General features: G+C 40.3%; 4 protein-coding genes and 1 long non-coding RNA gene across 8 annotated transcripts in view; 3 read left to right on the forward strand and 2 right to left on the reverse strand.

The window, feature by feature from the left end:
* Positions 1-3,548, forward strand: part of LOC101733659 (TIR domain-containing adapter molecule 1) — an 11,272-nt gene extending 7,724 nt beyond the window's left edge. For 2 of the 3 annotated variants that reach the window (XM_012954982.3, XM_012954987.2), the window contains exon 2: positions 1,436-3,548. In XM_012954982.3, the coding sequence (XP_012810436.2) occupies positions 1,436-3,043 (1,608 nt within the window). In that variant the 3' untranslated portion in view covers positions 3,044-3,548. The remainder of the gene's footprint in view (positions 1-1,435) is intronic. The other variant, XM_012954984.3, reaches the window with a different exon arrangement.
* A 48,608-nt stretch (positions 3,549-52,156) lies between these two features.
* b4galt1.1 (UDP-Gal:betaGlcNAc beta 1,4- galactosyltransferase, polypeptide 1, gene 1) lies at positions 52,157-115,109 on the forward strand. 2 transcript variants are annotated; one of them, NM_001126960.1, is given in 8 exon segments: positions 52,218-52,338; positions 52,617-52,894; positions 89,239-89,474; positions 99,353-99,540; positions 104,195-104,317; positions 105,115-105,219; positions 112,101-112,782; positions 112,811-115,109. In NM_001126960.1, coding segments are annotated over 6 exon segments (1,059 nt in total). In that variant the 5' UTR covers positions 52,218-52,338; positions 52,617-52,620; the 3' UTR covers positions 112,234-112,782; positions 112,811-115,109.
* Positions 115,110-125,876: 10,767 nt separating this feature from the next.
* On the reverse strand, positions 125,877-195,255 carry b4galt1.2 (UDP-Gal:betaGlcNAc beta 1,4- galactosyltransferase, polypeptide 1, gene 2). The gene is given in 6 exon segments (NM_001016664.2): positions 125,877-126,581; positions 128,085-128,189; positions 129,134-129,256; positions 129,654-129,841; positions 145,479-145,714; positions 194,645-195,255. Coding segments are annotated over 6 exon segments (1,089 nt in total). The 5' UTR covers positions 194,949-195,255; the 3' UTR covers positions 125,877-126,448.
* A 46,835-nt stretch (positions 195,256-242,090) lies between these two features.
* On the reverse strand, positions 242,091-244,242 carry LOC116411549. Its single transcript, XR_004223190.1, has 3 exons — positions 244,037-244,242; positions 243,642-243,717; positions 242,091-242,228 (listed from the first exon to the last, which is right to left on the reverse strand). It is a non-coding gene; the product is annotated as an uncharacterized LOC116411549 (long non-coding RNA).
* Positions 244,243-244,279: 37 nt separating this feature from the next.
* smu1 (SMU1, DNA replication regulator and spliceosomal factor) lies at positions 244,280-265,071 on the forward strand. The gene is made up of 12 exons (NM_203857.1): positions 244,280-244,373; positions 247,181-247,391; positions 250,569-250,721; positions 252,324-252,434; positions 254,058-254,186; positions 258,143-258,262; positions 258,967-259,083; positions 259,370-259,497; positions 260,462-260,588; positions 262,775-262,942; positions 263,185-263,337; positions 264,057-265,071. Exons 1-12 carry the CDS (start codon positions 244,348-244,350, stop codon positions 264,153-264,155), a joined length of 1,542 nt encoding a protein of 513 aa, NP_989188.1. The 5' UTR covers positions 244,280-244,347; the 3' UTR covers positions 264,156-265,071.
* Positions 265,072-267,917: the final 2,846 nt, after the last annotated feature.

A 267,917-nucleotide genomic window follows, 5' to 3' on the forward strand; every position in this document is an offset into this window, starting at 1 on the left:
TGAAAAGCCGTTCCTACGCTCCCAAAACCGGAAGTGCAGCAGGACGTAGAATCTACGTTCTGTGGCACTTTGGTCCTTTGATACACAGGACGTAGATTCTACGTCCTGTGGCACTAAAAAGGTTAAATGTTTCCATGTTTTTATTGAACACACCATGTAAACATTCACAGTGCAGGTGGAAAAAGTATGTGAACCCTTGGATTTAATAACTGGTTGAACCTCCTTTGGCAGCAATAACTTCAACCAAACGTTTCCTGTGGTATCCTCCCATGAAATCCATTCTTGTTTAGTGTTTTACGTATCGTAGATTTGCTAACAGGGATGTTAGCAGATGCCAGACTCTTTTGTAAGTCTTTAGCTGACACTCTAGGATTCTTCTTCACCTCATTGAGCATTCTGTGCTGTGCTCTTGCAGTCATCTTTACAGAACGGCCACTCCTAGGGAGAGTAGCAGCAGTGCTGAACTTTTTCCACTTATAGACAATTTGTCTTACCGTGGAATGATGAACAGCAAGGCTTTTGGAGATACTTTTATAACCCTTTCCAGCTTTATGCAAGTCAACAATTCTTAATCGTAGGTCTTCTGAGAGCTCTTTTGTGCAAGGCATCATTCACATCAGGCAATGCTTCTTGGGAAAGGAAAACACAAAACTAGTGTGTGTTTTTTATAGGGCAGGGCAGCTGTAACCAACACCTCCAATCTCATCTCATTGATTGGACTCCAGTTGGCTGACACCTCATTCCAATTAGCTGTTGGAGATGTCATTAGTCTAGGGGTTTACATCATTTTTCCACCTGCACTGTGAATGTTTACATGGTGTGTTCAATAAAAACATGAAAACATTTAATTATTTGTGTGGTATTAGGTTAAGCAGACTGTGATTGTCTACTGTTGTGACTTAGATGAAGATCAGATCTCATTTTGTGACCAATTTGTGCAGAAATCCATGTAATTCCAAAGGGTTCACATACTTTTTCTCGCAACTGTATATAGGGCAAAACAAAAAAAGCCAATCGGGCACCCTTTAGGCTGCAGATCTCAAAGTACTTTCTCATGCTGTCCTGGTCAGTGTGTAACCACAGTACATGTTAACAATTTTCATGCCAGTTTCAAGGGATGATAACCCAGAAATGTAAAAATGTACATTATGGGCAGGGTAAGATTAGATTTAGGTTTTACTAACTATAGTGAGCTGAATCCTAAGGGCAAGGGCACATAGGGTTTATTGTAAGCCTGTGGATAAGCACATATGTACCCTTAAATGCAAGACTTGCTGTTTGTTAGTAGATATCGGCTGCGCGTGACTGCACCCGGGTGAGTACAAAGCAGGCACTGACAATAAGCCCCACGTGCCCTTGTTCTAAACGTAGACCATTTATATATGACATGCTACTCCTGTACTTAATACTTAAATTAATAAAATTTTTTCCCTAGGAGCAGATTTCGAGAAGGGCTATGTCATCATGTTCACAGCAGCATTTTTGTGATTTGGAAAAGATTTGTTTAATCTTGTCTGGGATTCCATTAAATGAACTTATATTATGCAGACACCGTCTAGAGCACCGTCGACCTAGTACAGATATTCATAAAATACTCTGTGCTCTCATATTGCTTGCACAGGACAAGAGACCAGAAGCATTAAAGATACTAAGTTTGCTACCACATTGCCACATGGCACAACATATTATTCAAGCTTTAATAGCGGGAGAAACACTGCTAAAAAATGGAGTACTCTCATTGCCACCATCCCAGGATGCAGAAATTTTGCATAAGGCAGGGGAGATTCATGCACTGATTGAACAAGAGAATCTTTGTGGATCAGAAGTAATAAAGTCAAATAAAACAGACACAGACTACAGTGATGATGATGCTCCCCATACTTTGGTTTCTGTGAATGGAATTCAGATTCCACATATCAAAAACAGTCCAGCTTCTATGAGCCTTGTGTCCAACAGCCTGCAGATAAGTCATTCACCTTCTGTTCCTTCTACTAGAAATGAATCTACTGAACGTGTACATAGTATTCCACTCTCAGCCAATCAAGAACCACATGTAACCTTTTCAAATCTAGCTCCTGGGCCATTGCCTGTATATTCTGTGACCGGTTCCTCAAGTATATCCACAAATAAACAAATAAAACCAGAACCTGTTGTGTTTAAAACCTCAATAAAATCTGAAATAGAGTGTTCAGAAAGACAAAAACCATTATATGAAGCCCACCCTAGAAACTTGAATTGTGACTCTAATTCAGTACCATCTTTGAAAAATAATTTTTTCTATCCAATTCCACCGCAGTGCTGCACATATACTGTTCCCGATGATTCACTGTTTTTTAATTTTGTGGTCTTGCATGTCCGTGAAGACAGTGAAGTTGCACGCAGGGTGTGTGATGTTCTACAGTCTCTTGGTGCTGGAAATGGTACTACTTTCTGTGAAGGCTTTGAGATTCCTGGTTCAAACCCCCTTACTTGCATACAGGAAGCTGTTGAAAACTCTGCATATATCATCCTTCTTATGACAGAGCATTTTGAGACTCGCTGGGCAGAATTCCAGTCCAATGCTGTCCTCATGAATTCTATTAATGATGAAAACAGAACTGGCTGTGTTATTCCCTTCCTGCCAGAGACTAATCGTCTTCCAATAAAAAAGATGCCTTTGGCTCTAAAATCTTTAATTCCACTGGATGAATTATCCCCTGTATTTCGTCGTGCTGTGTGCAACACATTTAAACAAGAAAAAATTCTGTCCCAAAAACAACACTGGGAAAGGCAGCAACAAAAAAAGAAAGAGAGACAGAGAATGTTAGAGCTACAGAGATCTGAACAAGCTAATGATTCTGGACAGTATTTAATGCATATGTGTGCTAATGAAGGTAATGTGAACCTTAGTGCACAATACATGTATCAGCACCCCATTCCTTATGCTCCAGTTATTCATATCAACAATGCAGAGAATATCCAAATTGGTAACCACAACTGTATTACAGTTAAAGAGGTTGCTGAGACCTGTGCAGATGATGGGAATAAGAGGCAGGCAGAGTAAATTCCATAAGTAAGAATATGAAATGGCAAACAAAGTAAATGGTGAGTATGGGTTTGACATAATGAGTGAATTTTAGAAAGGAAGATCACAAACATAGGCAAACTTTAATCTGACCCATAAAAACCAAACTGAGATTCTTTGTTTTACCACTTGTATTTAAATCAGTGGAAGCAAAGATTTACTTGTTTGTCATAGTTTACTGCTCAGGTACAAGTTTAAGAACAGTTAAGACAGTTTCACTTTAGCGCTTTCTGTAACTTCCTGGTCTCAAAGAGCAGATGAAGAGCTTATAAAACTAATGACCAGTCAAATGAAAAGCCCCTGATAATGAGCTGCTCAAAGGCTTAGTTCAGGCTTAAGTTCTATCTAAGGTTAGTTCATGTATTCATTCATGGCTGTCAAAAGATTTTAGCTCACAGCAGTCCAAGTGAATAGAGAGAAGGTGGAATTCAACTGTAAAAGATCTGTTTTTTTTAATAAAATATATATTTTTTTTATAAAAGTATATTGAAGATATGTTTAATTTTAAACATGACCACACATTAAAAGCTATATAAAAACGTTCTTTGCAAATGAAACATGAAACCCAAATTCATTTTTTTTTTAATTAAAACATCCATATTTCTGATAAATGTATTTACAAATTTCAGCTGTCAATCATATTTTATATACTGTACATGGCATGGGTATCAGGTGCCAGATTGTGGAGCATAAACAAGATTTTGGGATGATGCAAAGCTTGCCTTTTTAAAGATGGCGGTGCCGTTCACTGAAACAACCATGGAGAGAGTGCAGAGACGTGCAACTAAACTGGTAAAGGGGATGGAAGATTTAAGCTATGAGGTTAGACTGTCGAGGTTGGGGTTGTTTTCTCTGGAAAAGAGGCGCTTGCGAGGGGACATGATTACTCTGTACAAGTACATTAGATGGGATTATAGGCAGTTGGGGGATGTTCTTTTTTCCCATAAAAACAATCAGCGCACCAGAGGTCACCCCTTTAGATTAGAGGAATGGAGCTTCCATTTGAAGCAGCGTAGGGGGTTTTTCACGGTGAGGGCAGTGAGGCTGTGGAATGCCCTTCCTAGTGATGTGGTAATGGCAGACTCTGTTAATGCCTTTAAGAGGGGCCTGGATGAGTTTTTGAACAAGCAGAATATCCAAGGCTATTGTGATACTAATATCTACAGTTAGTATTACTGGTTGTATATATATACAGTGGTGTGAAAAACTATTTGCCCCCTTCCTGATTTCTTATTCTTTTGCATGTTTGTCACACTTAAATGTTTCTGCTCATCAAAAACCGTTAACTATTAGTCAAAGATAACATAATTGAACACAAAATGCAGTTTTTAAATGAAGGTTTACGTTATTAAGGGAGAAAAAAAACTCCAAATCTACATGGCCCTGTGTGAAAAAGTGATTGCCCCCCTTGTTAAAAAATAACTTAACTGTGGTTTATCAATTTCAATTTTCAATTTCAATATCAATTTCTGTAGTCACCCCCAGGCCTGATTACTGCCACACCTGTTTCAATCAAGAAATCACTTAAATAGGAGCTACCTGACACAGAGAAGTAGACCAAAAGCACCTCAAAAGCTAGACATCATGCCAAGATCCAAAGAAATTGAGGAACAAATGAGAACAAAAGTAATTGAGATCTATCAGTCTGGTAAAGGTTATAAAGCCATTTCTAAAGCTTTGGGACTCCAGCGAACCACAGTGAGAGCCATTATCCACAAATGGCAAAAACATGGAACAGTGGTGAACCTTCCCAGGAGTGGCCGGCCGACCAAAATTACCCCAAGAGCGCAGAGACAACTCATCCGAGAGGCCACAAAAGACCCCAGGACAACATCTAAAGAACTGCAGGCCTCACTTGCCTCAATTAAGGGCAGTGTTCATGACTCCACCATAAGAAAGAGACTGGGCAAAAACGGTGCAAACCACTTTTAAGCAAAAAGAACATTAAGGCTCGTCTCAATTTTGCTAAAAAACATCTCAATGATTGCCAAGACTTTTGGGAAAATACCTTGTGGACCGACGAGACAAAAGTTGAACTTTTTGGAAGGTGCGTGTCCCGTTACATCTGGCGTAAAAGTAACACAGCATTTCAGAAAAAGAACATCATACCAACAGTAAAATATGGTGGTGGTAGTGTGATGGTCTGGGGTTGTTTTGCTGCTTCAGGACCTGGAAGGCTTGCTGTGATAGATGGAACCATGAATTCTACTGTCTACCAAAAAATCCTGAAGGAGAATGTCCGGCCATCTGTTCGTCAACTCAAGCTGAAGCGATCTTGGGTGCTGCAGCAGGACAATGACCCAAAACACACTAGCAAATCCACCTCTGAATGGCTGAAGAAAAACAAAATGAAGACTTTGGAGTGGCCTAGTCAAAGTCCTGACCTGAATCCTATTGAGATGTTGTGGCATGACCTTAAAAAGGCGGTTCATGCTAGAAAACCCTCAAATAAAGCTGAATTACAACAATTCTGCAAAGATGAGTGGGCCAAAATTCCTCCAGAGCGCTGTAAAAGACTCATTGCAAGTTATCGCAAACGCTTGATTGCAGTTATTGCTGCTAAGGGTGGCCCAACCAGTTATTAGGTTCAGGGGGCAATTACTTTTTCACACAGGGCCATGTAGGTTTGGATTTTTTTTCTCCCTAAATAATAAAAACCCTCATTTAAAAACTGCATTTTGTGTTTACTTGTGTTATCTTTGACTAATAGTTAAATGTGTTTGATGATCAGAAACATTTTGTGTGACAAACATGCAAAAGAATAATAAATCAGGAAGGGGGCAAATAGTTTTTCACACCACTGTAGTTTATGTATGTGAGTGTATAGATTGGTTAGTATAGGTTGTGTGCTGGGTTTACTCGGATGGGTTGAACTTGATGGACAATGGTCTTTTTTCAACCCTATGTAACTATGTAACCATGTAGTTTGTAGTAAGAGTATCTCTGTAAATCTTTCATTAGGCAAGCCAGAAATATAGCGTATTTACACAGTACTATTTAATAGTGTGCTTAATAGATTTTAACTTTCCTTGTCCTTTAAAGGGAACACGTCACACTAAGAAATAATGGCAAATCCTACTTTGTAATGTTAGTTGAGCAAAATAAACTTTATTTACACTATATAAATTATTTAAATCTTTTTTTTCTTTATTCTTCTTAAATCCAGAATTAGAACATTGTGGAAACAGTTATCAAGGCATGCTTTACATCAGGGGTCCTCAAACTTCTTATGCAAGGGGCCAGGTCATGGCCCCTCAGACTCAATGACATCAGGGAAGTGCAGTAATGAAAGTGAAGGTAATTGCTGAGTGGGATAGATGTGGGGAAGGCAATATATGATTGGTAGCTGAGATTTTTAAGCAAGTTTATACCAGGTAAGACTGTGAATGTGAAAAATAATTTGGGTTTCGTGTTTAAAGGAGAAGGAAAGTTACAATCACTGTGGTTCCAAATGTTAGGTACCCTTCAGTAATTGTAATCACTTACCTGATACCCTGGGGCAGTGCTTCTCTTAGCAGAAAACTGCACCAGCCTAGGCTTATTCGACCATGCAGTCCTCTTCCTTCACTCATATATCTTTGAAATGCCAGGCCAGTGTCGGACTGGTATGCCAGGGGCCCACCAGAAATCCTCTAATCATGGGACCACTCTCCAAACTATTCTTCTTCCTCTTCTCATTTAACCACAGTGTAAAATCCATGGTTTTGGTTCTTAAATAACAGTATATGTAAAAAGCCTCATTGGCATTTCTTAACTTTAAGCTTTCCACCTGCAGTTTAAACTTGTTTATAATTAAGCAAACATCCTTTCCATGAATAATAAATTACTTTAGTGAGGTCATGTTTAGGATCCTTCTTCAAATTAAATTTTCCTGTACATATGAAACAGTCTAGACTCAGATGGTTGAATATGTCCTACTATATAACTATTTTATTGTTTGAAATGAATGCTGCAACATTGCTGGAAAATATGTGCAAAATTATTAACAACTGTATCTTTGTTTTTTTTCTCTTAAGACTTTTACTCTTTTCTTTTGCCAACAATCCAGCTGATTTTGTAAAATTTTCTAAAATGTCCAGCAACAGATAGTGTACCTAATGTATTGGAAATGTTGAATTATGCAATTTTGTTTAGCAGTTTGTTCATAAAAATTGTATATTGTTGCCTTGTTATCAAGTTCATATTTAGCTCTGAAAAAAGTAAACACCATTAAATAAAAGTATAAATAAAAAGACAATATGTGCAAAGAATGTTGTACATTTTAAATCTGGTTTACAAATATAAAATATATTTTCAAAGATAGATCCACTAAAATAGAATAATAAATAGGGGAAGATATGAACAACTTCTTCAAAGACAGTGACAAATGTCACTGATAACATTTCCAAAAATCCCTTCAAAGCTTCCAGTTTGCAGCATCTTATATCCCACATATCATTAGGTACCAAGATAAAACACCTTGAATTTGAACACCAGGGGTCCACTGAACAGTTTGATACCTAATATGTATAGGTTTACCTAAGTATGTGGCATGTAGGGGCCCCAATGTGAACATACCCCCATATGATCTATAATTTCTGTCATTTCAGCTCCAGCAAAATCAACACATTTACATCATTTATGTGGGATAAAGCTAGTAGAAAGTACGCACACCCCACAAAGTATTTTATTTATTATTAATAATAATAATTATATAATATATATATTTTTTGGAAAGTACACATTCCCCCGAATCTAAAATGGGTACCCATGTCTTTCTACTCCAAAGTACCAAGCCGCAAAGCTTTGGTAAAGTTGGCAATTTTGATAACATTTCCAAAAATCCCCTCAAAGCTTCCAGTTTGCAGCATCTTATCTCCCCAGGGGTCCACTGAACAGTTTGATGCCCAATATTTAGTAAATTTATACTTACCGAAATTTACTTTTCCCTTAGTCCCTTTGGCAGCAACCCTGAGAAATTATTTTTGTTCCCATAATTGGTAGGACAAGAAGATAAAGAGTTAAAAAACACACAACAGACCCCTTCTATAAGTAGGAGTTACCTTAAATCTCATTAGTGTAATAAACACAGTAGCCAGGCAATATGTTTTATAATCTTTAATAGGAAGGGTAGCAAACTTGCTGCCGAAGGGACTAAGGGAAAAGTAAATTTCGGTAAGTATAAATTTACTAATTCCCTTACGTCCCATACGGCAGCAACCCTGAGAGTTAGCAAGAATAGGGTGGGTTTTATGTCGCCTTCTGGATAATAGAACTTCCAAAGGAAGCTTCCAGGGAGGCTAAGATGTCCACTCTGTAATGCTTTACAAAAGTGTTAGGATTACTCATGTTGCTGTTCTACAAATACTCTCCATAGGAACTCCTGCAACTTCGGCCCAGGAAGTGGATACTTTGCATGTAGAATGCGCCCTTATCTGGAAGGGTGGTATGACATCATCCTTTATATATGCCATCTGTATGGCTTCTCTAATCCAACGGGCAATAGAAGGTTTAAAAGCTTTCAAACCTCTATTCTTCCCAGCAAAACTGATAAAGAGATTTTCATTTGAGGTTCATATGAGGTTCATAGGTTCATATGGAGATTCACAAAGCTTCCTCAGAACTAGGGGAAGATCCCACATTGGAAGAGGCTGACGGACCCTAGGACAAATCCTATAAATGGCTCTCATAAACAGCTTGAGTATAGGGGCAGCCATAAGTGATCTATCCAGAAGTGCAAAAAGAGCTTTGAACTTTTATCGTGTTCACATCCAGCCCCTTATCGAAACCTTCCTGCAGAAATTTTAGTATAAGGTTCAGTGAGGGGTGGTCATGCCCAACCTGCTGGTTGGTACACCAGCATCTAAATATTCTCCAGACACTTAAATAAACTCTGTTGGTAGACTGTTTCCTGGACTGTATTAGAATGTCAGTCACTTCAGGTGACAGTCCCTGGGATTGAGCAATGCCTGAAGCTGTTAGTGCAGCTTTGCAAGAAGCCGTGGCATAGGCACGTTTAAGTGTACTTTCTGCCTTCCTATCCATAGTGTCCTTTAATCCTGACCCATCCTCTACTGGAATAAGTGTCTTCTTGGAATGTCTGGCTATGGCTATATCAACCTTAGGAGTAGTCCCCCAAGACCGTGTCTCTTTCTCCTGTATAGGAAATAGAAGCTTGTGTCTCTTAGTGACAGATGGAGCTTTTTCAGGGTCTTTCCATTTCCTCTTCATGAGATCCTTCATGACAGGGTGAACCGAAAACTCCTTAGATCTCTTAGGATGCAAGCTTCCCAGCCTGCATCCATCCAACAAATCAATTGTAGTTCTTACTCTTCTGATTAGCCTGGCAGTGTTATCTGTCGAGAATAGAGCCAAGGTTTCTTCCTCCTCAAATGAGGAATATTCCCTGGACTCTTCTGGTGAGCCAAGAGTAGTCTCCCTGGGTGAACTAGACACTTCTGTGAGGTTAGCAGAATTACTCTGGACTTTATCAAATATCCCCTGCATAGTGACTGATAAAATCCTTTATCCATAAAGGAGATGAAGGCACATTCTCAGCACTTTTCTTCTGTGCTACAAAGGTCAAACAGTCCTTGCATAATCTCCTATCGTAGCCCTCTGGTAAAGGCTCATCACAAGCCTTGCATTGTAAATGTTCAGCTTTTTGTCTGTGCTTCTTAGGAGCAGAAGACTCTTGCAGGAGAGGCGTGGACATCTGAAAGAAAAAAGCATGCGTTTAATGAAACGCTTAAACAGCACAACCAACTCCCCCAAAGCTCTACTCTACCTTACAGCCTAACCCAGGGGGCTGAAGCCTAGGCAGAAGAGAGCAGCAGCAACAAAGGCTCTGTTTCAAAAACAACAGCTTCTGCAGTAGGCACGGGTCAGCCGGCATCATGTGTTTAAATCTCCTGCACTTCCTGGTCGCGTCTTCGTGACGTCATCAGCAACCGTGACCCACCAATAGTGCTTGCTCTTAGCAGTGCGTCATAATCCGACCCAGCCATTTTGGAAAAGGGCAATCCTGGGCTGCAGCACTATGCGGCGATCAAGCTAAGGACATCCTTCTGTCCCCTGAATATTCTACCCCTTGGGTAGTTAATATCATCAAGTCCCCTGGGGACCTGGAATTAAGTGAAGATATCTTCTGTGGAAAAAGAAAAGAGAATATTATTCCTCTTGCCTACCACCTAGGACAAAAAAACACTAATGAGATTTAAGGTAAATCCTACTTATAGGTGGGGTTTGTTGTGTGTTTTTTAACTCTTTATCTTCTTGTCCTACCAATTAGGGGAACAAAAATAATTTCTCAGGGTTGCTGCCATATAGGACGCAAGGGAAGTATAGGTTTACCTAAGTACGTGGCATGTAGGGGCCTCAATGTAAACATACCCCCATATGATCTATCATTTCTGTCATTTCAGCTTCTGCAAAATCAACACATTTACATCATTTTATGTCGAGTAAAGCTAGTAAAAAGTACACTTACCCCAGAAAGTTATATTTTTTTGGAAAGTACACATTCTCTAAAATGGCTACCCATGTCTTTCTACTCCAAAGTAACAAGCCGCAAAGGTTTCCTAAGTTTGCCGTTTTTTGTGACATTTCCAAAAATCACCTCAAAACTTCGAATATGCATCTTATTTTCTACAGGTCATTAGGTAGCTATATAAAACACCATAAAAATTAACCCCAGAGGGCTACTGAACAGTTTGATGCCCACTGTACATAGGTTTATCAAAGCACATGGCACTTAGAGACTCCAAAATATACCTTGTGCACACTAATTTCATGGCTTACCTTTACCTTTATGTGGGATATAAACTGCAGAAATGTAGGGTGACCCCTGAAAACCAGATATTTTTGGAAAGTGCACATTCTGACAAATCCAACATGGGTAAAGAGTCCTTTTTACACCAAAGTACCAATCTGCAAAGCTTTCCTAAATTTTGTGGTTGCTTTGACATTTCAGAAAATCGCCTACAAATGTTCAATTTGCTGCAATTATCTCACACAATTTGTTGCATACAAAGGCAAATCACACCAAATAGGAACACCAGAGGTCTACTGAACAGTTTGATGCCCAATATGCGAAGATATACCAACGTCTGTGGTGTGTACTTACCCCAAAATCAAAATAGCGAATATGGGTTCCTTGCCTGCTAATTCAGCTTTTGCATACAGAGCCCCCTGACAGTGTATTATGTGCTGTAAGACCCCCTAACTATTCAGAGACCCCCAGAAAACCACATATTTTTGGAAAGTACAAATTTGCCGCATTTATCTCACACAATTTCTTGCATACAAAGCAAATCACCCAAAATAGGAACACCAGAGGTCTACTGAACAGTTTGATGCCCTATATGCATAGATTTACCAAACTATGTGGTGTACAGGGGCACCCAAATAAAAATAGTGCATATGAATTTTCACATATGACGCTCTGGCTTGTGCAGTTTTTGCACCCGGTATGTGTATTATGTGCCATAAGACCCCCTAACAATATGGAGACCTTAGAAAACCATACATTTAACGAAAACAAAAATGGGTAAATACATCTTTCTACTGCAAACTACAAAGCTATGCTAAACAGAATGGTTTTTATGACATTTCTGAAAATCATCACAAAGCTTACATTTTACCTCATTATGTACCCCATTATGTAACGTATCAAAATTTGATGCCCTATATGCATATATTTACCTCCGGCTCGTGCAAACTACAAAGCTATGCTAAACAGAACGGTTTCTATAACTTTTCTGAAAATCGTCACAAAGCTTGAACTTTGCCCCATTTCATAACATACCAATGTAAAACACTCTATAAATGCCAGGGGTCAACTGAACAGCTTGGTGCCCAATATGCATAGATTTACCAAACTATGTTGTGTACAGAGGAAGCCAATTTGAAATAAAGCAGACAAAATATCTATGTGCAAAGACAAGTAACAAAGAACAATGTGAAATGCAATAAAATTGCAAAAATCCAAAAAAAAAAATCACTAAAAATCAATGTTTTTTTTTCCTAGTGATATCTGCAGTCAGAATCACAGTTTGAGTATTTTTGCTTGGGCAAATTAGTTTTACAGAGAAAGTCAAGTGAACAACACCTGTGCATAACTGAAAATGCAATAAAATGGCTAAAAATGCAATAAAATTACTAAATGCACCAAAATCACAGAAAATGTAATAAAAACACCAAAATAATACATAAAAGGTATTGCGCAGTGCAGTTAGCAAATAAGCTATCCGCAATGGCAATAAAACATTTTTTCAGGCAAGAAATGTGAGTGCTGTAAGTGCTGTTAATGTGTGAACCCCCCCAAAAATGTATGTGTGTGTTTCAGTGTAAGTATAAGTGTGTAATAAGTGTGTGATTGTGTGTTTGTGTGGCACTAACGTGGGGACAAGAAGCTGGAGATCGCAGGAGGGACGCAGGGACAGCAGCTGCAGTCTTCTTAGTTGGATCCGGTGAGTGGGTGGAGCAGGAAGGGAGGGGGGAGAGCAGGAAAAGCCAGGCATGTAGAATTTATGCATCTGGGTTTTTCTATGGGGCCCTTAGGTGATCGCACCCCAGGGGCCACTCATTCCCCACCGGTGCTCATTCTCTAGGGCAGTGCTGTCCAACTTCTGCGGTGCCGAGGGCTGGAATTTCTCGCGCATACATGGTGGAGGGCCGCTAATGGAAGCCACTCCCCCCTCTTAAACCACACCCACTTCAAACCACATCCATTTTATCACAATGGTGGCAGTGCAGCAAAAACCCAAATGCTTGGTCCTCACTGCAGGGATATCAACCATCATTCATATGTGAAAGTATTATTATTATGTCATTAAGACACACCCTAAAATCCATATGACTCATCCCCTGTGGATAGCACAGCAACCCCCAGTACATAATTACACACCTTAGGGACCATTTACTGGCTATTTCCAACTGCTTACAAACTCCCAGGACAAACCCCTGCCAGGTTCACCTCACACAGGCAGCATAGGGTAGCACTCTGCCTGCCGTACGCTACCTGTGTGTGCTATACTCTGCCTGCCCAATGATGCCTGTGTCTGCCATATGCTGCCTGTGTGTGCCATACTCTGCCTGCCCTATGATGCCTGTGTCTGCCATATGCTGCCTGTGTGTGCCATACTCTGCCTGCCCTATGATGCCTGTGTCTGCCATATGCTGCCTGTGTGTGCCATACTCTGCCCTAACCTGCCTGTGTGTGCCATACTCTGCCTGCCCTACCCTGCCTGTGTGTGCCATACTCTTCCTGCCATATGCTGCCTCTGTGTGCCATACTCTACCTGCCATATGCTGCCTGTGTTTGCCATACTCTGCTCTACCCTGCCTGTGTGTGCCATACTCTGGCCTACCCTGCCTGTGTGTTCAATACCCTCCCTGTCCCATGCTGCCTGTTTGTGCCATACCCTCCCTGCCCCATGCTGCCTATGTGCCATACTCTGCCTACCCTATGCTGCCTACACACAGGTCTGAGGTGTGAACAGTTGAACAATGTGGGTGATTACATGCTGAGCCTGAGGTGTGAACACTGCAGGGGGTAAATAATGCAGAGATCAAAAGGTGTGAAGAACACAGGGCATTACATGTTTAAACAATACAGAGGGATTACAGCCTGAATCTGAGGTGAGAGCCATGCAGGGGGGGCAGTTAATCTCAGTACTGATACCATTTAAAACTTATACGATGGTAAAACATCAAAGCAGCCAGACAGGTGGGGGCCACACAGAGGGGGGTCGCGGGCCGCCAGTTGGACAGCACGGATCTAGGGGGTTCTTTATCTTGCGCTTGTTCTCTGCATTCGGATTAAGTGGCAAATGCAGAGAACGAGTGCAAGATAAAGAAAACATAGCTCCTACGTGATAAATCAAGCTAGCTAGGTGTGTGTAAGAATGTTATGTAACATTCTTAAATAATAGCTGTAACACTACAATTTAAAGGGGACCTGTCACCCTAAGAAATTATTTTCGATCATGTTTGTCAAGCAAAATTAACTTTACTTACATTATATAAATAATTTAAATCTTTTTTCTTTCAGCCTTGGAAATTTATATATATATATATATATATATATATTTTTTTTTTTTTTTTTTTTTTTATGAAAATGGTTTATTTAGATGAAGCAGGGTTTTACATATGAGCTTGTTTATGCAATATATTTTTACAGAGACCTACATTGTTTGGGGGTATAGTTTTCCTTTAATGGGAGTCATGATGCAACACAATTCTAAACAGTGACTACAGATGGGGAATGTGAGGAGGGCAGTGATATCTAGGAAGTGCAAAAGAAAGAGTTGAAGTAATTGCTATGCCTGAGGCATAGAAGCGGAGAAAACAATATATGATTGACAGCTGAAATTTTTAAATACTTGTTTTAATAAAGAAAAAAAAAGATTCTCATGTTTCATTTGCGAAGGATTTTTATTATACAGCTTTTTATGAACTAGGCGTAGGCAGAAGAGGCACCTGCCTGCGCCCCCTTATGTGCACGGTGGCCGGCTGGGCTTCCTAGGCCCGCCTATATGTCTAGGTGACAGGTCCCTTAAAATCAGGAATTCCCAACCTTTTATACCCATGAGCCACATTTAAATGGAAAAAGTGTTTAGGAGCAACATAAGCATGGCTAAGGTTCCTAGGAGTGCCAATAACAGCTATAATTGGCTACTTAATAGCCCTTGTGTGGACTGGCAGCCTACAGAAGGCACCGTTTGGCATTATACTTGGTTTAAATGCAACCAAAAATTTCTAAACATAATGCACCTTACTCATCATATGTTTTGTACTGTCATTCATTTATGATTAATGTTAGAATACCAAATATCTGCTAAAACAAAAGTACATTTTAACCATAAACATAGATCTGGAGTTTTCTCCACACAAGAAAAATGCCAATAAAATCAAGCATAGTATACAAAACATTGCCATAGAAAATATACTGACAGGGACAAAGATGATTATTCTGTACAAAAATAGTATCTAGCTATTTTATTAATAACAGTATGTACTTTTATTAATAAAAAAAAATATATATATATATATATGTATATATATACACACACACATAAATTAGACACCTTACAAATACACAAAATCACATATGTTCATACTGTACGAAGCACTAAAGGAAAAGAAAGTTACTGAAGGCAAGTACTTAATTTTCTGTTTATTTCCTCAGGCAGCACAAGTGACATTTTCTTAGCTAAGTAGCATAGCCAGGGAGAGTAAAAGTCAGTCTACTGGAAGACAGCTTCAAGGACTTAATTGACAAATGTTGCTTCCCGTGAGGCAGAATCATCCAGCTGATAATAATGATTGAAATTCTGAAGGTTGCTCCATGTGGCAGCTCTGTATCTCTCATCTGGTAACACTGCTGCTTTTTCAGCCCAGGAAGTATAAGTAGGATAGAGCTTTCATTCCCAAGGGAATATTGATGTGCGGGCTGGCCCACAACCTGCCAGACATCACTACTCCTTTTGCACTTGTGAAAGGCGTTCCAGTACTTCAAATAAGAATGTGATGTAGGACTTTTTCTGGAGTACTGTAAGGTCTTTATAACTTCTAGAGGAAAAGCATGGCTCTCCAAAATCATGCTATTAATCTCCAAGCTGTTAGTTTCAAATTGGCCAACTCCTTACAATGACATTGACCTTGGCTGCAAAGAGATTCCCTCTGTGCAAGGATCCTAAGACAGTTTAAGAAGATCTGGAAACCAGACTCTCCTTAGCCAGAAGGGCAGAGTGGCCGTGACTGAAGAATGGACTTGCTTTATCTTTTGATTGGATTTCATTGGCATTGGAGGATAAATGTATGCTAGGTCCAATGAAAGTAGATTTGTCTCTGTGAAGGGGGAGGACCCCAGCAATCTTCAATCTGAAGAAACACCTGGTTCAGGAACCACTCCCACTAATTGAATCCTTGTTTGCTCAGTTGATCTGCCAAGGTGTTTCCTTGCCCCTGAAGTGTATTGCTGTGAGACTCACTAAATTCATCTCCACCCAAGCAAAAATTTTTGGAACAAAGAAGCATCAGGCGAAGGGATCTGTTTTCCCCTTGATGATTCAGATAGGATACTGTAGTCTGATTGAATGCATACAGCTCTGTCTTGAATCTGCCTTTCGCTCTGTTGCTCTGCAGGTGAGCACCCCAACCTGTTAAAGAAGCATCTGTGGTGATTATAAGTTGATGAACGTTCTGGAAGGTGACTTCCTGCAACAGATTTTGAAGATTTAACGACCAACAAGCAATTGATCTGGTTTCCTTGGGTACACAAAAAAATCTAATCCAGTAAATCAACCTCTCAGTTCCATTTGGCCAATATTTCTAATTGAAGAGTCCTAATATGAGCTCTTTTCCATGGAACTGCTTCTATTAAAGATGCCATTAACCCTAGAAGCTTCATGGCTTGCTGAACAGAAACCAGTGGGTAATGTCTAACTTGTTTTATCTCTTTTGTCAACTTAGAAGGTTTCTTTCTCAAGAGAAAATTTCCATCTGTGAAGATTCAATGAGCAGACCCAAAAATTTTACTCTGGTGGATGGAACCAGGTTGGACTTCTCTAGATTAACAGTTATCCTAGTAAGTAAGGTTATTGTGTTCTAATATCTGCTCACGCCGACTCTTAAAAACCACCTGCTTGAGGGATGAATTAGAAAGTAAAAATATGCACAGATACAGAGTGATCATAAGTGTTGGTCAACAAAACTTGTTGCAGAACTTATTGATTCCATATGAAAGTGAAATTAGGGAATGAACTGGTATCTGAACAGGTACCTGAGGTCTATGATTGTCCTGAACTTCTCTCCAGGTTTGGAGGAAAAAGAAGAAATAAACATGTCTTCTTGCCATGAAAACTTGTTACAGAGCTTATTCTTGAATATAGTCCTGAATATTGCAAACATTTTTCTTTATGGATGTAAGGCAAAACCTGTGAGTGTGTTGCTTTCAAAATTCTTTGTGATAACCCCCTCTTATTATCTGTAACACAGATAACACTGTCCATTCATGAAGTCTGGCGTTTGAAATCCTGCTTTTTGACTGTCCTAGACTTTTGTATAGGTTAGAATGAATAGGTTCTAGTCCCAAAGGATATAGACTGTCAAGCACACCTGTCAGGCTCTCTGTTTCTGTCTCTAAATCTGAGTCTTGATCTGTAACTGTTGTTAGTAGAAGATCATTTTGAATATGGGCAAAAGGAAGGTTTCTTTGTGAGTTTTTATTTTTATACTGTGGAAACTTCCCAGGAGCCATATACTCAATGATCTTCTCTAATCCTAAACCAAAGAGCTTCCCGGGCTCACATGGAAGACTACAAAGGGAATTCTCCGAATCAAGGTCTGCAGACTGCACCTGTGCCCAAATAATAAGAACACAAATAAACCAGGCCCCCTCAAAAGGTTATAAATATGAGTCACTTCCTTGTTTATTTCTCCATCTTAAAAAGATTCATCAGCTCAATTTGAACAGAATGCCTTTCTAATTAGCACATCACACACTGGGGGTCATTTAAAAAGACTGGGAAAATTTGCACCAGGGCAGAAACCTATAGCAACCAATCAGTTTTTATCCAGCAGCAGGTTGAGCAATGAAAGCAAATACCTGATTGATTGCCATGGGTTACTGCCCAGGTGAAAATTTGCGCAGTACAATACACTCACTTGTGCTGCTTGATGACAAAAAGGGAAAAACTAAAAATGAAATCTCAATGAAAAGCTTTTTGCTTATATGTTGTTTAAAATAGGAAAAAAGGAAACAACTACATATTTCCCTACTACATATTTTTACTTACTATACCATTTTTACAGTTGGTAAAACTGGGTTTCAGACTTAACCACATTTTCCCTTACTTTTCATTAGCCAGTTTTTGGTAAATGAAAAGCAGAGGAGGATGTGGTTTAAGATTGAAACCAGGCTTTAGCTATTGTAAAATTGTGCAGTGTGTAAAACAACCACATTTACAAAAAAACATAAAACAACAAAACATTTTTTTTCAAGCAACAGTGAAAGAAACAAGTATGAAAGAAATTGTATGTATGTATATATTTATATAGTGCTACTTATGTATGCAGTGCTGTACAGCAGAACAATACATTATTACAAAGAACACGGGCTAAAAAATACAATAAAATAATACATAAGTACAATAAAATACTAAGTAAATTTTAAGTAAGTACTAAAATACTAAGTAAGGCTACATCACTGGGGGGGGTGTCAAAATGTTAGGCACCCCCCCCAGTGATTTTAATTGTTTACTTTTTACCCCGGACTGGTGCTCCTGTTAGAAGAAAACAGCACCAGGCCAGGGTAGCTGCAAGCGTCTCCTCCGCTTGCACATGTGCAGTAGAGTGAAAAGCCGAACTTTAACAAAAAGTTGCCTCTTTCACTCTACTGCGCATGCGCGGGACCTGGGATTCAACACCAGCCCAAGGTAAAAGGTAAGCGATAAAAGTCACTGGGCGGGTGCCTAACATTTGGCATCCTCCAGTGATTTTTACCTTTCCTTCTCCTTTACGAGTCAAAGAGACAAGATAATGGAGGTCCCTGCCCTGTAGAACTTAAAATCTAAATGGGAGTGTAAATTACAGACACAAATAGAACTGCGGGTTACAGTGGTTGACACTGCATTATAAGTTCCAGTTCCCAGTTCAGGTGATATGTGAGTGGCCCAAGAAGTCTTTGAGTTTAGTTCTGAAGAGCCTGAGGTAAGATTCTCTCTGGAGGAGTTCAGGGATGGGATTCCAAATAAAAGGTAGTAGTGGGGCATGCACCCAAGCAGTTGTTCTGAGAGGAATGGGGGGGGGGGGGGGTCAGCAAGTCATGTATAGACACACTAGAGAAGAGATGTTGTGAGGTGCAAAGGAATGAAGGGCTTTGAAGGTTAAGGAGAATAAGCTCACCGATCCTTCTGGATCAAATAACCAGATGCAGTTCTTCATGTTACTCTCTTCACCCAAAGCTTTGCTGTAACCAGCTGTGGTGGTGTGTGCAAAAACCCCACGGCAACAGGGGTTATTTTGCCATTGCAAATCTATTTGTACTATGTGCACATTACACTTGTGAACCTGGAAGTGACTTCGATTTCCTCCGGAGAGAATCCTCCCTCAGTCTTTTTAAAACTAAACTTAAAGACTACCTTTTGGAGCACTCACCCAGCACCTGATCTGGGAACTAGCACTTATATTGTAGTGTCACCCACTGTGACCTACAGCACTTATATTTACCTGTTTGTGTCTGCAAGTTACCCTCCCATATAGATTGTAAGCTCTACAGGGCAGGGACCTCCATCCTCTTGTGTACAGCGCTGCGTATATAGGTATACATACATACTTCACCACTGACAAACCAGGTTACTTTTAAATACCTTGTGGGTTTGCTATTCTCTTCCCTAGTAAACCACCCTCTGTATTGGTAAGCCATGCAAAAGTATTGGTAAGCCATGCAAACATGAAAAAGTTCTTTGGGGATGCCAAATAAGGATTGTGATTGGCTATTAGGTAGCCCCATGTGGACTGTTAGCCTACAAGCCTAAAGCTCTGCTTTAAGTAAAACTGTCTCTACACGTCCCAAACTTGCCTCCAAGCCAGAAATTAAAAAAATCGGCACCTACTTTGGAGCAACATCAAAGGGGGTGGTGAGCAACATGTTTAGAGATCACTAATGTAGACTATAAGCTAAAAGTATCAGCTATAATGTTGCGGCCACGTATGCTCCTTGGGTTCAGTATTGGTATGCTAACACACTGTCAGGCAGGTTGCCATATAAAGGCAAGATGCTGTTTGGCAAAACTCTATTAAAGGTTATATTATATTTCTACTGTTAGAATCAGACAAGAAGAAGAGAAGATAGCAGGTCCTATATGCCTGGGAAAAAAGTACAAATCATCTTGGTATTCTAATCAGGATTTTTTCAAGCCCAAAAAGCATAGACCTCTAGATCTCCAAAGTTCCTCCAAAGACATAAATGCTATCGTCTCAAGGGGTTTTCATTAGGAGTTTCTAATGAAGCCTCAGGGAGAACATTTTGTTTCTTCAGATCATTCTGTTTGCCCTGAAAACTATTAGGGTTTTCAGGAATACATTTCCCAATTAGCTATCATTCCAGCTCCACAGCAGAAGTGCAAAAGAGGATATTATTCCCCATTGTTTCTGGTGAGGAAAGCCACAGGATACTTGTGGTCAGTATTAGATAAACAAGTATTTAAAGATACAAAAATTTAAACTGTAATCCCTTCTAACCATAAAAACAGCCATCAATAAGGTTGGTGTCTCTTGAAATGGCTTTCCCCGGCAACAATAGGAGTTGGTGGTGGAAAGCCCTTGACGTTGATTTATTTTCCGAAGTAGCACAAAGTTGCCTACAGGACGAAACTTTGTGCAACGGAGTACCGAAGCGATGTGAAGGGCTTTTCACCAGTGGCTCCTATTAACACATTTACATCATTTTATGTGGGATAAAGTTACAAAAAGTATGCTCATCCCAGAAAGCCATATATTTTTGGAAAGTGCACATTCCCCCAAATGCAAAATGGGTACACGTGTCTTTTTACTCCAAAGTACCAAGCCGTATAGCTTTCCTAAAATCACCTCAAAGCTCCCACTTTGCAGGATTTTATCTACCATATACCATTAGGTACCAAAATAAAACATGCTTAATATGAAGAATAGGTTTACCTGTAATTTCTATATTACCTATATTTAAGTTTGTGGCATTTAGAGGCCCCAAGGTAAACATACCCCATATTATCTATCATTTCACCTACTGCAAAGTCAGCTCCTTAACAGCATTTTATGTGGTGTAAACCTACAAAAAAGTAGAAATCCATATATTTTTGGAACATACACATTACCCTGAATTTAAATTAGGTACATATGTATTTCTACCTGCCGCAAAGCTTTCCCAAATGTTGTGATTTTGATGAAATTTCCTAAAATCACCCCAAAACTTCCACTTTGCAGCATCTTACATCCTACTGGTCATTAGGTAACCATATAAAACACCCTAAATATGAACTTCATAGGTCTACTGAACAGTTTGATGCCCATTGTACATAGGTTTATCAAAGCTCATGGCACTTAGAGACCCCAAAATATACCTAGTACATGATAATTTCATGGTTTACATTTACCCAATTCATAAACCCATGGGCAGTTTTATGTGGGGTAAAAGCTGCAAAAAAGTAGGGTGACCCTTTATATTATTTATTTTTAGTAAATATTCAGCCATATCCAAAATTGCTAAATAATTCTACCACAAACTACTAAATAGCAAAGATTTTCTAAAGTTAGCAGTTTTGACAACATTTCTGAAAATCGCCTAAAAACACACATCAAACAAAATATGAACACCAGAGGTCCACAGTATGATGCCCAATCATATATTTTTAGAAATTGCACAAATCCAACATGGCTAAAGATGCCTTTCTACACCAAAGTACTAATCTGCAGAAGTTTCCAAAATTAGTGGTTTTTATAACTTTTCTGAAAATTGTCTAAAATCTTACAGAATTTCTTACATACAATGACACTGTACCCTAGATGTGTATACCAGAGGTCTACTAAACAGTTTGATGCCCAATTTACATAGATATACCAAAGTGTGCAGTATGTATGGACCCCATATGGAAATAGAGCATATGAATTTTCTAGCCTGCCAACTCGTTTCTGCAAAAATACCCCATGACCTCATAGTTTAAATTTTTCATCCCCTTTACCAGTTTAGTTGCACGTCTCTGCACTCTCTTCAGCTCATTAATATTCTTCTTAAGGACTGGAGGCCAAAACTGCACTGCATACTCAATGTGAGGCCTTACCAGGGACCTATAAAGGGCAAAATTATGTTTTCATCCCTTGAGTCAAAGACAGCACTTTATTTGCTTTAGTAGCCACAGACTGACACTGCCTGGAATTAGACAACTTGTTATCTACAAAAACCCCCAGAACCTTCTCCATTAAGGATACTCCCAACACACTACCATTTAGAAGATAACTCACGTTTATATTATTTCTACCAAGGTGCATACCTTTGCACTTGTCCACATTTTCCATTTTGCTTCCCATTTTTCCAATTTTGTCAAATCACTGCAAAGTGGCAGCATCCTGCATGGAACTTATAGTTTTGCACAATTTAGTATCGTCAGCAAAAATAGAAACAGTGCTTTCAATGCCCACCTCCAGGTCATTAATAAACAAGTTAAAATGCAAAGGACCAAGGACTGACCGCTCTAGATTTACTTAAACTAGATATACCATTTCCTAGTGGTTTTATGAATTTTCTAAAAAATGTTGCAATTTGCAGCATTTATCTCTCAGAATTTCTTACATACAATGATGACACCTCAACCTAAATAAGAATGCCAGTGGTTTACTGAACTGTTTGATGCCCAATATTTATAGATTTACCAAAGTATGTCATACGTATGGACATATCTGCAAGGGCCACATTGATGGACAGACATTATTCTATTCCAGAAAGAGAATTCATGATCTTCCTGGGTCTTCTAGCTTCAACAATCTATCTAGTTAAATGGGCAAGATGGAGGCCTATTCAGACATGCTTTCTATCTCAGTGGAATCGGCATCAAAGGGATTAATCAGAACCAATACACATAGCACAGAACCTTTGTTTGCACCTATGCTGGTGGCAAACTTTCCAGGAACATTAACAAGGGCAATCCTCTAGAAGAGCCAGACTGAATTAGTGCTGGGCGGTATACCGGTATAAACCGAACACCGTTTTTTTTTAAAAAAATGATATAAATTTTTGACATACCGGCATACCGGTGTGCGCGCCTCCTGGCAATTTTTCTTAGTATTTCCGGGTTGCACGTGACGTCAGCGCGCACGTAACATCAGCGCGCACGTGACGTCAGCGCGCACACTCTACAAAAGCGCAGTCGCTAGGATGCATCACTCAGAGTCGGATACCAATGTGAGCTGTCGGGGGTGCCTGCGGCTGCCTGGCCAGTAATTTATATTTATGTGAAGGGGATGGGGGGGTGTTTGGGGTGGTCACCTAATCGTGCATGGGGAAAAAAAAAATACCGTCAAATACCGTGATACCGATATAATTTTGAAAAATACCGTGATATAAATATCTCCACAGATGCTTCAGGTCGGTGCTGGGGAGCTCATGTTTGAGAGACAACAGCTCAAGGTGTTTGGAAGAATCTGTAGTATCCTACATCAGGAAACAAAAGGGAAGATGCAGTGCTACATTACAAAAGTAGACAAAAACAATTATGACATGGACACAAAAACACTTCCTACATTTAACAGCAGTCCATATCCTGGGAATGTTGAAGCAACAAGCAGATGCTGCTCTGACCTGCTAGACAAGGGAGAATAGAAGCTAAAGAATGAGATCCATTTGCAAATAACAAACAAATAGAGTCTTCCCCAAATAGACCTAATGCCTTTTGAAACTAATTAAAATATTCAGAATTTCTTTTCCAGGAGACCTTCAGTGTTACAAACTGCAGCAGATGATTTTTTCCAAGATTGGAACAGCCTTTTGACTTACGTCTTTCTGCCATTCCCTCCGATTTTCAGAGTGTTGTGAAAAAGCCAAGTGATTCCCAATTGGCCTTGCATACCTTGGTTCCCCCTCTTCAAGCATCTCTCAGTCTTCAAACCTTTCATTCTGTTAATAGTGAGAGATCTGCTGAGGCATGGTCCTTATTTTCATTCAAATTCTTAAACTAGCATCTTAGCGGCTGGAGGTTTAGAAGTCAAGATCTGGAATAAGCGTTACGCAACATGGCAACGCATATGGAGGCTCTGCAGGCTCGCATTGGACCCCAGAGTCCTGGAGGCCCTTCTTTCTCGAATGCCTGCTTCTGTCACCTCCATGCTACAACAGGAATCTACAGCCATCTCATTATGCTTCTAAATGATCCAATGTCATCTCCATGCTGTAGGACAATGTGCTGGAATGGGCATCCCCTCTCTGGGAAAATACTTCTCCCTTTATGAACAATGTCAAAGCCTTCCTGCAGACCTTCCAAACTGTCTTTGATGCTCCCGGCTGTGTAGGAGTTGCTTCTTCATGTCTCATGCAGATCCGCCGAGGGAATCACAGTGCTAGCCAGAACGCCATTGAATTCTGAAATCTGGCTGCAGAAACCATCTGAAACAATGAAGCATATGTGGTGGCCTATTGGTAGGTTAAAAGGTGACCTTTCCTAGAGAGATTACCTGAGCGTCTAGAAGATGTGATTGCTCTCAGCATCAAAGTAGAAACCCACCTCAGGAAGCACCAAGCTGAAAAAGAATGTGGCAAGTGATTCCAGCCTATCCTGGTACCGCTATTTCAAAGACCTCTTCTCCAGAGTAACCTATGCAGATCTAAATGTCACACCTATCTGAAAGAGAGAAACTGCTGAGGCTATCTGCTGACCTGTGCTTGTACTGTGGTAGCAAGGCTCATTTTACCAACCACTGCCCTCTGAATCAGGGAAATGACAACGACTCGGCGAGATTGGGAAGTCTTATATGGGCAGCACTGAACCTTCTCCCCAAAAGAATTCCCAGGAAATTCCAGGGAAATTACTTTTGACAGTGAAGTCAGAAGTTGTCTTTCCTTATCAATTGTCCCTCTGCTCCAGTGGTTTTTGGGTTACCTTGGCTCTGCCTGCATAATACTATCATTGATTGGTCTGCCAGCTAAATCTCCCATTGGAGATTTAACAATTGCCTCCCCCCTACCTGTATTTGTTGGTTACCCATTGTACCTATTGATCTTCAAGCTCTGCCCCCTGCATAAAAGGACTTTTCAGACATATTCTGTAAGAAGTTAATTACAATATTAAAAGAGCTAACTAAAACTCTTCCTCCTTCTTCTTCCTGGAACCATGCAATGAAGGAGTATATCCAAGTTAATCTTTAGTGTATGTTCATCCGGCTCTCTACCTCTCCTAATGGGCCTCTCCTGATTTTTCTTTCTAGAAAAGAATGATGGAGGTCTTGTTCTTTGTATCGGTTATAGGGGCTTCAACAAGATAACTCTTAGGAACTGTTGTCTCTTACCCCTCATTGCTAGGGTTTTTGACTAAATTAGATCTCTGTGGGGCCTACAACTTGATCTGGATACGAGAGGGGGTTGAATGGAAGACAGCCTTCAACACCAGAGATGGGCATTATGAGTATCGGTAATGCTCTTTGGGCTCTGCAACATCCGTACTGTCAGTGACATCTTCAGAGACCGTCTTGAACAATCTGACGTCTTCTTCTTAAATAATTTTAAGATATTCTTGTTTTTTTCCATGAACATAGTCAGCCATAGATCATGTGTGCTTACTTTTATAAAAAAAAAAAAAAAAAAAATCCTCTTGGGAAGTGAGAGTTACTCGCTCTCAAGTTAGCTTTGGAAGAATTGCAACTTTTTCTAGAGGGCACATTGCATCCCATCACCATCTTTACCAACCATAAGAATCTAGTGTATATGCGGGCTCTTAAGAGATTGAATACTTGGCAGGCTTGGTGGGCTCTCTTTTTAACCCAGGCTTCAAGAACAAAAAGGCAGATGGTCTCTCCAGAAGCTTTGTTGCAGGGGATTATCACAGTGATGACAGGGATCCAATTATTTCCCCTACAAGGATCATTACTTGTCAGCTTCCGCAATTTGCTTCTCAGACCGCTGAGTCTTCTCCAGCTCCTGACACTCTCATTGGCATGGCTTATATTACTCCTGATCTTCACCACTCTGTTCTTTAAACAGACTGAGGGGCACATTTACTAATCCACGAACGCTCCGAAGGCGTTCAAATGTGTTTTTTTTGTAATGATCGGTATTTTGCGTTTTTTTTCGGAAATTGTTGCGACTTTTTTGTAGCGCTCCGCCTTTTGCGAAAAGTCACGACTTTTTCGCAGCTTTCGCGCCGAGTACGAAAGTTTCGGATTCATTCAAGCTTCAGTATGGTGACTTTTCTTGGGCCAGGTTGGAGCTGCAGAGTGCCATTGAGTCCTATGGGAGGCTTCCAAAATCAAGTCTGAAAGTTTCGCCCGCCGCTTACGAGCGCTCAATACAAAAAAGTTGCAACAAGATACGAGCAAATCGTAATGGCTACGAAAAAGTCACGACTTTTCGCGCAAGTCGTAATGGTTACGAAAAAGTCGCGACAATTTACGAAAAGTCGTAACGGCGACATAAAAATCGCAAAAAATACGAAAAGGTAGCAAAATGTTCATTTTCCAATCGGAATTTTTCCAATTCGGATTCGTATTCGTGGCTTAGTAAATCAGCCCCTAAGTGTTCCAAACAAGCTGGGCATCCAGGTTGCTTCTAAACCCAGTAAAGAGCAACACAGTCCAATGGGTGGTAACTGATCATTTCATTAAGATGGCACATTTCATTCCTCTTAAACTCTTTAGTCATCACATTATTTGCCTCCATGGATTTTTAGCAGAGATTGTGTCTATCTGATAGAGGCTCCCATTTCATTTCCTTGTGCAAATCTCTTGGCATCTCTTTCCAATTTTCCTCTGCTTATCATCCCCAGTCAAATGGAGCTGCTGACCAGGTAAATCAAGATCTCAAACTATTTTTATAATGGCATGTGTCTCTTTGCCAGGATGACTGGTCTGATCTTCTCACGTGGGCAGAGTTTATTTATAACAATGGCTCTCATGCCTGAAAGATCACCTTTCCTGTGTGTCTATTGTCAACATCACCAAGATTTTCCCTAAGAAATATTCCCTAAGCAAATATTAAAGAGGAAGTGATGGGGGTAACAGAGGGAGCTGAATCCTTATGGGTTGAGCTTCTCACAGATAGTAAAGAATCTACCAAATTAATTGTAGGGGTATGCTATAGCCCCCCTAATGTAAGTGAAGAGGAGGAGGCTCAGCTCCTGTTGCAAATAGAAAAGGCTGGTAGTTTGGGGTAAGTGATAATAATGGGGGATTTTAATTATGCTGATATTGACTGTAGCCATAGTACTGCCAGGGCAGTAAATGGGAACAAGTTTATAAACTTGCTGCATGACAACTTTATGTCACAGGTTGTTGAGGAGCCAACCAGGAACCAGGCTATATTGGATCTAGTGATTTCTAATGACCCAGAATGTATAGCAAATGTGCAAGTGATTGAACCCCTGGGTAATAGTGACCATAATGTTATTTCATTTTATGTTTGGTGCTGGAAAAAAAATTACACTGGGGCAACAAAGACACTGAATTTTAGAAAAGCAAATTTTAGCTCCTTAACTCTTTTACTGCCAAGCACGTATGGCATACGTGCTGGCAGTAAAAGGGCTTAAACGCCAACGACGTGTCTCATACGTAGTTGGCGTTTAAGCGCTGCCCTCTGCAGCGGCGGCATGTGCCGCCGCTGCAGAGGGCTTTTAACAATGACAGCCCCCCTAGGCAATGTGCCAGGGGGGCTGTCATCAGGGTCCTGCGAGCCGATCGCTCGCAGGACCCTCCAGGAAGCAGCAGATGCGATCGCATCGCATCTGCTGCTTCCTGCTTCCTCCCTCTCCCCCAGCGCCGGCCCAAATGAGGAAGGAGGCGATCGGTCTTCAGGAACAGGTAAGGACTTTTTTTTTTATTGCATTTACACACTTTTACACATTTATACACACTTACATACATTTACACACACTTACAGCACACATTTTAGCATTTTTTTTTTTTTTTCATTTTTCACACTTTTATACACTTATTTACACTCATACACACTTACACACTATCACACAACTTTTACACATGTACACACATGTATACACAAACACTTTGGTTTTTTTTTGTTTTGCTTTTTTTTTTTTTTTTTTTTTCATTTTACCACTTTGTTTTTATTTTCTTTTACCTAAAAACTGTTTATTTTGACAGCGTAACTATTGGATCAGATATTCTGGCCACTAATTACACTGTCATGTAACTTATTTTGTTGTTTCACTGATTTGCACAATTTTTGTGGTTTTATCACATTTTATCCCTATATAAGTGTTCCTGATCTGTTTTTAGCGTAGCTTTGCCAGGTGTAACTTTGGTGTACAAAAATAACTTTACCTATTTTGAATTCATCAGAATGTGTACTTTCCAAAAATATATGGTTTTCTGGGGGTCACTGTATAGTTAGGGGGGGGTTACTGCACATAATACACTGACAGGGGGCTGTGTGCAAAAGCTGAGCTGGCAGGCGAGAAATCCTTATGCGCTATTTTCATTTTGGGTTCAGTACATACCGCAGACTTTGGTATATCTATGCATATTGGGCATCAATCTGTTCAGTAGGCCTCTGGTGTTCCTATTTGGGGTGACTTGCCTTTGTACGCAAGAAATTGTGTGAGATAAATGCGGCAAATTGCAACATTTTTAGGCGATTTTCTGAAATCTCATAAAAACCGATAACTTTAGGAAAGCTTTGCGGCTTGGTACTTTGGTGTAGAAAGGACTCTTTACCCTTGTTGGATTTGTCAGAATGTGTACTTTCCAAAAATATATGGTTTTGTGGGGGTCTCTGTATAGTTAGGGGAAGTTTTGGCACATAATACACTGACAGGGGGCTCTGTGTACAAAAGCTGAGCTGGCAGGCGAGAAATCCTTATGCGCTATTTTCATTTAGGGTTCAGTACATACCGCAGACTTTGGTATATCTATGCATATTGGGCATCAAACTGTTCAGTAGACCTCTGGTGTTCCTTTTTGGGGTGATTTGTCTTTATCTGATCTTTATCAAGAAATTGTGAGAGATAAATGCGGCAAATTGCAACATTTTTATGCGATTTTCGAAAATGTCATATAAATCTGCAAACTTAGGAAAGCTTTACAGCTTGGTACTTTGTAGCAATAAGAAATATTTACCCATTATAGATTCGGGGGGATGTGTATTTTCCAAAAATATATGGCTTTCTGGGGTGAATGTACTTTTTTTGTAGCATTATCCCACATAAAGGATGTAAATGTGTTGATTTTGCAGGAGCTGAAATGATAGATCATATGGGGGTATGTTCCCATTGGGGCCCCTACATGCCACATACTTAGGTAAACCTATACATATTGGGCATCAAACTGTTCAGTGGACCCCTGGCGTTCAAATTTAGGGTGTTTTATCTTGGTACCTAACACTATGTGGGAGATAAGATGCTGCAAAGTGGAAGCTTTGAGGGGATTTTTGGAAATGTCATCAAAATTGCTAACTTTAGAAAAGCTGTGCGGCTTGGTACTCTGGAGTAGAAAGACATGGGTACCCATTTTAGATTCGGGGGAATGTGTACTTTCCAAAAATATATGACTTTCTGGGGTGAGCGTACTTTTTACTAGCTTCATCCCACATATAATGATGTAAATGTGTTGATTTTGCAGAAGCTGAAATGACAGTTCATATGGGGTATGTTCACATTGGGGCCCCTACATGCCACATACTTAGGTAAACCTATACATATTGGGCATCAAACTGTTCAGTGGACCCCAGGCATTCATATTTAGGGTGTTTTATTTGGTTACTTTATGACCTGTAGGAGATAAGATACTATAGACTAGAAGCTTTGAAGCGATTTTTAAAAAAAATCACAAATTTTGATAAAAACCAATAACTTTAGGAAAGCATTGCGACTTGATAGTTTGGAGTAGACAGACAGTTGTGCCTATTCTGTATTCCCCAGAATCTGTTCTTTCCAAAAATGTACAATTTTCTGGGATAAACCTTCTGTTAGTGGAATTTTGGCCTTGAAATCCAAAGTATGCAGTTTTTTTGGAGCAGTGCTTTGGGAATTTGGTAGTGTACTGCTGGGAGTTTTTGACCTATACAAGTGAGAAATCTCCATAAAACTATATATATTTGGTATTGGCACGTTCAGGAGACATGGGACTTTCCAAATCAGTTGTATATTCGTGCATAAAATAATTTTTGTTTCTAGTATGTGTGATTATATTATGGAAAATTTGATTTTTTTTGCATTTTTAGACATTTAGAAGCCTATATCTTGTTACAGAATTGGAATTACACAAAAATTCTACCATATTTTGAAAGCTTAGGTTGTTCTGAAAAAAACGATATATTGTTTTCCTTGGTAAACTAAAAGTCCCCCCGAGGAAAGGCCCCTAAAGTGAAACAGTGCAAAATGTTCAAAAACTGTCTGGCAATACAAGTTCCGCTTTGACCAAAATGGCTGGCAGTAAGAGGGTTAAGGGCAGTGCTTCAGGGCATAGATTGGGGCATTATGTTTTCTGATAAAAACAGAGCAGAAATGGTTGTCATTTAAAATGATATTAAATCATTACTGTTCTCAATTTATTCCATTAATAAGAAAAAGTAGAAGTGTTAAGAATCACCCTATGTGGCTTAACTCTGAGGTAAAGAAGTTAATAGGGAGAAAAAGGAAAGCTTTTAAGAAATATAAGTCAGAGGGGACAGAAGCTGCGTTTAATGAATATAAACACTATAACAAGTGTTGTAAAACAGCAATCCGGAAGGCAAAGAAAGAAAATGAGGACACATTGCGGCAGTGGCCAAGACTAACCCCAAAAAGTTTTTTAAGTATTTTCATAGTAAAAAGATGCAGGTTGAGGGTGTGGCCCCATTGAGTTATAGTAACAATATGGTTACAGGGGATACAGAAAAGGCAGATGTGCTTAACCAGTTCTTTTCTTCTGGGTATACAGTAAAGGAACCATTGGGCCAAGTCCCACTCAATAGCTGCAATGTTGCCTCAGCTCCAATTACACAGTGGTTGACACAGGATATGGTGCTTAAAGGGTTACACAAGATAAATGTAAACAAGGCACCTGGGCCAGATGGAATACACCCTCGGTTACTGAGAGAGCTAGGGTCAGAATTACAGTGGCCCTTGTTTCTGATAATTCTCAGGTACCTAGGGATTGGAAGAAGGCGAATGTCATTTCTATATTTAAAAAGGGAGTAAGATCTCAGCCTGGCAATTATAGGCCTGTAAGTTTGACATCTGTGGTGGGCAAGTTATTTGAAGGCTTGTTAAGGGATCACATACAAAATTATGTACTGGAGAATGGCATTATGAGCAGTAATCAGCATGGCTTTATGAAGGACAGGTCATATCAGACCAATTTAATTGCTTTTTATGATGAGGTAAGTAAGAAGCTGGACAGTGGGGATGCAGTAGAAATAATCTATTTGGATTTTGCCAAAGCATTTGATACCGTTCCCAACAAACGACTGCGTTCTAAACTAAGGTCTATTGGGCTTAGTGAAGTCGTTTGCACATGGATAGAAAACTGGCTACAGGATCGGGTACAGAGGGTGGTTGTTAATGGTACATTCTCTACTTAGAATAAGGTTCTCAGTGGGGTCCCTCAGGGTTCTGTACTGGGTCCACTTTTGTTTAACTTATAAATGACTTAGGGGTGGGTATTACAAGCAATGTTTCAGTGTTTGCAGATGACACAAAACTCTGCAGGCCAATTCTATCCAGGATGTGGCATCCTTGCAGCAGGATCTTGACCAACTGGCAATCTGGGCAGCTAAGTGGCAGATGAGATTTAATGTGGATAAATGTAAGGTCATGCACCTGGGATGTAAAAATATGCAAGCCACTTATACCCTTAATGGGGCTGCACTAGGCAAATCCATAATGGAGAAGGACCTTGGAGTCCTTGTAGATAATAAACTTGGCTGTAGCAAGCAATGCCAGGCAGCAGCTGCAAGGGCAAACAAGGTTTTGAGCTGTATTAAAAGGGGTATAGATTCACGGGAGGAGGGGGTTATTCTTCCCCTTTACAGAGCGCTGGTAAGGCCCCATCTAGAATATGCTGTTTAGTTTTGGTATCCAGTGCTCAAACGGGACATTATTGAGTTAGAGAGGGTCCAGAGAAGGGCAACTAAGCTGGTAAAGGGTATGGAAAGTCTCAGTTATGAAGAAAGACTGGCCAAGTTGGGTCTGTTTACACTGGAGAAGAGGCGCTTAAGAGGTGACATGATAACTATGTATAAATATATAAGGGGATCATATAATAACCTTTCTAATGTTTTATTTACCTTTAGGTCCTTCCAACGGACACGAGGGCACCCACTCCGTTTAGAAGAAGAGTTCCATTTAAATATTCTGAAAGGATTTTTTACTGTGAGAGCTGTGAAATTCCCTCCCCGAATTAGTCGTACTGGCTGATACATTATATAACTTTAAGAAGGGGCTGGATGGATTCTTAGCAAGTGAGGGAATACAGGGTTATGGGAGATAGCTCTTAGTACAAGTTGATCCAGGGACTGGTCCGATTGCCATCTTGGAGTCAGGAAGGAATTTTTTCCCCTCTGTGGCAAATTAGAAAGGCTTCAGATGGGGTTTTTTTCCTTCCTCTGGATCAACTAGAAGTTAGGCAGGTTATATATAGGCATTATGGTTGAACGTGATGGATGTATGTCTTTTTTTTAACCCAACTTACTATGTTACTTCCTCCTTTCTGATGTTCCAGCACTACATCTATTATGTCTGCAATCCATTTCTCCTCCAGACAAAAACTCGAATTCAAATTAGGTTTAAAAAAACTCTAATGTCTGCTATTTGTTAAGTGCAAAAAAATCAAATGTAAAAATTCACCATCTTAAAGCTTGCGAGTTTCTATAGATGTCAATGGTAGCTTTCCTAGGCAAAGTCACGCCATATATTCAAACTCAAATTTTTCAAGTTTTCAGAGGTTTTCGAGTTTGTTAATTCGAGTATTCGAGTTCCTACTGTCCAGTATAGAACTCAGGCTTATTTTAAGCACAGGTTTCAGCCTTGTCAAATGAAATAGGAAGAAAGTAGGCAAAGCATTCTCTCATCAACCAATTTTTCCAAGCAGTTATGAGAAATTATCCATGGTGTCTGCTTACCCTAAAGTCTTATTTCCTGGTGGCTGTAAAATCTGCTCTAATGGTAGGAGAGCAGCAAACCCAGTCAGTTGAGGAGCCATACACATTTTTCACAAGGATAAAGTGTTTTTAAGACTGACTCCATAGGATGGTCCTATTCCACCAGATGTTAAAAGATGTTTAACATTTTACAAGAATTTTAAAAGAACTAAAGCTTTCATAAAATCTTTAAAGCTTCTTGTCATCCCAGCAGGTCCAAGTCAAAGAAAAGGCTTACTAGCTTCTAAAGCTAGATTGAGTAGCTGGATTGTGAAGACCATACATAGTTACATAGGGTTGAAAAAAGACCTGTGTCCATCAAGTTCAACCCATCCAAGTAAACCCAGCACACCTAACCCACACCTACCAATCTATACACTCACATACATAAACTATAAATACAACCACTAGTACTAACTGTAGATATTAGTATCACAATAGCCTTGGATATTCTGATTGATCAAGAACTCATCCAGGCCCCTCTTAAAGGCATTAACAGAATCTGCCATTACCACATCACTAGGAAGGGCATTCCATAACCTCACTGCCCTCACCGTGAAAAACCACCTACGCTGCTTCAAATGGAAGCTCCTTTCCTCTAATCTAAAGGGGTGACCTCTGGTGCGTTGATTGTTTTTATGGGAAAAAAGAACATCCCCCAACTGCCTATAATCCCCTCTAATGTACTTGTCCCCTCGCAAGCGCCTCTTTTCCAGAGAAAACAACCCCAACCTCGACAGTCTCACCTCATAGTTTAAATCTTCCATCCCCTTTACCAGTTTAGTTGCACGTCTCTGCACTCTCTCCAGCTCATTAATATCCTTCTTAAGGACTGGAGCCCAAAACTGCACCGCATACTCAAGGTGAGGCCTTACCAGGGACCTATAAAGGGGCAAAATTATGTTCTCATCCCTTGAGTCAATGCCCTTTTTTATACAAGACAGCACTTTATTTGCTTTAGTAGCCACAGAATGACACTGCCTGGCATTAGACAACTTGTTATCAACAAAAACCCCTAGATCCTTCTCCATTAAGGATACCCCCAACACACTACCATTCAGTAGATAGTTTGCGTTTATATTATTTCAACCAAAGTGCATAACTTTGCACTTATCAACATTGAACCTCATTTTCCAGTTTGCTGCCCAGTTATCTAATTTTGTCAAATCGCTCTGCAAAGCGGCAGCATCCTGCATGGAACTTATAGTTTTGCACAATTTAGTGTCATCAGCAAAAATAGAAACAGTACTGTCTATGCCCACCTCCAGGTCATTAATAAACAAGTTAAACAGCAAAGGCCCAAGGACTGACCCCTGCGGTACTCCACTAACCACACTGGTCCAATTAGAAAATGTTCCATTTACAACCACTCTTTGTACTCTATCCTTCAGCCAGTTCTCTATCCAATTACAAATATTATGTTCTAGGCCAATATTCCTTAATTTGATCATTAACCTTCTGTGAGGTACTGTATCAAACGCTTTAGCAAAGTCCAAGTAGATGACATCAACTGCCATTCCAGCATCAAGGTTCCTACTCACCTCCTCATAAAAGGCAACTAAATTAGTCTGGCAAGATCTGTTACGCATAAAACCATGCTGGCACAAACTAATAGTATTGTGAACTGCAATGTATTCAAGTACCCTATCCCTTATTACCCCTTCCAAAAGTTTTCCTACTACTGATGTCAGACTAACAGGCCTATAGTTTTCAGGCTGAGAACGGGATCCCTTTTTAAATAACGGCACCACATTAGCAATCCGCCAGTCTCTTGGCACCATGCCAGACCTCAATGAATCCTGAAAAATTAAGTGAAGAGGTTTGGCAATCACAGCGCTCAGCTCATTTAATACCCTGGGATGAATCCCATCCGGCCCTGGACCTTTGTTTACCTTTATATGTTCAAGTCTCTTTTGAATCTCCTCCCGAGTGACCCATGCGTCAGTAGCTAAATTACTAGAACTGGGCATATTACAAGGGAAGCCTTCATTATCTGGCTCCTCAGATGTATAGACAGATGAAAAATAAGAGTTCAAAATTTCAGCTTTTGCCCCGTTTTCATCAACCAACGTACCCCCCCGTGATAATAAAGTTCCCACCCCTTCTTGCTTCATTTTTTTACTATTCACATAATTAAAAAATAATTTTGGATTCTTTTTACTCCTAGCTGCAATATCCCTTTCCATCACTAAAGATGAGACAGTGCAGGATAGACCTTCACCAGAAGTGTTTCAGTTTGACAGTAGAATAATCAATCTACAGGGCAACTTTGTGGGCTTCCTACAATATGTTTATTAAGAATTATAAATTAGAGGTCTGTTTTGCATTAAAAGGTCAGTTTAGACAGTCAGTTCTTTGTGAATTAAAGATTAGCATCTGACTTGTCTCCCTCCCTTTATTTTTATTATGCTGGTAGTTACCCGCATGTGTTTATTATGCTGCCCAGATGAACAGAAAAAGAGAAATTGTTTCATACTTACCGTAAATTTTCTTTTCTTGGTCATGCCCATGGTAGTGTGACTCTCTGTAACAGTTTTGTATTTTAGAGCTATGAACTGAGACGAGATCACGTGATAAGGGGAAAGTATGCAGGGAGAAGTCTCCCTGTGTTTATTATGCCGACATGTACATTTTCTTTTATCTTGTAATACAAAAAATTGTAGGGTGTATGACACAAAAATAGCCATGCCTGCTTTTTAAAATTTTTTAGTAGAGTTGGAAAAATTATGGAAAATTGGTCTTTGAACAAGTTGGTGCAAATACAACATTTTTACTTACCATTACATTATTTTTTAATTCCCCCCAATCTGTCATATCATTTTGGAATTAGTCACAAAGAGAGACACTAGACTGGGTGGGGATACAAATGAGCATCCCCACCCTAGGAGTAAACTAGACTGACTATGAGCTAGGGACAGTAGTACCAGAGTGTCTAAATGGCAGTTGTTGATTTGGGATCTTTTTATAGCTTTTTTGCCATGTGTATAGTTTCATTTATAAACTGTATAATGTAGTTGTTGGTTTACCATATTTTTCTACAATTTTAAACATACAAACAAAAAGGGTTTCACTGGGATTTGGTTTGTGTGATGAGATACTTTACAATAAATTAATTAGTTTAATGGTAAACTTTGCTTCACATACCACTAGATGGTGCTAGTACATCAGGAATGCATGTGAGGAAGTGCAGTTGCTACATAAAACATCTTAGGCTAAAAGAAGTTGACCACAAGTTACGTTTTTATTTTGCATTAAATGAATAAAGTCTTAACTGCCTCAATGTGGTTTCCTGGTATAGTTTTTTTACCCAAAGGGTTACATGGGATGTTCAACAAAAAACTATTTTTGTGCAGAATGAAAGAAAATGTAATACCAAACAACTTTGCAAAATGAATTACTGCAATTTCAGTATTTTAAAGTTTTTCTTTTATAAATTTAATTGCAACTGAAAGCAGTATTTGTTTATATCTTTCTTTTCTCTGCACTAGCTTGTAGTTCTAACTCTTGAAACAATGTAGTAGATCAGTTCTGCTTCAGTTTTGTTAATGCAGTGACACACGGGGAGATTAGTTGCACCAGCTTGAGAGGAATCTTTGGTGACTTCTGCAAATTGCGGTGCTGCGTATGCCATCCCACTGGCAATGATGGCATTGCAGGAAGATTAGTCGCCAGCGACAACAGATTTGTTGCAGCGCGACTAATCTCCCCATGTGTCATGGCTCTAAATCAACTGACATTCAATTATGAAGTGCCATACTTACACTTTTGCCCGACAGAACCAAGAAACCCTGGCTTCTGACTACCACAAGATATTATCAAAGAGGCAAATGACAGGGCCTTGGAAGAGTATTTGGGAGACTAACCCCGAAACAGCCCCCCTTAAACACTGTGTGGGAAGCCAGTAAAGCCACAATAAGGGGTGCTCTTATTTCAGCAATAAAAGGTTATGAGGAGGGCGACAGGAAGAGAATTGGAGCAGAGGTACACTCCATTCCTTCAAGGCAGCACAAGCTGCAGTGAAGGAATCGAGAACAAACTAATCAAGAAACGCTATGCAGAGAACTTTTGACAAAGGGGAGAAAAAGGGAAGCTCTTGGCAAATCTTTCCAAAACTCAGGCCCTCACCAGCACTATACCCATACTCACCTCTCCCTTTGGAGACTCAATCACAGATACTCCCCAAATAGCCGACGTGTTTGCACAATTTTATCAGCAACTCTGTTCCACTAAAGTTAATTACACTCCAGAGCAACTTGCCACTTACCTAGGCAAATCCCTATACCCAGATTGTCAACACCCCTTAGGAATCAAATAAACTGCCCCATTCCACTGGAGCAAGTCACAGAAGTGATAGCTTCCCTTCGGCCCAATAGGACACCAGGGCCTGAGCAGATTATCAACAGACTGGTATAAAGTCTCCAGTGAACTTCTTGCCCCCTGGCTCCCAAAAACTTTGCTTCAGGTCACCGAAAATGGCCAACTCCCCCCTTCCTATCATACAGCTATCATAGTTGTTATCCCCAAAGAGGGCAAAGCCCCGCTTCATAGAGGCCCATCTCCCTGCCAAAATCTTTGCAAAGATTTTATCCAGACTTAAACTGGTGATTGACAAATTAATTGGCCCTGACCAAACTGGCTTTATGCCAGACATGTCCTCAAATATAAACATTAGAAGGCTTTTTACCAATATACACGCAGATCCTACTAACAAAGGCTCCTGTATAGTGGACTCACTGGATGCAGACAAAGCCCTCGATTCAGTGGAATGGCACTGCTAGAGGTATTTGGCCTGTGTGAGCAGCTCACAAAATGGGTATGAATATTGTACAAATTGCCAACTGCAAGCGTTAATGTCAATGGGTACCTATCTTCAGAACTGAAACTCACCAGGGGCACACTCAATGCTGCCCACTGTCTATGGGGCAACACCTTCTTCCCAATTTCTGGAGTATAGCACCATACAGGGTATGGCCTCACAGGGGCATACTTACACTGAGTGATATATCTTGAAATGGACTATACTACCTAAGGAATAACTTAGACACATGCAAACACAAGAGACACTCCCCCTGGTTCTCCTACCTGCAACTGGGTCAGGCCTTCAGGCACCAATTTCAGGTAGGGACCCTCGTTGTGGACAATGTAGAACATGCTCTGCAAGCTAAAAAGCTAGTCACCATAATATATGCACTTCTACTGTCAACCAACCCCCCCCCCCCCCCCCCTTCAATACTGCTCAAACAAAGACCTGCCAGAGCTGGACGATGACTAGAATTATGCTACCAACAGGGCCTACAAAATCTACAATTAGTATTAATGTCAGTATATATATTATGTGAGTGTATAAATAGGTTGATATGGGTTTGTGTGTGCGCTGGGGTTCACTTGGAAGGGTTGAACTTGATGGACTTTGGTCTTTTTTCAACCCAACTTAAGTAACTATGCATTAATATTAATATTAATATATGTGTGCCAGCAGTTTCTAAGCATTATTAACACCCACATTATAGTGATATGTTTTTAGTGCTCAATGCTCTAGAAAGAGCACTCCAGTCCATTAAAAGGTACTTATCCATTATAGCATAATAGCATAATGTGACAGACGTTCAAACCACTGTTACGAAATGACCTCATCATCATGTAGCTAGTTGTCCAGCTGCCCTTGTGTCATGCAATTACTGTGTCACTTATTTTCTAAAATTGTGTGCTAATGCACATTTCACTTCGCCATGCAAAGCCTTCTATTGCACCTTGTGGCATTCAGCTTGATTGTAAGTAGGTGAGCAATCACACAAATTAACAATTTGTAGACATGTTAATTTTCATGAACCCTACTTTAGAAAAAGGAGCATACAGTCATGGCACAGAATTTATGGTCTTATTTATCAGTTTTCAAGTTTGGTTTTTTAAATTGAATAAACTTGCGTATTGAATGCTGCTTATTTATTAATAAGGAAAACTCATCCAAACACAAAAAACTGGAATACCTTGAAAAAATTTTGAAAAACTGGAATATCTCAAACTGAAAATATGGCTTGACTTTGTCTAGCACAACTCCCATTGACATCTATAGAAAATGACAAGCCTTTAGATGGCAAATTTCATCATTCGAGTTTTCAGGGTTGTTTTGCAATTAAAAGGGTAGTTCATTCCTTTATAGAATTAGTAATAGAATTATATGCCTTCTTCTTAAATGGTGGTCACTGACCCTAGAAGCCAAAACTCTGTTGCTCTGTGAGGCTACAATTTATTTGTGATCATTATCGTTTTATTGGATATCTTTCTATTCAGTGCTAAAATTGTAAACCAAAGAGCTTAATTAAAAAACACATACATAAAAAATGAAGATCAAAGTGTATCAGAATATTGCTCTCTACCTCATACTAAAAAGTTAAAGGTAAACAACCCCCTTTAATAAATTGAGATTTAATAATTTGACATTTGAGTTTTGAACAGTAATTCCAATTTGAGTTCTTTTAGTGCAAATCTCCCCCTTAATTTTGAATATTGGAGATCAGGACAGGCCAACCCCTTCAGAGCCTCTAAAGTTAAGACTCCTGGATCTCTTAAACAGCAATAATGGTCAATCTACCCTTCCTTCTGTGTGGCCAAAACATCTTTATTTTAACATAAGAAGAGATTAAAAAGAGATTTAAAACATTGGGTAACTACTACCATTCACTTTAAATACTTTGGGGCACATTTACTAAGGTATTTTGAAATAAAGTCAGATTTTTTTTACTTCTAGATGAATTCAAGATTTACGAATGGGTTTTCGGCAGTACTTGATGTTTCTGATATTGTCAGATGAAATGTTCGAGTTTTTTGGAAAGTTTCATAGACTAATTTAAGTTTTTCGAAAATAACTTGAACTCTTCACAATTTATTAATGCTTTGGTTACTATTTTCTCAAGAATACAAATTCGGCAGATTTGATCTGTCGAACACCATCGTGTCCTATGGAAGGCTTCAAATACTAGAAATGTTCGAGTTTAATGGCAAAAAAGTGAATATTCATTGTCAGCCTGTCCTTTTGCTACACTCTTTCAACAGGATGTTAAACACATTATTTTTGTTGGTTTGCTACACACTTTCAAGGGGAAGTTAAACCCAGGAGTTTTTCGCTAAACACTTTCAAGGGGGTGTTAAACACATGATTTTTGTTGCTTGGCTACAAACTTTTAAGGGGAAGTTAAACCCATGTGTTTTTTCAGTTTGCTAAACACTTTAAAGGGGATGTTAAACCCAAGAGTGGTTTGCTACACACTTTCAAGGGAAAGTTAAACCCAGCATTGTTTTCTATTTCACACACATTTCAAGGGGAAGTTATGCACATTTTTTGATACCTACAATTTCAAGGGGAAGTTAACCAAATTTTTCAAACACATTCATTTTCAAAGGGAAGTTAAACACATTTCCACAAAAAAAAAAAAAAGCTATGACTCTTGTACAGCATGTGTGAAATGCCATGGTCCATGTTCCCTCCAATCAATGGCACCTTACTGACTGGCCCAGTCAGTGGCCTAACTAGAGTTTGTGGGGCCCCCTGCAAAGGAACTTTCAGGGGCCCACTACATGTATTAAATATACATTCTTTCTTTTTAAAGAATAACAAATATGGAGTGACTAAACTTCTGCTAAAACAATGGTACTAATCTATGTAGGACCAGGCAACAGGACAAGGAGGCACTGTGGTCCACCACAATATAAAACTAGCCCTACCTATGTTAAGTCTTATGCCTCTGGATCGTTGGCCTAAACCTAGCAATCCTAATGTGTAAATCCTAAAGTGTAACCGCACAGTATCCCCGCCCCAAAATTTCTGGGCATGGTCTCAGACCATTAAAAAAAAAAATTCAAGTTACACAGGTCAGACAGTCAGGTTATAATGTGTGTTCAAATTCAAAAAAAATGCCTGCCCCTGCTGCAGACTGTAGTTGCAGGAACAGGATAGAGAGCTGTTTCTCAGTGCTGCTGCCACTAACTGCGCCAGAACAAAGGAGCGCATATCACTTTCTCCACTGGACCCTCCCTATCCGGACCTCCCCTTTCCTCCCAGTCTCTCCACCCACTTGTTCGCTCCCTGCCAGTCCCGCCCACTCGTACGCTCCGTCCCTTCCAGTCCCTCCGCCCACTCATTCGGTTCCTCCATCCCAGTCCGCCTGCTCATTCGCTTCTTCCTTCCCAGTCACTCTGCCCGCTCGTTCACTCCCTCTGCTCCCGCCTGCTCTAGTGACGTGATGCAACACTTATGGCTGCTGCAGCAGGTGATTTTAGACGGCCCCCTTTGATCTTTAGGACTCTGGGCCCAGTAACTTATACCTCTTCAAATTCTTGCCTTTCACAAATAAAGCTCTAAAATAATCATCTTAAACCAAAGTAAAGAAAACATTAAACATTTCGAAGTTAAATTTTTTTGTAATGAAAAATAATAAATATCAATACTTTCAACATCCAAGATGTATTGATGAGAAATACCTTAAACATCCAACAAGATGTATTGATGACAAAAGGTTCCCTGTTTAATAACAATCACAGATACATGATGCAAGTGCTGGGCTGCTGCCTTAGGCCCTGGAAGGCAAGCCATCAGTAAAGTGCATAGTAGTACAACATTCAGTTGCCTTTAAAGGCTTTTGACTTGCATTTTGGAAAGTAAAGGAGAAGGAGGTGCATTGGAGGCTGCCCAGTGGTACAATATACCAGAAAGTGTTGTTGGGATATAAAGTATACTTTAGATCAACTGCATAGTAATGACATACAGATGTCCTTAAAAGCATATAGTTGTTTCCTCTGCACATCAGATTGTAAAGCAGAGAATAAGGAGTTTAAGGAGGTGCCCCTTTTTAGTCAGTCATATAACAATGAGAGAGAAGGCGGCATGTTTCTTTCATATGTCAGTACACAAATGTGATTTTTCACACACAACTTGCCCTTAAAGTGCCCTTAATAGAAGAGCCATAACTTTGTTAAAGGGGATATATATACCATAAATTTTTACAATGCACTAAACCATGTAAAATAATGTCAAATAGAAGTGCCCTTTGGGTTCAAATATGTCCATAACGGCTTGAAAACTGTGCTCTACCCAGACCCTTTGCAAGCTTCCGGTTTAGACTCTTCAGTATGTGGCTCTGAGCCACTCTGGCTTCTGATTAGAGAGGTTGTGTATGCAGCTCTCATATAATGGCAGTTTTAGAAGGTAAAATACTTTCAAAACATCTTTCTTTCTGCATTATTTCACATTTTGAGGGAGAATGAATATTATAACTGAAAGTGAACTTTATATAAAATGTCTCCTTCAAGCAAATGGTTGATTAGAAAGTGTGTTTGAGCACAGCACAATATATCATGATTACCAGAGCAGATATATAAAATGCCCAGGATATACAGAAAGATGTTTCAGATTTCCCCAAATAAAGATAATTTTGTCTGTTTATATTAAGTAGTTATGTTAGAATTGCTTCTCTAGTGTGTGTTTAAGTAGGCCAACACACATGCATGGCCAAAATTGTAACTGGGGAAATGCATAATAAATATGTTAGAGCATTCTCCAGCCTACCTTCGTGCAGTTCCTCCCTCAACACAGCCACTTCATGCGTCAGGTCAACTAGATGGCCATCGATGCGGGACATCCAGCGCCTTGGCAGAGATTGTGGCTACACAAAAGTAGGGTGGAGAATGGCAGGCAAGCTTGTGGGAGCCCATCCAGTCCCTGCTGGAACCTCCCCAGATGTCTCTCCCAGTCTTTGGTCCTGGCCACTTCCCCCCGGCAACAGCAACAGTCGCAGCTGCATCTAGGATAAGAGCAAAGAAAAAAAATAGTTTTAATGTAAAAATATCAGTTTATTTAGATGCATTTAAATCTTTGGCTTAAAGGGCACCTGTCACTGTTAAATATTTACCCCCACCAGAGGTGTAGGCTAATAGAGCCTGCACTCTAGTTGGAGGAAACAAAGTATTTTTGAAAAATATTTGCCCCCCTCACCTAAAGGGAGCTCCTGTGCCATGTTGTGTAGCATGCATGTTGTAATAAGAGTATGATGTAGGTGACCTCATAATCTGCCTTTACACATATATAATGGTGCATAATGTGCATACCCCAACATGGCCATCTGCACTGGGAGCTCCCTCTTGATGCGGGAAGCCTAGTGCTGCCAGAAAAATTATTTACCCAACTGATTTGCAGGCCTTATTAGGATGCACCTCTGGTGGGGGAAAATATTTTAAAGGTGACAAGAGCCCTTTAAAAAGGATTTCAGGTGTAGAATTTCAGCGTTTACTTAAATTGCTTTTGCAGCAAAAAAAAAAAAAAAACATAAAAAAAAGGGGAAATTACCAATTTATTGAAAAAAATTAAAGGGGAACTAAAAAAACACCCAAGTTATGTGATTGACAATAGAAAATAAATACAGGGGTTAATATATAGGAAGCACAAAATGGTGGCAACACATGCGTAGGCCCTAGGCTGGTCAGAACCATAACACACCCCATTACCACCTCTGCTAATGCAACGCTCTTCTCAGTGCATCAACTATGTCTATCAAAGGGCACCTCACAGCTGCCTCTGCTCACCCTGGTGCACTCTTGCATTTTTAAAGGATCAGGTGGTGCAAGTGATCAAAGTTAATTGTTCATTCCCACATTGCACCCACAGTTAAAGACAAGGATTAATAGCATTTTAAATGTTGTTACTTACGCCTGGGGGGCAGCACAGGGGGCAAGGACAAGGACTGGTGTGGGAGCCCAGCTTGGTCTTTTGAAAAAAATAAATAGTACATAGTGTCAGGGTTAGGTAGCGGGGACCAGCTTTCTGGGGGTAAAGCAGCCCTTGGCACAATTACAACACATGAGAGTGTATTCTCTTTTAGGCAGTTTATTTTCACTTGTATAAAAAATTACAAAATTGTTCAAAATAAAATCCTTGCCACATAATGGGCTCTACCTAACACAGGTCAATTGTCCTAACTAACCAGGAGCAGACCTACCACCTGTCTCCCACACAGAGAAAAGGAAAACAAAGTTCAAACCTTGTAGTGCTTTCAAAATCTCTCAGGCAGCTCACACAGGCAACTTCCCTGTGTCTTTCCCCCAGACTGCAGCATTCTACTTTGCTCAGGCTGCCTTTTAATTAGCCAGCTGAGATGCCTCAGGTAAACCCACAACACCCGGGCCGGACTAGCAGTCCCGGAACCATTCTTTTAGGAACCTAGGACATATATAAGCTCCGTCCTGGACTTTCCCAGGTATCCTGACAGTGACCTTATCACAATAGATATAAGAATACATCGCAAACAACTAGCCAAATAATAATTACCTGGAGACTGAATGGGGTCTGGCACATCTGCCTCACTACATCCAGGGGCTACTCCTCTGCAGGACTTTGCTCTGCTACCTCTGCCAGTGTCTGCTGCCGGGTCTCTTGTCTGTCCCTGGCTGTGGGTCTTTGGCGCTGCACTTCAGCTACAAGTTCACAAAAGGAAAAAGAAAAGAAATGCTTAACAAGGTTTGAAAACAAAGGACAAACCAAACAAAACACATAAACAACATTCTGTATTCACCAGTGATTCCGAAACAAAAAGTCATTAAAATTACTTTTGTCATTGTTGTCATTAAAAAAGCTAGAGGTAAATCAGTTCCCATAATTAATGTTGTGTAATCCAGCCACAAAATGGAGGACTAACAGCTGCAGTTCATGTAATCTATTTGAGGGGCATGTGGGGGAACAGGGGTACTAGTAAGTCTATTATGTGGAACCCAAGCTGTAAATTAACAAATATTTTTATTTTAAATAAAGGGTTTATAAAAAAATATATTTATGTGGAGAGCAAAATCCTAACTAGGTGTGTTAATTTAACAGGCTGAGAATTGTATCCCATCTCTGTAGTGCTGTTGTAACATGCAGAGATATTTCCAAATGATAAAAAAAGTGATTTACAGCCCTCCACAAACCTCTTCATCAATGACTTCCAGAAAGCGTTGCTCAAAGGGCTTGAGCGGGAGGGGCAGTCTTGGCCCTCCCCCTGCATTCTTGGTCTTTGCTGTCCGGGCCACAAACTTGTTCTACATGCATCTTTTCAGGTCTATGAAGTGCCTGCATGCCATCTGTCCATCACTTCCTGTTAATTTCTTCTGGTAGGGTTGGTTTAATAGGAACTGCCAGCAAACAAAAACTTGCAGAACCTTCTCAACCAGTGCAGTATTCTCCTTGCTGGTAAAGCGTGGGCCCAGTTTCTGGCTGGGCCCTGCTGCCTTCTCCTCTGCTTCTTTCACCTCCTGACCCCACTACCAGAAGGCTGCTGCTTGTACTGAAGTGAACTGGTGCTGCTGCTGGTGCTGAACAACCACCCCCATATCATTCTTTTACAAGAAACTCACCTAGATGGACAAAATGATCTGACATATTGCTCACCAACCCCCTGGATGTTGCTCTTAGTGCCCCCAAATCAGGTAGTTATCTTTGAATTCCTGGCTTGGTGGCAAGATTTGGTTGAATAAAAACAAGATTTACTACCAAATAAAGCCTACTGTAAGCTGAGAGTGCATAGAGGCTACCTAATAGCAAATCGTAGCCATTTTTTGGCACCTCCATGAACTTTTATGATGCTTGTGTTGCTCTCCAAGTCTTTGTACATTTGACTGTGGCTCATGAGTAATAAAGGTTGGGGACCCCTGTCCTAGAGGCTATACAATCCTTTCCTGCAGGGAAGAAACCAGGTCCAGATGGAATCCCCATTGAATGGTATAAAAAATATCACATTTTGCTTATTCCACACCTTGTAAATGATATCTTAGAGGGGGTACTCCTGCCTGATTCTACACTAGGGACACAAATAACAGTTCTTTTGAAGCCTAATAAAGATCCTAGTGAATGTACCTCTTACAGATCAATTTCACTAATAAATTGTGACGCAAAAATATTGACCGAAATTCTAGCCCGGTGACTGAACCCAGATATACATACTATTATAGCGCCGGACCAATCGGGCTCTATACCGGGCAGAACCACCGATATTAATTTACAACGCCTACATACAAATATAATGGAAACCCATGATAATGCGGGTACAAGAGTGGTAGGCGCTCTAGATAATGACATGGCGTTTGCCTCAAATTGCCATATTTATGGGCAGCGCTAGGATCCTTTGGCTTTAAAACAAATTTTGTGAAATGGAAATAAGCACTATATAAATCACCTGAAGCTAATAAGAACCAATCTTAATATATCACCCCCCTTTCAACTGCACAGGGGCACTAGGCAGGGTTGTCCCCTCTCACCAATCCTTTTTGCTATTGCAATGGAACCTCTAGGGATGAGTATAAGACAAGCCAATCTTGCCAATCCCCATTCAGACCTGGAAGCAGCCCTAACAATTATAAATACACACACAGTTCTCTGGCCTGAAAATAAATTGGCAAAAATCTACTCTGCAATAGATAAAATATCCATGCCACTACCCTCGCTAATAGGAGGGCTACAGTGGGCTAACCAATTTAAATACCTAGGAGTGTATATACAATCTGACCCCACGATCCAGGGACAATTGTTTTAGCTCTGAGGTTACTACTTGTGGCTATAACGTTACAAATGTGACAAGATTTTTGTGGGCATTCTGAGCTGGTAGCATTATTATTATCACCACCAGCCTCATTAAGAAATTCAGAAAATTGTGTATACTTTGTTACATTTTCAGGACACTGATTTGAAGTAGTTTGAATAATAACCCTTCTCTCTTGCATTTCAAATGATTATTGGCTCACTGAAGACCTGACTTGCTGATCTTACAATGAAATCACTTACATTTTCTCATTGTATCCAACATGAAAAACAAAGTTTTTTGAAAACCAACTTATTAAACATAACATATATCAAAAGATATATGTTTTTACAAAGTCTTTTTAAGTTACAAAAATGGCTGTTGGTGTCACTGGCCCCACTACAAAAGGGAAGAAAAAGAAGGCGACAAAAAATGTAAAAGATATAACAAAGAAGACCAATGGAAAAGTTGCCTAGAATTAGCCATTCTATATTAGGTTAAAAAAGAAGAAAATAAGGAGTAAAGTAAGCAAGAAGAAAAAAAAGGCTAAAGAATGAAAGTTAGTAAACAACAGGTAAAAGAAAAAGCAGATAAGGAATAAGCAGATTGCAGATTGATAAAAACATATTAACATGAAACATTTGCACTTCATTTGTATCTATATTTAGATTCTTTAGAGAGTCTTTTTTACCATGTTTATAATATCTTGGTCTATTTTCTTGCAATGCTGAATTGTTCTGGTTCTGGGACATACCTCAATAATGTGTACATGGTCAGCTATTTCCTTCCATTATTTACTTTTCAGTGCAGTAGCAGTTGCTGAATGTTATCCAATTAATCTGTCACAGAATGCCACTAATTTTCGATAATGGCATCATTTTCAAATTCATTACATTTCAGATCTCTTAGTCTATTCTAATCTTTTTTCTTGCTTTGTTTGCTGCTTATGCTCTTATTTATTGCCCCGATCTCTGATAGAAAAAAAATTGTCCCTGCTGCTTGCAATCTGACTTTACTGTGTTCTGGTCGCTGTTCTTTTCTACTCTCTCTTTTTTTTTTTCCTTATTATACGATGATACCTTTATTGGTCTGAGGAGATTGTTGAACACTGTGTTCATGTCTCCTTACTTCTGTAAACTCTAACATGCCCATGGTTACTTAGGCTTTAAGGCCTACTTATCATCATCCTGTGCCTACCTTGGTTGTATTGCATTATATTTTCATAATATATAGACAATATTAATATGAAAAATTAATATTAGCCTATAAAAATATAACCATAGGTTCTGACAACAATAATCACAGATTATAAGCAGTAAATACCCCAAAACAAACAGCAACCTAGACTAAATAAGTACTAACAACATTCAATCTTCAAACAACAAACAATATCTGTCAAAGACTACAATCAAAATATTACAAGCAGAAAACCCAATACATAATATACAACACTGACTACTAACAGAGACAAAACGGCAGGGGAACATTTACCAATCCTGGGACAGTAAGTCAGTCTCTTGGCCTGCAGAGTTCCTGTTTAGAGATAGAGTCCTGTACACAGAGGTATGTTCCCAAAAAACATAACTTCAGACTGTATTTTGGTCTCATTTTTTATACTGTTTAGCATAGGTGGATTTTCAATAAGGCTAGGGGAGGCTAAGTCTCCCCAAACCTGCTTGGCACCTTTTAATAATAATAATAATAATAATAATAATAATGATAATAATTTAAAAAAAAAAAAAAAAACTCACTCTGCACTGCTCTGGAACATTGGGGAAATCTTCTTGCATTCCTCCTTCCTTCAAGCTCCGGTTCAGTTGTAATCAGCTGTGCTCTGATTGGATCTTTCTTCTTGTGGCTTTTTCAATCTTGACAGACAGTAAAATTGACTAATCAAGGCACAGATGTAACCCCCTCCATATAAAACCCCCCTAAATACCGGGTTAACGACTATAACCTGTCAGGCTTTCCTTTAACTACGAACCACTATACCTAAAGCCCGCTTAAATACAGTTAGCGACTGTAACCTGTCAGGCTCTCCTAAAATATGAACCACTTAATATTTTTGCACCTGTGATAAAATATACATGACTCTAATACCTTATGAACACAAAGGTTTATTATTAGTCTAATTAATAAATAAAATCACAAGTTATCACACTACAACTTCAAGTGCAAAGGTCCACTGAGCCTGGGAGCAGAACTAGGCCCCAGTTAAGGCTGATGTCAGACGAGGCGTAGGGTGGATATTTTCGGCAAGCAGAAAAATGCTTCCAGAAAATACCGCCCTACGCCTCCTACATGTGCCTGCACCCGAATTAATGGAATACGCTCGGGTGCAGGCACATGTAGCCAAAATGTGCATAAAAACTAGAGACTTTCAAACTTGCCTGCACCCAAGCGTATTCCATTCATTTGGGGGCAGGCCCAAGTAGGAGGCGTAGGGTGGAATTTTTGGCAAGCGGTTTTGCGCTTGCTGAAAATATCTGCTCTACGCCTTGTCTGACATCAGCCTAAGCCATTTTCCCCAGAGTGTTACCATCCACTCTGGAGAAGTCGGGGACAGGGCCCAGTGAACGAGGTCAAGTAAGCATAGCAGATTTATCATAGCACTCTCTAGGAGAAGTGATATAGTTAGCTCTAATAAGAATGGGCAGTTTAATAGCCCCACCAAAGGAGAATTAGTTCTGGAAGTACCCTTCCATCCAGCAATGTTGCCTCAGTGTAGGGCCACGGAGTAGAGATAGGAGACAGGCTAGAATAAACCCTGATCCCTACTCACCCGGACGATTCATACGCTAGGGGTTATCAACCTGAGGAACAAGGTATCTACCCAGGCTATCTCCAAAGGGGAACTGAGCTTAAAGGTGCATTTACCCTACCCAGACTTTACCAAGAGGAGGGATAAAACGGTGTGCACCCTCTCTTGTCTCTCAGAGTGTACTATCAAGAAACATCTACATCTGCTTGTGTTGTGAGTATGTAATCTAACTCTGCATCATTTACAGTTGCAAGAAAAAGTATGTGAACCCTTTGGAATTATATGGATTTCTGCACAAATTGGTCATAAAATGTGATCTGATCTTCATGTAAGTCACAACAATAGACAATCACAGTCTGCTTAAACAAATACCACACAAATAATGAAATGTTTCCATGTTTTTATTGAACACACCATGTAAACATTCACAGTGCAGGTGGAAAAAGTATGTAAACCCTTGGATTTAATAACTGGTTGAACCTCCTTTGGCAGCAATAACTTCAACCAAACGTTTCCTGTAGTTGCAGATCAGACGTGCACAACTGTCAGGAGTAATTCTTGACCATTCCCCTTTACAGAACTGTTTCAGTTCAGCAATATTCTTGGGATGTGTTGTGTAAATCGCTTTCTTGAGGTCATGCCACAGCATCTCAATCGGGTTGAGGTCAGGACTCTGACTGGGCCACTCCAGAAGGCGTATTTTCTTCTGTTTAAGCCATTTCTTGTTGTAGATTTACTTCTATGCTTGTCCTGTTGCATCTTCTGCTGAGCTTCAGCTGGTGGACAGATGGCCTTAAGTTCCCTGCAAAATGTCTTGATAAACTTGGGAATTCATTTTTCCTTCGATGATAGCAATCCGTTCAGGCCCTAATGCAGCAAAGCAGCCCCAAACCATGATGCCCCCACCACCATACTTCACAGTTGGGATGAGGTTTTGATGTTGGTGTGCTGTGCTCTTCACACCTAGGGGCTGATTTACTAATCCACGAATCCGAATGAGAAAAATTCGGATTGGAAAACGAACATTTTGCGACTTTTTCGTATTTTTTTTCGATTTTTTCGGCGCCGTTACGACTTTTCCGTAAATTGTCGCGACTTTTTCATTGGAAATACAATTTTTGTGAATTGTCGCGACTTTTTCATTGCAATTATGACTTTCGTGAATTGTCGCAACTTTTTCATTTCCATTATGACTTTCGCGAATTGTCGCAACTTTCGTATTGAGAGCTCGAAAAAGTTGCGACAATTCGCGAAAAAGTCGCAAAGTACCGATCATTACGAAAAAAACGCATTTGGACGCTTTTCGGACTTTCATGGATTAGTGAATGTGCCCCATAGTGTTGTGTGTTTCTTCCAAACAACTCAACTTTGGTTTCATCTGTCCACAGAATACTTTGCCAGTACTGCTGTGGAGCATCCAGGTGCAAACTTTAAACGTGCAGCAATGTTTTTTTGGACAGCAGTCGCTTCCTCTGTGGTATCCTCCCATGAAATGCATTCTTGTTTAGTGTTTTACATAGCGTAGATTCGCTAACAGGGATGTTAGCAGATGCCAGACACTTTTGTAAGTCTTTAGCTGACACTCTAGGATTCTTCTTCACCTCATTAAGCATTCTGCACTGTGCTCTTGCAGTCATCTTTACAGGACGGGCACTCCTAGGGAGGGTAGCAGCAGTGCTGAACTTTCTCCATTTATAGACAATTTGTCTTACAGTGGACTGATGAACAGCAAGGCTTTTGGAGATACTTTTATAACCCTTTCCAGCTTTATGCAAGTCAACAAATCTTAATCGTAGGTCTTCTGAGAGCTCTTTTGTACGAGGCATCATTCACATCAGGCAATGCTTCTTGGGAAAAGCAAACACAAAACTGGTGTGTGTTTTTTATAGGGCAGGGCAGCTGTAACCAACACCTCCAATCTCATCTCATTGATTGGACTCCAGTTGGCTGACACCTCACTCCAATTAGCTCTTGGAGATGTCATTAGTCTAGGGGGCACATTTACTAATCCACGAACAGACCAAAAGCGTCCGAACGCGTTTTTTCGTAATGATCGGTATTTTTTCGACTTTTTAGTCGCCGCCGTGACTTTTTCGTATGTCCCGCAATGTTTTCGTCGCCGTTACGACTTTATCGTATATTTTCCGCTACTTTTTCGTCGCCGTTGCGAAAAAATTGGATTGGTTTTTCCGCCGTTTACAATTGCTCAATACGAAAAAATCGTATCTTGCAACTTGCAAAATCTTGCAACTGTAAATTGTCTTGGACAATAAACTGTACCATACTTCAACTGCAAGAGAATTTCTGGTGTCCATCTTTAATAATCTGAACTACACAGCTACAGTGAGTTGTAGTTATATTACACCTTTGCTCCGTCAGGTCTCTTCCACCTAAACGAAGGCCCATCCTGTTTGAGAGAGTCGCAATGTAACCCATACTCTAACCATAACACTAGCCTGGGTTTTGTCTAAATATAGCCAAACAAGCCTTACACACTTTTTACATCCTATGTACAGTATGTACATAATTAAGGTTGCCTGTCTGTTCTATACATATATATATATTTTTTAAAAGGGGGCATAAACTGATATAGGGTATAGGAAATTTTGCAATACACTGTGCACAAAGCCCCTGGGAGGACAAGATACATTTTGTAACTTAAGAATCCATAATTTACTTGAGGACCGCCTGCACTAACCGTGAGAAGGCATTTGAAAACTGCCCAAGCTGTGACCCTGCAATTTGTGTTTTTCAAATGTTGCCTTCTTTTATGAGTACACATCCAGGCTATTCAAGGATATGGTAGCTCTAGAGACAAGTGTGATGTAATTCCAACGTAGTTTTAAGTCTTATCTGGGCACTGGCACATTTAGCAACTTTTTCCCCATAACTGTTCCTCGCTAGCAGCTTGGGGTCTAGTGCAGACCTGCCTTTTGTTACAACCTCCTCCCCTTAATTGCGACACTCCGTGGTGACGTCATACAGATTGCTTCCCCTGGACGTTTATAGAATGCGCGTACCCTGTAACATTGGCAGGAAGCGAGCGTCCTGTTGGGCACTGATGGTGCGGAAAGCACGGGACGGGGTATAGCTCCGCAGAGCTAGGGTTTTTTGGAACTCAACATGTTTCTATGCTTTTGAACTTACCAAAGAGCAAGGAAACAATCCGCAAGTTTGTGTTTGGGTAAGTTTGCATTTCTTGTGCGCGCTTTAATGGTTAATTAGCGATGAAACGCTCCTTGAGGTTATTGCAAGCAAAGTCAATCGCCTCTTGCTAAACATGTTATTTTCAACGTACCGACTGATGGTTCAGGTAGTCGCGAGTTTAACTTTCCTGTAGAAAGAGTTCTGTTTGCCTAGGTGTCTGGTAAAGTCGGATATAGGCTTGTTACTTGGTTCCGCTGTGCGCTTTGCGCATATTAAAGGTTGGGCGATTTTGACTTTTGTGGTGTTCCTTTTCAGCACAATGAAAGAACCGCTATTGCCAAGCTCCACAATTACAGCCGCCCTGCCCGGTGCGTCTCTACAGAAAGCCTGTAAGTTCCTGGTGGTCTTCTGCTCCCTTCACCTTTGCGTTACCCTATTCTACTACTTGTCCGGCGGCGATTTCCGCATCTTTCAATACTTTTCGGTGAACCAGCAGCAGAGACCACCCGAAATACACCCTACTTACAGTATCCCGCTAACAACTACTGTCGCCAGAGAGCTTCCCAGATGCGCTGAGATCTCCCCTCTACTACGTAAGTGCCAAGTCTTGGCTGGGCTCATTTCTTTCTCTTCCAAGATATTCACTGTGACCATTTGTTAGTGTTGGCTTCTATGTACAAAGTGATTTGCTGTAAACACTGCTGCTTTGGAGGAGGTCACTGACTGCCACCAGTTGCTCAGTTCTTCTAATGAAATTCCTGATCTCCTACCTCTCTCATTCATTTCCACAAACTGAATGATAATTTGTGTTATTATGGTTAACTCTACTCAAGTATTCCACTATGCTGTAAATGATTTGTGCAAAACTCCATCCTAAACACCTTATTTGCCTCAGAGGGAATTAAAAATCATTTTTGTCTCCAAGATTGCAACCTGACCAGTTGTTGGTCAGCTTTGTGCTCATATTTAATATGAATAACTTTGTAGATACTCACTTTTTAGACATTCAATCTTTTCTTGAATTATCTGATGCATGTAAAAAAAACACAGACATGCAAAAGTTCCTGGGGGTTCCAATTATGGTCTGTGATTGACTATTGGTAGCCCCTATGTGGACTGGCAGCCTAAAGGAGGTCCTGTTTTCAGTACCCCTGGATTTTATGCAACTAAAACTTGCCTTCAAACCAGGAATTTAAAAGTAAGCACCTGCTTTGAGGCCACTGGGAGCAACATCCAAGGGGTTGGTGAGCATCATGTTGTTTGTGAGCCTCAGGTTGGGGATTACTGCTCTAGTGTATCTGCCTGTTAGAATTATCCACTAAGTTATCTGAAAGGAGCCAATGTGCTGCAACTAACAAACATATGTTTTAATAAAAGAAAATATTTAATAAAGAAAAACTTAAAAACATAGACCTCAGCAGAAATGTGTAAAGAACTAGCAGAAAGTCCACGCTTAGGCACAGGGTCAGGGCAGGCTTCAAGGCAAACACAATCTTTGAGACAAGATGAAGTCAGGGCAGGCAGCATACAAGAATATCCAGGGTCAAAACCGGGGACTCACCTTTTAGTCCGTGCATTGTTCACCCCCTGCATTGTTTACACCTCAGGCTCAGACTGTAAGCCCCCACATTGTTCACCTTTTCACACCTCAAACTGTAGGAGCAGTGCCAACATTGGGTCACTGTATGTACTGCCTGCACTATGCTGCTTGCGTGTATGGCACACACAGGCAACATAGGGCAGGCAGAGTATGACACACACAGGCAACATAGGGCAGGCAGAGTATGACACACACAGGCAGCATAAGGCAGACAGAGTATGGCACACACTGGCAGCATAGGACAGGCAGAGTATGGCACACACTGGCAGCATAGGACAGGCAGAGTAAGACACACACAGGCAGCATAAGGCAGGCAGAGTATGACACACACAGGCAGCATAAGGCAGACAGAGTATGGCACACACTGGCAGCATAGGGCAGGCACAGTATGGCACACACAGGCAGCATATTATGACATAATATAATTCTTTCGCATATGAATGAAGGATGATATCCTTTAAGTAAGCATCAACCAATTGGGTTTTTGCTGTGCTACCACAATTATTGTGAGTATGCTCTTGCCATGGGTGTGATTTGAAGCGGGTGTGGTTTTAAAGGGGGAGTGGTCAAAATTGTCTTCCATTATCGGCCCTCGACCATGTCGGCCAGAAAAATTCCAGCCCTCGGTACCACAGAAGTGGATGGCACTGCCCCAAGCCAAAGCACAGTGCCTCCTGTGACTTAACTTGGAGGAACAGCTGCCAGCATACATAGGTCCACTGCTTAAAAGCTTTTAGCTGCATTATAGAAGATTTGCTCCAGTTTCGCAACAATATTGTATACTTTGTAAATTTTACACATTGTGTACACAGAAAACACTATGCAGAGCTTTTAGCTACCTTAATGTGCATTGTCTAAGACTATGCAATAGTAAAGGAAGTGGAAATATAGTTCTGAGTGTATTGGTATTTTCAGGTATGTTTATTAACTGGTATAAGCTTTATTAAGCACTCTGTGGGAGAATATTGCTGATATCACTCCAACTTGCAGTGCAGCAGTAAGGGGTGACTGAAGTCACATGTCTGTGGCCACTTGGGAAAGTAAGGCAATGGCTATCCCCTTGTCAAAAATTAAATATAAAAGAATTCTGTTTCCTCTTTAAGAAAACAGCCTTCAATGCAGGATTTGTGCTGGAGAAGCACTATTAACTGTGTTTTGAAGAAAAACATTTTCTCATAACAGTATTACTTTAAGAAAACTGCCTGCTTAATGACTCCGACTGGGTCTGGCTGGCACATACAGTTTAGTGGCTGAAGACCTGGTATGCTTCCTACAGTTCTGCACCAAATCAGTTTTTTTTTCCTGTTGTAAGCTGTGACATTTGTAACAGTCTAACTATATTAACTATATTGAAACTGTGACCTGAGATGGAAACAAAGTGTTAGTAAGTGTCAAAGATTGCTTACATTAAAAAGATTAGATTAACCCCATATAGAATAAAATATTTGTTTGTCCAGGTGCAGTAACCTGTAGAAACCAATGAGATGTTTCATTTTAAACTGGTTAGCAGTAAATGGTTATTATACATGATTAGACATGGAGCACACTTTGTACCCTTTATTACATAACCCAATAAGACTGTTAAGCTTAAGGCTAATGCCACGGCGTATATCGTCTACATGTGCCAAGCGTATTCCATTCATTCGGGTGCAGGCACAAGGTAGGCTGAATTGACAGTAGCGGCTTGCTGAGAATACGCCCGTGTGGCATTAGCCTTGGGGGCACATTTACTAACCCACGAACGGGCCGAATGCGTCCGATTGCGTTTTTTTCGTAATGATCGGAAATTTTGCGATTTTTTTCGGCGTCTTTACGATTTTTGCGTAAAAACGCCGAAAAAATCGCAAAATTACCGAAAAAGTCGCAAAATGTTCGTTTCCAATCGGAATTTTTCCAATTCAGATTCGAAATCGTGTCTTAGTAAATCAGCCCCTTAGGGTGATTGTACACAGAACCATTTGTTGCCTATGAAAAAACGAATTGGTTTGTTATGGGTGACAAATCCCCTGAATGAACTTTGCAGAAACAAATAAATTGTTGGTAACACACATCATTCAAGAAACTGCGCAAAGTATCTGCATTATTTTAATTAGGTCTTGCCTAACCATTTTAATTTTTTTACTTTGCAGAGCATATTATAGGGTAATGTAAAGTTACAAACCCTTCTAAATTATGTAATGAAATGGCGACTGGAAACTAAAGATGTGGTGCATGATAGTCCTTAGAACTAATTTCCTTACTTAAACAGAGGTTTTGGAAAGAAGCCAAGAGTGCAGGCAAAAACTGTTACACAAATGCTTTCAAAGTGTAATCTTAAAATAAACAATTTGTTTCTGCTGGGAATCCTGCTGATAAGGAGAATTTATATTCATGATATCTTTATGTAAAATGTTATGCAAAGGCTTTAGCACACATGCCATTGATATCTCTGCTTCCTATTGCAAATATATTTTTTTGCAACACAATGCTTCTTCTGTGGCATTGTGATCTATGATATTATTTGTTGTTTGAAAACTGTAAATGTCGTTAGTGCTTATAGTCTAGATTTGTGTTGCTGGTTGTTTTGGGTTATTTACTGTTTATAATCTGTGATTATTATTTTTGTATAGAATTGTTTTTATGCTTTTTCCCTTTTGTAAGGGTGTGTAATATTTTTCATTCTTTTCATTAATTGTTTTAGTGTGTTTTGATTTGTGCAAAAACTATATTTTAATGAGTACAGTGATTTGATTGTCTTTCTTTGCCAAACCTCCCTTTTTAGAACCTATGGTTATATTATTATAGGCTAATATTTCATATTAATATTAATATTGTCACTTATAATTATAATCCTACAACTCGGCTCTCTCTACTTTGGCTGGTGGCTACCGAGCATGCTCAGTTCTTTTCAACTTTGGTTACCAAACATGCCCTCATAACAAGAGATAAAAGCAACTGATTACATCATTCATAAAGCCTGGCTTTTCAATTGGATTTTTCCACATTATTGTAGTGCTTTGCTACCCACTGTCCTACATATTTTTAGAGCATGCATGTTTTGTTCTACAATGAGTTGAGTTTGAATGTGCAATTAAAGCACAGCAGTCATAGAATCTATACATGAAACTCTAAGTGCACATGCTGGTACAAGTGTCAAAAACATCTTGCTCTATTTTTCTGCATCTGATGCATCTACCAGTTTGCCGGATATGGTATACTGCAGTTAGAATTTAGTGTATAGGTCCAGCTGCTGTTGTAGACTTATTGCATGTTTCAATGTACCACCACAGAAATGAAAAGGAATAAACTCTTCAAGGACAGTTCATATGATACAAGGAGCTATTTATTATGTAGTTTCCCTACCCTATAACCCCTTGTTGTAGGGTCATTTTATAGTCTCAGATTTGTTTGGATGAGGCCCAAAACTTTTGTGTCTTTAAAAGACTCAACCCAATATAAATTATGCATTAATTATGTACTGTCTTTAATTATATATTTTAGAAAATGTCACTGGATTTAAGAATACAATATTAAACCACCCTAAATATATTAGTTTGTGACCCATAGGTTATAACCCAAGTGTGTGGTGGGCATTTATTCAGCCAAATGTTAATTACATGTACACAAAGAGTAAGATTGCCAGCGCTCAGTTTGCCCTTAAAAATAATTTTTTTTACAAAAAATTAGGTGTTAGTACCACACTTTGGCCAAAATATGTAAGCTCACGTGCCACGTCAAGGCCCCTCATTATAAGTCCTACACTGCCTATTAATATTATAAATATGTGACACAATTAAGAGTCCCCCAGCAAACAATGTGACTGAGTAGTAAGATCATGTTGCACCTACCCTTAGTTTAGAAGCTCTAGGACGAAAGCAGGGAGCGGTTAAGCCCCAGGTCATTAACATGAACCTGAAAGTAGTTTCTTATTTTAAAGGCTACATAGCAGCTAGAAGCAATATTTGGCTACAATTTGTACAAAAAATGTTAATTATAAATGGAAATTTGCTTCAGCTTTCACAATTCAGAATATAGTACAGACTTCTTGGTTCCATAGATTTACCATAACTTGCTTTATTTTTTTTTTTATTCCCATTTAAATTTAGTAGGAGTCGGAGTCGGTTCATTTTTTGCCGACTCCGACTCCGACTCCAGGTACCCAAAATTGCCTCCGACTCCTCGACTTTGACTCCACAGCCCTGGTTGTGTAGACAGATGAATAATACAGAATTTCTGCTTTTTCTCTGTTCTCATCAACCAACTGACCCCCTTGTGATAATAAGGTTCCCACCCCTTCTTGCTATTTTTTTACTATTTACATATTTAAAAAATAATTTTGGATTCATTTAACTCCTTGCTGCAATACCCATTTCCATCTCTATTTTAGCTTGCCTGATAGCTTTTTTGCATGCTTTATTTACTTTCTTGTACCTGATGAAAGTTGCTGCTGTTCCAGCTAACTTGAATGCCTTAAAAGCATGTTTTTTTATTACCAACCTCGTTACATAAGGGTACATTCATTAAAGTACGAATCACGAAATCCGATAATTTCTGATGATTGCAAAAGTCACGAAAGTGCCGTTCGTTTGAATACGAAGATTTCGATAGTCACACAATTTTCGTATCCGAACGATCGTAAACGGCGGGAAAACCCTTCTGACTGAACCATCAGTGCATGATTTTGGAAGCCTCCCATAGGACTAAATGGCACTCTGCAGCTCCAATCTGGCCCAAGGAAAGTCACATGAAAATATCACAGAAAATATGCAAAAGTTGTAAACTTTATAAAAAATACAAATTTTTTGTAACCGAACTTGTCGTACTTTAATGAATGTGCCCCTGACATTTTTATCCAAGCATAAAGGTTTTGCTTTACAATGTCTTTTCTTGCTTAGAATATACTGACCTGTATACTTGTTAAGTAACATTTAAAAGATATTTTCCTTCTGACTTTAACCCTGTGAAAAGCCTTTCCCAGTTGATACATTGCAGAGATGCCCCTATACTGGCAAAGTCTGCGTATATAAAATTATATAAATTAATTATATAAAATTATATAAAATTTTAGTTAATCCCTTATAGAGCTGTCTCTGTAACAGCTCTATTATTTTATCCTTTTGTTTTAAGGTTCTGAAATACTCTGCTCATCTAAATGGAGCTTATAGTTAACATAATTACATATTTAAACAAAAGACCAGCCCTCAACCCTTCCAAGTGAATCCAGCACAGACATAAACATTATATTAAAGGAGACCCTGTTATGATCACTATTCCCTAAATGCTCATCCACACAAATGTGTGTGGGTGAGCTTTATTCTTATTAGTCCCAGGTTCTGTGGATATTAAGAGCTTAGGTCTCTGAGATTTCATTAGTATCACTGAGACCTGGGGGGATGAAACGTGACTGGGCTGTGAAATGAAATGGTTACACCCTTTTTAGGAGGGACAGTGGGATTAAAAAAGGTGGAGAGGTTTGTCTTTATATAAAGTCAGATTTAAAGCCATTTGCTAAAGAAATTACCAGGGACAGTGTGGAATCCCTTTGGGTAGAGATTTCAGCAGAGCTAAAGGTTACAAAGAAAATTATAATTGGTGTATGCTATATAAACCACCCTGTATAAGTGAGGAAGCCAACTACTATTGCAAATGGAGGAGGCTTCACAACTAGGCCAAGTTGTTATTAGGGGGGACTTTAATTATCCAGACATTGACTGGAGTAATGCGGTGGTCAGAAAAAGCTAGTAGGTTTGTAAATATGCTAAATTACATCTTTTTATTTCAGGCAGTTCAAGAGCTGGTGATATCTAGTAATTCTGAACTCATCTCTAACATTTGTGTGGGTGAGCATTTGGGAAACAGTGATCATAACATGGTCTCCTTTGAGATAATGCTGCAGAAACAGCTCTATAAGGGATTAACTAAAACACTCTTTTTAGACGTGCATCAACTGAGAAATGCTTTTCACAGGGTTAACCACGAAAGGAAAATGGAATATCTTTAGAACATTGCTTAGCAAGTATACAGGTCAGTATATTACCCTTGTAAGCAAGGAAAGGTATCGCAAACCAAAACCTTTATGGTTGAGTAAAAGAGTTAGGGTCGAGGTTGGTAAGAAAAAACGTGCTTTTAAAGCATTCAAGTTAGCTGGGACAGCAGAAACTTTCATCAGGTACAAGGAAGCAAATTAAGCATGCAAAAAGCTATCAGACAAGCTAAATTAGAGATGGAAAGTGGTATTGTAGATAGGAGTAAAATGTAAAAATTATTTTTAAACTATGTAAATAGTAAAAAAATGAAGCAAAAAGGGGTGGGAACCTTAATTATGACAGGGGGATCAGTTGGTTGATGAGAACAGGGAAAAAGCAGACATTTTGAACTTTATTTTTCATCTGTCTATACAACTGAGGAGCCAGCTAATCAAGGCTTCCCTTTTTATAGACCCAATTCTAGTAATATAACTACTGATGCATGGGTCACTCGAGAGGAAATTTAAGAGAACTGAACATGCAAATGTAAACAAGGTCTCAAGACTGTAAGTTTATCCCAGCATTGTTTTATGCACAACAGATTTTTCCAGAGTTTAATTTAGTTGCCTTTAATGAGGAGGTGAGCAGGAACCTCGATACTGGAATGGCAGTGGATGTCATCTACTTAGACTTTGCTAAAGCAAAAGTGCCTCACAGAAAGTCAATGATAAAATTGAGGAATATTGGCCTAGAACATAATATTTGTAATTATATAGAGAACTGGCTGAAGGATAGATTGAGTGGTGGGACATGGAACATTTTCTAATTGGGCCAGTGTTGTTAGTGGAGTACCGCAGGGGTCAGTCCTTGGTCCTTTGCTTTTAAACTTTATTAATGACCTGGAGGTGGGCATAGACAGTACTGTTTCTATTTTTGTTGACAACACTAAATTGTGAGAAGCTATAAGTTCGATGCAGGATGCTGCCACTTTGCAGAGAGATTTGACAAAATTGGAAAACTGGGCAGTAAACTGGAAAATGAGGTTCAATGTGGGCAAGTGCAAAGTTATGCACTTTGGTAGAAATAATATAAACACTAGTTATCTATTAAATGGTAGTGTGTTGGGGGTATCCTTAAATGAGAAGGATCTGGGTTTTTTGTACATAACAAGTTCAGTGGCTACTAAAGCAAATAAAGTGCTGTCTTGTATAAAAAAAAGGGCATTGACTCAAGGGATGAAAAAATAAGTTTGTCTCTTTATAGGTCTCTGGTAAGACCTCACCTTGAGTATGCAGTGCAGTTTTGGGCTCCAGTCCTTTCAAAGGATATTAATGAGCTGGAGAGAGTGCAGAGACGTGCAACTAAACTGGTAAAGAGGATGGAAGATTTAAACCATGAGGTTAGACTTTCGAGGTTGGGGTTGTTTTCTCTGGGAAAAAAGGTGCTTGCGAGGGGGACATGATTGCTCTGTACAAGTACATTAGAGGGGATTATAGGCAGCTGGGGGATGTTCTTTTTTCCCATAAAAAGGATCAGCGCACCTGAGGCTTCCCCTTTAAATTAGAGTAACGGAACTTCCATTTGCAGCAGGGTAGGTGATTTTTCATTGTGAGGGCAGTAAGGGTGTGGAATGACCTTCCTAGTGATGTTGTAATGGCAGATTCTGTTAATGCCTTTAAGAGCAGCCTGGGTGAGTTCTTGAACAAGCATAGTATCCAAGGCTATTGTGATACTAAAATCTACAGTTAGTACTGATGCTGGTATATATAATTTATGTATGTGAGTGTATAGATAGGTTAGTATAGGTTTGTGTGTGCTGGGTTTACTTGGATGGGTTGAACTTGATAACCTCTGGTCTTTTTTCAACCCTATGTAACTTTATAAAATGAACTTTCCTGTATGTTATTTTTAAAATGTGAGAGGAAACCACAGTAACTGGGAACCCCCCTCTCATGGGCAGAACACACAAGCTGCTCTGGATGATTCTGAACCTGGGACCTGAGCAATGCATGGCTAGGTAATAAACAAATATACTTGCTATGTTTCAAAGCAGGACAGGTGCACAGTACAAATAAATGGTTATTGTTGCTATAACTTTAATATAATAGCATAAGGCTAAGCCGAGCAGGCTAATATCCGCAGGCTGAGAATCAGCTTTCCCATGTGCCTGCACCCATTGCCCCTGTGTTGGGCAGGGGCAGACACACGGAACAGATTTTGGCGCCAAAATGTGCAAGTATGTTTTTTGGCACTGAAATCTATTCTGTGTGCCTGTGCCTGGGCTAAAGCAGTAGTTCTGGCTGCAGGCATATGGAAAGGCTGTTAAGAGCATAGGGCCTGATTCTTGGCCTGCATTTATCCGCAGGCTCAGAATCAGCCCCATGTAACTGTAACCTAAAAGTGCTGAAGTGTTGGTTAAGCATAGGCAAAATAGTTACCAAAAATTGGAACTTTTGTTATATAAATCGCTACTACATTTCCTGACTGATTAGACTGAGCTTGAAAGCTGACCTTTAGGAAGTAGATTAACATGATGCACAGAGAAAAAAAATCTTTTTTTAATGTTTTTATAACATGTACTTAATTCAGCATTGCACATTCATTTTCTAACACAAATAGAAACATTTCATCCTGATGGTTAAATCTCTTTGCTTAAAATAACTAACTAACTAACAGGAACTGACAGGTGCTAAGTGGATGAAACCAAAACAAAAAAGAGAAAGCATAGAAGCACTGCTTGAATCGTTAGACCTCAAAAACCATCTGGATTTTAACTGTTGCAGAGGCCTCCTTTCCACCTAGACCAATCACATTGTCTAAAAGTCAATTATTTCTCCATACCCGATCTAAAAACACCCAGCTTAGCTGCAGGTCCGGCTGTTGACATTTTCTACTGAGCAACTTTCAATACCATGCGCCATGGTGGTGATAGGCATCCAGAAGTAGATATGCTGGAAGCAGACCCTTGTTCTCTGGCCCAGTGTGCATGCTCTTGTTTGACAATCATAACCATAGAGCTGGGCACCAATACTGATGCAAACCAAATATTGTGGGTACGAACCTTGCTGTGCAGCAGATTCTGGCAAAAATATGTCTTTTAGGCAGTGGGTTTGATTCTGTTAGGTAGGTAGGGGTTTAGTTCCTCCATGATGATTAAATAAGCTATAGTATTTCACTGCTCTTTTAGTTTTTTTTTTGCCTCATGGTATACTAGTAAAATACAGTGCCCAATTTTGTTAAAAAATGTACACTGTTCACAAATAAAACTTGTCATCCAGTTATCTTATTATCAAAAAGAAGCTAATAAAGTGTTAATATGCATTCCTTCTCTGAGGCAAGGTAGGAATCTTGCATAAGGTGGTAGCCCCACAAATTACCTGGGGCTGTAAAAGCCACTTCTGGTAACTACGGTAGCTAAAATTCTGTTTTTCAAACCTTAACTACACTCTCTTCACTAGCGATGCAGCCCCCTATTGAGTCGTGACAAAGCTGGGGCGAGTGCAGGGGCAGCATTGTCAGTGGCCCAAAATGCCCCCCGTTTTTACTTACTTGCAAAAGTGACTTTTTGTTAAATGAGTGTGATAGTTATAAATGTGCACAGGTGTGAAAAACTTAAACTGAAAATACTGGAATTTGGTGTTGCATATGTACTGTGGTACATGAAAGCAGGCATCATAAAATATTGCTAAATGCCATTCTAATATTGGTATTAACATATTTTTATTTCTCTCTCTATGATGTAAATTTTTTTTTACTCTCCTTTAGGGAAAGTTTTCATTGCTGTTGTCCAAGATTGTGATTTACCATGGTTAATGTATTAATTTTTTTTTTTTTTAATATTTTTATTTTTTAGAAGTTTTCATAGCATACATGAACCGTTTCCATTACAGAAAAGTTACATCTTTATTTATATAATATAAAATCATTCCAATCATACATTTGTTTACCGGTCTGGTCTTGCATTATGCTTCTTACAGGGGCACGCCCCATTAGCTTTACTTTCTCCAGTTCCCTCAGCAATGTTGCTTTTATTATGCTTTGGAAGCTGCAGTCAAGTTTCTTAAAATATGTTATATACCTGTAAAGTTAGTCTGAGTTATGCATAGCCTTATCTTTATAACCATAGATTAGTGATTGTGAAAGAAAAAGGAAAAAGGGAAGCGGAATAAAAACAAAATAGCATGAAAAAACATAATAACATAGTAATTTAGTAACTGGGTAGTGGAGATATAGTATCCCATGTGAATTGGTCACTGGTTTAATTATTGTTGCTGTATCTACTTATATCGTGAGGAGGTGGGGGGGTAACTGATCCTGAAACCTATAGGTTATCCAGGGTTTCCAAACTAGTTGAATTGAGTTAAATTTATCGTTAGCGACGCTCGATAGCTTTTCATTGATAAAGATCCAATCTACTTTGTTTTTAAACAGTGTAAAATTAATAGATGGGGCCTTCCAGGACTTCGCTATTGTTTGTCTGGCTGCAAGGAACATACAGTTCAAGAGTTTTTGTTTGACTTTTGGGACAGTGGCTGAGGGCATTCCCATTAACCCTTTAAGTGCCAGCCGAATTCGTCATTTCAGTTCCCCCCAGTGCCAGACGTTTTGTGAACATTCTGTGCTCTCTCAATGTAGGGTCTTTTACTGGGGGCAGGGTTAAGTTTAGGTAGGCAAACTATATATTGTTTTTTTCAGGAGAACCTGAGCTTTCCAAATCTACCTGAGTTTTTGTGTATTTCCACTTCTGGAACAAGATTTAGAGCTTGAAATACAAAAAAAAAAAGAAAAAATGCTATTTTTCATGATATAAGGATTTCTACCAGAAACACATTTTATTTTATGGACAAAAATTCAACTGATTTGGAAAGCCTCATGTCTCCCGAACGTGCCAATACCTGATATGTATAGTTTTATTGAGATTTCTGACTTCTATAGATCAAAAACTCCCAGCAGTAAATTACTAAATTTTCAAAGCATTACAGCAGAATACGGCATACTTTACATTCCAAAGCCAAAAATCCTGGAACATTAGGTTTACCCCAGGAAACCATACATTTTTGAAAACTACACATTCTGACGAATCCGAAATGGGTAACTATGTCTTCCAACTCCTAAGTACCAAACGGCAATGCTTTACTGAATTTAGCATTTTCTATAAAAAATTATGAAAATTCTAAAAAATCACCTCAAATCTTCCATTTTCAAGCACCTTATCTCCCACATAACATTAGGTACGAAGAAAACACACCCTAAATATGAAAGCCAGGGGTCCACTGAACAGTTTGATGCCCATTGTGCATAGGATCCCCGATGTATCTGGAATTTAGAGACCCCAAAAGGAAGTTAGTACATACAAATTGCCCAGGAGATCTCTTTAGCTACTGAAAATTCAACACATTTACTGCATTTTCTGTGGGGTAAAAACACAAAAAAATACATTGACCCCCAAAAATCATATATTTTTGGAAAGTACACATTCGGACAAATTCAAAATTGGTACCCATGTCTTTCTACTCCAAACTACTGAGTCGCAATTCTTTCCCAAAATTGCCAGTTTTGATGAAATACCTAAAAATCACATCAAATCTTCCACTTTCAAGCACCTTATCTCCCACATAACATTAGGTACCAAAAGAACACACCCTAAATATGAAAGCCAAGGGTCCGCTGAACAGTTTGATGCCCATTGTGCATAGGAACACCAATGTATCTGGCATTTAGAGACCCCATAAGGAAGTTAGTGCATACAAATTGCCCAGGAGATCTCTTTAGCTACTGAAAATTCAATCCGTTTACTGCATTTTCTGTGGGGTAAAAACCCCAAAAAATACATTGACCCCCCAAAACCATATATTTTTGGAAAGTACATATTCGGGCGAATTCAAAATTGGTACCCATGTCTTTCTACTTCAAACTACAGAGTCGCAGTGCTTTCCCAAAATTGCTAGTTTTGGTGAAATACCTGAAAATCACATCAAATCTTCCACTTTCAAGCACCATATCTCCCACATAACATTAGGTACCAAGAAAACACACCCTAAATATGAAAGCCAAGGATCCGCTGAACAGTTTGATGCCCATTGTGCATAGGATCAGCACTGTATCTGGCATTTAGAGACCCCATAAAGACGTCAGTGCATAGAGATTGCCCCAGAGGTCTCTTTAGCTACTGAAAATTCAACACGTTTACTGCATTTTCTGTGGGGTAAAAACATAAAAAAATACATTGACCCCCAAAACCATATATTTTTGGAAAGTACACATTCGGGCGAATTCAAAATTGGTACCCATGTCTTTCTACTCCAAACTACAGAGTCGCAGTGCTTTCCCAAAATTGCTAGTTTTGGTGAAATACCTGAAAATCACATCAAATCTTCCACTTTCAAGCACCATATCTCCCACATAACATTAGGTACCAAGAAAACACACCCTAAATATGAAAGCCAAGGATCCGCTGAACAGTTTGATGCCCATTGTGCATAGGATCAGTACTGTATCTGGCATTTAGAGACCCCATAAGGACGTCAGTGCATAGAGATTGCCCCAGAGGTCTCTTTAGCTACTGAAAATTCAACACGTTTACTGCATTTTCTGTGGGGTAAAAACACAAAAAAATACATTGACCCCCCAAAACCATATATTTTTGGAAAGTACACATTCGGCCGAATTCAAAATTGGTACCCATGTCTTTCTACTCCAAACTACAGAGTCGCAGTGCTTTCCCAAAATTGCTAGTTTTGGTGAAATACCTGAAAAACACATCAAATCTTCCACTTTCAAGCACCTTATCTCCCACATAACATTAGGTACCAAGAAAACACACCCGAAATATGAAAGCCTAGGGTCCGCTGAACAGTTTGATGCCCATTGTGCATAGGATCAGCACTGTATCTGGCATTTAGAGACCCCATAAGGACGTCAGTGCATAGAGATTGCCCCAGAGGTCTCTTTAGCTACTGAAAATTCAACACGTTTACTGCATTTTCTGTGGGGTAAAAACACAAAAAAATACATTGACCCCCCAAAACCATATATTTTTGGAAAGTACACATTCGGGCGAATTCAAAATTGGTACCCATGTCTTTCTACTCCAAACTACTGAGTCGCAATTCTTTCCCAAAATTGCCAGTTTTGATGAAATACCTAAAAATCACATCAAATCTTCCACTTTCAAGCACCTTATCTCCCACATAACATTAGGTACCAAAAGAACACACCCTAAATATGAAAGCCAAGGGTCCGCTGAACAGTTTGATGCCCATTGTGCATAGGAACACCAATGTATCTGGCATTTAGAGACCCCATAAGGAAGTTAGTGCATACAAATTGCCCAGGAGATCTCTTTAGCTACTGAAAATTCAATCCGTTTACTGCATTTTCTGTGGGGTAAAAACCCCAAAAAATACATTGACCCCCCAAAACCATATATTTTTGGAAAGTACATATTCGGGCGAATTCAAAATTGGTACCCATGTCTTTCTACTTCAAACTACAGAGTCGCAGTGCTTTCCCAAAATTGCTAGTTTTGGTGAAATACCTGAAAATCACATCAAATCTTCCACTTTCAAGCACCATATCTCCCACATAACATTAGGTACCAAGAAAACACACCCTAAATATGAAGCCAAGGATCCGCTGAACAGTTTGATGCCCATTGTGCATAGGATCAGCACTGTATCTGGCATTTAGAGACCCCATAAAGACGTCAGTGCATAGAGATTGCCCCAGAGGTCTCTTTAGCTACTGAAAATTCAACACGTTTACTGCATTTTCTGTGGGGTAAAAACATAAAAAAATACATTGACCCCCAAAACCATATATTTTTGGAAAGTACACATTCGGGCGAATTCAAAATTGGTACCCATGTCTTTCTACTCCAAACTACAGAGTCGCAGTGCTTTCCCAAAATTGCTAGTTTTGGTGAAATACCTGAAAATCACATCAAATCTTCCACTTTCAAGCACCATATCTCCCACATAACATTAGGTACCAAGAAAACACACCCTAAATATGAAAGCCAAGGATCCGCTGAACAGTTTGATGCCCATTGTGCATAGGATCAGTACTGTATCTGGCATTTAGAGACCCCATAAGGACGTCAGTGCATAGAGATTGCCCCAGAGGTCTCTTTAGCTACTGAAAATTCAACACGTTTACTGCATTTTCTGTGGGGTAAAAACACAAAAAAATACATTGACCCCCCAAAACCATATATTTTTGGAAAGTACACATTCGGCCGAATTCAAAATTGGTACCCATGTCTTTCTACTCCAAACTACAGAGTCGCAGTGCTTTCCCAAAATTGCTAGTTTTGGTGAAATACCTGAAAAACACATCAAATCTTCCACTTTCAAGCACCTTATCTCCCACATAACATTAGGTACCAAGAAAACACACCCGAAATATGAAAGCCTAGGGTCCGCTGAACAGTTTGATGCCCATTGTGCATAGGATCAGCACTGTATCTGGCATTTAGAGACCCCATAAGGACGTCAGTGCATAGAGATTGCCCCAGAGGTCTCTTTAGCTACTGAAAATTCAACACGTTTACTGCATTTTCTGTGGGGTAAAAACACAAAAAAATACATTGACCCCCCAAAACCATATATTTTTGGAAAGTACACATTCGGGCGAATTCAAAATTGGTACCCATGTCTTTCTACTCCAAACTACTGAGTCGCAATTCTTTCCCAAAATTGCCAGTTTTGATGAAATACCTAAAAATCACATCAAATCTTCCACTTTCAAGCACCTTATCTCCCACATAACATTAGGTACCAAAAGAACACACCCTAAATATGAAAGCCAAGGGTCCGCTGAACAGTTTGATGCCCATTGTGCATAGGAACACCAATGTATCTGGCATTTAGAGACCCCATAAGGAAGTTAGTGCATACAAATTGCCCAGGAGATCTCTTTAGCTACTGAAAATTCAATCCGTTTACTGCATTTTCTGTGGGGTAAAAACCCAAAAAAATACATTGACCCCCCAAAACCATATATTTTTGGAAAGTACACATTCGGGCGAATTCAAAATTGGTACCCATGTCTTTCTACTCCAAACTACAGAGTCGCAGTGCTTTCCCAAAATTGCTAGTTTTGGTGAAATACCTGAAAATCACATCAAATCTTCCACTTTCAAGCACCATATCTCCCACATAACATTAGGTACCAAGAAAACACACCCTAAATATGAAAGCCAAGGATCCGCTGAACAGTTTGATGCCCATTGTGCATAGGATCAGCACTGTATCTGGCATTTAGAGACCCCATAAGGACGTCAGTGCATAGAGATTGCCCCAGAGGTCTCTTTAGCTACTGAAAATTCAACACGTTTACTGCATTTTCTGTGGGGTAAAAACATAAAAAAATACATTGACCCCCAAAACCATATATTTTTGGAAAGTACACATTCGGGCGAATTCAAAATTGGTACCCATGTCTTTCTACTCCAAACTACAGAGTCGCAGTGCTTTCCCAAAATTGCTAGTTTTGGTGAAATACCTGAAAATCACATCAAATCTTCCACTTTCAAGCACCTTATCTCCCACATAACATTAGGTACCAAGAAAACACACCCGAAATATGAAAGCCTAGGGTCCGCTGAACAGTTTGATGCCCATTGTGCATAGGATCAGTACTGTATCTGGCATTTAGAGACCCCATAAGGACGTCAGTGCATAGAGATTGCCCCAGAGGTCTCTTTAGCTACTGAAAATTCAACACGTTTACTGCATTTTCTGTGGGGTAAAAACACAAAAAAATACATTGACCCCCCAAAACCATATATTTTTGGAAAGTACACATTCGGGCGAAGTCAAAATTGGTACCCATGTCTTTCTACTCCAAACTACAGAGTCGTAGTGCTTTCCCAAAATTGCTAGTTTTGGTGAAATACCTGAAAAACACATCAAATCTTCCACTTTCAAGCACCTTATCTCCCACATAACATTAGGTACCAAGAAAACACACCCTAAATATGAAAGCCAAGGGTCCGCTGAACAGTTTGATGCCCATTGTGCATAGGATCAGCACTGTATCTGGCATTTAGAGACCCCATAAGGAAGTTAGTGCATAGAGATTGCCCCAGAGGTCTCTTTAGCTACTGAAAATTCAACACGTTTACTGCATTTTCTGTGGGGTAAAAACACACAAAAATACATTGACCCCCCAAAACCATATATTTTTGGAAAGTACACATTCGGGCGAATTCAAAATTGGTACCCATGTCTTTCTACTCCAAACAACAGAGTCGTAGTGCTTTCCCAAAATTGCTAGTTTTGGTGAAATACCTGAAAATCACATCAAATCTTCCAATTTCAAGCACCATATCTCCCACATAACATTAGGTACCAAGAAAACACACCCTAAATATGAAAGCCAAGGGTCCGCTGAACAGTTTGATGCCCATTGTGCATAGGATCAGCACTGTATCTGGCATTTAGAGACCCCATAAGGACGTCAGTGCATACAAAGTGTATACACTGCAATATAAGCTACCGGCATGTGCATTATGCGGCATAAGGCCCCCTAACAGTAAGGAGACCCTAGAAAACTATACATTTTCCAAAAGTACACAATCTGACAAAACAAAAATGGGTAAATACATCTTTCTACTGCAAACTACCAAACTACAAAGCTATGCTAAACAGAACGATTTTTTTGACATTTCTGAAAATTGTCACAAAGCTTGCATTTTACCCCATTATGTACCCCCACATTTTGTACCGTATCAACATGAAACATTCTAAATATGAACACCAGGGGTCTACTGAACAGTTTGATGCCCTATATGCATAGATTTACCAAACTATGTGGGGTACAGGGGCACCCAAGTAAAAATAGTGCATATGAATTTTCACATAAGATGCTTCGGCTCATGCAGTTTTTGCACCCGGTATGTGTATTATGTGCCATACGACCACCTAACAGTAAGGAGACCCTAGAAAACCATATATTTTCCGAAAGTACACATTCTGACAAAACAAAAATGGGTAAATACATCTTTCTACTACAAACTACCAAACTACAAAGCTATGCTAAACAGAACGGTTTTTATGACATTTCTGAAAATTGTCACAAAGCTTGCATTTTACCCCATTATTTACCCCCACATTTTGTACCGTATCAACATAAAACATTCTAAATATGAACGCCAGGGGTCTACTGAACAGTTTGATGCCCTATATGCATAGATTTACCAAACTATGTGGGGTACAGGGGCACCCAAGTAAAAACAGTGCATATGAATTTTCACATAAGATGCTTCGGCTCATGCAGTTTTTGCACCCGGTATGTGTATTATGTGCCATACGACCACCTAACAGTAAGGAGACCCTAGAAAACCATATATTTTCCGAAAGTACACATTCTGACAAAACAAAAATGGGTAAATACATCTTTCTACTACAAACTACCAAACTACAAAGCTATGCTAAACAGAACGGTTTTTATGACATTTCTGAAAATTGTCACAAAGCTTGCATTTTACCCCATTATTTACCCCCACATTTTGTACCGTATCAACATAAAACATTCTAAATATGAACGCCAGGGGTCTACTGAACAGTTTGATGCCCTATATGCATAGATTTACCAAACTATGTGGGGTACAGGGGCACCCAAGTAAAAATAGTGCATATGAATTTTCACATAAGATGCTTCGGCTCATGCAGTTTTTGCACCCGGTATGTGTATTATGTGCCATACGACCACCTAACAGTAAGGAGACCCTAGAAAACCATATATTTTCCGAAAGTACACATTCTGACAAAACAAAAATGGGTAAATAAAACTTTCTACTGCAAACTACCAAATTACAAAGCTATGCTAAACAGAACGGTTTTTGTGACATTTCTGAAAATCGTCACAAAGCTTGCATGTTGCCCCATTATGTACCCCACATTTAGTAACGTACCAACATAAAACACTCTAAGTATGAACGCCACTAGTCTACTGAACAGTTTGATGCCCAATATGAATAGATTTACCAAACTATGTGGGGTACAGAGGATGCCAAATTGAAATACAGCAGACAAAATGTCCATGTGCAAAGACAAGTAACAAAGAACAATGTAAAAAGCACTAAAATGGATAAAGATAAAAAAAAAATCACTAAAATCATTTTTTTTTTTTGCCTAATAATATCTGCGGGCAGAATAACAGTTTGAGTATTTTGGCTAGAGCAAATAAGTTTTACAGACAAAGTCAAGCGAACAACAACTATGCATAACTGAAAATGCTATAAAATGGCTAAACATGCAGTAAAATACCCAAAAATCCACCAAAATCACAGAAAATGTAGTAGAAACACCAAAATAATACACAAAAGGTATTGCGCAGTGCGGTTAGCGAATACACTATCCGCAATGGCAATAAAACATTTTTTTCAGGCAAGAATAAAAACGATGCGATTAGAAAAAAAAAAATAATTACAAAATTACATAAGTGTGTAAGTGTGTGTGTACATGTGTGTAAAATGTGTTTTGTGTGCATGTGTGCGAGTGTGCAACCAAGTGTGAGTTTTCTCTAAGTGCTGTCTCCCAAAAATGCATGTGTGTGTGTATAAGTGTGAGTATAAGTGTGTATTAGTGTAATAAATGTGTGATTGTGTGTTTGTGTGTGTATTTGCCACTTACTTGGGGTCTAGGTGAGGATCTGCAGGAGAAACACGATCTGGCCCAGCAACAGCATCAGCTCATGTGAGGGGGCGTGTCAGGAAGCAGGGGGGCCAGAGGGGGAAGCTGCAGAAGGGAGAGGAGCTGCCGGCAAAGCCACGTGGATGGCAGGTGAGTTGTATGTGGCCCCTGGGCAATCGCTACCCAGGGGCCACTCGTTCCCCACCTCTGACTATTGTCTGGAGGCTGGGGAACGAGTGGGGAGCGAAGGAATGGCTTGAAAAGCCATTCCTCCGCTCCCAAAACCGGAAGTGCAGCAGGACGTAGAATCTACGTTCTGTGGCACTTTGGTCCTTTGATACACAGGACGTAGATTCTACGTCCTGTGGCACTAAAAAGGTTAAAGCTTCGTATGGGTTTTTGCGTAAGTTTAGATGTAGCACTGAAAAGATCAGGTTATAGACTCTTGCCCAGTATCTAACTGCTTTAGGACAGTGCCACCATATATGTCCCATGGTCCCCGGGGCCGAGCATCCCCTGAAACATCGATTGTTCCCATTGTGATATATCCGTGCTAACCTGACTGGAGTTAGGTACCATCGAAATAATACCTTATACCCAGCTTCCGATAAGATTGTATTTGCTGAGCTGCATTTTAGATTTTCCCATAGCTGGGGCCACTGCTCTTCCGTGAGGGTTACACCTAAGTCGTTACCCCATTATGCAATATATGAGGTTAATGTATTAATTTAGAACCTGCATATAGTGCCAGAGAAAAAACTTGTGACTTTTGGATCGCAACCAGAATATTTTCGCACGACCAAAAAAAGGCTCACCTGTCATATTAGTGAGAACTGTAGTAGTCCAAAATTACCTTACCTGCCAAAAGACTTTCAAGGTTCTGAAAGTCTGAATTCTCTTACATTGCTCTTTCAGTGGTACAGTAGTTGGCCACAGGCTAGTTTATTGCAATGCAAAAAAAAAAAAAAAAAAAAAAAGATATCTGTTGATATATGGACCTGTGGTCCAACACTGTACAATGCAGTGCAGTTCACCAACAATGAATTACATATAAATACAGGTATAGGATCTATTATCCAGAATACTCTGGACCTGGGGTTTTCCGCATAAAGGATATTTTCGTTATTTGGATCTCCTTAATTCTGCTAAAGATTAAACGTTGAATAAATCCAATAGAGTTCTTTTTCCATCAGTATGGTTTCATGCACTCTAGCTACCATCAAGTACAATTAAAAGACTGGTACTTTGATACTTATGGTGGCATAAGAATAAACAAATACTTCCACCTAGTAGAGTGAACTTTGCTCTCTTTTATTACACTATTTATTATACTCAGTATGCAGCGCTTCCTCAGTAATATTTTCATTTGAATTTTAAAAAATGAATGTTCCAGTGATGGAAGTAGATATTTATTACGACATCAAGCCACAAAATCAACATATCTTTGCAAATGTTTAACAGCTACATTTTTATTTTAGACATAATGAAAAGACATTGAACAGTTTATTATCACAGTAATGTGTTTGGGAAGTTTGTTCTTTCTCCTAGGAAAAATGGTCGTGAGGTGGTTCACCTTCAGGTCAACTTTTAGTATGTTATAGCCAATTATTACCAACTTTTCAGTTGTTTTTCATTTTTTATTTGTTATAGTTTTTTGATGAATTTGAATGATTTGCCTTTCTATTCTGGCTCTTTTTGGGGGGTCACTGATCCCAGCAATCAACATTTTTACTTGTCTTTCTATTTAGGCCCTTCTCTATACATGTTATATTCCTGTCTCTCTTTCAAACCACTGCCTGGTTGCTAGGTCAAATTGGACCCTAGCAACCAGATAGCTGCTGAAATTGTAACTGGAGAGCTGCTGAACGAAAAGCTAGATACTTCAAAACCTCAAATAATAAAATTGCAAATTGTCTCAAAGTAGCACTTTCTTCATTATACTTAAAGTTAATCTAAAGGTGAGTTACCCCTTTAAAACAACATTAGGGCTTATTTACTAAAGGAGCAAAGTGCAAAAACAGCCACAGGGTTCCATACCCTTTCTTGCATTTTCTCATGTCAACAGTTAGTTATAACACATGGTATAGTATGTAACATATGTGGTTATGAGCAATTTTAAGCTGAAAAGGCACCCAGCATTATGCCCATTGTTTACAGAGAATAGTGTTTGGTGCATTTTAAGTGGACCAAACGAGGGAAATTTTATCATTCTTACCGTAATTTCTCGTTCCTGGACTCCGAAGAAACAGCATATACCATGGGTTATCCCCGCCCCTCCAGTTGATAGGACAGGCCCTCCACCTTCCCAATTAAAAATGCATATAAGCTCTCCCTCCACCGCCGCTCGCTGTCTAGTTCCAAAGCCACAAACCTGGGTGGGCATGGTATATGCTGTTTCTTCGGAGTCCAGGAAAGAGAAATTACGGTAAGTATGATAAAATTTCTCTCATTCCTGGACTCCTTGAAACAGCATATACCAAGGGACTTACCAAAGCTAGCAGAGAGGGAAGAAGAATATAATATGATGAAAAAAATTTTTTACTGATTGACAAAATTCAAAATAGATAATGCAAACCTGGGTGGGCATGGTATATGCTGTTTCTTCGGAGTCCAGGAAAGAGAAATTACGGTAAGTATGATAAAAATTTCCCTCATTCCTGGACTCCTTGAAACAGCATATACCAAGGGACTTACCAAAGCTAGCAGGGAGGGAAGAAGAATATAATATGCTGAAATTTTTTTTTACTGATTGACAAAATTCAAAATAGATAATGCAAAGGTCGAGTCCTGCTGACTACGGACATCCGGCTTGTAGAACTGAATAAAGGTCTCAGGTCTGGCCCAGATAGCTGCTATGCATACCTCCTCGACCGACACTTCCCCTTTAACGGCCCAGGACGTAGCCACCGCTCTCGTAGAATGTGCACTGAAAAGATCAGGTTATAGACTCTTGCCCAGTATCTAACTGCTTTAGGACAGTGCCACCATATATGTCCCATGGTCCCCGGGGCCGAGCATCCCCTGAAACATCGATTGTTCCCATTGTGATATATCCGTGCTAACCTGACTGGAGTTAGGTACCATCGAAATAATACCTTATACCCAGCTTCCGATAAGATTGTATTTGCTGAGCTGCATTTTAGATTTTCCCATAGCTGGGGCCACTGCTCTTCCGTGAGGGTTACACCTAAGTCGTTACCCCATTATGCAATATATGAGGTTAATGTATTAATTTAGAACCTGCATATAGTGCCAGAGAAAAAACTTGTGACTTTTGGATCGCAACCAGAATATTTTCGCACGACCAAAAAAAGGCTCACCTGTCATATTAGTGAGAACTGTAGTAGTCCAAAATTACCTTACCTGCCAAAAGACTTTCAAGGTTCTGAAAGTCTGAATTCTCTTACATTGCTCTTTCAGTGGTACAGTAGTTGGCCACAGGCTAGTTTATTGCAATGCAAAAAAAAAAAAAAAAAAGATATCTGTTGATATATGGACCTGTGGTCCAACACTGTACAATGCAGTGCAGTTCACCAACAATGAATTACATATAAATACAGGTATAGGATCTATTATCCAGAATACTCTGGACCTGGGGTTTTCCGCATAAAGGATATTTTCGTTATTTGGATCTCCTTAATTCTGCTAAAGATTAAACGTTGAATAAATCCAATAGAGTTCTTTTTCCATCAGTATGGTTTCATGCACTCTAGCTACCATCAAGTACAATTAAAAGACTGGTACTTTGATACTTATGGTGGCATAAGAATAAACAAATACTTCCACCTAGTAGAGTGAACTTTGCTCTCTTTTATTACACTATTTATTATACTCAGTATGCAGCGCTTCCTCAGTAATATTTTCATTTGAATTTTAAAAAATGAATGTTCCAGTGATGGAAGTAGATATTTATTATGACATCAAGCCACAAAATCAACATATCTTTGCAAATGTTTAACAGCTACATTTTTATTTTAGACATAATGAAAAGACATTGAACAGTTTATTATCACAGTAATGTGTTTGGGAAGTTTGTTCTTTCTCCTAGGAAAAATGGTCGTGAGGTGGTTCACCTTCAGGTCAACTTTTAGTATGTTATAGCCAATTATTACCAACTTTTCAGTTGTTTTTCATTTTTTATTTGTTATAGTTTTTTGATGAATTTGAATGATTTGCCTTTCTATTCTGGCTCTTTTTGGGGGGTCACTGATCCCAGCAATCAACATTTTTACTTGTCTTTCTATTTAGGCCCTTCTCTATACATGTTATATTCCTGTCTCTCTTTCAAACCACTGCCTGGTTGCTAGGTCAAATTGGACCCTAGCAACCAGATAGCTGCTGAAATTGTAACTGGAGAGCTGCTGAACGAAAAGCTAGATACTTCAAAACCTCAAATAATAAAATTGCAAATTGTCTCAAAGTAGCACTTTCTTCATTATACTTAAAGTTAATCTAAAGGTGAGTTACCCCTTTAAAACAACATTAGGGCTTATTTACTAAAGGAGCAAAGTGCAAAAACAGCCACAGGGTTCCATACCCTTTCTTGCATTTTCTCATGTCAACAGTTAGTTATAACACATGGTATAGTATGTAACATATGTGGTTATGAGCAATTTTAAGCTGAAAAGGCACCCAGCATTATGCCCATTGTTTACAGAGAATAGTGTTTGGTGCATTTTAAGTGGACCAAACGAGGGAAATTTTATCATTCTTACCGTAATTTCTCGTTCCTGGACTCCGAAGAAACAGCATATACCATGGGTTATCCCCGCCCCTCCAGTTGATAGGACAGGCCCTCCACCTTCCCAATTAAAAATGCATATAAGCTCTCCCTCCACCGCCGCTCGCTGTCTAGTTCCAAAGCCACAAACCTGGGTGGGCATGGTATATGCTGTTTCTTCGGAGTCCAGGAAAGAGAAATTACGGTAAGTATGATAAAATTTCTCTCATTCCTGGACTCCTTGAAACAGCATATACCAAGGGACTTACCAAAGCTAGCAGAGAGGGAAGAAGAATATAATATGATGAAAAAAATTTTTTACTGATTGACAAAATTCAAAATAGATAATGCAAACCTGGGTGGGCATGGTATATGCTGTTTCTTCGGAGTCCAGGAAAGAGAAATTACGGTAAGTATGATAAAAATTTCCCTCATTCCTGGACTCCTTGAAACAGCATATACCAAGGGACTTACCAAAGCTAGCAGGGAGGGAAGAAGAATATAATATGCTGAAATTTTTTTTTACTGATTGACAAAATTCAAAATAGATAATGCAAAGGTCGAGTCCTGCTGACTACGGACATCCGGCTTGTAGAACTGAATAAAGGTCTCAGGTCTGGCCCAGATAGCTGCTATGCATACCTCCTCGACCGACACTTCCCCTTTAACGGCCCAGGACGTAGCCACCGCTCTCGTAGAATGTGCTTTCAATTTTTGAGGTGTTTGTAACCCCTGCTCCTTATATGCTATAGAAATGCAAGATGTAATCCATCTACTAATAGTTCTTTTGGAAGCCACATAGCCTCTGTGCGCCCCCTGTAGAATCACAAATAGACGATCAGTCTTCCTAATTGGTTCTGTTCTTTTAACAAATACTTCTAGAGCTCTAGCTGGATCCAGCTCCCGTAACTTAGGTTGAGATTTAATCATTTCTTCAGGAACTCTAGGAATAACAATATCCTGGGAAAGATGGAAATTTGACACTATCTTAGGTAAAAATGAAGGATCTGGTCTTAAAATGATTTTATCTGAAAGACACTGAAACAATTCCATCTTAATAGATAGAGCCTGCAGTTCACTGATGCGTCTAGCAGAGACAATCGCGATTAAGAAGGCAATTTTCAAGCAAATCAAGTAATTCCTCAGTAAATTTTTCTAACGGAACAAATGGAGGCTCGGATAACATAGCAAGTACTTTAGGAAGATCCCAAGGAGGAAAGAATGATCTAGCCTTAGGCTTAAGTTTCTGTATGAACATATCATTAGAAAGTCTTATTCCTGAAAGAGCTGAAATAGTTGAGATCTGCACTTTAAGAGCACTAGGGCTTAGTCCCTTTTCCAGCCCCATCTGAAGGAACTCTAATACTTCAACAGTAGTAGGCTTAACCAGATCCAGGTTTCTATCCAAACACCACTGAACAAATTTATCCCAGATTCTGTAATAAGTAGACTTGGTAGAAGGGTTTCTAGAAGCCATTAGAGTAGAGATCACACGCTCTGAACAACCAACTTCTCCTAATCTAGATTCCTCAATTTCCAGGCCGCTAAATTGAAGACCTGAGGATCCGGATGTTGTATAGGACCCTGACGTAGAAGGCAGGGGAACTGGTTCAATAGGATAGGAGGGCAGCAAGCCAAGCTCTTCAGAATCGGGAACCAGACTCTCCGCAGCCAGAGGGGTGCAACCAGGATAATAGTTACTTTTTCTGAGGCTATTCTCTTCAACTGTGGGAGTAACAAAGGAAAGCGGGGAAAGGCATATCCTCTCTTGAAGTGCCAGTGAGCTGTTAAGGCATCCACTGCCTCTGCCCCTTTCGAAGGGAATCTTGTCATGAATCTCTGGACTTTTCTGTAGGAAGAGGTTGCAAAGAGATCTACTTCTGGAAGACCCCAGATTTTTGTGATATACTTGAAAGCCTTCTCCTCCAACTCCCATTCTCCAGGTTGAACTTGCGTTCCACCATGTTTCTTTACGTACTGTACCGCAACAGTATTGTCTAGCCTGCACAGAAGAGCCTTCCCTCTGAGAACTGGGGCAAAAGTCTGGATCACTTCCCAAAGTGCTCTTATCTCCAGCACATTCGAAGGAACATCGCGCAGTCTGTATTTCCAATGACCCTGAGCAGAATATGTGAGCCCCCATCCCATGGCTGATGCATCTGACATCAGTACTTCCCACTGAATCTTCCCCAACTGTTGCTTCCTCTCTAGGTTCTTTTGAACCAACCACCACCTTAACTGCAGCCGAACATAAGGAGGTAAGATGAAAGACTGGACAAGGTTCACCTCCCGAGGAACCAAATCTGAAGCACTCTGGAAGAGAAAGAGTCATGTGTCTTGTATTTATGATGGCCCCCAAAAACTTGATCTCCTGTGAAGGAAGCAAATTGCTCTTTTCCCAATTGACGAGCCATAAATGGGACTGAAGACTCTGCAGAACTATCTGAACATCTGCTACTAACTTCTCCCTGGAAGGAGCTTTGACCAGAAGATCGTCCAGATAATGTAAAATCTGTACTCCCAGAATCCTCAGATGAGCTACTAAAGCTATCAGAATCAGAAAGTGGAGAAACCATCCCTTAACAGAGGCGGGGGACTTTGACACCATCTGTCTGCTACATACAATGCTGTTCTAACATCTGTACCCCGGCAGTTTCAGAACTCTTCACACATCCATTCATGCAACTCTAACAAGTAACACCTGTTTGAAGAGTTGCATGATACTTGGGCAATCCTTTCAAAGTAACTCCACAGCATTCACACCTCTGTGAGTTTCAGATGTCACCTTTCTGAAGAGTTACATAGTGCCATTGTGATTGGATTAGTGGAAGAGTATATATGCTGAGGACTTCCCATACCAGTCAGTTGAACTGAAGAAGCTGCTCGGATGAGTAGTGAAACGTCTTCAATGATTACTAAACAAGTCCAGTTGCTTCAAATTTATTTATACTAGATACATTTTAGTAGTGTGATATTTTTTGTCACCAGGGTCAGACTGGAAAATTCCCACCTGTCCCCAAACAGTCTGTGATACCTTTCATTATGCCTCTAATTCTAACGCATCCAGTAACAATGATGCTGACCACACCATATTATGGTATGGTCCAATACATATGACACCTTCAATCTTTTTTCTTGATGCTTATGGTGCAGCTTTGCAGTGCAGCGAATTCGTGTAACTGCACACCTTTTGCTACGTGCCTAAATATCTGTATCAAGACAGGTTAATGATTAATATTTCTGCTACGACTTTGAGCTGATAATTCCCTTTTTTAGAATTGTAGTGGCTACATATGAGGCAGCCACAGGAATTTCATCCCCCTGGTTTTGCTTAGTCTATCTTTTGCCAGTGAACTGTGAACCATTAACCATTAATTGAAACGCTATTGTCAACAATGTTACATAATCCAGGGCAAATATTTAGTCATTTGTTTTAAAACAAGATTTCAGCATTTATTTTTTAAATGAAAACATAGTCTATTGTAACTTGTTGTTTGAAGAATAATCCACCAACAAATCAAAAAGGTGGAGATAGTTCTTACATTAAATATACATTGGTTCCTGGATGTCAAATTAGTCATCACGCAATGAAATTTACATAAGTTTTCCACATACTTACTCAAGTAATCTGTTTGTTTATTGTATACACATATGTATCATACAAAGCTGCAGAATATTTTAGCTCTTTAAAAATACATGATAATAATATTAATGTGCCCTTCTTAGGTTTATATTCATTTCCAAAAATTTTATGAATGTGCACCTCTGGGATAAGCTTGTTTGCCAACCTTTCCAAAGGAGCGGATCTTAGAGTATGGCCAGCTTTACTTTCCATGCCCTTTTATTAAAACCTTCTGTTAAAGGAACAGTAACACCGACAAATATGTGTTTTAAAGTAATAAAAGTATCATGTACTTAAAGTATCATGTAATTAAAGTATACTGCACTGGTACAACTTGTGTGTTTGATTCAGAATGACTGCTATGGTTTATATACAGGTCCTTTTCAAAAAATTAGCATATTGTGATAAAGTTCATTATTTTCTGTAATGTACTGATAAACATTAGACTTTCATATATTTTAGATTCATTACACACAACTGAAGTAGTCCAAGCCTTTTCTTGTTTTAATATTGATGATTGTGGCATACAGCTCATGAAAACCCAAAATTCCTATCTCAAAAAATTAGCATATCATGAAAAGGGCTATTAACCTAATCATCTGAATCAACTAATTAACTCTAAAAACCTTAAAAAGATTCCTGAGGTATTTAGAAACTCCCAGCCTGGTTCATTACTCAAAACCGCAATCATGGGTAAGACTGCCAACCTGACTGCTGTCCAGAAGGCCATCATTGACACCCTCAAGCAAGAGGGTAAGACACAGAAAGAAATTTCTGAACGAATAGGCTGTTCCCAGAGTGCTGTATCAAGGCACCTCAGTGGGAAGTCTGTGGGAAGGAAAAAGTGTGGCAGAAAACGCTGCACAACGAGAAGAGGTGACCGGGCCCTGAGGAAGATTGTGGAGAAGGACCGATTCCTGACCTTGGGGGACCTGCGGAAGCAGTGGACTGAGTCTGGAGTAGAAACATCCAGAGCCACCGTGTACAGGCGTGTGCAGGAAATGGGCTACAGGTGCTGCATTCCCCAGGTCAAGCCACTTTTGAACCAGAAAGAGCGGCAGAAGTGCCTGACCTGGGCTACAGAGAAGCAGCACTGGACTGTTGCTCAGTGGTCCAAAGTATGTCATTCGGAAATCAAGGTGCCAGAGTCTGGAGGAAGACTGGGGAGAGGGAAATACCAAAATGCCTGAAGTCCAGTGTCAAGTACCCACAGTCAGTGATGGTCTGGGGTGCCATGTCAGCTGCTGGTGTTGGTCCACTGTGTTTTATCAAGGGCAGGGTCAATGCAGCTAGCTATCAGGAGATTTTGGAGCACTTCATGCTTCCATCTGCTGAATGGAAGCTTTATGGAGATGAAGATTTCATTTTTCAGCACAACCTGGCACCTGCTCACAGTGCCAAAACCACTGGTAAATGGTTTACTGACCATGGTATTACTGTGCTCAATTGGCCTGCCAACTCTCCTGACCTGAACCCCATAGAGAATCTGTGGGATATTGTGAAGAGAAAGTTGAGAGACACAAGACCCAACACTCTGGATGAGCTTAAGGCCGCTATTGAAGCATCCTGGGCCTCCATAACACCTGAGCAGTGCCACAGGCTAATTGCCTCCATGCCACGCCACATTGAAGCAGTCATTTCTGCAAAAGGATTCCCGACCAAGTATTGAGTGCATAACTGAACATAATTATTTGAAGGTTGACTTTTTTTGTATTAAAAACACTTTTCTTTTATTGGTCGGATGAAATATGCTAATTTTATGAGATAGGAATTTTGGGTTTTCATGAGCTGTATGCCACAATCATCAATATTAAAACAAGAAAAGGCTTGAACTACTTCAGTTGTGTGTAATGAATCTAAAATATATGAAAGTCTAATGTTTATCAGTACATTACAGAAAATAATGAACTTTATCACAATATGCTAATTTTTTGAAAAGGACCTGTAAATAAAGTGCTGAGTAGCCATGGGGCAGCCATTCAAGCTGAAAAGAGAGAAAAGGCACATGTTACTTAGCTCTGTAATAAAATGCAACAGTATTCTACAGACTGCAACTGTTATCTGCAATATAACCTGTGTCTGAAATGGCTGCCCCCATGGCTAGACAGCAGCTTGTTTATATAAACTATAGTAGTCATTTTGAATCAAATGCACTATTTGTACCAGAGCAGGGAAACATTACATATTACTTTAAAACACTTCTATTTTTTGGTGTTATTTTTCCTTTAATTTATTTATGCATGTGCCCAGTTTCCAGTTGTTGTTCTTTTGCTGGTGTGGAATGTCAATGTCATATTATTAACAAGTAATGCTTCCAATAAGTAGGATTAGTCTTTTTTTAGAATTCCATTTCCAAATAAAATGTCTCTTATACATTTTAACATTCCTTTTCTGCAAACCTGGCAGGAATAGTTCTGATTAATTATTAACAAACAATGATGCTGGAATTCTGGAAAAACAACACTACTCTATGGGGGAAAACACATGGCAGTTGCTCTTGAAATAGCCTCTTTCAGTTTTGGTCTCCCGCTACCTTTCGTCATTCCCTCCATTTTCAGTTTCACTGCCGAATTTAACATATGCATGTGCAGTATGCAATCAGTAAGGTCAGCAAGAGCTTTGTGTGCATGCTGCAAGTCCTCAGAGGTTCCAAAGAATTACTTCACCGGCATGCACACACAATGACATCACTTCCAAGAGCTGTTACATTTGATGTGTAAAGGGAGAGGTTTATTTTTAACACATACTGACTTTTTCAGTACGCCACCATCTTACATTGCTTTGCAGTTTAGTAGTGTAAAGTGAGTGAGATTCGGCCTCAGTGCAAATGTTAATTAAGTTGCGATTGAATTGAGATTAAAAAGTTAAAATATAGGTCATTGGGTCTAGGAAAAGAGGGTATGAAGTCACTAGTAAGCAGGGCCACTGTGGAACAGGAGGTGTACTATAGCAATTAGAAAAATTGGAAACTGAATAAAATAACGTAAAATTAATACATTTAACAAGATCGTGTTAACCACACTCCTTGCCATCACCAATAGTAGCTCAGCTATTGCTTGAAATCAGCATGTACTATTTACAATAGGAAAAAAAAGGCAAAATCAGCTGTCTTTTGTAGATGCATTTGTCTTAGAACTATGGATTGAACTGAATCTTTGAAAATTCAGATACCTTGCTAGTAGAGTCTAAATTTTGGTCTCTGCCGTTGTGTAACTACCAAGCTAGTATAGATGGGGCAGTGGGATTAGTCATGGGGAGGAGTCAGGGGGGCATACAGTTTACCAGGCAAGTTAAATAGAGGTAGAAAGGGGTATTGCAGCTAGGAGTAAAAAGAATCCAAAATTATTTTTTGAAATATGTAAATAGTAAAAAAATTAAACAAGAAGAGGTAGGACCCTTCTTATCACAGGGGAGTTAGTTGGTTGATGAGAACAAGGAAATAGCAGACATTTCAAACTGTTATTTTTCATCTGTCTACACAACTGAGGAGCCAGTTAATCAAGGCTTGCCTTTTAACAGACCCAATTCTATTAATGTAACTACTTTTGCATGGGCCACTCAGAAGGAAATTCAAAAGAGACTTCAACATGTAAAGGTAAACAAAGGTCCAGGACCGGTTGGTATTCTTCCCAGGATATTAAAAGAGCTTAGCGGTATGACTGCCAAACCTCTTCACTTAATTTTTCAGAATTGATTGAGGTCTGGAATGGTGCCGAGAAACCGACAAATTGCTAATGTGGTGGTAGGAAAGCTTTTGGAAGGAGTATTAAAGGATAGGATACTTGAATACATTGCAAATCACAATACTATAAGTTTGTGCCAGCATGGTTTTATGTATAACAGATCTTGCCAGACTAATTTAGTTGCTTTTTTTGTGCAGGTGCACAGGAACTTCAATGATGAAATGGCAGTGGATGTCATCTACTTGGGCTTTGCTAAAGCATTTGATACAGTACTGCACAGAAAGTTAGTGATAAAATTGGCCTAGAACATAATATTTGTAATTGGATAGAGAACTGGCTGAAGGCTACATTACCAAGAGTGGTGGTAAATGGAACCTTTGCTAATTGGACCAGTGTTATTAGAGGAGTACAGCAGGGGTCAGTCCTTGGTCCTTTGATTTTTAACTTGTTTATTGATGACCTGGTGGTGGGCATACAAAGTATTGTTTAAATTTTTGCTGCTGATACTAAATTGTGCAAAACTATAAGCGATAGATATAACGGAGCACAGACAAGGGGTAGGCAAGAGTCGATCCTACCTCGCACTGCTAAGAAGTTCTCTGATGCTGCAGAATAGGGCCAGATGGGCAGATTTTGGGGTTCATGGATGGTAGACTGAAAGCACCCCTGAAAACTCCTATGTACCAGTTTTGTGATTAGTCACAGAATTCTGCTGAGTGGTTCTATGATATCATGGATATCTATGATATTATGAAGTACAATCTGATTGGTCAGATGGGAGGAATGTGATGGGGGTAAATGGATGGCAGACTGAAACTCAGTGCCTTTGAAAACACTGGTCACAAAACTGTTGACATGCACCTCAGGCTAGTGATCTTTTTAAAGGGGATATATAGCATACATTTTTACAATGCACTAAGCCATGTAAAAAACTGTAAAATAGAAGGAAGTGCTTTTATTTTAATACCTTTGGGTTCAAATATGTCCATAACTGCTTGAAAACTGTGCTCTACCCAGGCCTTATGCCAGCTTCCGGTTTAGACTCTTCAGTATATGGCTCAGAGCCCCCGGCCCTCATAGACTTCTATGACACCCCCTCACCTACTTAAAGTGAAGAGAATATTCATAGAGTGGGCGGGGCTTAGCGAGCTCACAGACAGTCCTTTCCTGCTCTACTCACTCCTCTCCCCCCCTCCCCTCCCCTCCCCCCCTGGCAGCAGCATAAGCAGAGAGACACAGAAGGAGGGAGGGGTTTTCCCTGCTGCTGCTGAGTAAAGCCTGTCAGTCAGTGCTCTGACCTTTTCCTGTGGGAGATTGAAGGACACTGCCATGTCTCATTTTGCTCTGGCTTCAGACTTGAGCGGTTGTCTCTGCAGCTCTCATATAATGGCAGTTTTAGGAGGTAAAATGCTTTCAAAACATCTTTCTTTCTGCATCATTTCACATTTTGAGGGAGGATGAATATTATAACTGAATATGAACTTTATATAAAATGTCTCCTTTAAAGGAGAGGATCACAGGCTTGGGCTAGGAGAAAAACAGTTATGTTCACTGAGGGTGAAACTCCTGTGATTTGAAGTTTCCTTCCCCTTTTAATACCTGACTTAACTTTATTTATTTCCTGTAAATAAAAATGTTATCATATTATCCCCAAAATTGGCATCTTCCTTTTTTTCATTTGTATTTATTAACTTCCTGGATTTAGTATTAAGAATATATAAAAAGCTGCATGGAAATGTTGGTCCTGAAACACCAAAATCTAAGATCTCAGATACATAGCTGATTCAGCACTGACAGACAAGACATTGTTTATGAATTTATTAGAAATCATTCAGGCTCTATAATGATTAATATTAGGGATGCACCGAATCCAGGATTTGGTTCGGTATTGGAGCAGGGTTCGGTTTCGGGCGAATCTATGGTCCTGGCCGACCCGAATCCGAATCCTAATTAGCATAAATTAACAATCAGAATTTTTAACCCTTCCCGTTCCTAATTAGCATATGCTAATTCGGATTCGGTATTCGACCAAATCCATCAGGGTGGGTTTGGGGGTTCTTGCGAACCCAAAAAAGTGGGTTTGGTGCATCCCTAATTAATTTACTTACTTACTTACTTACTTACTTAGCTTCCTTACTGTCTGCACCCCTAAGTTCTTCTATTCTTATAATTAATTCTCACTCTGCTGTAGTTAAAACATTTCTATAAATGTGAAGTATACCAACCCAAAAACTAGTTCTTCGTATGACATTAAAAACCTGCTAAGACTGGGGGGAGCCCTTGTCAGAGCTGCTTGTGTTTTTGTCATAATTCTGTGCTTATTTCTTTACATTTCATTAACATTTATTTATAAAGCGCCAACATATTCCGCAGCGCTGTACAATAAGTGGGTTACATACGTTGGACATACAGAGTAACATATAAAGCAATCAGTAACCGATACAAGAGGTGAAGAGGGCCCTGCCCAAAAGAGCTTACAATCTACAAGGAGAAAGGGTTGAGACACAAGGTGTGGGAATGGGCATGACCAGAGTTGTGAGAGGTGTGGCACAGGGTATTGTTAAACTAGATTAGGGTAAGCTTCTCTGAATAAATGTGTTTTTAGAGATCTCTTGAAGGCAGAGAGATTGGGAGAAAGTCTGACAGTTTGTGGGAGCGAATTCCAGAGAAGGGGGGCAGCCCTTGCAAAGTCTTGAATGCGAGCGTGTGAGGAGGGAATGAGAGAGGAGTTGAGGAGCAGGTCAGTAGAGGAGCGTAACAAGCGGGTTGGATGGTACCTAGAGATGAGTTTAGAGATGTAGGGTGGGGCAGAGTTATGGACTGCTTTAAATGTGAGGGTCATTAGTTTGAATTTTATCCTGGATGGTAGGGGAAGCCAGTGCAGGGATTGGCAGAGTGGCACAGCAGAGGAGGAGCGGTTAGAGAGGTGTATGAGCCTGGCAGCAGTATTCATTATGGACTGGAGAGGGGACAGTCTTTGGAGGGGAAGGCCAATTAATAGGGAGTTACAGTAGTCCAGGCGAGATATTATAAGAGAGTGAATAAGAATTTTGGCAGCATCTTGGGTAATAAATGATCGGATTTTGGAGATATTTCTTAGGTGAAAGTGACATGATTTGATGAGTGATTGGATATGAGGAGTGAAGGACAGGGCAGAATCAAGGATAACCCCAAGGCACCGGGCCTGGGAAGATGGGGTGATGGTAGAATTATTAACTGTTATAGATACCTCGGGAACAATGTGGGCGTTGGATGGGGGAAAGAGAACCAGTTCAGTTTTAGAGAGGTTTAATTTAAGGTAACGTTGGGACATCCAAGTGGAGATAGCGGACAGGCAGGAAGAGACGCGAGTTAGAAGCTCTGGGTTGAGATCAGGAGAGGAAAGATAGATCTGAGTATCGTCAGCATAGAGGTGGTACTGAAAGCCAAAAGAATTGATTAATTTGCCAAGTGAGGAGGTATAGAGAGAAAATAGTAAGGGGCCCAGGACAGAGCCTTGAGGAACCCCAACAGAAAGAGGCAAGGGAGAAGATGATTCACTATTGTAAGAGACACTGAAGGATCGATCTGAGAGATAAGATGAAAACCAGGATAAGGCAGTGTCACGAAGGTCAAGAGAGCAGAGAGTCTGGAGGAGAAGAGAGTGATCCACAGTGTCAAAAGCAGCAGAGAGATCGAGAAATATTAGTAGTGAGTAGTGTTTTTTGGCTTTAGCCGATAGGAGGTCATTTGTTAGTCGGGTTAGAGCAGTTTCAGTGGAGTGTTGTTGTCTAAAACCAGATTGTAGGGGATCCAGGAGGTTATTGTCAGAGAGGAATAGCGTCAGTCGGTTGTATACTAGGCGCTCAAGCAGTTTGGAGATGAATGGGAGCAGAGAGATAGGTCGGAGGTTAGTAGGATTGGAGGGATCAAGGGAGGGTTTTTTCAGAATAGGGGTTACCAGTGCATGTTTCAGTTGGGAGGGAAAGATTCCAGTAGAGAGCGAGAGATTGAACAGATGAGTTAAGGTTTTAATAAGACAGGGGTTGGCATTACGTAGAAGTTTGGTAGGAATGGGATCAAGCAGGCAGGTAGTAAGGTGAGAGGAAGACAACAGTTTTGAGACTTCCTCTTCAGTCACTGGGGAGAAGGAGCCAAGAAGAGACTGGGTAGCATGTAGGGAGGGAGGGAAATGGTTATGGGGATGAAGTTGTGCAATGTCACTTCGGATGGTGTCAATTTTATTTTTAAAGTGCTCGGCAATAGCTTGAGCAGTGACTTTATCAACTTCCCATCAACTAATGTGTAAACGTTAGGGATGGACTGAATCCAGGATTCAGTTTGAGAATCGGCCAAGATTCTGCCTTTTTCAGCAGGATTTGGATTCGGCATCCGTAATATAACATGGACTGAATCCAGGATTCAGTTTGAGATTCGGCCAAGATTCTGCCTTTTTCAGCAGGATTTGGATTCAGAATCCTTAATATCACATGACTTTTTGTCACAGAAAACAGAAATTGAGCTTACAGTTTTTTTGATTTATCAAAACCAGCATTTCTTAAAAGAACTTATGTTGAGATAAATTTCTTGTTTAGAGTGCAACACCTTATCTGTGAACGAAAAACAATACAACATCAGTTCTGCTGTAGTGCTTTGGTCAATGTAGACGTTAAATGAAATATGAGTAATGATCTGACTGTTTATGTGGCTATTCATTTTTTAAGTGTACTGTGACCTCTTTTACTTACAGGCGGTCCTCTTACAATTGATTTCAATGTACACGTCAATTTAACTGAAGACATTAAAGCAAATCCAAAGGTAACAGAGGGTGGGCACTACAAACCAAGTGACTGCAAAGCGTTGCAGAAAGTTGCTATCATTATACCATTCAGAAATCGTGATTCACACTTGAAATACTGGCTTCATTATATGCATCCCATATTACAGAGACAGCAGCTGGATTATGGAGTGTACGTTATCAATCAGGTAAGACATCACATTGGACTGGATTGGATGTAGAATCGCTTTACTAGCCAGAATGTATAACTATACAGTATATGGATTTATTTTTGTGTATATGCATGTACATTTAATGCACACATGCATATATTTGAGAGGATATCTATGTACATATAAAGGTAATTATAAACAAAGCCAAACAAGTCATGTAAAATCACTTGTTTTTATAAAGCTGCATACAGTTAAGTGCTAACATTTCCATCACATCTACAAATTAACTCTTAAATAGGGTTTCAAATAGGGTATCTACTATCTGATTTCCTGTATGCTAGTATTTTGGTGTGTTGTCTCTTAATTGCTTAGGGTAGCCTGCTAGGCACAGATGCACAGATACAAGAAAAATACTCTGACGTCGGGGGGCATGGCTATGCTGCTGTTCTGAACAGACGCACGTTTCCATCGCTCCGTTTCCGGAGGACTCATTAAGCCACTAAGCTCACTGAAACAACAAGCTTATAACAGCAAATTACAACCATTTGAGCTAGTAATCATGACCCGAGGCAACAAAGCTAAGAAAGCCCAACCTCAGGGTAAGCCACCTGGAACTCCGCATAGGCGGCCTACCTCGTTTGACGACGATAGCATGGCGGATGGCGCCAATTTAACTCCTGCGACATCGCCACAATCTGATCGAGACTCCCCACCAGCAGACTCTGATCCAGAAACCCAGCTACAATATTCGGTAGATTCAATCTTAATTGGCAAATTCAAACGCCTACTCCAGAGGGAACTTAACGCGGTAGCTGCAAAAATCACTGATCATGTCACTCAAGAACTACGGGACCTAGGCCAACGCACGGCAGCAATCGAGGATAAAGTTGACGATCTGGTCAACAAGACCGCTGAGCACGAAATCCAACTTGCCCAACTAAAACGACAACTTACCGACATGCAAGATAATCTGGAAGACCAGGAAAATCGGTCGCGCAGAAATAATATTAGGATCCGGGGTATCCCCGAAGCAATACAAAACCTACAGGAGGAAGTGCCGCTGCTTCTAAAGTCTATAGTCCCGGACATATCGGACTCTCTACTACTTATGGACAGAGTCCACAGGGCTCTCGGCCCCAGACGGGAGGGAGCCCCACCGAAAGACATAATTGCTCGGCTCCATTACTACTCAACGAAGGAAGCTATAATGTCTGCCTCCCGGGCCGCTCCCCATCTGGAATATAAAGGCCACCAATACTCTATCTATGCTGATCTAGCCGCACTGACAATCCAAAAACGTAAGCTCATGAAACCAGCACTCACCATCCTGACCTCGCATCGGATCCGCTACAGGTGGGGATACCCATTCAAGCTAACGTTCATGTACCAGAACTGCCCGTACTCAGCGACGACATTACCAGAAGGCCTGGAACTCCTGACCCGACTAAAGCTACAACAACCAACTCCAACTACTCCCAATACTACTCCTAGGAAAGGCTCAAGCGAGAGGTCCATTTCACCACTTTGGCATAAAAGCCCAATGCAACAGCGGGCCCCGAAACATTAATCATGCCTCACTCCACTACTCTCTAAGAAGGAGTCCTCCGGGAGGAATCCCCCCCAACCGAGGTCAACGACCGTCCTTCCGAAATCCTTGCAGGATTCTGATAAGTTTATATTATCTGTTTGAACAATGTTTTCCAGTTACAGAAGTTTTTCCCCTTGTTTATTCTATGCAACTACTCTTGTGGGTATAATTAACGGTCTCTTTATTTGGTATCCTACGAGCCTAGCTATTAAGCTTCACTACCTTAAATGTTATGTCTTTAAAATGTATATCCCATAACGCCAAAGGCCTGAACTCCCCCACGAAACGGTCACTGGCATTTCGGCACTACAGCAAACTAGGGGCTGATGTTCTTTTCCTCCAGGAGACCCATTTTTCTGACACCTCCGTACCTAAATATTTCCATCACTCATATCAACTTGTTTATACTGCCGGTGCAGAAAAAAAGCATAGAGGAGTAGCTATAGGAATTCACAAAAAACTAAATTTCCAACCCACCACCATAAAATCAGACCCGGAAGGCAGATTCCTGATCCTGGTGGGACAAATACAAGATACCCCAATAACCCTAGCAACGGTTTATGGCCCTAACGAAGGTCAACAAACATATTATAGGGAATTTTTCTCTATCCTGGAGGAAAGGTGCAGAGGCCCCTTAATATTGGCCGGTGACTTTAATGAGGTATCCCACCCAAATATAGACCGACAACCTAGCCCTGTATCCATACATAATCAAAAAAACAAACACTATTTCGCGAAGCTAATAGATAAATATCTTTTGGTGGACGCATGGAGGGAACAACACCCGTTTAAGAAAGATTTCACGTTTTTTTCCGTTCCACATAATTCCCACTCTAGAATCGATATGTTCCTAATTCATAAGCAAATCTCTCCCAACATATCCCAGACAAAAATACTTTCCTGCCACTGGTCAGACCATTCTATAATCACTCTAACACTCACTAGCCTAGCACACAAGCCGTTAAATAATATTTGGCGACTAGACGACTCCCTCCTATCTAACCCACAACATCAACAAACAATAGAATCTGAATTGGAATCATACTTCACCCACAACAATACCCCAGATATTGCTAGCCCAACCTTATGGGCAGCACATAAAGCCTATATTAGAGGGATCCTAATCCAACTTAAAATTAAAGCTAGAAAAGAAAGGACCAAAGATACTAATCGGTTAGGCATCAAAATGCAACAACTAGAAGATCAGCTCAAAACCAACCCTAACGACACTAAATCCAAACAGGAACTTGAAAAAACTAAAACAGAACTTAATCTACTCCTGACAGAGAAAGAAATCACAAATTTACAGTGGACAAAACAAAAATTCTATAGAAAGGCTAATAAGGCCGACACAATGATGGCACGCCAGTTATCAAATAAATGTAATAAGTCCCCCTTCACCCAAATCAGATTAAAAGATGGATCCCTGACAGCGAATCCGGAACGTATCACCCAGGAATTTGCCACGTATTACCACACATTATATCAAAAACACAAAGACCCAAACCCAACCCTATTACAGCAGTTTTTAAATCAAGCAAACTTACCTCCGTTAACGCCCCAACAGAAAACATTAATGTCAGAACCAATCTCAATAGAAGAAATTAAGGTAGCTATAAAGCAACTAAAGGTAAACAAATCCCCAGGCCCTGATGGGTTCACAGGGAAATACTATAAACTGTTTGCCCCTAAACTGATCCCATGGTTACACCTATTATTTAATGATATAATGAATAACAAAGGCAACTTCAGCAGAGATGATCTACAAGCACAAATAGCTGTGATACCCAAACCAGAGAAGGATCATACTAATTGTAAAAATTTTCGCCCCATATCAATATTAAATCTAGATATCAAATTGCTGGCCAAAATTATAGCCTCAAGACTTAACCAGTTTTTAGGACAACTCATCCACAAAGACCAATCAGGATTTATCCCAAAACGACAAGTCACTGACAATATACGCAAGATCATAAATCTCATACACATAGCAAAAACAAAAGATGTTCCCTCCATGCTCCTATCACTAGATCTAGAAAAAGCATTTGATTTGTTTCCTGGCACTATCTGTATCAAGTGTTATCTGCTTATAATTTTCCTATCCCCTTCCTCTCCGTGGTTAAGGCCCTCTACAATTCCCCTATAGCTTAAGTTAGCCACATGGGGTTTCAATCAGACGCATTCAACATAAGTAGAGGGACCAGGCAGGGATGCCCCCTGTCCCCTCTACTATTTGCCTTAGCACTCGAACCCCTAGCCCAACATCTAAGGCTAAACAAAAAGATTTCGGGTATAACTGTAGGGGACTCGGAATATAAATGTACAATGTATGCTGATGATATAATAATGACAATGTCTAATCCCATGACTTCCCTCCCATATTTATACAAGACTCTCTCCAACTTAAAATCAATCCCTCTAAATCAGAAGCCTTAAGCATAAACCTTCAGCCCCATCTTAAAAAACTACTAGAAATTAATTTTGAACTTAAATGGCAAACTAAAACCACAAGATACCTAGGAGTACTGATATCAGCCGATTACAGATCCTTAGCCAAGGATAATTATCCCAAAATAGAACATAAGATTTTAAATATGGTGAAGTCATGGGAAAGACTTAAACTGTCTTGGCTCGGGAGAGTAACCGCACTGAAAATGTCCGCCCTTCCCCTGCTGTTGTACCTGTTCCGTACGCTTCCAACCTCCCCCCCTAAGGATTACACAGAGAAAATGCAAAAGACTTTTACAAAATTTGTCTGGAATGGGAAAAGGCCGCGAATTAATCGCACTACAGCTTGCCATAACCGACACAAGGGCGGCTTAGGCATCCCTAATCTGAAAGGGTATTATACCTCAGCACAATTATCCCAAATGATACCATGGCACCTACCTGAGGATAAACCACTATGGGTAACAATCGAACAAGACTCTCTGCCAAATATACCCCTAAGGAATATATTATGGACAACCCACTCCACATCTCAAATACAAACAAATCCCATAGTAACTCACCTCGTCAGGCTCTGGGACAGATCAAAGGAACCCTATAAACTCTGCTCTCTACACAAGCCAGTCACAAGCTTCATCAATAATGTTGACTTTGATCCAGGCCAATCACCAGAAGCTCTCCACTGGTGGAAACAATGCAACCTGGACACTATATACTCATTAACCAGCTCTAATACACTTCTGCCATGACCAAGACTCCGGGAAAATTACAAAATCCCACAACAGGAATGGCTCCATTACCATCAAATAGTAAGTTACATTAGAGCTCAATATAAAGGCAAACAATCCCCTCAACCCACAGCCTTTGAAAGATTATGTTTGCAACTCACTACACTCAAAGGGGCACTATCCTATCTATATGATACAGTAACCCACCTAACTCCAATCAAGGAAATAAAATTTGTACAAACCTGGGAAAGCACACTACACCTATGCTTTGACGAAGCCACCTGGCGGGACATCTTTAAAAATACAGTAACATGCTCTATAAATGTGCTGACCCAGGAAACCTCTCAAAAGATTCTACATCAATGGTACTTGGTACCAACCAGAATCTCTAAGTGGTATCCCTCGGCATCCCCACTATGCTTCCGAGCATGCAACCAACAAGGCACATTTATGCATACCTGGTGGGATTGCCCAGTCGCAGTACGCTACTGGATCAGAACTTATACCTTAATAACGGCAGTAACAGGCCTCTCGCTAAGAAAGAGCCCAGCAGAAGCCCTACTTAACAAAAATATCCCCGGCGGCAATAAATATCTGAGGAAATTAATCACTCACATTTTCTCAGCGGCGAAACAAACAATAGCTAAAGCCTGGAAATCTGCAACACTGGATATAAACCTTGTTAAAACAAGACTTGATAATAAGCTAATTATGGAAAGGCTGACAAGCATTTCATCAGGCCAATTAAAAACCCACAACAAAATCTGGGCCCCCTGGATGACTTACAGAAATATCTCAATACACCTATAAGATCAACCACACCAACCCGGAAAAGATACCTCTCATAAGAGTACCAAAACACTAAAAGACAAGACCTGATTATCTACCTACAAGACTGATGCCCGGCAAATGTATACCCACGAGATCTTTCTCCCCAAGTTGATTGACTATCTCCCCACCTCATATTACTGACTGTACCTACTCTTTTATCCTCTATCTTTCCCTCCCTCTCCATTCCCCCCCACCCCTCCCCTCCTTTTTCCCAATGTTTATGATCTTGTTACATACCTGCCTGGCACCTTGGGATAACCCAAAAGGCGCCCTTTTGTACACCGTTATTTTCAAAATAAAAAATTTAAATTAAAAAAAAAAAAAAAATACTCTGACGTCCCTGGATTCACTATGGTGGCCATTAGAGAAATGTGCTTAATTAGATAGGGTGCCAAGTCCAGATGCCAGATAGATTTTTTCAAGAACAAATCTAACATGTTAACTAGGAAGGGCATTCTACAACCTCACTGCCCTCACCGTGAAAAACCACCTACGCTGCTTCTGTTTCTCTAATCTAAAGGAGTGGCCTCTGGTGCGCTGATCATTTTTTTTTTTTAAAAGGTAAATTTTATTAGTTTTACAACAACACAAAACAACAGAATACAAAACAGTGTTTGATATACAGATATTGGAATGGTGTCAAGTCGAGTTCAGGTTAATACAGCAAGAGGATACTATCACTAGGCATTGCAGTTGTCGCTATGTAGGTGACTGTGGATATGCCAAGTAGGTCACACTCGATCTAAGGGGATAGGTTATGTGTCCAACTTGCCTATGATTAAGTGCGCCTGGGCACGACACTAGTTAGGCTTTGTTCTTTTAAATGAGCCGCTAAAATTGGATGTATGACCACAGCTATTTTTTCATGCAAGTTGTCTTGTTTGCACCAGCTTCCCCAGATCTTGTCAAACTTGTCATATGCACCTCTTGTTTCATAAGTTAATTTAATGAGGGGAAGAGCTCCATCCACCAGCTGTCTCCAGAATGTTAAGGAGGGAAGGCTATCCCCCATCCAGTGCATAATTGCGCTGATCGTTTTTATGGGAAAAAAAAATATCCCTATCTGCCTATAATGCCCTCTAATGTTCCTGTACAGAGTATTTATGTCTTGCAGGCAGTGTTGTAAATTTTATAGGAGCTTAAAATGCAACTGGGTATGGATGATACCTTTTATCCTCCATTCTTCTGCCTTTAGAAAATGATCTTCTCTCTGTATTCCAGTACCTGGTGATTAATGGTTTTTATTCACCACTGGCCACATGGTGAGTGGTAAAGTAATGTAAGTCTGCCATCTTGAAACATGTCATCTTGAAACATTTTATGGCCTTTTTGTGTTCCAACTGAATTGTGCATGAACAATAGCAGACAAAAAATTAGGTATAGCCTTGTCTTCCTTAACTCTATAGTTTTCCAGGAGGTACAGCTGGCCCTTTCTTATGCACTCTATAAAAAGCTTTTACTTTTTGATCAATAAATAGTATGGGTATAGCATTTAAGTTTAAGGAATCTTCCAGTCTTTCTGTTTCCTTTATTATGATTATTTATTTATAATTTATTATCAATAATTATGATTATTTATTATGTCTTTGGCAAAATGATTGGATCACATCTTATAACTGGTTGTCTTGATCAGAATTTGTTCTGCAACCATATTTCTTCCCTATATTTGTTTTTAATGATATTATTGGAAAATATGTGCAGGTCGACATCTGGAAGTTTATTTTTTGCCCCTTATGTGTAGACAACCATTAACAATACAAAATGGCTTTCTGAAAAATGAAAATAGAGAGGATGCTAATGCCAGATACTACTCTTATTTTAATAGCAAATTTATTTTCAAACAAATGTTTTTAACTTTTTTTGTCATTAAAAGCAGATGAACCATGTGGCCATGGTATTATACAGAAAAGTGTTGTTTCAGGACAGAACAAAAATAAAACAAATACTTAGATGCACACAGTTTCTGACCTGATAAGTTTTTCAAAGACTGTTTTAAGATGTGCAATATGCTGATTATTGTCCGCTGGCTAAAATCCTGACTGAGAAGAATACTGAGGCATAGCAGGACATACAGCTGTTGCTTGCAATAGCCAGTATAGCAACCAATGGATAGTCAGGAGCAGGGTCGGACTCAGCTGCCGGGAAAAACCAGACAGGCCAGACCCTACACATGCCAGCACTCCCCCCGCCGACAGGTTCTCCCCTGACACATTAAACTTATGCTCGCTCAGAGGAGGACGTCGGGTGGGGGACCTTGCGGGTAGTTAGGGAGGCTCAGCGGGGGATGCGGCCTGCGGGGGCACCTGCAGGGCCCCTAAGGAGTCAGCCTTGGTGGGCCCTGAACCCCCCAGTCCGACCCTGGTCAGGAGTGATGTGATCTAAGGGGTAAAAGATGACACAGTTGTGCACACGTGATCAACTATATTATCGCACACATGTGTTACAGCCCAAAACCTTGAACTTGTTATAATAAACCTTCTTAGGAACAATTTGCGAACCTGGGTACTTTGCTCCCCTAACCTAACCTAGATTTAATGAAGCTTAGTTGTGTACTGTCACTTTTTTTTACCATTGCACTTTATGAGTTTGAAATAATTCATGGGACCGTTACAGGAGCACATGAATTTGAAAATTGTTAACAGACCTTCAAAGGTTGTTTTGCCCCCACACTTTAATAATAATGCTTTCAAGAGTTTTAAATAGGTATTATATAAAAGATGACCTTATCCTCATAAACATTTCTCTGTATGTCAGCCATTTGCTGGTTCCTGAAATGAGCCATTTCTGAAATAGACGGTGGTCCATAACAGATAAGTCTGCGTTATTTTTTAATGCTACTGGGAAATGGAAATTTAATGCTAATGCACTAGATATCACAAAGTTAATATTCTCAAAAGAATACGTGCATTTTGAATCTACTAAAAATCTTAAAATTTAATTTGGGACAATAATCCTGGTGTATAAAACACTGCAGCACTTCCTTGTTGCAGAAGTGAAAGATGGATTTATTAGGTCAGGAAAACGGTCAGGATTGAGAAAGGGCAAGACTAGGCCTGAAACCTGTTTTTCTGACCTATGTCTATCTAACCCCTGTCAAGGGTCTCCAGACTGCAATGCATCCAGTTCAAAAGTTTCTGCAAGGTGTTTGAGGCACACACAGCTTTAAGAGGACTGCAAACTATCCTTCGGTTTAGCTAAGATTCTATGAATGTGTCAACAAAAATGAAAAAAGCTTTTGATGTCTTCTATTTTTTCCACTGGAAACAATTTTTTAGGCACTGGGATGATATTAATTATGGGTATTTTAATTTGGCATTGTGGTCTTTTCACACCAAATAGTTATTGTCACTGGTAAAATTATCCAATCTGTCTCTAGCTTAAGAGGAATATAGCCTTAGCTTTAACAGTATTAAAATATATTAGTAACTGTCAATAACTTGCCAGTAATTTGTGGAACATACAGATTAAATAAAAATATATATATTGATAAAACTTTGGTGATCAGTGTATCCCTTGAAAGACAAAGTAAAACTGTGATAAAATAGTAATGATGATGTCAATTTCACATTAATGTAATGATGAAGTATATACTACAAAAAGCCAACAAGCCATCTTAGTCATAGTGACTTAGGAAAACATACCACCTTTTGAACCTACTACAGGTTCTTTGATGTAATATTGTCCTTGATCTTGGCATCTGTTTAAAAACACCTATATTGTAACAGAAATATTATGCAAATTGAGGATCAAAAGTATACATTAACTGAAAGCACAATATATATAACTCAATATAAGATGTATACACTAAAGGAAAAGGCAAAACAGTTTTAAATTGCGTGGAGAGAAATTGCTGAATCCCAGAAGAATTTGTTTCTTAGAAACCTCGGAGCAGAGGCCCATAACTATTATCTGTAGAGCACATTCTGTTTGCTTAGTCATATTTTTAGTGATGATTATGATATTTACTGTAACAAACCTAAAATACAACATTGGAACACATGAGCAGGAGCTGTTTTCATTTCTTATCATTTATTCAGTGTATAAAGCTTTCATGTCTATATGAGAACTAATATTTAACCCATTAATCTATTCAAGTAATGATCATACAATATAAATGCATAAACTGAATGGATTAATGTTACTTTGACATACATTGCTTAAGAAGTATATGGCCTTAATGTATATGTTTAAATTTTGAGCCATAAAAACTGATTAAATGAAGAGAACTTAAATGCATTTAATTTTGCATTCATTCATACAATATGTAGGACACATATTTTAAAATTATTTTTAAATATAATTTATTTCACTTTTAATAGGATGGAGACAACACTTTTAACCGTGCCAAGCTAATGAACATTGGCTATGCAGAATCTCTGAAAGAGTATGATTACAACTGCTTCGTATTTAGTGATGTTGATATTGTCATAATGGATGATAAAAATCTCTACAGGTGCTTTAACCAGCCAAGGCACTTATCCGTGGCTATGGATAAGTTTGGGTTTGGGTGAGTATTTTATCTTATTTGCATTGTTACCGTATAGTGCTTTAAAGAGCTTTAAAGCTTTTAACTTTAGCTTATATCTGTTGGACCATGGTAACATATCTTCGATTCTCAATTATCAAGATTGAATTCTGTGAGAAACAAATATCCCTGTACATTTATATTGAGTTATGTTTTGGAGATAAACATGCCAAAACTTTTCTCATTAAATTGTGTTGGAAGCAAATACCTTATTCTTAGTCACTTAAGAATAAAATGGAAGGTTTATACCACCCTGTTTCTGTATATTTTTGCCTCCCTTAGTACTGTCTTTGTTTGCACCTATGCAATTTTAACCTTTTTTGTTCCCTTATAGAGCTGGGTGGTATGACCAAAAATTTATATCACGGTATTTTTCAAAATTATATCGGTATCACGGTATTTGACGGTATATAAATAAAAAATAAATAATAAATTATTGGTGGCCCCCCCACCCCAACCCCCCCCACAACCCCAACCCCCCCCCACAACCCCCCCAACCACAACCCGACCCCCCCCCAACCACAACACCCCCCCACAACCCCAACAACCCCCCACAACCCCAACACCCCCCCCACACAACTCCAACCCCCCCACAACCCCAACCACAACCCCCCCACAACCCCAACACCCCCCCCACAACTCCAACCACAACCCCCCAGCAGAACTTACCCAACTTGTGGTTCCTCCAGCGATGCGTCCTAGCGACGTCGCGTGCGCGCTGACGTCACATGCGCACGGGCGCAACTCGGATATAATTGAAGAAAAATAGCAGGAGGCGCGCATACCGGTGTAGCGGTATGTTTAAAAACCATATCGTTTTTTTTTTAAAAACCGGTATACCGCCCAGCACTATTCCCTTATAAATAAAATTGATTGCTATATGAAAAAAATAACAGATAATGTGTAGCTATATGTTTATATGGTAAAAGGTGCTGTTAAAGGACAAGGAATGGCTAAGTCACTTGGGGGTGCCAAAATGTTAGGCACCCCCAAGTGACTTTAATTGCTTACCTTGTACCCCGGGCTGGTGCCCCTGTTAGGAGAAAACAGCACCAGCCCGGGGTAGCTGTAGCGGAGCGCTTCCGCCTTCGTTTTGCCAGGACCCCACGACAGGCACATGCGCAGTAGAGTGAAAAGCCGACTTCTCTGTTAAAGTTCGGCTTTTTCACTCTGCCGCGCATGCGCGCGTGAGCGAACAGGAAGGAGGAAACGCTACAGCTACCCCGGGCTGGTGCTGTTCTCTCAGAACAGGGGCACCAGCCTGGGGTAAAAGGTAAGCGATTTAAGTCACTTGGGGGTGCTTAACATTTTGGCACCCCCAAGTGACTTTGCCTTTCCTTCTCCTTTAATGTACACCAATCTCTTCTAAGATATGTGAGGGGATGAAATATATTCAAACTCAAGTCTGGAACTCAGTTTAGACAGTCTACTTGGCATCAGCACAGCTTGCATTTATATCTTCTCTTTTGTCCATTAGTCAAACAACAATTTTTATTTGTGTTTGAGAAGCTTCTGTCATATAGCTGGATACTGTGATTGCTAAGTATAGGATGAGAAACGTTATTGTAAACCTTACTTTATTTACTACCCTTTACAGTAAGGCTAACTGTCCTGGGTGCAGGTAAAGAGAACTATAAAGAGAAAAATTACTGCGCTCACAGTAAGTTTCCCTTTAGTGCAGTACTTTTTCTCTTTACATATATATTTTGCGGCTTTTTCACATAATAAATCACATTTTTTTAATTTAATTAGTATAATCCACAGTTTTTAACACATGGGAAAATTTACTAAAACTTCCTTTTTAAAAATTTAAATAAACCCTTTTTCACAAATGTCTACATTTACAAGAAAGTCTGATATCGGCAGGTTTTAGCTGGCGAATTGACGGATTCAGATTTTTAGCCGATTGTGGCATAGTAAATCTCAAGTTGCGACTTGATTTCTACGACTTTAAGCATTAGTAAATAGCCCCCTAAAAACACAGTTCATGAAAATGAAAAATAAAATACAAATTATAGTACATGGACCTCTTAGTGTACATCTACGGCAGCCAGCTGCACATAATTTAAAAAATCACTTATTATCAAAAAGAGACATACGGTATAATTTATATTTAGCTACAGATTTCCTTGCTGTAGACAAACTATTGTCACTGCCAAATAGCCATATATGGTGTGATCCACTTGGGAGGCAGGCACTCCCAAGGGCTACGCACAAGTTGATAAGCTGCCAGCTCAGCCATGACGACAGCTTTTTTTCATCAGTGTATGGCCTTTAGACTTTCTGCAGTTTTATCACAATAAACTCCCCAGATATCAGCAGTGAGGCTCTGATAGCTTATGTTTTCACTCTTCCTCTCCTTCCCAAAGTCTTAACAATACTGTCTGTAGTTTAAACCTTGTTTTTATTTTCTCTTGTTGTAAACAAAATATACCACTTATGTCCTTAACCCTTTAAGTGCTAGCCGAATTTGGCATTTCAGTTCCCCCCCAGTGTCAGACGTTTTTTAAGCATTTTGTACTCATTCACTTTAACAATGTTTTTTGGTAGGAAAACCTCCATGAAACTAGGGAAATTATATATCGTTTTTTTCGTCACTAATTGGGCTTCGACATACACACTGAATTTTATAACTTTTCTGGAGATATGATGTGTATTTTGGGTGAAATATGTAAAAAAAAAAAGAAATTATGAAAAATATATGAATATTTTGAGTTTTTTTTCCATAGAAAAGTTGATTTTACACACATTTTTTTGTTGTTTGTAAAAGCCCTGATACTCCCAAGTCCAACGATACCAAATATGTGGTGGTAACCCACTGTTCCTGTCCAGAAGTAACCCGGAAAAGCGCTTGTAATAGTTGATGCAGCATAACTTATATGTAAATCTAAAATATCCCCTCATGTTTGGTATTTTTAGAAACTGCAGACCTTCAGGTTTCTAGGTGCAATCTAGTTTTCACTCAAAAGCCAAATACTTTTTGTCAGTGCATCGTGAAATTTGTTTTTTTTCTAAAACGTAAACTTGGACGCAAGATCAAATGTGGATTTGGCAAAACAAAATCTCAGAAAGATTTTCGAACCAAGGCAAATTTGAAAGACAAAATTCTCCCGAATAAAATGATGCCCCATATGTATGGGTGCACATAAAGAGGTGGCCACCAAACACCCCAAAGCAGGGGCAATGCATAAGAGCAATTACAAAAAAAAATTGTGGGTGTGCACTACTTGCAGTTTTTCAGTGTTAACCCCCTACCTGTGAAATAACCCCCACAAACTATATATTTCCAAAAAGTGCACACCTTCAGCTATTCAGAGACACCACACTCCTCTTTCTACATGGAAAATTGTGGCCGCAGTCCCTTGCAGAAGTCAGCCCTTTGGTCAGAAATCAAAGAAAAAAAACAGATACAAACCTAGATTTCTCCCCAAAATCTCCATGGCAACTACCAAAATCTTATTAAACATCAATCTGCAAGTTCCCCTGAATAAAACCATACCCCATAGGTATGGGTGCACATAAAGACGTGGCCAAATCAAATCACGAAAATGCAATAAAACCACTAAAAGCAATGAAATTGGTGGTCAGAGCAATAAAAAGTTAAAATGCAATAAAATAATTAAAAAACAGAAATCAATTATGAAAACACAAAAAAAACACAAAAATGCAACCAAATAAATCAAATAATTATAGAACAAGATCAGAAATAAAGTTTTAGTAAAAAAAAAAAAGACTGCCAAAGAAAGCAAAGAAAGAAAGAAAAGAAAAAAAAAAGTGCAAGTGTGTATGTAAGTGTATGTGTGCTTGTCAAAGTTGTCTGTAAGTGTGTATGTGGGCAAAAGTGTGTAATGAGAAAAACAGAAGAAGAAATAGAAAAAAAAAATTTAGAAATAAGCAAAATAAACAGTGGTGTAGAGTTGTAGTTCAGCTCACCCATGGCAGGCAGGTGATCAGGGGTGACCAATCCAGCAGGAAGGCAGCAGGGGGGCTCCAGCAGTCACATGTGGCAGGCAGCAGTGAAGGAGGCGACAGCAGTGGACACGTCATCATCGCGTGCCCACTGCTGTCATTGGCTGGGGGACCGGATCGGGGAGCCGATCGGTAAGTATGTCCTTCACTGCTCGTTGCCTAGGGGGTTGTGGGGGTTTACAAGCGCTGCACTGCTTTAAAAGTGAGCACAGCGCTTGTAAACCTGAAAGTGCTGCAGGACGTAGATTCTACGTCATGTGGCACTTAGGTACTTTGGTACCCAGGATGTAGAATCTACATCCTGTGGCACTTAAAGGGTTAAAGGAGAAGGAAAGGCAAAGTCACTTGGGGGTGCCAAAATGTTAGGCACCCCCAAGTGACTTTAATCGCCTACCTTTTACCCCGGGCTGGTGCCCCTGCTCGGAGAGAACAGCACCAGCCCAGGGTAACAGCCTAACATTTTGGCCCCCCCAAGTGACTTTGCCTTTCCTTGTCCTTTAACAGCCCTGCTCATTTTACAAATACTCTAAATCCCAAATTCACTTTCGCTGAATTTCATCAAAGGATTTGGCGAACTTAAATTTGTTGCAACTCATTTATAATAATAATGCCATATTTACATTCATAAACCTCTATGAATACTTACAACAATGTTTTTATTTTTCAGTCTTCCATACCACCAGTATTTTGGGGGCGTATCTGCTCTAAGCAAAGAACAATTTAGAAGAATCAATGGATTTCCAAACACATACTGGGGATGGGGCGGAGAAGATGATGATATATACAACAGGTAGGATACTAGGGTGCATTCACTTACCCTGAAGCAGTAAGAAAAGTGCACAGTGGCCTTGTTTTTTGCCACTGCATTTTCCCCCCAGAATTCATGTGTCAAAGACATGCAAATGGGCACCTGAGGTGGGCGTTATCAGGTGATCGAACGATGGGCATAGGTGCTATTGGACTGCATCAAGTCGATGCAGTCCCCCATCCGACAGAAAATTAAACCTGCCTGATCGAGATCTGGCCAATTTTAGGCCAGATGTTGTTCGGGTAGTCCCATCGCGGGTGCCCATACACAGGCAGATAAGCTACCGAATCAGTCTGAAGGACCCGACTTGGCAGCTATAATCTGCCTGTGTATGGCCACCTTTAGGCTAAAGTCATACATAGCTGTTTCTTGGCCAACACAGAAAAGCAGGCTGAGAAACAGCTCACTGGTTGCCTCAGCCCTGGTCTGTTATGTGTACTGTACTTACACATTAGTCTATGTGCAAACATATAAATCATACTTACTAATTTCTTTGCTAAAATCTGCTTCATGTCTGCAGTGCGTGACATGACAAGAAATGTCACTCCACAGATCACATTTATATGTACCTGAATTTGGTTAACATTAGATAGTAATGCAATAAATGCCAGTCATTTCAGCTATTTTTACCTGCAATGCAACATTATTTCCCAGGATTCCAGTGTAATTATGCTTGCTTCTGTCAGACACATAACTTTGTTTAAAGATAAATTAATTTGCTGGAGTGCATTCATTTGCATATAGCAAGTATCATGTCATGGAATCCTTGTTTTTTACAGGATTGTAGCCAAAGGTATGTCAATCTCTCGGCCAGATGCCACAACTGGTAAATGCCGGATGATCAAACACAATAGAGATGAAAAAAATGGTGACAATCCAAAAAGGTATATTTTGTAATGAGAGATTTTTTTTCTTGTTTGAGTTCCAAGATGTTTCTTTGGTGTGTTTTTGTTTGCAATCATTTTTTTTCCCATTCCAGTCAAAAAAGCCTAAAGCATCATCCAGTCAAAAAAGCCTAAACCCTCATCAGTTTTCTTTAGAGGGGGGGAAAAATTCCTGGCTACAAGTTGCAGGAAACTTTGGAAAACAAAGCACTGCATGTGCTTTCTCACAGGCAATTAACTTTATTGCTGGTGGAAAATAATTTTTGGGAGATTTGCCACCCACGGTAGCAGAGAGATTTAACCATGGGTAACAAATCTCCCCATGTGCCATTACCCTTAAGGGGTTATTGAGTAGCCAGCTGAAGTCCAGCTGGTCAGTCTGGGGAAATATATTTAACCATGAGAAACAAATCTCCCCATGTGCCATTACCCTTAAGGTGTTATTGAGTAGCCAGCTAAAGCCCAGCTGGTCAGTCTGGGGAAATATATTTAACCATGAGAAACAAATCTCCACATGTGCCATTACCCCTAAGGGGTTATTGAGTAGCCAGCTGAAGCTCAGCTGGTCAGTTTGGGGAAATATATTTAACCATGAGAAACAAATCTCCACATGTGCCATTACCCTTAAGGGGTTATTGAGTAGCCAGCTGAAGCTCAGCTGGTCAGTCTGGGGAAATATATTTAACCATGAGAATCAAATCTCCCCATGTGGCATTACCCTTAAGGGGTTATTGACTAGGCAGCTGAAGCACAGCTGGTTAGTCTGTAGCACTTATTCTGCTACAAGTAGTTATCATATCCTTAAGTTTTTCCAGTGTAAACAATCCCAACTTGGCCAACCATTCTACATAACTAAAATAATTTATACCCCTTACCAGCTTAGTTGCTCTTGCATTTGTGTGTAGCAAACTGGAGAATTACCCTCTCTTCCAACAAATCTATACCCCTTTAAATGCAGCTCAAACCCTTTCTGAACCCTGCTGCTGGTGAATGGCATTGCTTGATACTGACAATATTATTATTCTCATAAACCTGGGGGATACTTGTGAATAGTATCCCTAGTACCATTAAGGGTGTCAGTGGCTTACACATTTTAAAACCTCAGGCACATGAACTTTAATTTATCAACACTGAATCTCAGCCCCCTAGATTGCCAGTTTCTCCAGTGACATTTTCCATAAATAAATATTAAAGTTTCTTATCAGTCAGTGCACAGATTCACCTGCAAATGAAATGTGAAGTGGGATTAGCCTAAATACCAGTTAGGGGAGGATTACTAATCAGTCTTGCAGTGTGACTATATACAAAGTATATTGAAAATTGGTTCTAAAGATCAGGTAACTGAAAGCAGCACAGAGCAGAAAAGAATCACAATTTAAACCTTACTACCCCTACATACTTTTTATATACAGTGTATAGAGATTTGGAAATCTCCAGAGCCTAGCAATATGAAATATATATAGTTCTTTAAATTCCTGGAGCAGTGCAGAACATATATAGTGACATTGTAGATGAATCTACATATGTCCATCAGGTTCAACCTGCCTAACAATAGTTGATTCAAAGGAAGGCAAAATAATCTCTGTAGCCTTTCCAGTTTGCCTCAGAGGAGTAAAATAGTTCCTGACTCCTGAAGTTAATGAGTTAATCTCCGTAACTTTATATTTCCCCACTTTCTAAAAATACAGCCTAAACTCTCTTAAAATGGGAAGGTAACAAGATAGCAGTTCCCAGTAGATATCAGAATAACACTCAATAGTAAGAAATCCAAGTCTGGCTAGGGACTCCTCTAGTTACATGGAAGTAGTAGTAAGGTTAACTGAAAGCAGTTCTAATGTGTACTGGTATTTAGGCTAATCCCACTTCACATTTCATTTCCAGGTGAAGCTGTGCACTGACTTACTGAAAGCTCAGACACAATGCATTGAGATGGCTGCTTACACATCAATACATTTGTTGGTTCAAGAATAAAATTTTAAATGGTAAAGTGAATTTTTTGTTATGTAAACAGCTTAATTTAGAAATAAAAAGTATACCATAAAAATCTTGCCAGTATCCCTTTAACTGTGCTAACAGTATTATTACTTCAGTAAATGTCTGGGTAATTAGAATCGAACATTAAGAAGGCTTGCCCTAACTTTGCAGCCTTTTTTATTTGTAACTGAAGCAGAGGCTCTTCCTCTTTACTTATATTAGGTTGTCTGTATTAAACCCCTATAATTAATTTGTCTGACACCTTAGAATCCAAGTTCAACCAATAAGGTTTCAGTCCTCTCATGCTACTCCTTAATGCTTAAAATACAAACATAACCTTCCTCTTTTTTATTTCCCTCATTGTTCCAAAAAAAAGGAATAACTTAATATTTACAGTCTAGTTGTGTGACAATAACATCATACCTCATATGTCTGATTCAAATCCATTAACTCCAGCTCTCCCATCTTATTGGCCATGCTTCTTGCATTAGTAAAGGAAAGTAGTTTTTTTCTACTCCAAAATAATAAAGTTAGCTGTTTTACTGATTTTTTGTATTATTGTTGTTATTGTTATTACACTCCAAATTATGAAAAGGGCATCTCCCATAGAATCCATTTTAATCAAATAATTTAACATTTTAAAATAGATTTTTTTTTTCTCTATAATAATAAAACAGTACCCTGTATTTGATCCCAACTAAGATATACTTAATCCCTACTGAAGGCAAAACAATCCTATTGGGTATATGTATTTAAAGTTTATTTAACGTTTAAATAGTTTTTTTAGCAGACTTAAGATATAGAGATTTAAAATAAAGAAAGACCCCTTATCTGGAAACCCCCAGGTCCTGGGCATTCTGGATAACAAGTCCCATACCTGTGTTGTTGTTGTTATTATTAATAATAATAATAATAATAATAATAATCTTAATTTATATGATGCCAACATATTCTGCCTAACTTTAAAGACATTATACATCATTTAGATCAGTCCCTGTCCCTGAATCTACTGTCCCTATCACATTCACACATTATATCCAGTTTTATCACAGGTCAGCTAACCTGCCTGTAGGTTTTTGGAGTGTGGGAGGAAGCTGGAGTACCCAGAAGAAACCCATGCAAGCACAAAAAAAACATGACAAAATAGAAAATTAACACCAAAAAAAATCAAAGTGTTAAGAAGTAATTGGGGTGCTTGCTTTATAAAGGCACAAGATACATAGCAGATAAGCTCTGTAGAGTACAATGGCTTGTGATTCCTGTGTAAAAACAAAACCTATTGTATTCTACAGATCTTATATGTTTTTCTGCTATGTAACCTGTGCCAAGTTAACTTGAATGGTCGCCCCATGGCTACACATTAGCCTTTTTTTTATAAACTATAGTAGTGTTTCTGAAGCAAACACACTAGTTTTACCAGTGCAGGGCAACAGAACATTATATATTCATTACTTTAAACACATAGGGCCCTGACACAAGGAGATTAAATACCTGGGTCACTCGGGAGGAAATTCAAAAGAGACTTGAACATGTAAAGGTAAACAAAGGTCCAGGGCCGGATGGGATTCATCCCAGGGTATTAAATGAGCTGAGCGCTGTGATTGCCAAACCTCTTCACTTCAGGATTCGTTGAGGTCTGGCATGGTGCCGAGAGACTGGCGAATTGCTAATGTGGTGCCGTTATTTAAAAAGGGATCCCGTTCTCAGCCTGAAAACTATAGGCCTGTTAGTCTGACATCAGTAGTAGGAAAACTTTTGGAAGGGGTAATAAGGGATAGGGTACTTGAATACATTGCAGTTCACAATACTATTAGTTTGTGCCAGCATGGTTTTATGCGTAACAGATCTTGCCAGACTAATTTAGTCGCCTTTTATGAGGAGGTGAGCAGGAACCTTGATGCTGGAATGGCAGTTGATGTCATCTACTTGGACTTTGCTAAAGCGTTTGATACTGTACCTCACAGAAGGTTAATGATCAAATTGAGGAATATTGGCCTAGAACATAATATTTGTAATTGGATAGAGAACTGGCTGAAGGATAGAGTACAAAGAGTGGTTGTAAATGGAACATTTTCTAATTGGACCAGTGTGGTTAGTGGAGTACCGCAGGGGTCAGTCCTTGGTCCTTTGCTTTTTAACTTGTTTATTAATGACCTGGAGGTGGGCATAGACAGTACTGTTTCTATTTTTGCTGATGACACAAAATTGTGCAAAACTATAAGGTCCATGCAGGATGCTGCCGCTTTGCAGAGCAATTTGACAAAATTAGATAACTGGGCAGCAAACTGGAAAATGAGGTTCAATGTTGATAAGTGCAAAGTTATGCACTTTGGTAGAAATAATATAAACGCAAACTATCTACTGAATGGTAGTGTGTTGGGGGTATCCTTAATGGAGAAGGATCTAGGGGTTTTTGTTGATAACAAGTTGTCTAATGCCAGGCAGTGTCATTCTGTGGCTACTAAAGCAAATAAAGTGCTGTCTTGTATAAAAAAGGGCATTGACTCAAGGGATGAGAACATAATTTTGCCCCTTTATAGGTCCCTGGTAAGGCCTCACCTTGAGTATGCGGTGCAGTTTTGGGCTCCAGTCCTTAAGAAGGATATTAATGAGCTGGAGAGAGTGCAGAGACGTGCAACTAAACTGGTTAAGGGGTTGGAAGATTTAAACTATGAGGTGAGACTGTCGAGGTTGAGGTTGTTTTCTCTGGAAAAGAGGCGCTTGCGAGGGGACATGATTACTCTGTACAAGTACATTAGAGGGTATTATAGGCCAGCGTTTTTCAATCGCTGTTCCGCGGCACAATAGTGTGCCGCGAGATGTTGCCTGGTGTGCTGTAGGCAGGGCCGCAATTTTTACTTTAAAAAAAAAATCCAGGCCCTGTCATTGGTTGCGCCCCGTGTGTACGGGTGACGTCAGTACGCACGGGGCGCAATGTTATAAAAGGGCCTGTGTGCGGTCGCGTGTAGGCAGAAGTGCAGAGGCGGCGCGCGTGAGGGGAAGATGCTGCTGAAGCCGCCGAAGAGTAAAATGCTGCTGGGCTCCAATGTATTAGGGGGGGCCACGGGGCACACTGACTTATGGGGGCACTGCTGCTGGGCACCAATGTACTAGGGGGGCTGGCTCTTGGCACCAATGTACTGGGGGGCACTGCTGCTGGGCACCAATGTACTAGGGGGGCACTGCTCTTGGCACCAGTGTACTAGGGGGGCACTGCTGCTGGGCACCAATGTACTAGGGGGGCACTGCTCTTGGCACCAATGTACTAGGGGGGCACTGCTGCGGGGCACCAATGTACTAGGGGGGCACTGCTGCGGGGCACCAATGTACTAGGGGGGCACTGCTCTTGGCACCAATGTACTAGGGGGGCACTGCTGCTGGGCACCAATGTACTAGGGGGGCACTGCTCTTGGCACCAATGTACTAGGGGGGCACTGCTGCTGGGCACCAGTGTACTAGGGGGGCACTGCTCTTGGCACCAATGTACTAGGGGGGCACTGCTGCTGGGCACCAGTGTACTAGGGGGGCACTGCTGCTGGGCACAGAGTTAAATTTTTTAACATTTTCTAATGGTGGTGTGCCTCGTGATTTTTTTCATGAAACAAGTGTGCCTTTGCCCAAAAAAGGTTGAAAAACACTGTTATAGGCAGTTGGGGGATGTTCTTTTTTCCCATAAAAACAATCAACGCACCAGAGGTCACCCCTTTAGATTAGAGGAACGGAGCTTCCATTTGAAGCAGCGTAGGTGGTTTTTCACGGTGAGGGCAGTGAGGTTGTGGAATGCCCTTCCTAGTGATGTGGTAATGGCAGATTCTGTTAATGCCTTTAAGAGGGGCTTGGATGAGTTCTTGATCAATCAGAATATCCAAGGCTATTGTGATACTAATATCTACAGTTAGTACTAGTGGTTGTATTTATAGTTTATGTATGTGAGTGTATAGATTGGTAGGTGTGGGTTAGGTGTGCTGGGTTTACTTGGATGGGTTGAAATTGATGGACACTGGTCTTTTTTCAACCCTATGTAACTATGTAACCTCTACCGTGAGCGACTAATCTCCTTTAAATGCTTTCCCACTGGCTAAAATGCAAATTGCCAGTGGGAAAACATACATGGAGCAACTACTTTGTGAAGTAGTCCAAAGTTGCCTCTCAAGGAAACTTTGGGCTACTTCGGAAAGTAGCCACACTGTGTATGTTTCCACTGGAGATTTTCATTTTAGCTGGAAAGGAAACAAGGAATTATTTGTAACCCGAGGTAGCCACAAATTATCATTTGTAAAACCCTGCTTCATCTAAATAAACCATTTTTCTAAAAATAAATTTTTTTAGTAGTATGTGCTGTTGGGTACTCCAAAATAGAAATTTGCCATTTTAAGGGTCGACTCCTGGGATCATAGGATTCACAGTGCACACAAACAAGCCAAGGCACACATACATGCTAGGTCATATCTGCCAATAAATGGACAGAGTTCTGCCTTTTCACATTTTTGTTACAGTTAGAGCTGCATTATTTCTCTCTGTGGGAACAAACAGCCCATCACTAAATGGTGGATCAACAGAAGGGATGTAAAAGGGCAATGTTTACTGATATACTGAATATATATATATATATATATATATATATTCCTGTTTGGCAAGACTCTTTAATAGGTCACTTAACTTAATATAAACTATCTGTTGGCTAAGTATTCATTCTGGGGGTAAAGTTTTCCAATAAGTTCTCCGATATGTATTTCATTCTTGAGAGGTGTTTTCTGTGTTTTATAGAGTATAAGGATGTGATAGAATTTAAATTACTCCACTCTTTGGATTTTAATCTTTTTTTCTTGATCAGAATTAAAAAAAAGTATTTTGGAATCTCCTTCAAATGCTTGCTTAAATAAAGAGTCATTTCCTCAATCTTTTAGGTTTGACTTGATTTCACGAACAAGACACACCATGGAGAAAGATGGGATTAACTCACTCTCCTATAAAGTTGTGAAGAAGGAAAAGTTTCCATTATATGTAAAAATCACAGTGGATGCTGGTATTCCGTCATGATAATGTTCTTGAATTTTAAATGAATTGATGAATGTGGCCATCAGCAGCCCCATTTCAATACTTATTTTTTTATATTTTTAGAATATAGCCACAAAATTTAAAGTCAAAATATATATAATTTTAGTAAGCAAGCAATTACAAAATGTCTATGACTGTTTGACCAAATTAGTAACATATCAGGAAATGAATGTACTACTTCTTGTGTACAATGCTGCTATATATTTATGAATGTTTACACAGAGATGGGGAAATGTAATAAAAATCATACAGGAAAAAAAATCAAACCTAATAACAGAAAAATTATATTTCATAATGTCAGATTGTTTAATGGGCAGTTATTACATTGTGATTTGAGTTAATTGGGCACTTTTTGAAAGTGTTTTATTGTTTCTGGTGCAAAAACGACTTAAGTTGTAAATATGCACACTGTAATACACCAGTGTACCCTACAAACTATAAAATGCGGAAATTTTATTTTATGCTGGCGGATTAGGCTGTACAGATTTGCTGAAAATTAGATAAAACACGCCCAAAGAACATCGTTTTTCATATCATGATATTTTATTCAGTTAACAAGTATCATTCCAATTTCCAGACAATCCCAGTTTTGGCTGTGTATTAAAAATATCTCTCCCTCTACAAAAGTCTTTAAAACACTTTACAGTAAGAGCAGAAGGTATGCTGAAGATCCCCTTACCATTTAAGCATAGTCCCACTACTCTACACTCACTCTTTAACAAATCTCCATCATTAAATTAATCATTAAAGAGCCACTTGCTGGAATTTATTTGCAATTGCTTGCATTTCCATACATTAACACAGGTGGCATCTAAAGCAGCTATCAGTCTAGGATGCCAGCAACCAGTCATCATGTACAGGTTGTTAAGAACATCACAGGGTAAGGTATGGGACACTTCATCCTGTAACCTTTTTTCCAAAAAAGCTCATAATTACATGTTGGCCATCTCCCATACATACAGTACATATCCTATACATTTTAATCAAATAATTCAAGCGATTTCCTTTAAAAAAGCCTTAGCACATAGGCTCATGACTAAGTGCCTTGGAACACAAAACGTAAGGACATGTAAACTAAATAAAGATACTTTGTTTTTACTTATCTGCCATGCATGTTGGGATTTTTTGGATTGCCTACTCATATTTTTATAGTTGGTTTAAAATATGTTTTCTATTGCAAATATTTTCATTAGTAAACAGTAAAAATTATTTGCCAGACAGAAAACCTCTTAAAGAAGGGAAGGGGTAGAAAGATAATATTCCAGCTTTAATGAAGAGCCAAAGTAGATTCCAGCATCTCCTGGACACCTGCTATGTTATTGGGCTTTTTTTTAATATGTGCCATATGTTGATCGACATACTATAACAGAAATGTGCCTTTAATTTTTAATCTCAGCAATTCTTCATATCTTTATACTGATCATATACTTTTACAGTTAAGTGCCTTGATTATAGAAAATTCTGCCTATGTAGGTATCACAAACCCTGATGCCTTATGGACGCATTTCACCAACATGAGATATCTGCGCTGTAGATGAGAATTCTCACTTACATTCCAAACCCACACACTTATTTATATGCTAAAATGAAATCACATGCTGTACTTAATCCCACTATGCTTTTGAATTTGAGTTTTAGACTGCACAATATGTGTGTGTGTGTGTGTGTTTAAATTGCATATTAAATGTTGAAAAAATGGTCTTAAATTGACAGTAAAATGTTAAACTCTGGGATCTCAAACCTCTAGGTGCTAAAACAATGCAGTATTTTTTGTACCAGCAGAGGATAGTTATTTATTTATCCTGAACAAGGATGAGAATACTTTGTGGCCCTGTGCATGTTTAAACAAAACCAATATGTAAAAGACAACTTTATTTTCCAGACCAGGTTATTTACAAATGCATGTTACGTAGCCATGATTTTACATGTTACAGAATCTGATGTCCATAGTTTATTTTAACAAATGTTACAAATCTTTGGTGTTTACGTTTTTACTGAATGTTCTTTTATGTATTGTCTTGTTTTATTTAGAGAAATACATTTGTGGGGATAAAATCAGTGGAGCTTAATTATTATTGCATTATATATGTTGATGTAATATCTCTACATTCCTAGGAGATTAGTCACCTGCAGTTAAGGCATACGTTTCGCTTCGTTTTTCCGAAGACATAAAAGTTTCCTCCTGCAGGCAACTTTGTGCAACTTCAGAAAACGAAGTGGCTTGTATGTCTTTCCAATGGCCATTCATTTTATTTCCAGTGGAATGGCATTTCCTGGGATATTAGTCGCCTGCAGCAGCCAAGATTAACTGTGGGCAACTAATCTCCCCGTGGGCTATGAGCCTTATACAGTAGATCTAGTACTGTTTGCAAACTTTTGCTTTACAATTGTAAACTTGAATACTGTATGTTAATGCATTTTTGCTCCATTAAATTTTGCAAGAAGAAAAACAGGAACATTTATAAATGAAAATTTGATAGTTAAAGTAACAGTGCTGTACATAGTAAGAGCACATATTGTATTCATTTGAATCTCTAACAGCGAAAAATAAGTACTGTTTGAAAAAATCCCCATATCTATTAAGTTCTACCCTTTTGTTTAAATAAAACCTGCCTGTATGTTAGCTGGTCCAGAGAAAGGCAAAAACACAATATAAAGCCTTTCCAATTTGCCCCAGAGGGGGGACAATGCAGGTTTTTGAGCCAGTAATCATTTTATATTAATTTTGTATGATAATAATATCAATGCACATCAATGTTTACTATCAAATTGTAACATTCAATTATATTTATAAAACTATAAACTGCCAAAATTATTTTTACATAAAATTGTATAATAAACATATATTTGCTAAAGTATTTTATGTTTCTCATTATTTCTTAAAGAAGGTAAAGTTAAAATTTTTGTGTGAGGAATATTTCATACCTGCATTACATCTGTAGCCTTATAGGAAGGCTTATATGTGTAGTAATATGTTTGGGGACTATGCATACATACCTGCAAGTGTATGATATTAGTATAATTTAATTGTATGAATGTACATATGCACAAGATATCTGTATAGATTTAAACAGTAAGGCAGTCAGATGTTAATTAAGTTGCTTAAGTTGGGAATGCTTTGAAGTGCCTTTCTGGTAGTTACCTTGGGATTTATTATAGGTGGGTGATCAACACCAAGATATCACAGGAAGCCATCTGGAGGGTCTTTTGCCGAAGTTGCCTCACAGGGCTTTTTCGGCAATTTGCGAAATAGCGCCACCGCGTGTGCCATCCCACCGTCGACTTACACTTTCGCCGGTGGGATGGCAGGTGATGGCAACTCGGGGAGATTAGTCGCCCACGAATCTCCCCGTGTGCCAGAGCCCTTATGGGAACTACCTGACTGACTAACACAATAAGATTCCTGATTATCTTGTCAGCCAATCAGAACACATCCCTACTTTGGTCAGTGAAATTCTAAGAGTATAACTTAACTCTTAAGCTGTCCATACACGCACCGATAATATTGTACGAAACCCAGTTGACCAAGTCGGCGAGTCAACTGATATCGCAAGAGGCTGCTGATATCGGTCGACTCGCCGATCGGCCAGGTTAAAAGATTTTGATCGGGCACCATAGAAGGCGCCTGATCAAAATCTGCCTTCAGGGCTGAATCGGCAGAAGTAGGTAGAAATCCTTTTGTTTCTACCTCCTTATCTGCCGTTTCAGCCCTGAACGGTTAGTGGCCGATTGTACAATCTTTCGTGCGACCGATGGTCACACGAAAGATCGGAAATCACCACGTGTGTGGCCACCTTTATACTCACATAGATTGACAGTAACATAGACACATAGACATACACACACAAAGATATATAATATATCTACATGATCACAACAGTATGTAAGGTATGCCCTGTTACATCATTAGTCTTGCATACTGGATTGCTGCCTTACTAGGGGCATCCTGTACCCTTATGCATGGCTTGTTCCTGGACACCTGTATCCACTTTATATGCTATATATGCTGTCTAATGTATGCAACACTTAAAGGAGAAGAAAAGGTACATTTACTGGGGGGTGCCAAGTGTTCATACCTTTTCTTTTCCTTTAATTGTGATTTTGCTTAAGTGTAGTAAGCAAATTTACCTCTTAATTTAAGGTTACCAGTTTTATATCTAGCAAGCATACATTATAAGGAACAAACTTTTTCCTTTATCTAGAATAAAGGTGACTATACATGGTAAGATTTGCTTGTTTGGCTTGGTTGCCAAATTACATATGGAAAGTAGAAGTCGTTTAGTGATTTTACATTTAAATATTAGGGTGATTTCTCAGCAACCTTCTTAAGAAAATGAATATCAAAAGTAAATTACCCAATAAGGATATAAGAAGTGGTGGAAGCTTTATTCAACTCTCATTTACCTAGTGAATTGCCTAGGAGCCTATTGTCAAGTAACAAGCTCCAGTTTCTGTCTAATCCTAGAATAGCAGTAGGTGTAAAAAGCCTCAAGTGTACTTATATTGTATATGAAAAGTATTTTATTTATTGGCAACTTAAAATAGGTGATAAAACATTTTTTTTGTTCTAGATGTGCTAAGGGCCACAGTTATAGAGAAAATGTACCCACCCTTGTTGACATGAGACCCTTTATGCTGAGAGTGTAATGCAACCCCCTCCCTCACTTTTTTCCCATTGAAAAGTTCTGGGACTGCTTGAGTTTATGCCGTTCACTTCCAAGCATTGTTATTTATCCTTCCGAGTAAAACTGGTGCAGAAAAACATGATGACGCCCAATGAACAATTATTACAATATTTTAACATGCCCTGGTTTTTCATAGTTTTTTTTTGTAAAGTCATAGTACCTGGAAGATTTTACAATTGCTTGAGACAGCAGCAAAATACTGCATCCCAACACTAGATGGCAATGCTGTATTACAAATGTTATATAGTGTCGGTATCAGTTTAGTCTAAATGCAAGTTGGTGAAAGGTAAATCGCAGGTAAAGTGTAATACAGCAAAGGTCAAAAATGTGTTCAAAAATCAGATCTTGACAAGAAAGTTGAAGAGATTTGGTAAGATCCTATGGAATGGAAAAAAACCCACAAAACGTTGTGCATTTCAAATCTATCCACAATTAATAATCACAATCATTGTTTAAACAGAGATTTGCCTGGCTAAATATATCCTTTCTGACCCTAAACTTTCCTGTGGTGGCACTGGCAACTATGCAAGTGGAAAGACACACAAATAAGGTGTGTAGTGTGTAATTGGTCTCCTGTCACTACAGCAAAAACCCCCAACTACCAACTTCTATCATAAGATAGTAATCATAATAACCACTCAGACAACATAATTAGTTTTTGGAAAAAAGGGGAGGCCATGTTTATTAAAATGTTACTTTAAATTCACCAAATGAAAAATGGGGGCCCCCAAATCATTTAAAATTAAGGGAGAACACACTTAGCACCGTTGCAAATGAGAAGGCCCACCACCATTTGCCAAAGAATACATGTATGGGCTTCTCCTGTAGGGATACTCCCTGACCCGGAAACAAAACCAATGCTAGTGAGTCCCTCAGTGGTTGTCCCTCCAAAAACACACTTGGGCTTCTCCTGTAGGCATACTCCCTCACCCGGAAACAAAACCAGTGCCAGTGAGTCCCTCAGTGGTTGCCTCCTGTTAAAATGGGGTTTGCTTGGTTTATCCCCAAGGCCAGGAGGCATAATCTGTGCTAGGTGGATTCCCAGCGGTTGCCCCCACACAGTTCCAGATCCTGCTAAATGCCATATGGGGACCGCATTGCCGTCTCCCTGCCTTTCCTTTGCAGATTCCAGTTTTTGGTGCTTGTACTGACTTGGTAATCCTATATTTGGGAGGGAGGGAGAAAAATCACAGGTTAGTTATGATCCCTCTATGTGTGCTATGAAAGTACCCCTACACCTATTCCCACACCCTAGTTTTCTCCTCCTCTATAGCAGTCCATTGTTTCTAGACAAACCCCATAAAGGTGGCCACACACGTAGCAATTTTCGATCTTTCGTGCAACCATCGGTCGCACAAAAGTTAGTTTGAAATTCTACCTCCTTTTGCCTCATCGAGCCACCATTCAGGCACCGAATATCATTGGTGCATGTATGGCCAGCTTAACTGCATACCCCCCAACTGTCCCGCTTTTCGCGCGACAGTCCCGGTTTTTACAGCGCGTCCCGCTGTCCCGGATTGTTCAATGAATGACCTGTCGCCGCCTTACGAGGAGCCGAATAAGGAGCAGGAGCCCAAGAAGAAGGAGCCGGAGTGATCCGCTGCAGCCAGCGCGTCCCACTGGGCTGGATAGTTTAATGAATGTTTTACTTTTGCGTAATGCGGGACATTCATTGAACAATCCAGGACAGCGGGACGCGCTGTAAAAACCGGGAGCCGAGTAAGGAGCAGGAGCCGAAGAAGTCAATGGGGGCCGCAATGGGGGCAATTGGGGGGGTACTGTGTATGGGGGACACTGTATGGGGGCACTGTGTATGGGGGGGCTCTGTGTATGGGGGGCTCTGTGTAAGGAGGGCTACTGTGTATGGGGGGCACTGTGTATGGGGGGACACTGTGTAAGGAGGGCTACTGTGTATGGGGGGGGCACTGTGTATGAAGGGCTACTGTGAATTGGGGGAGTACTGTGTAAGGAGGGCTACTGTGTATGGGGGGGCACTGTGTATGGGGGGGCACTGTGTAAGGAGGGCTACTGTGTATTGGGGGCACTGTATGGGGGGGCACTGTGTAAGGAGGGCTACTGTGTATGGGGGCACTGGGTAAAGAGGGCTACTGTGTATGGGGGTACTGTGTATGGAGGGTACTTTCTATGGGGTGCTGTCTATTGGGCCATCGTGGGCACTATTTCAACTATTTTAAAAATGGGGTGTGGCAATTGGGGCGTGGCCACAAAGTGGGCGTGGCCAAAAATTTTGCCCCTCTTTTCATTTTTCAAATGTTGGGAGGTATGTAACTGGCTCCACTGCCTTTCTAGCTGGCCATTGTTTTTCAGTTAAAGGAACAGTAACACCAAAAAATGAAAGAGCTTTATTACTTTATTATTACTTTAAAGAGCTTTAAAGTGATAAAAATATAATGCACTGTTGCCCTGCACTGGTAAAACCGGTGTGCTTGCTACAGTAACACTACTATAATTTATATAATAAGCTGCTGTGTAGCCCCGGGGGCAGCCATTCAAGCTGGAAAAAAGGAGAAAAGGCACAGGTTACGTAGATGATAACAGATAAGTTCTGTAGAATATAATAGTGTTTTATCTGTTATCTGCTATGTGCCTGTGCCTTTTCTCCTTTGAATGGCTGCCTCCATGGCTACATAGCAGCTTATTTATATAAATTATAGTAGACTTTCTGAAGTAAACACACAACTTTTACCAGTGCAGGGCAGCAGCACAATATATTTTAGTTACTTTTATACACTTTCATTTTTTGGTGTTACTGTTCCTTTAACAAACCCCTTGACTGATTTCATTGCCATTCCCACCACCCACTGTTTATCAATTAACAGACCCCCCAGACTGATTTCATCCTGTCTATTACCCACACAGCCCTTATGGGGTTTCTTTTGTATTTACTGCACTCATGCTGAATGTGCAGGAAGGTTAAAAGCTGTACTGTAAACGTGCTGAATGTTTATAGGATACCTATCCCCAACCCCAAAAATGCGTGTGTGCAGCTGTTTGCTTCCCCGACCTTGAACAGTCTCTTGCATAGTTCTAATGTTTCTCTTACAATGTCATTGTCACCTGCTCAGAGAATATTTAAGACGCACGTTTATAAATCCATAAAAATGTGAATATTAAATATTACAGGTAACAGTGCTCTGAAGGTTGTCCATGTTAACAAAAGGTGCGGTAAATACCATACTCTAATAACTAAGAAAGTATGAGAATATATATATAGTGATGTTAGTCGAGCAAAACAAACTTTTCTTACACTATATTGTTAAATCTTGATCTGCCATTTTGCAGTTTACACTTTAATAACACTGTTATTAAGGAAAGCTTTGCATCCCAATATCCTATGCACTAGAATGAGATACCTGATGGCCATGCACAGACTACACAGTTTTAGACAGTGAGTATAGAGAGGGAATGGGAGGAGGGCAGTGAAATCTAGGAATGAAAAGTGATTGCTCTGCCTGAGGCATAGAGGTGCTGAAGGCAATATATGATTGGCAGCTGAGCTTTTTAAATATGCTTATGTAGGGACCCATAGGGTTAAGTTCCCTATGGTGTTATCCCCTACCTTTATGTTTTCTGTGTTGTAATAGGGCAGAGCCCTCTACACTCAGATTACAGTATTAGGCTACCCCCTATAGGTTTAGCCAGGTTGACCACTCCCCTTGTGCAGACTATATAGTGTCTGGCACAAGGAAGTGTCTTCCTCTTTGGCTGATGTTGTCCTGAGGCTTCATGTCATCGAGCCTGAGGCAATTAGGCCCCAGTAAAGAGAACTGCTGATTTGTAAGTCGGGGACAGGGCCCCGTGAATGAGATAAAGCCAGCACAGTCAGTCATATGTAATAGCACCCTCTAGGAGTGGTGAGCATAGATAGCTTATTTAGTAAGGGCAGCACTAGCCCCATCAAAGGAGACTGTAATGGTTTAGTCTAACCCAGGCTCTGTATGCCTTGCTGTAGGGACCACAGTTAAGACGCAGGATTCAGGCAGTTCCTTACCCTGAACCATAGTTGGCTGGAGGGGATCCGTTCCAGTAAAGGGCATCCATTCCTGGTATACAGCTAATACTCTGCATATCCTCCAAGTGGGCTATACTGTTACCTTGAGTGTCACATCTGCTGTGTTCTCTGTGACCAAGTTCTATACTGCTGTGACTGTGAGTATATACCCTGATGCACTATTCTATATGTGCCTTGTCCAAATAAAGTATCATTCAGTTAACTGCAAGAGCTCCTGGCGTCCTATCACCTATTATATTGCACAACACCAGTGTGAGTTGTAGTTCAACTACATCATCTAGCCTGACATAGCTCCCATATAGCGGAGGCCCATTCCTGGGAAAGGGGGTTGAATGTAACCCATGCTCTAAGTGCCCAACTAGCCTGGTATAATACCCCTATTAAGCCAAACAAGTGTTACACTTAATATCAATATAGATGTTTTAATTTTTGAAAAGGAGTTTTATTAAACAGCTTTTTATGTCTGGGTAACAGATCCCCTTAAAACTAGAGGTGAATATAGGATGTACCTCCTTTTTAATATACAAAATTTGTATGTATGTTTATTTAAATTACACAATGTATTACAACATGTAAATGGTGCATGACACATGTTAGTAGTGGAAGAAGGGGCCTCTCACCAATATAGCAATGCTAAATGCCAGTAGTGCTGTTACAGTGCAAAGATCTGAGACAATGGTGCAAAGCAAACATTCACCATGCCCTACACATTGTAAATGGCCCCTCATGTATTTATCAGGTGCCAAAGCGGGAAGCACCCATTCCCCATTCCCCCTCCCCCCCCCCCCAGGATCGCACTAGCATCCATTTAGTTCACATACAGAGCACTGGGGACAGGACGCGCTGAAGTTTTCTGCTCGTTCTGTCTCCAGTGCTCCCTATGTGAGCAAAGTTTAGGTGCATCTGGGCGGCATGCCGTATCTATATTTGTGCCACCCTAGGCCTTGGCCTTTGTTGCCTGGCAGGTCCTTCAACTTTTTCTGATCTAATCTTCTCTACCCTACCATTCTGTTTTTCTCTTTTACCAAGTAAATAAAGACAAAAGTACCACAATGAGTTGTTTATCTGCAGTTTTATTTAATGCTGACAAATTGGAGGTATAATTGCATCAAAAATGGTACAGAAAGACCTTCTGTTCTGAAGCACTTTTGACTAAGCACCTGTCATATCCACTGAACATTTTATAAAATATATATAACCAAAATGTACATTTTAAATAACTTATACGCCATATTAAAAACAAAATCAAAACTATATTGTGCTCTGCACAATTACCCTTTCCATTTTCTGCATATTGTGCCTTCCTACTGCTACTGTGAAATGACATAAACTAACTTTGATAAACGAGTAGGCTTATGTAATGTCATATGTTGCAGGGATTGGAAATCTCATTGTAATCAGTATTATTTCCACAGTTCAAGGGAATCTGAAAGTTAGAGCTCAGCTCCCAAAATTTATATTCACATTAGGGCCTAGATACCAAAGCTGGAGACACAAGTGCTAGATGGGTTGAAATTTGCACCCCAAAGCACCTATACAGGGAACACTTGTCCCCTCTATCAATGGGAGGAGCAGACTGCCATTCCTGTCTTTGCCTGTTCTTGCTCCTAGCAACCTCCGGCATTCCACCTTACTTGTCACAAATGACAAGCAAGGGGGCATGCAATTTACTTTTGTCTCTAGAAAATACTGTTACTGTTAAGGTGAGTGAATCAAGATTGCAAGACTGCATAGTATTTACACAACCCAGGTAATGTAATTACTAAATGCAATAAATTAAAAGGCACTGGCTGTGTAACATAATATGTGACAGCATGTATATGGATATGGGAAGAGAAGCACTTCGACAATCTTAGAGTAGCAACTGTATAACAAGAAGGAGGGTATAGTTTGTGTGCTCCTTTCTATTTTCTAAAAATATACAGTTCAAATGTATTAGTCTTTTTACAACATTAGACACACATTTCACATAATAACAAGTACATTAGAACAAGCACATTGATTGAATGTGTTCTGAAAGCAGCATTTACCATCTTAAAAGTGTCTGTATCACTGCACTCTGGAACTAGAATTGCCTGAGATATAACTATATATCTCTCTCTATATATATAACTATATATATATAATTAGGTCACAAAGAGAGAGCCATAAATAGTAATTTTACATTTTTTATATTACCAGAATAGTTCCTTAACAGTTCTATAAAAAGAATACTTTGTTCCCAGAAAAAAATACTTGCTAGTGCAAACTATGCCCATGTTGCTACATAAGTTTTAAATGTAGCAGATATCTTCTGTATGGTATACAGTCTAGCTATCCAATTGGCCTGGAGGGGCCACGGTGGCAACTTTAACAGCCTGTGTATTGCCACCTTAAGAAGATACAACTTGGTAAAGAAATACTGGCACGCAGCCAGATACATAACAGTACAGAAAGTAACAGCTGGGTAGCTTGGGGTTGTGGAAATTTTAAGTTAATATGTGCACCAAGTCATAAAATTCCAGGACATGCAAAGCATGCATTGAGAAATAAGAATCGTTATACTCAAATATCAACTCATAAGTGCCACAGATCATAGAATCTACATTCTGCAGCACTTCCAGGTGGGAGAGTGCCTCTATGCAACACATAGTTTAGTAAATGTTTGCATATTGGGCATCGAACTGTTCGGTAGACCCCTGGTGTTCATATTTAGAATGTTTTTAAACTATGTTTAGTGTAGCTTTGCAGTTTGCAGCAGACAGACGATGTTTATCCATTTTAGATGTGACAGGATGGGTATTTTTTTAAAAAGATATTGTTTTCTAGGGTCTCCTTACTGTAAGTGCAATGACACACAAGGAGATTTGTAGGCAGTGTTAAAAACTTTGCTACCACTGGCTTCAAATCTCCCCAAAACTGCCTTGCCATAAACTAAAATTGGAATTGCCACAAGTAAAACATATAACTTGTGGAGATCTTGCTTAATCACAGGAAATTGCAAAGGGAGATAATTTACCATGATTAAGCCAGATCTCCAAAAGTTATATGTTTTACTTGTGGCAATTCCAATGTTAGTCTAAGGCACATGTGTCAAACACAAGGCCTGCGGGCCAAATATGGCCTTTCTGCCTGTTTTATGTGCCCCTTGTGACTGTGCCTGACCGTACAGTAGCTTGATAACAAATTTGGCTGGCGACTTAGCCTGTGTTTTAGATTTTGGCCCCCTTATGTGATTGAGTTTGACACCCCTGGCAAGACATTTTTGGGGAGATTTGTGCCAGCGGTACCAAATTTTTTAACACTGTTTGTGTGTCATTGCCTCTAGGTGGTCTTATGGCACACAATACACATACTGTACATGTGTGAAAACCTTCCCCTAGGACTGGGAGATTTTGCTTTGGGGCCTATTAGTGGCTTGTTGCAACACTGATATTAGCAGGAACTTTGTTTCAAAAAGAACAATATTTAGTAAATAAGGGAAAGACTAACAAAGTTAAAGGAGAATAAAAAGGTAAAAACTAAGTAATCTTTATCAGAAAGGTCTGTGTAAATACAGCCATAAGCACTCACAGAAACAATGCACCGAGTTCTTTGTTAAAAGATTTGTTATCTCTGTTTTCCTGTGCCAGAGACACGCAGCTCTCTCCTCACTCCCCTCTTTCTGCTCCCCCCTCCCTCAAGAATGCTAAGAACTCACTCCCCCCCCCCCCTTAGGAATCTTACTCATAGGGGCTGATTTACTTACCCACGAACGGGTCGAATGGAGTCCGATTGCGTTTTTTTCGTAATGATCGGTACTTTGCGATTTTTTCGTATGTTTTGCGATTTTTTCGGATTCTTTACGAATTTTTCGGATCCAATACGATTTTTGCGTAAAAACGCGAGTTTTCCTATCCATTACGAAAGTTGCGTAAAAAGTTGCGCATTTTGCGTAGCGTTAAAACTTACGCGAAAAGTTGCGCATTTTTCGTAGCGTTAAGTTTTAACGCTACGAAAAATGCGCAACTTTTCGCGTAAGTTTTAACGCTACGCAAAATGCGCAACTTTTTACGCAACTTTCGTAATGGATACGAAAAACTCGCGTTTTTACGCAAAAATCGTATTGGTAACGAAAAATTCGTACAGAATCCGAAAAAATCGCAAAACATACGAAAAAGTCGCAAAATGTTCGTTTTCAAGTCGGAACTTTTCCAATTCGGGTCGGATTCGTGGGTTAGTAAATCAGCCCCATAGTCTTATAAACTGGTTCTCGGTGCAGGAGCAAGGCATTATGGGAACTTTCTTTACAGAGCTCAGCATTTTTTCTTCCTGTTTGGCTTCTGATCATCTGAACAGGTGAAATATGAGGAGACTTAAGAGCACTATTGAGAGATCTGAAGGTATGACTGCAGTGTGAGATTAACTCTTTATTAGCCTTTCCTTCTCCTTTAGGGCTCTGGTACACGGGGAGATTAGTCGCCCGCGGCAAAACTCCCTGCTCGCGGGCGACTAATCTCCCCGAGTTGCCTTCCCTCTGCCATCCCACCGGCGAACATGTAAGTCGCCGGCGGGATGGCAGACGCGGCGGCGCGATTTCGCGCAAATCGCCGAAAAAGACTCGCGAGGCTTTTTCGGCGATTTCCCGAAATCGCCCCGCCGCGTCTGCCATCCCGCCGGCGACTTACATGTTCGCCGGTGGGATGGCAGAGGGAAGGCAACTCGGGGAGATTAGTCGCCCGCGAGCAGGGAGTTTTGCCGCGGGCGACTAATCTCCCCGTGTACCAGAGCCCTTAAGGGACCCTAATCCTTGAGGAATTGTCTACTGTGCATGCTTGCTGCCTTCTGAACCAATTGAGCAAATGGAGTCAGACATATGCAGTAAACAGCTCTTTGACTGGCTTCCAATTAAAAGGAAAAGTAAAGCTCAAGAAGGATCAGTTTAGGGATTTTTTTTTTTTTTTAAAGGCTAACCCACACATACAGAATATATATTCCAGCTGCCACCATAACATACTTAACCAAATCTAAACCTAAATTTTCATGTAGTTTTTTTAACATTTAACATCATTAAAAATTGAATTGGCCTGACCAAATCTATATACCTATACTGATAAAAAATATAAATAATATTGGATGCATCATAGTTCCGAAACATTGAAGAATGTTCAATGTTCAACCCTTCATCTTTGGGTGCATAATACACCATTTGTAAATAAGTAAAGCCAATATCACAGAACTGTATGCCCATCAAGAATAATTACCTAGCACTGTATTGGTTTCCATGAGGAGTTTAGTTTCCATTTATTAGTGCCTAGACATAGACAAAACAAGTAAAAAAGTGCCAGCATAGGCAGAACATTGGATATATGCATACTGTTTTGTATGTGCAAATACTCCATATTTCCAAAAAGGTCTTTTGACATGAAAGATAATTCTATAAACAGAATATGTCCATAATAAATGGCAATGCCTGCTACTTATACTACAATATAATGCTAATTTGTATTGTCATGTCAGGTTAATGGGGTAAACCAATATCTACTGTAATATATGTGTACAGAGGAAATCGCGTTGTACTGACAACTTTATAAGAGAGTGTGTTTATCCCATCTGAATCCATAGTCTGTCTTGTATGAGCAAGCAAGTCAAACCTGCAAATTAAAAAATAGAATAATATAACACAAAACTGTACTTTAAATCCTTACATATTGTTTATTGGTAAAATTAAGTATTTTATGCAGTGTCATGCTGACTGCCTGTACATGTAATTTTGGGGGAATTAGCAATGGTAGCCAGGCATGCAGAGTATCTGGAGCATAAGAGACAGGGACACAACACGTGATATCATGTTTCTTTCTCAAAAACATAGGTTTATTTGGGGTAAACTCCTCCCAACATAAACACAAAGGTCAGTTCATAAACAGTTCATCAAACATGGTAATGATTTGTCCCTGCTTGGGGCTCTCACCTTCCAGGGTAACTTTCACACTGGAACCTTTTTCCCGGGGCTTCTCACCATCCCCAATGGCTTTCACACATCCACTGTGACTCTCACACTAGTAAACACTCTGGGCTGCTCACTCAGCCCTGCTGTCTCTCCCCTCCTGGGATACCAGCTCACCAGCTTCTGGCACACTTAGGCTTCTCACCAAGCCTCAATGTTCAGGCACTTAAACACGTGGTCACGGCTCCCTCTGCTCCTTGCAGTGGCAGGCAGCATCCCCAGCCCCTCTGGGAGTTCCTCACACAGTCAGGCAACCTTCCTGCCCTGTGCCCTGCTCTGAGACCTTTCTCTATGACTCCTGGCAATTCTCTGGGTGACTCCTCACTTGGTTACTGCTCCCTCTGCTCCTTGCAGTGGCAGGTGGCACCCCCAGTCCCTCTCAACCCCAGTTCCTCACACAGTCAGGCAGCCTTCCTGCCCTGTGCCCCGCTCTGAGAGTGAACCCCTCTGAGTCCCCAACCTCAATCACCTATCACTCTCTGTAATCCCACAGCCATTTTATTTGTGCTCACCTGCAGCTTAATCAGGCTGCTACTTACAGCTGGCCAAATCAAAATACTAAACTGGAGTATGGAATGGAGGACCTATCCTATTAACCCTCCATTTACCCCAGGACTCACCTATACAGCTTTTCCTAATCCATTTGCATGAAACCAACACTAGCTGAATGAAAAATGTCAACCAAGTTAAACAAATACATGTAGAGGTATTTTACCTTTCTATGGGTGAGCCCAAATGCCAAATGATCCACTTTTTAAACTACAAAAAGACCCACCCGAATAATATGAAAGGCATCTGCACAAATAATATACATGCCAACTGAAGCAGTCAAATGGATGTCAGTAGAAACATGGATTGGGCACCTGATTTCTTAGAAGCACAGTGGTTCATGTTTGTTTGAGACCCTGAAAATCCCAAATATAATTAAAGAAGATTTAAACCCAAAAATAAATTTTTGCCTAATGAAAGCAAATGTAATTTTTCACAACTTTTAATAGTTTCAGGTTACTGCAAGCTGCAGATTATAGTTTTTAGTTACTAATGCTTTATTACATTGTCTCAAACAATATTTAACCATATAAAAAATGGAAACGTTAAAGAAATCGCCAACTGTCTAAACTCATACATTTTATAAAGAAATGTTTTATACCTTTTCGGATTCGGGTCATTTTTGTCATCTCTGTTATGACGAATCATCCGGCATCTTCCAATAAGAGTATCTGGCCGAGATATATACATACCTCTTGATGCAATTCTACAATTAATATGAAAAACAAATGTACATTACAGGGTGGCACAAGTTTTAAAAGCTTTGTTTGTACTTAAAGCTAAAAACCTACAAGCCTTAAAAACACCTTAAAATGACTGGGCTACTAAAATTAGCCCCTTGCACAAAGCTGATGCAGGGACTGGTCCCTGGGAAGGGTTCAGACTGGGTTTGGATCAATTCATTTAAGCAGGTTTGATTTAGAAGTTAGAACATCTGCCTGATGACCATTATTTGTTAATGTAAAATGTCAAACCTAGCACATACATCTGCCACAGGACAGACATGTCCCCGTGCACATTTCATTTTATTTTATTCATTTTAAAATTCCTCAGGGGACAGGTATGTCTCTATAGGATCTCATGAACACAGGGCTGGCCAGCCTTTTTGACCCATCAGCCACATTCAAATATAATAATATTTGGGGAGCAAGATAAAGCATGGGGCTTGTCTTTCTTTGGCCACAGTTTTCCTTGCACTCCCTGTCAGTGTACATTTAATCCAAAATTTAAATGATGAAAACTGCTCACACCATGCGATGGTTAACCTGTGAACACCTTTATTGTGTGGTTCCCAACATTTTTCTGGTCACCCCTTTGGGGGGCAACACAAACATGAAAAAAGTTCCTGGGGTGCCAAATAAAGGTTATTATCGGCTATTTGGTAGCCCCTATGTGGACTGGCAGCCTACAGGAGGTTCTGTTTGGCAGTACACCTGGTTTATTATGCAAACAAAACTTGCCTCCAAGCCACTTGTTCACTGCATTAACAGGAAAGGCAATCAAAAACACCTGTATGACAAAGGCCTAATTCATTTTTAAAGGTATAGCTATGTCCATGAATCTGATGTAGCCCTTCTACAGATTTTTATGGCCCCCTGACTAAAAGCTCCATTAACCGCACTGTCTTTTTTGTAACTAATTTTCTCTTACCGGTTGTAGATATCATCATCTTCTCCACCCCAACCCCAATAATTGTTTGGAAATCCATTAATTTTGAGAAATTGCTCCTTGCTCAATGCAGAAACACCACCAAAAAACTGATTGTATGGTAGGCTGGAAAAAAAACAGATTTTAACATACAAGTAATAACAACATTTAAATATGCTCTATATGCTCTAAGACAAGTCTTACTATCAGAAAATATCATAAAGGCTCTTTTTCTCCTGCAAAATTATTATGTAGAACACATGGCCAGTAGAACTAGATTGTTTCTTTGTGAGTAACAATTTATCTTATAATTGTAATTCAAACACCTATTAATTTATGACTTCATTAATTTATCAACTGGAATCATCTGAACCCTGCCACTGTGTGATGTGTTTCTCATTGGAAAGGTTTGTGATATTGGCAGATTTGACAAATAAATAAAAAACAATGACATTATAGGAATTAATGTGAAGCCTTTTTGTCCCCTTTAAGAAATGAAATTAGTAAAAAAAAAGAGTCTTACCCAAACCCAAACTTATCCATTGCAGCAGAGAGATGCCTTGGTTGGTTAAAACACCTGTAAGTGTTTCGATCGTCCATTGGGATAAGATCAACATCACTAAATACAAAACAATCATAGGCATAGTCTTTCAAAGATTCCACATAACCAATGTTTAGCAGTTTGGCCCGATTGAAAGTTTTGTCACCATCCTTGCAGAAAGAATATGGATGAAAATAAGTGATAAAAAAGTTATTTATATAACAAACAGTGAAAATTACTATATAATACATATGTAATACATACAATAAAGGCAGTTTGAACTCCAATATCTATTTTTCTGCTTTATACCATAAATTAAACATTTCAGTTCCTACTTTGGAACATAGTAATTATGTCATGTGCAAAAATGTGGACACCCCTACATTTGTCCAGTGATAAACACAGTTTTTGCAAGTTCCCTTACCCTAATTACCTCTTTAGGCCTTAAAAACTAATAGGAGTTTTCATATTGAATATAGCTGTTCTCTTGTATTTAGAGTTCATCCCACTCACATTTTCACAAAACTTAATTACATTTGGAGCCATTTCTAAGCAAAAGGATATATTTTATATATTTATCTGCATGGATTTACAAGCCAATATTCTTGTGAGTGAAGGATCCGTAAATAAGGGTAAGAAACAAGAGTGAGAAAGTAAAAAAAAAAAAAAAGGATACTAAAGTAACAAGAGATTCCAACATTTATGCCCCTCACCCCTGCCTCATCCCCCCAAACATGGATGGGCTTTGTCCCAAAGCCAAAAATTGACACATTGTCCCACTTGGGGTAAGTCCTGAGGTGTCATGGTGAACTATAGCAAAACTCAATGTTGAGTAACAAACAAAAAACTGGGATTAGGAGTGGTGTTGTTGCAGCCTGAGGGTCCCCTCTTAGTAAGTTTCCTTGGCACGTAACAATAAAGACAAAAAAGGGTGAAAAAAATGGTGTGTTGCTCACCCAGTTGTGCCTTTAATACACTCAGAGCGGCACTGGAAGGTGAGCTTGTTGGTATTGCATCAAAGTAAGGGAAGCCATATAGATTCTATTTGTTAAGGCAGCGGTTATGCATTAATCCTGAAGCAGTATCATGTTGGATTTTCCCCCTCTGCGGGCTCTTTGCTCTGTGCTCTTGCACACTGCTGCTGGGTTGGTAAAGAAGTGGGTCTGCTGGCCATCTTGGACTCACAGTCTTGGCGGGTATAACATGGCATAAATCAGTTGTTTGTCTTTAAATCGCTTTTTCACAGCCGTATAGGTGGCTCTTTGTTTGTGCACCGAGGGAGAGAAGCCCGGATACAAAGAGACGGTAGAGTTGTTTAGAGGCATTGGGCCTTTGCGTCTGATGGCTGCCAATGCAGCATCCCTGTCCCTAAAGTTAAGTATTTAAGCCAGGAGAGGCCTAGGGTGTGTCCCAAATGTTAACAGACGAATTGGAACTCTGTGGGCTCTTTCCTCCAAAGTGTTTAATGAGAAACTGAAAAGTTTCTGTGTGATCACCTTCTTTTTCTGGAAGGCCGAATACGAATGTTGTTTCTTCTATGGCGATTTTCCAAGTCCTCCATAGGGGCCTGGGTCTGCCTGAGATCTTTAAGTTGGTTTTGTAGGTTGTCTCTCATCGGCCTGGTGATGTTTTTCACGGAGCTGAAGTTTCCACCTCTCCCATACTCTCATGGACATTTTGTACATTTTGTCCTGAACCATGAAAAAATTTGTTTACTCTGATACAATTATTAGTATGTCGCCATTGAAATAATGTTGGGTCTTGTCAGAGCGAAAATAAAGGATTCTGGAATACAGGTATGGGATCCCTTATCCGGAAAACCGTTTTCCAGAAAGTTCTGAGTTACAGAAAGGCCATCTCCTATAGACTCCATTATAAGCAAATAATTCAAATTTTTAAAAATGATTTCCTTTTTCTCTGTACTTATAAAATAGTACCTTGTACTTGATCCCAACTAAGATAGAATTAATCCTTATTGGAGGCAAAACGCCTATTGGTTTTCTTCAATATTTGAATCATTTTTAGCAGACTTAAGTTATGGAGATCCAAATTACGGAAAGATCCCTTATCCGGAAAACCCCAGGTCCCGAGCATTCTGGAAAACAGGTCCCATATCTGTATCTGTTGAGTCTAGACAAGGGCTCATAGAGGGGACCTGTTGCCCCAGAGGGGACCAAGACATAGATTCTGTGTTAAAGAGGGCACAGAAGTGTTTTTTTTAAGTGGTATCCCCCTATTGTAATATTATAGTAGGGCTTATTTAGGGGAATGTAATATGTATCACTAACCTAAAAAACGCTCACAATGGGACCAAAATGGCGCTTTACAACAATTTTTGTGTTTGCGTGACAAAGAAGAAAAACCATTAGCAAACCCTTTGCATTTCTTGCAAGAGAAGGTTTGCAAGTTTTTTAGTTTGCGCAGATGCGCAGTGAATGTAATAAAACTTTTTAATGAAAAAGTCATGGAGGGTCATTTATAAAGTTCACACAGAGCATATTTTTAAAAAAAACCAAAATGGTTGCTTGCGCATGGTTTCCCTAAAAGCTTATGTTTTGCACTGCTGTGCTAACTTTGCTTTTTTTGTGAATCGCACAAAAATTTACAAATGAGATTGCAATTTGCATGAGCATGCCCTCTGTGCATGTTTATTGAGCATGAATATAGCACCAAATTTCACTTTGCGAATATAAATGCGCAATTTGCGAAATCAGTTTAGCAAATATTTTTTCTGCCACCAAAGTTGTGGTGTAACTTGGATGCAAAATATGCGCATAAATATTAGCAATTTGCAAATATGCCATATTTTAAAAGCTTTTGTGGACATTCGCACTGCAAAAAAAAATTAGAAATAATGTTTGCACATTGCATGCACCATTCTTGTCCAGCTTTATAAATATAAACATGGGCAGGGCAAATATGTTCATTTATAAATGACCCCCACGGTCACAATTACACCATCTTCAAGCAGATGTTTAGCATTCGAATGTAATAAATGTTTAGTGAACATTACGAACAGCGCTAAACATTTGCAAAAATGCCATTTTACACAGTGTTTGCGATTTTTATTAAAATCCCCCTTTACAGTATAATTGAGCTGCATAATAGTAATGTATGATGTATGAAATTGAGCAGGCCTAGAACAACCTGATTTCTTGAGGCAAATAGTCCTTGTTCACCATATATATTATATTCCATATAAAGTTTAACATTTTGGAGTGGAATAACTTAAGATCTGATATTTTAACCAACTCTGGTAAAGTTCGAAAATAGTATAAGATTGTTGGCAGTATAATCATTTTGATTGCATTGATTCTACCTATCCAGCAGTTAAAGTAGGAAAGAATACAGTTTGGAATAATTCTTATACCTTATATAATCCATATACAAATGGGAGTATTGTACTGAAATGTTGACTAACCAGAATAGACATAAAATCAGGTTGTCATTTGAATTCAAAACTCTGTGCGGAGGACAGATTAAGTGCTTTTGATTTTTAATGATTTAAAGGCAGACCTGAATTCATCTAAAAGGTTATATCAATTAGTAAGTGAAGTAAGGAACCTTTTATTGCTAAGAAAACAAGTGGAGCTTTGTCTGTTATTTTGCACTTTAATATCAAGGTAACCAAACCACTCTAGCAAATAGATATCAAAACTAGTCACTTTTTAATTTTAAGGTTTGTGCCAAGTTTTCACCAAAAGCCACAGTATGTTATCACCAGTTTACTAAACTTAGATTTAGAAAAAACTTTGTTTTTTAAGAAAATTAACATAAAATAATACCACATAAGCTAATTAGCAAGATCTAGTAACAAGTGATGATCAGTTGCCAAAATGATAACTGCACAAAATTATAACTACCATTAAAATGTTGGTGCCATTTAAACAGTGACATTAATATTAAAGAATTATCCAGTGGGCAGGATGAGATAGGAATGATACATTAATTCAAAAGCAACAATTTTATGATTGCAATTAATGTATATATATATATATATATACACTGCTCAAAAAAATAAAGGGAACACTTAAACAACACAATGTAACTCCAAGTCAATCACACTTAGGTAGCAACACTGATTGACAATCAATTTCACATGCTGTTGTGCAAATGGAGACAACAGGTGGAAATTATAGGCAATTATCAAGACATCCCCAATAAAGGAGTGGTTCTGCAGGTGGAGACCACAAACCACTTCTTAGTTCCTATGCTTCCTGGCTGATGTTTTGGTCACTTTTGAATGCTGGCTGTGCTTTTACTCTAGTGGTAGCATGAGAGAGAGTCTACAACCCACACAAATGGCTCAGGTAGTGCAGCTCATCCAGGATGGCACATCAATGCGAGCTGTGGCAAGAAGGTTTGCTGTGTCTGTCAGCGTAGTGCCCAGAGCATGGAGGCGCTACCAGGAGACAAGCCAGTACATCAGGAGATGTGGAGAAGGCCACAGGAGGGCAACAACCCAGCAGCAGGACTGCTACCTCTGCATTTGTGCAAGGAGGAACAGGAGGAGCACTGCCAGAGCCCTGCAAAATGACCTCCAGTGGGCCAGAAATGTGTATGTGTCTGTTCAAATGGTCAGAAACAGACTCCATGAGGGTGGTATGAGGGCCCGACGTCCACAGGTGGGGGTTGTGCTTATAGCCCAACACCGTGTAGGACGTTTGGCATTTGCCAGAGAACACCAAAATTGGCAAAATCACCACTGGCACCCTGTGCTCTTCACAGATGAAAGCAGGTTCACACTGAGCACATGTGACAGACATGACAGAGTCTGGAGATGCCGCGAAGAACGTTCTGCTCCCTGCAACATCCTCCAGCATGACCGGTTTGGCAGTGAGTCAGTAATGGTGTGGGATGGCATTTCTTTGGGGGGCAGCACAGCCCTCCATGTGCTTGCCAGAGGTAGCCCGACTGCCATTAGGTACTGAGATGAGATCCTCAGACCCCTTGACCATATGCTGGTGAGGTTGGCCCTGAGTTCCTCCTAATGCAAGACAATGCTAGACCTCATGTGGCTGGAGTGTGTCAGCAGTTCCTGCAAGATGAAGGCATTGATGCTATGGACTGGCCTGCTTGTTCCCCAACCTGAATCCAATTGAGCACATATGGGACATCATGTCTCGCTCCATCCACCAACGCCACGTTGCACCACAGACTGTCCAGGAGGTGGTGGATGCTTTAGTCCAGGTCTGGGAGGAGATCCCTCAGGAGACAATCCGCCACCTCATCAGGAGCATGCCCAGGCGTTGTAGGGAGGTCATACAGGCACATGGAGGCCACACACACTACTGAGCCTCATTTTGACTTGTTTTAAGGTCCTTACATCAAAGTTGGATCAGCCTGTAGTCTTTTTTTCCACTTTAATTTTGAGTGTAACTCCAAATCCAGACCTCCATGGGTTGATAAATTTGATTTCCATTCAACTATGTAAAGAACTAAGTTGTCACGATTACGCAACTTCAGACTCACGCGTGGCTGTCTAGAGGGTCCCCTGCTCAGTCTCACACACCTGACACCCAGGTCAGACTAGCATCACAGCACCCCAAAGACCAACCAACGCTCACAAACTCATATACAACTTGCTGCCACCACTCTCATACTTCTTACACTGGCGATGAGAGATGCCAAGCACACTGGTAGAGAAAGGGTTAATGTAAAGAACCGAAACACACACTCTCCTTACCAGCAGTCAAAGGGTTAATCAGCACACAGCATACAGAGGGCTAAGGCACACAACGCAGTTACACACTCGGAGGTTAGGTACGTTTTAGAGCATCAAGGACAAACTTATTAAATTTTATTTTTAATATTATAAAAAGTATAACAGTGCAAGTTAAAACAAGATGTTACAACAAAGGACATACGATAAAACAAGTACAAACAGTTTTAAAATAAAAGGGAAAAATATAGAAGTCCTATACTATACCAAGCAAAGTCCTTCTAGTCCAGGGGAAAACCACAGGATAAACTTCCAATAGAAATAGGTCCTCCACAGAATATCAGAGTATAGTCAGAAGAGCTGACTATTTATCCCAGTTTGCAGGGGATCAGGTAACTGGGCACTCCCCCTCCCTCAGGAATGCAAGGGGTGTCACCATTAGCAGGACACAGTGTGAGTTTTATGGCCTCCTGTGCATGGACTGAGTGTATGGACTGGTCCAATGATACCAATGTCCATAACTCCTTGTGGGAACATAGAAGATAGAAAGATGAAATTAGATTCATCAATTCTAAATGATCCCACCGGTCCCATACAGACTAAACATCACTACTGTGTGACCTGCCCCTGTCCAGATACTCCTATCTGACAAACCGAGAACCCAAATCCAGCAATGTTTGGACCCATATGAAAGGCCATCTTAAATGAAACATATACTCAGGTTTTGGTACCTCTAGTATAAATAGTATGGGTTCTGGGACAATAAATATTTTGGGTTATAGTGGGTTATGGTGGGTTATGGTGTGACCCCCACATCACCTATGATGGGTCCCAATGTGAACTCTAATTCACCCCCATGTGGGCTTTTACTCCCCCACATGGCATGGCTCTTATCAGCCAGGGATTAGAGTTGGGCATTCCAGGATGTGAGGCCTTTACACATGGCTGGTTCCAGGCCCTAGTGACCAGAGGCCTGTTATATATCTCTGGCACATTTCTGGAAGATTTTGGGATACCTTGGCCTGCCTGATTAACCCTTACAGGCCTATATCATGACATAAGTACTTAATAAGAATATTTCATTCATTCAGATCTAGGATGTCTTATTTTTGTGTTCCCTTTATTTTTTTGAGCAGTGTACATGTGTAGATAGAATTTAATGAGAAAAATAAACCCTAGGCCACCTATTTATGCTAATTAGAATTTCTCACAGACAGCTTTTCCCTGGTTTAGAAATCCCACTAGGAATTCCAAATATAACTTTTATGCTGAGGGTAGAACACATTTTACACATATTCCCTCTTTTTTGCCAGGTGAGGAGCGCTCTGTAAACAGCCTTCCTGACAGGCCAAATTTTTAACCAAAATTGGGATCCAGTAGGATTTTTCCTTTCTAAACTCTGTCATAAGTTTTGTTTGTTGAAATCTTTCTAATGATTTTTATTACTGAATCTTAAAATCTTCTCTTTGCTTAATCGCTGCCTCTCAACCTCTAATCCTAGAGCCATAGCTTGTGGGGATATTGATGCACAATTGGACCCTTAACAAGTTGATCTCCTCTTTGAGGGAGTATTAAGGGCTTTCCTACTACCACCGACCTGAGCAACAGGTATTGAAATCTCCATGGCCAAAATGAAATGATAGCAATTACATTTACATTTACCCTGTCTGCCTTGATTTTCCTTAATACCCTAGGAATGAGAGGTATTGAAAAAAATACAGGAGACCTGTGCCTCAGTTCTGAAGGAGTATATCTGTTGGTAATGCCTGGGGACAATGATAATGTGAGTCCTCCATGATTCCTTATATAGGAAACTGCTGCCACATTGTCTGTCTTCACTAACAATTATGCTCCCTTCAGGAGGTGACTGCAGTGTTGAACAGCCTTCCACCAATGTTAACACTTAGGCAGAAAGCTTTTGCTCTTTTTGGAGACACTGTTGTTCTCAGTGGGATCCCCAACCCAGCAGGCTGGAATCTGTGATCAACATCTTCCAGTGAATCTGTGGTTAACATCTTCCAAAGATTTCTCTCTGACAAGAACCACTTACTTCAGAACTGATCTTACCGTTCCAGGATACATATTTTGCAAGGGCCTGATCTGCTATCTTTGCCACTTCAACATCAGGAAAGCTGAAAATAGAAGACCTACTGTATGTTGTTGCTTACTTCTATGTTGAAGAAAACAGACAACGCAGTGGAATATTTTTGCATTAGAGTCTTCCACCCATTCAGATCTTGAGAAGGTAAAAGTTGTCTTTTTTCCAGATTCAGTACCCAACTATGTTCCTGAAGAAAATGGATAACAAAATCTCTCTGTCTGGCTAAAAGACCTAGATCTTGTGCCTTCAGTAGAATGATATAATGATAAATGTGGATCCCCAATGTTTTGATTTCTCCTATAAGTGTCTGCAGTATCTTTGAGAAGAGGGTAGTTTGCCTTTTAATTAACTTTAAGTATGATAAAGACTGATATTCTGAGAAAATATGCAGTTGGTCTTCATTTTGAATTTTTTATGGTTTTTCACTTTTTTAGCTTTTTGTTCAGCAGCTCTCTGGTTGCTAGAGTCTTGTTTACTTTAGCAACCAGGCAGTAGGCCAAACGAAAGACAGAAATATCAATAGGAGAGGACCTGTACAGAAAGAATGAATAAAAACTAATAGGCAGGCCCGGATTTGTGGCGAGGCCACAAAGGCCCGGACCTAGGGCTACGAAATTTCCATACGGAGCAATGAGGACTTCTCCCCACTGTTCCATATTGGAGTTTAAATGTCCACGCATTCACGGAGGGGGGGGGTTGAGGTGTTCATACATGCGCATGCATGAACACCACAACCTCCCCCCCTCTGCAAGTGGGGGGTTGGCGACGAGTGGGGGCACCCGGATAAAAAAAATGACTAATAAGAATGACCAATTCTAAGCACCTTTTCAATTGGTCTTCATTATTTATTTCTTATAGTTTTTTAATTATTTGCCTTTTTCTTCCAACTCTTTGCAGTTTGCTAATGGGGGTCACTGACCCCAGCAGCCAAAAACTATTGCTCTGTGAGGATATTTTAAATTTTTATTATTTTTTTTTCTATTCAGTCCCTCTCTTAGTCATAGATCAGTCTCTCATTCATACCACAACCTGGTTGCTAAGGTAATTTGGACCCTAGCAACCAGACTGTTGTTATCCAAACTGGAGAGCAGCCGAACCATTATTGAAATAATTAAAAAACTACAACTAATAAAAAATGAAGACCAATTGCAAATTGTCTCAGAATATCTCTCTCTACATCATACTAAAAGTTAACTCAAAGGTGAACAACCCCTTTAACCGTTTTACTGCCAATGACGTATGGGATAAGTTGTGGCAGTAAAAGGCTTTTATTGCCAACAAAGTGTCTCATATGTCGTTGGCAGATAAAGGATTCTCTCTCCAGCGGCGGCATGTGCTGCTGCTGCTGCAGAGAGTTTTTAGCGATGACAGCCTCCTGGGCAATGAGCCAGGGGGGCTGTCATGTCGGTCCTGTGACACGAGCGTTGCAGAACCGACCTACAAGCAGCAGACGCGATTGCATCGCGTCTTCTGCTTGTTCCTGCTTCCCCCTCAGCGCCGGCCCAGTGACTTCCTGCTCCAGGACTGCAGCATAGAGGACAGAGCAGCAATCTTATCTTCATGACAGGTAAGATTTATTTTTTTTTGCACTTACACACACACTTACATACATTTATACACACTTACATACATTTACACACACTTACAGCACATAATTTAGCAGTTTTTATTTTTTTGTTTTTTTTTTCATTTTGCACACTTATATACACTTATATACAGTACACTCATATACACACCGTCACACAACTTTTACACATTTACTGTACACACATGTATACACAAACACTTTTTTTTCATTTCACCACTTTGTTTTTAGTTTCTTTTCCCTACAAACTATATATGTTGACAGTGTGACTATTGGATCAGATATTCTGACCACTAATTACACTGTCTTGTGACTTATTTTGTTGTTTCACTGATTTGCACAATTTTTGTGGTTTTATCGTATTTTTATCCCTGTATAAGTGTTCCTAATCTGTTTTTAGCATAGCTTTGCCATGTGTAACTTGTACAAGTTACAAGTGGTGTACAAAAATAACTTTACCTATTTTTTATTCATTAGAATGTGACTTCCCAAAACGATATGGTTTTCTGGGGGTCTCTGTATAGTTAGGGGGGTTACGGAACATAATACGCTGTCAGGGGCCCATGTATGCAAAAGCTGATTTGGCAGACGAGAAATCCATATGCGCTATTTTCATTTTGGGGTCAGTACATACCACAGACTTTGGTATATCTATGCATATTGGGCATCATACTGCTCAGTAGGCCTTAGGTGTTCCTATTTGGGGTGATTTGCCTTTGTACGCAAGAAATTGTGTGAGATAAATGCGGCAACATTTTCAGGCTATTTTCTGAAATTTCATAAAAACCATTAACTTTAGGAAAGCTTTGCAGATTGGTACTTTGGTGTAGAAAGGACTCTTTACCCATGTTGGATTTGTCAGAATGTGTACTTTCCAAAACTATATGGTTTTATGGGTTTTTCTGTATAGTTAGGGGGTGTTACGGCCAGGGCCGCCATCAGGGGGGCACAGGGGGTACAGTTGTCCCGGGCCCGGACGATTTTAACTTTATAAGGGGGCCCGGCCGTAATACAGTTTTCCTAGTAGCTTGGGCCCCCTTAAATCAATTTCGGGCCCTGTCATTGGTGGTCAGTGGGTGATCCTATTGGTCGCGCCCCGTGCGTACATGACGTCAGTATGCACGGGGCGCAACCTTATAAAAGGGCCTGGGCTTCTTTTGGCACTCAGAAGCGCAGAGGTGTCGTCAAAGAAGTGCCTCGTTGGAGGAGCGCTAAGCTGCAGCTGAAGACGCCGCTGAAGACGCGGAAGGAGCCAAACAAGACGCAGGGGGCTGTGCTGTGCTGGCTGCCAATGTACTGGGGGGGCCCTGCTGGCTACCAATATACTAGGGGGGCCCTGCTGGCTACCAATGTACTGGGGGGGGGCACTGCTGGCTACCAATGTACTAGGGGGGCACTGCTGGCTACCAATGTACTGGGGGGGCCCTGCTGGCTACCAATGTACTAGGGGGGCCCTGCTGGCTACCAATGTACTAGGGGGGGCACTGCTGGCTACCATGTATTAGGGGGGGGCCCTGCTGGCTACCAATGTCTCATGTCTGTGAGTCCTTTGTACTGGTGGGAGGGGGGCCCAGAAAATTTTCTTGTGAGGGGCCCCGTGATTTCTGATGGCGGCCCTGGTTACGGCAAATAATACGCTGACAGGGGGCTCTGTATGCAAAAGCTGAGTTGGCAGGTGAGAAATCCATATGCACTATTTTCATTTTGGAGTCAGTAAACACCACAGACTTTGGTATATCTATGCATATTGGCAATAAACTGTTCAGTAGACCTTAGGTGTTCCTATTTGGGGTGATTTGCCTTTATCTGATCTTTATCAAGAAATTGTGAGAGATAAATGCAGCAAATTGCAACTTTTTATTATATTTTCGGAAATGTCATAAAAATCTACAAATTTAGGAAAGCTTTATGGCTTGGTGCTTTGGAGTAAAAAGAAATGTGTACCCATTATAGATTCGAGGGAATGTGTACTTTCCAAAAATATATGGCTTTTTGGGGTGAGTGTACTTTTTTGTAGAATTATCCCACATAAAAGATGTAAATGTGTTGATTTTGGGGTATCATACGATTATATGGGGGTATGTTCCCATGGGGGCCCCTACATGCCACATTTTTAGGTAATCCTATATATATTTGGTATCAAACTGTTCAGTGGACCCCTGGCATTCAAATTTAGAGTGTTTTATCTTGGTACCTAATGATACGTGGGAGATAAGATGCTGCAAACTGGAAGCTTTGAGGGGATTTTTGGAAATGTTATCAAAATTGCCAAATTTAGGAATGCTTTACAGCTTGTTACTTTGGAGTAGAAAGACACAATTACCATTTTAGATTCGGGGGAATGTGTACTTTCCAAAAATATAAGACTTTCTGGGGTGAGCGTACTTTCTACTAGATTTATCCCACATATAATGATGTAAATGGGTTGATTTTGCAGGAGCTGAAATGACAGAAATGATAGATCATATGTGGGTATGTTCCCTTTGGGGCCCCTACAAGCCACATACTTAGGTAAACCTATACATATTTCATCAGACTGTTCAGTGGACCCCTGGTGTTCAAATTCATAGTGTTTTATCTTGGTACCTAATACTATGTGGAAGACATGATGCTACAAAGTGGAAGCTTTGAGGGGATTTTTGGAAATGTCATCAAAATTGCTTTAGAAAAGTTTTCCAGCTTGGTACTTTGGAGTAGAAAGACACGGGTGCCCATTTTAGATTTGGGGGAATGTGTACTTATGACTTTCTGGGGGTGAGCGTACTTTTTACTAGCTTTTTCCCACATATAATGATGTAAATGTGTTGATTTTGCAGGAGCTGAAATGACAGAAATCATAGGTGGAGGGTGACTTTTTTGTTTGGGGAGGCTAAAGATGGGCCATACATAGACTGACCTAAAGCTAATGTGAGACTTAGTGGATTCGCTGCTGGTGTAAAAAATTAACCTCCCAACTACCTCTTGCCATTCCCACTGACTTCCAAGGATTCTGTACAAAAGTGCGGGGGGGAGTTGTTTTTTTTTACCCTAAAATGCTTAGGATGTAAAAGTATTCATATGTGCACTTCTATGAGGGGATCTGCAAACATTTGTGTTTGTGATCAGTTAGCTTAAAGGGGTAGTTCACCTTTAAATTCACTTTTATTTTTAATGGTTTTTCAGTTATTTAGCTTTTTGTTCAGCAGCTCTCCATTTGGTAATTTAGCAGCTATCTGGTTGCTAGGGTCTTATTTACCCTAGCAACCAGGTAGTGGTTTAAACAAGAGATGAGAATATGAATAGTTAAGGGGCCTACATGGAAAAATAGGTAATAAAAAATGATGATAATAATAAAATTGTAGCCTCGCAGAGCAATACTTTTAGGCACTAATTTGAAAGCTGGAAAGAGGCAGCAGAGAAAGGCAAATTATTCAAGAACTATAAAAAAAATTAATTAGGAAAACTAATTGCAAAATTGCTAGGAATAGGCCATTTTATAACATACTAAAGTTAACTTAAAAGTGAACCCCCCTTTTAGATGTGTTCACATTAGTTTTATAGCAAGAAAGGCAGTGGGTACTGACACCCCAGGCACATTATATACAGTGAGACGCAGTCTGTATTTACAAAACCAGCACATTATATACAGTGAGACGCAGTCTGTATTTACAAAACCAGCACATTATATGCAGTGAGAAGCAGTGGGTACTGATGGCAGATATTCAGGCCCTGGCACTATAACACTGGCATGGATACACAACATTGGCCCCACTGTAACTAACTAGAATCGAACAAAACAATGACAAAAAAAAAAAAATAGTAAGTGCAAAAAACAAAAATATAAAAGCACAATGAGCTTTTTCAGGGGGAAAGAGTTAACTTACCCTCCATCTGTTAGGGTAGGGGATAGATTATATATTATTATAGATGTCAGGTAAGGCAAAAACAATATAATGTCAGCTAGGGGATTCAGCCTTTAGAACTGTATAGTACCTGTGGGAGTGGGATGAAAACTGCAGCAAAAGTTGAGAGTTGGTTCTCAGGTAAATTTAGAGCCTGCAGATTCTTCTTTTCAGTCTTCATTTCTGCACTGCCTTCACTTTGTAATATCTCCTGAGCCCTGACTGCATCTGTGCTTTGATTGGTCAATTTTACTGTCTGTCAAAAAAGCAGTGCTCTGATTGGAGAATCCACAAGAAGAAAGATCCAATCAGAGCACCGCAGAACCGGCGCTTGGGGGAACAGAAGATTTCCAGGACAGTGCAGAAATGGAGTGAGGTTTTTTTTTTTTTGTTTTGTTTTTAATGTGCCAAGCAGGTTTGGGGAGGCTTAGCCTAGCGTTATTAAAAATCTGCCTATGGATCTTGGCATGATGTCTAGCTTTTGAGGTGCTTTTGGTCTACTTCTCTGTGTCAGGTAGCTCCTATTTAAGTGATTTCTTGATTGAAACAGGTGTGGCAGTAATCAGGCCTGGGGGTGACTACAGAAATTGAACTCAGGTGTGATAAACCACAGTTAAGTTATTTTTTAACAAGGGGGGCAATCACTTTTTCACACAGGGCCATGTAGATTTGGAGTTTTTTTTCTCCCTTAATAACGTAAACCTTCATTTAAAAACTGCATTTTGTGTTCAATTATGTTATCTTTGACTAATAGTTAACGGTTTTTGATGAGCAGAAACATTTAAGTGTGACAAACATGCAAAAGAATAAGAAATCAGGAAGGGGGCAAATAGTTTTTCACACCACTGTACACAGTATACTACTCCATCCTTCATTCTCTAACATAAATATATGACACAAATGGGGTAATGTAAATGTAATCAAAGAAAAAAAATGCGCACAAATAAGAATAAAAATTTGCTTTTTGCAATGTAGTATTATTCGTTAGACTGTTATTGCATTGTGAATTTTAACTGCACATTGCAAACTTTTAAGGCATGCTTGAAGGTGGCGTAAACTGGAGTAACTTGGAGTAAACTTAATGACTTTTTCATTAAAAAGTTTTATTACATACACTGCACACTGTCGCAAATTATAACATTTGCAAACTGTCGCTAAACAGTTTTTGCGTTTGCAAATCCCATATTAAATTTGCACAGAAGTATAAATGTTCTCATAGCGAATAATTTTTCCATTACTGACTTTTATTACATTCCTCCTAAGAAGCTACACATGTAGTAAAGATGTTTATTAAAATATTACAGGCTACCACCACAAAGGACTGCTTACTGGATTCAACAATAACAAGATGTTGTAGGGCATTGCCTGTCAACCTCACTTTTTGAATAGCTCTGTGTGTTTCATGTGGTAAATGTCATACGTCCTTTGGAGCAGCTGGGTAATTAATTTACAATACCCCACAAAAAAGGCCCCAATCTGGCATTTTTGTGCACATTGCCCACTGCTTGGGGCATTGTGTGAATAACAGCAGGCCTCTATACGTGCCAGATTCAAAAGGGGCAGGTGGGGGAGGCAAGTAGCCACCCCCTACCTGCCCCTAACTTGCCCATCATTTGCACAATTACAAAAGTTAAGGAGGCGCAGCTCACATCTATTATAAAGTAAAATGCAATAAAGTTATTTTTAGAAAAGCTAAATTTCTATACTTTTAGAAGTAAATATTTTGAGCATATACCGTATGTACTCGAGTATAAGCCAAGTTTTTCAGCACCCAAAATGTGCCCTCCAATGAACACCCTCTGCTACCTGATTCCCTGTGTGCTCTTCTGTGCTCCGCTCCTTCCTGGTTCCTTGCCCCGCCCACCGGCGGAACATCACACACTCCCTGCTTTCAGCTCCAGTGTCTGTGTCTAATGGTGAGGGGGAGGGAGAGCCTTTACAAACAGGCAGGAATGGAACTTTTTGAAGCAGGCAGGCAGGCAATGGAACATCAAGCCTGCATGCTATTGAGGTGAGGAGGGAGAGGGAGGGGAGCTCCTTGAAGTAAACCTCAAGCTGAATCCTCTCAGTTTATGATGTGCTCCTTTTGATAGACAGGTTGAGGAGCAAGGCATTAATGAGTGACTACTTCTCCAGGTGACCCTACTAGAGGAGGCAGTAGGGGGGAGCCTGGCATCTCGCATACTGATTCCCTGCACGTATTTGTTCAGTAAGATTGATAGATCCTAATTTTATTGGAATTTATTTTGATTATTGAAACTCAGAAGCTGCTGCATTTCCCACCCTAGACTTATACTCGAGTCAATAGGTTTTTCCAGTTTTCTTAGGTAAAATTAGGTACCTCGGCTTATATTCGGATCGGCTTATACTTGAGTATATACGGTAAGTAATATGGGTGCTTAAAAACCACAAATAAGTTTTGCCACATTTATATTTATCCTAATAATAACCAGCAGTATTTACATTACTTTATCCTGGCCAAACATTTTTTTATATTCACAATTATTAAGGAGAAAATAATAAGCAATGAGTTCAATTAATGCAGATTTGTAATAATGATATGAGTAAAATGTCTTACTTGATTGATAACATACACCCCATAATCAAGCTGCTGTCTCTTGAGAATTGGATGCATATAATACAGCCAGTACTTAAGGTGTTCATCACGATTTCTAAAAGGTATGATGATGGCCACTTTCTGCAATGCATTACAGTCTTTTGGTCTATAGTGCCCTCCTTCTGTTACATCTGGGTTAGATTTTCTTATATCTTCCAGATCCACGTGCATGGAAAACACAATCTGTAGAGGACCAACTGAAAAATAATGATAATATACAAAATGACTTAAATAATAAATAAATAGGTATTCATTCCATGGTCAAAAATATTCATCATAAATAGTGATTTTCATCATAAATAGTTTCAGATTGGCCCGCCCCTGCACTGGGCCCCTTATACCTCTTGGGCCCACCAGCAGCTTTAAGGTCCAATTTCCCCTGGAAAGCATATATACATGTATTGGACCACACTATTCCCATAATTCACAAAGATTCAAAACACAAAAATGCCATTTTCCAGGAAAAACTTGTTTTTTAACAATTTCCTAATTTGTAATAATAAAACAGAACCCGGTAATTGATTTTACCATGTGTAACTAAGCTAGCATAAATCCACATAGGTTTCCAAACAATCCTTTTGAGGTTTTTAAATGTTTAAATAATTTTAGTAGCCTTAAGGTGATCAAAACTACAGAAAGACCCCTTATCCAGAATGCCCCATTTCCCAAGCTTTCCAGGAGTAATACATTTTCAGACGTAAAGTATTAAAAATTATTAATTTAGGCACACGTGTACAACACAACAGAGTTTCTTCGAATGTGAATATCAATCAGTTCTAAAGCACATTTTATGAAAAGGAGAAATCTTAACAAATTCATAAGGTACTGTACCTATAAATAAAAAAGTTTAAAAAAACACCAACATTTGTTACAAGTTTCCATATATATAGGTCAAAATCATTCTTTCCACATATATTCTGCAAGTATATTCAAAACAGTATAACCCAGCAGATACAAGGTACTTCATAATGACCTCCTTGTCATGATTGTGTTCAACATGGTAAATATGCTTTCCTGGCCATCCTCCGTCAACATAAAATCTTTACTGATGGGTTTCCCTGCTGGTTCCCAGCCTGGACAGAAGAAAGGGTTAAATTTCCAACCCTATAAATCCCTCCTCCTACCGACCCAACACAGTCTTTTTTCTTCTGTCCCAGCCTGGGTCAGACAGATATCCTAATTAACTTTCTTTCTTTTTCTTATTATTTAGGTATGTGCAGTATTAGAAGATGTTACTCACAGATTACCGGGCTCTAATTCTGCTTGGCTCAGGAGAATAGACCTTGCAGATTCCTGTTTGCCCGTAGCCCCTATCCTGTGTAGCAACAGCGTTGCTAGGAAGGGGAGTCCCCAGGACGCATGAGGAAGGAGGCTGTTTCTGCTGCGATTGGCAGCTCCTGCTTGCGCTCAGGCGCTTCCGGGTTTGGCGGCGCCGTCTGACGACATCACGCCCGATTTAAAAAGTTTGTACAGCCGGTCCACGCGCGCCCTTGCTGTTACCTGGCGTGCTGCGCTATGGATCCGGCTGCCCCTAAGAGGACTGCTCCTTCGTCTGAGTGAGTACATGCAGGCTAGGTTGACCTATGCCTATCACTGCTGCTTGAATTATGTGCAGTATTATGACACGCGTCTCTGCCTATGTTATGTGAGCCTGTATTCTGCTCAGCTGGTGGGAGTTCTCCTGATAACATTAAACGATTGTTTATTTATATTATTGCAGTGTGTCTGCCCCTATGGAAGAGCCTATATGCTGTTGCAGGCTCTTTGATTATTCCGGATACCATTTTATAACAATTGTTGGTATATATTTATTGCAGTATGTCTGCCCCTATAAAAGAGCCTGTATTTCTGCTGTAGTCTGTTTAAGGGCTCCTGATAGCATTTTTAAACGTTTGTTTATTTATATATTATTGCAGTGTGTCTGATATTATTGTGATGTGCCTCCCCCTATGGAAAAGCCTATATTTCTGCTGCACTCTGTTTAATGCTCCTGGTAGCATTTTAAAACTGTTGTTTGTTTATATTTATTACAGAGTGTCTGCCCCTATGGAAGAGCCCTTTAAAAAGAGAGATAAACAGGAGTCTGAGAGACGTTGTAAAGTCTGTCATAAACCTGCTCTAAAGGATAAGAGAATTTGTAAGGATTGTTTTGCGGAACTAATGCCTAGAGAAATTGAGACTTCAAATAAAGATACAGAGGTGCCATCAACTTCTGCTTCCTTTCCAAACCAGCAATCCCTCATGTTATGGATTAAAGAGGCAGTCACTCAAACCATTAAAGAGACTGTGCAATTAAATTCAGAACCTCCACAAGAGGGCTCAGATACAGTTGTTCAGGAGATTTCTTCAGATAATTCTTCTTCGTCGGAGGATGAAGAAACTGGAGAGGAAATTTCAGTCTTTGATCAGAGACATTTGAATTCTTTAATTAAGGGGATTAGGAGAACCCTTAACTTGGAGGATGCAGAGCAACCATCCACCTCCCTGCTATTTTCCTGAAAGGAAAAGCCTGTTTTTCCTGTGCATAATGAGGTTCAAGAATTAATGAAAGTAGAGTGGTCTAAGATATCCAGAAGGATTGCCGTGGAAAGAAAGATTGAAAAACTTTTTCCTTTTGCAGATGAAATTCAAGAGATATGGACTACTCCTCCTTCAGTTGATGCCCCAGTGGCAAGGCTTTCTAGAAAAACAGCATTACCAATCGATGACATTTCTGCCCTAAAGCACCTGATGGATAGGAGAATGGAAACAGAGCTAAAAAAGTGTTATATGTCCGCCGGTGCAGCATGCAAACCAGCAGTGGCACTTGTTTCAGTAACTAAGGCCCCCTCCCTTTGGACAGAGAGCTAAGAGCAAGCAGTGAAAGAGAAAACTCCTAGAGAAAAGATCCTTGAAGCCTTGGAGGATTTCAGACTTGCATCCAATTTCTGCTTAGAGGCTGCACTTCACTTGGTTCAACTTTCAGCTCGAGCGATGTCTTTTGGGGTTGCGGCACGCAGAGCACTGTGGGTTAGATCCTGGTTTGCAGACACAGCTTCAAAAAATTAACTCTGTAAGATGCCCTATGAAGGCAAACGTTTGTTTGTTAAGGCTTTGGATGATATCATTTCCAAATCAACTGGAGGAAAAAGTACCTTTCGTCCTCAGACACAGCGTTTTCGGGAGTCAACTAAAAAGCAATCAGATACGTTCTTCAGACGAAGAAATGATGCCAGATCTTACAGACCAGGAAGAGAGTATAGAGCCTCTACATGGTGTTCAGGACAAAACACATTCTTTAAATCTCCTAGGGTTAAGCAAACCAGATCTCCCAAGTCTACAGCCAAGACAACTCCAGTGGGAGCAAGATTATCCGCCTTTCAGAAGGTCTGGACAACAGAAATTCAGGATGCATGGGTGGTCTCCATAATTCAAAGAGGTTATCGCCTAGAATTTCGTCAAAAGCCTTTGTTAAATCATTTCGTTTCCACCATTCTACCTCGCGATTCTCAAAGAAGAGATTTTCTTTTCCATTATGTCCAGCAGCTCATTCTAAAGCAGGCAGTCACCCTGGTCTCACCTCCAGAACAAGGAAGGGGGTTTTATTCCCTTCTCTTCTTAATCACAAAAGCTACTGGAGACCTGAGGATGCTAAACAGATACTTGAAAAGACAAACTTTCAAGATGGAAACCTTAGCAACAATAAAATCTATGATTCGTCCGGGAGACTGGCTAGCCTCTTTGGACCTAAAGGACGCTTATTTACATATCCCGATTGCTCTGGAGCATCAAAGATTTCTTCGGTTTTGTCTCAAAGATCAGCATTATCAGTTTCGCTGTCTTCCGTTTGGTCTGGCAACCTCGCCCAGAACCTTCACAAAAGTTCTGGTTGTAATCATAGCCAAGTTGAGAGGATATGGGATAGAAATTTATCATTACCTCGACGACCTTCTTTTAGTAGCAAGAGATCCAACAATCTTACGTTCCAATCTTCAGAGGACCAAGGAAGTATTGGAGAGGTTCGGATGTATTGTGAATCTAGCCAAAAGCCAAGTGGTGCCTTCTCAGAGGATGATTTATTTGGGAGCCCAAATAGACACCTTGTTAGGGTTAGTAACTCTGCCCAGGAAGAAGATAGACCACATCATGCTTCAAGTATCACAATTCAAAAAGAAGTTGACCACATCAGCAAAGAAGTTCATGAGTCTGTTAGGTCTCCTGACTTCACCAAATGGCCTTGTCAGATGGGCCAAATGGAAAATGAGGCCTATTCAATTATCCTTTCTGAATCAATGGAATTCAGTGAACCAGAATTGGTCTCAAACAATTCAGATCACCGCAAAGTGCAAGAGACAGTTGTCGTGGTGGATGATCCCCAGCAATCTACGAGGCGGTCTCCCCCTGGAGAGTCCCAATTGGATAGAGTTATACACAGATGCCTCAGGCTCAGGGGAGATGGAGGGAAGACCTTTCGAGGATCCCGTCCAACATCTTGGAGCTCAGAGCAATTTTTCAGGCACTTGTCTCTTGCAGGGAAATTCTCCAGGGTTCTGCTGTCAAAGTGAGGACAGACAATGCTGCTGCAGCAGCTTACATCAGAGAACAAGGTGGAACAAGAAGCAAGTCACTCCTCAGAGAAGTCCTTCCGATTATGGAATGGGCTCAACACCATCTCTTAGACCTGACAGCCCAATATGTTCCAGGTACGGAGAATGTGGAAGCAGACTGTCTCAGTCGGATACTTTTGCTCAAGGGGGAGTGGGCATTGAATCCAGCAGTGTTCTCGTGGATAATCTCCATTTGGGGTTGTCCGGAAGTAGATCTGATGGCGACCCATTTGAATGCCAAACTTCCAGTGTTCTACTCCAGAGTCCCCTCTCCAGGTGCAGCGGCAGTGGATGCTTTTTCACAGAGTTGGGAAGGTCTATTTGCGTACATTTTCCCTCCGATTCCGATCATCCTGAAAATCCTGATGAAGATCCATCTATCCAAAATGACGGTTATTGCAATTCTCCCAGATTGGCCGAGGAGGCCTTGGTATCCCTTGCTGAGGAGCCTGTCGGTATCTCGCCCATTATCTCTCCCACGGATCGGGGATTTGTTGACTCAGGGCAGATGGGAACATCCAGATCCAGCAAGTCTCAATCTAAAGGCCTGGAAGTTGAGAGGAGGATCCTAAAGGAGTTAGGATGTTCGGAGGCAGTAATTAATACATTACTTAAAGCCAGAAAACACAATACCATGTGTAAGTATCATAAAATTTGGGACACCTTCCGTTCCTGGGCAGTGGAGAGATCCTTGGATCCAATGAACCCTTCAGTGGGAAACATTTTGGATTTTCTGCAAGCCGGTCTTGATAAGGGATTGAGCTTAAGTACACTGAAGGGTAAAATTTCCGCTTTGTCAGCAATTCTAGAGAAGAGATGGGCTAAAGACCCATTGATAGTAAGATTTTTTCAAGCGATAAACAGAATTCGACCTCCAAGGAAAAATACATTTCCAGCGTGGGACCTTCCGCTCACTGTCTTTGCCGCCATTTGAGCCTCTGGATCAGGTATCATGTTGGTTCATGACTCTGAAAACATTTTTCCTAGTGGCACTAACGTCAGCTCGAAGAGTTTGTGAGCTGCAAGCTCTGTCAGTTGATCCTCCATACACCATTTTTCATGAGGGAAAGGTGGTACTAAGACCTGTTCTCAGTTTTTTACCCAAAGTTGTCTCTAAATTCCATATTTCCATAACCTATTTGTCTACCCTCCTTAGATTCTGCTACAACTCAAGACCAATTATCTACACTAGATGTGAAGAGATGCCTTAAAACTTATATTAAGAGAACTGAGAAAATCAGAAAATCTAGAAAATTGTTTGTAATCCCAGCAGGGAAAAGAAAAGGTGAAGCAGCGTCCAAATCAACTTTGAGTTCTTGGATAGTCAAAGTAAGTTCCAAGGCGTACGAACAACAGGGCAAGACACTACCTGAAGGAGTAAGGTCTCACTCTACCAGAGGTATGGCAGCCTCATGGGCAGCAGAGGCAGGAGTATCTTCGGAAATGATCTGCAAGGCAGCAACCTGGGCTACGCCTAATACTTTCATTAAACATTATAAGTTGGACATTTTGTCCACAGCCCAAGCTCATTTTGGGCAATCTATCATTTCTTCAGCAATGGCTGTGAATTAAAATAATCAAGCATGACTTGACTCCCTCCCTTATTGTTGATTGCTTGGGTATAACCCATCAGTAAAGATTTTATGTTGACGGAGGATGGCCAGGAAAAGAGAAAATTATTTCATACTTACTTTTCCTGGCCATCCTCCTCGTCAACATGCCCCCCGAAACTGGGACTTTATAATTAGACTGTGTTGGGTCGGTAGGAGGAGGGATTTATAGGGTTGGAAATTTAACCCTTTCTTCTGTCCAGGCTAGGAACCAGCAGGGAAACCCATCAGTAAAGATTTTATGTTGACGAGGAGGATGGCCAGGAAAAGAAAATCTCTGTAAGTATGAAATAATTTTCTCTTATATTGCTCCTAAGTATAAGGCCAGCATAGTGGCTTAGTGGGTAGCACTTCTGCTTTGTGGCACTGGAGTGCTGGGTTTAATTCCAGCTTGGGAGCTGTTTGTATGTTGTTCCCATGTTTATGTGGGATTCCTCACATACAACAACAGACAGGTTAACTGGCTATGGCTTTGTGTGTCTGTGATAGGGATCCTAGACTATAAGCTTCACTGGGGTAATGAATAATAAACAATCTCAGAAGCTGATTATATTTCTAGAAAATAGGATCAAATTATTAGGCACTTTGATATGCAGACATAAGGGCTTGTTTACAAATGAAGCTGCAACTGTTTTGTGTACTGATTTGTGTGCCTGAACATACTCCTTGCACTTGAACGTATTTGTGCCAGGTGCAACTGCGACTACCCAGTATGCTGAATTGTATGTAGGTGCACTTAATGATGCAGGTGAACTCTAGAGCTACTGCCACCTTAAAGAGGGACAGTAATTCCACGGTTCCCACTGCAGGCTTCAGCAATACACACAGCATTTGTGTCTAAAGAATAATACAAAAAGTGATTTTGATGCTGGAAATAACTCTACCCTGACACTGTAACAGTACAATTGTGACTGAAAAAAGCATGCAAGCATGAAAGCCAGACTTGCACTGAGCACAGATATGCGTGTCACCATAACTACTATGGAATTTTGGGGGAAATCCATTATATATACATATCTACATTATAAGTAAACTTGTAAATGAGGCTATAGTCACCAAGATCGTAATGAGAGGAATAATTTACCTAGAAGTTAAATAGCTGCTATTATTATATTATGATTGTCAGTGTTTGTAGTTATTTATATAATATTAATGCATATTCCTCCACACAGATTACCAATTAACCCTTTGACTGGTAAGAATACAAGTCCCAACATGTTGGCAGATTAGTGCTATAACAGTCAGGTACAGTTTTGTCAGATAAAAGGTAAAAATTAACCAATAATTACAATCATACACTGAACTTATTTAGACAGGAGTTAGTAAAAACTAACTAAGGTATAAAAGTACAATAAAACTAAATGAGGCAGGTGTGTGTTTTTCAAGAGGTGTGACAGAGGCTTTATTTGTCAAGCTAAAACAACAATCCCTAAACAGAGGAAGCAGACCTGCAACACCACCTCTTGTCATGTAACTGAAAAACAAACACTACCTACCTCAATAAGTTTCATAGTAACGTAGTAACAGTTCAACTTTTTAAACATATAAAACCTGCCAAAACTGCTCCTTGAAAAAGCTCCAGAAAAAGCAAAATAAACACAATATATATATATATATATATATATATATATATATATATATATATATATATATATACAATGTTAAAATTATTACTACAGTGGTTGATAAAGAGCACATAGCTTACATGAATTGTTGGTATGCTATTGTGATGTGTTCATTTGTAATATACTATGTTACTATTTTTGCTTCATCCCAGTGTTGCTTCAAATTATATACATAGTTATCCTATCCTCCCCTTAACCCTTAAAGTGCCAGCAGAATTTCACATTTAGTTACACTCAGTGCTAGACATTTTTTGAACATTTTGTGCTCTCTCATTTTAGGGGCATTTACTGGGGGGTTAGGAAAACTATATATCTGGGGGTTTTTTTTTCAAGAGAACTTGAGCTAAATCTGCCTGAGTTTTTGTTTATGATATTGGGATTTATACCAGAAAAATATTTTATTTTATGGAAAAATTTTGTGTCTCTTGAATGTGCCAATACCAGATATGTAAAGTTTTATGGAGAATACAGTACTACAGCAGAGTAAGGCATACTTAAAATTCCAAAGCCAAAAGATCCTGAAACATTAGGTTTACCCCAGGAAACCATATATTTTGCCACATTCTGCCAAATCCAAAATGGGTAACCATGTCTTTCTACTCCTAATTACCAAACAGCAATGCTTTTCTAAACTTTCTATAGAAATGTATGAAAATTCTAAAGAATCACCTCAAAGCTTCCACTTTCAAGGACCTTATCTTCCACATAGCATTAGGTACCAAAAAACATCCTAAATATGAAAGCCAAGGGTCCGGTGAACAGTTTGTGCATAGGATTACCAAAATATCTGAGGGAACTCTCCCCACTGCTCCGTATGGGAGTTTAAATGTATGCACACGCGTGCCACGCGGGGAAGGGGGTGATCGCACATTCACGCATGCGCACTCAGGTGGGGGGCGACCAACAGGGGTGGCCTCGGGGCACCTGGAAGACAAATCCAGTGCTGCATATGAATATTCACAATTGACACTCTGGCTGCTGCAATATATGTACCCAGTGTGTGTATTATGTGCCGAAAGACCAGCTTACAGTACAAAGACCCTAGAAAACCATATATTTTCCAAAAGTACACATTCCTAGGAAACACAAATGGGTAAATACATCTTTCTATTGCAAACTACCAAATACAAAGCTATGCTAAATGAAGCAATTTTTATGTAATTTCTTATACCTCACATTTCATAATGTATCAACATAAAACATTCTAAATATAAATGCAAGGGGCGTGGTGAACAGTTTGATGCTCAATATCAATAGATTTACCAATCTATTTAAAATACAGAGGCACCCATATAGATACATAGATGACATTTCCATTGGCACAAACAAATAACTAATAACAATGCAAAATGCATTAAAATCACTAAAATGTAATAAAACCACTAAAATCATTGTTTTTTGCCTAGTGTAATCAGCAGTCAGAATCATAGTTTAGCTTAGGCAAATAAGTTTTATGGACAGAAACAAACCAACAACACCTATGCAGAAATGAAACCACAAAATGAAATGGTTAAAAATGCAATAAAACCCCTAAAATGCAGCAAAATTACCAAAAATGTAACAATTGCTGTAATAACATACAAAAGATGTTGCACAGTGCAGTTAGCAAATACTCTATTCGCAATGGCAATAAAACAATTTTTTCAAGCAAAAATAAAAAAAAGTGTGTATACTGTATGTGTGTGTACACTAGGCAGATTGTGTGTTGTGTGCTGTGCAAGTATGTGTGAGTGCTCTGAATGTGAAAGAGCCCCACCTGATCCCCCAAAAATGTGTGTGTACGTGCGTAAATATATGTATGTATTAGCGTAATAAATGTGTGTTTGTGTAAAAGTAGAAGAATGACCACTTCCTTTGGTGAATCTATACCCCTTTTAATACAGCTCAAAACCTTGTTTACCCTTGCAGCTGCTGCCTGGCATTGCTTGCTACAGCCAAGTTTATTATTTACAACAGGGATCCCCAACCTTTTTTAGTCAGAAATTCAAAAATAGGTGCCAACTTTGAGACCACTGGGAGCAACATCAAAAGGGGTTGGTGAGCAACATGTTGCTCATGAGCCACTGGTTGGGGATCACTGATCTACAAGAATTCCAAGGTCCTTCTCCATTACAGATTTGCAGTTTGTGAAAGGTCACATCAATGATTTCAGCTAAATTTGGATTTTGGTGTGTGTAATGAATTCCTTACCACACAGATACATTAAGTTCAATTGCTTTAAACTTATAACTATTTGAAACTGTATATTTTGACCTGGATGAAAGAAAACCTACAAAGTGTGGATGTTAGGGGCACCTGCATGGATACACACAATTGCTGTAAGGCTCTTAGATGGCAGATGGTTCTCTCTCTGCATTGTGCAGCCTCTGAGGAGCGGGAAATAAGCCTTTTCTTGTAGTGTGCAAATATGGACAAGCTACAAGGAAGCACAATGAATACCAATAATGGTGCAGTATCAATTATAAGCCCAACCTATGCCCAATATGACTGGGTTGGAAAAACCATCACACCAAATGTGTTTCCCTAAATGTGACTGTGAATGTGCTCTTTCACCATTCACACAGGTAAGCCACCCTACTAACCAGATTGTATTAAACTTCCAGCACATCTACTATTTCAAGTATGTTTATGTGTGTCAGGGCCTAGTGGCTTACAGGTTGGCGTCAGGACCAAGGAGGAAGTTGGTGTACAGACTAGGCAGGAAAAAATCCGGTAATCAAGGGATTAAGAAAGTTTGTGGTCGCTTCCAGGCAAAAGATCTGCTCAGGTGGCTGTCAATCCTAGCCAGGAGTCAAATCAGGAAGGTCAGGAGCCAGAAATCAGTCCATTAATAATTACTGCATACCCAGGAACACTCAGTTGAATTTATACTCAAGCATTGAACCTGTTTTTATTTTCAATTTTCATATGCCATAGGTGTCTCCATGGGTGCCTCCATTTTGGATTCAAACACTTTCAAGTTCCTCATACAGAAAACACAAAATAAATATAGTGTGGTAGATTTATTTAATGTAGTAAAGGCTAAAATTCAAACTTCCAGTAATAAAAACCCATCAATGCGTATATTCACAACAGTTCAATCATAGGCGGATTTTCAATAAGGCTTGGGGAGGCTAAGCCTCCCCAAACCTGATTTGGCACCTTAAAACCTGGCTCCGTTTCTGCACTGCCCTGCAAATCTTCTCTGGGTTCTGCAGAAATCAGCTGTGCAAAAATCTCCTGTCAAGAAAGCTGTACTCTGATTAGAGAATCCACAAGAAGAAAGATCCAATCAGAGCACAGCTTTCTTGACAGGCAGTAAAATTGACCAATCAAGGCGCAGATGCAGACAGGGATCGGAAGATTTTGCAAACTGGAGCCAGTGCAGAATTGAAGACTAAAAAAAAGAAGAATCTGCAGGCTGTAAACTTTACCCAAGAACCAACTTTGAACTTTTGCTGCAGTTTTCATCCCACAGGTACTATACACAGGTACTATACTGTATATGTTCTAAAGACTGACCCACTAGCTGAAATTAAATAGTTTTTTGTCACCTGACATAGATAATATCACTATCCCCTACCCTAACAGATGGAGGGTAAGTTAGCTTTCCCCCCTGACAAAGCTCATTGTGCTTTTATATATTTGTTATGTTTTTTTACTTTTGTCATTGTTTTTTTCATTCCTAGTTAGTTACAGTGGGGCCAATGCTGTGTATCTGTGCCAGTGTTATAGTGCCAGGGCCTGAATATCTGCCATCCGTACCCACTGCTCCTCATGGCATATAATGTGCTGGTTTTGTATATAAAAACTGCGTCTCACTGTATACAGGTCCTTTTCAAAAAATTAGCATATTGAGATAAAGTTCATTATTTTCTGTAATGTACTGATAAACATTAGACTTTCATATATTTTAGATTCATTACACACAACTGAAGTAGTTCAAGCCTTTTCTTGTTTTAATATTGATGATTGTGGCATACAGCTCATGAAAACCCAAAATTCCTATCTCAAAAAATTAGCATATTTCATCCGCCCAATAAAAAAAAGTGTTTTTAATACAAAAAAAGTCAACCTTCAAATAATTATGTTCAGTTATGCACTCAATACTTGGTCGGGAATCCTTTTGCAGAAATGACTGCTTCAATGTGGCGTGGCATGGAGGCAATCAGCCTGTGGCACTGCTCAGGTGTTATGGAGGCCCAGGATGCTTCAATAGCGGCCTTAAGCTCATCCAGAGTGTTGGGTCTTGTGTCTCTCAACTTTCTCTTCACAATATCCCACAGATTCTCTATGGGGTTCAGGTCAGGAGAGTTGGCAGGCCAATTGAGCACAGTAATACCATGGTCAGTAAACCATTTACCAGTGGTTTTGGCACTGTGAGCAGGTGCCAGGTCGTGCTGAAAAATGAAATCTTCATCTCCATAAAGCTTTTCAGCAGATGGAAGCATGAAGTGCTCCAAAATCTCCTGATAGCTAGCTGCATTGACCCTGCCCTTGATAAAACACAGTGGACCAACACCAGCAGCTGACATGGCACCCCAGACCATCACTGACTGTGGGTACTTGACACTGGACTTCAGGCATTTTGGCATTTCCCTCTCCCCAGTCTTCCTCCAGACTCTGGCACCTTGATTTCCGAATGACATACTTTGGACCACTGAGCAACAGTCCAGTGCTGCTTCTCTGTAGCCCAGGTCAGGCGCTTCTGCCGCTGTTTCTGGTTCAAAAGTGGCTTGACCTGGGGAATGCAGCACCTGTAGCCCATTTCCTGCACACGCCTGTACACGGTGGCTCTGGATGTTTCTACTCCAGACTCAGTCCACTGCTTCCGCAGGTCCCCCAAGGTCAGGAATCGGTCCTTCTCCACAATCTTCCTCAGGGCCCAGTCACCTCTTCTCGTTGTGCAGCATTTTCTGCCACACTTTTTCCTTCCCACAGACTTCCCACTGAGGTGCCTTGATACAGCACTCTGGGAACAGCCTATTTGTTCAGAAATTTCTTTCTGTGTCTTACCCTCTTGCTTGAGGGTGTCAATGATGGCCTTCTGGACAGCAGTCAGGTCGGCAGTCTTACCCATGATTGCGGTTTTGAGTAATGAACCAGGCTGGGAGTTTTTAAAAGCCTCAGGAATCTTTTGCAGGTTTTTAGAGTTAATTTGTTGATTCAGATGATTAGGTTAATAGCTCATTTAGAGAACCTTTTCATGATATGCTAATTTTTTGAGATAGGAATTTTGGGTTTTCATGAGCTGTATGCCACAATCATCAATATTAAAACAAGAAAAGGCTTGAACTACTTCAGTTGTGTGTAATGAATCTAAAATATATGAAAGTCTAATGTTTATCAGTACATTACAGAAAATAATGAACTTTATCACAATATGCTAATTTTTTGAAAAGGACCTGTATATCGTGTCTGGGATGTCAGTACCTGCTGCCTCTCTCTCTATAAAGCTAACTTAAACACTACTAAAGGGGAGGTTCACTTTTAAGTTAACTTGTAGTATGTTATAGAATGGCCTATTCCTAGCAACTTTGCAATTGATCTTCCTAGTTAATTTTTTATAGTTTTTGAATAATTTGCCTTTCGCTTCTGCCTCTTTCCAGCTTTCAAATGAGGGTCACTGACCAAAAAGTATTGCTCTGTGAAGCTACAGTTTTATTTTTCCATGCAGGCCCCTTAACTATTCATATTCCCATCTCTTGTTTAAACCACTACCTGGTATATAAGACCCTAGCAACCAGATAGCTGCTGAAATACCAAATGGAGAGCTTCTGAACAATAAGCTAAATAACCGAAAAACTATTAAAAATAAAAGAGGACCAATTGCAAATTGTCTCAGAATATCAATGTCTACATCATGTTAAAGTAAATTTAAAGGTGAACTACCCCTTGAAGCTAACTGATCACAAACACAAATGTATAGAGAACCCTCAACAGAAGACCACATATGAATACTTTTACATCCTAAGCATTTTAGGGTTAAAAAAGCACCCCACCTACACTTTTGCACAGTATCCCTGGGAGTCAGTGGGAACGGCAAGAGGTAGTTGGGAATCCACTAAGTCTCAGATTAGCTATAGGTCAGACTGTGTACAGCCCATATTTAGCCTCCCCAAACAAAAAAGTCACCTTCTGCCTATGAGTTCAATACATATATTCACAGCTGTTCAATGTGTGGTTAGTGCCATACTTTATCAGGAATAATAATGTAAAAATATGTCCACTATCCTCTATTTAAGAGACAAAAACTTTTGTGCCATTCTTTCAATAATGAGTAGTGGAGCACATGAACTTACCAAACTAAGTGCTTCCTGACTTGCGTTTCAATTGCGTCTGATGTCAAAACGCACATGCATGTGATGTCACATCGATTTGCAAGAGGTAAAAGCATCATGAACCCGAGGGGCAAAACTTAAAGAATGCCCAAACGTCTGTCACAGCATGAGCAAGTGGACCCACTCTATCCCATTTAAAAGCACATGACTATAGAAGTGCAGGCCCACACTGCCATACACAATTAAATGGTCCATACCTATTTGGTGTTTCCTATAGGGCCTCCATATATATAACATATGGATTAAAGGGGGCAGTGTCTGTGCTATATACAGCATAGAAATGTTATAACTGAAACACAAAAGTTAGAAAAAATAAAAAACAGGTAAGCTGTTATAAAAGCAGAATTATATATACAGCACTGGGCAAATTTGCACTTGGGTAGTAACCCTTGGCAACTAATCAAACGTTTTTGAACCTGCAGCTGCCTGGAAAAAGTTAGTCATTGATTGGTTGCTATGGGTTACTGCCAATGTGCAAATTTGTGTTTATAAATGATCCCTCTGTGTCAGACAATGATTAACAATACATTAAACACAAATCCACATATATAAATATCACCTAAAAAATCTAATTAAAAGGCAGCCAAATCCACATTTAACCCATTGGGGGCCAAACTGTTGAGTTTGAAGATCCAAAAGGTTTCTTGTTGCCTTAACAGCAGTTGTTCACCACCTTTGAGCCCAGCAGATACTTGTTCAAGCCCCATAAATAATCGTCCTTTAGGGTCACTATTGTGATTTTTGAAAGTATCTAGGAACACTATGGTTGACCTTGTTGTTTCTAATATTGCGTATATGCTCAGCTATTTGGGTCCCAACAGATCTAGTGGTCCTACCCACAAAGAATTTTTTACAAGGGTAAATAATGAAGTATACCACATAAGTCGATTTACCGTTGATGAAAGATTTGAATTGGTAAGTGTTCAATACTGTGTTGTTTGGATAACACATTTTAGCACATGGTACAATTATTGCTGGAACATCTGTATGTGCTCTCTGCTTTACTGGTTCGACCCCACACCATGGAGGGTGTCAAGACAAGGCAACAGAAGGGTTAAATAGAAGCGCATGCTTAAAATTTTTTTTACTTTTGTGTTCATGTGACTTTAACGATTCAGATTCGTTTTGGCCAGGCCCGAATCCTGAACCAAGTCCTGGATTTGGTGCATCTCTAGTAAGCACAAAATCCATACCCTTAACTAAAATTTCTGGAAGAGAGGCAGTGCAAGGGCTTTTATTCCTTAATGTCTCATTAAGAGCTGCTATTATATACAATTATGTCATGATGTCACATCTAGGTGACCCACCGATAAGTGGCTTTCCAATTCACTCACCAACTCAAGTGAGGAAATCAGTGGTGTCCCTGAGATATAATTTTTGTTTATGTACTTTATGTTGTAAATAAAAATCAATATACTCTGAAAGATTGCTGGTCACAGGATCAGTGGCCAAATAATTGGTCTACCTGGAAGGTTAACAGTGCATTTATGGATTTTAGGGAGATAATAGTAGACAATATGTTAGGATGTTTTTTAAATATAAATTGAAAATGATGTAATGAAATGATGTCATCAGCTTTAGCCTTCCTTAATACTATTTGGGCCGATTCACTAAAGTGCGATAAAAATTATCGCACGCTTTTTTGCGGTAAAAAAGATGCGATAATTAGCGCGCGATTCACCATAGTATTATCGCGTGCGATAATTCACCATTTTCGCATGCGGTATTTCTCGCGCTAGTTTTACCGCATGCATTAATTTCCGCGCTGAAAAGAATATGATCGCATGATTCACTATAACTTTTGCGCACTGAATATCGCATTCGGCTATGCGAAAATTTACTCCTACTACAGGCAGGCGAAAAATTATAGAAAAGTACAGTAAATGAGTTTTTGACAATAAAATATGGGCTTACAGTGTTATTTATTCAAGTATGTGTCTTTTTACTCAATTTCACTAAAGTCTTGGCATGTATGGAATTTCGCCACTAATATACAGTACTATAGCGGTAAATAAATATTCGCAATAATATACAGTACTATAGTGGTGAATATTTAGTCGCGTAAAATACATTACTATGTATATTTTGGCGATTTTTTGTCCGCGATTTTTAAATGCTTTCCAAATAATGATTTACAAAAGTACCTAAAGTGTTAATGCGCTAATTAGCACGCCAATATGTGCCTATTTAAGCACCTGATTGGGGAGAGGTGTTTGGCAGAGCACATTTTTGGAGCTAGTAAAAATGGAGTATGAAGGGGCATATGTGTTTGGGTTTTTGTGGGATTTGGAGGAGGAGGAGGAGGCAGCGGTGGTGGTGCCATAACAGCCATGTATAATGCGCCCACGCCGCTTTAGACACAGGGCCACCTTGGAAGGCTTGGGCGAGGATGAAGTGGTGAGGAGGTACAGGCTCAATAAGGCAGCAATTTACACCTTATATGAGCTGCTTGAGCCTGTCCTTGAACCACGGACTCGCCGAAGCAGGGCTGTCCCGGGGATTGTAAAACTGCTTTGCTCCCTGCACTTTTTTGCCTCTGGCAGTTTTCAGAGGGTGGGGGGGGGGTTTATGGGGGGGTGTCACAGCCCACCTTTTCACGGTGCCTTGGCCAGGTCCTGGACGCCATCCGCTCGGTGTCCAGGACTTTTATCTCGTTCCCACAAAATCGGAACGAGTGGGGCACCGTGAAGAGGGATTTCTATCGGGTAAGTGGCATCCCCAATGTTTTGGGTGCAATAGATTGCACCCATGTTGCGCTAAACCCCCCCCCAAGACAGGGAGCACATATATAGAAACCGCAAGGGTTACCATTCCCTTAACATACAAGTAGTATGTGATTGCAAAATGAACATCTTGAGCATCGTGTCTGGATTCCCCGGCTCCTCGCACGATGCCTACATACTTAGACAGTCCAGCCTTTACCAAGCGTTTGAGACAGGACAAATGCCTCACGGGTGGCTGTTAGGTAAGTATTTGTGTCGCTTACACTTGCACAACTTGTCAACATTTGCTTTGTGTGTCCCACTGTAAAACCAGTCCCTGCCTGCCATAAGCTTGGAATGCAATGTGTAAAGTGCCCTTTTTTGCCACTGGGAGAGTCAAAGCAGCTGCATGTAGTGTCAGCTATCAGTCTCACGCTGTCACATCTGTTGCAAAAGGGCTGTGTTTTGACACAGGGAGACTGTAAACAGCTTATTTGTTTGCAGCATCTTATTCCATCTTCATTTCTTTCAGGAGATGCTGGCTACCCGTGCGGTCGTGGCTAATAACACCCATTCACAGGCCGCACTCACGGGCGGAGTGTGCCTTCAATCAAGCACACGTGAGAACGCGGTCTGTGATAGAGCGGACGTTTGGTGTCCTCAAGAGCCGGTTCCGCTGCCTCGACAGAGGCAGCCTGCTGTACAGCCCCACCAAAGTGTCAAATATCATCGGTGCGTGTGCTGTACTGCACAATTTGGCGAACCGGCACGGCCTACCAGGTTTTCACATTTACAAGTTTATTTGTCATATCCAAATAACAATGAAGCACAGGGCCGCTGCTCCCTATAAGCAGAGTAATGCATAGGCCACCAACTACCAGGGGGACACCATCCCAGCTCCCAAAAAAAAAAAATTGTATATATTATAACATACCCCACAACACTGGTTTTTAGAGCGCATCACAATTTCCCGGATAGTTAAATCAATCTATGGGGGTTATTGTGGCCACTTACTATGGGGGCATTGTCTATGGAGGCAATTGGGGGCACTGTGTGTGGGGCCTCTATAGGAGGTGTTTTTTAAAATATTTTACTTCCGTAATATTTGTGGGAGGGGGCACAAAAGTTAATTTCAGCTTAGGGCACCCATTTGGCCAGCAGCGGCCCTGATGAAGCATCATTACTGTAATGATTTGTTTTTGACCCATGTTCCTCACAACTTTACAGCTGAGGTGGCCGATGACCTTGAGGACCCCGTCCATCCACCGGATCCTGTCCAACGTGCGGATGCCCGAGGGAGTCAAGTCCGGGGACAAATTGTTACTAATTACTTTGCCTGTAAGTACCTAAAATCTTTAATCCCGCACACAACACATACCAAACAACTTGTCCCAAAATAAATATATTTATTTTTTGGGAATGCTTCCCAAATATATTTTTTTGAAGCAGCTTTAAAGTAAGAAAGTAAGAAAAACACAACAAACAAAACCAATAAAAAAAGGCCAAATAAAAGCTCCATTCCACAAGTGTGTAATGTGTAAATTTATTTTCGCTTGCGAAGCTGCCTTGTTGAACCTGCAGGAGGGGGAGCTGCGCTGGTAGAGCTTATGGGCTCTGTTGGCTTTGGTGCAGCAATTTGTTGTTTTTCTTTAGCCAACAGAGCCAGTTTTTGTTTTTTCAGGTCTACCACCTCCTCCTGCAGGCTCAACATTGCAGCCTCATGTTGTGTTTGGGCGAGATGTCTGGCCTGCATAAGGCTCTCCATTCTAGCCTCATGCTGGGTTTGGGCTTCATGTCTGGCCTGCATAAGGCTCTCCATTCTAGCCTTATGCTGGGTTTGGGCTTCATGTCTGCCCTGCATAAGGCTCTCCATTCTAGCCTCATGCTCGGTTTGGCCTTCATGTCTGGCCCGATGTATTGCCAATATCTCCTGGTGTAGAGCAAGCATTGCTGACTCGTGTGTGGCTTGCCTTGCCTGACCTGCATTGTAGGCATTAGTTGCCACACACGAGTCGATATGTTGTACGTGTAGTTTGTGCATATGTGCCTTGTGATGCCTATTAAGATCTTTATGGAAGGCATTTTTCGGGTGCTGGGTTGGAGCCTGGGTTGGAGCCTGGGTTGGGATCTGCTGCTGTTGTTGCTCCGGAATGTTAGCCGACTCCTCATCTGAGGAGAAGGCCACGCCGCTGCCACCGACGTGGGACCCTCTCTCACTTGCCTCCCCACTAAATCCTTGCCAGCACTGACAAGGAGCAACCACCTTTGAAAAGAAAGAAGAAATCAAAAATCTTTCATTTTTGATTATGTTCATGGACAAAATGAGTTTTGTGAAAACATAAACCAGTTAATTTGAGAAATATTTGTGGACATTGATTCATTCCAAATAAGGCAAAAAGGTAAAATCAATTTGAAAAGACTGACTGTCCAAAAGTACAAGATGAACTGACTGCACCTAAGCCAGCAAGACACACTTGGCAAATAACACCCCCTATCTTATTAGCAATAGACTGCACTTCTGGAATTGAAACAGTTGCAATATACACAGACACAATTAATTATTATGCCACTGCACAAGCCTAACACAAAACACACATCAAAACAAATTTGTTAAGAATAATACCTGGAACGGGAGCAGATGCCGTTTGTCTGCGCCTGCTCGGCCCAGGTGGAGATGAATCTGTGGGAGAAAAAGATTGTTTAACCTTCAAGAGATACTGACACCAGAAATGAAACCATTTTTACATCTGTCATAACATTGTGTTTGCATGCTATTTCTAATTTGCCCATAAAAGGATTTGTCCAAGCTTTTACATTCCCTATCTGATCCCCCATGTTCCTCTATGAGGTGGCGGCCATATTTGTCCAGGAGGAGGCCGTTAGCATTAGAAGCTATAACTGACAGGCTGAGAAGGGACAGTCAGGCTGGCAAAACAGTCAGGTTTTGGGCTTTCAAGTAACAATTACTTCCAAAAGCAAACCTATCAGGCAAAAATGAGCAACACGACCTATAGGTAACTTTTTATGCAGATTGATTTTTTAAATAGTTGTTTTTTTGTGTCAGTATCACTTTAATCTTAAGCTTCTCTGCAAGAGTAAATACACTTGGATTACGGTCATTGCACCTACCTTGGCCAACATTCCGGTCTGTATCGAAGGTGCCGGAGACACCTTGCACGCTCTCCCGGTGTAAAAACGGCATCAGCAGTTGTTCATACCGGGTGAAATGCACCCTTCTACAAGGTCCACCTCCAGTTCCTGATCTAAGGAAAATAGACAAAAATGGTTTTATTGTGTTGTCTCCAATAATCAATCCCATAACAACGCAGTCACTTTTTGTTACTCATTGTTACCCAAATCAATTCCATTTACTTTCAAGTGTAACAATACTAAGGGGCCCAGGTGTCCCAGCTGCAGCAGGACGTGAGGGAACTCAAGGGCAGCAAGCCCTAAGTTTTTATTTTTTTTTATAGTCTTTTAAAAAAGTTTATTCTTGTAATTAAAGTTTTTATTTTTCTACTTTTGAACTGGGTAATGTCTAATTATTTTGCCTTCCTTGATATGGTATTCTATACTTTCATGTAGTTTCCCCTACACTCTTACATTTATCAGTAACAGCATCAATATGCTATATGGGTTAAATGTTTGCAAATATTCTGGCAACAATTTTGTCTTTAGCCCATTTTGCTGAATAGTAAAACTTGCGTTAATTAGTACGTAGCGTATTTTCTGGCGAGTGTGATAACTGGCAATCAATGTTTTGTTGCCAGAATAATTGCAATTTAATAAAGTGCCCATAACATATTTGCCATTTATTCTGTGTGTAAATTCTCCCACTTAATTTAAGCCACTTTAGTAAACGGTACCCTAAGTATTTGGATAAATATTCTTAAAGGCCCCCCTCCCCCATTTACTGGCCTAATTTCATGCTGTACTACACAGCTTTGAGGACATAAGTTACACACATAATAATAGGCATGCCATACATACAAGTAAAGTAAGCATGAAAGAATGCAAAAAGGAAGGAAAGACAGTAAGCCAAAAGGAAAAGTTGAGTAGAAAAGCAGATGAGCAAGTGTTTCAATAGAAAGATGAATGTAAGATATTTACCTGTATCTGGACTCCTCTGCCAGCTTTTTTTTCAGGCACCTCTTAATATCCTGATATCTCTTCTTACATTGATGGACATTGCGGAGACATACGCCCACACTGTTAACACGCTCCGCAATGTCTTTCCATGCTTGGCTTTTTCTTGCTGTGGCGTTTTTGTGGCATATTTGCCAAGAAGACGATGGTACACAGGCACCAGTCCCTCCACAAGTGCCTCGTTTTCAAATTCCGAAAACTTCAGCTGGCGAAGCCTACCCTCCTGCTGTCTCTTCCTCTTCCCAGATGATGAGGTGGGGGGAAGCTCCTCGCTCTCTTCACTGGCCTCCTGGGGCTGGTACTCTGTACCCTCTGATAAATCAGAGCTGCCTTGATAAAGGGGCACCTCTGTGTCAGTGGCAGAGCTGGCTGACACCGCAGGTGTTTGAAGGTGCTCCCTCCTCTTGGCAACCTTTCTGCTTGACATAATTTTTTTTTTGGCAAACTCTCACTCCAAAAAATCTCTAGCACTTCTGTGCTCTCCCAGGGCAAATGTGCAAAATGGCGCCAGTTTTATGCTGTGGCGTGCGTCAAGTCGCGTGCGCAAATTAGCGTGCTTGCGTACCATACCGCTGTGGGCGTGCGATACTTAGCGCACGGGCGCTACATACTGCATGCGAGAAGTAGCGCACATGCGAAAAGTAGCGCGCACGTTATTTAGCGTGCACGTTATTTAGTGCGAATAAAATATCGCACGCCATATCGCGCGTAAAATTTCGCGAGTATGCTTATAGTGAATCGTGCGAAAAATCGCAAAAATTAGGAAGCGGTAAAATTTTTAGCGCACACTAAAAATAGCGCACGTTTTTTCGCACCCTTTGTGGTAAATATTTGGTGAAAATCGCTAGACATACAGTACATGGAATATACCAAGGTCAATTATGTGAAGTATGTCTGGACAAATAAGATGTTAATATACACATTGATGGGCTTTTATTACTGGGCTTCTGTAAGCAGTTTGGATTTTTTATTCTTTATCTGCTACACTATATTTGTTTTGTATTTTCTCTATGAGGAACTTAAAAGTGTATTTAAAAAAAAAAAATCCCCAGAAAAATACTTGAAATAGTAGATGTGCCTTAGGTTTGATACAATCTAGTGAGTAATGTGCAGGGGCAATTCTGGACATATCGCGGCCTGAGGCGGCTCCTGGATGCCACCCCCCCCCCGCTCCCCAGCGGTTCTGAGCGCAGGAGCGGGTCCGGGGGCGGTGAGATCGAAAAAAACAGAAATTCGGCTCTTAAAGTTAGCAGGAGCGGCTTTTTGCCGCCCCTGATAACTGGGGCGCTTCTGTCGCCTGAGGCAAGTTTCTCAACTCGCCTAATAGCAGAAGCGCCCCTGGTAATGTGGCTCACCTGTGTGAATAGTGGAGAAGCACGTTCACAGTCACATTTAAGGACGCATATTTAGTGTGAAGGTTCCCCCCCCCCCCAGTCATATTGGGCATAGGTTGGGCTTATATTTGATGCTGCACCATTATTGGTATTTGTTGTGCTGCTTCCTTGTAGTTTGTCTACATTTGCACATTGATACTGGAGTTTGATTATTTCACATTGGAAGACCATGTTTAAACACTGAAGTGATTTTTGGTCTTTTCTTGTAGTGTGTAAAGAGTAGATACACTGTCAATGCATCGCTAGATCTCTCACTTGCATGCGTATGTTATTTGTATGTATATTTTTATTTATAAGGTTGTGTACGAGTAGAGCATGCAGCACTGTACAGTAGAACAATACATTTTGTACAGTAGGACAATACATTATTAGAATGGGTCCAATTTTGAATTGTGGCAATTATTTGGTTGCTAAGGTCCTAATAATCATAGCAACCAGGCAGTGGTTTAAGTGAGAGACTGAAATATGAATAGAAGTCTGAATAAAAATATAAGTAATAAAAATTAACAATAACAATAAAATTTTAGCCTCACAGTTTTATGGGTCCCAGGGTCAGTGACCCCCATTTAAAAGTAACAAAAAATAAAGACTAGTTGAACTGGCCATTCTATTACATACTAAAAGTATGTACAGGTGAACTACCCCTTTAAGTGATAGAGGTGAGGAGGTTTTGTTAGCATAAGAAAAAGTGAAATATTTACAAAGATAACAAGAGATCCAGGATGCAAACTGATTACAAATATCAAGGTAATGCAAAATTTGCATAAGGAGAGAATGGTCAACAATATCAAATGCAGATAAAAGGTCAAGGAGGATTAAAATGTACATGTATGTATGTATATCTTTATTTATAAAGCGCTACTTATGTACGCAGCGCTGTACAGTAGAATACATTAATATAAACAGGGGGTATTAAAATAAAAAAGATAAATACAAAGTATTACAATAAGCACAAATAAATAAGATACAATTGTAATAAGATAAGAGTCAAAGACACAAGAGGATGGAGGTCCCTGCCCCGTAGAGCTTACAATCTATATGGGAGGGTAACTAACAGACACAAATAGGCAAATGCAGTATAAGTGCTGTAGGTCACAGTGGGTGACACTATAATATAAGTGCTGATTCCCAGATCAGGTGCTGGGTGAGTGCTCCAAAAGGTAGTCTTTTAGTTTGGTCTTAAAAAGACTGAGGGAGGATTCTCTCCGGGGCAGCAAGGCAGAAAATGAAGAAGTAAGCTTTAATTTTTAGTCTCGGCAGAGTTTGCAGGTTGAAAGCCAAAATGCAAAGGGTCTAACATGGGCGTTAGGAAAGTTAGTAATAAGTGAAAACAATATTTTCCAGAATTCTGAGGGAAGTGGAAGAAGAGAGGCAGGATTGCAGTTACACAGACAGGACAGACAGGTTAAGTGTGGCCATTTTTAGAATAGGCTTGACACAGTACTGTTTGAATAGAGATTGGAAAATTCCAGAAATTGTTGAAGACTTGAAGATTTCAGCAAGTAAAATGCTTCCTCCTTGGCACATTATTTTCAACACCAATAGTGGGACTGATAATGGATGTACCACTACAGGTGATGAAACCATTGCTTTCATGAGAGAGGAAATGCTTTAACTTGGATCGATATTTCCAGGGCCGGAACTAGGGGTAGGCAGGATAGGCATGTGCCTCCTAGGGTGCAACAGAGGTGCAGTTCAGTGGCAAAATCAAAGACTGAAAATTACAGTTAGTGAATTAGTCATAAGTTTGTTAGATTGGAGACTGAGGGGAAGGTCATTGAGAAAGTGACTGGCAAGGACAAAGCAAGAACAAGTGACAGAAGGTGGTAGAAGCAATAATTTTGGCAGAGTGGAGGGTTTGTTGGAGAGGAACTGGGGCTGGCTTTTATGGCAATAATAACTGTATATTTGTATACATGCCATGAGCCTGCTGACCAAGGGTGAGAGGTCGAAAGAGGAAGTATGAAAAGCTTTTGGGGAGAATTTTCAAAATTTTACAATTCTCGCACTAAAAAAATTCCATCTGATTCTTATAGGAGAATAAATGCCAAAATTGATCATGACTAGAAATGCCATATTTTATATACTAAACTTACTGCATCAACCTAAAGGTTCAGCCTCTCTCTATATAAGTGTTACATAGTTACATAGTTACATAGGGTTGAGTCCATCAAGTCCAACCCATCCAAGTAAACCTAACACACACAACCTATACTTACCAATCTATACACTCACATACATAAACTATATATACAACCACTAATACTAACTGTAGATATTAGTATCACAATAGCCTTGGATATTCTGCTTGTTCAAGAACTCATCGTCTCATCCCCTCTTAAAGGCATTAACAGAATCTGCCATTACCACATCTCTAGGAAGGGCATTCCCCAACCTCACTGCCCTCAAATGGAAGCACCGTTCCTCTAATCTAAAGGGGTGACCTCTGGTGTCTTGATTGTTTTTATGGGAAAAAAGAACATCCCCCATCTGCCTATAATCCCCTCTAATGTACTTGTACAGAGTAATCATGTCCCCTCGCAAGCGCCTCTTTTCCAGAGAAAACAACCCCAACCTCGACAGTCTAGCCTCTTAGCTTAAATCTTCCATCCCCTTTACCAGTTTAGTTGCACGTCTCTGCACTCTCTCCAGCTCATTAATATCCTTCTTAAGGACTGGAGCCCAAAACTGCACTGCATACTCAAGGTGAGGCCTTACCAGGGACCTATAAAGAGGCAAAATTATGTTATCATTCCTTGAGTCAATGCCCTTTTTTATACAAGACAGCACTTTTTGCTTTAGTAGCCACAGAATGACACTGCCTGGAATTAGACAACTTGTTATATACCAAAACCCCTTCGCCATTAAGGATACCCCAAACAAACTACCATTCTGTAGATAGTTCGCGTTTATATTATTTCTACCAAAATCCTTAACTTTGCACTTGTCAACACTGAACCTCATTTTCCAGTTTGCTGCCCAGTTTTCCAATTTTGTCAAATTCCTCTGCAAAGCGGCAGCATCCTGCATGAAACTTATAGTTTTGCACAATTTAGTGTCGTCAGCAAAAATAGAAAAAGTACTCTCAATGCCCACCTCCAGGTCATTAATAAACAAATTAAAAAGTAAAGGACCAAGAACTGACCCCTGCGATAATCCACTAACAACACTGGCCCAATTAGAAAATGTTCCATTTACCACCACTCTTTGTACTCTATCCTTCAGCCAGTTCTCTATCCAATTACAAATATTATGTTCTAGGCCAATATTCCTCACTATGATCATTAACCTTCTGTGAGGTACTGTATCAAAAGCTTTAGCAAAGTCCAAGTAATGACATCAACTGCCATTCCAGCATCAATGTTCCTGCTCACCTCCTCATAAAAGGTGACTAAATTAGTCTGGCAAGATCTGTTACGCATAAAACCATGCTGGCACAAACTTATAGTATTGTGAACTGCAATGTATTCAAGTACCCTATCCCTTATAACCCCTTCCAAAAGCTTTCCTACTACTTATATCAGACTAACAGGCCTATAGTTTTTAGGCTGAGAACGGGATCCCTTTTTAAATAACGGCACCACATTAGCAATTTACCAGTCTCTCGGCACCATACCAGACCTCAATGAATCCTGAAAAATTAAGTGAAGAGGCTTGGCAATCACAGCTCATTTAATACCCTGGGATGAATCCCATCCGGTCCTGGACCTTTGTTTACCTTTACATGTTCAAGTCTCTTTTGAATTTCCTCCCGAGTGACCCATGCATCAGTAGCTAAATTACTAGAACTGGGCATATTAAAGGGGTTGTTTTGCCCTGAAACGTTGCACTACCGCAATAAAGTTTAAATTTAAGGGCTTGTCCCGTTTGCAGCCTTGAGTGCCATTGCATTACTTGACATATTAAAGATGAAGCCTTCATTAGCTGGCTCCCCAGATAGACATGTATATATATATAGACAGATGAAAAATAAGAGTTCAAAATTTCTGCTTTTTCCCCATTCTCATCAACCAACTTACCCCCCCCCCCCCCATGATAATAAGGTTCCCACCCCTTCTTGCTTCATTTTTTTGCTATTCACATAATTTAAAAATAATTTTGGATTCTTTTTACTCCTAGCTGCAATATCCCTTTCCATCTCTATTTTAGCTTGCCCGATCACTTTTTTGCATGCTTTATTTGCTTCCTTGTACCTGATGAAAATTTCTGCTGTCCCAGCTAACTTGAATGCTTTAAAAAAAAAAGTTTTTTCTTACAAACCTCAATACTAACACTTTTATTCAGCCATAAAGGTTTTGCTTTGAGATGCCTCTCCTTGCTTACAAGGGGAATATACTGTTGTGCATACCTGCAAAGCAATGTTTTAAAGATGTTCCATTTTCCTTCTGTGTCTAACCCCATGAAAAGCCTTTCCCAGTTGACAACTGGGATTGGCTAAGGGCCCCAGTGCACCTCTGGGAAAAGAAAAGGACTCAGGGAGTGCCTTGTTTTGGAGCAAAATCCACAGGTTAAACCAAAGGTTATAAAGCAGTGCAGCATGGAAAGTAAAGGAGCTGTCAGTAACGAGAGAGGCTGCTGTGCTTGGGCCAAGCTTTGAGCTCCAGCCCTAGAGAGAGAGATTGTTCTGTGTCCTGTTTAGCTGCTGTGGATGCCTGTTGCCATCCTTGTGTGTCCCCTGTATGAGGACAGGTGTTTCTTATGAGCCTGCTACATGTGAGCAACTGCCTTATCCAAAGGGAAAGAAACTTTGGGGCAGGTAGTGCTAACTGAGGTACTGAAAGAGCTCTTGGGGAAGGAACATATTGGCAGGGACTGAATTCCCATTCAGAGTTGGGTGTAAAAGGGGCATTGGGGCATTTAAAAGACTGTGCCAGAAGTTGATAGACCACATGGGTTTCCCACTGCAGGGTTTTGTGTTATATAATATTGTGTTTGCATTTACCATTTATTGCTTTCTCATCTTAAATAATAAAGTTATCTTGGTTATTGTAAATTTATGTATGATTTATTGCTTAGTGGAATTCACCTGAGATGTACACCTCAGTGCCAACTAGGTGGAGGCACTGCACTGTAAATCCCAGTTCCCCAGTATCTGTCATAGAAAATAGTTCAGGCTACTGGATCGCAAACACAGAGACTGCACCAGTTACATGAGTGTGAACCAATTCTACTCGAGTGCAATTAGAAAAAGATTACATTAGTAATGATCAGGGCCTTTACATTTGTCACAGAGCTCCCAGCAGAACCCACGGTTGCAGGGGGCCCGGGCAGCAGGGGGGGCATCTTAGTGTCCCCTCCCCAGCTCCTCTCCTATCTTAAATACACGAGTGCGGTTGGCCTCGGGGGTGTGGGCGGTTATGGCCCGGGCAGAAGGGACTGGTAGCATGCATGTGTTTGATTTTGGCTTGGAGATGCAAAAATATATTTTGTGTGTCCTGACCGGTGGAAATATATTTTGTGTGTGACCTGACAGGTTGATGCAGTATTTGTCAGTGCAAACATTACACAAAGCAAAAGACATCAGATCTGCATTTTTTCCACCTGCTTTTTTACACAGGCTGAGAAAGCAGCAATTGTGCCAATAGCCTTAGGGTTACTACCAGGCCGATTTATATGATACTTAATGCCAATGTTATTAATAAGGAAGAAAGGCAGCATCTATTTTTTACAGAAATGGTGGAAACCCTATGGTCAGTACACTCAGAAAGTGATAGTAATGGGATCCCTGGAAACCCTGTTATTCAGAAAGCTCCAAATTAAGGTACTGCCTTTTTGTGTATACTAAATGTACAAGCTAGTACCAGGATTAAATGTATGTTTACAAATGCAAGAAGCCTAACCAGCTACAGCAGTGATCCCCAACCAGTGGCTCGTGGGCAACATGTTGCTCATCAAACCCTTGGATGTTGCTCTCAGTGCTCCAAAACCCGGTAGTTAATTTTGAATTCCTGACTTGGTGGCAAGTTTTAAGCTGATAGTGTGCATAGAGGCTGCCTAATAGCCAATCTTAACCCTTATTTGGCACCTCCATGAACTTTTTTGTGTTGCTCTCCAAGTCTTTTTACATTTGACTGTGACTCACGAGTAAGAAAGGTTGGGGATCCCTGAGCTGGAGGTGCAGGCACTAGTGGAGATCTGATGTAATTAGCATTGCTGAAACATGGCCTAATGAGTCTCACAACTGGGCAGTAAATACAAGGCTAGGGGACAGGGACAGGGAAATAGAAAAGGAGGAGGGGTATGTCTGCTTGTTAGGCAGGGTTTAAAAGCCAATATAAAGCAAGAAGTAATAATGGGAAAAGTTTGGGCTGATGCCTGATATGTTGACCTTTTTACAAATTGTCAGGAAAGAATATTTTCCCCCCCTGAGGAAAAATAGAGAGGCTTCAAAGGGTTTTTTTGCCCTTCTTTGGATCTGCATTCAGGGATGACTGCTGAAGCGTCTTTAAGACAAACACAGTCCAGTTGATTTGACCTATTACTATATATACCATGACCTGGATGAATGAGAATCTTTACAAACTTTTTCAACCTAGCTTATTATGTTACTATGTATCCCCGAGAGAGTCAATTTGAAACAAATAATTCTAATTTTTTTAAATGAATTTATTCTTCTGTGTAATAATAAAACAGTATACTTGATCCAAAGCAATCCTACTGGATTTAAATAATTTTTAAAAGATTTTCAGCAGACTTAAAGAAGAACTAAACCCTAATAATGAGTATGGCTAGGAATGCTATAATTGAATTTACTGCACCAGCCTAAAGGTTAAGCATTTCTACAGCAACAATGATCCAGGCCTTGCAATTTGTCACCATCTTGGTTTTTGGCCATCAAACATTATCAAATTATCAAACAGAAAATGAGGTTGGCCTGTAGCTGATGCTACAGGGCTGATCATTGAATTCTGATGATAGCTGCACTGGTTTCAGAGCTGCCATGTAGTAATTTTTTGTATTATTTATTAATCAGCCTTATATCATGACATTCATATTCTGTATATACAGTATATTTTAAGTCAGCCCCTGAGCACCATAACTGAAAGCAACAGAGAGCATATGCAGTAAATCAGCAGAAAAGAAGATGGGGAGCTACTGGGAGCATCTTTGGAGGCACAGATCTTCCCTGCTATAGGGCTGTGGTTCCCTTGGGTTGCTACAGAAACTCAAAATATAATGTACACTATTTCTGCCCTACTTCTTTAGGCATAGCAATCAGAGGCACTTTAAATGATGGCAGGTGTATGCTGACTCCTATTTAACATGATTTTGAATGTGACTGCTTAATTCTGAACACAGCTACATTCCCAGTTAGAAGAGGGTGTGCACACTTATGCAACTGTATATATATCCACTGTATATATATATATATATATATATATATATATATATATATATATATATATATATATATATATATATCAAAAGAAGGAACCACTGGCACTCACGAAAAAAAGTGAAAAAATTGCCTAGGTGCAGTCATCAAAAAGCCGGAACAGAGAAGGAAAATGAAGAAGCCGCTCTCTCAGGACTTAAGTGTAAACTACAAGATCTTTTTATTTTATGGTGAACTGACGTTTCGGCTGAAAACCACAGCCTTTCTCAAAGTTACAACACAGAGTGAATACAAACATTATATACCACAACCGGCGGGAAAATACAGGCGAAAAACGTGAAGATGTGACGTCACACTTTGCCGTATCAACATATCTACAGAACGTGAAAAGTACCGACACAAGTGACATCATGCAACCACATCGCATATTCATTAAAATATGGAGTCATTAAGTCCACACACTCGGAACAATATAAGAAATAAATAAAAACTAAGAATAAAAATAAAAAGTACAAATAAAGTATTATAGAGATAGAACGTGAACACATATAAATCGAGAACAAATATAAATACACTAGGGAGTATATCCATGCATCAATGTCTCAGATACAAAATAACCACATATATATACATTTATGTGAGGCACACCCAGAAAGAAGGAGCGTGAAAAGAAGGAGCTAAATCAATTCACGCTCCTTCTTTCTGGGTGTGAACTTTCATCAGGGATAGTAACACTGAGAGGGTATAGGACGGTTTATACACCAGAATTGGCACCAATGTTGTTGCTAGGCAACTGCAGTAAACAAAGATTATGAGTTATACAACATATTTAAACTGAAGAAAATCAACCAAAACTTAAAAACACAACAAACATTTTATAAAGTCACAGAAACAAGAAACCGGAAAACACTGTGCTTGTATTCTAGGACCACTATGTCAGCAGTTAGCTGCCTAACCCAGACCCTGTCCTTCATGGTAGGTAGTGAGCTAATCCTTGGATTTGTATGCCGTATCCTTAGGGTTAAGGTAGGCACCCCACAGAGCTCAATAAAACGCCTAAGACGCATCGGGGCCGATTCAGTAAAGTGCGAAATAACGTGCGCTATTTATAGCGTGCGGTAAAAATTTGATCACGTCTTAATTTTCGCAACTTTTCGCACGATTCACTATAAGCATACTTGCGCTATTTTACGCGCGATATTGCATGCGTTATTTAACTCGCGAAGACTATTTCAATGCGGTATTTGCCGGTGCATGCACTAAATAACGCCCGCGTTTAGTCGCCGGATATAAATAGTAGCTTTAAATAGTGTATATAAATTGTCGCCGCATATAAATAGTGTATATAAATATTAGCCACATATAAATGGTAGCATATAAATGGTATCATATAAATGGTAGATGCTTATAAATAGTAGCCACTAGTGATGAGCAAATGTGTTCTGGTTATCTTTGGTGAAAAATTAGCAAATCTTTCGAAAGATCCACAAAACGGCAAAAATGTTGTGCGGGCAAAAAAATTGTTGCCTGCAACTATTATTTTTTGACGCCTGTGTAAATTTTTGGACGTGCGGTGAATTTTTGCGTGGCAAATTTTTTCATGCGTTTTGCCATTGGCAGATTGTTTTGCGAAACGCATGAAAAAATTCGCCGCGGAAGAATTTGCCACACGTCCAAAAATTTGCTGCGGATCCATGCCTGCCGAAACATTTCATCATTTGGAGCAGCATATAAATAATCGCGTGAATAAACGCACGCCATGTTAGCCATACACGCCAATACTTGCGGAAAATTACTGTATTAAAAATGACCATTTCCCTGCAAACTGGCGGCTGCGTCACTCTAGGGGAAAACTTTGTAAAAAGACACATACTTGAATAAATAACACTGTAAGTCCATATTTTATTGGCAAAAACTCATTTACTGTACTTTTCTATAATTTTTCGCCTGCCTGTAGTAGGTGTTAATTTTCGCATAGACCAATGCGATATTTAGCGCGCCTAAGTGTTTGTGAATGCGATCGTATTCTTTTCAGCGAGGAAATTAACGCATGCATTAAAACTAGCGCATGCGATATGGCGACTTAACGCACGCGATAATACTATGGCGAATCGCGCGCTAATTATCGCGACTAATTTAATGCAAAAAAAGCGAAAAAGCAAAAAAGCGTTAAATTAGTCGTGAATCAGGCCCATCGTGTTACCGCATTAGTGAGTGGGCAAACTAAACCAAAGGCGGTTTCAGATGACTATAAAAATAAACGTCTATATGGTTGGCTTCTAGGCATTAAATCAGATATATGTAATGCCCGTTTGATCAGGAGAAAAAGCTACCCAGAACATTACTAACTGTGGATAGTTCTGACTAGTCCACCGACTCTGACACCAACACAAAAAACACAGGGACTCAATCTTTTTTAGGGGTCAAAACCCGGTCACAAAAAGAAACAAAGGGAGGGGGTACACTAGAAGTCAACATACACTTACAGACGGAGAAGTCTCTTTATTGGCTAAGGGGCTTTCCTTTGTCCCCACTACACATCTGGATACATTTAATACCCTGGTTGATATCCATAGATTTCAAAGGAAGCTTAAACTTAGGGAACATTTTAGAAATTCCACTGAGAATACTCAATCAAAATTTAAGGGTAAGGGTAATTTTGAACCCCCTAACATACCTCCTACAGTGAGGACTTTTGGCAAGGTACCGCATATACTCAAGTATAAGCGTGGGTGTATGTTCCTAAGCACACGCTCGCACCCCCCCTGGCCGTAACTACCTGCGCTCCTGGGCGCTAAAACCCCCCCGTGTGGCCATATGTACCTGTGCTCCTGCATGTGTGCTGGCACCCCCACTCCGTGTGGCCATACATACCTGCGCCCCTGCACGCACGCTCACACCCCCCCCCGTGGACATATGTACCTGCGCTCCTGGGCCCTCGCGCTCGCACGCCCCCCCCATCCCGTGCGCCCATACGTACCTGCGCTCGCAAATTCCCCCCCATCCCCCCTGGCCATACGTTTCTGCGCTCCTGCGCGCACGTGTGCTCGCACCACGTTCCTGTGCTACAAAACGAACTGAATACAGCGCAAGGTGTTATAAAATCATTACATTGCACAGGGAGCAGAAGTACAGAATTGCCGCCAAGAACCTGGCAAAGCTAAAGCAGAAGGCATGCAGGAAGTTTCAGGTGGCTACTAACTGTCATTCAGTGTTTGTATGTGTAGGGCTCTGCTGCTCAAACGCTCTGTGGGTCCTGAGGGGAGAGGATGGAATTGACATTATTTCTCTGGTTCTAAATATTAAAGCAATGTAGCCCAAATCAATTTCCTCTGTGTCTGTTGATTAGCAGGAGTCAGAAGCAGCAGTGCAGAGCATATAAACTGCCAGACAGATGCTGAAGCAGTTAGATTTATTAAAACCTTTATTGGAAGTAATATATATGGCAAAGAGTGGCCTTTTTATTGACAGTGGGTGGTAATGCCCTTTAAAATGGCAGAACATAAACAATGGATGGTAGTGGCTATTAGTTAACAGGTGCAGTTGGGCAGCTTTGTACACGGCTCTGTTCTGTGCTGGGTGGCAAAGGGCAAAAACTAATGGCCAACTCTAATGACTGTTCCTAGGCATGGTAAGGCAGAATCCCATAAATTACTACTAGAACCTGTTGTTGTCCTTCAACAAATATTTGTACAGGGCATCCTAAGCAATCAGTACCCATGTGTGCTTATGTCTGTGTCTGTGTTGCATGCTGTCTTGCCAGATTCTCACTCTCTGCTTCTGGGTAATGGAAGTGAAAAGCTCAAATGCTGAATGCATATTCTGCTTATTAAACTTATATAAAGGACAAATATTTTTGTGAATGCATTATAGCAGGAAAGTAGATATTTGCAAATTCTTATCTATTTAGTGGGGCTGATGCACACAAATAGAAGTTATTAGACAGTAAAGACAGTTAAAAAAAAACTTTGCAGTAGCTGCTGCATTTCCCACCCTAGGCTTATACTCGAGTCAATACATTTTTCCAGTTTTCTTAGGTAAAATTAGGTACCTCGGCTTATATTCGGATCGGCTTATACTCGAGTATATACGGTACTATCATTAGAGGCCAAACATGTCAAAATCGCATCCTTACTTATCCCCTGCAGAGCACCAAGCAATCAAACCCCTTAAAGAGGACACCAATCTGGTCATCACACCAGCGGATAAAGGAAGGTCCATAGTGCTATTAGATTATGCATACTACAGGGATGAGATTTTTGGGACAGTTTGCCAAGCAAATTTAAGAGGGAACTTGACTCCTTTTTAAACTCAGCCTTTAATACTGGTTGGATTGATACTGATACATATAATTATATGGTGATTGAATACCCTCAGACACCCATTATTTATACCTTTCCTAAAGTCCAGAAATCCCTGTCAACATCCCCAGGGAGACCAATAATCTCGGCTGTGGGCTCCCTTTTCCAGCCAGTTTCCACATTTATCGACTCATTCCTACAACATCTGATTAAATGGATGGGGTCCTATACATAGGTCACCAGTCTTTACACTGTGATACCACATGATCAAGGTATCATGGCCTCTAGGAGGGCACTAGCCACTAGGGACAATCTAAATGTACCCACTGATTTTCTAGTGAACTTGCTGGAACTCACCCTGACTAGGAACTATTTCCGATTTGAAAATTCATTTTTTCTACAGACATCAGGCACTGCCATGGGTAGTGCCCTGGCACGTTCATATGCCAACCTATACATATTGGATAGGTGCTAGATAGCCCACATCTTCCCTTTATTAAATAAATCCATTCTAACATATTTTCCCTATATTGATGATCTATTTCTTGTATGGATTGAGGGATAAGAATCCCTATTGACATTTCACCAGTACCTCAATGATCTTGACAGCCCCATCAAACTAACTTCGAACTATCACAATGACAATATTGATTTCCTCTACCTCAACATATTTAAAGACCTCTCTCGCCTTGGCGCCAGGCTGTTCCGTAAACCCACTGACCACAATTCGGTCCTACATGCATCCACCTACTACTATCAGGAGTATACCATATTCTCAGTTTTTGAGGGTTATTAGGAACAATAGCTCCACAGATACAGCCAGACTACAGCTCAAAAAATGTATGACAGATTCCTGGACCGGGGATATAAAGAACACCTACTACAGGAACACCTACAAAGGGCTTTCAGCAAACTCAAGAGAATAGAGAGAACCCTGCCTACACCCTTAATCTTTACTACTACTTTCTTCTCCACATCTCAACTATTGTCTAAAAGCATTAATAAGAACTGGCCAATGGTTAATCAGGACAAATCGCTCTCATTATACCAGCCCAGCAAACCAATATTGGGATATAGAAGAGGTAGTAGCCTAAGGAACCTTTTGGTCAAAACAGACTTCAAAAAGTCTGGCAGCTGGCAGAGTGATTGGCTGTCTACACAGAAAAAACTTGGATGTTATAAATGCTCTGACTGTGTCACGTGTAGGAGCCTCCTCACCGGAACGGACTTCCCCCACCCACATACGGGAAAAAGATTTAAGATTAACTTCAGACTAAGTTCTCTCTCTACATATGTTGTGTACATCATCTCATGCCCATGTGGCCTATATTATGTTGGAGAGACTGTTGCAACTCTGCAAGAACGCATTAGAAACCATCGGTCTGCTATCAGCAAGGAGGATGAATCCAACCAACTGGTCGCTCAACATTTTCTCAAAATGCGACATCCTCTTCCTACATTCAAGTGCATGGCCATCGGCCATCAGCCCCCCCTGTCATGAGGAGGTAACAGAGACCTGGCACTACTCCAGAAGGAATCCAGATGGATTCATGGACTTGATTGCTTGGCCCCTCAGGGCCTAAATGAAACATTACCTTTGGTTAATGTTATTCTGTTGCTTTTTCTTTTGAATTATATTTTGTTACCTTTTTTTCTGTGACTTTATTTTTAAGGCTACTTTGTTGCCTTTACGTTTAAACTACATTTTCTTTTTGGGACTTCAAAACTTTGTTTTTTTGCAACAACTTAATTTTTTTTCAACAGTACACTGTTTATTTTTTTGCTTGTATGATACTATAGGACTCTTTGGATGCAAAGGGCAAAGCCTTACCAGTCCCCAGGTAGATAGAGATAGAAGGGGCAGCAGGCATGCCCTGATATACCTCCGATAACTATACCTCTGTGGGGGATACACCCCCTCTGTTAGCCCCGGGAGGGTCACCAGATGACTCAGTACCCTGGTCCTGCCGGTCCAAGAGTAGGTTGGTTGGGTAGAAGCAGGCATTCCCTAGTACACTTCCTGTACTAGATACCACTGTACAAGGGCAATAGGAGCTCTGTGAGCACGTGCAGCGCAGTGACGGGTGACGTGTATTCTGTATGTGAGTTTGTGTGACTGGCCACCCCAGTATACCCCTCAGACCTTCAAAACTTTAATACTTTATTATGTGACGTCCATCCGTCTATAACGAGATGTGACATTCACTCTTAAAGGAGAAGGAAAGGCTAGTAAAGAGTTAATCTCAAGCTGCAGGCATACCTTCAGTTGTCTCAATAGTGCCCTTAAAGGAGAAGGAAAGGCAAAGTCACTTGGGGGTGCCAAAATGTTAGGCACCCCCAAGTGACTTTAATCTCTTACCTTGTACCCCGGGCTGGTGCCCCTGTTAGGAGAAAACCGCACAAGCCCGGGGTACCTGTAGCGGAGCACTTCCTCTTTACGGCTTCCTTTTCCCCAAATGCCAGCGGTCGGCACATGCGCAGTAGAGTGAAAAGCCGACTTTTCTGTTAAAGTTCGGCTTTTCACTCTACTGCGCATGCGCGCTCGAGAAAGAGGAAGCAGGAAGCGCTGCAGCTACCCCGAGCTGGTGCTGTTCTCTCCGAACAGGGGCACCAGCCCGGGGTACAAGGTAGGCGATTTAAGTCACTTGGGGGTCCCTAACATTTTGGCACCCCCAAGTGACTTTGCCTTTCCTTCTCCTTTAAGTCTTCCCATATTTCACCTGTTCAGAAGATCTGAAGCCAAACAGGAAAAAAAAATCTGAGCTGTGTAAAGAAAGTTCCCATAATGCCTCACTCCTGCACAGACAGGCAGACCCAAGTGAACATGCTCAGTTAGTTGGACTATGAGTCAGCTTCCTGCTGATTGGCTCAGATCCACATTCCTGGGGGGGTGAGTTCTTAGCATTCTTGAGGGAGGGGGAAGCAGGAAAGAACAGAGAACAGAAAGCTGCGTGTCTCTGGCACAGGAATTACAGACACAACTAATCTTTTTTCAGAGAAGTCAGTGCAGCATTTCTGTGAGTGCTTATGGCTGTATTTACATAGACCTTTCTGATAAAGCTTACTTAGTTTTTACCTTTCTTTCTCCTTTAATGCCTGTTATGTACATGCGGCTGCCGGCTGATGCACCTATGAGAGAGGCGCCGATACGTGGATTCAGTGTGGGGATTAGGGTAGGTGCCAGTACACTTGGACCCCTGTTGCCCACTCACCAATGCGGTAACACGATGTGCATTAGGTGCTTAATTGAGCTCCATGGGGTGCCTACCTAACCCTTACCTTGAGGATACGGCATACGGATCCAAGGGTTAGATCACTACTTACCATGAAGGATGGGGTCCGGGTTAGGCAGCTAACTGCTGAAATAGTGGTCCTAGAATACAAGTACAGTGTTTTTCCGGTTTGTTGTTTCTGTGTCTTTATAACATGTTTTTGTGTTTTTAAGTTTTGGTTGATCTTCTTCACTTTATATATGTTGTATAACTCACAATCTTTGTTTACTGTGGTTGCCTAACAACAACATTGGCACTAATTCTGCTGTATAAACCGACCTATACCCTCTCAGTGTTACTATCCCTGATTAAAGTTCCACTCAGGAACTGAAATGTCGGATCCTTGGATCTTTTTCAATAAATGCTTTATTTTTGCAAAGTGTGTGTGCAACTCTCTGCTTCTTTATTATTACTTTTGCCAGCACCCATGGCTTTTGATCTTGTATAGGGTGTGCTCCGTTTGTATATATATATATATATATATATATATATATAGTTAAAATCAACGTTTTGGTCCTTATTAGGACCTTTCTCAAGGATCTAATAAGGACCGAAACGTTGGTTTTAACAATATATCTACAATAAAATTTTTTTTGATAAAACATTGAAGGGTGTGCTGGCCACAGATGATTATTTTCTATACATACATAATTTTGGCTAAGCACCCCGCAGAATATTGAGCCTTGGAGTGCGGACACCATTTGGATTGATATATATATATATATATATATACATACATACACAGTATACAGCACCGTCCCTTCATATGTAAATGCTTTCCTGCATTTTCCTCCTTGACTGACCTCTATCTAGCTGTCTACATACTTATTCAACAAAGGGGCAGATCACGTGTTCCAAACAGCCAATTATTACTTAAATAAACACTATATGTAAGCAATGAAGTCCTTGCAGAACTGATAGTAATTTCAGTGCTAACCTCCGTAACACAAGTTTAAATAAATACACAAATAAAGTTTGCTATGGTTTTTGTCTGGTTTCTGCCTGCATTTCAAGATGTTATTATGGGTTGAACCTTTGTCCTTTACTAATAACTTCACTGATGTGGCAGTAAGAGGAAACATCCATGCCAGGCTATCTTTCGTTGGTTAATTTTTGTGCTCCAGACTGGAGCAGTGTTTTTTTTAAAGCCTTCTGTTAGGTAAACTGTTATAAACTGTTGGACAGGAAAATACACTAATCTAAGAGATACCCCAAATCTCTTACATGCTGTCTTAATATGAGATTTATGTGTAGAAAAACTTTTTTTAAAGGGTGTAACCATTTTCCCTATATACACCAGAGTATGTGTGGCATGTATACCTGCCTTTAATTAAAAAAAAAAAACTCCCCTGTATAGGGATGAACAAACCTGTTGCCTTTAATTAAAGAACTGCACGTAGAACAATTATAACAGTGGTAGCATCTTAACCAGCCATGACCTGCAGGTAAATTACAATATTTGTCTGCTGGATCAGCCAACAGTAGATGACTGTCCACAGTCTGCATCTTTCAAATCCAACAATTCCCTGCACACGTGATGTCAATAAGGAAAGAAACATCACAGTGCAATGCATTGTGGATTATGTAGTTTCTGCATGCTACCTGTAATCTGTGGAGAAGTTGTTACAATTTGTGTTTTTGTGCCCTGCCAGGATTTCAAATGATGCAGAAGAAGAAATGTTTTGCAGCTGGATTTCATAATATAAAATGGTCTTTATTCATACTTTTTTTGGAAGAAAATTACAGTGATAGATATATTAGGGGTTTCTGTGTAGTGTGGGGCATTTCCCTTTAAAAGCGACATATTGTGTGAAACACAGTGTTAATGAATTGTACTCATCTAAATATAGAAGGAACGTGCTTTAAAAAGTATTGTTTTTGGCTGCTTTATTGAAAATGTATTCAAAAAGCTCACTAGTCCCATCAATCTGTGCCACTTCCTGCCTTCTTTCCCAGGCCCTGCAGAGGGGCCGGCGGCACTCAGCACACTGCACTGTAGGGTAGGAACCATTTAGCAACTAGGCTGACCTGAAGGGGAACTGAAGCCTGTATTTGCTTGTGTGACTGCAGGGCTGTGATTGGCTAGGGACCATTAGGACACGACTACCCCTCATTTAAAACATGGACATGGAAGGTGAACCACCCCTTCAAGTTAAAAGAAGGTGTTAAATATGTTTCGCTATTGTAAGAATACCTGGTGGTCCAGTGGGGCAGCGGGGACGGCCGCCGCTCTCTAGGCGGGGACGCCCGCCTCGTCGTGCGCTCCGATGCGCGCGTCCTGGAACTGTGGAACGCGGAAGTGCGCGCGCGCTTCCTTTTAAACCCGGCGCGCCGCATGACGTCATCGTGCAAGGCGCGAATTTCAAATATTTAAAGGCGCTTGTGTTTGTTTTCAGTGCCCAACTTTGGTTTCGCCTCCTGGTTCTCAAATTCTGCTATTTTGACTCTGATTCGTGTTTTGACCCTTGCCTGACCCTGACCTTGCTGATTGCTGCCTGTATTGACCTTCTGCCTGTTTTTGACTATGGTTCCAGAATCTGACTTTGTACTTCGCTGCCTGATTGGTTTGACCTCGGCCTGATCACTTCGTCTCTGTTCCCCAAATTCTGCATAACGCTAGGTTCCCTAGCCTGCTCAGAACATTTGCCCTGGTCCTCTCACATTAAGTCCTGGCGGCACCCGAGTAGCGGAGGGCTCCTCCCGAAGTGAAAGGTGGTTGTTATAGGCAGAAGAGTGAGCTCAGACCGGGACCTTGGCTTTTGTTCTGAGTTTGGGATACCGTGCGTGACAGTAAGTTGGGCCAAGAAAGAATATGGATGCTGAAGGGGCCTCTGCTTCATCCGCTTCTCCTGAAGTTATGCTTAAGAACCTCCTCCAGCGTCTCAGGGAACAAGAGACTAAACAAGACCAAATTGTTCAATGCCTCCAGGGGTTGGCTGTTAAGTTAGATACTCTCCAACAGCAACCTGCTGTGGATGACCCAGTTCCTGCTCTGCTCTCTATGGGTATTCCCCTTGTAGAGCCTAAGATCCCTTTTCCCGAGAAATTCTCTGGGGATCGGAGTAAATTTTTTGCTTTCAAGGAGGCATGCAAACTTTATCTTAGTTTTTTGCCTCGCTCTTTTCCCACTGAAGTGGCAAAAGTCAATTTTGTGATTACTTTATTGTTAGGTGATCCTCAGGTGTGGGCTTTCACTCTATCCCCATCTGACCCAGCTCGATACTCTCTTGAAGCCTTTTTCAAAGCCATGGCTATTATTTATGATGACCCCGATCGGGCGGCCTCTGCCGATTCGGCCATCCGTGCTCTTCGTAGTCAGTTCCGAGCTGGTCTGTCTGATGCTATTAAAGACAGTCTCATTAATTACCCTGCTCCTTCATCCCTTGATGCATTAATGTCTCTCTCCATTCAAATTGATAGGAGACTTAGAGAGAGGCGTCAGGAAAGATCGGCCTCCTCTACTACTCACGCTCTATCTCTGAACCCATTCAAAACTTTGCTACTCCTTTGTCTGTGGAGGAGCCTATGCAGTTGGGTTCTACTCGTTTGTCTTCGGAAGAAAGACTCCATAGACGCACTAATGGGTTATGCATGTACTGTGGCAAAGGAGGGCATTTTCACAAATATTGTCCAAAGAGGCCGGGAAACTGCAAAGCCTAAACAGGTCTGGGGAGTCTTGTTTGGGTAATGCAGTTTCTACTCCCCAATGTATTTCCTCTAAAATCTTCATTTCTGTGCTCCTTGATTGGGGGTACGGTAATGTTAAGATTCCGGCCTTTTTGGACTCTGGAGCAGCTGGCAATTTTTTAGATACTAATTTTGTTCAAAAGCTGGGTATTCCTTGTACCACTGTAACCCCTCCAGTCAGGTTACTGGCTATTGATGGGAATCCGCTTGGGTGCGGGTTTGTATCCTCCAGATCTCAGGATCTAGTCATGTCCATTGAAGGTTCTCACAGAGAACAGCTATTTTTCTATTTGATCAATTGTCCTGATACTCCTGTGATCTTAGGTCTTCCATGGTTACAAAAACATAACCCACAGATTGATTGGGTCTCTAGTAAGATTCTTAGTTGGGGAGCACACTGTGAGGGGCCATGTTTTAAAGGGTCTGTTTTCATTGCTACAACCTCTCTTAAGGGTCTTCCTCCCCAATATACAGCCTTTGCTGATGTTTTTTCAAAAAAGGCGGCTGAATCATTACCTGCACATAGACCCTATGACTGTACAATTGAATTGGTTCCTGGGGCTGTTCCTCCCAAGGATAAAACCTATCCACTTTCTCTTCCAGAAACTCAAGCAATGGAAGAGTACATTAAAGGAAAAAGAAAGGTAAAGTCACTTGGGGGTGCCAAAATGTTAGGCACCCCCAAGTGACTTTAACCGCCTACCTTTTACCCCGGGCTGGTGCCGCTGTCAGGAGAATACAGCACCAGCCCGGGGTAGCTGTCGGCACTTCCTCCTTCCGGCTTCGCTGTGCGCGCATGCGCAGTAGAGTGAAAAGCCGAACTTAAACATTTAAGTCGGCTTTTTCGCTCTACTGTGCATGCCCGGCCACCGGCAGTTTAGGAAGCTGAAGGCGGAAGGAGGAAGTGCTGCGCTCCAGGTACCCCGGGCTGGTGCTATTTTCTCCGAACAGGGGCACCAGCCGGGGGTACAAGGTAAGCGGTTAAAGTCACTTGGGGGTGCTTAACATTTTGGCACCCCCAAGTGACTTTGCCTTTCCTTCTCCTTTAAGGAAAATTTGGAAAGGGGGTTCATTAGACCATCCTCTTCTCCTGCAGGGGCGGGTTTTTTCTTTGTAAGCAAGAAGGATGGTGGTCTTATTGATTATAGAGGTCTGATTAAGATTACTGTTAAAAATCGATACCCTCTTCCCTTGATCTCAGAGCTCTTCGACAGAGTTAAAGGTGCTTCCATTTTCACTAAACTTGATCTAAGGGGTGCATATAACCTAATCCGGATTAAGGAGGGGGATGAGTGGAAAACTGCCTTTAATACTCGTGATGGACATTATGAGTATTTGGTAATGCCTTTTGGGCTATGTAATGCTCCTGCAGTCTTTCAAGAGTTTGTAAATGATATATTTCGTGATCTTCTTGGACGCTATGTGGTAGTGTACCTAGATGATATCCTGATCTATTCTTCTAATTTAGAAGATCATCGTCGCCATGTTCAGGAAGTACTGCAGAGACTTAGACAGCATCAATTATATGCTAAGCTTGAAAAATGTATTTTTGAAGTTCCTTCTGTTCATTTTTTGGGGTACATCATTTCTCAACACGGTTTAGAAATGGAACCAACCAAGGTAGAGGGAATTTTAAATTGGGCTCAACCGCTTTCCTTACGTGCTATTCAAAGATTTCTGGGTTTTGCCAATTATTATAGACAATTCGTTAAGGGGTTTTCTTCCCTGGTGGCCCCAATCACAGCTCTTACTAAAAAGGGGGTTGATCCTAGTATTTGGTCCTCTGAAGCGATAGAAGCTTTTCAGCTCCTTAAAGAAGCTTTTATCTCTGCTCCAGTTCTGCGTCACCCAGACTCTACCTTACCGTTTCTCGTTGAAGTTGACGCTTCTGAGGTTGGAGCTGGGGCAGTACTGTCACAACGTCACCCTGTTACCTGTAAGGTACATCCTTGTGCCTTCTTTTCAAGGAAATTCTCCCCTACAGAGGCTAACTATGATATAGGGAACAGGGAACTGTTGGCAGTTAAATGGGCTTTTGAGGAATGGAGACATCTGTTGGAAGGTGCTAAACGGTCTTCACTGATCATAAGAATTTACTGTATATTGAATCTGCTAAACGTTTGAACCATAGGCAGGCAAGATGGGCTTTGTTTTTTACCCGTTTCAATTTTATTTTAACCTATAGACCTGGGTCCAAGAATTTAAAAGCCGATGCCCTCTCCAGAAGTTTTGTCTCTTGTCCTAAAGAGAACCCGACACTATCCTCCCTAGGGAGGTGATTGTCGCTGCCCTGAATCCTGACCTTTTGGCCTCTCTCTCTGAGGCTCAAATTAACTTGCCTAGTAATGTGCCATCTGGGAGGCTTTTTGTTCCGGAAAATTTACGCGAGGCTGTTTTATCTGAAACTCATGACTCTAGAGTAGCAGGGCATCCTGGTCAGAGTAAGACCTGTTCATTGTTATCTCGTTCCCTCTGGTGGCCTACTATGAGACAAGATGTTGGCAATTATATTAATTCTTGTGCAGTTTGCCAACGCTCCAAACCATCTAGGTCTCTACCCCAGGGCTTATTACAATCACTCCCCATTCCTGAGAGGCCGTGGACTCATATTGCTATGGATTTTATTGTTGATCTGCCGCCCTCTAATGGTAACACGGTTATTTAGGTGGTAGCAGACCGCTTTAGTAAGATGTGTCATTTCATTCCCCTTCCCGCCCTCCCCTCTGCCAAAACTTTGGCTGAGCTTTTCATTGCCAATATATTCAAATATCATGGGGCCCCATTGAATATTGTTTCTGATAGGGGGGTTCAGTTTGTCTCTAGGTTCTGGGGGGCATTCTGCTCTCTTTTAGGTACTGGTCTGTCCTTTTCCTCAGCCTATCATCCCCAGACTAATGGTCAAACTGAAAGGACAAACCAATCAGTTTGCCTTTAATAACGCCACTCATACCTCTACCGGGGAATCTCCTTTTTTTTATTGTCTATGGTCTTCATCCTAGAGGTTTTTCTTTTTCTGAACATTTTTCTGCTGTTCCTGCTGCCAATTCTATGGTGGAACATTTTTCACAGATTTGGCAGAGAATTCAAAATTCTCTGTCTTCAGCCATTAAATACTCAAAAAAGAGCTGCCGATAAACATCGGAAGGAGTCACCTGAATATCAGGTTGGTGATAGGGTGTGGTAATCCTCAAAGAATATTTCACTTAAGGTTCCTTCTGCCAAATTGGGTCCTAAGTACATTGGTCCTTTTGTCATTTCCGAGATCATTAACCCTTCCTCAGTCCGCCTAAAACTTCCCCCTGAGCTTAAAATTTCAAATTCTTTTCATGTCTCTCTGTTAAAACATGCCAGGGTGGTTCGCCAGCGTTCTCCTCCTCTTCCAGTTGTGGTAGAGGGTCAAACTGAGTATGAAATTCAAAGAATTGTTGATTCACATTTTTCCAGGGGGGGGGTTACAGTTTCTTGTACACTGGAAAGGATATGGTCCTGAGGACAGATCTTGGGTTTCTGCTACTGATGTTAAGGCTGACCACCTTATCAGACAATTTTATGCTAAGTTTCTGGATAAACCTAGGGGTCCGGTGGCCCCCTCTAGAGGGGGAGGGGTAATGTAAGAATACCTGGTGGTCCAGTGGGGCAGCGGGGACGCCCGCCGCTCTCTAGGCGGGGACACCCGCCTTGTCGTGCGCGCCGATGCACGCGTCCTGGAACTGTGGAACGCGGAAGTGCGCGCGCTTCCTTTTAAACCGCCGCATGACGTCATTGCGCAAGGCGCGAATTTCAAATATTTAAAGGCGCTTGTGTTTGTTTTCAGTGCCCAACTTCGGTTTCGCCTCCTGGTTCTCAAATTCTGCTATTTTGACTCTGATTCGTGTTTTGACCCTTGCCTGACCCTGACCTTGCTGATTGCTGCCTGTATTGACCTTCTGCCTGTTTTTTGACTACGGTTCCGGAATCTGACTTTGTACTTCGCTGCCTGATTGGTATGACCTCGGCCTGATCACTTCGTCTCTGTTCCCCAAATTCTGCATAACGCTAGGTTCCCTAGCCTGCTCAGAACATTTGCCCTGGTTCTCTCACATTAAGTCCTGGCGGCACCCGAGTAGCGGAGGGCTCCTCCCGAATTGAAAGGTGGCTGTTATAGGCAGAAGAGTGAGCTCAGACTGGGACCTTGGCTTTTGTTCTGAGTTTGGGATACCGTGCGTGACAGCTATACAATGAGTAATATTTTATTTTGTTTTTTTGTTTTTGAAATATAGATTTAATGCAGGATTCTGCTCTATTAATGGATACATTTAAACAAAATACATGGTTTCCCATGACAACATTCCTTTAAATATAGCCCAATTGCAATCACAATGAGAAATATAAAGGTAATATTTTACTAGTACAAAACAAAATATAGTATCTACATTGCGGACTGTCAAGGTATTGACTTCCAGGTTCGGACTGGGCCGCCCAGACCCGACCCTTGCCGGCGCTCCCCTGGTTTACGATGTTCCTCCCTTAACGCGTTATACTTGACGTGCGCTCAGGGGAGGACGTCGAGTGTTGCTCAGCGGGGGCTGCTGTTGGGGGTGTGGGGGACGTGGCCGGCGGGGGCACCTGCAGGGACCCTGGGTCGGCAGCCCCCAGTCCGACCCTGTTGTCTGCTGTGCATGATAGATATATCTATATTTCCACACCACATTACCAGCAATGAAATAGACATATGTCCTATTAATAGGTGATGCTACCATGGCTGGCATGGATACATTCAAAATGTTCTGAAATTACTGCAGAGAGTTTACAGTACCAGCTATTCAAGTCCCCATGATGTTATTTGCTATTTTATGTAATAGAATCAGTCTCTTGCATGAGAAGTTAACTAAAATTATGAACAAAGGTCAAGAATAATGTTCTAAAAATAACCAGTTACTCCAACAATGAAAACACACCTTACTGTACATTATCTGTCTGCAACCGGTTTTCAAGTCCATATTTTCCCAGAATCTACCATTTCAAACAGGGTATTGACATTATTATTAGATTTCAAGTGTATGCAAACCCTACTTTATTGTACTGTCTTACATTACCTCAAAAGAAATAATCCTAACCCCAACAAATGCAATGCAGTATTTAAGAAAATGTTTTTGCAGAGTGAAGAATGTTGTACCCATCTATATATAAGTGCCAAATTCAAAATATCAGATTACCTCTGCTTGACAATGGGCTGAAAAACATCCACGAGTTTAACCTCTCCAAATGGCCCAAGTTCATATATACAGTGTTGGACTGGGGTAACAGGGGTCCACTAGAGAAGCTCGACCCACAGGATCCCCAAAATTGTAGGCTACTCCCCCTTTGGCATTCCCTTTAGCTATAATTACCTGGACAAGCCAGCATGTTCATTACACAAAATGGAAAATGAGCATTCCATTAACAGAGATATGCAAGCAAAAGAACAAGCTGATTATGATGAGCCCCAACTGTGCATTCTCCTGCAGGGTCCATGTCGCAGAAGAGACCCAAAAGTATTGAAATGGACAGAAGATGGTGCCTGGGAACTCTGGTGCGCTGCTCTGCTTTTTTAGCTCAGGTTTTCAAATAGGGGCACCTAACTACATAACAGACTATACAGTGAGGGAGTGGTAAAGGTGGGGTAATGGAGGGCAGTTAAGGGGGGCTGTTGTAGGTTGGGGGGTTTATTTCTCCTTTAAGTTTTAGTAATAAGCACATGTTCTATGCTGATAAATCTGTATTTTATACTTACCCTGCTGTATACAAATAAAGACCTTTTTAAGAAGTCTAGTGAGGTCATGTGAGAATCCACATAATAGTTCATATTTCTATTTGGTAATACAGCATATATTACATTTTTATTATTGTGATAATAAAGGTGGTTTATTGATATTATGGAGTGCTGACTGTAACCATTTGGATTCAAGTGTCCTGGAGTGGAGGGACCCTGGCGGATGTGCACCCATTGCTGAAGCATGCAATTAAGTGAGTGCTACCTATTTGGTTTCGGACCCCTCATCTACCATCAACATTCAGAGATCGGCAGCAGGGAATAAGGAAAGTTCCTGGTTGAAATCCAAAGCAAGTGCATCTGCACAAGCACCCTGTCTTTTGTTAACCAACCCTTTGATCTGCTGAGAAAAGATAAGAGCTTGTACATTCGTAGCAGCACATAATGGCCCTCTAGGAAAATGCTTTGCTCTCTCTTCCGAATGCCAATCTTTGCCAATAACTAAGCTACTAATTTTAAATAATAAAGGATGCCTTTTTTAAGTTCATTATAATGGTGATGATCTTATTTGAAAATGAACATCCCCTTTCAGGTAACTTGTTGTACAGGAGTTGTGAATGTCCTAGAGCTCACCTTAACTGGGCACACAGGGCTGTGGCCAAAGTGGTCATACTGGCAGATAAATTAGATATCTTCAGAAAGTGTTAGATGCCTTTTAGTAAAATTACTGAAATGTACTTTTAGTACTAAGTACATATTGTGATGTGACATATTTAGAGATAAACATCTGCAGGGAGGAATTAGTATCAATATAACTTATATACTTAAAGGGGCTGTTCACCTTTACAATAACTTTTAGTATGATGTAAAGAATGCTATGCTGAAACAATTTGCAATTGATCGTAATTTTCAATTATCTGCTGTTTTTTAATTATTTAGCTTTTTGTTCAGCAACTCTCCAGTTTGGAATTTCAGCAGCTATCTGGTTGCTAGGGTCCAATTTAACCTAGTACCAGGCAGCAATTTGAATGAGATACAGAAATATGAACAGAGCAGGGCTTAAATAAAAATATATGTAAAAAAAAAAGGAACAATAACAATGCAATAAAGTTGTAGCCTCACAGAGCAATAGTTTTTTGGCTTCTGGGGCCAGTGGTCTCTATTCGAAAGCTGGAAAGAGGCAGAAGAAGAAGGCACAAACAATACAAAATAAAAGATGAATACCAATGGAAAAGTTGCTAAGAATAGGCCATTCTATAACATGATAAAAGTTAACCTGAAGGTGAACCACCCCTTTAAATAAAAGGGTTTAATGTACCTGGGAAATAAGGGACTTGGGGTTTGTGCCCAAGTTTCTGTGCCCAGCACCCCAGTTCAGTGTCCTTATTCACAAATTCTCAACAGTATAGTTACATGATCCGTAATCTGGATTGATTATGCACATTTTTCCAGGGTTATTCAGACCACTCACACTGGTCTGTCAGGATCAGAATGTTTTCTTAACTTTAAACTAGAAGTATTTTGCAGAACAGCTTTTAGGCTCAGTTAGTTTTAATTAATATGACACTCTGTGGCAATACAACAGCATTATCCAAAGCCAGGATTCTTTACTTATGAGATGGGACCCAATAAGGATTCCCAGTAATTTTTAGGCTGGGTCTCAGTGATCATGTTTAACCCAATAAAAGTGCAATTTACAATAGACAGTAGTAATTAAAATAAAAATAGGTAAATATTTGATAATAAATCAACAATCGACAACAAGGAAAAACACCTGGTCATATCATTTCATGACATTATAACTTGTTTAGCAGTTATATTACATTGTTGAAAGCAAATCAAAGGTAACATTGTAAAAACAATACTCTTGTACTCTCATGACTTATTTCTGAATTTTTAAACTATTTTCTGTCAATAAGCATCTCTAAGGAACACACAAATATGCTAGCCAGGCAGTAGACACTGACCATGCTTACTGTCTTCTGCTGCATGTCTGCAACTTTGTTGCTCTCCAACGTACTTACTAATAAGAAACAGAATACACTAAAAGTTGTGCAGTGTAGCAAATTTTAAAAGAACAAAACCACTTTATCCCTAGGCTGAAAATGACAGCGAGCATGAGGCGACTTGTAGTCTTTCGGAAATGGGCCATTGTTACAGTTAACAAAAGTATAGGAGGTGTAGCTTTACATGATTGTCAAATATCTGGGGCAATGACCAGTTTAAAACACTTCCGAATTACTGGACCCTCCACCATAATACGGTATCTCTGGACGCAATCGTTCAGCAGTGGAATGTACAGAGAGACTTTGTGCAGCCATTGGTATCCGCACATGAGTTACATACAGTGTTATCTGGGAATCTCTAGATCATGGTTCGGTGTCCCCTATCCTTTCAAATATGGAAAACTAACTCACCTAGTAAGGTAGACGTCTCCGGACAGTTCCTTAGTTTTTCTTTTGGTTCCTTAGTTCTTCCTTTGGTACTGATCGCCCGCATCGTGGCGTTGCTAATAGTGTAATTCTGTTTGTATGCCAGCTGGGACTGTTGGTTTTGCCTAAAGAACTGAAGGATGCCGAAATCGGCACCGGACAAGTAGTAGATAAGGACAACGCAGAAATGAAGGGAGCAGAAGACCACCACGAACTTACAGGCTTTCTGTAGAGACGCACCGGGCAGGGCGGCAGTCAAGTTAGACACAGGTAACTGCGGCTCTTTCATTGCACTTGGACGACCACACTAAATATCACCAATTAAAAATCTTTCCTCTAGTAAAACTTTTTGTAAAACGCATAAACTGAGCAGCAACAAAGCAGTTTTTTAAAGTCAAATAATAATAAGGAATAATACAATGCTGACACCAAAATCTCAGTAACACAATGATGAATTCCGACACCAGCAGTCAGTGTTGCTGCTTTTTTTTATCACCAACAAGAGAGCCAAGCGCCCAGCAAAAATTAAAGTCTCGCTTCAGGAAAGAAACAGAGAAAGGGAGAGGTTGGAAAGTCACAATCGCATTTGAGTAACACTGTTGACCTATGAGACTTATTCACTGAGCTCCACGGTTATCAGCACTTTGCCTGCTCTCTTCTTGTTACACCCCAGTCACAATACCTGAGAGCTTTCAGGAGGTCACAGAGTGAGTGTCGCAATAAAGGGGTGGAGAAGGAAAGAGAAATGCAGGTAACTAGAGAGGAGGCTGAAGGCAAATTATCTCAACTAATGTTTCTGCTTATACCTTTTTATATTGTGTCAGCTTACAATAAACCATAAGTTATTTCCTTGTGGATAAAAGAGCACAAGAGATATCATTGATTTTTACATATCTTCAAAAACGTTGAATGATGTATGGCTGGTTTAATTGTGATAAATTTTTACCACTATTTCTTGCTCTTATTGTGTATCTAGAAACGAAAATAGGCAATTTATACAAATCTCACCCAAACTGGCTTTTAGGCTTAAATCAAGCCACATCCCCAGCGCCCCACAAGGTGGGCTTTGGGAACCTCTGGCCTAGTGAGGAAAAAGAAAATCTGTTGTAGCCAGCTACAGGTGGAACTTCTACAAATCAGTTTAAACCTAAACCTTACTTGCTCACACAGAGCAGGGATTTCAGCCCAAATGATCAAAACAGCAGGAAGTGAAGAGGACCTTCAATTTCTCTTCCCTTCCTTATCTGCCAGTGCATCAACATGGTTCATCCGCAGATGAAAGTTTCTCCGCAAAAAAAGGTTTCTTGTTAAGGTGGCCATACAAGGGCTGATAAAACCTACTGGCAATAACACAAGAAAAAGGGAAAGTTGTGCTCAACCACTAAATTGTAAACCATTAGGCGGGGGTGCAATGAGGCTGTGACCACAAAATACATATAAACAACCGCAAAAGATCCTCTGCACTCACCCATTATCAAAATTGAAACTGCTGCCAATCTTACAGCTTTGAGGCTACACTCCCCAAACTTGAATCACATAGTCATGGGGTCAGCCTGAATGAAAATATGATGATTGCTGGATGCGCAAATGTGGGCGGAGCTGTGAACAGCCAATCAGATTTTACCTATTGATTTGGCGGAAATTCAACCTGTCGCCATTCTCACAGTTATAACACCGGGGCCCCCAAACTTTTTACACTTGGTCACTAGGGGACTGCAGTTTTAGTTTTGAAAAGTGGGCAGAGCCACCAACAGCCAATCAATTTTCACTTATTGATTTTTATCACTGGGTGACTACGCATTCCCCTTAACTTTGCAGAGTTGGCACCAGGTAAGAAAAAGTGGGCGGAGCCACCAACAGCCAATCAGAGTTTACCTATTGACTTTCAATGGGGAAATTCAACCTGCTACCTTTCTCACAGAATTAACACCGGGGTCCCCAAACTTTTCACAGTTGGACACTAGGGGACTGCAGTTTTACTTTTAAAAAGTGGGCAGAGCCACCAACAACCAATCAGATTTCACCTATTGATTTTTATTGGTTTGTTGCCAGGGTTCCCAAATTTTGCATAGTCAGTCACTGGGTGACTACGCATTTAAGGTTTCTTGTATTTTTTAAATGGGTGGAGCCACCAACAGCCAATCAGATTTTACGTATTGACTTTTAATGGGGAAATTCAAGCTGCACCCATTCTCACAGAATTAACACCAGAGTCCCCAAACTTTTCACAGTTGGTCACTAGAGGACTGCAGTTTAAGTTTTGAAAAAGTGGGCGGAGCCACCAACAGCCAATCAGATTTCATCTATTGAATTTGATTGGTTAGGTGCCAGGGTTCCCAAACTTTGCACGTTCAGTCACTGGGTGACTTAGTACTCAAGGTTAGAAAAAGTGGGCGGGCAGCCAAAAGCCAATCACATATCTTTCATTGTTTTCAGTGGGGAAATTTTAACTGTTGACATTCTTACATGTTTAATGTCAGGGGTCAGTCACTGGGTGACTAAGTTCCAAGTTTAGAAAAGTGGGTGAGGCCATCAACAGCCAATCAGATTTTACCTATAGACTTCCTATGTTTAAATGTAAACTGCCGCCATTCTTTAAATATTAATACTAAGGTCCCCAAACTTTACAGAGCTAGTCACCAGGTAACTGTGGTTCAGAGTTGGGAAAAGTGGGTGGAGCCCCCTACAGCCAATCAGATTTTAACTATTGGTTTTCAATGGGGAAATTCAACCTGATGCCATTCTCACAGTATTAACACCAGGGCCACTAGGGGATGGCATTTGTGGGTTTTAAAAAGTGGGTGTAGCCACCAACAGCCAATCAGACTTCACCTATTGAATTTCTTTGTTTTAAATTTAAAATGCTGCCTTTCTCACACTATTTATGTCAGGGTTCCCAAACTTTGCACAGTCAGTCACTGGCTGACTACATATTCAGGGTTAGAACAGGTGGGCGGAGCCACCAACAGCCAATCTATTTCAACCCATTAAATTTCATTGGTTTATATTTAAACTGATTCCATTATTTTAGTATTAATTCCAGGGTTGTTAAACTTTCCAGAGTTACTCCCTGGGTATTTGCCGTTCAAAGTTAGAAAAAAAAGTGGGTGGAGCCACCAACAACCAATCACATTTCACCTATTTACTTTCAATAGTGAAGTGTCAGTCTCACAATTTTTATGCCTGAGTCGCCAAACTTTGCAAAGTTGGTCACTTGGGGACCGCAGTTCAAAAAAAGTTGGTTGGGCCACTAACAGCCAAAAAGATTTCATCCATTGAATTTATTGATTTAAATTTAAAATGCTGTCATTCTCACACTATTTATGCCAGGGAGCCCACTGTTTGTCACTGGGTGACTTCGACTCAAGGTTAGGAAAATTGGGCACACCCACCAACCACCAATCACAATTTACCTATTGATGTTTATTGGTTTAAATTTAAACTGCTGTTCTTTAACTATTAATCCTAGGGTCCCTAAACTTTCCAGAGTTAGTCACTGGGTAACTGCAGTTCCATGTTAGAAAAAGGGGGCGAGCCACCAACCACCAATCAGATGTCACTCGTTGACTTTTAGTGGGGAAATTTAAATTGCTGCCATTCAGACACTATTAAAACCAGGGTCCCCAAACTTTGCACAGTGGTTTTTACTATATAACTGTGGTCCAAGGTTAGAAAAAGTGGGCGGAGCCAAAAACAGATTTCATTCAGTGACTTCATGTTTTTCAACCCAACATGAAGTCTGTTCTGAAACGCGCAAAAAATCTCCCCAATTGCGCATGCGCAAACATCTCTTCTCCCCCCCCTCGCTGCCGCAAGCGCGCATGTGCAGGCATTTATACTCCAATACGGAGCTGTGAGGAGCAGTCCCCATTGCTCCGTATGGGAGCAAAATGTAAAAATTTGTTTGTGGCGGGGCGGCATGCCGCCACTAAATTTGTGCCACCCTAGGCCCGGGCCTTTGTGGCCTCGCCACAAATCCGGGCCTGGGGGTCTGTGGTGCTAGGGGACTGAATTGCTAAGAGGCTGGAGGAGTGTTTCAACTATGCAAGTGGGGTGAGCTAGAGTATTATGGCGAAGCTAGTGTAGAATTGTAGCATTGGGATTAGCAAGGGGTCATGGGGGAGGAGTGGGGACAAAGAGTTGAGGAGCTAAGGAGAGCCCTCTGTTACAAAGAAAACAGCCTAATAGTAACCTTAGATCTAACTTTTCATTATGTAATGTAAAGAGACCAGTAACCTCCACTGTATGCTGGCAAATGTGCAGAGCTTTTCAGGTAAAATAGAGGAGCTAGAGTTTATTGAATGTGCTGAGAATTATGAAATCCTTGGTATCACTAAAACCTGGTGGGATTAAACATGTGACTGGACTATGATTTAAATGGTTACACCCTTTTTAAAAGGGACAGAGGGATTAACAGGGTGAAGGAGTTTGTCTTTATGTAAAGCCAGAATTAACAGCATGTATTTAAGACATTACCATATCTAGCATTTGTGTGGGTGAGCGAATAGTGATCATAATATGGTTAACTTTGATATTATGTTGTGAAGACAACTCAAGGGTGCAACTAGAACAGAAAATTTTAAATGTCCAAACTTTGCCAGTTTAGGGGCATCTTTAACTGAAAAAATGCTTTTTACAGGGTTAACACAGAAGGAAAATGGGGCAAGTTATAATTAAGATGGAAAAGGGTATAACAGCAAAGTGTAAAATAAATCCAAAACTATTTTCTAAATAGTAAAAAAAATTAAGCAAGAAGTGGTGGGACCCTTATTATTGGGGGGGGGGGGGGGTCGGTTGGTGGATAGGAGCAGAAAAAAAAGCAGTAATTCTGAACTTTTTTTTCATCTGTCTATACAACAAGAAACCAGCTATTGAAGGCTTCCTTTTTGTGATACTAAAATCTACCATTAGTACAGATATTGATATTGGATATAGTTTATATATGTAAGGTCGGTATGAGTGTGTGTATATTTATGAACTAGGGTTCGATTGGAGGGGTTGAACTTGATAGTCTTTTTGTAACCCAACTTAACTATGTAACATTCCAATTTGGCCAAAGTTGGACAAAATCAAACCTGCACAATTGACATCTGGGCTGATACAGAAGCCCAAATCATAATGTACAACATTTCTACTTTAGTACCTAAAGGATGAAAAAACATATTTTACACAATATAAAGAAATAAAAAATGTATTTTATTTTATGCACAAAAATACAATGGATTTTAAAAGTCCTATGTATTCTGCTTGGGTTAATACCAAATATTTTTAGTTTTGTAGAAATTTATATTTACAGGATGTAAATATAACACCAGGGCCACTAGGGGACGGCATTTATGGGTTTTAAAAAGTGGGTGTAGCCACCAACAGCCAATCAGACTTCACCTATTGAATTTCTTTGTTTTAAATTTAAAATGCTGCCTTTCTCACACTATTTATGTCAGGGTTCCCAAACTTTGCACAGTCAGTCACTGGCTGACTACATATTTAGGGTTAGAACAAGTGGGCGGAGCCACCAACAGCCAATCCATTTCAACCCATTAAATTTCATTGGTTTATATTTAAACTGATTCCATTATTTTAGTATTAATTCCAGGGTTGTTAAACTTTCCAGAGTTACTCACTGGGTATTTGCCGTTCAAAGTTAGAAAAAAAAGTGGGTGGAGCCACCAACAACCAATCACATTTCACCTATTTACTTTCAATAGTGAAGTCTCACAATTTTTATGCCTGAGTCGCCAAACTTTGCAAAGTTGGTCACTTGGGGACTGCAGTTCAAAAATAGGAAAAGTTGGTTGGGCCACTAACAGCCAAAAAGATTTCATCCATTGAATTTATTGGTTTAAATTTAAAATGCTGTCATTCTCACACTATTTATGCCAGGGTGCCCACTGTTTGTCACTGGGTGACTTCGACTCAAGGTTAGGAAAATTGGGCACACCCACCAACCACCAATCACAATTTACCTATTGATGTTTATTGGTTTAAATTTAAACTGCTGTTCTTTAACTATTAATCCTAGGATCCCTAAACTTTGCAGAGTTAGTCACTGGGTAACTGCAGTTCCATGTTAGAAAAAGGGGGCGGAGCCACCAACCACCAATCAGATGTCACTCGTTGACTTTCAGTGGGGAAATTTAAATTGCTGCCATTCAGACACTATTAAAACCAGGGTCCCCAAACTTTGCACAGTGGTTTTTACTATATAACTGTGGTCCAAGGTTAGAAAAAGTGGGCGGAGCCAACAACAGATTTCATTCAGTGACTTCATGTTTTTCAACCCAACATGAAGTCTGTTCTGAAACGCGCAAACAATCTCCCCAATTGCGCATGCGCAAACATCTCTTCTCCCCCCCCTCGCCGCCGCAAGCGCGCATGTGCAGGCATTTATACTCCAATACGGAGCTGTGAGGAACAGTCCCTATTGCTCCGTATGGGAGTGAAATGTAAAAATTTGTTTGTGGCGGGGCGGCATGCTCGCCACAAATCCGGGCCTGGGGGTCTGTGGTGCTAGGGAACTGAATTGCTAAGAGGCTGGAGGAGTGTTTCAACTATGCAAGTGGGGTGAGCTAGAGTATTATGGCGAAGCTAGTGTAGAATTGTAGCATTGGGATTAGCAAGGGGTCGTGGGGGAGGAGTGGGGACAAAGAGTTGAGGAGCTAAGGAGAGCCCTCTGTTACAAAGAAAACAGCCTAATAGTAACCTTAGATCTAACTTTTCTTTATGTAATGTAAAGAGACCAGTAACCTCCACTGTATGCTGGCAAATGTGCAGAGCTTTTCAGGTAAAATAGAGGAGCTAGAGTTTATTGAATGTGCTGAGAATTATGAAATTATTGGTATCACTAAGACCTGGTGGGATTAAACATGTGACTGGACTATGAATTTAAATGGTTACACCCTTTTTAAAAGGGACAGAGGGATTAACAGGGTGAAGGAGTTTGTCTTTATGTAAAGCCAGCATTAACAGCATGTATTTAAGACATTACCATATCTAGCATTTGTGTGGGTGAGTGAATAGTGATCATAATATGGTTAACTTTGATATTATGTTGTGAAGACAACTCTATAAGGGTGCAACTAAAACAGAAAATTTTAAATGTCCAAACTTTGCCAGTTTAGGGCATCTTTAACTGAAAAAATGCTTTTTACAGGGTTAACACAGAAGGAAAATGGGGTAAGTTATAATTAAGATGGAAAAGGGTATAACAGCAAAGTGTAAAATAAATCCAAAACTATTTTCTAAATAGTAAAAAAAATTAAGCAAGAAGTGGTGGGACCCTTATTATTGGGGGGGGGGGGGTCGGTTGGTGGATAGGAGCAGAAAAAAAAGCAGTAATTCTGAACTTTTTTTTCATCTGTCTATACAACAAGAAACCAGCTATTGAAGGCTTCCTTTTTGTGATACTAAAATCTACCATTAGTACAGATATTGATATTGGATATAGTTTATATATGTAAGGTCGGTATGAGTGTGTGCATATTTATGAACTAGGGTTCGATTGGAGGGGTTGAACTTGATAGTCTTTTTGTAACCCAACTTAACTATGTAACATTCCAATTTGGCCCTTGTTGGACAAAATCAAACCTGCACAATTGACATCTGGGCTGATACAGAAGCCCAAATCATAATGTACAACATTTCTACTTTAGTACCTAAAGGATGAATAAACATATTTTACACAATATAAAGAAATAAAAAATGTATTTTATGCACAAAAATACAATGGATTTTAAAAGTCCTATGTTTTCTGCTTGGGTTAATACCAAATATTTTTAGTTTTGTAGAAATTTATATTTACAGGATGTAAATATAACACCAAGGCCACTAGGGGACGGCATTTATGGGTTTTAAAAAGTGGGTGTAGCCACCAACAGCCAATCAGACTTCACCTATTGAATTTCTTTGTTTTAAATTTAAAATGCTGCCTTTCTCACACTATTTATGTCAGGGTTCCCAAACTTTGCACAGTCAGTCACTGGCTGACTACATATTCAGGGTTAGAACAAGTGGGCGGAGCCACCAACAGCCAATCTATTTCAACCCATTAAATTTCATTTGTTTATATTTAAACTGATTCCATTATTTTAGTATTAATTCCAGGGTTGTTAAACTTCCCAGAGTTACTCACTGGGTATTTGCCATTCAAAGTTAGAAAAAAAAGTGGGTGGAGCCACCAACAACCAATCACATATTACCTATTTACTTTCAATAGTGAAGTGTCAGTCTCACAATTTTTATGCCCGAGTCGCCAAACTTTGCAAAGTTGGTCACTTGGGGACTGCAGTTCAAAAATAGGAAAAGTTGGTTGGGCCACTAACAGCCAAAAAGATTTCATCCATTGAATTTATTGGTTTAAATTTAAAATGCTGTCATTCTCACACTATTTATGCCAGGGTGCCCACTGTTTGTCACTGGGTGACTTCGACTCAAGGTTAGAAAAATTGGGCACACCCACCAATCACAATTTACCTATTGATGTTTATTGGTTTAAATTTAAACTGCCGTTCTTTAACTATTAATCCTAGGGTCCCTAAACTTTGCAGAGTTAGTCACTGGGTAACTGCAGTTCCAGGTTAGAAAAAGGGGGCGGAGCCACCAACCACCAATCAGATGTCAATCATTGACTTTCAGTGGGGAAATTTAAATTGCTGCCATTCAGACACTATTAAAACTAGGGTCCCCAAACTTTGCACAGTGGTTTTTACTGTATAACTGTGGTCCAAGGTTAGAAAAAGTGGGCGGAGCCAACAACAGATTTCATTCAGTGACTTCATGTTTTTCAACACAACATGAAGTCTGTTCTGAAACGCGCAAACAGTCTCTCCAATTGCGCATGCGCAAACATCTCTTCTCCCCCCCCTCGCTGCCGCAAGCGCGCATGTGCAGGCATTTATACTCCAATACGGAGCTGTGGGGAGCAGTCCCCATTGCTCTGTATGGGAGCGAAATGTAAAAATTTGTTTGTGGCGGGGCGGCATGTTGCCACTAAATTTGTGCCACCCTAGGCCCGGGCCTTTGTGGCCTCGCCACAAATCCGGGCCTGGGGGTCTGTGGTGCTAGGGGACTGAATTGCTAAGAGGCTGGAGGAGTGTTTCAACTATGCAAGTGGGGTGAGCTAGAGTATTATGGCGAAGCTAGTGTAGAATTGTAGCATTGGGATTAGCAAGGGGTCGTGGGGGAGGAGTGGGGACAAAGAGTTGAGGAGCTAAGGAGAGCCCTCTGTTACAAAGAAAACAGCCTAATAGTAACCTTAGATCTAACATTTCTTTATGTAATGTAAAGAGACCAGTAACCTCCACTGTATGCTGGCAAATGTGCAGAGCTTTTCAGGTAAAATAGAGGAGCTAGAGTTTATTGAATGTGCTGAGAATTATGAAATCATTGGTATCACTAAGACCTGGTGGGATTAAACATGTGACTGGACTATGAATTTAAATGGTTACACCCTTTTTAAAAGGGACAGAGGGATTAACAGGGTGAAGGAGTTTGTCTTTATGTAAAGCCAGAATTAACAGCATGTATTTAAGACATTACCATATCTAGCATTTGTGTGGGTGAGCGAATAGTGATCATAATATTGTTAACTTTGATATTATGTTGTGAAGACAACTCTATAAGGGTGCAACTAAAACAGAAAATTTTAAATGTCCAACCTTTGCCAGTTTAGGGCATCTTTAACTGAAAAAATGCTTTTTACAGGGTTAACACAGAAGGAAAATGGGGCAAGTTATAATTAAGATGGAAAAGGGTATAACAGCAAAGTGTAAAATAAATCCAAAACTATTTTCTAAATAGTAAAAAAAATTAAGCAAGAAGTGGTGGGACCCTTATTATAGGGGTCCCACCACTTCTTGCTTAATTTTTTTTACTATTTAGAAAATAGTTTTGGATTTATTTTTTGGTCGGTTGGTGGATAGGAGCAGAAAAAAAAAGCAGTAATTCTGAACTTTTTTTTACATCTGTCTATACAACAAGAAACCAGCTATTGAAGGCTTCCTTTTTGTGATACTAAAATCTACCATTAGTACAGATATTGATATTGGATATAATTTATATATGTAAGGTCGGTATGAGTGTGTGTATATTTATGAACTAGGGTTCGATTGGAGGGGTTGAACTTGATAGTCTTTTTGTAACCCAACTTAACTATGTAACATTCCAATTTGGCCCTTGTTGGACGAAATCAAACCTGCACAATTGACATCTGGACTATTTTAAATTTAATTTAAATTGTATTTACATCCTGTAAATATAAATTTCTACAAAACTAAAAATATTTGGTATTAACCCAAGCAGAAGACATAGGACTTTTAAAATCCATTGTATTTTTGTGCATAAAATAAAATACATTTTTTATTTCTTCATATTGTGTAAAATATGTTTTTTCATCCTTTAGGTACTAAAGTAGAAATGTTGTACATTATGATTTGGGCTTCTGTATCAGCCTAAGACATCCTGCCTTTTTAGCAGGGAAGATCCATGCCTCCAAAGACTCCACATCTTCTTTTCTGCTGATTCACTGCACATACACACATGCTTTCAGCTAGGATAGGCCACCTTCACAAATACCATTACAAAACAACACTGCATTGGTTAATACCTTCAGTGTCAGAATAAAAAGACATGTCACCAAAGTATTTCAAGTATTTTAAATTGATCCCCTGGAACCTTGGAGGTTAAAATATTTCAGTAAAGAGGAAGAAAATATTAGACTGGTATAAAGGCAAACTAACCTCATTTCGAGGTAGAGCTATACAGCAAGATATCAACTTGTTGCACACAAAGAAAGCAAGAGAAATAGCTATACTATTACATACCTTACAATAAACTGTCTTGAAAACATTTAGAGATACTAATGATCATTATCATATGGTAGATTTTGACTTTCAAAATATTAAATATACCAATGTAACCTTTATCCTCCAAATGATAAAAACAATTTTTTTTTTACAGAGGTTTTAGGCCAGTAATATAGCTGGTGGAGATATGAATACCATTCTCCAAAAACCTCAACCAAAACCATACTCTAGTAACTGGAGACTTCCAATGCAGTTATATAAAAATAATGTTTTTCATATATATCTTTAAACTATATGGATGACAACCTCAAACAGTGGGATGACCATCCCCTGTTTTAAGCAACAGCCAAACCAGCCACATCATTTTCATATCAAGCTAGACAGAAAAATAGTTTTTGACACTGAATATCTCAGAATGACCTGCAGAATGAACTTACAAAACCTTTAAATAATATAAAAAAATTAGACAAATATATAGAAGCAAAAAAGTTTATGATAATTTATTAACAGAAAAAGCACAACAAATATTAGATTTCAGACATAACGATTATTAGAGATAGGAAAATAAATCAGGTAAACTGCTTGCCAATATCGGCAAAAACAACAAACACAAAATACGATAATTGTATACATCGCTAAGGCTGTATTTGAGATACCCTTGAAATCTCAACTGAACTCTAGAGATATTTATTCAGTTTATACTGCAATAGCCATGACAATTTTCAGAACAATGTAAAATTTCTCCAAGAAGCTCAGCTACTGTACAATAACTCACTCCTTCAGATATCTGAGACTGCTGTAACAAAAAGAAATCAACAATTCAGAAATAGGGAGAGAGAGAGAGGTTTAGGGAAAACATCAGGCCATGAAAGCTTTTGAGCAAAATTACTTGTAATTGAAATATCCCCAACCTTTATGCAGTTATACAACTCAGTCTTATTGGGCTCATCACTTTGGGACAGGAGCAAATTAAGCTAATCCATAAAGATCCTTTAAATTCCTTTATCAAAACTTAAAACTAATATTATGGAAGATATATTACAACATATGTCCACATCAATTAGGTTTTGTCAGATGTAGACACCCAGGTCAGGCATTGAGGAAGGCCATCACTGTAATATGTCATTACAACCTAAAAAAAAATATATGTAAAATTTATGTTAATAACATTTTAATAAAAATGTAAAGTTATATTTAACTTTATAATTACATTTATATGCAGAACTTTCTATACTCTCCTGGAAACAATCTTAATATTGAAACACTTTGGAATACAGATGTTCAGGGTGGGACTGGGGTGAGCAGGGCCCACAGGGGCTGCTGGCCCAGGGGCCTCCGTTCACGGCCCAATCCCCCCCACAAGCATGTGTATTTTAACTTCAGTGCGATCGGGGGAGGGAGATCAACAGGGGAGCTCTACTCATCTCCTTATGCATATATAATACAATAAACAACTATAATTCATCACCGTTCAATTTATTTTTGTACACTATACATTGATTTGGAAACATTGCAGGCTTAAAAAAACATAACTAAATCAAAAGCATTGAAACTACATGAAAATACCAAATCAGGCTTTCGACACAGCTTTCCTTTCAACTTTCCAAACTTCCTTTATTGCATTATCAAGTGTACAGAATAAACAATAAAGACACCTTACAGTCTTACACTATGGCAAAAATAACAACATTGGAGTAAAACTAAGATATTTCATAGCCAAAGCCTACCTTTTTCTATACTTGGATTGGTTTAAAGGAGAAGGAAAGTCATTTTGGCAATTTATTGCAAATATATTTACCACATTAGTGCCACTTAGAACAATATATTTATTTTGCAGAAACCATTACCATACCTGATAAAACAGCTTTAGAAGTTTTCTCTGTTTGCTTAAGATAGCAGCTGCCATTTTAAGTAGCGTCCTGCCTGCAGCTCTAGCAGTTATAGCTCAGATCACACATTCCTAAGGGAGGGGGTGGGAGTTCTTAGCATTCTCATGGGAGCAGGAGAGTGGAGAGAGCTGCACAGGAATTAAGGATGTTTCTGAGAGAGGAAGTCAGACACTGGAACATCATGTTTACAAAAAAAGAGACAAGAAATCCTGAGTTTCAGTGCAACATTACAGTAAGTGCTTATGGCTGCATTTGCATAGACCTTTCTGATAAACATAGTAACATAGTTAGGTTGAAAAAAGACGTACGTCCATCACGTTCAACCATAATGGCTATATATAACCTGCCTAACTTCTAGTTGATCCAGAGGAAGGCAAAAAACCCCATCTGAATCTGTTGCAGGGGGGAAAGAATTCCTTCCAGATTCCAAGATGGCAATCGGACCAGTCCCAGGATCAACTTGTACTGAAAGCTATCTCCCATAACCCTGTATTCCCACTTGCCATTCCCATTCTTACTTGCTAAGAAGCTATCCAGCCCCTTCTTAAAGCTATATAATGTATCAGCCAGCACAATTGATTTGGGGAGGGAATTCCACAACTTCACAGCTCTCACAGTAAAAAATCCTTTCCGAATATTTAAACGGAACCTCCCTTCTTCTAAACGGAATGGGTGCCCTCGTGTCAGTTGGATGGACCTACTGGTAAATAAAGCATTAGAGAGGTTATTATTTGATTCCCTTATATATTTATACATAGTTATCATGTCTTCTCCAGTGTAAACAGACCCAACTTGGCCAGTCTTTCTTCATAACTGAGACTTTCCATACCCTTTACCAGCTTAGTTGCCCTCCTCTGGACCCTCTCTAATTCAATAATATCCCGTTTGAGCACTGGAAACCAAAACTGAACAGCATATTGTCACGGTCGGCACCCAATACCAGAACAAGTGCCAAGCACCCTGGTCTCGGCTCGTGCTTCACCAGTAGCGTGACCGCCTTTGGCTTTGGGAGGAGCCCTCAGCTACTCGGATGCCACCTGGACTTATACGAGGGGTGCAGAGCAGGAGTTCTGAGGTGGGCAATCTGAGGGCCCAAATCTGAGGGTCACCCTGAAGGAGGGTCATTACAAATCTTACTCTCCCCTCATCAGTAGAGAATGAATGAGGAAAGAAACTAAGATATAGTTTACACGCCTCTTTAAATATGAAAAATTTGGATCGGTCCCCACAGAATTTTTCAGGGAAGGCAATCTTAGGTTCTTGGGGCCTAGTGGTGTTACCCCATATGTTAGCAGAACCTACAGGAGGAGAGGATCCAGGACTGGACCGCTGCTGTGGAGTTTCCAGTTTACGGGTCAGATTATGGAAACCCTGCAGGAGATAGTTTTGTTTCTGCTCCTGTTCCTCTAGGCGTTGAAGCAAGGTGGTCAGCAACGCTTCAGTGGTGGAGGAAGCAGATGGAGCAGCAGCGGCTTCGTGACCATAGTCTTCCATGGCCCGTGATAATGTCACGGTCGGCACCCAATACCAGAACAAGTGCCAAGCACCCTGGTCTCGGCTCGTGCTTCACCAGTAGCGTGACCGCCTTTGGCTTTGGGAGGAGCCCTCAGCTACTCGGATGCCACCTGGACTTATACAAGGGGTGCAGAGCAGGAGTTCTGGCTAGCAATGGGGCACGACTGTAGAAAGTCTTAAGGCCAATGGTCACGGTACAGATAGGAGTAGGCAATTACGTGGTCAAACAGGCTGGGTCGAGGCGGGCAGAAAACTAGGATCGTCAGGCAGGCAATGGGTCAAACCGGATAATCAATCAGAAGGATGAGGCGGAAACAGTAGTCAGGGACAGGCACGGATCAGGATACAGAAATCAGAGTCGTCAAAGCCAGGCAGGATCAAAACAGGAGCAACAGGACGCATAAAGCACAAAACAGACATCAGGAGAAAAAACCTATCACGGGCAATGAGTCAGATGCAAAGGGCTCTTTAAATAGTTTAAATTTCGCGCCTTTGCGCGCTGACGTCATGACGTCAGCGCGCATGCGCCTTTAAGAATGCGGAAGTGCGCGCGCGCGCGCACTAAGAGGAGACCGGCGCATTGGACGGACGGCGCGGCGGGCGTCCCCGCCGATGGCGGCGCGGCGGGCGTCCCCGCCGAGCCGGTAAGGTCTTCACATTACCCCCCTCTCCAGGGGGGGCCACTGGACCCCCAGGCCTCTCAGGAAACCTAGAATGGAATTGTTTCCTGAGACGGTCAGCCTTGATGTCATTAACTGAAATCCAAGAATTCTCTTCAGGACCATAGCCCTTCCACCTGACTAAGTACTGGAGTCGACCACGCACCATACGAGAGTCGAGAAGCTCCTGTACTTCAAACTCGGACTGCCCATCAACCAATACTGGGGGAGGAACAGGCAATACACGGACCTGGGGAGCTGGCTTTAACAGAGAAACGTGGAAAGAATCAGAAATCTTAAAGGTTTGCGGAAGTTTAAGACGAACAGAAGAGGGGTTTATAACCTCAGTAATAGCATAAGGACCAATGAATCTAGGCCCCAACTTAAGAGAAGGGATTCTCAACTTAATATTCCTTGTGGATAACCAGACAGAATCTCCGACTTGATAGTGGGGAGCCTCCCTGCGAGATCTGTCAGCAGATCTCTTTTGGATAGCAGTAGCTTTAGAAAGTGACTCATGAACATCAGACCAAATTTTAGCAAACTGAGTAATTGAAGAATTAACAGAGGGCACAGACGACAAAGAACCGGAAAACGAAAATGCTTTTGGATGCAGACCATTAACAATGAAAAAAGGAGACTGACCAGTAGAGGAGTGAGTGGCGTTATTATACGCAAATTCTGCCCAGGGTAATAGTTCTGCCCAAGAGGACTGATTGTCAGACACATAACACCTCAGAAATTGTTCAAGTGACTGGTTAACTCTTTCAGTTTGCCCATTAGTCTGAGGGTGATATGCGGTGGAAAATGATAATTCAATCCCAACCAGAGAACAGAATGCTCGCCAAAATTTAGAAACAAATTGCACCCCTCTATCCGAAACAATGTTAATCGGAAATCCATGTAACCTGAAAATATTAGACACAAATAAATCAGCCAAAGATTTAGCGGAAGGGAGGTGTGGGAGGGGAATGAAGTGACTCATCTTACTAAACCTATCCACTACCACCCAAATTACCGTTTTACCTAGAGAGGGAGGAAGATCTACAATAAAATCCATCGAGAGATGGGACCAGGGTCTGTCAGGGATTGGCAGTGATCTTAATAATCCCTGAGAAAGGTTTCTGGAAGACTTAGATCTATGACAGACAGAACATGAATTAACAAAAGTTTTGACATCTCGAACGAGGGAGGGCCACCAAACGCTACGAGACAGGAGAGACACAGTCTTGGCCATGCCAGGGTGCCCCGCCAATTTGGAATCATGAGCTTCTTTTAACACCTGTTCCCTGAGATTTTCAGGAACAAATAGCCTCCCGGAGGGAGTCCCAACTGGGGCAGAAGACTGAACTGTAGATAAAAGGTTGGTGAGATCAACCCCCAGAGCTGCCACAATCAACTCACCCGGGATAATGGGTATGCACTCCCTAGAGTCAGGAGGATTAGATTCAAAACTCCTAGAGAGTGCATCAGCTTTAGTGTTTTTGGAGCCAGGCCTATAAGTAATAGAAAAATTAAACCTGGTGAAGAATAGAGCCCACCTAGCCTGTCTAGGGTTCAATCGTTTGGCCGACTCAATGTATAATAGATTTTTATGATCTGTGAATACGGAAACAGCATGTTTAGCCCCCTCCAGTAAGTGCCGCCATTCCTCAAAGGCCCACTTAATTGCTAACAGTTCTCTATTACCAATATCGTAGTTGACTTCAGAAGGAGAAAATTTTTTAGAGAAAAATGCACAAGGGTGCATTTTGTTAGTCAAAGGATGCCTTTGAGAGAGAACCGCCCCAGCCCCAACCTCAGAGGCATCGACCTCAACAATAAAGGGAAGGGCAGAATCAGGATGACGGAGAATGGGGGCAGATACAAATTCTTTCTTAAGAAATTTAAATGCTTGCACAGCCTCAGAAGGCCACAAGCTGGGATCTGCTCCCTTCTTAGTAAGGTCAGTGATGGGGGCAACAATCAGGGAAAAGTTTTTAATGAACTGACGATAATAGTTGGCGAAACCTAAAAACCTTGCATTTTTCAAGTTTCGCATACAAATTATTTTCCCTTAACCTTTGTAACACCTCTTTGACATGACTACGATGGTCACTTAGATTAGAGGAGAAAATCAAAATGTCATCCAGGTAAACCACTACGAACACCCCCAGCAAATCCCGGAAAATGTCATTGACAAATTCTTGGAACACAGCTGGAGCATTGCAGAGACCAAAAGGCATTACTAAGTATTCATAGTGGCCATCCCTTGTGTTGAAAGCGGTTTTCCACTCATCCCCTTCCCTGATACGAATGAGATTGTAAGCACCTCTAAGGTCAAGTTTAGTATAGATGTTGGCACCCTTAACGCGATCAAAGAGCTCAGAAATTAGTGGAAGGGGATAGCGGTTTTTAACAGTAATCTTGTTAAGCCCCCTATAGTCAATACATGGGCGAAGACCTCCGTCTTTCTTGCCCACAAAAAAGAATCCAGCACCGGCAGGGGAATTTGAGGGCCTAATGAACCCTCTTTCTAAATTTTCGGAAATATACTCTCTCATTGCCTGGGCCTCGGGCAATGAAAGAGGATAAGTTCTCCCTCTGGGGGGAGTAGAGCCAGGAATGAGGTCAATTGGGCAATCATAACGCCTATGAGGTGGTAGTGTCTCGGCAGCTTTTTTTGAAAACACATCAATATAGTCATTATAAGCTGCGGGTAAGCCCTCCAGGGATGTGACTGCCACTATAGGAGAAATACATGAACCCATACAATTAGGTCCCCATTGAATAATTCTCCCAGATGCCCAGTCAATTGTGGGGTTATGAGTCTGGAGCCACGGCAACCCCAAAATGAGTGGAGAGGTAGCACCCTTTATAATATAAAGTGCTAACTCCTCGCAATGAGAATTTATACTCATAGACAGAGACATAGTTTTCTCAGAAACCAATCCTGATCCTAAAGGTCTTTGATCTACTGCCATGATTCGCATGGGGGTATTTAAAGGAAATAAAGGTACACCAAATTTGTCTGCAAAAGCAGCATCCAAAAAATTCCCCTCCGCCCCCGAATCCACAAAAGCAGATACCTGGACCGAGCCCGTGGACCAGGTTAATTTGACCGGAATAAAAATCCTAGAGGCAAATAGGGGAGAGGAAACACCTGCACCCAAATGGAGCTCCCCTTCTCCATTTAGGCTTGGGAGTTTCCCGGCCTCTTAGAGCATTGATTTAAGAAATGACCCTTCTCCCCACAGTATATGCACAACCCTTGGGAACGCCTGCGAGCCTTTTCCTCAGGAGATAAGCGGGAAATGCCCAACTGCATGGGCTCCTCCTGAGGTAAAGGTACGGAGGGGCCAGTACATTCAAAATTAGATACAGCTTTGGGAGAGCTGCAAAAATTAGAACGAAGAGAGGTATTCCTCTCACCCCTTCTTTCCCTCTGTCTCCTATCTACCTGGATGACTTAAGACATGAGGTCATCCAGGTTAGAAGATAGGGGATAGTTGACCAGGCTATCCTTGATGGAATCAGACAGGCCTATACGAAACTGACTGCGCAAGGCCATGTCATTCCAGCCAGTTTCTACTACCCACCGACGGAATTCAGTGCAATACACCTCCACATCCCGTTTCCCCTGGCGAAGCCTACGAATCGCGGCATCAGCAGTGGATGCACGATCCGGGTCATCGTAGAGAATCGCCATGGAGGCAAAAAATTCGTCTAAGGAAGAACGGGCTGGATCTGAGGTGGGCAATCTGAGGGCCCAAATCTGAGGGTCACCCTGAAGGAGGGTCATTACAAATCTTACTCTCCCCTCATCAGTAGAGAATGAATGAGGAAAGAAACTAAGATATAGTTTACACGCCTCTTTAAATATGAAAAATTTGGATCGGTCCCCACAGAATTTTTCAGGGAAGGCAATCTTAGGTTCTTGGGGCCTAGTGGTGTTACCCCATATGTTAGCAGAACCTACAGGAGGAGAGGATCCAGGACTGGACCGCTGCTGTGGAGTTTCCAGTTTACGGGTCAGATTATGGAAACCCTGCAGGAGATAGTTTTGTTTCTGCTCCTGTTCCTCTAGGCGTTGAAGCAAGGTGGTCAGCAACGCTTCAGTGGTGGAGGAAGCAGATGGAGCAGCAGCGGCTTCGTGACCATAGTCTTCCATGGCCCGTGATAATGTCACGGTCGGCACCCAATACCAGAACAAGTGCCAAGCACCCTGGTCTCGGCTCGTGCTTCACCAGTAGCGTGACCGCCTTTGGCTTTGGGAGGAGCCCTCAGCTACTCGGATGCCACCTGGACTTATACAAGGGGTGCAGAGCAGGAGTTCTGGCTAGCAATGGGGCACGACTGTAGAAAGTCTTAAGGCCAATGGTCACGGTACAGATAGGAGTAGGCAATTACGTGGTCAAACAGGCTGGGTCGAGGCGGGCAGAAAACTAGGATCGTCAGGCAGGCAATGGGTCAAACCGGATAATCAATCAGAAGGATGAGGCGGAAACAGTAGTCAGGGACAGGCACGGATCAGGATACAGAAATCAGAGTCGTCAAAGCCAGGCAGGATCAAAACAGGAGCAACAGGACGCATAAAGCACAAAACAGACATCAGGAGAAAAAACCTATCACGGGCAATGAGTCAGATGCAAAGGGCTCTTTAAATAGTTTAAATTTCGCGCCTTTGCGCGCTGACGTCATGACGTCAGCGCGCATGCGCCTTTAAGAATGCGGAAGTGCGCGCGCGCGCGCACTAAGAGGAGACCGGCGCATTGGACGGACGGCGCGGCGGGCGTCCCCGCCGATGGCGGCGCGGCGGGCGTCCCCGCCGAGCCGGTAAGGTCTTCACACATATTCTCGATGGGGCCTTACCAGCGCTCTGTAAAGGGGAAGAATAACCCCCTCCTCCCGTGAATCTATACCCCTTTTAATACAATTCAAAACCATGTTTGCCCTGCCCAAGCTGCTGCCTGGCATTGCTTGCTACAGCCAAGTTTAATGTCTACAAGGACTCCCAGGTCCTTCTCCATTATGGATTTGCCTATAATTACATCCCAGGTGCATGACCTTACATTTATCCACATTAAATCTCATCTGCCACTTAGCCGCCCAGATTGCCAGTTGGTCAAGATCCTGCTGCAAGGATGCCACATCCTGGATAGAATTGACTGGTCTGCAGAGTTTTGTGTCATCTGCAAACACTGATACATTGCTTATAATACCCTCCCCTAAGTCATTTATGAACAAGTTAAACAAAAGTGGACCCAGTGCAGAACCCTGAGGGACCCCACTGAAAACCTTACTCCAAGTAGAGAATGTACCATTAACAACCACCCTCGGTACCCAATCCTGTAGCCAGTTTTCTATCCATGTGCAAACGACTTCACTAAGACCAATAAACCTTAGTTTAGAAAGCAGTCGTTTGTGGGGAACGGTATCAAATGCTTTGGCAAAATCCAAATAGATTATATCTACTATATCCCCTCTGTCCAGCTTCTTACTAACCTCATCATAAAAAGCAATTAAATTGGTCTGACATGACCTGTCCTTCATAAAGCCATGCTGATTACTGCTCATAATGCCATTTTCCAGCACATAATTTTGTATGTGATCCCTTAACAAGCCTTCAAATAACTTGCCCACCATAGATGTCAAACTTACAGGCCTATAATTGCCAGGCTGAGATTTTACTCCCTTTTTAAATACAGGAATGACATTCGCCTTCTTCCAATCCCTAGGTACCATACCTGATGAAAGTGAGTCTGAGAATATCATAAACAAAGACCCTAGCTCTCTCAGTACCCGAGGGTGTATTCCATCTGGCCCAGGTGCCTTGTTCACATTTATCTTGTGTAACCCTTTTAGCACCATATCGTGTGTCAACCACTGAGTAGTTGGAGCTGAGGCAACAGTGCAGCTATTAGGTGGGACTTGGCCCTCTGGCTCCTCTACAGTATACACAGAAGAAAAAAACTGGTTAAGCACATCTGCCTTTTCTGTATCCCCTGTAACCATATTGTTATTATAACTCAATGGGGCCACACCCTCAACCTGCATCTCTTTACTATTAATGTACTTAAAATACTTTTTGGGGTTAGTTTTAGCCTCTGCCGCAATGTGCTCTTTATTTTCTATCTTCAACACTTGTTATAGTGTTTATATTCATTAAATGCAGCTACTGTCCCCTCTGACTTATATTTCTTAAAAGCTTTCCTTTTTTCTCTATTAACTTCTTTACCTCATATAAAACTTATTTAGTTTTTACCTTTCCTTCTCTTTTAAATTAAATCTACATTTATTGATATGCCTCCATTTAGCTGGCAACAAAAACTTCCTAAGTGGCACTGTAAACTCCCTAGACTATGGCAAGGGTCTCCGTAACTGAAGGCTTTACTAATAGCAAATACACTCCAAGACACTACAAATCACTTCAGTTTTCTATTATATAATGCGCTGTTCTTAAAAGGGTTATTCACCTTTGAGTAACTTTTAGTATGATGTAGAGAGTAATATTCTGAGTCTTCATTTTTTTATTATTTGTGGTTTTTTAATTATTTGAATTTCTGTTCAGAAGTTTCCAGTTTGGAGTTTCAGCCATTATCTGGTTGCTAGGGTGCAATTTATGTTAGCAACCAGGGGGTTGTTTGAATGAGAAACTGATATATAAATAGAACAGGTCCTGAATAGTAAAATAACCAAATAAATTCTAAAACTCCATAAACATATGACAAACATGCCATCATCATGTAAATACTAAGAAATTACATTGCAAATACTACATTAATCTTATTTAACCCACAAATAAAGATACAAAATAGGTCTTCTCCAGATAGGGGGCTTCCAATGTCACACACCCTCTGAAGTGAAAACATACAGGAACAGCTTAACTAAATCAGCATTTTCTCCTCCAGTGCAGCAATTAGGCTGGATAGGATGCAGACATTAGTGTTTTAGCTGTTGCCTAAGAGAGGAAGTGACAGATTTTGCATTCCATTCTATAGGAAACAGGTTTTGCCTGTGGTGTTTATGTGATTAGAGATTAGAGATGATAGTTAGAGATTATTTCCAGGTAGTGTACAATTATGAAAGTAAAAAGGGGTGGGGACATGAATGTGGAGTGAATAGGTGGATAAATATATTTACATATCAGCACAACTGATATTTAAAGAGATATCCATGGGTGAGAACTTTCATAGGTAGAGTGTATTGACGGAACAATGTGAACCAAGTACAGAACTTTATGGACACCCTTACATTAAAGGAGAAGGAAAGGCTAAGTCACTTGGGGGTGCCAAAATGTTAGGCACCCCCAAGTGACTTAGATCGCTTACTTTGTACCCTGAGCTGGTGCCCCTGTTAGGAGAAAAAAGCACCAGCCCAGGGTACTTGTAGTGAGCGCTTCCTTCTTCCTTTTTATTCTGCCGGCGAAATCCGTGGGCCGGCGCATGCGCAGTAGAGTAAAAAGCCGACTTTCTTGTTTAAGTTCGGCTTTTCACTCTACTGCGCGCGCGAGCGAATAGGAAGTAGGAAGCGCTCGCTGCTACCCCGGGTTGGTGCTGTTCTCTTCGTACAGGGGCACTAGCCCGGGGTAAAAGGTAAGCGATTTAAGTCACTTGGGGGTGCCTAACGTTTTCCTTCTCCTTTAAGTAGAACTGGTGGCAAAGTTTTGTTAGTTTTAGGTTAATGGCGGAATAAGTGATTTCTAGCATTTTGTCAATCAAGTGTTGTGTTGTCCATGAAAGAATGGTCCTATTTAGTAACAGGCATGTATTGCTTGGCATTTGGCAACACACAGCGCTGTCTTTTACAGCATTAGCTCTTTGTCACTAGACAGGAATCGGCACCCAATAAGAGCATCCATTGACTCTGAACAGTAGTATTGTATTGAATAATAGTATTGTTACCCCTTCTCATGGAGCGGTCAAGCCAAACACACAGTCTAACTGACCTTTAAACTGGCTCTTTACACTAGACTAGAGCAAATAGGCATTCTCTCTAAATGTTAACTGGGCAGTCTAGGCCCCATGAAATTGTTTTCCTCTAAGTGTGCCAGCATCACGGTTTGGAGAAATAGAATAGAAAAGAAACGTCTAGCTTTGGCAACTTGGAGATAATTTATGTTACATATAGCTATCTCAGTAGAATGTGCAGGTCAAAAAACAGATTGCATAGGGTCATATTATAGGTGCCGAAAAATCTAGTAATAGAACACAATATGCTCCAGGATTTTAAAGGCTAGAAATAGAAGGGAGATGGGACAGTAGTAACAGTATTATTATCATTAAACTCATGCTCAATCTAAAAGATGGGTAAAGCCTATTTTTAAGAATAGGCTTGAAACAGGCTTGTTTAAATAAAGAAGAAAAATTACTGAAGTTATGTGACAGCTGAATATATGTAATATAAGAGCTACAGTAGTACTTAAAAAAGAAAAGGTTTTGTGTCGTAATGGCAGGGGTGCTGCTGCCATGAGGCAAGTTGAGAAACTTGCCTCAGGCAACAGCCCCCCCAAGTTACCAGGGGTGTTTTTTATAACCGAAAATTTGGCTCTGCTAGAGCAGAGAGCACTATTGCACAATCTACATTAGCGATGTGGCCCCCCTGGAGCCCCTCTGATGCTGTAAAGTTAAGCGTGGGGGAAGGATCACAGGAGCTGCCTCAGGACCAGAAACACCCTTGAGTAATGGTAAATTTTGTATATTTCAGGGCCCAGGTGTAAAGCCCTGAACATGCAGCTTTGCATATAAATGTATTCAAAATTGTAGTGATCAACCCACATTGAAAAGCCAAATTGATTTATTATGGGTAATGCAGCATCAGCCTTATACATTTCAGGATGTACATATAAAAATCAAATTAAAATAAAACTATTTTCATGCACATATGAGGGGCCTTGTGGTGCCTTGGAAGGGGGAACTAAAACTTTTTAGCAGGGGAGCCCAGTTACATTGCACTATTGCAGGGGTCCTCAAACTACGGCCTGCGGGCTGGATACGGCCCCCCGTCGTCATTTACATAGTTACATAGTTACATAGGGTTGAAAAAAGACCATTGTCCATCAAGTTCAACCTATCCGAGTAAACCCAGCACACAACCTATACTTACCAATCTATACACTCACATACATAAACTATATATACAACCAGTAATACTAACTGTAGATATTAGTATCACAATAGCCTTGGATATTCTGCTTGTTCAAAAACTCATCCAGGCCCCTCTTAAAGGCATTAACAGAGTCTGCCATTACCACATTACTAGGAAGGGCATTCCACAGCCTCACTGCCCTCACCGTGAAAAACCACCTACGCTGCTTCAAATGGAAGCTCTGTTCCTCTAATCTATAGGGGTGACCTCTGGTGCGTTGATTGTTTTTATGGGAAAAAAGAACATCCCCCAACTGCCTATAATCCCATCTAATGTACTTGTACATAGTAATCATGTCCCCTCGCAAGCGCCTCTTTTCCAGAGAAAACAACCCCAACCTCGACAGTCTAACCTCATAGTTTAACTCTTCCATCCCCTTAACCAGTTTAGTTGCACGTCCCTGCACTCTCTCCAGCTCATTAATATCCTTCTTAAGGACTGGAGCCCAAAACTGCACTGCATACTCAAGGTGAGGCCTTACCAGGGACCTATAAAGAGGCAAAAATATGTTTTCATCCCTTGAGTCAATGCCCTTTTTTATACAAGACAGCACTTTATTTACTTTAGTAGCCACAGAATGACACTGCCTGGAATTAGACAACTTGTGATCTACAAAAACCCCTAGATCCTTCTCCATTAAGGATACCCCCAACACACTACCATTCAGTAGATAGTTCGCGTTTATATTATTTCTACCAAAGTGCATAACTTTGCACTTATCAACATTGAACCTCATTTTCCAGTTTGCTGCCCAGTTTTCCAATTTTGTCAAATCGCTCTGCAAAGCGGCAGCATCCTGCATGGACCTTATAGTTTTGCACAATTTAGTGTCATCAGCAAAAATAGAAACATTACTCTCTATGTCCACCTCCAGGTCATTAATAAACAAGTTAAAAAGCAAAGGACCAAGGACTGACCCCTGCGGTACTCCACTAACCACACTGGTCCAATTAGAAAATGTTCCATTTACCACCACTCTTTGTACTCTATCCTTCAGCCAGTTCTCTATCCAATTACAAATATTATGTTCTAGGCCAATATTCCTCAATTTGATCATTAACCTTCTGTGAGGTACTGTATCAAACGCTTTAGCAAAATCTAAGTACATGACATCAACTGCCATTCCAGCATCAAGGTTCCTGCTCACCTCCTCATAAAAGGCGACTAAATTAGTCTGCAAGATCTGTTACGCATAAAACCATGCTGGCACAAACTAATAGTATTGTGAACTGCAATGTATTCAACTATCCTATCCCTTATAACCCCTTCCAGAAGCTTTCCTACTACTGATGTCAGACTAACAGGCCTATAGTTTTCAGGCTGAGAACGAGATCCCTTTTTAAATAACGGCACCACATTAGCAATTTGCCAGTCTCTCGGCACCATGCCAGACCTCAACGAATCCTGAAAAATTATGTGAAGAGGCTTGGCAATCACAGCGCTCAGCTCATTTAATACCCTGGGATGAATCCCATCCGGTCCTGGACCTTTGTTTACCTTTACATGTTCAAGTCTCTTTTGAATTTCCTCCTGAGTGACCCACGCATCAGTAGCTAAATTACTAGAACTGGGTATATTAAAAGGAAAGCCTTCATTAGCTGGCTCCTCAGAGGTATAGACAGATGAAAAATAAGAGTTCAAAATTTCTGCTTTTTCCCCGTTCTCATCAACCAACGTACCCCCCCCCCGTGATAATACTATTTTACTATTCACATAATTACAAAATAATTTTGGATTCTTTTTACTCCTAGCTGCAATATCCCTTTCCATCTCTATTTTAGATTGTCTGATAGCTTTTTTGCATGCTTTATTTGCTTCCTTGTACCTGATGAAAGTTTCTGTCCCAGCTAACTTGAATGCTTTAAAAGCATGTTTTTTATTACCAACCTCGACCCTAACTCTTTTATTCAGCCATAAAGGTTTTGCTTTGCGATGCCTCTCCTTACTTACAAGGGGAATATACTGTTGTGTATACCTGCAAAGCAATGTTTTAAAGATGTTCCATTTTCCTTCTGTGTCTAACCCCATGAAAAGCCTTTCCCAGTTGACACATTGCAGAGATGCCCTTATACTGGCAAAGTCTGCACGTCTAAAATTGAGCATTTTAGTTACTCCCTTATAGAGCTGTCTCTGCAGCATTATCTCAAAGGAGACCATGTTGTGATCACTGTTACCCAAATGCTCACCCACACAAATGTTAGAGATGAGTTCAGTATTATTAGATATTACCAGGTCCAAAATAGAATCATTCCTAGTAGGTTCTTGAACCACCTGAAATAAAAAGTTGTCATTTAGCATGTTTACAAACCTACTAGCTTTTTCTGACTTAGCCACCCCATTACTCCAGTCAATGTCCGGATAATTAAATCCCCCATAATAACAACTTGACCCAATTTTGAAGCCTCCTCCATTTGCAAAAGTAGCTGGGCCTCATCCCCCTCATCTATATGGGGTGGTTTATAGCATACACCAATGATCATTTTCTTTGTGACCTTCAGCCCTACTGAAATTTCTACCCAAAGAGATTCAACATTTTCATTGGTAATGTCTTTATTACATGGCTTTAAATCTGACTTTACATAAAGACAAACCCCTCCACCCTTTTTAATCACTCTGTCCCTCCTAAAAAGCGTATACCCATTTAAATTCACAGCCCAGTCGCATTTTTCATCCCACCAGGTCTCAGTGATACCAATTAAATCATAATTTTCAATACATGCAATAGCCTGCAGCTCCCCTAATTTACCTGACAAGCTACGCGCATTAGCCAGCATGCAGCGGAGATTACTACTTCTTCCTCTGATGCTTACATTAGCTAAAGGACAGTTAGAGCTAAGGTGTAAATTAGTCTGTTTCCCTTGTAACAATCTGATAAACTATCTGATAAACATATGCCCCCCTCACTCCTCCCCCACAACCCTTAACTGGTCCCACTGCCCCATCTACACTAGCACCTGGCCCCTGCTGCGTACTCACCCCTGGGTACCGCGTCAGACACGGTGACGTGACACGCTGAGGCCAAGGACAACAGTGACACAGGTAGTAGCCAGGGGTGAGGACGCAGCGGGGGAGGGAGCCGGTAAATGACTTTGGGCTGTAGTTTGAGGACCCCTGAGGGCGCAATGAGATGTGCTGGAAGCTGACATGGCTGACCTGTATGTGAAGCTGGGTAAGCTAATCTGAAACTTGGGAAAGCCAGGTGAAACAACGTTTTATAAGCTGAGCGGGGACACACAGGGAGTGGCTAGGAGGATGTGGGGTATTCTGATGTAGAGTAGTAAGGAGTCTGTAAGGGCCTGAAAAGATTTATGAACTACAATTCCCAGCATTACTAGGTGTTGTGGACTGTTGTTGGGGTTCTAGTTAGAGGTATAAATCTGTAATTCCCACTACATTCAGTTAAAGGGCTATCTCACATGGTTGTCTATCCTGTAACAGTCCAGCTGTTATTGCACAAACAATGTGTACTTTGTGCCTTCTTCGTATTACCATGGCTATTTTAATATCTGGTGGGGGTGCAAAGGTCCAGGTTGTACATTTAATTTTAATGGGAACATCAGCCCTGAGATGCTTCAGAATAGCAAGCAACGTGATGCACACAAACTGAAGCACAGTTGCTCATATGGAGTGATATCTCAATTGCTTGCTTTTTAACTATAGTCTGCCCCCCCAACAGTCTGACGGACCATGAACTGGCTCACTGATTAAAAAGTTTGAGGACCCCTGCACTACATCTGTATCTGTACTGCTAGCCAAATGGTGGAGTCTGTATCTGCACTGCTATAATATTTTTTATTCAGAGCTGGGACACTGTGGACTCTGTATCTGTAACGCTGGAACATTGAGGGCTCTGTATACTTATTTATACAGCTAGTATTTTGTGAGCTGTATATCTGTACAGTTAGAATTATATGTGCCATATATCTATATTGCTGATAAATGTAATGATATGTATCTGTACTTCTGGGATTCTGTGCCTCTGACTTGGTACAGTGTGGGATTTATCTTTTACTGCTGGAATATTAAGGGATCTGTCTCTACTGTTGGCATACTCGGAGCTCTGTATTTATAGTGGTGGGCTACTTGTGGATTTACATCTGTACTGCTGGTATACTGGGGGATTTGTCTGTATCTGTACTGTTGTGGTACTGGAGGCTCTGAATTTCAACTATGTCAAAGCATTTTAGACACATACCCTTCTGGTCTGATAGCCAGATGGTACAAGAATGGGGTCCTACAATCAGTTTCCTGTCTGTACACCTTAGAGCCAATCATAGGATCAAAAAGTATCAGTAGGAAGAAGAGGGCTTTGGAAAAAATAATTTTGTAAGGATAGGGATCATTTTGTGCATTGAATTTACTTTGTTTGGAGGAGAATACATTATGCTGAGTGATTCTATCTGTGTTTCTAGTTAAGGATGTATAAGGGTTTTGAATATAGAAAATTGTGGATTGACTTTGTTAATGTTTATAGGAGCATATTTTTTATGCCGTGTAAAACGAAATTTGCCTAAAAAAGCTGTGTAGAATAAATGGCTCATTTCACCTTCCAAATGGTAGATTCTACGCTCTTTAAGTTACCAGGAGCTGCTTTTTGCCCAATCACTATTGCACCAATCTCAACACCTTGAAATCACAAATTATAACAGTCTTGGTGTGTGGTCTTGTCTTTGCGCTTTCTTTCTATCTTTTGATTTGGTTTACTTTGATGTATTTAATATAGTCTATTCATACACATACACTGTCAATTGAGGCACACACAAGTGCACAAAAGCATGCAAAAGTAATATACAGGTTGAAGACTTTAGTAATAAGCCATAAGGTATTTGTTCAGCATGTAATAAATGTAGTGGCCAGCATGCTGCCGAAAGTTTTTATTTATTTGCTTAATATTTGCCCATCTGGATACTTACGGTAATCAAATCTACCTGAAAATTTCTCAAAATGTGTGTAATGTTACTTCTAGATAACAAGATATAAACTCTAACATTTCTCATTATCATTTTTTTTTTTTTAAATTCGAATAAACTCATTTCCAAGATTGTTTACTAAAAAGCCATTTTTTATGCAGTGAAGCCTGGCGATGTGTGGTGAATTTTGTCACCGCTTTAATCTGCCCCTAAATGTTTAAGTAATACCTAATGATATTTATCCTCCATTACTGTGTTCAGTTTTAGTTAAGAGCTTAGTTTAGTTTAAGCCAGGCTATTTTTTTTTCAGACTATGGGGCACATTTACTAAAATGCGTTTTTGTTAGGGGAGTAGCAATACTGGTCAGAAAAAAACTAAATTTTAATCTTGAATGCCTAATCACAGATAGAGCAGGCAAATATCTCATTCTAAAATGCACCATACAAGGAACAACCTAAACATTGATCAATGTATACATTCCTCCCCCAGCTGAACTACAAATCCTATCTGAGATTATACAAAAAGTGGCAATTCTTGGCAGCTTCCCAACAATATGGTGTGGAGATTTCAACATGGTACCAAACCCCTCCATAGATAGGCTCCGTCCAGTTACTAGTGACTCTATCTCCTTCCCGGCCTGGATAGAGGCTACTAACCTTACAGACATATTGAGGCAATACTCCTGCTACACCATTGCTACATCAGCTCTGTCTAGGATAGACCTAATGTTGGCCAACCCAGAATTTCTTAAAAGGGTAGACAAAGTGTATTTCACCAGCAGACTCTGCTCTGATCATGCCCCCTTAATCCTATCCCTCACAGGTAACACAAATAACCCCTCCCAGATGTGGAGACTTCCACCAAAGTGGATCTCCACCCCGAAAGTAGCAGAGGCCTTTACTCCACTACTAACAGAATACTGGGAACAAAACACTGACACGGCCTCTGAGCAAATAACATGGGACGCATGTAAAGCGTTTACCAGGGGTCTCTATATATCTTTGATAGCGACTAATAGGCGTGAGAATGATGCCAATATTAACATGGCTAAAATATTCCTAGAAAAAGCAGAACAGAAGGTAGTAACTGACCCTAATAGCACCTACAAGGAGGAGCTGGCAAATGCGCAGAGGCACCTTGACTCACTGTATGTGGAAAAGTTCTCTCAAAGAGAACTATACCGCAAAGCCTTCTGGTTTGAAAAAGGGGGGAGAAACGGGAAGCTACTCGCAATATTAGCTATGTAATAGCAAACATCAAAGATGATAATGGAAACACACTCTCACAACAAGAACACATAGCGGAACGCTTCAAACTATACTTCCAAAGCACATACGCAGCACTCCCCCCACTCCCACAAGAACAACTATGTAACTTCCTAGACAGCATAGAACTCCCATCCATCCCACCAGATAGTAGAATGCACCTAGACAGAGATATCACCATAGAGGAGATAGAAGAAGCAATTGCAGATATGCCACCTGGCCGCACCCCTGGTCCAGACGGCCTCCCAGCTAATTGGTACAAAGCCCACTCTCAAACACTGTCCCCCAAACTATGCACCCTATATAATAACATAACAGACACCAATGTTCTCCGAGAATCATGCTACATGGCACATATCACACTCATCCCTAAAGTTGGCAAACCTTCAGACGACTGCAGTTCCTACCGCCCCATATCCTTACTAAACTGTGATACTAAAATTTTTTGCTAAAACGAATTGTAAGATCAGTAATCCACCCTGACCAAACCGGATTTATGCCACAGAACGCTACAGACATAAATATCAGACGGCTATTTAATAACCTAGAATATGACCATGACAACAAAGGGAACAGAATAGTGGTATCCCTCGATACAGCTAAAGCCTTTGATACAGTGACTTGGGGCTATTTGTGGGAAATTCTCCGACGCTTTGGACTGGGTGGCATATACAGGGCCTGGGTAAGAGCACTTTATTGGCAACCTCAAGCAAGGGTCTTGGTTAATGGGAGATTAACTGACCCCCTTCCACTTGAGAGCGGAACGAGGCAGGGGTGCCCTCTCTCACCGTTGCTATTTGCACTGGCGATAGAGCCCTTAGCAACACTACTCAGGGACTCCCCCAATATCGGTATATTGGGGGAGTCCCTGAGTAGTGTTGCTAAGGGCTCTATCGCCAGGACTACAGGCCGGCAGGCTTATAGAAAAGGTATCATTATATGCGGATGATATGCTTTTATATTTGGCCAACCCAAATGAAGCGCTATCTAATGCATTGTCCCAGATAGAGGAATTCAGTATCTACTCAGGACTACGAGTGAACCAATCAAAATCTCTAATCTTCCCTATAGACCCACTTCCCCCACCCCAAGCAAACCAGATTGGACAATTACAAGTGGTACAATCATTTAAATACCTGGGGGTGGTCATTAACAAACAACATACCAAATTCGAAGAAGGAAATCTGACCCCGATAGTACAAAATCTATCCAACAAAATAGATACATGAGACATAAAACATTTCCAAAAGCTTAGAGAAAGCCACCAAATCCCCCAAACAATTCACTTTAACTACCTTCAACTCAGACACCCTTTTCACTCCCAATTTCCCACCAGACCGGTAGAGTTGAAAGAAACTACCCTAGAAAAATACATACGCAGGGAAAACCTCACCAAGGCCCTATCCTGGTACTATACCATCCTATGGCAGGCCAACCCAGACCCACTGGCGAAGGTACGTGAGAAATGTATGCGTGACATCCCTAGCCTAACTGAAGAAACATGGGTAGATGCTCTAAGGCAAATTTTAGACTTGACAATATCATTAGCGGACAGGTATATACAAATGAAGTTCTTAAACCAGGTATACCTTACACCAGTGCTGTCCAACTGGCGGCCCGCGACCCCCCTCTGTGTGGCCCCCCACCTGTCTAGCTTCTTTGATGGCTTACCTTTGTGTAAGCTTTAAATGGTATCAGTACTGTGATTAACTGCCCCCCTGCATGGTTCACACCTCAGATTCAGGCTGTAATCCCCCTGTATTGTTTAAAAATGTAATCCCCTGTGTTGTTCACACTTTTTAATCCCTGCATTGTTCACCCCCTGCATTGTTCACACCTCAGGCTCAGGCTCTAATCACCCACATTGTTCACCTATTCACACCTCAGAGCAGTAGAAACCCACAAATATACCCTACACACTACAAAAAGAACATATACTGAAGTGGTACTGCAATTAAAACGTTTTTGTTAATATATAGTTATTGTGCAGACTGTAGGAGCAGTGCCAGCATTGTGTCACTGTAGGGTAGGGCAGGCAGAGTATGGCACATACAGGCAGGGTAGGGTAGGCAGAGTATGGCACATACAGGCAGGGTAGGGCAGGCAGAGTATGGCACACACAGGCAGGGTAGGGCAGGCAGAGTATGGCACATACAGGCAGGGTAGGGCAGGCAGAGTATGGCACACACAGGCAGGGTAGGGCAGGAAGAGTATGGCACATACAGGCAGGGTAGGGCAGGCAGAGTATGGCACATACAGGCAGGCAGAGTATGGCACACACAAGCAGGGTAGGGCAGGAAGAGTATGGCACATACAGGCAGGGTAGGGCAGGCAGAGTATGGCACATACAGGCAGGGTAGGGCAGGCAGAGTATGGCACATACAGGCAGGGTAGGGCAGGCAGAGTATGGCACATACAGGCAGGGTAGGGCAGGCTGAGTATGGCACATACAGGCAGGGTAGGGCAGGCTGAGTATGGCACATACAGGCAGGGTAGGGCAGGCTGAGTATGGCACACACAGGCAGGGTAGGGAAGGCAGAGTATGGCGCACACAGGCAGGGTAGGGAAGGCAGAGTTTGGCACATACAGGCAGGGTAGGGCAGGCAGAGTATGGCAGGCTTTTGCTGTACCATTGTGTATGGTCATGCGATAACATGGGTGTGGTTTCAAGTGGGTGTGGTTTAAAAAGGGGAGTGGTCAAAACTGGCTTCCATTATCGGCCCTCCACCACGTTGGCTGGAAAAATTCCGGCCCTCGGTACCACAGAAGTTGGACAGCACTGCCTTACGCCATACAGGCTGTCCAAGATGTTTCCCCAGACCCCAGACACATGTATAAAATGTGACCGGGACACTGGCTCATATATACATGTGTTCTGGAACTGTCCAGCCGTTCAGGTCTTTTGGAAGGAAATTGTCAACTATATCTCAGATGCCCTAAGCTTTCCCCGGATTCTGTCACCTATTGTTTGCCTACTGGGAGTGGCCGAGGACCTGGGACTTTCACATCATTCTAGACTCTGCTACCTCCAGCTCCTCTACTATGCCAAAAAGGCCATTCTACTGCAATGGAAATCCTTAGCCCCTCCAACCCTCCCATTCTGGAGAACTTTAGTCAACAACACTCTCACCAACCAGAAACTGACCTACCTTGCACGGGGTTGTCCTAAAAAATTTGATGCAATATGAGGCCCCTGGATTGCCTTCCATGAAACCCCAGGAAACATCACGGACAATACACCATAACAACGGAAATAAACTGGTCCCAATCTCCCCAGCTCTACAGCCTGCCTCTTTCCCCCTCCCTCCCCCCTCTCTTTACCCCCCTACTCCTCTACTCTATTCCTCTCTCTCCTTTTGCTGTTTTATTTTTATGTTAAATTGAAAAATGCATAAATAAAAACTTAAAAAAAAAAAAAAAAAGCGTTTTTGTCTGGGCTTGAAACACCATATGGTATAAATTCAAAGTAACCATAATTTCTGTAGTTCTAAAATATCTCAACAATGCTTTAATCGTTTGAATGAAAATATTGCAATTGTGTTCTGCAAGTCACAACCAGTTCTCGTTTTGAAGCCTTTCGTTGCTGGCTTTGGAAGCCTTCCATAGGACTCAATGGCACTCGACAGATCAAACCGAAAATATAGTCCCGATGAAAGTGTAACCAAAGCGTTAAGGAATTCCAAAATGTTCATGTTCTTTACACAAACTACGATTTTTTCATGCAAATTTACGGAAAACCACAAAAAACTTGTGGAATTTTAATGAAATTTTTGCATACATTCCAAAATGTTCTATAATTTAGAAATAATGAGAATATATCTCAAAATTGTTTAGAAAATGTGCCCCTATGTTTTATCTGGTATTGTACCAAGGAACTGTAGGAGAACTGATGTAATTCCAATATTTAAAAGGGATTACAACAGTGTTTTTCAACCTTTTTTGGGCAAAGGCACACTTGTTTCATGAAAAAAATCACGAGGCACACCACCATTAGAAAATGTTAAAAAATTTAACTCTGTGCCCAGCAGCAGTGCCCCCCTAGTACATTGGTGCCCAGCAGCAGTGACCCCCTAGTACATTGGTGCCAAGAGCAGTGCCCCCCTAGTACATTGGTGCCCTGCCTACGGCACACCAGGCAACATCAGCGGAACGGTGGTTGAAAAACGCTGGATTACAATACAATCTTAACCTGACAATTATAGCCACATACATTTGCATCTGCAGCTGGCAAATGGGATCACATTTAAGATTATGTTTTGGAAAATGGCATTAAAAGCAGGATTCAGAAAAGGTTTACGAATGACAAATGACGTCAAACAAATGTTCTTGCTCTTTATGATGAATTATGGAGGAAGTTGGACAGTGGGGTTTCAGTGAATGAGATCTACTTTTTTGTCAAAGCGTATGATGTAGTGAAGTCTGTTGGTTATGGTAATCCTGTTTGTATATGGATAAAAAACTGACTAAAGGATCATGTCAGAGGGTGTTTGTCAGTGGTACATTCTCCACTTGTTGAATGGTTCTTAGTGGGGTGGAGCAGGGTGTATTGTAAACAATGTATTGGTGTTTGCCAATGACGCAAAACTACACAGGTTAATTCACTTCATACAGGATGTGTCATCCTTTCAGAGTAATCTGGGAAAGATGGCAATCTGGGGGGATAAGTACCAGATAAGATTTAGGGGGCATTTACTAACCCGTGTAATTTTCTGGTTGCGTAAAAAAATCTCTACTTTTTCAAGATTTATTATGCGTTTTTTTCCGCAACAATTCTGAATACGTGGGAGGCCAAATTGAGCAGATCTTAGTGTGTTTAGTCATTTAAATTTCAGTGATGGAAACGATCTAGTAGTTCATTTGAAAAATAAACTTAGTTGTGGCAAGCAATGCCAGTCAGCAGTAGGAGGGCCAGCAAGGTATTGTTCTGTATTAAAACATAGCAGAAGCCTGTATTAAGAGCCATTAACCCTTTCCCTGCCAAGCACATAGGTACTACGGTGTTTTAAAAAAGGCAGTTTCCTGCCGACACCGTAGTACCTACGTTTTCTTTTCCTAGGTCATTCTCTCTGCATCGGCGGCAAAAGTCGCCGGTGCAGAGAGACAGATGTGACCCAAACCCTTTCGGCAACGAGCAGAGGGGGTTGGGGGGGATGGTCCTGCGATGCAATTGTCGCAGGACCATCCTACAAGCAGCAGATGCGATCGCATCGCATCTGCTGCTTGTACTGCTTCCTGCTTCCCCCTCAGAGCCGCCTCCCACCTACTTCCTCCCGACGACTGCAGCATGGAGGAGCAGGGAACCGATCTGATCTTCAGGACAGGTAAGTGTGAGTTTATTTTTGTTTATACACACTTTTACACACACTTACATACATTTATATACATTTATACACACATACAACACAATTTAGCACAGGTTTTTTTTTGTTTTTTTTTCCCACTTTGCATACTTATATACACTTATATACACTCATATACACACTGTCACACAACTTTTACATGTGCACATGTATACACAAACTCACAAAAACTTTAAAAAAATTTTTTTTCATTTTACTTTTTTTTTTTTTTTTATTTCCCCCAAAAACTGTTTATTTTGACAGCGTGACTATTGGATCAGATATTCTGACCACTAATTATGCTTTCATGTGACTTATTTTGTTGTTTCATTGATTTGCACATTTTTATCCCTATTAGTATTCCTGATCTGTTTTAGCATAGCTTTGCCATGTGTAACTTTGGTGTACAAAAATAACTTCACCTATTTTGAATTCATCAGAATGTGTACTTTCCAAAAATATATGGTTTTCTGGGGGTCCCTGTGTAGTTTGGGGGTCTTACTGCATATAATAGGCTGTCAGGGGGCTCTGTGTGCAAAAGCTGAGTTGGCAGGCGAGAAATCCATATGCGCTATTTTCATTTTGGGGTCAGTACATACCGCAGACTTTGGTATATCTATGCATATTGGGCATCAAACTGTTCAATAGGCCTCTGGTGTTCCTATTTGGGGTGACTTGCCTTTGTACGCAAGAAATTGTGTGAGATAAATGCAGCGAACTGCAACATTTTTATGCGATTTTGTCAAATGTCATAAAAACCACTAACTTTAGGAAAGCTTTGTAGATTGGTACTTTGGTGTAGAAAGGACCCTTTACCCTTGTTAGATTTGTCAGAATGTGTACTTTACAAAAATATATGGTTTTCTGGGGGTCCCTGTGTAGTTTGGGGGTCTTACTGCATATAATAGGCTGTCAGGGGGCTCTGTGTGCAAAAGCTGAGCTGGCAGGCGAGAAATCCTTATGCGCTATTTTCATTTTGGGGTCAGTACATACCGCAGACTTTGGTATATCTATGCATATTGGGCATCAATCTGTTCAGTAGGCCTCTGGTGTTCCTATTTGGGGTGAGCTGCCTTTGTACGCAAGAAATTGTGTGAGATAAATGCGGCAAACTGCAACATTTTTATGCGATTTTCTCAAATGTCATAAAAGCCACTAACTTTAGGAAAGCTTTGCAGATTGGTACTTTGCTGTAGAAAGGACTCTTTACCCTTGTTGGATTTGTCAGAATGTGTACTTTCCAAAAATATATGGTTTTCTGGGGGTCTCTGTATAGTTAGGGGGGTTACGGTACATAATACGCTGTCAGGGGGCTCTGTGTGCAAAAGCTAAGTTGGTGAGAAATCCATATGCGCTATTTTCATTTTGGGTTCAGTACACACCACAGACTTTGGTATATCAATGCATATTGGGCATCAAACTGTTCAGTAGACCTTAGGTGTTCCTATTTGGGGTGATTTGCCATTGTATGCAAGAAATTGTGTGAGATAAATGCGGCAAACTGCAATATTTTTATGTGATTTTCTGAAATGTCATAAAAACCACTAGCTTTAGGAAAGCTTTGCAGATTGGTACTTTGGTGTAGAAAGGACTCTTTACCCTTGTTGGATTTGTCAGAATGTGTACTTTTAAAAAATATATGATTTTCTGGGGGTCCCTGTGTAGTTTGGGGGTCTTACTGCATATAATAGGCTGTCAGGGGGCTCTGTGTGCAAAAGCTGAGCTGGCAGGCGAGAAATCCTTATGCGTTATTTTCATTTTGGGGTCAGTACATACCGCAGACTTTGGTATATCTATGCATATTGGGCATCAATCTGTTCAGTAGGCCTCTGGTGTTCCTATTTGGGGTGAGCTGCCTTTGTATGCAAGAAATTGTGTGAGATAAATTCGGCAAACTGCAACATTTTTATGCGATTTTCTCAAATGTCATAAAAACCACTAACTTTAGGAAAGCTTTGCAGATTGGTACTTTGCTGTAGAAAGGACTCTTTACCCTTGTTGGATTTGTCAGAATGTGTACTTTCCAAAAATATATGGTTTTCTGGGGGTCTCTGTATAGTTAGGGGGGTTACGGTACATAATACGCTGTCAGGGGGCTCTGTGTGCAAAAGCTAAGTTGGTGAGAAATCCATATGCGCTATTTTCATTTTGGGTTCAGTACACACCACAGACTTTGGTATATCAATGCATATTGGGCATCAAACTGTTCAGTAGACCTTAGGTGTTCCTATTTGGGGTGATTTGCCATTGTATGCAAGAAATTGTGTGAGATAAATGCGATTGTGATTTTCTGAAATGTCATAAAAACCACTAGCTTTAGGAAAGCTTTGCAGATTGGTACTTTGGTGTAGAAAGGACTCTTTACCCTTGTTGGATTTGTCAGAATGTGTACTTTCCAAAAATATAGGGTTTTTAGGGGTCACCCTACATTTCTGCAGCTTCTACCCCTCATAAAACTGCCATGTGTTTATGAATTAGGTAAAGATAAGCCATGAAATTAGTGTGCACAAGGTATATTTGGGGGTCTCTAAGTGCCATGTGCTTTGATAAACCTATGTACAGTGGGAATCTGGGGTTTTAGGGTGTTTTATTTTGGTACCTAATGACCTGTAGAAAATAAAATGCTGTATAGTGAAAGTTTTGAGGTGATTTTTGGAAATGCCATAAAAATCATCAAACTTAGGAAAGCTTTATGGCTTGGTACTTTGGAGTAGAAAGACATGGGTACCCATTTTAGATTCGGGGGGGGATGTGTACTTTCCAAAAATATATGGCTTTCTGGGGTGAATGTACTTTTTACTAGCTTTATCCCACATGTAATGATGTAAATGTTGATTTTGCAGAAGCTGAAATGACAGAAATGACAGTACATATGGGTATATGTTCACATTGGGGCCCCTACATGCCACATACTTAGGTAAACCTATACATATTGGGCATCAAACTGTTCAGTCGACCTCTGGGGTTCATATTAAGGGTGTTTCTTCTTGGTACCTAATGACCTGTAGAAAATAAGATGCTGCATAGTGGAAGTTTTGAGGTGATTTTTGGAAATGCCATAAAAATCGTCAAACTTAGGAAAGCTTTATGGTTTGGTACTGTGGAGTAGAAAGACATGGGTACCCATTTTAGATTCGGGGGAATGTGTACTTTCCAAAAAGATATGACTTTCTGGGTTGAATGTACTTTTTACTAGCTTTATCCCACATGTAATGATGTAAATGTTGATTTTGCAGAAGCTGAAATGACAGAAATGACAGTACATATGGGTATATGTTCACATTGGGGCCCCTACATGCCACATACTTAGGTAAACCTATACATATTGGGCATCAAACTGTTCAGTAGACCTCTGGGGTTCATATTTAGGGTGTTTTGTCTTGGTACCTAATGAACTGTAGAAAATAAGATGCTGCATAGTGGAAGTTTTGAGGTGATTTTTGGAAATGCCATAAAAATCGTCAAACTTAGGAAAGCTTTATGGCTTGGTACTATGGAGTAGAAAGACATGGGTACCCATTTTAGATTCGGGGGAATGTGTACTTTCCAAAAATATATGACTTTCTGGGGTGAATGTACTTTTTACTAGCATTATCCCACAAATAATGATGTAAATGTATTGATTTTGCAGAAGCTGAAATGACAGAAATGATAGATCATATGGGGGTATGTTCTCATTGGGGCCCCTACATGCCACATACTTAGGTAAACCTATACATATTGGGCCTGAAATTGTTCAGTGGGCCCCTGGCGTTCATATTTAGGGTTTTTTATCTTGGTACGTAATGCTATGTGGGAGATAAGATGCTGGAAACTGGAAGCTTTGAGTGGATTTTTGGAAATGTTATCAAAATTGCCAATTTTAGGAAAGCTTTGCAGCTTGGTACTGTGGAGTAGAAAGACATGGGTACCCATTTTAGATTCAGGGTGTCAGGCCGAGGAGTGGTAACAGGCCGTAGAGAGAAGTCAAGCGGAGGGATGGATTGTAGTGAGCAAGCCCACAAACGTCTCACACTAACCGGAGGCTCGCCTGAGGACAGGAAGCACGGTAGTGGAGAGAGGCTGGAGAGCCAATAACGAGGTACCAGGGGTCAAGCGCAGGAGTGGTCAAACGGGTCCGAGTCGGGGCAGGCAGAACAGGTTCAGAAGCGGAAATCCAGGCAGAGGTTCAACAGGAAATCGGAATGCAAAGAAACGCCAGGCACCAGAGTAAACTTGATAACCAAGCAATGAAGGCTTGTAAATGGCGACTATTTACAGGCCTCAGTGCGTGTGATGTCAGGACGCACGCCGCCCCGTGCGGGCTTGCGCACGCGACTTTTCGCTGCGTGAGATTTTACGCGCGCCCCTGTAGTGTGTGTGTGACACTACGCGCGCACCTTTTTGGACGTGCGACGCAGTGGCGTCTCCCTAGATGCATGCGCTACAAGGCGCGCATCCTTACATTGCCCCCCCCCCGAGGAGCGACCTCTGGACGCGAATACCCTTCTTCTTGGGATGTTTCCGGTGGAAACTCTGTAACAGTCTAGGAGCATGTATATTTTGTGCAGGTTCCCAAGAGTTCTCTTCCATGCCGTAACCTCTCCACTTTACCAAATATTGCTGTTGTCTGCCCCGGATCCTATGATCCAGAATATCTTCAACTTCAAATTCTTCCTCCCCATCAAATGACACTGGAGGAGGAGGCTTCGCGACTCGGCCAACAAAAGGATTCGGAACCACAGGCTTGAGTAGAGCCGAATGAAAGACCGGATGGGTATGCCAGGTTTCCGGAAGTTTCAGTTGAAAAGCTACAGGATTAATTTTCCGCACAATCTCAAAAGGGCCCAGAAAACGATGGCCAAGTTTCTTGCTTGGACAGGAGACTTTTAGATTGGCAGCTGACAACCAAACCTTGTCTCCAACTTTAAATTCTGGGTCCTTACTTCTCTTCCTATCAGCGAAAGTCTTGAAATTTTTCTGAGCTTTGGTCATAGTAGTTTGCAGGGTCTTGTAGTTATCCTTCAGAAAGGTTAATCGATCCTGGACAGCAGGAAGGAGAACCTCTGGAGTAGACAACGGAAACACTGCAGGGTGAAGACCATAATTGGCAAAAAACGGAGACTGCTGGATAGAAGAGTGGTGTGCATTATTATAAGCAAATTCCGCTAACGGGAGTAAGACCAACCAGTCATCTTGGAGATATGACGTGAAACACCTTAGATATTGTTCTAAAGTTTGATTCGTTCTCTCAGTCTGTCCATTGGATTGTGGATGAAAAGCGGACGAGAATGAGAACTTGATTTGCAGAGCTTCACATAGTACTTTCCAAAATCGGGAAGTAAATTGTGTTCCTCTATCGGATACTACTTCGTCAGGTAGTCCATGAAGTCTAATGATCTCCTTAATAAAAGTCTCAGCGGTGAGGGCTGCTGAAGGAAGCTTAGTCAGAGGAACAACATGAGCCATCTTGGTTAGTCTATCAACGATGACAAAAATAGTAGTATAGTCTTTGGAAGGGGGTAAGTCCGTAATAAAGTCCATGGAGATTGACCCCCAAGGTCTAGCGGGAACTGGTAAAGGCAGAAGTAGTCCCATAGGTTTGGAACGCGTACTCTTAGTTCTCGAACAGATGTCGCAGGACTTTACATAGGCCACACAATCTGAATATAAGTTCGACCACCAGATGAACCTCTTTGCCAGAACAATGGTCTTTTTGACCCCAGGGTGTCCTGCCAATTTGGAGTCGTGGACCATACGAAGAACCTCTAAGCGAAATTTCTTGGGCACAAATATCTTATCTCTGAAGAAAAATAGCCCATTTCTAGCCACAAGATCGGGCTCTGAAGGAGCATTTAGGTTACACTCTTGCTTGATCTGGTAAGAGAGAACTATACACATAGAAAATGATGAGGTTGGAGAAAGGTCTCAGGGGAGCTGCCCGAGTCTGCTTCAGACGGAAACATCCTAGAAAGGGCGTCAGCCTTAATGTTCTTGGAGCCAGGACGAAAAGTGAGGTGGAAATTGAACCTCATAAAAAAGAGAGCCCAACGGGCTTGTCTGGGTCTCAATCTCCTGGCCGTACGAAGGTATTCTAGATTTCTATGATCCGTGAAGATTAAAATAGGATGAGGACTACCCTCCAGCAAGTATCTCCACTCCTCCAAAGCTAATTTAATTGACAAAAGCTCCCGGTCAGAAACATCATAATTTTGTTCAGATTTACTCAATTTACGGGAAAAGAATGCCACGGGATGTAGAGAACTAGAGGGATTTGATCTTTGGGACAGGATCGCTCCTACTGCATTTTCTGAAGCATCTACTTCCAAAACAAAAGGTAGAGATGGGTTCGGGTGACAAAGCACGGGTGCAGAGGTAAAATGGGATTTAAGAGCATCAAATGCCTTTTGAGCTTGGAATGTCCACAGAAACTTGGAAGTCAAAGAAGTAAGTCTAGTAATAGGCAAAATGATTTGCGAAAAGTTCTTAATAAACTTCCTGTAAAAATTAGCAAATCCGATAAAGCGTTGAACTTCCTTTCTGGACGAAGGAGCAGGCCAGTTGAGGAGAGCAGAAATTTTCTTCGGATCCATTTGTATTCCTCCCGGAGAAATCACGAATCCCAAGAATTCAATCGAAGATTTGTGGAACTCACATTTTTCAAACTTGACAAATAATTGGTGGGACCGAAGACGGGAGAAAACTTTTTTCATATGGACTTGATGTTCTGAAAAGGAGTTAGAAAATATAAGAATTGTCATCGAGATAAATAATAACAAAAATGTCCAAAAAATCTCGGAACACATCATTAAGGAAGTGTTGGAAGGTTGCTGGAGCGTTGCATAAGCCGAAGGGCATCACCAGGTACTCGAAATGTCCATATCTGGTGCGGAATGCTGTTTTCCATTCATCTCCTTTGCGGATTCTCACCAAATTGTAGGCTCCTCTTAAGTCCAGTTTGGAGAAAATAGTAGCTGCTCTAAAACGTTGAAACAGTTCAGGTATCAAAGGCAGTGGGTATCGGTTCTTGATAGTGATTTTGTTGAGTTCCTGATAGTCAATGCAGGGCCTTAAAGACTGATCTTTTTTTTCCACAAAGAAGATTCCTGCTCCGGCAGGAGAAGTGGAAGGCCGGATAAATTCCTTAGCAAGGTTCTCCTCAATGTATTCTCGCAAAACCTTAAGCTCAGGTTCGGCCAAGGGGTAAATTCTTCCGAAAGGCACTTGTGAACCGGGTAACAGATCAATGGGGCAATCGTAGATACGATGAGGGGGAAGTGAATCGGCCCCCTTTTTATCAAAGATATCCAGGAAGTCGTAGTACTCCATAGGTAAACCCGGAAACTCTTTAGTGGCAATACTACAAATCTCCCAAGACTTAGCAGAAGGCGTGGAGAGGCAATGCGAGGAGCAAAACTTTGATGAGAAGGTGATACAGCCAGTGTCCCAATTAATAAATGGGTTGTGTTTGCGTAACCAGGGTAGGGCAATAATAATTGGAGACAGTGGCGAAGACACAATATCGAAACTCAAATGCTCGTGATGATTTTTATTCAGGGTAAGTGGTAAAGGAGCAGATTCAAGCAGAATAGGACCGGAGTTTATGGGTGACCCATCAGCCACTCGTAAGAAGACTGGAAACTGTTTCTTCTTTAACGGAATTCGATGGGTCTCCGCGACTTGAGAGTCGAGGAAACATCCACTGGCTCCAGAATCAAGGATTGCTGAGAGGTTTAAGGTCTTGTTTCCCAACTGTAAGGAAATGGACAAAGTTAATAAAGGAGCAAACCTGTACTTGAGAGTATCAGTCTTACAGGTAGATTCCTTACAAGGGCGAGTAGGGCAATTGCGAAGCACATGGCCGGTGAGTCCGCAATAAAGGCAGAGGTTTAACCGTCTCCGGCGTAAGCGTTCTTCGGGAGATAGAGCAGAATGTAGAGCCCCAATCTGCATGGGTTCCGTCTCGTCAGAAGAAACAGGTCCAGGTTCGGAACGAATGGGAGGAGGAGCCTTGGGGATGAGCCACGAAGGATTAAATTGACCAGTCTTTTCCAGTTTCCTCTCCCTCAAGCGTCTATCAATTTGAATAGACAAATGAATGAGTTCATCTAGGGAGGCTGGAACTCCAACTCGGGCAAGCTCATCTTTCAGACTGTCGGAGAGCCCCAAACGGAACTGATGTTTTAAGGCTGCTTGATTCCAGTCCACATCAGACGCATACTTGCGAAATTCCACGGTGTAATCCTCGACAGGTCGGGACCTTTGATGCAGATTTCTTAGGGACGCCTCTGCTGTGGCAGTGCGATGTGGATCGTCGTATAGCACCGCTAGGGCTTGGAAAAAGGAATCCACAGACAAAAGGGAGGAACTGCGAGTTTCCATGAGATGAAAAGCCCAGGACTGAGGTTCGCCAAGAAGTAGTGAAATTATAACTCCCACCTTAATTTGCTCAGTGGAGTACATTCTTGGTTTAAGGGTGAACAAAAGTTTGCAAGCATTAGTGAAAGTTCTGAAAGTCTTACGGCCGCCGGAAAATTTTTCAGGCATAGCCACATTAGGCTCTGGGGTAGATGAAGCAGATGTTCCGGCCGCAGGAGGCGGGGGTGAGACAGCTGGAGCAGGTACAGGTGGTTGCAGAATACGGAGCTGTTCCTGAACTTGATTATACCCTCCTTGGAGCTCCCTTACAGCCTGTGTAATAGAAGCGATCTGCTGGGTGAGGGTAGTGAGAGGAGAAGGTTCTTCCTCTCTATCCATGGCTTGGTTATTCTGTCAGGCCGAGGAGTGGTAACAGGCCGTAGAGAGAAGTCAAGCCGAGGGATGGATTGTAGCGAGCAAGCCCACAAACGTCTCACACTAACCGGAGGCTCGCCTGAGGATGAGGACAGGAAGCACGGTAGTGGAGAGAGGCCGGAGAGCCAATAACGAGGTACCAGGGGTCAAGCGCAGGAGTGGTCAAACGGGTCCGAGTCGGGGCAGGCAGAACAGGTTCAGAAGCAGAAATCCAGGCAGAGGTTCAACAGGAAATCTGAATGTAAAGAAACGCCAGGCACCAGAATAAACTTGATAACCAAGCAATGAATGCTTGTAAATGGCGACTATTTACAGGCCCCAGTGCGTGTGATGTCAGGACGCACGCCGCCCCGTGCGGGCTTGCGCACGCGACTTTTCGCTGCGCGAGATTTTACGCGCGCGCCCCTGTAGTGTGCGTGTGACTCTACGCGCGCACCTTTTTGGACGTGCGCGCTACGTGGCGCGAGAGCAGCGAGCGTCGCAGTGGCGTCTCCCTAGACGCATGCGCTACAAGGCGCGCGTCCTTACACGGGGGAATGTGTACTTTCCAAAAATATATGGCTTTCTGGGGTGAATGTACTTTTTACTAGCTTTATCCCACATATAATGATGTAAATGTTGATTTTGCAGAAGCTGAAATGACAGAAATGACAGTACATATGGGTGTATGTTCACATTGGGGCCCCTACATGCCACATACTTAGCTAAACCTATACATATTGGGCATCAAACTGTTCAGTGGACCCCTGGCGTTCATATTTAGGGGGTTTTATTTGGTTACTTTATGACCTTTAGGAGTTAAGATACTATAGACTGGAAGCTTTGAAGCGATTTTAAAAAAAATTCACAAATTTTGAGAAAAACCAATAACTTTAGGAAAGCATTGCGACTTGATAGTTTGGAGTAGACAGACAGTTGTGCCTATTCTGGATTCCCCAGAATCTCTTCTTTCTAAAAATGTAAAATTTTCTGGGATAAAGTATGCAGCTTTCTGGAGCAGTGCTTTGGAAATTTGGTAGTGTACTGCTGGGAGTTTGTGACCTATACAAAACAAAAACTGTAGTACAAGTGAGAAATCTCCATAAAACTATATATATTTGGTATTGGCATGTTCAGGAGACATGAGACTTTTCAAATCAGGTGTATTTTCATGCATAAAATAATTTTTGTTTCTGGTATGTGTGTTTATATTATGGAAAATATAATTTTTTTTCATTTTTTAGACATTTAGAAGCCTATATCTTGTTACAAGATTGGAATTACACAAAAATTCTACCATATTTTAAAAGCTTAGGTTGTCCTGAAAAAAACAATATATTGTTTTCCTGGGTAAACTAAAAGTCCCCCCAAGGAAAGGCCCCTAAAGTGAAACAGTGCAAAATGTTCAAAAACTGTCTTGCAGTAGGTGTTCCGCTTTGTTCAAAACGGCTGGCAGTGAAAGGGTTAAACTCTCACTTCCTCTAGTTACATACATAGTTACATAGTAAGTTGGGTTGAAAAAAGACATACGTCCATCATGTTCAACCATAATGACTATATATAACCTGCCTAACTTCTAGTTGATCCAGAGGAAGGCAAAAAAAACCCATCTGAAGCCTTTCTAATTTTCCGCAGAGGGGAAAAAATTCCTTCCTGACTCCAAGATGGCAATCGGACCAGTCCCTGGATTAACTTGTACTAAGAGCTATCTCCCATAACCCTGTATTCCCTCACTTGCTAAGAATCCATCCAGCCCCTTCTTAAAGCTTTATAATGTATCAGCCAGCACGACTGATTCGGGGAGGGAATTCCACAACCTCACAGCTCTCACAGTAAAAAATCCTTTCCGAATATTTAAATGGAACCTCCCTTCTTCTAAACGGAGTGGGTGCCCTTGTGTCCGTTGGAAGGACCTACTGGTAAATAAAACATTAGAAAGGTTATTATATGATCCCCTTATATATTTATACATAGTTATCATGTCACCTCTTAAGCGCCTCTTCTCCAGTGTAAACAGACCCAACTTGGCCAGTCTTTCTTCATAACTGAGACTTTCCATACCCTTTACCAGCTTAGTTGCCCTTCTCTGGACCCTCTCTAACTCAATAATGTCTAGTTTGAGCACTGGAGACCAAAACTGAACAGCATATTCTAGATGGGGCCTTACCAGCGCTCGGAAAGGGGAAGAATAACCCCCTCCTCCCGTGAATCTATACCCCTTTTAATACAGCTCAAAACCATGTTTGCCCTTGTAGCTGCTGCCTGGCATTGCTTGCTAAAGCCAAGTTTATTATCTACAAGGTCCTTCTCCATTATGGATTTGCCTAGTGCAGTCCCATAAAGGGTATAAGTGGCTTGCATATTTTTACATCCCAGGTGCATGACCTTACATTTATCCACATTAAATTTCATCTGCCACTTAGCCGCCCAGATTGCCAGTTGGTCACGATCCAGCTGCAAGGATGCCACATCCTGGATAGAATTGACTGGTCTGCAGAGTTTTGTGTCATCTGCAAATACTGATACATTACTCATAATACCCTCCCCTAAGTCATTTATGAACAAGTTAAACAAAAGTGGCCCCAGTACAGAACCCTGAGAACCCCACTGAGAACCTTATTCCAAGTAGAGAATGTACCATTAACAACCACCCTCTGTACCCGATCCTGTAGCCAGTTTTCTATCCATGTGCAAACGTCTTCACTAAGACCAATAGACCTTAGTTTAGAAAGCAGTCGTTTGTGGGGAATGGTATCAATGCTTTGGCAAAATCCAAATAGATTATATCTACTGCATCCCCACTGTCCAGCTTCTTACTTACCTCATCATAAAAAGCAATTAAATTGGTCTGACATGACTTGTCCTTCATACAGCCATGCTGATTACTGCTCATAATGCCATTCTCCAGTACATAATTTTGTATGAGATCCCTTAACAAGCCTTCAGATAACTTGCCCACCACGGATGTCAAACTAACAGGCCTATAATTGCCAGGCTGAGATCTTACTCCCTTCTTAAATATAGGAATGACATTCACCTTCTTCCAATACCTAGGTATTATACCTGATGAAAGAGAGTCTGAGAATATCAGAAATAAGTTCCCACAATGCCCTATTTGCAAGGACTAGAAATAACTTTTAGTAACAATTACATTTAATAGAAAATTGCTTAGAATTAAACTTTCCTTTATTATGAAAAAAAAGTTTTGTTTTTTTTTGGTGCAGCAGTGAACATGGATGCCTCACCGTGTTAGGAAAAGAAATGACCAAGGTATTTTCCATTGAGTCAGGAGAGGACAAAGTGAAGGTGCATCTTATGGGAAAGAAAGGAAAAGATATTACACCTTTCAGATAAAACATTAACTAAGGATGAGATAAGGAATGTATACAGTTAATAATTCTGGTCTCTTTCATGCAGTTACTGATGCAAATAGTTTTGTGAAAAAAAAACTTTACTTTTAAAAAACACCTCTTTATGGTAATATTAAAAATGCTAAGAATGCTGATATTGCAACTCTATTGCAGTCTAGATTTTCTACCTTAAAGGAACAGTAACACCAAAAAATGAAAGAGCTTTAAAGTAATAAAAATATAATGCACTGTTGCCCTGCACTGGTAAAACTGGTGTGTTTGCTACAGTAACACTACTATAATTTATATAATAAGCTGCTGTGTAGCCACGGGGGCAGCCATTCAAGCTGGAAAAAAGGAGAAAAGGCACAGGTTACATAGCAGATAACAGATAAGTTTTGTAGAATACAATAGTGTTTTATCTGTTATCTGCTATGTGCCTGTCCCTTTTCTCCTTTGAATGGCTGCCCCCGTGGCTACATAGCAGCTTATTTATATAAATTATAGTAGACTTTCTGAAGTAAACACACAACTTTTACCAGTGCAGGGCGGCAGCACATTATATTTTAGTTACTTTTATACACTTTCATTTTTTGGTGTTACTGTTCCTTTAAAGGAAATAAATGCTGTTTTAAAATTAGACGAAATATAAAGATAGATCAATTTAGATGTGTGAAGAGTTGGTATTTTCACCACCAGTCAAATTCCTGTTTTTTTCTGTAGAAAAAAATAGTGAGAATCACATTGTTGCATTCATTTTTAACGAGGCTGAAAAGCTTGAATGTTTTAAAATAAATATAACTGCTTAAGAATATTCCCAATGACTGCTATAGAACCGTGGTAGCTTTTACTTGCAGTTTTTTTCTGGTGACTATTCGTGATTTCTTTTATAAAAAGAAATAAATAAAAAAGAAATAATGTATATGTATATGAATGTATATTGAAAAGTTGCTTAGAATTATGTTTTCTTTTATTAGGCAAAAAATTATATTTTGGGTTGATTTGTCCTTTAATGGGGATATGATAACTATATAATACACTCTCTAATGCTTTAATTAGGTCCTTCCAGCAGACAGAAGGCCATCCATTCTGATTAGGTGGTTCCATATTAATATTTTTTTACAGTTTAGCAATTAGTTGTTCAAAATATCTTTTAGTATAAAGTTGATCCCACAAGAGGGAATCAATTTGGAATGAGATGTATCCTGACCATCTCACTGTAAACTTGCCATGATTTGAAGTATGTATCTTTAAAGTTATTTGACATTACTCATTTAAACAGTGCGTTGTGAGTCAGTTATGATTAATAACTAAGATAATGTGCCACCTGGTGGCACATTTTTTTTCAGAAAGATACATTTTTTATAACCTGCACCTTTTTGTTTTGGTCCAGTGAGAGCCAGGCTGTCAGTTTCTGGAATTCGTAGTTCATTTCTCACCAGATGCACTACCTGCAAGGAATTTTGAGGTTTACTAATAGAAAATAAAGAGATCGAGTTTTATGTATTTTATTTCGGGCAAATAGGTTTAGGGTTTGGGCTACAAACAACGTAACCTCATTTTTCAAAAAGTGGCTATAGTAGTTTTGACCAGTATCTAATAAATATCTATAAAATCACCAGCTTATAATAATTTTTATGAGACTATATCCTATGAATGCCAATTTTCGGTTTGGCTTATAGCGTGGCGAAAACGTTGCTTTTTCAGCAATCGTTCCAGGAAGAGTTAGGGCAGGAAATAGTGTGCACTATGACTCTTAAAATAATGAACCTTTTAGTTAAGCTTCCAGATATAAACAGAAGAGAAAAGGATCTTTTATCACAGTAACTAGTCCAAGTCCAAGCGGCTTCCCATTTCACACGTGTGTAATTTAGCTTGTTCCTAAACTATCCTGATATTTCCCAAACCCACTACGAACGCTATGTCGCAAAGAGGGCACGTCATACGTCAGTACTGTACGTGAGGGCCAGCGGAAGTTACGCTTAACTACATGTGACCGCGCTCGGAAGTGACGATTTAAGTGGCTGGCGATTCTGAATATCTGAAACAGTCTGGTGTATTTTTAATTGGTCTCAGAAAAAATGTCTATCGAGATCGAGTCGTCTGAGTAAGTTTCATATCATTTTAGCACGAACGTCTGTTCGTGGATTGTGGTACGCACTATTTGGTTTGAAACTAAAAGTGGGGATTTTAATTCATCCGCACAATGTCTTACACGTAGGAATAAAATGTTGCTATGCAATGTACTTGGGTGGAAAAAAGTCGGACAAGATACCAGACAAAAGTTCTACGTATAGATTTTAGCAGTACAGAACTTCTAGTAAGTTCTAGTACAGGTATTCATTTTGTGTATAGCGATAGGGTATATTTATATTTTATGGAAACTTGAATCTGCATATCTTCTGATGCAAGCACACATGTTTTGAGCCAGTACATACTGTATATTGTGCTGAGCACAATCATTTTTGGGGGGAAGAACTTTTTTGTACATTTTTACCCCTCCACATATTGTGTGTGCGTCGGTTTAAAAGGCACAAAAGCTAATTTATGCGCACGGCCGAGAAGAAATTAGAGGAAACAGTGAACTTTAGTCTCTTGTTTTAAAATAAATCTTATGTATTTGCAAAAGCTGTGTTATGTTCTATAAAGTTATATGATTTTGAAGGATGTTAGAAGTTGCAGCCTTGAGGAATAGTGGGAGGAGACTGGAAAGCCAGTCTCTGTGTGTAAGGACTAAATATGGCCAGCTGCTAACAACCTGCCTGCATTACTGTCCTGCACCGCTGATATAACAAAAGTGTAACAGATACTTAAATGGAATATGTTTTAAAAAGTACTGGTACAGGTATAGGACCCATTATCCAGAATGCTCGACGCCAAGGGTATTCCCAGATAAAGGGTCTTTCTGTAATTTGGATCTTCATACCTTAAGTCTACTAAAAAAAACCAATTAAACATTAAATAAACCCAATAGGACTGTTTTGCCTCCAATAAGGATTAATTATATATTAGCTGGGATCAAGTACAATGTCCTGTTTCACTCTACTGCGCATGCGCGCGCAGCGAGAGAGGAAGGAGGAAGCGATCGCTGCTACCCCCGGTGCTGTTTTCTCCATACAGGGGCACCAGCCCGGGGTAAAAGGTAAGCGATCTAAGTCACTTGGGGGTGCCTAACATTTTGGCACCCCCAAGTGACTTAGCCTTTCCTTCTTCTTTAAAAATCTGAATTATTTGATTAACATGGAGTCTGTGGGAGACAGGCTTTCCGTAATTCTGAATTTTCTGGCTAACGGGTTTCCGGATAGCGGATCCAATACCTGTACATTATTTGTATGACTTATTTTTATGTTGTATTGAAATAGTTCCATCATTTAGATAATAAAATGTGGGTGTAGAGTGGTTAATGCTAATATAATTTGGTTACTTAAGGTCTGTTTTTGTAGGATCCACTGTGCAATGTGATAAACTGATATACTGTTTTCATGCTGGCTGGTCTGGACAAATGCGTTATGTGAATACAGGCTGATTCGCTTTGGTCCTAAAGGTTCATATTAGGTGGTTATAATAGCTATTTTACCCCCTCCTCTTCCAACTTGGGGAAGTCGCACTAACCTACGGTTGCATTGCAGCCTCCAGCTTGGTTGAACCTGGCTTCACTCTTAAAAACATTTTAGAAATAAACATGTTTGTTTTCCATGGTACACTGTAAGAGTAAATTTGGTGTGGCGTGCATTTTTTTTATTGATGTCGGCACTTGTACTGTACTTTAGACTGACAATGTAAAATATACAAATCCCAAAATATAACAGTAAGAACATATTTCATACAGATATGGGATCTGTTATGAAGGGATACCTGGGATTTTCCGCAAAAGGGGTGTTTCTGTAAATTGGATCTCCAAACCTTTTTTTAGTCTACAGAAAAGTCTACAATAGTAGGTTAATGGCAGCCATCTTAATTGTGCCAAGAAATAAAACATGGTGTGCGTGTTGGAGCTGTCTTTCAGATGCAACTGCAGGCTAATTAAATTTTTGGCAATATAAAGGTAGTGATTTGGTAAAGCAAGTTGTACTTTATTAAATATGTAAAACTTATTATAATGGGTTTCCTTGTTCTTTGCCTTACTGTAATTTGGAACTTTCTGAATGTGTATTCACATAATAGATCCCTTACCTGAAGTATAACTTCAGTGTACGTTAATGATACCTTAAGCAAAAACAAACAAACCTTTCTTGAGTATTCCCAATTTGTATGTGTTAAAAAAAATGTAACTATGGTAAACCTCTAATGAGAGTGATTAAGAGTGGGTGAATTTTATGAATTTTTGATAATAATAAAGCATTTAATATTTAATATAACCAACACATACAAGACTTTTAAGCAAACACAGATTTCCAGGGAAGGTTCACTGGATGCAGCAGCATAGATTAATTTTCCAAAGGAAAATTCCCCTAATTTTTACACAGTTGTGTTCAGGTTGGCCATCTAATGGGAGTGGGGAGGAAATATGGCTCTCACTCTGCTGATGCTTTCAGGGTAACTGTAATCTGAAAGGATGGTCTGTACTAAACAGTGGAGAACAGGGGAATTTAAGTTACTTTAATTTTATTATTAATCTAACCATGTACAGTTAAATCTCTGTATGATGAACTTCTCATCTGTAAATGTCAGACAGGATTTAGAATTTAGGGGCTCATATTTATGGAGTAAAGTTCAGAAAAAAAGGACACATTTTCAGTTCAAAGACCAATTATTTATTATTTCATCTTTAACTACAATTTTACTGTGAATCCTGCTAAGTGTTTTGTGTTCAGTATATAATAGCACTATATAAGTTACTATTCATATAAACAGTAACTTGTAAATTGCTATTTTAAAGATGAGTGCACTAATTTATATACTACTTCTGTTCAGTGTCATCCGTCTCATCATGCAGTACCTGAAAGAAAACAGTTTGCACCGTACTTTAGCAACGCTACAAGAAGAGACCACAGTGTCCTTGAACACTGTGGATAGTATTGAGAGCTTTGTGGCTGACATCAATAGTGGCCATTGGGATACTGTACTTCAAGCTATTCAGTCACTGAAACTGCCAGACAAGACTCTCATCGACCTCTATGAACAGGTATCGGGAAAATCACATTGTGTGTGTGTGTGTGTATATATATATATAAATATTATACGCACTCACGGCAGTCGTGTAAAAAAAAAAAAAAAAAAAGCAGTTACAAATTTTTAAATCTTTATTCCTCAACATTGAGTGTGGAGTGATAAAGATTTGTAACTACTTTTTCTACACATGGCTGCTGTGAGTTCTTTCTACCGTATTTTTTTTCTAGGAATAGCACCTGGCGTGTTATCAAATTGGTGAGTATTGATATGGAAAATTATATACATTTTTTTTTTTTTATTGATTGCTTTAATTGCAGAGCAGTCTCACCACAGGTATCCAGTTTTTATACTGGGAAACATGTCTGTGGTACTTATTGCTTTGCTGATATCAAAAAATAAGGCAGTTTTTAGTGATATCCACTTAACAGCACAGATAAATAAATTCGCTTATGTGGACAGATAATTCTGACTCTCTGCCAGCACTAAGTCCAAAGTGGTAATTTTTTTGCTGTATCATTATATTTACACTGGTACTTTTTGATGCTGCATTATAATTGAGCAAAGGGGCATCCCTACGATGCCCCACTGTTGGAATAAAGCGTGACTGCGCTTGGAACTGTTAGTAAAACATCCTTAATCTTGAGAGTTTTATTGTATAAATCAGTGTTTGTTAATATGTGGATATCTTCATCACTTGTGTCTAAACATCAACCAAAAAAAATAATTATAAAGAACTCATAATTCTAACATTCCAATTTATTAAACAATTTAAGTGCTTTGTAATTGCTATTGGAAGCAGCATTTGTTTAAAGGACATAGGGTGTAATAAAAGAAAACATAGTTCTAAGCATCTTTGAAATATACAGTGGTGTGAAAAACTATTTGCCCCCTTCCTGATTTCTTATTCTTTTGCATGTTTGTCACACTTAAATGTTTCTGCTCATCAAAAACCGTTAACTATTAGTCAAAGATAACATAATTGAACACAAAATGCAGTTTTTAAATGAAGGTTTACGTTCTTAAGGGAGAAAAAAACTCCAAATCTACATGGCCCTGCGTGAAAAAGTGATTGCCCCCCTTGTTAAAAAATAACTTAACTGTGGTTTATCAATTTCAATTTTCAATTTCAATATCAATTTCTGTAGTCACCCCCAGGCCTGATTACTGCCACACCTGTTTCAATCAAGAAATCATTTAAATAGGAGCTACCTGACACAGAGAAGTAGACCAAAAGCACCTCAAAAGCTAGACATCATGCCAAGATCCAAAGAAATTCAGGAACAAATGAGAACAAAAGTAATTGAGATCTATCAGTCTGGTAAAGGTTATAAAGCCATTTCTAAAGCTTTGGGACTCCAGCGAACCACAGTGAGAGCCATTATCCACAAATGGCAAAAACATGGAACAGTGGTGAACCTTCCCAGGAGTGGCCGGCCGACCAAAATTACCCCAAGAGCGCAGAGACAACTCATCCGAGAGGCCACAAAAGACCCCAGGACAACATCTAAAGAACTGCAGGCCTCACTTGCCTCAATTAAAGTCAGTGTTCACGACTCTACCATAAGAAAGAGACTGGGCAAAAACAGCCTGCATGGCAGATTTCCAAGGCGCAAACCACTTTTAAGCAAAAAGAACATTATGGCTCGTCTCAATTTTGCTAAAAAACATCTCAATGATTGCCAAGACTTTTGAGAAAATACCTTGTGGACCGACGAGACAAAAGTTGAACTTTTTGGAAGGTGCATGTCCCGTTACATCTGGCGTAAAAGTAACACAGCATTTCAGAAAAAGAACATCATACCAACAGTAAAATATGGTGGTGGTAGTGTGATGGTCTGGGGTTGTTTTGCTGCTTCAGGACCTGGAAGCCTTGCTGTGATAGATGGAACCATGAATTCTACTGTCTACCAAAAAATCCTGAAGGAGAATGTCCGGCCATCTGTTCGTCAACTCAAGCTGAAGCGATCTTGGGTGCTGCAGCAGGACAATGACCCAAAACACACCCGCAAATCCACCTCTGAGTGGCTGAAGAAAAACAAAATGAAGACTTTGGAGTGGCCTAGTCAAAGTCCTGACCTGAATCCTATTGAGATGTTGTGGCATGACCTTAAAAAGGTGGTTCATGCTAGAAAACCCTCAAATAAAGCTGAATTACAACAATTCTGCAAAGATGAGTGGGCCAAAATTCCTCCAGAGCGCTGTAAAAGACTCATTGCAAGTTATCGCAAACGCTTGATTGCAGATATTACTGCTAAGGGTGGCCCAACCAGTTATTAGGTTCAGGGGGCAATTACTTTTTCACACAGGGCCATGTAGGTTTGGATTTTTTTTCCTCCCTAAATAATAAAAACCCTCATTTAAAAACTGCATTTTGTGTTTACTTGTGTTATCTTTGACTAATAGTTAAATGTGTTTGATGATCAGAAACATTTTGTGTGACAAACATGCAAAAGAATAAGAAATCAGGAAGGGGGCAAATAGTTTTTCACACCACTGTACATTCATTACACATTTGTAATGGTTTTTAAGTAATTTGTATAAATTACTGCAATTAAAAGCAGTGTTTGTCTGTCCTTTTCTATTTTCTGCCCTGGTGTCTCTGACTGTTGAAACAACGTGAAACAAGCCAGCTGGAGAAGACTGGCTTTTGCAACATTGTTTAAAAACTCATAACCGGGAGTTAAAGGACATGTAAACCCCCCACACAAAAAAAAAATATTCAGTGAACAGCCTCTTTGAAATCTATAAATACCTGCCACTCCTGTTGTTCAAAGGTTAATAGTAAGGCTGCAGCTTTATATTAATCACTTGGGATTCCTTCTCCTCCTCTTAATTGCTCGGCCCCTTCCATTAGGAATTGACTTTCGTTAACTCAGCATGCACAGTTCTATCAACTCAGATTATAAACACACCCTCAAGTCTAGAAGCGAAATAAGAGATCCACTGCTGGTTTCTATAGAAGCATGTTTTTTCTCCTAACCTCCTCCTCTTCAGCTCATCTAAATAGTGTTTTCTCCTATAAGTAACCTGTTGAATGTAGAAAACAAAAGTGCTGAAATATAGCTGAATTAAGTGACTTCCATATTGTTATTGTGTCCTTTTTTGGCATATTTGAACAAAATGAATGCATACTGCTAACAATGCTGTATAATTATGATATTTGCATAATGATTGATTTTGTTTTTTATAGGTTGTATTAGAACTAATTGAACTTCGTGAGCTGGGAGCTGCTAGATCCCTCCTGAGGCAAACAGACCCTATGATAATGTTAAAACAGAACCAACCAGAAAGATACATTCATCTTGAGAACTTACTGGCCAGATCATATTTTGACCCACGAGAGGTATGTATTTTTGATTCATAATCCACAGTCCTAACATTTTAACAGTGATTAGGACATCACTGCAGTTTTCATATGTTCCCCATAACTTTAATGGTTGGGGTGTCATCAGTGTGGTTCTGGTGTTTTTTTCCCTCACTAAGGTGCTGCTTTACTACCAAGTAGCCAAACATCTATTTTTAAATAGGTCCAGAAGAATGTACCTTAAGGTATCTTGAGAACTGAAATTAGTTATCATATCAGTTGTTACAGTACTTTGTAAAAATACATTTTACCATGGATCTGTAAATGTTCTAATGGTACAGGTGTTAAGTGCCTATGCCCACCCATTCCTATTTTCTAAAAATAAGAATTAAACCTGAATAATAAGATGACATTGTAATTTCATGCCTGTAGTATGTCTCTGATGGTCTTGGTGGATAAGTTGCAGATGTTTAATTTTTGCGGGACATAGGGTTATTTTATGAGGAAGAAGATGTGAAGATGTGCTACTTCATATATGGTGTTCAGAAAGGGTATTCTCTTAACTAAGAAACTTTTTTATTTGTCAGAATGTTTTGTGTGTTTTTTTGTCACAAACATGATTGAATACTGATCAGAGTTAGAGTGGATTTATATTAAGGAATCCCTTAAAGTTTATTTTGCACTATACCAGTGTCCCTGGTTGTATCAAGCTGCCCAAGCTCCAATTCTGCTGTAATCAAGTTGGTTTTCTAGGGTCATTGTTTTATTAGGACCAGTAATTCTAAAATATACAGCACAGCAAAAAGTCAGTTTCTTTATAACTGTCCTGTACTTTGCCTCTTTTTTCAGTTTACAATGTAAAACAGCCATCTATTACTTCTTTCCTCTAATATCAAGGGACACACTTGATTCCCTAGAAAGATCTATTTGTGAATAAGACACCAGAGAGTTTAAGCGCATAGAAATATAAGGTTCGGAATAAACTAGCAGTTATGCAGCTTTCATATAGACCTTAAGGCTAATGCCACACGAGGCGTAGGGCTGAATTTTCGGCAAGCGTTTTTCCGCTTGCCGAAAATTTCAGCCCTACGCCTGCTACTTGTGCCTGCACCCGAGCGTATCCCATTCATTCGGGTGCAGGCACAAGTAGCAGGTGTAGGGCTGAATTTTCAGCAAGCGCTTTTCCGCTTGCCGAAAATTTCAGCCCTATGCCTCGTGTGGCATTAGCCTAAAGGCTAAACTTGATTGACGTGTTTTTTTTTTTTGTTTTTTTTTTTAACATAACTTACTATGTATGTTACTTCAAACTGTTTGAGGGCAATTTATGACATTAGAAACACACTAAGTCAGTTACTGGATTCTGGATGACAGGGAGATGACAGCACAGAACTATTCTTAAATACTCATTTTACTGTAAGTTTTTTCCCCTTCATGGCCACTAAGTAAAAAAAACACTCTTAAGGAGGCCAGGTTTACCCCATGTCTTCTCTGTGCCACTTCATTTATTCTTTCATAGCAAACCAGATTTCCATTCTATTGTTTTTCTTCACCTTCATTGCCTTTGAATGAGTAATTTTTAATAAATGGTCCATGGTTTGAAATAAACAAACACTGAATTGCTTGCTTGTTCTTCCAACGCAGGCATACCCAGATGGAAGCAGCAAGGAAAAAAGGCGAGCTGCAATAGCTCAGGCATTGGCTGGGGAAGTAAGTGTTGTGCCTCCATCGCGTCTCATGGCGTTGCTTGGACAGGTAATGTCAATATTATTCATTTACTTTGTAATTTGTAAATTTTCCGTATTTCAAATATATTGCCTGCAACAAAATTAAAGGAGCAGTATACCCTGTTGTTCAACCTAATTTTAGTTAATATGGCTTGTGCTGAACATTTTGCATATGATTTTTATCACAAGAATCAATTTTTTATATTTTATTTCTTGAGCTAAACAGGAAAATTAAAGTTAAGGCTGCCATACACGGGATGATTCTAGCTGCTGATATCGGTCCCTTTTACCGAATTAGCCCGATATCCCCACCTATGGGTGGGCAATATCGGGAGAAGGTCCGCTCACTTGGCGACCACACCAAGTGAGCGGATCTTAGCGTGTAGTTATTTTAAGATAGATAATTTGATTACCAGTGCAAAGCTGTATAATTGACTCTTGCTAACAAAACAGTCATAACAAAAGGTGAAGGTAGGTTAATGTTTACTGGTTTTGATTTTTTCACCTTTAGTTCATGAGGTTAGATTGATTAGATTAGTCTTTTTGTAACAGTCAACTAGCCTTCATTCAAAAGTATCCTATCCAGTGTTTGGAAACTCTGCTTTAAGGGTTAAGATGACAAAGGGTATTAAACTATTTTTATTCAGAGACTGTTATATATTTTTTTTTTTTTTAGAACTTTCAACCTAATGCTTTTTTTTTATAGAGGACTGATAGAGTCTAACACTAGCACATTCATAAAACAATACAAAAAATTACACTGGTGAGTTTTATAAGAACTTAGTTAAAAAGCCTGTTTTTTGTGTGTAAAGTCTTTGGAAGAAAAGAAAACTCCTAGTATGCAGTGTGCAAGTCAGTTGAACACAGGACCCAAATGCTACAAGGCAGCAATGCTATCCATTGAGCCACTGTGCCACCCATTGAACATTTATAATAACAGTCAACTTACCAAAGATTGGTCCTCTTTGATCAGGTGGTCTTATCTTGTTTTCCTTTAAAAGCAATCTCTTAAATGAACAGTAACACTAAAAATGTTTAACTAAAAAAATCTATTCTACCCTCCCCTAATAATTGCCCTATCTTGAAAACCATTTGTTATTTTGAATGCTTTAGAAGAAAATACCTGTTAAACTTGGCTTCCGGTCATTTGAACAAAGGCAATACAGCGATGCCGGGGAAAGTATCAGGGGATGCATCAACTATGCAGCGATCGATTGATCGAGCCTAGCCTGACTCCTTCCTATACAGAAGGAAGGCTAGGCTTGATCAATCGATCGCTGCATAGTGGACGCTTCCCCTGAAACTTTCCCTGCATCGCTGTATTGCCTTTGTTCAAATGACCGGAAGCCAAGTTTTTTACAAGTATTTTTTACTAAAGCATTCAAAATAACAAATGGTTTTCAGGATAGGGCAATTATTGGGGGAGGGTAGAAAAATTTTTATTGTAACTTTTCCTTTTAATTTTTTTTTTTTTTAAATCTTATGAAGTATATCTCTTTTTACAGAAAGATGGAGTTACTTAAATCTGATATCCCTCCTCTGATGCTGAAAGTAGTTTATTCTGTATTAAGTATCTAGAAATGTTCTTCCAGTTGGAATTAATTTGTAATTACATGCATTGCACTTTTTATAAATAAAGATTTTTTTACAGGCATTAAAATGGCAGCAGCATCAGGGTCTTCTGCCCCCTGGTATGATCATTGATTTGTTCAGAGGTAAAGCTGCTGTAAAAGATGTAGAAGAAGAGAAGTTTCCTACACAACTTAGCAGGCATATTAAGGTGGGTACTCATAAAATTAGACTGACCAGACTGTGCTCCCATTTCTAATGTACCTGTATCTTAGTTGTTTCACAAAAACATTTCAGAAGATAGGTTTATGCACGATGGCCTATTTTCTATTTGCATTGCTTAATTGGCCAGTCTAGAAACCATCCCTGAACTAATTTAATTTTGATACTACTGATATTTCATGCGGTGATTCCTCCAACTTCTTGTTTTTTGTTTTTTTTGTTTTTTTTTTTTCTTAAAGGATTGTAAAGGCAAAAAAACCTGTAATTTCTGCTTTTCTACCTTTAAAGGAAAAAGAAAGGTAAAGTCACTTGGGGGTGCCAAAATGTTAGGCACCCCCAAGTGACTTTAACCGCTTACCTTTTACCCCGGGCTGGTGCCGCTGTCAGGAGAAAACAGCACCAGCCCGGGGTAGCTGCCGGCGCTTCCTCCTTCCGGCTTCGCTGCGCGCGCATGCGCAGTAGAGTGAAAACATTTAAGTCGGCTTTTTCGCTCTACTGTGCATGCCCGGCCACCGGCAGTTTAGGAAGTGGAAGGCGGAAGGAGGAAGTGCTGCGCTCCAGGTGCCCCGGGCTGGTGCTATTTTCTCCTAACAGGGGCACCAGCCCGGGGTACAAGGTAAGCGATCTAAGTCACTTGGGGGTGCCTAACATTTTGGCACCCCCAAGTGACTTTGCCTTTCCTTCCCCTTTAAAAGAAGGATATATGCAATATACTTTAGTTAAAAAATCTGTACTGTTTATTTAAAAAAAGTGATCTTCTGCAGCTTGATTTGCCATTGAGGTTAACCATGGTGAGAAACAACCCCACTCTGCTTCCCTACCCTCTGGAGGCTGCAGACCAGCGCTAATCGTTTAGTTTCTCACTACTCTGGCCAGTTGTCAAATGATTTCTACAAGCTACTTCTAGAGGGAGAGGAGACTAACGGTGAATTGAGCTGCATAAGATTTCGTATTTTAAGAAAATACAGATTTTCTAACTAAAGTAGATTGTAAATATGCTGCTTTTAGGGGGAGAAGCAATAAATGCAATATTTTTTTTTTTAATTATTTGTGTTTACATCTCTTTTAAACTAATATTTCAAAAATATTCTTTTTTTGCAGCTCAGATCTAGTGCAATCTCATTCGCAATAGGAGACAATAATTTTGTTGAAGTCTGAAATTGTATTAAAATCAGTTATTAGGCTTCTTTTGCCTCCAATAAGGATTAAATATATCTTAGCTAGGATGAAGTACAAGGTTCTGAATTATTATTATTATTTATTATTAATTATTATTATTATTATTATTATTATTATTATTATTATTATTATTATTATTATTATTATTAATCAATTTTAAAAATTAGAATTATTTGCTTATAATGGAGTGGAACGGAAATCATACATGATTCCAAACATTTTTTACAAATAAATAACTGCAAAGTGGGGTGTGCGTAATTATTCAGCCCCCTGAGTCAATACTTTGTAGAACCACCTTTTGCTGCAATTGCAGCTGCCAGTCTTTTAGGGTATGTCTCTACCAGCTTTGCACATCTACAGACTGAAATCCTTGCCCATTCTTCTTTGCAAAACAGCTCCAGCTCAGTCAGATTAGATGGACAGCGTTTGGGAACAGCAGTTTTCAGATCTTGCCACAGATTCTCGATTGGATTTAGATCTGGACTTTGACTGGGCAATTCTTACCCATGGATATGTTTTGTTTTAAACCATTCCATTGTTTCCCTGGCTTTATGTTTAGGGTCGTTGTCCTGCTGGAAGGTAAACCTCCGCCCCAGTCTCAAGTCTTTTGCAGACTCCAAGAGGTTTTCTTCCAAGATTGCCCTGTATTTGGCTCCATCCATCTTCCCATCAACTCTGACCAGCTTCCCTGTCCCTGCTGAAGAGAAGCACCCCCAGAGCATGATGCTGCCACCACCATATTTGACAGTGGGGATGGTGTGTTCAGAGTGATGTGCAGTGTTAGTTTTCCGCCACACATAGCGTTTTGCATTTTGGCCAAAAAGTTCCATTTTGGTCTCATCTGACCAGAGCACCTTCTTCCACATGGCTTGTTGCAAACTGCAGACGGGACTTCTTATGGTTTTCTGTTAACAATGGCTTTCTTCTTGCCACTTTTCCATAAAGGCCAACTTTGTGCAGTGCGCGACTAATAGTTGTCCTATGGACAGATTCCCCCATCTGAGCTGTAGATCTCTGCAGCTCGTCCAGAGTCACCATGGGCCTCTTGGCTGCATTTCTGATCAGCGCTTTTTCTTGTTCGGCCTGTGAGTTTAGGTGGACGGCCTTGTCTTGGTAGGTTTACAGTTGTGCCATACTCCTTCCATTTCTGAATGATCGCTTGAACAGTGCTCCGTGGGATGTTCAAGGCTTTGGAAATCTTTTTGTAGCCTAAGCCTGCTTTAAATTTCTCAATAACTTTATCCCTGACCTGTCTGGTGTGTTCTTTGGACTTCATGGTGTTGTTGCTCCCAATATTCTCTTAGACAACCTCTGAGGCCGTCACAGAGCAGCTGTATTTGTACTGACATTAGATTACACACGGGTGCACTCTATTTAGTCATTAGCACTCATCAGGCAATGTCTATGGGCAACTGACTGCACTCAGACCAAAGGGGGCTGAATAATTACGCACACCCCACTTTGCAGTTATTTATTTGTAAAAAATGTTTGGAATCATGTATGATTTTCGTTCCACTTCTCACCTGTACACCACTTTGTATTGGTCTTTCACGTGGAATTCCAATAAAATTGATTCATGTTTGTGGCTGTAATGTGACAAAATGTGGAAAAGTTCAAGGGGGCCGAATACTTTTGCAAGCCTATGTATGTATTTATGTATGTATTCCTATTTCAACAGGCATTTTTTGCATCTTTTTGCCTTTAGTAGTCAGGATCAGAACTTGGCAAACAAATCTGCCAGAGAAATCTGCCCTCTTGAAATATGCTTTCTTGTCTTGTGCGTGTGTGTGTACAATTCCTGCATATGTGCTAATTATACTAGTATCCGTCCTCATTTACGTCTACTCTCTAAGTCAGAGGATCCCACGAATCATCTGACTGGCTCTGATTAGAATCTCACCTATTAATGTATGGAACTTGTACAGTTAAATCAATGATATTAAAGTGCAGGTATAGTCTTTATCACTTGAAGGATTGCATATAACTGCTAACCTTGGATCTCAGAACAGTTCACAAGATGCTAGTCCGGAGTCTTTGTTGCTGCAATGAACTGTGCACAGTAGAGCAGAAGTTTGTCTCCGTTACAGTTTCGTACTACTGTACAATCGCACAGCCTAAAGCAGCCACAAGGATTCCATGGGACAGGTGACAAGATGGTGGCACTTGCTAGAATAATATTGAGGTGTGCTGGCATGGTGTCTGAGGTTAGTGATTATAAATGATTCCCTTGTTCTTTAATGTTTAGTGTGTATCTCATAGGTCATTATTAAGCATTATTCTGAATTATATGACACCAAACTGCCCATTACCCAAACTTAAAGAGTTGATATTTGCATGACATCAGACTATAAAGTGAATACACTCAAGGAACAATGTAGGTCTTTTTCCAGCTCAAGAAATTCCCAGTGCGTGTTAGGTATACTTTAAATCAGTGCTGTCCAACTTCTGTGGTACCGAGGGCCGGAATTTTTCCGACCTACGTGGTGGAGGGCCGATAATGGAAGCCAGTTTTGACCACTCCCCTTTTTGAAACTGCACCCACTTGAAACCACACCCATGTTATCACATGACCATACCCATATTAATGGTTGTAGTACAGCAAAAACCTGCCATACTCTGCCTGCCCTACCCTGCCTTTGTGTGTGCCATACTCTGCCTTCCCTACCCTGCTACTTAGCAGCAGCTCGAAGGATAAATATCTTTGATAAGCAGATTGTTTGTCATCTAACTGTTAGATAATTGTTGCATGCTCTTGTGTTTCTACAGTTTGGACAGAAATCACATGTTGAATGTGCTCGATTTTCTCCTGATGGCCAGTACCTTGTTACTGGTTCTGTTGATGGCTTTATTGAAGTCTGGAACTTCACCACTGGAAAAATCAGGAAGGCAAGTAATAATATGTTTACCTAGTGATACATTAAAAATATGATTGAGGTAAATGTATATACTTTTACTAGTTCATGAATACATTTCTAATGAATAGGTTTATTACAGTTTCATTTAGCCTTCAAAACATTTAATCATGGGGTGGTGTTGAATTTTTTAGTCACCCTGTTCAAAAACACTTGGGCCTTGACATTTAGGATCACAAATTCTTTAAAAGCATATTTATTGTGGCACATGTTGAAAACGAGAAGGCTAATGTCCCAAAAATGACATGTTTCTTACTCTAAACCTCAGGCACCTCCTCACTCCTGTGCAAAAGTTCCAGTAATTTTACTTTACTGTGCTTGTGCGCAGTCAGGGGCAGCTTCAGTGGTAAGCCTGTTTGTTTTTCACTGAAATGGAGCATTCTCACAGGATCTGAGAGAAGCGGTTATAATCTCTGGGGGGTGCCACTCCCAATTTGTCACCCCCTGGTGATTCATCTTTGCCTTGACCTTCAAACTAAAGCAGTTGTCAATCAGCATAGAGCTACTTATCTTTGCTGTAATGTATTGAATACAGAAATTGAAGGGCTGACAGGGCAGATTTGCATATGGGCAGTAACTCATGGCAACTAATCAGTGAATGGCTTTTTTTTTTTGTAACAATGAAATACACAAACTACATACTTCATTTAAGATATTTTATTTTTTACTTTTTTTTAGGATCTAAAATACCAGGCTCAAGACAACTTTATGATGATGGATGATGCTGTGTTGTGCATGTGCTTCAGTAGAGATACAGAAATGTTGGCAACAGGAGCTCAGGATGGCAAGATAAAGGTTTGTGTGTAAAATTTTATTTGGATCATATAATTCTTTATATGTAGTCCCAAAGGAGCACTCACACTAAATAATATATAATCTGCCTGGGTGCTAGTAGTAAATAATGTAATAGTCCCACGATGTACAGCACAAACTATTTATGTGTATTAAGTCCCCATTAATTGTTTCTGTTCACAGACTTGTAGATTTTTAACTAAGCATAATGAGCAAACATGTACATATTTAACAATATAATATAAAATAGATGTTCCTTTTGTGTAAAGCAGTTTTTATTTTTCTTCAGGTGTGGAAAATTCAGAGTGGACAATGTTTGAGGAGGTTTGAACGTGCTCATAGTAAAGGTGTCACATGTCTTAGTTTTTCCAAAGACTGTAGTCAGATCCTTAGTGCTTCGTTTGACCAGACTATCAGGTAAAGTAAATCAACATCTTACAGCTTAACTAAATAATGTGCTGTAAATTTATATTCTTGATGTAAAAGCTGTATATGTATGTTATTTTACCTAAAGATACAGCTGTGTTCTTCCCATAATTTTTCAAAAATAGGAAGGCTTGGTGTATAGTCTAGCAGCAGGATATTGATATTTTTTAGCATATTGGGTAATTTCTTCTTGACAGTGTGCAAAAAAATTTATTTTGTGCTCACTTTTTGAAACTTTGTATGCACTTAAAAACTGGTGTGCGCACCAACATAAGCACAACGTTTTTTGTTTTTAAACAAAACTATTTGTACACACCACAATTTATTGTGTGCACAGGTCTCAAAATTTGTGTAGGAGTGCACAGTTTAGAGGGAACAGTATCATGTATGCCTGCCACTGTAGTATGCCTGAAGAAAACTGTTGAAAGGCTTGAAAGGAATTATTTGTTTTTATGAGCACCGCAACTATGGTAGCACCTAATGGCATCTATAAATGTACATGTAAGCAAATAAGGGTTCAGTCTGGGGAAAATGAAGTAGTGTGTTTTTACTAATTTTATTGACCATTTATACCCTATTTTACTGTCTTAGCAGACAACCCCTCACCCTCTCATGTCTTAATTACTGGCATCTGCAGAAACACCTTACCATCTCTATAAACTCTTAAATACTGATCATACTCATACTTTCAGAACACAATATTGTGATGGTCTGTGCTTCCTCAGAAATCACCCAACCAGAAATAATACTGCTCTGGCTGTAACAGAAAGCGTGGGAGTAAAAGACAAAACTGTACCCATTAATTGGCTGATTTAAACTGCATTTATGGAAATGGTTAATTTCAATGCAGAAGTGTTTTACATATAGGCTGTTTTATTAGATATAAATTTATAGAAACCAGCAATGTTCAGCAATGTTTCCCTTTTTCAATTATGGTTCCCTTTTGTACACATAGGGTTCATGGCTTAAAGTCTGGAAAAACACTAAAGGAATTTAGAGGACATTCTTCATTTGTGAATGAAGCAACATTTACTCAAGATGGTCACTATATTATCAGCGCTTCATCCGATGGCACAGTAAAGGTACAGTGATTCCTATGCTGTAAAAACATTTTAAGATTGTTGCAGTAGCCACACTGTGACATTCTTTGTTGTTTGGGCCTTATTTACACCTGCTCAAATGCTTTCCTCAAACTTTAAAAGATGTTAATGGATTGAGCAGTTTACACTGCAGAGTATTGGTCTCGTCAAAATTTGATGTATTTGTGAATGTGTCCGTTAATGGGCAGCCACTTGCTGTTTTTAAGACCCCATGTTAATAGTTTGAATATGCTTTTGGCCAATTTATGCAGTCCCCTAAGTGATCTGATTATTGACCTAAACCTAACTTCTCTGACCATGGCCATTTCTGGTTCAGTTACATACATTTCACATTTAAAGGTGACATATTGCATCATACTCATTTTTTGGTAATATATTCCCCTTTCTCTAAAATGTATAGCGCATCTATAAAACAAGGATTTAAAAACATTTTACCTGTTAAAAATATAATTATACTAAAGCTGCAGAGAGATCCTTTCTCCTCTGCGTCTAAGCTGAAATGAGGACTGGGCGTGTCCTCTCATGCTGCCTCAGGAAGTGATCATACTTCTGAGTGACAGTCAGAAAGTCCTGCCCCTGTATTAGTTTTGCTTCACTGACAGTTAGGACGGGCCTTTTTTCAATGAGAATAACACGAAAGCATGAAAGTTGGATGGCACTCCAGCTGGTAAATAAAAACTTTCTTTATAGGAAAGAGGTTTATTCATGGGGGCCTGCTGGAGGGCCCTTTATATCACAGCTGATGGCAATAAATTGTGCATAAAACTCCCTGCAAACTATTAACCTTTTTTTAAATAAATAAAAGAAGTTTGTCCCCCTGCCTGCATCCCCTTCAGCTGATTGTGTCCTCATTTCCCTGACAGCCGTTTTGTCCTTCTCCCCCCCAGAGTCTTTCTGTTTTGTTTCCCCCCGAGAGCCTCCTTCTCCCCCCGTGAGAGCCACTCTGTCCTGCTTCCCTGAGAGCCGTTCGTAACTTCTGACAGCTGCCCCTGTGCTTCTTATAAGGAACTTTCGGCTCTGTGCTTCTTTATCTGAAAGAAGCACAGAGCCGAACATTCCTTATAAGAAGCGCAGGGGCAGCTGTCAGAAGTTACGAACGGCTCTCAGGGGAAGCAGACAGGGCAGCTCTCACGGGGGAGCAGGGTGGAACGGCTCTCAGGGTGGAGGGGGGGGGAAGGATGGAATGTCTCTCAGGGGGGAGCAGGGTACGGCACAGCGGTGGGCAGGTAGCTGGCAGGTGGCTGATTGACGGCGCGGATCTGTGTGCAAGTACGTGGTGATTGCAAACGGCCAAACTGACGTCACTAGAAGCACCTCCCTCCCTTCACAGCCCAAACCCTCAGTAATGAAGCTGTGAGAGCCGGCGGCTCTTTAGCAAACTGTACAGAGTCTTAAACCGGAAGTCCAGGATAGGAGCATAACAAGAGCAGTTTTTGGCCAATTTTATGAAAGTTTCACTTGAAATGTACCAAAAAAAAGCCAATTCCTTCTATTTTACATTAAAAAACATCCATTAAAGCACTCTGAAAAATGATGGTATATGTCCCCTTTAATTTTTTCATGCTTTCAGTGTAGAGATGCACCATATTTAATCATCTCAGCCCTGGGATACAGCTGAATCCCAGCAATTCTGACATAATTCTGATTTTATGTGTCCTTAGTGTTCAGCCTAACTATTAAACATTAAATCTTTTAGTCAGGGCCACTATCAGCTGTTGTAGAAAGATGTTGTCCTAAAATGGGTATAAAGGGGGCGGCTTGTTTTGGGTGGAATTGTGGTGCGTTATTTGCTGATTGAGGGGTTGCTAAATGTGATATTCGGTTGAGTTATGTTTTTTACTGCCTTGTTAGCTGGGCCCTTCAGCCAACAACTCATGGCCTCTTTGATGTCCTTTCTTAAAGTCTCTGGTCAGCTAATGCAAGTTAGGCTTTGGAATTTCCAAAAATTACAGAGTTAATGTCTTTATACTGCAGTGTTCATCAACATTTGGCTTAATCCTTAATTTGGTGCATCCCAATAAAAATGAGAATTTTTGCACTCCATTTTTTATTCTAATTAAGTCTCTACGTGGCACCTGTTTAGTTGCTGGTGCAGGGATTATTGTGTACATTATTAATGCATGTTTTTTTCTGTTCTTGATTTGACTTTTTTTTTTTTTTTTTTAAAGATATGGAATATGAAGACCACTGAGTGCTCGAATACCTTTAAATCGCTTGGAAGTACAGCTGGAACAGATATTACTGTAAACAGTGTCATTCTTTTGCCTAAAAATCCAGAACATTTTGTTGTGTGTAACCGTTCCAACACGGTGGTTATTATGAACATGCAAGGACAAGTACGTAACATTTAATTTGTAAATTTTGACAAGTATATAACATTTTATTTGTAAAATCTTAAAATACACAAATATAAGTTGTATATTTTTGTAAATTAATGATTTACACAAAATATACAAGACACATTAGTAGACCAAGTAAATCAATGCTTGCATCACATTCAACTGGATAAAAACTTGAACAGCATAGCCACAGTTATGACTTGTTATAAGACCGTTTTAAGCACCCTTTTCTCCTGCAGATTGTAAGAAGCTTTAGCTCTGGTAAGAGAGAAGGTGGAGACTTTGTATGTTGCACCTTGTCTCCCAGAGGAGAGTGGATCTACTGTGTTGGTGAGGATTTTGTGCTTTACTGCTTCAGCACTGTGACAGGAAAACTGGAGAGAACCTTGACTGTAAGTGTACCTTAAATTCTAAAACCATATGCATTGACATTCAATGTCTTCCCTTTTGTGGAGATCTGGTCTATTAACTTTTAACTCTCTGGGCTCTAAGACAAAATGATCAACTGTTAAAAATCTACATATGTTGACAAGATTATTGACTGATGCTTATAGTATTTTCCATTTAGAATTCGGATTCAGTTCAGTGACCATATACCTCACTTGTTTTTGAGGTTTTACTGTGTATAGCTAACCTTAGAAACTCCATATTTACAGTAAGTGACAAACATTTGCAAGAAAATTATAGTACAGTATGGGACCCATTATCCGGAATGCTCGGGACCTGGGGTTTTCCTGATAAGGCTGTTTCAGTAATTTGGATCTCCATAAGTTAAGTCTACTAAAAGATTATTCAAACATTAAATAAACCCAATAGAATTGCTTTGTCTCGGATAAGGATTGATTATATCTTAGTTGGGATCAAGTACAAGGTACTGTTTTATTATTAAAGAGAAAAAGGAAATCATTTTTAAAAATTTGAATTATTTGCTTATAATGGAGTCTATGGGAGATGGCCTTCCTGTAATTTGGAACTTTCTGGTTAACGGATCCCATACCTGTATCATCTAAGTCATTCTATTTGACAGATACAAAGGCTAAAAAAAGGAGGGAGGGTTAGCCTACTTATTGTGTTACTTGTAGCTTTATCATAAATACATTTCATTTTTTAGGTCCACGAAAAAGATGTAATTGGAATTGCTCATCACCCACATCAGAATTTGATTGGTACTTATAGTGAAGATGGACTCCTCAAACTGTGGAAGCCATAGTGTGCGTCTGGACCTTGTTCTACCCTTCTTTGCTTCATAGAAACATTGTCATTTAAGATCAGGTATTGGTTCCTACCAGTACAGGGAAATACTTATGTTGACATAGTAGGTCTGTAAATATGTTTTTTTTTTTTAAATTGTGTTTGAAAACTGTGACCAAGAATGTACTGTTGTACTTATTGGTAATCTTTTAATACCAAGGAGTAAATAAAGCTGAAGGATTCGTCAACACTTATTTTAATATCACTAGATTCCACAAGGCAAGTAAAACACATCAAAATACTTAAATTTATAGTTTTACCCAGGCATTTTGCCTTTCTTTGCTAGTGTTAGGCTGCATATTTTTCCCTGTTATTCATTGATAGATGTCAGTGTCACCAACACAATCCAACTAAGAGGAGAGCAAATGACAGTTTTCCAATATCTGGAATTCACAACAAGTAATTCTAGTATCCGCTGCAGCTCCTTATGGTATTACCATTTTTATTTTAACTACAAACTAAAATGTTGGTTTTCCCTTCTGATTATTATGAATGGCCAACAATTTATGAAAGGGAAATAGTGTCTATATTTAAGTCTAAGTGATTTTGAACCACAATAACTTCTGAACAGACCATCACCTATAAACAGCAGACTCTCTGTATCTGTCAACTGGACCAGCTGTATGGCATAAAATTCTGAATTCAATTAAAAAAATGTTATGTATAATATGCATATATAATGTTTAGTATACATTAAATATTACTTTTTTTGTTTTTTTTTCCCCAATTCTGTTTGCTCAGATGACTGAAGATCATGACCGTTTGATTAGAAGTCATAAACATTTTTATTTTTTCATTATATTCAGAATATAAGAAAATGTTTCTGTTTATTTTGTCATTGCATTATGGTCATTCATAATAAAAAAAAAAAAAAAATAATTTTGGAATAACCCAGTTAAAATGTAATGTCTTCTCTTCTGAGTGTGTGTGTATTTTTTATTATATTCAGAATTAAAGAAAATGTGTTATTTTAAATGTCTCATAATGCCCATTGAAAAAAACTTTCCATGAATGTACATTCTGGTTTCTTAATGCATACATTAACAGTAGTCTTAAAGTTGCTAAAATACATTTTTTTTGAAAGAGCAAAAATGTTTTCATACTACATTTTAGATGAAAAATATCAGGCAAGCTATTTCCCCATAGCTCCTATATTTGTACTTAGATTAATTGATAAAGCTTCTCCTTACAGCTGCCCTGCAAATTGAAATAATGTAAAATCCCATCCTGTCACCAGCTGATATGTTGCCAGAGCTGTAGGTAAAAAGCATATTGACACATGTATTTCTTCTTGAGGGTGGCATTTGTTGCCCCAAACATGGGAATTTAACTGTTTTTGGCCCCCAAATTACCTTTAAGTTGCCCATTCACTATCTATCTGATCTAGTATACCCGAGAGATTGGCTGGCAAGCCAAATGGACAGAATATCGTACCAGGACCCATATACAGTATGGCCACCGATCCATTGTTCTGTTCGTTTGGGATGACAGATTGAATGATTGGAACCTATAGAGCAGCCTAGAGCGCAATTCCAAAAAAAACAAAAAAAAAACTGCTCCTGCTCACCATGGCTTGCCCTAATATCATAAAAGGATGAGCGGGAGCAGTCTGGTAGTGAGCGAGGGCTGTTGTGATGGTGGTGAGCTGGAGAAGGGACAGGAGGTACTTAGCTTGGGCCCAAATATCTTTTGGCCCAGCACTTATGGTAGTACCTTTTTCACTGCCTCATCTGCCGATTCAGATAACTGATCCTATTTCTTCTTGTGTTAAATTGCTATCTAGATATTGCTTAAGTCCTATCATCATTAGTTGTGTTTACTTGGCTTTTATGATGGGGGAGTGTATATTTCTATACAAGTGAAGTTTTTTCTCCAGCATTGTTTCAAGTGGGGCATAAAATGGCATATTGCATTAGAAAAGTAAATCCCTTTCTAGCAAGCAGGCTCTAATCTGAGTGTGACTTTCTAAAGCAGTGGTTCCTAAACTGTGAGGCCCTTTCATAACCCAAAGTAGTGGCTGGGCAGAAAGGTAAAAGTGAGAGGTCACCTTTGATGAATATGCCCCTAATAATTACATTTAAAGTAAATAGAAAAGCTAGAAACACCCGTTAAGAGCTCAATTTTCACATTTCAATAAATATGCCCTATGGTGAATGCCTTTGTTCTCTGCTAGATGTTCATCAAATAAGATTTGGGGTGAACTACCTGCCAGTGTATATTTCTATGAATAGAGACTGTGCTAAACTTTTTCATATTGTTTTATTAAAGAAAAATGTTTCCAAATAGACTAATATGGGTACAGTACACATCTTTCTTCCTTCTCCCTCCTAGGCCCTTATTTCCAACATAAAAGAAAGCTGCAGTGCAGCATCATCACTCTGAAACCTCTGGAGATGACTATATAGCTATTGGATACTATCATTGTCACCAACTATATAGCGACAGCAAGTTATAACATCAACTCTGCCTATTCCAAGAACCACAAACAGGCCCCTTTTGATACATCTGCTCACTCTACCCTCCATCGCAGGCCCTTAGATATCAAGCAGCTTCAGAACAAATTTGCAAAGTAGCCACTTAGTCATCAGGTCATACACATTCTGAAATCAACACTATTTTCTCAGCTGAAAGCAGTCTTTGGGAGGAAAGTGCTGTATTCTGTCTTTACCTCATAAGTCTGACCCTTCTGGCTTTTGCACATCCCCAAACACGTGCAGTGATGGCAAGGACTATATGGGATGAGAGTGTTACTAGTAAATACTTTTCTCTGGCTCACATTGTCAGTGAAGTAAGTTTTTTTTCCCTGAGATAGAAAGTATAAATGGTAACCCCATTTCTGATTCCCTGTCCTTTTTGCATCTTGTTCTGACACTTCCTATTCACCTCTTAACTTATGTTTGTTGATGGTATAACTCATCCTATTGGTAATTAGTTTTATATAGAGGACTGGGTTTGAATCATCAGATATCTCAACAGAGAATGTGGGTTTGGGTGAAAAGGCTTTACTACTATGAAATACTATTTTAGCTATTATATGGACTTGCCCCGTTGTGAACAAAAAAAAAAAAAAAATTAACAAGAACAAATGTTATTCCATAATGCTTCATGCCAACATTTAAGCTAAAGCTGTAATTATATTTGCATGAAAGTTGTTATTCTGGGTTAGAAACCAGACACCTCATTTGCACATACAGTATATCCATATCTGATAAAGAAAATGATAACTGATTTAAGAATCAATGGAAAAACTTAAATACCACATTAAAGAGATACTACACCAGAAATTAAACCTTGTTCACATCTATCATAACACTGGCTTTGCATTCTATAATGTTGCCATAAAAGTATTTGTCAGAAGGTTTTACATTCCCTATCTGATTCCCCATGTTCCTCTATGAGGGGGCGGCCGTATTTGTACAGCAGGAGTCTTAGCATTAGAAGCTATACATGACAGGCTGAGAAGGGACATTCAGGTTGGCAAAACAGTCAGGTTTAGGGACTTCAAGTAACAATTACTTACAAAAGCAGCCCTATCAGTGAAAAATGATCATGACCTATAGGTAACTTTTTATGTAGATTTATATTTTGAAGTAGTTTTTTTTAGTGTCCATGTCACTTTAAGAATACTTAAGCAGCATAAAATTATCCAGAATATGTGGTTATTCTTCAGAGAAACTCCTCTAATAATAAACATGAATACCATTACATCTATATCCTGATA

This window comes from Xenopus tropicalis, chromosome 1, assembly GCF_000004195.4.
Source record: "Xenopus tropicalis strain Nigerian chromosome 1, UCB_Xtro_10.0, whole genome shotgun sequence".
NCBI classification, from domain to species: Eukaryota; Metazoa; Chordata; class Amphibia; order Anura; family Pipidae; genus Xenopus; species Xenopus tropicalis.

What these genes read in the sequence shown, in the direction of transcription:
- b4galt1.1 (XM_012956214.3), top strand. Translation starts at nt 52,286, where the DNA reads ATGCTTTTGAACTTACCAAAGAGCAAGGAAACAATCCGCAAGTTTGTG. An exon ending in GAGTGTACGTTATCAATCAG is followed by an intron (nt 89,475 to 99,352) that starts GTAAGACATCAC and finishes CACTTTTAATAG; the next exon opens with GATGGAGACAACACTTTTAA. An exon ending in AATGGTGACAATCCAAAAAG is followed by an intron (nt 105,220 to 112,100) that starts GTATATTTTGTA and finishes TCAATCTTTTAG; the next exon opens with GTTTGACTTGATTTCACGAA.
- smu1 (NM_203857.1), top strand. Translation starts at nt 244,348, where the DNA reads ATGTCTATCGAGATCGAGTCGTCTGA. An exon ending in TCATGGCGTTGCTTGGACAG is followed by an intron (nt 252,435 to 254,057) that starts GTAATGTCAATA and finishes ATTTTTTTACAG; the next exon opens with GCATTAAAATGGCAGCAGCA. An exon ending in AACTTAGCAGGCATATTAAG is followed by an intron (nt 254,187 to 258,142) that starts GTGGGTACTCAT and finishes GTGTTTCTACAG; the next exon opens with TTTGGACAGAAATCACATGT.